This window comes from Mesocricetus auratus, unplaced genomic scaffold (assembly GCF_017639785.1).
Source record: "Mesocricetus auratus isolate SY011 unplaced genomic scaffold, BCM_Maur_2.0 Super-Scaffold_100009, whole genome shotgun sequence".
NCBI classification, from domain to species: Eukaryota; Metazoa; Chordata; class Mammalia; order Rodentia; family Cricetidae; genus Mesocricetus; species Mesocricetus auratus.
Window position 1 is genome coordinate 12,938,865 of NW_024429193.1, and position 262,157 is coordinate 13,201,021.

At 46.4% G+C, this 262,157-nt stretch overlaps 3 protein-coding genes and 2 long non-coding RNA genes across 6 annotated transcripts; 1 reads left to right on the top strand and 4 right to left on the bottom strand.

Annotated features, from left to right (window-relative positions):
- Positions 1 to 7,069: 7,069 nt before the first annotated feature.
- Positions 7,070 to 12,498, bottom strand: LOC121142299. Its single transcript, XR_005879279.1, has 3 exons — positions 10,717 to 12,498; positions 9,871 to 10,033; positions 7,070 to 8,426 (listed from the first exon to the last, which is right to left on the bottom strand). It is a non-coding gene; the product is annotated as an uncharacterized LOC121142299 (long non-coding RNA).
- A 17,810-nt stretch (positions 12,499 to 30,308) lies between these two features.
- CUNH1orf52 (chromosome unknown C1orf52 homolog) lies at positions 30,309 to 36,666 on the bottom strand. The gene is made up of 3 exons (XM_005081906.4): positions 36,355 to 36,666; positions 35,601 to 35,802; positions 30,309 to 30,801 (listed from the first exon to the last, which is right to left on the bottom strand). Exons 1-3 carry the CDS (start codon positions 36,619 to 36,621, stop codon positions 30,728 to 30,730), a joined length of 543 nt encoding a protein of 180 aa, XP_005081963.1. The 5' UTR covers positions 36,622 to 36,666; the 3' UTR covers positions 30,309 to 30,727.
- Positions 36,667 to 38,926: 2,260 nt separating this feature from the next.
- On the bottom strand, positions 38,927 to 48,822 carry Bcl10 (BCL10 immune signaling adaptor). Its single transcript, XM_005081907.4, has 3 exons — positions 48,662 to 48,822; positions 42,268 to 42,556; positions 38,927 to 40,364 (listed from the first exon to the last, which is right to left on the bottom strand). The coding sequence occupies exons 1-3, from the start codon at positions 48,716 to 48,718 to the stop codon at positions 40,012 to 40,014; spliced, it is 699 nt and encodes a 232-aa protein (XP_005081964.1). The 5' UTR covers positions 48,719 to 48,822; the 3' UTR covers positions 38,927 to 40,011.
- A 50-nt stretch (positions 48,823 to 48,872) lies between these two features.
- On the top strand, positions 48,873 to 52,034 carry LOC110343049. The gene is made up of 3 exons (XR_002385241.2): positions 48,873 to 50,199; positions 50,415 to 50,498; positions 51,441 to 52,034. It is a non-coding gene; the product is annotated as an uncharacterized LOC110343049 (long non-coding RNA).
- Positions 52,035 to 84,929: 32,895 nt separating this feature from the next.
- Ddah1 (dimethylarginine dimethylaminohydrolase 1) lies at positions 84,930 to 209,685 on the bottom strand. Of its 2 annotated transcripts, none has more exons than XM_040751644.1 (6): positions 209,224 to 209,685; positions 118,867 to 118,966; positions 114,045 to 114,118; positions 113,025 to 113,144; positions 90,608 to 90,751; positions 84,930 to 87,945 (listed from the first exon to the last, which is right to left on the bottom strand). In XM_040751644.1, exons 1-6 carry the CDS (start codon positions 209,524 to 209,526, stop codon positions 87,829 to 87,831), a joined length of 858 nt encoding a protein of 285 aa, XP_040607578.1. In that variant the 5' UTR covers positions 209,527 to 209,685; the 3' UTR covers positions 84,930 to 87,828. The 2 variants fall into 2 exon arrangements, with proteins under 2 accessions (XP_040607578.1, XP_040607579.1); XM_040751645.1 differs by lacking the exon at positions 209,224 to 209,685 and adding an exon at positions 182,465 to 182,663.
- Positions 209,686 to 262,157: the final 52,472 nt, after the last annotated feature.

The following is a 262,157-nucleotide window of genomic DNA, read 5'->3' on the forward strand; positions in this document are numbered from 1 at the left end:
CACCACACACACAATACACCACACACACAAATCTTTGTCATATTTGTTGAGACATAATGTAGAAGCTACTTACTTTTACATAATTTGTATGCATGTTTTGTCTCCCATATGAGAAAACTCAAAGTTCATCCACTTTCTTAGGGCAAAAACTACCATTCCTACTGTAGAGTGGTAAATACTGCATCTTAAACACTGTACATGGTGAACCGTTTTTAATGACAACAGTGTTATAAGAAACAAGTAGCTTCAGTTTTCAGTCTGTTGCTCAACTCTCCACTAGACCATAGCGCATTGGTGTTGTTTTAAATTTCAGTAACAAATGGGAAAGACAGTTTTAAAAATAATCTTAATTCTTAAGATGAAATGTTACACTATGATGTTCACACATTAATACTGTCCATGCTAGTATATTTTTATTGCAGAAGCACAAGGCTATTTCATGAATAATCAAGGCATAAAAATATTCCCCAGTGAATATTCCCACAGGAAATGACTGATAGCAAAGCTGCCAATAATGGGTCCTATAAACACAATTTGATCTCTATCTCAGAAATTGATTTCCTTCCAACTGTGTTGCACAATCTTTTTATTCTTTGTAGTTAGCAGGGTTTAAAATCCCATAAGCTGTGCACGCACGCGCGCGCGCACACACACACACACACACACACACACACACCTATATATTGAACTCTGTCCTTAATTCAACTTACTAACTTGTTGAGAAGTCATGAAATTCTCTGGTCAATGGAATATGCCATGCCATGCATTGCTTTGGGCATTACTCAGAGTATAGCACTCCACGATGAAATTCAATACTGCATCAAACTGAGGATGAGGACTGGGCTTGAGCTATGACTCAGCATGCCTTGCTGAGAGGCATAAAAATCCAGATTCTATCCCTAACACCAAATAACCCACATGTGGTGACCCACACCTGTAATCTCAGCACATAAGAGGTACAGGCAGGAAGCTGAGAAGTTCGCAGGTCAGCCTCAGAATGTTCTAGAATGTGAATTCACAATTTTAACCCAATTTTGGGTGACAGAAATTAATAATACAGCTGTGATCATGTAATGCTATTTAATGGTATTAAATGCACAGATCCTATTTTTCTATAAGTGTATTATATTTCAATAAAAAGTTTGTAAACATGTCATGTAAGGCACCATATCCACAGAACTGGCGTGATCTACAGTATAATCCACCATAGCAAGGTTTTGATCTTAGGTTGTTCAGCTATCTCCATTTTCTTTTCTGTCTAATCTTACAGACTCCCTTGGAAGTTAGGGGGTGACCAAGACATGTTCCAGTGTTTATACTTGCTTCTCAGAGGCTTGGCAATCACTTTGGTTCTTGAATTGACAGCCTATGGTACTGGCACTGTCACAAAAGATTTAACATTGGGATAATACGGCTCCAAGAAGGCAGGAAGCCAAGCAGGCTGGCGCTGGCTCAGTCTAGGAGAAGGGAAGAAACAGGCAGGCTGAGACATGGGCTTCGTTTAACAGTCGTGGAAGGGACTGCAGCTAAGTGTGTTACAGTTATTTTCTAGACCATCTGGGAGTATGTGTCTCACTGGTTGTTGGTATTCCATCATATTCTTGTTTTTTTTTTTTTTGATTTTTTTTTGTTTTTTTTGGTTTTTCAAGACAGGGTTTCTCTGTATTGTTTTGGAGGCTGCCCTGAAATTTGCTTTGTAGATTAAAGGCATGCACCACCAACACCTGGCTTCCATCATATTCTTAAAGGAACCAACAACAAGTTTAGCTCTGGAATTTTTGCAGGTCTCTCTTCCTAAACGGCCTCATAGGAAGCCTGGAGTGCAGACCTGTCTGATCTACCATGTAGCTCCATTGGTACTGAGTAAAAAGTAATTTGAGCCTCCAGCAGACCACGTTGACTCCTGACACAGAGGTTCTCGATTAACAGCTAGCAGTTTGCAACATTCCTTTCGTTTTCCAGCTTCCTGTAAAGTAATGAAAGGAAAACTTCTTGCTAAATCTGCATGTGTTTTCTGACATTTAGAAACATATAATGACTTAGAATACTCATTGACGTTTTATATTACCTAATCTTAAATGATCTATACTTATTACTTGCTCAAATTCACCACAGCGAGATGGGAAAACAAACCTAGCATCTGGTTGCAAAGCTACTACACCCCTTGGCACTTCATCTAGAACAGGAATAGATGCTACCCACTCTTCCTGAGACAGTGTTTGCTCTTACTCGAACATTCCTTGCTATAAACCAACAGACCACCTTCCATAAAACAGTTTAATGTTTTATAATTTTGCGGGAAACACAACCAAACGTTTCAATTTTTCTTAAAGCAATCATCAACAGGACTGTTAGAACTACAGCCCATATTCCCATTTATCTGTGAATTTATTTGCAAAAAAACCCACAGAATAGTGTAGTCTGATTTTAAAAGTAGGACAATACAATTTAGTATTGTTAGAGTCACTGTTATGATTGTGGCCAAATACCCAATAAGAAGGAACCTGACGGAGGAAGGATTTTGTTGGCTCACAGTTTGAGGGTCAGCTGCTGGCTCACAGTTTGAGGGTACCAGTCAGCAGCTGGCTCACAGTTTGAGGGTACCAGTCAGCAGCTGGCTCACAGTTTGAGGGTACCAGTCGGCTGCTGGCTCACAGTTTGAGGGTGCCAGTCGGCTGCTGGCTCACAGTTTGAGGGTACCAGTTGGCTGCTGGCTCACAGTTTGAGGGTGCCAGTTGGCTGCTGGCTCACAGTTTGAGGGTACCAGTCGGCTGCTGGCTCACAGTTTGAGGGTGCCAGTCGGCTGCTGGCTCACAGTTTGAGGGTACCAGTCGGCTGCTGGCTCACAGTTTGAGGGTGCCAGTCAGCAGCATCCTCCTTGCTCACTTTCAAAACAGAGCAGAGAGAGGAAACCGGTACTCAGATCACCTCTTCCTTTCTCCTCTATCGTTCCATCCAGTCCCAGGGCACATGGATGCTGCCACCGAATTCATCTAAGTTAACCTTCCTTTAAATGTCCTCACAAATGCAGCCAGAGGTGTGTGTGGCTCCGGAGTCTCTGCGGTGACTCTAAATCAACCAAGCTAACAAAGAAGACCAGCCATCGTAAGTTGTGTCGTTTCGTTTTGTTTCCTTTTAATTCACTTTTAACTCGCGCAGCTCAGACTGATTTCAAGCTTCTCATATAGTGAAAGATGGTCTTTATCCTGATCCTTCTGCCTCTAACGCCCAAATGCTAGGATCACGGATACATGCCACCCTGCCTGGATTGTCACTCAGATTCCATTTTTATTTTATTTTGTTGTGGTTTTGTTTTTTGTTTTTGCTTGTTTGTTTTGAGACATCATCTCATTATGTTGTGATGATACATTATTATCTATTAGAGCTTGCCTGAGGATTCAGAAAGCAAAGTCAGCCTCAAGCTATAGAGATCAGGCAGTGATTGCGTAGGAGGCAACTCAGATGCACACTCACACACACAGTCTCTCTCTCTGTCTCTCTCTCTCTCTCACACACACACACACACAGTCTCTCTCTCTGTCTCTCTCTCTCTCTCACACACACACACACAGTCTCTCTGTCTCTCTCTCTCTCACACACACACACAGTCTCTCTGTCTCTCTCTCTCTCACACACACACACAGTCTCTCTGTCTCTCTCACACACACACGCATACTCACACTCACACACACAGTCTCTCTCTGTCTCTCTCTCTCTCTCACACACACACGCACACACAGTCTCTCTGTCTCTCTCTCACACACACACACACACACGCATACTCACACACACAGTCTCTCTCTCTCTCACACACACACGCATACTCACACTCACGCACAGACACTCACACATGCACTCACACTCACAGATTAATAAATCAATTAACTAACTTAAAAAGTAATAAGGAAACCTGTTTTCTAAGAGTAATAGATTCAAAGAACAAGAACAAGATATGCAGCTTTGGTTTATATGGATGTTCCACCAGGAAGTTCAGATTATTTCTTTCTGCTAAAAAAAAAACCCTATGTCTGGTTACTAATGACATGACAAAGGAGTCATCACCAAGGAGACTGTTTCCTGGATTGTATTCCCTCTGAAGGCTGAAACCATGTGTCCCTCTTCAAATCCACATGGCTTGCCATTCTAGTTCCTACTCAGCCTTAAACTCTGGACACCAGACTTGAGTCTAGTTTCCTACCCCGCTTTAAACTCTGGACACGAGACTTGGGTCTAGTTTCCTACCCCGCTTTAAACTCTGGACACCAGACTTGGGTCTAGTTTCCTACCCCGCTTTAAACTCTGGACACCAGACTTGGGTCTAGTTTCCTACCCCGCTTTAAACTCTGGACACCAGACTTGGGTCTAGTTTCCTACCCCGCTTTAAACTCTGGACACCAGACTTGGGTCTAGTTTCCTACCCCGCTCTAAACTCTGGACACGAGACTTGGGTCTAGTTTCCTACCCCGCTTTAAACTCTGGACACCAGACTTGGGTCTAGTTTCCTACCCCGCTTTAAACTCTGGACACCAGACTTGGGTCTAGTTTCCTACCCCGCTTTAAACTCTGGACACCAGACTTGGGTCGAATTCCTGTGGGAAAGTACACCTTCTTGCCAGTTTCGCCATCAGTCCACCCAGGGAATGAAAGTCTTCACTCATTAGTAAAGGCCACCTGTTTTGTCTCCATCATAGACAAAGTCACAGCTCCAGTGACTCACCGAGGCAAGTGGATGACAGTCTTCCACAATGCGAAACCACTTCAAAGCCTTGTCCCCCTGGGCTGGATTTCACACTCCGCATTCTGGCTTTTCAATAGAACCTTCAAATCTATGTAGTCAACAAATGGCTTAAGACATAGAGCCACCATGGCCGCTAACCCACCATGACCAAGGTCAAAGCCCTTAAGAAAATGAGTAATTACTCTAAAAGAAAAAGAGGATGGGGTTGAACTGTTCAATGATAACATGGTCTTGCATTTCCAACATAGAGTTCCAAACTCGGTGCCTTCTGGGGCCAGACAGGTCCTACCAACACAGGCACAGATCCAAGCGCAGCAGCCACACTACGGAGTGAAAGGGAACAGTGGCTTCCTCAGTCCCAGGAGTGGAAGCCTACCAAGAGGCCGTCCCCTATCCTCGTCTGGTATTCTTTTTCTATAATCTTGGCTGAGGCCTATCCTCGTCTGGTATTCTTTTTCTATAATCTTGGCTGAGGCCTATCCTCGTCTGGTATTCTTTTTCTATAATCTTGGCTGAGGCCTATCCTCGTCTGGTATTCTTTTTCTATAATCTTGGCTGAGGGAGTTTTACAACCCCTTTTTAAGAGACCTTTTTTATTCCTTTGTTTTTAAACTTTATGAGTGTTTTGCCTGCAGTGCCTGAAAGGGCAGAGGAAGCTTTTGGATGGTTGTGAGCTGCCGTGTGTGTGCTGAAAATTGAACCCAAGTGTTCTGGAAGAGCGGAGCCCTCCAACCCCTAAAGATTTTATTGTTAATTATGTGGACATTTGTGGTTTTGTATAGTTATGTGCACATATGAACAGTGCCCTGTGGATGGAAGCCGCCCTGCCCGGCAGCTGTTCAGTCCCAAATAAACACACCGAGGCTCATGTTTATTATAATTGTTTGACTAGCTCTCTCTTAATTATTAACCCATTTCTATTAATCTGTGTATCTCCACATGGTCTTGGCTTACCAGTGATGCTCAAATCTCTTGTTTCCTTGGCAGCTACATGACCTCTCCCTGACCCCACCTACTACCTTTCTCTATCCCTGTTTGGATTTACCGCCTGGCTACATCCTGCCTGTCCATTGGCTGAAACAGCTTTATTCATCAACCAATAAGAGGAACATATATTCACAGCTTACAGAAGGACATCCCCCACCAGTGCCCATGAAGGCCACACAAAGGTGTTGGATCCCCTGGAGTTGTAGTCATAGGCAGTTGTGGACTGCTGACATGGGGTCTGAGTGGAGCTGAGATCCTTGGCAAGAGCAGTATAGACTCAGCCTCTGGCCCATCTTTCCAGTCACTGAATTCTTTTTGTTTGTTTGGTTGCTTGTTTGTTTTGTTTTTCGAGACAAGGTTTCCTCTGTGAAACAGTCCTGGCTTTCCTGGAACTCACTCGTTGACCAGGCTGGCCTCAAATTCACAGAGATCCATCTGCCCCACGGCCTCCAGGGTGCTGGGATTAAAGGCGTGCGCCACGACCGCTGGGCAGTCACTGCGTTGCTAAGGTTGCAGCATAAGGACACTGTGGGACAGATCAACCAGATATGCATACTGCTTGCTGTTTTTCTTTTCTCCTCTGATCGTCAGCAAGTATTGCATAGAAGTTGCTGACAGAATTTTTGAAAAAGTACTAAGTTACTAAGTATCATGATCTTAAATACCCGGTCAGTTTTATGATCCCCAGGGGCTAACATGTATGGTAATGACCAGATATTCTCTTCCTGTCTCATTTTTCACCTGTCTCGGTCTCAGCATGAACTAAATGCTATCACCATGAAGTGTTTAAACTTTACCTCCGAGTCTCACCCGAAAGTGTCGGGGTGAATAAATAGAGTAAATGGGACCATCACCACGTTCCCGTGAGGAAGATAAGAGCCTGTTGATGATGTTTTACATGGGCCTAAGGAAGATCCTGCCATAGTTTTCCAAGCTGGGCATGGCAGTGCACAGCAGCCATCACAGGGCTTGAGAGACTGAGGCAGGAGGCGCTCCGGTCTGGACTACACAGAGACGTCATCTCACAATGAACCAACAGCAGCCTAACCCCCGCATCCCACCCCCCCTCAGCCCCAACCCTGCTTGTAAAATTCCATCACATTTACAGTCATTGTTTTTTGTGATGGTAAAAGTATGTGTCAAGGCATAGATAACCTAGAAAGGTAGAAAAGCAAAAAATAACCGAAAAGCAAATCCCCTCACGTAACCATCCCAACACACATCCAAACCCAATTACTGGAGTGGATTCTTCCCACGAGCACTTGCTGCTGGGAAAACATGTTTTTAAATGCTTCAACGATATCATTACCAATATTAAAATAATATTCTGGTAATAAAGAATAATTACCTTAGGACACAGTGTTTTATTGTTAGTATATTTTATCTGATACATATCTTTAATTTTTTTTTCATAATTTAGTGATCCGGTTGGAGTTCTGTTTCTGTCAGGAACTCAGGGGGAAGGGAAGTGTCTTGCTTTAAATGGAGAAGACATTCACTAATCTGAAAACTTCATTCTCCACCATGCACACCAGTCGGCAGCCTCATAATTACACGCCTAAAGATTGTTCAAATAAAAAGGGAACAAAGCTCCCAGCAGAGTTCAATGCCGAAGTCAAGACTGCCTGGAGGTATGAGAAGTTTTATGTCTCTGTTTACCCAGGAGTAAATTAAATGAATGCATGTTTAAAACGTGAATCACGGTTATATTTAGTCTACATGCTACAGACAGGGAGAAAACAGGAGAAATCTTTCTGATAAAATGTAGTAATGAAAACTTAAGGTACACCCACAGGTTTGGATACATGCCCCGGAATGCAGTCATGACAAGTTCGGTATGAAGTAACTGTGGAGCAGAAAGACAGACCGGGGTTTAGAGCATTCTGGATATCTTTCAGCTATGAAGCCTAGCTGGCATGTGTGAGGCCCCCCTATGGGTACTCTAAAAAAGGAACAACAGCTGGAGTGCAGATGTCTGGAGTCTTTCAGCCTCTCTCAGCCAGACTGTTAACTCAGACTCAAGGTAGAATTGGGCCCTGGAGCCCCCAAGGGGTAGAATTCTACGTGAGTTACTGTCATAGTTACTGTCATAAAATACTGGACAGCAGTAGCTTGAGGAAGGGAAGGGTTATCTTGACTCACAGTTTGCGGGTGCAGTCCATCATGGCAGGGAAGGGCACAGCAGCAGGAAGACGAGACGGTGACTGGTCACATAGATGGCATCCACAACCAGGGAGCAGAGAGAAATGATGCCAGCGTGGGGTTCACTGTCTCCCGGCCTCCAGACCATGGACCAGCACTGCCCACCTTCAGGAAGGGTCTTCTCACCCAAGGAATGCACTTTAACTCCTTTTGCAGAGTTCCTAGGTTTGTCTCCTCCTGTGTGCTTTTAGTCAGCGGCAACTGAATGATCAATATTAACCATCCCAGGTCCCAATGAATCCCCTGGCGTCTTCCCCTTCAGAGCTGCAGGGACACTCCTGGCCGAGGCTCAGAAAAAGTGCACAAATCCCCAGGACTTCTCTCTTGTGCTCCAGCTTCCAAGCAGTGGGATGGTGCCAGAGGCCACCACGGAGCCTCCGGGAGGAAATACCGAGAAGATGCGACAAGCCCATGCTATTCTCTCCAGTCTTTTGCCGCTTGGCTCTGAATGCAAGCAGTTACAGGAGTGCACGTCACAGCTCGGTAACAACTATTTCACCTGATGGCAAGAGAACCAAAGTGGGGAATCTCGTAGGGGCTTGGGAAGGACTGGAGAGGTCAAGGGGGTGGTTTTTTCCACCTGAGTTCACCACTGAGCTATGCACACCTAGATCTGTGTACAACTAGAGTAATCAGAAAATATTCAAAAATTCAGATTGGACACTGACCACCACGTCACCCATACGCCGCAGGACAGGTTGAGAAATAAGCAAAGATTTATGATACTGAGCAGCTGTTTGGAACCCCAGACACAGCTCACGGGTTAAAACTTTGGGACGTAACAAAACTACGTCAGTTGCTAAGGCTGGAGAGGATGGCTCAGCAGTGAATAGCACTTGTTGGTCTTGCAAAGGATGGGTTCAGTTCCCAGCACCCACAGGTGGCTTGGAATCTTCTGTAACTCCAGATCCCTGGTTCCAGGGGATTCGATGCCTCTTCTGACTGCCACAGGAACGGTATGACAACTTCAGAGTCTCGGAGGCATACAAAGAGAAATTCTTTCTGTTTCTGGATATCCAGATCCAAGTAGTTCGCTACCAGGCAGTGTCAGCTACTTGGAAGAAGGTGAAACAGTTGCCTACAGCATGCCTCATGATATTTGTGGCCACATTCCAGTGGGCTAAGGAAATCATAAGATCTTGGCTGAATAAACAGACTTTCTCTAGTCTGTGTCTTTGAATTCCCAGCTACAAGTCCCCGAAACCCTGCTCTTCGCATTTGATATCCCCAGTATTCCTTCCCCCAAACAGCTGGCTCCTTTTCTCCCCGTGCTAGGCACAGGCTATGTCTTTTACTGGATCTTGGCTTCTGTCTGTTGTCTGTAAGAAATCTGATCGAGTTAGTGTTACACAGCTCTGCCGTTTGTCCCAGGTTTGAAACGTAGCTGTTAGCTCACAGTCTTAGGGGACACAGACGTGAAACAGATTTCTGATGAAAGGGTCCCAGGCAGACTTGGTACAGGAGGCAGCATCACAACGTTGGCGGGAGAGAGGAGAGTGGGAAATTCCGTACTAGCGGGCCAGCGTGTGGCAAGGCCCAGAGGGATAGTGTGGGAACAGTAAGCTGTCTGCTTCCACTACAGCATGGAGGAAAATGCTGGCTCAGAGGGCAAGAGAGAAGAGGCTCAGTAGAAACCAGGAGGGAGATGTGAGACAAGGCTATCCACCAGAAGGGTGAGCGCTTCTCCGCATGATGGAAATCACAATGAAGTAGGAGCAATTACCGCCAAGAGCTGTCAAGGCTAGAGAGAAGCAAGGATTGCATTCCACTGTGCTATGTTAATAAAATAATGAGCCAAAATATAAACTAATTCTCCACACAAGCATTCCAAAACTGCTCTTGGAGAAACAGAGGCCCCAAGAGCATGTGTGAATGAGGTCAATTACAGGCCAAGACAGATAGACAAGAGAAGTTAGGAAGATGACATAACCAGAGAGCCTTACCAAAAAAGCACAGTCTGTACCTTCCTTTGGGAAAATACGAGGCGGATGGTGTTGTGTTCTATCAGTGAGGTGATCAACACTGGATCAGATGAAGTTCAACTCACACTTAAATGGAAAAGGCTTCAAGAAATGCATAATGCAGTTTTCTCATGTCTTCAAAATCCTAGAGATAATAAATTGTATCCTCTCAGTCTACAATGAAGGAAAGGATGATTGTACCCTAGTGACCACTCCTACTGTGAGTTACTACTCTGCCATTTCTGAGCTAGTATCAATAAAATCAATAAGCGCTATGGCTTTTGATTTCCCATATCCAGAGAAAAGAAAGGGAATGATATTATTTGTGGTCCTTTAAGTGGCTCGTATAGATCCTTGGAACATGATCAGTCTGTTTCTGCTTGTTCCAGGGGCACACTACAGAGTTCAAAAACTTTGCACATTGGGCCAGCCATTTAATTTGTTTTGTTTTGTTTTGTTTTTCGAGGCAGGGTTTCTCTGTGGCTTTGGAGGCTGTCCTGGAACTAGCTCTTGTAGACCAGGCTGGCCTCGAACTCACAGAGATCCGCCTGCCTCTGTGTCCCAAGTGCTGGGATTAAAGGCGTGTGCCACCAACGCCCGGCCAGCCATTTAATTTTTGACTAGTGACATAATCCTGGTGCAAAGAAGGCTGCCTCTGGGTTTCAATACAAGCTTGTAAACTGAGAAGCTCTTTCCCGGATGACAACAGATTAATCACACTTGGATGTCCTTGTCTTAAGAAGCAGCAAAACTCGATGGTGAATGTCCCCACCCTCCACACTCACCCAACCCTTCCCTGCCCAAGTCTTTTAGAGTCTCAGTGTTTACCGAACACACTCTCAATTCCTGAGTCCAACCTAGGAGCTCACAGGATGTAACTTCCACCATCTTCCATCCTCCTTACTGCTTCAGTCTCTTCTGGGGGAATAAGAAACAAACACCAAACAAGCAAAAACCTCACAGCTGGCGGCTTACAAGCACTAGCTGCCCCACAGCTCTCCAGGCTAGGACCTCAAGGATGGAAAGTGGCCTTGTAGGTCTGCGGTCCGGGGAGGACGGCCTTCTGGCTCACATTTAGTGCTTTCTTCCTGTGTCCACACTTGGTGGATGGGTCAAGAGCCACTCATGGCCTTCTTTGGTTTTCAATTATTTTGCGGTCACATTTTTAACGCGCGCGCGTGCGTGTGTGTGTGTGTGTGTGTGTGTGTGTGTGTGTGTGTGTATCACTGTGTGCAGTGGAGGACAGAGGAGAGGACACCTCGGTGAGTCAGCTCTTCCCTTCGTGAGTCAGCTCTTTCTGCCGTCTGTTCCCAGGAAAAGTGCTTTTACCCACTCAGCCAGAGGCGCGGTTCTCAACCTTCCCATGTCTGTGACCCTTTAATACAGTTCCTCATTTTGTGGTGGTCCCCAACCATGAAACTATTTCCATTGACACTTCGTAATTATAATTCTGTTACTGCTATGAATCGTAATGAAAGTATCTGATATTTCCGGTGGTCTTCGGGGACCACCGTGAAAGAATCGTTCGACCCCCCTCACCCCCTGGGGTCTCAACCCGCATATTGAGAACCTCTGCACTAAGCCATCCATGCACCTTTGGGCTTCTTTTCACAGGGACTCGGATCCCATTCAAAAGTCCCTCTTCCTGATGCCAACGTCTGGAGGCGTAGATTTCTGTAGAGGACGCTTGCCTGTACTGTAGCTTTCCCTGGCGTCGTCTTTCCATTCTCTTAAAGGTTGGTGGGGGTTATCCTGAGTTCCCTAGTTGGGGTGGAAGACCGCCACTACCCCTGTGAGCAGCACCGTTTCCTGGCTGAGATTCTGGAGCTCGTGCGTGGAAAAGGAGAGCTGAGCAGCCGCTTGCGTTCACTGCTCTCTGCTTCCTGCCTGCAGATGCGACTGACCAGCCGCTTCAGTCTCCATCGCCTCGACTCTGACTCTGGGAGTGGCTGTACCCTGACCTGTGGGCTGCTGCAAACCTGTATCCTTCAACCCTGTTTCCCAGCCACAGAGGCTGCACCCCTGACCTCCGAGCCGCTGCACGCCCTTTACCCTTAAGTTCCTTTTGCCAGAATGTTTTGTCACGGCAACAAGGAAAGAAACTAAGACACCCTCCAGCCATGTTGGTTACCCTCCTATCTCTCGATCTTGTCTTCAGATCATTTCCTGCTCTGGAAAGGCTTTAGGGCTCCCCCTCTTCATCCTTCGGGTTGTGTCTCTAATGTCACTATGGTGACACAAAGAGCAATCGGAAACAGGAAGGATAAACTGTAAGGATTTTTTTAATTGACATTTTACGTTTCCTGTCTGTGTTTCCCACTAATATGTGAACTTTGAGGACATAGGCCGTACCTAGCCTGGTTTCCAATCTCTGTTCAAATATTGGATTTTTTTTCCTCTTCTCAGGGCCTAACAAATAGTTAATAACTAGAGAATGAATGGATGAATACAGAAGGAAGTAGTTTGAAAATAAATATATAAAAACTAAGATATGAGGGAAAAAATTATGAAACCCCAAAAATCCAAGCTGGCAATGTTTGGCCATTTTCAGATCTCATGGTGACTGCTTTAGAATGAGCAGGGCATCAACTTCAGGTTGTTATAAAACAACTTGTTTTAAGTTTGTTCACTCATTCTTAAAATTGTTATTATTACTAATTATATTATTAATATATAGCTGTATTAAAATTGCGACTGTTTTTTCCTTAATCTGACAACTTGGCAATACTTGGCAATACTCTCCCTTTCAGAGTTAATAATAAGAATAAACAATTAAAGCTGGACAGCAGTGGTGCACACCTTTAATCCCAGCAGGAGGCAGAGACAGGTGAATCTCTGAGTGTTCAAGGCCAATCTGGTCTACAGAGTAAGTTGCAGGAGAGCCAGGGCTACCCATAGAAACCCTGTCTGAAAAAAGAAAAACAACAAAACAAAAAAGGAATAAATAATAATAAAGTCCTTTCAACTTGAACATAGGCCAGTAAAACAGTATCCTTAAAAAGCTAATCATTTCCTGTAATCCGAGTCCTTGGAAGGAGGAGACATCACCACCAGAAGGTGCTAAGAACAGATGACATTCAAAATGGTTTTGCAATTTGATGACTAGAAGGGTAATACCCATTACCCCTTCCACCCTGCCAAATGACCACCATAATAAGAATTTATATCTAAATATCACTTTCTACATTTTAGCCATTTTTTCCTAGGAATTCGTTCTATAATGAATGTCAAAGAAGATGCCCCATTTGTGGCATTGTTTTTTTCTTGTCAATTTCACAAATTGAAAACAGTTCTCTAAACCATCAAGAACAAACTACCACCTGAAATCTGAAATCTGCTTTTTGACACCAGAATGAAGACGGCCCATCACTGTAGGCAGAGAAGGGAGAGGCCATCTCAGAGGAGTTAAGGCTACTCCTTCCAGCACGGAGCTCCTGAGTCCGTGAAGGTCACGGGCCTCCTCCAAAGCCTCTCGTTGCTCTGTTACTTTAGGGTGGCTCTTAGAAGCCGGAGTTGTAGAAAAGCCTTGTTCTCATTGGCTGCTATAAATAAAAACGGAATCATTATATCATGTCTTGAAAGGGTTTTATAGAGATACCAGGCCTAGCTTCAAGTACGGCAATTCATGCGGCAACTCTCTTAATGCGCGCCTTGGGAGCGATGCCGCGCCACGGTGACAAAGGGCATCGCTGTGGCTGCTGAGGCTTGTTTGTGTGACTGCCCACGGTTTAGGCACCTACTTACAGGTCAAAGCCTGCAGTCCATGAATGGAGAAAGCCAGAGTTCACCCTGCCTGGCCTGCAGCTCCCGGGCACTGTGTAATCCCACTGAACCTGTCTGGCAGCTTGGTAGTAACGGCTGTTCCTGGCAGATAAGACCCTCTTGGGAAGCCTGATGGCTTCTGTCAATAAGGAAACGGCAGAGTGCCTCTGGAATTTTCCAAACCATGAAAAAAAAAAAAAAAAAGAGTCTCCGGTTTGAAAATGTGCTGATAACCAATCACGACAGAGCTGTTGAAAATACCTTTTACTAAGGAACGATAGACCACAGTTCTTTGCTTTCTAATAATCAGTCATACGCAAGCCCCACATCTTACCCTGGATAGAAGCGGCTATTGTTTGCTTACCGGTTGCATCATCGCCAGAGACTGAAGATTTCCACAGCTTTCAGCAGCAGTTTGGGCAGTGCTAGCAAAGCACGCCTGATGTTTCACAACCGGAGAGTTAGAGCAGATTCCATTTCTGTCATTCCAGCACTCGGGAGCTCAAGCAGGAGGCAGAAGTTCAAGTTCATCCTTGGCTGCATAGTGAGTTTGGAGAATGCCTGGGATACAAGCGACATTGTCCTGACAAATGGCTCTGGTGGCTGAGGCCTGGGTCCCTTCTGCACTTTGGAGGCTGAGGCAGGAGGATTGCTGTCGATTGAAGGCTAGCATATAGTGATTTCCAAGCCAGTTTGGGCTACAGAGTAAAACTTTGTCTTGAAAAAGCAGAAACGATAGCCAGCGTTAACGGTGCACGCCTTTAATCCCAGCACTTGGGAGGCACAGGCAGGCGGATCTCTGTGAGTTCGAGACCAGCCTGGTCTACAAGAGCTAGTCCCGGGACAGCCTCCAAAGCAATACAGAGAAACCCTGTCTCGAAACACCCCTAAAAAAAAGATTTATTTAATTTTATTTGTATGAGTGTTTTGCTTGCATATATACAGATGGTTGTGAGCCACTACATGGATTCCAGAACCTGAGCACAGGACCCAGATCTGTAAGAGCAGCCAGTGCTCTTAACCTCTTTTATTTTAGGGTGGAAAACTGCAAATGTTTTTAAGTACTTAGACATTCTCATTGCTTTAAGTCAGATTTAAATACACTAGGAAATTAGTCAGTATTACCTAAGTATTTTCATGACACTTCAAGTTTCTTCTTAATTGATGTCTAAATAGAAGTTAATTGAAATTTTTCATTATTTTATTTTACTCATGATGAAAATTGCCTGAGAGATGGCCCTGTGGTTAAGAGCATTGGCTGCTCTTCCAGAGGTCCTGAGTCCAATTCCCAGCAACCCGTATGGTGGCTCACAACCATACGTAATGAGATCTGGTGTCCTCTTCTGACCTGCAGGTGGACCACTATATACATTATAAATAAATACATCTTTTTAAAAAAGAAAATTACCTGGACATATTAAAACATACCTTTTAAAATTAAAAAATATATAACTATTTAAAGACCTGACACCATGCCACTCTGTGTTAACATTTTGGTGACTACCTGTCTTAGTTCTGTTTCTGTTGTAGTTAAATACCCTAACAAAAAGCACCTTAGGGGAGGAGGAAAGGGTCTATTTCAGTAACAATTCCAGGTTACTGTCCATCATGACTGGGACAGCAAGGGCAGAAGTGACCCTGAGCAGCCGGTCACAGCACATCCACAATCTAGGGCAGAGGAGAAAATACATGCATGTACTTAGCTAGCTTGCTCTGCTCTTGGTCCGGAGCCCAAATTTAGGGAAATCATGCTGCCCACTTTCAGTCTGGGTCTTCTTACCTCAGTTAAGGCAATCAAGACAACCCAATCTGGACGGTACCTCACTGAGACTCTCTCTTCTCAGGTGACCCTAGGCTGTGCCAGGTAGATAGTTAGAAAGCAGCCATCACAGAATCCTCTCTCAGATCTCACGTATCGTTAATCAAATTCATGAGTAGATTTTATTATAGCACTGACTTTTCCCAAAACATTGATTGCTAGGTTGCTTCTTTTTTCTTTTCTTTCTTTTTTTTTTTTTCTTTTTTGGTTTTTTTCGAGACAGGGTTTCTCTGTATTGTTTTGGAGGCTGTCCTGGAACTTGCTCTGTAGACCAGGCTGGCCTCAAACTCTCAGAGATCCGCCTGCCTCTGCCTCCCGAGTGCTGGGATTAAAGGCAGGCGCCACCAACGCCCAGCTTATACCAGTGTTTTTATGTTAATGGAAAAAAATCCTACAAATAGGAGTAAAAAATCATCTATGTTTTTTAATTATAATTTCGCTTTCCCAAGAGCTATAATGCTAGGCCTTAACTTAGGCTTGTCCCACGAGCTCTTTAACGTAATTTAACCTGTCTCTCTTTATCTATGTTTTGCCTCAGGGCTTTTACCTTTCTTTCTTTCTGTGTGTCCTAACTTCCTGCTTCTTCTGTCTGGTGGCCACCTGGCTGGCCCCAGGCATCTCCTTCCCCTTCTCCCTAGTTCTCCCTTCTCTCATTCTCTCAAACCTAGACTCCTCCTCATACTTATTCTCTCTGTCCACCAGCACCATCTATCCCTCTACTCCTAGCTATTGGATTCATGTCTTTATTAGACCAATCAGGTGACTTAGGCAGGCACAGCAACACATCTTTACATAGTTAAACAAATGCACCACATCTTTACACAGTTAAAGTAATATTGCACAATAGGGTGGGTCATGACTCCTCACTTACACCTCTCTGAGAATGCCATCACAGACCACCCAGAGGTGTGTCCCCGAGGGGATTCTAACTCCAGCCCGGTTGACAACAAAGACTAACCACCAAGCACAGGGTAAGGGAGCAAGCAACCCCACCTTCTTTGACCACCTGTGATGTGAATTATTGGTAGCACATGGGGAACAGGCCATCCTTAAGAGATGAATTAAAAGTATAGCATTTTATATATACTAACTTACTGTGTGCCCAAGCATCTGGGGCATCTGCAAAATACACAATTAAAGCAGCATGGACAGAGACCAATCAGAATAGCTGATACAGGGCTCTGTGCAGACCCAGAAGACAGCAGTCCTGCTTCAAGTCTGTTTCTGGCTTCTCTGTTCTGTTCCATTGGCTTATTTGTCTGTCTATTCCTATGCCAGGTTCATATTGTTCTAATTCCACAGGCCTTTGGGATATTTCAGTGTCTGCGATTATTAGTGTGTGTGGGTTTTTTTTTCTTGGCTAGTCTCAAACATTTATTTTTACACTTGGACTTTAAGTCCTGTTTATATTCCTTTTGTATAGATAATAAATGTCTTCCTCAATTGCTGCCAACTGTGTGTTTTAAAGACAGGGTCTTTAGACCGTAGAGCCCACCAATTCACTTTAGCTGTCCAACACATCTCCAGGGATCCTCCTGTCTCTAGCTCTCCAACACTAGGATTATAGGTGTGCTTCCACTGTTGTTGGATTTTTACATGGGTCCTGGGGATGGGACTTATGCTTGTATGGTAAGCACTTTACTAACTGAGATATCTCTCCCGACCAAGTCCATTATTTTAAGGTGAACTCCATAGACTCGTCACAACTAAAGAACTTCTTGGAGAACTAGCAGAGGCCTTTCTGTGAATGTATCCATTTTGAGCAATATCTCTTCTCTGGATTTTGATCCCAAGATCACTCCAAGGAAACCTACTGCTGTCAATGTCTGCATTACCATTTTCCAGGTAGCCAACCTTAAACCTTTCAATCCTTGAAGGAAAGGGCTGGATGCTGACACGGCCAAGTATGAAGAGAGGAGCAGCTTCAGTTTTCTGTGTGGTTGAACACTTATCAGCCCAGGTGGTCCAAGCTTTCAAAAGGGAAACTAAGCTTCTAGATTGCGGTAGTTTTTGTGAGAATGGCCCGTGTTGGCTCATGCATTTGAGTGTTTGGTCCTCATTAGTGGAACTGTTTGGAAGAGGTGTGTCACTGGAGGTGGGCTTTGCTGTTTCAAAAGCCTGTGCCAGGTGCAGACTCTCCCTCTCCCTCTCCCTCTCTCTCCCTCTCCCTCTCTCTCTCCCTCTACCTCTCCCTCTCCCTCTCCCTCTCCCTCTCCCTCTCCCTCTCCTCCCTCTCTCTCTCCCTCTCCCTCTCCCTCTCTCTCTCTCTCTCTCTCCCCCCTCTGCCTACTGCCTTCAAATCAGGATCTAAGCCTTCAGCTACTGCCTCAGCTGCTGGTCTGAAGCTGTAAGCCAGCCCCCAGTTAAATGCTCCCTTTAGTAAGCTGCCTTAAACATGGTGTCTGCTCGCAGCAACAATATCCAAGACCATTGTTAAAACCACTAGTTGTACTAAGAGGCCCTAAAACAGGATCATTAACATTAAATTCTCCTACCTAAAATATGTTGAGACATTCTTCTCTTAAAAAAATTCTTATCATTAAAAAAAAGTAACTTCTAAACATAGTTTATGTATTCATTACTTTAAAAAACTATTTATTTGGGCTGGAGAGATGGCTCAGTGGTTAAGAACACTAGCTGGTCTTCCAGAGGTCCTGAGTTCAATTCCCAGCAACCACAGGATGGCTCACAACCATCTGAAATGAGATCTGGCGCCGACTTCTGGCCTGCAGGGGTACATACGGACAGAGCACTATATACCTAATAAATAAGAGAGATCATTTAAAAGGACTATTTCTTCAGTGCGTGTTTGTATGTCTATGTGTCTATATGTGTGTGCACACACTATTGCATGCACACAGAGGGCAGAGTTAGTTCTCTCTGTCTACCATGTAGGTTCCAGGGATGGACTGAGGTCATCAGACTTGGCAGCAGGCGCCTTTACCAGCTCTGAGCCTTTTCTCAATGCATGTCTCCAGCCTTTCATGTTAAATTTATTTTAAAGATTGTTTTGTTAATGAAAATGAAGGCTTTTCTCTTTGTCAGTGGCTGTTTTCAAAGTCGAGAAAAGACATTGAGCTTTTCTATGGGGTGTGTTGAAATGAATTCTAAGTGCAGATTCCTCGCATAGCCGCCAAGAGCAAATCCTGCTTTCACTTCTTTCTTCGGGAAGGTTCCTTAGTGTCTCTGGCTGTCAGTTTCCTTGCTTGCAGGGTTCTGAAAGGGTACTGTAACACAGACTTAGATTAGGCACGTTCCAATCTTAAAGACTAAACGTGCAGTGATACACCAATCAGACAGAGTCAGCCACAAGCAGCAAGCACTTTGCAGGAGAGTGTAAGAGGGCACGTTTGAATTTTCTCAAGTAAGTAAGACAGCAGATGTATGTGGTCAGTTGAAGCGGGAAGCCCTGCTTAGCTGTGGTGTTCTAATTGCTTACATTTATCTTATGGTTCCTGTCAGATGTATGTGGTCAGTTGAAGCGGGAAGCCCTGCTTAGCTGTGGTGTTCTAATTGCTTACATTTATCTTATGGTTCCTGTCAGATTTTGCTTTAACATAAGGCAGCACCAGGTCTGGGAGTCATCTCAGCCCAGGGGCCTTCCAACAAAAAGCTTTTAAACAGAGCTACATTAATGTACACGTAGAAGCTCTCGGGAAACATTTCATATGTTCTAAACCTCAGAAGAATGTTAGCATTTACTGGTCTATTTCAGTTGCTGAGCTCAACATGATGGCGGGTGACAGTGACCCCAGCACTCTGAAGGTCGAGGCAGGAGGGTTTCCATTTTGAAATAATAGCCCCCATCTCAAAAAAACAAAAACAAAAGAAACAAGCAAAAGTGAGGTTGTCATGGAAAATTCTAGAAAGATCCCATTGCAGTAGACAGTTAGTGATTGGGTCTTTCCTTGCAACTTGAAAATTTACTCGTTCTCATTACATCCTATACTGGAGAAGGACAGGGAACATAATTGTACAGCCAATGCCAACATAACCAAGGTTTATCTCTCACACCACACGGCCAGTATGTTCCACAGAGCTCCCCACCCCAGGCCCCAGCTCAACAGGGATTTGCTTCCTGAGAAGAGACTAGCCTGAGGCCTGGATTGACTGCACAGGGGCTAGGAAGTGGTGAGAGTCAGAGTCAGATGCAGACAAAGAGTAGGGCACCTACCACGTCTGCACCACAGCGGTTTCCATCTGTGGCGATGCTTTCATCCGGTAGTCTTTAGATTTTTGTTTGTTTGGTTTTTGAAACAGAGACTGGCTGGCCTTACACGGGATAAACTAGTTCAAGAAAGACGACCTTGAAGTCCACATGGCCCCCAGCTCTCCAGCGCTGGGATTACGGGCGTGCAATAGCACACCTGGCTTCTGTCCACTAACTCATTAAAGCGATGGTTTAAAGCACACAATAAAAGTTTCTATCAAAGTTGTCCACTTAAACAGTATTACCGTTGAGGTTTATATTCATGACAAAGGTCATCCCACAGTAACGACACTGATAAAGAAACCGTTGGGACTCGCTATCAGTTAAGAATGTCTAGACCCATACAGAAAGAAGACAAAGGAAGGAGCAGGGAACAAAAGGACTTTTGCCTCAACTATCTCCTGTCGTAAAATAGTTCCTAGGGTTGTCTCACATTGAGAGGTAGGAAACTTGAGACCTGGAGAGCTTCTGCGGTTAGCTGGGACTTTCGTATACTAAGGGACAGGACTAGAATACCAAGGCCAGATACAGAGAAGCTATGGCATACTCTAGAAATGTCAGGTCCAAAGGAGACTCCACCCACCCACCCCCAAATTCTGGGGCCTGTTCTGTTCCTCTTTACCAAAGGAGTCAAACGGCTGCCTGTGGTACCTGTTAGCATACCAAAGAGCATGCTGGCTTTCAGGCTCTCCCAGGGAGAAGCAAGGCTCTGTGTCTCTTCCCAGTACCTCTTATCTCGCCCCCTGTAAGCTTCTGGAGCACAAGGGGCCCCTCCCTCAGCACCTCATTCCCTTATAACCCCGCTGTTTTTCTGTCTTTCGTTTCTTTTCTTGTGCCTCCTTTTCCCCCGCCCCTCCCAGTCATCTCTCCTCCTCCCGCTTTCCTCCCCTCCTCTCATTGTCTGCCCAGTCTGCTGGCCGTGCTCAGTGGACAGCTCCCTCTGGACTCTCCCAGATGACGCTGGTTAGGATCTCTCTACGATAAAAACCTTCCCCGAAACCATACCTAGGAGTGGTCATGTTCTCACTTCATATAATAAACAGTCTAAGATCCAAAGTCTCTATAGCCCTTTCCTGGTGCTAAAATTTTTGCCTCCGTTCAAGTCAGTACTGGGAATATCTTAGGGTTTACCTACAATTCAGCTTTCTTGAAAAAAGCTACAGGTGTTAGACTATAGTAAGACCAGAGCCGGGGAGATGGCTCAGCAGTTAAGAGCACTGGCTGCTTTCCAGAGTCCCTAGGTTCGATTCCCAGCAACCACATGGTGGCTTCCAACCATCTACAGTGGGATCAGACGCCTTCTTCTGGTGTAAAGCCAACAGAGCACTCATGCATAAAGTAATAGATAAATAAATCTTAGAAAATATATACAGTGAAGCCATACAGTGATTGCTGTTAATTAGGGAACCAGGGCTGGCACAATAGACGGAGCACAAGCCATGGAGAGCAAATTAATCATAGTTTATTATAGCGAGACCAAAAGGGGGGAGACAGACATGACAGAGAGAGGAAAATGAGAGAGAAGAGATGATGAGAGAGAGAAAGAGAGAGAGAGAGAGAGAGAGAGAGAGAGAGAGAGAGAGAGAGAGAGAGAGAGAGGGAGGGAGAGGGTAAGCGGGCAGGGGTCTGTCCTTTAAAAGGGTCCTTTGTACCTGCAGGGTTCTCATGGAATTCTGGGCTGCTCAGAGTGCTGCCTGAGTGCATTCCGCCACGCTGGGCAGGCCAGCATAATGCGTAAACCTTTCAGTGACTGAGAAGGTTTTTTGTTTGTTTTTGTTTTCCTGCCATATCCTCATCTCAGTGTGAATGAACAACCCATGTCTTCAGGGCAGATTTGCTTTTGTTTTGTTTTGTTTTTTCGAGACAGAATTTCTCTGTATTGTTTTGGAGGCTGACCTGAAACTCATTCTTATAGACCAGGCTGGTCTCGAACTCACAGAGATCCGCCTGTCTCTGCCTCCGAGTGCTGGGATTAAAGACGTGCGCCACCAATGCCCAATCCAGATTTTCTTTTCATCCTCATTCAGGATTTCTTTCTGAATCAGTTCCAGGGCTGTCACCCAAATGAAGCCCCCACATCCAAGGTCTAGACAGTGACAAAGGAGAAGACATTGTCAAGTGTGTCTGTGTAGGCTCTGGCTTTGAAATGTTCGTGAAAACAGGAGGAAGAGAAGAAAAGAGAAAACTACATTGCTTTGTAGTTGGAGAGATGGTGAATTGAAAGGAGAGAATTTGATCAGCCACAAACTTAAAAATCATTTCATCACTGTAATAAAATACCTAAGACAATCAGTTTGTAGAAGGAAAGTGCAGTTTGACTGAGGGACCAGTGCTTTCAGCTGGTGGTGTTGTGCCCAAATTCTGAACCCCCCAAATCACCAAGAGACCCATTCCGTGCCAAAGCAAAGAGTCTTTTATTGTTTAACATGCTAACTTCGGGGCCTTCTTCCATCCAACACGGTGGCTGAAGGACCCCAAGGGGCTGCGAGGTGGGGAAATATATTGGGTAGGGCAAGGGGCGTGTCTGGAGGGTTAGCAACAGTCTCGGGATTGGTGTGCTTCCCGGCTTGGGCAGCCTGCCCGCCCTGTGTTGATTGGTCAACTGGTTGTTATGGCCCATAGGCCCTCCCAGGGCGGTTGCTATGCTCTGCCTTGACTGTTAGACCACTTTTACCTGAAAGCACTATAAAGCATGTCCAGAGCCCAGCTAACTTCTGATTGACTCCTTGCCAGGAGGGTATCTGACTTCCTAGTGACCAGGGCAGGCAGCTCCTGCAAAGTCAGAAAGCCGGAAGCTAACATGTGTTCTGCAGCGAGCCATGGCAGCCAAAGCCGGAGGCTGGGTGAGGGTCTGGTCCCTTCAGTGGTTGCTTGACCCTGTCCTCTGGGACGACGAGGAAGCACATGTCACCGAGGAAGCAGCACATCCCAGGGCTAAGTGCATGGCGGAGCAAAGGCCCTTAACTCACCGCAGGCAGCCGGACAAGCAAAAGAGATGAAGGGGCTGGGCCCAGTGTTGGAGCACGAGCCAGTGACCTCATTGCCTCCTACAGACCCCATCACCTCCCCGTAAGGGAGTGGGCGCCTCGGGTTGAGTGGAGAATGAGTGCTGGAAAGTGGGCGGCGTCTCCATCTTGAAAGAGTTAACAGGACATCAGGGACTGCGAGCATTATGGGGCTGCACGGGGACGCTGAGGCTGAGTCTCAGCTAAGCTGGGTTTTTCTGTTTAGCCATTAACAGTCAGAAAAATACTTCCCTGAGTCACGTGCAGCGGCTCACATCTGTAATCCCAGCACTGACACCGGATGCTTACTGAGCACTGAAAAGCCCAGGCAGGGGAATTGCTAGTTCGAGGTCAAGCTGTACTACAAAGGAAGTTTGAGGCCATGATGGGCCGCATATTGAGACCCTGCCTTAGCAAAACAACAAATCCCAAATATTTCACCTGTTTTGTGTCTTAATAAATGCAACTTTTAAGTATACCTTTGTCATCATGGAGGTGAAAACCCCAAAAGACACCGTACAGAATGGCAGAGAAGTTTCACATGGCTGTCCCAAGGAGGGCTTTTATTCCGGCTACTGTAAAACCGAGGATTTCATTCGTAAGAACTGTTTCAATGATAAGAGAAGGGTAAGAGAAGGAGGGAATGCCTTGGTGGGGAGGGATTAGGAGGCAGGCTCAAGGTGGGTTTCTCTCTTTCCTGTTTTCTGCCTGCATGAGGGATTCTTGTTTGTCTTCTTGAGACAGGGGTCCTCATGCTGGTCTTAAACTCGCAGTGATCCTCCTGCCTCCCATATGAAACGCAAGACTCTCCTGCACTGCCCATGCGATGCCCTGAGCTATGATAGATGTGGCCGGCTAGCAGCGGGTCCTGGTGAAATACGACGCCCTGGCCAGGAGAGAGCCGGGCCCTGTGACTCACTTCCCCAGGAGCTGGGGCTGTGGAGCTCCCCAGTCCCGCAAGCCACGATGAGCAGGCACCCTCCTTCTCTAGGAGGGAGAAGCACCTCGCTACTCTCCGGTCGCCTTGCGCAGTGAGGCTAACCCAGAACTGAGGGACTCCCCAGGGCGCTAGGCAGTGGCGTTGCTTCGGTAGCCTCTGGCTCCACCTAAGGTTTGTCTCTGCTAACTGCCACACTGCTTCAGTAACACACCGGTGATGTGGTGGCGGCAGGAGCTAGTCTACTTTGTTTCTCTCTGGACGGCGCTTTTCACCCCAAATTTGTCTCTCGTCCCTATCAGTCATCAATTTCTACAGCCGGAGGCCAAAGGAGCGGGTTCTCAATGGGAGCACTGACCGACAAGTACTGACCGCTTTCGGAGCAGTCTAAAAACAGAGGCAGCTAAAAGAGGACACAGGAGAAAAAAAGAAAAAGCCACGTTCTTGTCGTAAAGAGCTAGTTTGTGGTGAGAAGCTTAGCATTTAGGATGTCCAGGTGTACAAAAGCGCTGGAAGAGGCTATTCAGATGCAGCCCCAAGAGGTTATAAAAATAGAAACTGGGCAGGGCGGTGCACATCCTGACGTGGGGGAGGGGGAGGCAGGGATTATCATCCATCGCAGAGCAAGTTGGAAGACTACCTAGGCTCCAGGTGACCCTCCCACCTCACCCCCAACAGGAAGACACGTTAGGAGAGTGACTGTTTTTGGTTTTTCGAGACAGGGTTTCCCCTGTGTAGCTTTGGAGGCTGTCCTGGAACTCGCTCTTGTAGACCAGGCTGGCCTTGAACTCACAGAGATCCGCCTGCCTCTGCCTCCTGGGTGCTGGGATTAAAGGCATGCGCCACCAACGGCCAGGCAGGAGCATGACTTTGAGCAAAGGAAACAACTCTTAGTGTTTATAATTTCATGTTGAAACCTTAGAAAAGCAGTTCCATGATCAACAGTTACCAAAGACTGAACATGCCCACCATAGCGTTGGAAATAATTTTATTGTCTGATGGCTAAATGATAAACTATGATGCAATGAAGCTGAATATCATAAAAGCTTTAAAATTATTTTATACTTGTGTGTCTGTGTGTGTGTATCTGTGTGTGTGTGTGCCTGTGTATGTATCTGTATGTGTGTGTGTGTGTGTGTGCCTGGGTCTATATATGTGTACTACATACATGCAGGTACCTTTACAGGCCAAAAAGAAGGGCATCAGAGCCCCCGGAAAAGATGGTTGTGAGGCATTCAATATTGGTGTGGGAACTGAACCCAGGTCTTCAGCAAGAGCAGCAAGTGCTCTTAACTGCTGAACCATCTCTCCAGCACCCCCAAAATAGTTTTGTCTTTTTTTTTTTTTAAGGATTCACATGGCAGTGCACACATTTAATCTCAGTACTGGGGAGGCAGAGGTTGAAGCCTAGCCTGGTCTACAGAACTAGATCCAGGACAGCCAAAACTACACAAAGAAACCCTGTCTACAGGAAAAAAAAAAAGAATTCTTATGGTACTGAAAAGGTTAAATGTTAGAAGAAAATAGGTATCTTGTCCAGCACAAGTACATGATACATGTAGAAAATTAAGAGAATATGGTATAATAGATTTTTTTGCCTATAGTTTTCCTGTTTCTATTTTTAGAACTTCTACAGTGAGAAAGTATCATTTTTCATAATTAGAAAAATTTTGTGAATATTAATATTACAAAGAATTTATATGTAAGACTGAAATAATGAGAATTAATTGAAGCAACTGAACTTAAGAATAGTGTGTTTTGGGTGTAAAACGTTCTGGTTTTTGCAAAGACTAAATACGTTTGTAACAAAATAACAACAGCAAACCCCAAACACAAGCATGTAGGGCTTCTGTGACACTGGGGTCAGTTCCCTAGTGTGACGTCTCTGTGAGGACTCCGATGTGCATTCTCAGTTATTTGCCAAATTCCCACAATTCGTATTGGAAACAGTTGAAATCATGAAAATAACAACAACAACAACAAAACTGAATGCCCGTCAACTCCTGTCTTCGGTGATCTCTAGAGAGAGCAAAAACATGAAGCTGAGAGCCTCACTCAGCTCCCGGGCCTGGTGACACAGGATGGCCTTCCCAGGGTTACCCTGAAAGTACAAGAGGAAAAACAGCAGGAAAGCCAGGTGGTTCGCAGCCAGCCAGACCCAGTGGTGAATTCAGCATCCTCTAAGACAGTTGAAAACATACAGGGCACCAACAGTTTAGTAGAAAAAGCCATTCACCACATTCAGTGTTTTCAGTTGGCATCTCTAGTTGGCTCAGGAAGGACCTAGAAATATATTTTTGAAAAGCACCAAAATTTTTTCCCACCCTGAAACATCAAGGCTGGGGGTCCCTTGGTGTGCGGTGGTGAACTCCAGGCTGGGGCCCCTTGGTGTGTGTGTGTGTGTGAACTCCAGGCTGGGGGTCCCTTGGTGTGCGGTGGTGAACTCCAGGCTGGGGCCCCTTGGTGTGTGTGGGTGAACTCCAGGCTTCTGTTCAGTGCTGAGCCACTTACCTCTGGGTTCCGGAGACCCTGGAGACTCACAGTGAACCCCTTTTCTGGGTGGCAGCTACACACAAGGAGAAGGGAGCTTGAGGATCTGGAAACACAAACACAAAGGCTTATTATCTTTCTTTCCCAACTGTGGGGCAGTCAGGGAAAATTAACCCTCTCATTTGATAACTTCAATAACAGGCTTTAACTCATCTGTAGCCCTGGATGGCACAGATAATTGTACTAATTGGTTTGGTATGGAGGGACAGCAGGGCAGAGAGCTTTGGGGAACTCAGGCAATTAAGCTGAATTGGAGGAGGAGGAGGAGGAGGAGAAGGAGGAAGAGGAGGAAGTGGAGGAGGAGGAGGAGGAGGAGGAGGAGGAGGAGGAGGAGGGGAGAAAACTGGAGGAGTGGGAAGGAGGAAGAAAGATGAGAGGAAGAGGAAGGGGAAGGAAGGAGAAGTAGGAGGAGCCAGAGGAGAAGGGAGGGGAGGGAGAAAGACGGGGGAGGAGGGAGGGACAGAGTGAGCTGTCTTACAGTTGGCATGTGGGCTCTGGATGTCTGGAACAAATTCTACTGCAGGGCTCCTGGGCCACTTTTCATAGGGCAGGGTCAGAGGTGAAGGCCGGAGGATGAACATGGTAAGGAAAGGGAACTTTCTATCAGCAGTAAGAGAAAGTCACAGGGAACAGGTGTGTGTGCGCACACCTGTATCTAAAGTTCAAACTAGGAAAAACAGCAGCAGAGCCTTAAAATTTCCACAGTGCCAACACCTCTAGTGACTTCTGCCTTGACTTCCTTTGTGGGTAGAGTCACTTCCTTAGTTGGAAGTGACTGTTCAGTAATCCCATGGCGCTTTCCCGTGGGATTCTAAATTTAAAACGTGACTGCTAACTCCAAGGCATGCCGGAGAGGGTTGTTAGGAGTTGAGTCCTCTTGAGAAGCAGAGGCAGGTAATTATGCCAGGAAAACAGCTCTCCTCCTTCTTCAATGCTAGGCACCGAATCCTGTTTCTTTTCCTTTTTCAGGAAATGGTAAACACAGGGAAAGAGAAGGGAGTTCCAGACCCAGGGTACCAGAGTACTACAGACGAAACTTCAAGTCTGGCTTGTTAAGCCTGTTATTTCACGAGCCTAAAAAAGCGAGACGATGCTCACCCCAAAGACAGTACCAGCTGTGGGAAGGCTGCCCTCGCAGATCCATCCTTTGGGTGCTGGTGTCTAGGCACTATGATTTTAAACTCAAGCCATAATTAGAAACCAAAGAGGAAAACTAGCAGACTCTCAGGGAAAGGTTGTGTCCACCTGGAGACTTTTGACTTTGCAAGGCAAAACGAGGTCTAGTGACACAGCCCAACGTATGGTGTCAGCCGTGGGTTTGATCCCCAGCACTGCCATAAGCAAAGGAACACGTGAAATGCTGGATATACATACATAGTCTGTCTGCCTGTCTGTCTGTCTGCCTGCCTGCCTGTAGTGGAGATTTAACCCAGGGCCTTGTAGACCTTGTACACACCGACCGAGCACCACTGAGCTACACCCCTTCTCTTGAGAACTGTTTGGAAGAGGGGTATCATCTCAGACTTGCTGCTTTCAGACTTTAGTTAAGGATCTTTAAAATGAGAAGTCTAAGTCCTTGAAATAATCACAAACTTTCCTAAATCATCTGCATGTGACTTTGTATTAAACTGGTCCATCTGAAAGATGTTTCTGGTACATTAGATCAATACTGCAATATGGCTTCTCTGGTCAGTTTGGGATTTAATTTTTCTACAAGTTTATTTAGCTTCATTTTATGTGCACTGGTGTGAGGGTGTCAGATCCCCTAGAACCGAAATTACAGACTGTTGTGAGCTGCCAGGTGAGTGCTGGGAATTGAACCAGGGTCATCTGGAAAAGCAGCCAATGCTCTTAACAGCTGAGACATCTGTCCTGTGCCGATTTGTTAGTTCTTTAGATATATAAATACCCCCAGGGTAAGATGTGGTGATATTTATAACAAATAAAGTTTACCTGAAGATCAGAGCACAAAACCAGCCAGCCACACTAGCTAGCCATAGAGGCTAGCAGTGGTGGTACACACTTTTAATCCCAGCTCTGGGACAGAGGCAGACGGATCTCTGTTAGTTCAAGGCCACCCTTAGCTACGTGAAATTGACCGTCTAAGAAAGAGCTCAAAGGTGACCTCACACTTGGGATCCCATGCCTTTAGTCCCAGCACTAGAGAGGAATACAAGGCGGGAGGAGACAGGAGCTCAGTGAGTCTGAGCAGCAGTGCAGTTGGGAGCAGTCTGAGGTTAGGGGATCGACCCTTCTGTCTGAGCATTGGTAGAGAACTCTCTAGTGGCTGGTGCTCTCTGATCTTCAGTATTAGCCCCAGTATCTCTGGGTTTTTATCATTTGTGCAACAGCAAGACATTCACTGAACCAAATACACATGACTCAATTAATTACAGGTGGCTTCTGGCAGTCACATCTCAGTGTACTGGGTGCTCTGGCCCTGGCGTCATACTGCCTGGGTCTCCCTTGAATCATTGTATTTTTAATTTTTAACAACTTCAAATGTTGATAGGTGACTGTTATTCCCTACTTTTTAAACATAAAAACCTGACTCATGTCGGGCGGTGGTGGCGCACACCTTTAATCCCAGGACTCGGGAGGCAGAGGCAGGCAGATCTCTATGAGTTTGAGGCCAGCCTGGTCTACAGAGAGTTCCAGGACAGGCTCCAAAGCTACACAGAGGAAACCCTGTCTCGAACCCCACCCCCAAAAAAAAACAAACCCGGATTCATTTGTGTGTGCATGGGGAAGGGTACACACGAGTGTAGATTGGAAGACAATCTGGGAACAGCTTCTATGTGGGTTCTGCTGATTGAACTCTGGGGTGTCCAGTAAAACAGCTTACTAAACTCACTGGGCTATCTCCTCTACCCGTGAGAGAATAAATTAGTCTTTGTACCTCATTTCTCCCCCCTTGGAAAGTGGTAATAATCCCTCTTCACAAATTAAACATGTCTGTGAATCTTGTAAAGAACGAAGCCTGGGCTATAGTAGGATCTGGCACATTTTGGCTAGTCAGTGTTGAGAGAGCGAGGTAGTGGGCAGGTTAGAGAGAAATGAGCATGTGAACTCTTGTGACCAGGTCACTGGAGGAGAGCCAGGCAGAGCAGAAGGTATAAGGCAGAACAGAACGGTACACCCGGACAGCACATCTGGGAACTGTAACCCACCCGGGCAGCTGGATCAAGAGCTGAGAGAGCACTGTAGATACGACGGATGCCTCCACAGACCGGAGATAGTGCAGCGGCAGAGACGAAATGTGGGAGGGAGGGGTGATTCCTGACACAGTCTGTGGGGACGTTGGGACAAGGGGAGTCAGGGAGCAGGATATACAAGCCTGAGGCAAACCTGGACAGCATTCCCCATGGGGGCAGCGTGTCTGAGTCTGCCGAGAACTGCTGGGAGGGGTGTGCTGGCCTCGGGAAGATGGGGGAACCAGCGAACACAGGAGCCCAGGAAGGAGAGGAATACAGAGGCTCCTCTTGCTTGGCTTGTGACACACAGAGTGCTAACATAGGAGCTGAGCAAAGAAAGCCCAGCACAGCAGCCAAGGCATGGGCAAGGTTGGGGCTTCACACCCAGCCCACAGAATAAGCCAGATGCTCAGCTAAACTGGAATTTCAGATGACTTTTTAATGTGTCTCTTCTACCACATACACTCAGATTCAAATTTAATTGGATACCTTATGTTCTTCTTTGCTCAGTCTGGTAATCTTTCACAGAAGAGCCTAACTTCACACACTTAACGAGGAAATGAACAATACACCGTGAGGCATATGTGGTTAAGTGCAGCTGAATAATCAGGACAGGAAAATATCTCCCCTAAAGCAGCAGTGTGCATGGAAGAGATGACTATCCTTGGAGAAGGACTACTCTGAGAGGTCTGGGAGTCTCATCTGACTCTGGAGTCAGAGCCCTGAGTTAACCTGGAGTCTCACTCCCTGGCATGCAGCCCCATCCAGCTCTCCAAGCTCTCCATTACAAAACGGAGGACACTAACATCTACTTCACAGATGTACAAGGCACCTACATGTGGGAGGCTCTCCCTACATGCTAATCCCTTCTGTGAATTAAAAGGTCACAGGGCAGACAGACTGCTTGTCAAATACTTGTTGGTGGCAAGCAATAACAGCAATGTTGAAGTAAGTAATTTTATTTCCATGATCATTTATTTACACTGTACAGACACTATGAAAAGCACCCACAAGTTCACAGTACATTACAATATACTTACTTTAAAAATATATTCCTTTATGAAAGGTTCAAACCACTGCATGTCCATGTGACAAAACTCTCAAAGTCTGTCACCAATTCTGTGATAGCCAGAATGCTTCTTAAGTACTGTCAGTTCCCAATCACAGGTCACCATTGGAGTTGTAAATACATACAGGTTTAAATAAAAATGAATTCTAGTGGACAGTCTTGAGGCGGTACATTAGTTCATGGACATAAATACTTTCCTGGAGATGTCTGTCATAATAGCCAACAATAGCAAACACTCCACCCAACACCACATGTCAAGAGCTCGGTGGCCATGGGTTCTCGACAACGCCTCTCTACTTCTTCTTTCTGGCTGCTTCTCCTGGCTCTACTCTCCGAGTTTTAGATGCACGCTCATCTTTGTCATCGTCTTGAAGTGGAAAAGAAGAGAGCTTCGTTAGTAAGTCTCTAAAAAATCAACAAGAAAACTCATTCATTAGCTTTACACCAAAACACTTATTCATCAATTGTTTGAAAGCTTATCAATAAAAACTAAATTCTAATTTTAGAACCTTGATATTAAACTACATATGAAAACAAACTTTTCTTTTTTTAATTACAGTAAATTAACTTTTTGGGGACAGTAAATGTGGCTTGATTTATCTTATTTCTATGAAAACCAGCTTTCTCTGAAACTGGTGGTTTAAAAAAACGTTCTCATGCACATACTGCGTGCGTTTGACACACCACACTTGACAGGAATAGAAGAGTTTCCTTCTACAAAGCACTAAGCGGCCAGCAGCTGTACTTTTCCTCTCCTCTCACTATCAACCCCGTCTGCTCTGAGGTTGCTGTAAGCACAAGTCAAGCTCAGAGAATCTCCCAGGTGTCTGTTCTAACTCTGGACCGTTCCTTCCAGGTGACCAGAGCATTAACAGCAGAGCAAACAGGCTCCCCCTTCACATTAAGGAAGACTTGGATGGAGGAAGACTTTAGAGCCACACAATAAACAGTACCCCCACTGTTATTGTTTAAGGCCACAGAAAATTTCCATGAACAAAAGTATCAAACCTGAAAAAGCGGACCTTTTCATCTTATTTAAAACAATCCTGTTATGCGGTTCAATACACATGGGCTAGCACAAACTAGTGCTAATTCACATCTCCCTAAACAACTGTGACGGCGTGATGGTGGTGGGCCTGCAGTCCTAGCACTCAGGAGCTGAGACAGGAGGACTGCTATGAGTTTGAGGCCAGCCAACTATACACAGCAACAACCTGCCTCACCCCAGAATTCCATATAGATACACAAGGCTTCTGACCTCCTTACAATTCCACGGTACCAGGGACGAAATCCACAGCCTTCCAGACAACCATTCTACACTCAACACCCTTAGCCTTGACTCTGCTCCGCTTTCTCCCCTCTCCCTCTCCTCCCTCTCTTCCCACGCAGCCTAGACTGGCCTGTTTTCATTGCTCTCCTGCCTCAAGCCTCCGGGTACACAAGCCCCCACGCCTGGCTGAACTTCATTTTCTTGGTCAACAGGATAAAGTCCAATAAAATATTTTGATGTTTTAAGACCTTTACATTAGCCTGGCGCTGGTGGCACACACCTTTAATCCCAGCACTGGGGAAGCAGAGGCAGGTGGATCTCTGAGACTTCGAGGCCAGCCTGGTCTAGAGTGAGTTCCAGGACAGCCTCCAAAGCCAAAGAGAAACACTGCCTCTAGCCACCCCCCCCCCCAAAAAAGGACCTTTGCATTAAAAGATTAACTGGGTCCAAATGCCAGGCCCTCCTGCTTCCACTTCCTGAGTACAGGGGTCATCGTGTGAAGACACCATAACCACTTCAAACAAACAAAAACTTTGTTTTTAGCTGCAGCTTAATTATCAAGTTTACCCTGAAATTATTTTTAGAAATAATATGAAAGCTGAAGATTACTATCAAGCAACACTATTAACATACATTAAAAAGGGACATTTCTGCTTTAATCTGTCACCTACTACAGGTAAATCTACTGATAAACACTGAAACCACATACTACTTGGACTGGAAAAATGTTCCCATGAGTGACTGGAGTAGGATAGATCCTGTCCCCTAGCATCAAAACCAGGTACTGCCATAAAAACCAAAACCAGCACAGGAATAGCTTTTTGTTTTTAAAAAAACTAACCCTAACATAGCACAGACACACAGATATAAAAACAATTTTTTTGTTTTTTCGAGACAGGGTTTCTCTGTATTGTTTTGTAGGCTGTCCTAGAACTTACTCTGTAGACCAGGCTGGCCTCGAACTCACAGAGATCCGCCTGCCTCTGCCTCCCCCGAGTGCTGGGACTAAAGGCGTGAGCCACCACCGCCCAGCTAAAAACAATTTTTCTATTATGCAATTTAAATTTCCCTAGTAAACTACACTATCTTAACCTGTGTGCTTTTAAAATGAAAACACAAGTTAAACAGAAACCATTTGCTCCATCAGCTGTCTTTTGCAGCCATTTGTCAATGAAGCCATGAAAATCTACGTTTTACTTCTCTGCGTTTCGTGGTCACTCAACAAGCAGCCCTGAAGAGCAGTGAGAGACAAGGCTGGATTTCACCTGTCAGCTCCTCTAAGTTCTGAACATAAGTGGCAAAAAGGACAAAGGGGGAGCATGGGCTGGTCAAATAAAGCGAGGTAGCTTCATAATTTACAATGTTATTAAATGGGTAAGCTTTTTCACTAATCAGAAACTACAGGCAAATGATGTTGTCAGGGCCAGGGAGATGAATCCCTGTAGTCTATGCAACAGTCTGACCAATTAACTTGTCTGTAACCTCAGAGATTCCATGGCAGGGAGAAAGAATGCCCAGCTCAAAGGCCAGCTAGACATAGCACGAATGCATGCATACGAAGCAGAGAAGTCTCAAACAAGGCACAAGACAAGGACTGACACCCAGGGCGGTCCTCTGGTCTCCACACTCACTCATACAAAAAGAAAATTAACTAACTAATAGCACGTTCATTACTAGAGTTAGACTCAGAAACAAACGCTTAAACCTGAATCAACAATTTAAGAGCTGCCAGCCAGTGGAGGTCCATGCTGGGGAGGATTCTGTGTCCTCATGCCTGTGAGGAGAGCATGTGTGACTGTGCTATTCCTCAGTCTGTGAGGAGAGCATGTGTGACTGTGCTATTCCTCAGCCTGTGAGGAGAGCATGTGTGACTGGGCTATTCCTCAGCCTGTGAGGAGAGCATGTGTGACTGGGCTATTCCTCAGCCTGTGAGGAGAGCATGTGTGACTGGGCTATTCCTCAGCCTCAGTCATACCATTCGGCCTTACACCAGAGAAACCTTGGTCCTTTGTCTTTTCAATTGCTGACTCACTTTCTGATCAAAAGCACAGGAGGAGCTATGGTAATGTGGGTATTATTTGTCATCTACTTAAATTGCTTGTAATAGACCCCAAAAGTTAGAAAAGAGATGATCCTTGCTTACTTGTAGGAAACTTCTGGCCTTTATCATAAGGGGACAGAGATGTAAAGGCAGGAGACTATAGCAACCTGGATTATCAACTCTGGTCCCTTGAGAAGAATGACAGCTTCTTAAACTGTAAAACACGATGGGACCAAACCTCAGCTTAGTAAGGCATGCATCCTATTTCAGGGTTGAAATAGGTCCAATTTGTCAGTTCCCGATGGTGTGAACTTAGGCAAATTCCCTCACATCAGACTGCTTTCTCATCTACAAGACAGTGATAATGAACTATGGGTCACTATTGTGTCAGGTTGCTAAGAATATTAAATTAGAAAATTGGATGAAGATTTTACTGCGACCTTGAACAAGTCATAAGCTCTCACTCTACATTTCCCTATTCTGGGTTTGTAAGACTGTATAAGGATTCTTTACTCAAAAATACTTTTTAGTCAAAGTGTCAGACAATAACAGGCATTAAAATTCACACTTTGTTTAATATCTTCAAAAAAACATTAACATAGTCTAAGCCTACAGTCCCAGTGCTAGGGAGGTGAAGGCACAAGGAACCTGAGTTCAAGGTCGGCTTCAGCTACAGTAGAAACTCCCTTTCTGTTAATGTCTCTCTGAAAGGCCTTGTATCGGAAGATCAGAAATCTGTTACCAGAAAGGCAAAGGGCCCAGGCTCAACCCAACAGTCATCCGCTCATAACGTGCTGCTAACGTGGTACCGCACAGGGCCCGACCCAGCCTGTCACAAATGGAGAGCCTTAGGAACAAATCCATACAATCACACCGAATCAGCAGCACTGGCACACTTAGGTAAAGGAGATGACGTACTAGAAATATTGGATTTTGTAAGATGAATGACTATCAGCCAAGTTTAAAATGTCCTGTCTAGACCTAGGTGCAATGTACATCAAAAGCCAGGAACCCATGACAGTGTCGTCCACTCAGGTCTGACTTCAAGACCTTCAAAATGACGGAGGTGAGGGTGCTGGGTGGGTCACACCCCAAGCCCCGGCTCTCCTGTTCGTGGGGGCTTTGGGGCAAGCCAGTTACACAATGAGACATGAATTTTAGAAGCTCCAGACAGAGAAGCGGGGGTGAGAGACTGCAGGGAGATTACTGGGTAGTCCAAGTGAGAGATGGAATTAAGAGATTACCAACAAAGGCAAGAAAGCCAAACCACTACGTCCGCGGTGCCACGCGCAGCCGATCTCACTGGCACCCTAAAGCACAGCTGTTCCAGGGCGCAAGGCCGTCAGCACTCCACAGGTGCAGCTACACGGGCCTGCGAACCAGCACCTGCCGCTCTAACGAGGCGCATACAAATCTCAGCCCCGCCTTTCAGACAGGATGTGGTGGGTCTCAGAAACCCGGCAGATGCTGGGTGGAGGCCCATGCCTTTCATCACTGAGAGGCAAAGACAGGCTGGCCTCAGAGCATAGCCAGCTCACACCGTCTCACACCAAACCAAACCAAAATCCGGGGAGACGGAAGTGACTCCTTGTCAGCATCCAAAGCCAAGTCTTCCAGGTCACCAGGGTGTGAATTCTGCCGAGTATCTCCTCCTCCTTTCTTTGTTTTCCGAGACAGGGATTCTCTACGTAACACCCTGGCTGTCCTGGAACTGGCTCTGTAGACCAGGCTGGCCTTGAACTCGTCACAGAGACCCGCCTGCCTCTGCCTGCCCAGTGGCGGGATTAAAGGCCAGCGCCACCGCTTGATGTCCTCAAAGAGAAGCATCGAGGCCGAGATCTTACAGCACCCTTACCCGACTCCACCGTCTCCTCCCCCTCCGGCAGGAGCCGGGCTTTCTTAGCGTTCTGTGGGGCGTCATCGCCATTGTCCTCATAGATGTTCGACCACTTTATGGCCATGTCCAGCTCGGGCGGCGGCGGCGGCTTCTTCTCGGGGGTGTAGGTCTCCGGGGGTGGCACGTAGCTGGACTTCCAGACCTTGAATTCCTTCGGAGGCTGTTAAGTAAGCACATTGAGAAACCCTGTGACGAACCGAGGTCCCCGCGGTGGATACGAAGCGCGTGCCGATCACTCATCTTTCTGGCTGGCTTTGAAAAAAAAAATAATCCTATAGGCTTAAAAAAACAAAAAAAGACAACACTTTTTTCTTTTTTTTTTTTTCTTGCCATCCACATCACAATACGGTTAGGTGAAAAAGCCAGAAGGGTTTCCCTCTGTAAAACGAAGCTAATAACTTTTAGTTACCCAAGCAGAGTCCGGTCTCAGACACTACGGCCGGGCGGACCCCTTCAGGAGGCTGCGGCAGAGACCCTGTCTTGGCGGCAGCAGCGCAGGCACCTCGGCGTCAAAGGGAAGGGGTCCCGGGGAGGAGCTGCAGCGGGGGGCGGGGAGTCACCACCGTTAGTCGTCGCCCGGCCGGCTGGGGCGGGGAGGGGGCCCCGGGCTGACACCCCCCGGGCTCCCGGGGCCGTGGGGACGCGCGGCCGCCTCCCGCGCGCGGGCTGAGTGCGAGCGGGGGGCGGGCGGCCGCGGGGCCGGGGACCTCACCTCCTCGGGCGCCTTCACCACGTGCCGCTCCCAGTCGATCTGCTTGTTGAGCGGGTTGTAGAGGAAGGCCGGCCGGCTCACGCTGCGGAACAGCTCGTCGGGGCCCGGCAGCCGCTTCTCCGCCGGCTTCCCGCGGACGCCCGTCGCCGGGGCCGCCTCCTTGCGGACCCCGTCTTCCGGCTCGCTGTCCTCCTCGCCCGACGAGTCGGAGCTGCTGCTCCCGTAAGCCGCGAAGTAGCTCAGCGGGTCCTTCTCCTCGGCTGCCATGACGGCGGCGGGCCCACCACCCTCTCGGCCGGAAGCCGGAAGCCGCGGCTGGCCCCGCCCCGCACCTAGATTGGCAAGTGATGCGTTGGCGCTCCCTAGCGGCGGTGATGCGCTCCTGCTTCTGGGCGGAGGGAAAGGGGCTGAATCCCACAACCCCCAAAGCCAGATTTTTAAAAATTTGCTCTTCCCCAGGGGAATCCTAGGATCTGTACCGGTGGCCATACCCAAACTCTCGGCTGGTAATTATGGCACGGAAAAGCCAGGCATGGCGATGCCTGCCTATAACCCTAGGTTGAGGCGGGTGGGCTGTTGCAAATTGGAGGGCCAGAGAGGTGCCAACAAGGGGTTCCTTCCCAGCCTCGTACTGTGTAGGAGACACTACCTCACTGTCGGAAAACACAACAACTGTAAGAACAAACAAGCATGAGGGAGCGGGGCCACACACTTTCTAACCCCAGCACTTGGGAGGATGAGGCAGGAGTATTGCCACAAACTAGAGGCCAGTGTGGTCATTTTGCCCCCTCCTCCCAAGAAGTTGGTGTCATTGTAAATATTTAGATCCCAGTTAAGGATTCCTGGTCAAAGGCGACACTCATGAACAACTTGCCAATTCTGTTTGAGTCTTACCTCCTAAATTCTACCGGACAATGCTGTTTGATGGTGGAAGGGGCTAGCCTGCCTTGTTCATGTTTATATTCCTGGTAATTATTTCAGTGGCTGTGCCCATGGACTACATCAATGAATATTGTTGGATTATAATTTATGAGAAAATGGGTCTGAGTGTTCCTAAAATAAGTTCCATCTAAGTACCTAGACTGACAGAGATAAAAATGTTCCCAAAGTACAAAGTCTTGGGGTCCCCCAAATCATCCTCAGTTCTGGTGTGGTGGTGCATTATCTGGAATCTCAGTCCTGGGGAGACGGCAGCGAATGAATGCATGATCAGACATCCAAGGCCACCCCTGTTTACATAATGAGTCTGAGGCCAAGTCAGGTTACTGTGAAATCATCTCAAAAACAAACCAACCAGGAGCCAGAGCTAAATGGACAAATAAACAACAGAATTTCCAGGAAACCTGAAAGCAGCAAGGCCTCTTGGACAGGAGATCAGTCTCTGGCATTAAAAGTAAAGACTCAGAGCAGATTATCAGGGGCTGGGGAGGTGGCCGAGCCAGTCAAGTGCCTGCTGAACATGTGATCGCCTGAATTTGAGCTCTCACCACCCACACAGAAACTGGTGTGCTGTATGCATTTGTATGCTAGGGTGGGGGAGCAGAGCCAGGAGGATCCCAGGATCTGCCGGGCTAGCCAAATGGCAGCTCCAGGCTGAGCAGAGTCGCTGTCTCCAAACAATTAAGATGGAGAGCAATGGAAGACACCAGACATCGACCTCTGGGCTCTATACACAGATATATACTATACACACAGTTAATAAACAAGTGAAAATGTAAACAAAAACTAAAAAGCAGGATTAAAAAAACAAAAACAAAACAAAGCACCAACCTCACTTAGTAACTGCCACTACCCTGGCCTGACTGACCCCTCAAGAAGTATGCTAAGTGAGCCTCTTCATTGAGGAACACGCCCTGAAATGCCTGAGGTGGCTCTGTTCCTTATGCCCAGCAATGAGATGTTCTAGAAAAGGTCAATGTTTGCTAGGGCTGGTGTGCTGCACAGGTGCAGGAGTAAAAATAAACTATTTGGTTCTGACACTTTTGGAGTAGATATGTAATATACATTTCTAAAAACTTGCAATTTAGACAATGGAGGACCCAAATATGGACTCTGGTTAATACCAATGTATCAATATTGGTTGACTATTAACAAGTTAGCACATCAATAGGAGTATGTAAAACAGGAAGAGGTATTTAATATTTCCCTCATTTTTTCCTGTTAAACCTACAACTGTACAGAAAGCATGCTTTTAAGAAAAGCAATAAAAAAGAATGGGGAGGTAGGATTCTTATACGGTGTGCTCTGGTATTCCTGAAAAGTAACTTTTACTACTGTATCCATTAGCTTAGAATCGAATTACAAGCCACCCTGTCAATTGCTATGCCCTCTTCTTCCTCTCCCCTCCCTGCCACTCTCTGAGATAGTCGTGACTATGGACTCTGGCTGACCTCGAACTCAGAGTGTAACCTCAAACTCACCATGCTCCTGGTTCTAGTTCCCAAGTGGAAGAATCGTGTAGGCATGTATACCATATTTGGCTTTGAAATACTGTTTTGTTTTAAAAACTGGTATATAAAGGGTTAGACACTTGAAAATCAGACATTTTAAATTTTTGACTCTGAAACATCACTACCTTAAAAAAAAACTTTTTATTGTTAATAGCAACTTTTCATTTCTTAATTTTTAAATAACAGAAATATATAGGAGGTGGGTATCAGGAAATATGTAAAATTATAATTTATATGAAGACAATCAGCATTTTTTAAAAATGTGTAAAGTTAGTCAAACTTTGTAATACAATAAAAACTTAGCTGTAGCTAGTAGCTGCTTGATACAAATATTAAAAACAAGATTGTCACACAATCCAAAATCAATTGTTCTAGTTATTTTATCCATATAGCAGTGTTCACTGAAAAAGAATAAAAGGCCCAGAGGAAGTATTTTTAATCTATTACAAGCAATATCCTATTGGCATAACATTCGTTTTTTTTCTCTCTGTGTATAGCCCTGGCTGTCCTGGAACTCACTCTGTAGACCAGGTTGGGCTTGAATTCAGAGATCCACCTGCCTCTGCCTCCCAAGAGATGGTATTAAAGGCGTGGATACCACCCCTGGTTTAAGACAACATTCTTTAGGGATAAGACTATAAAATCCAAAGAGAGTCATGTCAGTGGGCAAGAGCAGTACAAAATGAATTTGTCAGCTGAGACACAGGTGGCTCGGTGCCATTGGGTGTTTCTGCAGAACCAAAGGCTTCTCAGAACCAAGGAGTGGGAGACTCTCCTGAGTGTTGGGCAGCTTTCCTAGGGCCTGGCTTTACTGCAGTCAGAACAGTTTACTGCTGAAACATACTGCCAGATCACTGGGAAAGATGGTCAGAGTGAACATCTGTAGCATAAATGTGCAATGAAACATTATTCTCAGCCCATGAGTTGATTTCTCAAATTGAGAAATAGTCACATACAATTAGTTTTATAACATGAAAATACTAAACATCTAAAAATTTTTAAAAAGGCCAATGTGGACCATGATTTACATCCAGTTACCCCCAGAATGTGCTTCTTTACCCTAACAAATCCTATTTACAGAGAATGTGCGCACTGTGAGTTAAGACATGTCAAATGTGAGTGAGCTGTTATCGTGACTTTCATAAAAAAGATTATATCATTTACAACATCTTTTCATCACTATTAAAAAAAACTAGGCAGTGAGGTGTCACTGTCGTGAAAGAGCTCGTGATCGTAAGGGGAGAAACATTTCACTCGAGTTTCCACAAGTTCCTCCTTCCAACCGCAGGTCTGGGGGCAAAGGGGGTGCCCCAGGGTCTCCAGGTCGAGGAAGCGTGCCCGAGGAGAAGCTGCCGTGTTCAGTTCTGCCGACTTCCAGGACTGGCAAATTCAGAGAGGACTCAGTGGAGAAGAAGGGAGCGGTGCTGGACTCTCCCTCTGGGTGGCGCATGGCAGTGGACACCCTCTGCTTGTCAGAGAGATTGCTCTCATCGGAATTGGACCTGGAAAGGTTGTTGGTGGCTCCCGCGGCAAAGGGCTCACAGCTGCTACATTGCAGGCCTGCGACACAACAGAGGCAAATGAGAAAGCCACCAGAGAGTGTCCCCCTCCCGCCCTGTAACTTCCCCAACCAGAGAGTGCCCCCCTCCCGCCCGGTAACTTCCCCAGGACTGTGAGCCAGGTACAAGACAACCACAACTGTCTGAGGCAGGGGCTCATGGGCTGGCCTTGAACCCACTAAGGAGCCAAGGCTGGTTCCCGCCACCACCTCCTGAGATCTGCGACTACAGGGTGCATCTTGATGCTCAGGACTAGGATTTCAGAGTTGCAATTTATCTCATCGCGATCCACTTCAAAGCTCACTTGCTTTCCTAACAAGACTGCTACTATTTACATTCTCAAGGAAGCTAAGTGCCCCGCTGTTCACCTTCAGTGACTACTTGCATAGCTAATGGTTGAAGGGCGGGGTGGGGAGGGCAAGAGATGGCTCAAAGGAGAAGAGCCCGGGTTCAGCTTCCAGCATCCTCATGGTGGCTCACAACCGTCTGTAACTCCAGTCCCAGGGGACCTGGTTTCCTCTTCTGGCCTCTGCAGGCACCAGGCACATAAGTGCAGGCAAACAGCTCAGACATATAAAAACAAATCCTTTAAAAAAAAAGCTGCTCCTATAATTTTTCATAATTTTTCCACTGAGAGAGGGTTTCACCATGTAGCACAGGTTAGCTCTGTATGTATTAAGCAGCCCAGGGTGACCTAGAACTCAGATTTCTATTTAAGAAACATTCTTTAACTTTCTCGCTTGATAGTCTTACTTGATAAAAACAAAATGTGATCAGGCATATACTCAAGCCAATCAATGGCAGTTACTGGTTCGTGAGTGACACTTAGGAGGATTTAGTGGTCACCTGAGACACTCGCAGTTACTGACAGGGTTGAGGAAAGAGGCCCTCAACAGGTGAGCCATGTAACATTCCAGGGAGACAGGACTGTCCTGCTTCTCACACAACGGTGCTAATGCTACCACAGAATTCTACAGGCACAGGAACCCCTCCCTGGGCTGACGACTACAGGTAAAATCAAAGATGTCTAAAAGCGAATTTGCATGTCATCTTTTCTGCTAACATTTTCAATGTTAGGCTCATCCTCTGTCCCAGCTCTCTGTCTCACTGGATTTTTGAGACAAGATCTTAGATAGTAGCCTAGATTGGCCTCAAAAATCACAGCCCTTCTGCCTAAGTGTCGCAGGTGTATTCCCCAAACCTGACTCAGACACTGTTGACAAAGCTATGAAGGGGAGACAAACAAAGACAGATTCGAGATTCCTATGGGCTGATCCTTAAATGACTCTTCCCATCGCCGATGTCAAGAGCAGCGGAAGGGTGGGAAGGCATTAAAGTGAGCACACAGTTCAGGGTGCCGTGGGCTGAGGATGGAACGGGAGGTTACTTGCTCCTCTTGGGCCAGCCTCGGGTCCCGCGCCTCTCACAAACTGACTCGCTCTAGGTTTAGAGTCACGTACATTTTATGCATGATTCTTATAAGCTTGTGCCAATTACTGCTTTTGGCCAGCTGGTGGGAGACATCACAAAAGCTGACCTAAAATTCGTCATCTACAGATTGTTCTCTACATCCCAGGTTGACCTGGAGCTTACAACATCACCCAGGCTAGCTTTGAACTGGTGGCAATCCTCCTGCCTCGGCATTCTAAGTCTAGGAACACAGGTATAACCCACATAGCTCCTCTTCTTAAAGTGCAATGAATGGTGTTTTCTAAGCTTATTTCTGAATGGACTAAGTTTATAGCATACTTCAGAGATAAACTTCTACACACACAGTCAACTGGGCTCACATCATTCTTGTAGCATGATAATGTATCTGGTAAGAAATGTAAACTGAATGTAACTTTGACCCTCTCAAGCTTTTGAAGAGCGCTGTTAGCTCTCTTTGCTACGGCATCACCCACCCTTGAGATGCTCCAGCTTTATATTCCGCAGTTTCAGCACCTCATCCGTTATCTTCTGAATCAGGAAGTTCTGCGTCTTCTCCCTGCGGATGGATTCCACCAGGGTGTCCAGTCCCTTGGGGTTTTCCTGTAAGTAGTCTAACAACTTCCCAGCTCTTTTCCTACTTGAAGTTCGGCAAGAAATTTCTTCTGTGTCTTCTCTACTGAGTATTTTCTTTGCACGTAGATGATCAAAATGTCTCTCTGCTATGATTTTCTCACACAGGTAAACACGTAAATTTTCTAAAGCCTAAGAGACAAAAGAAAACTATGCTCAATGCTACTTTGTCACACCAGGAAAATCACAGTGGTGACTGGTTATTAGTTAGGAATCTTAACGTATGAGGCAATGCTCTGATGTCAGGAGGGATGGGCGCTTTAGAACACATGCTAAGTAAGGTGATGTCCAGGCAGACCCAGGTGGGTCCCACAGTCCTCACAGACTGCCCAGTTATTTCATCTTTCCTCACAGCTGAAAACTGAGACCCATGGAGGGAGAGGGCCTGAAGAGTCAAGCAGTCTGCAGGTCACCTAGTTCAGGGGAAAGCTAAATCTAGCAACCATCAGGCTGAATTTCAGGGTTAGGACAAGGGAGGACAACCTGGTGTGGACTCTCACAATTTGCAACTTTTCTAATGTTTGTTATTTATTTATTATTACATCACCCCAGTGTGAAACCATTAAAACCACACAAAACCCAAATCCCTGAAAGGCCCCTAGGTCTCTGCTTTGAGGTCAGTTAGAAACACTTTACAACTCACCGAGTCAGTCTTCGTGGAAGGGAGAAGGAAGGGATGTGCCGAGAGGAACATAAAGAAATAGAAGCGAGTGCTGGAAAAACGAAGAAAGGAGACTAGAGGCAAGCCTGGAATGAGGGAAGCTAGTTCAGGCTGGTCTCTGTTATGTACTGAACTTCGGTCTTCACTTGTTTTCACTGAGCCATGCAAACACAGTGCACACATCCATGAGGTAGCATGTAAGATGCTCATGCACACGCTCTAGTGTTTACATCAGACCCACGCTAGTCTTAATAGATGGTGATGATAATCTGATGCCAGTCATTTCATATTCAAGCCTGTTCACTAGACACTTAACTCCACTCTGCCTGTTTCCACATGTGGTGGTTCAGAGGAATAAATTAGTATATGCAAAGTGCTTAGAAATTGCAGGTACGTAGTAGGTGATCGATCGATCCTGTTAGGGACAATGATCATGGTGATGAATGTGACTCACATTTATAATGAGTTAAAGGCAGTGTAGGATTTCCGTAGCGCCTAGTTAGTAAATAATGGCGGGAAAGTTGTCTCATAAGGTTTCTTAGAGGTTTTTATCTACCGTATTCCTACACACATTATTTATCCACAGCAAAACGTTCATGTGTAAGTTCCTAGCATGAATATAAAAATATGAACAAGATTTTAACCCTGTGTACACAGGGCTCTTGGCGTAGCTGGCGGATACACAGCACACACAAGCCAGTGATTACCAGACCCGGTGATACAGCCCCCAAAAGAACAAGGAGAGCCTTTGCAGAGCACAGCTCCCTCGGACGCTGGGAAATTTACAGTGGAGACCTGTGGCGGGAAGACAAGTGTGCGTCTGAGGGTGGGAAGGATAAAGCTGGGAAGGAGAACTGGAGTTAGATCACGGAAGACTCTTACACCATGCTGAGGACGTTTCCTGGTAACCCAGAGGAAGAGTCATCAAACATGCATAAATAAAAGCAACAGGGCAACTTTTAGAACAGGACCAGGGGAAACCGAAATTGGGGTCCAAAGAAAGAACTGCAGCGACGCCAGCAGGACGGCATCTGAGCATATTGTGGGTGTGGAATGGAAGAGCTCACTGAAAAGATGAACTTGGAAACTGCTCGTTTTGCTTTCATCACGTATGCTGACAAGTCACAAACTTACATCTGTGACCCAGATGTTTTCCACTCTGACATCTCAAGGCACTTCAATGTGAAAACTAGGTCTATCCTCCTGACCGTTTCCTAGTCTCACCTCATCTGGAATTGCTGCCACCGTCAACCCCAACTGCTCTCGTTACCCCTGCCAATCGCCATCACTCCAGCACTGCCCGACTCCGGCCTTTATGGGGACTGATAACAGAAAAGCCACATTTTCTAATTCCCTCTTCTTTCTCAAATCTCTCCTACATCTGTAGATTTTACAAATTTTCAGGAGAAATAGAAGTCTGAATTGTCACATAAATTACACCAACAGTGTTTTGCCCGTGACTTGCTGGCTATCCCTGAGGCACAGCGAACTGTCAAGACTCTGAGAGCACTGGGAAGAGAGAGATGGCTCTCGTTCCTGTAGAGGACTGGGGTTGGCTTCCAAGTGTCCACATTGAGGCTTATGATGATGTACAACTCTAGCTCCAGGGATCTGACACGGGACTTCTGACTTCTGTGGACACCAGGGACAAACATGGTGTATGCACTCATAGTGTCAAAACACCCATATTAAAAAAAATCTAGGAAATAAGATGAGCATGGCTCTGGAATAAGATAACCGGCTGTTAAAATCCTGACTCTGATAGGCGGTACAAATTACTTAACCACTGTACCTTCAGGGTCTTCCTTGACAACTTAAGGATAAGGAACTAAACCCATCTAGGAGGACTAACTAGAGTGGTGTATATGAAGTCTCAGCCCAGTATCCCCCCCCCCCTCTCTGTTCTCTCTCCCCTCTTCCCCTCCCTTCTTTCCAGACAGGGTTTTACTGTGTAGTCCTGGAACTCACTCTGTACACCAGGCTGGCCTCAGACTCACAGAGATCCGCCTGCCTCCGCCTCCCAAGCTTAGCTTAGTGTCTTACAGACAGACAGGGACCAGTGACTACTGGATCCTGGCAGACTCTTGATAGCATGGGTCTGCCCCGCCTGTCCAGCCTAACTCAACGGTGCTCTTGATAGCATGGGTCTGCCCCGCCTGTCCAGCCTAACTCAACGGTGCTCTTGATAGCATGGGTCTGCCCCGCCTGTCCAGCCTAACTTAGCGGCGCTCTTGATAGCATGGGTCTGCCCTGCCTGTCCAGCCTAACTTAGCGGCGCTCTTGTTAGCATGGGTCTGCCCCGCCTGTCCAGCCTAACTCAGAGGTGCTCTTGATAGCATGGGTCTGCCCCGCCTGTCCAGCCTAACTCAGAGGTGCTCTTGATAGCATGGGTCTGCCCCGCCTGTCCAGCCTAACTTAGCGGCGCTCTGCCCCAGGACTTGTGCTCCATCTACAAGTGGGGACTGACACTGTTTCATGCTGTTCCGAGTCGGATTTTCTCTTTTCACTCCCTCAGCTCCTCCTCCTCCTCTTCTCGGACTGAGACACGGTCATCTCTGGAGAGCCCTACCTTAGCATTCAGGGTGAGCTGGACACACCTATCTTGCAGCACCGGATTCCCACTGTGTCTCAATGCCCCTCCTGAAGTCACCAGTGACCTCCTCTATGGCGGAGCCTTTCCACCGTCATCTTACTTGGCTTCTCAGAGCAGGGGCACAGCTGATGAGCCCTTCCTCCAGACACAACTTTCTTGCTGATTTACTTCTGATGCCTACGCAACTTCCCTCCGCACCTCTCACCCCCTCTCTGGGGTCTTGCTACACAGCCCACCTGGCCTCAAACTTGTGATCCTTCTGCCTTAGCCTCCAAATGATGGGGACTGCGGGACAGCACCTGAAAACTTCTTATAGGGCCTCAAACGCCTCACTGCTAGCTCAAGCTTTTCAGTGTCAAGCTTGAATTTCTGACTTCATGTCTGCTCCTCCTCAGTTTCAGTTTGCCACCAAGTCCCATTATTTCTATGCTCCTAAATGTTCCTCGAACTTGTTTTATCCATGCCTACTGCCTTCACCCTGATGCAAATCGTCATCACCTCTCTGTACACGTACTCAAGTCTTTTCATACCCTTTCCTCTTTTCCTCATCTCCTAGGTCCACAGAACAGATTTTTAAAAGTCAAACAAACAAAAATCCTACCAATTCCTTAGCGAGTCTCTTTTGGCAGAAAGAAATCAAGTCCTTCATGAGTTTACTGAGGCCACCACCTTCCTCATTTCATCCTGTTACTCTCTGCCTTCCCCTTCAACACTCTGAACAAAGGTCTTGACTGTCTTAGATCCCTGTCAAATTCTTGTCTCCCTCAACTTCTCTCCTTCCAACTCCGTCATAACCTTCAGGAATCAATTTCAGGCACACCTGACCATCCTAGCCAAAATACAATGCTCTGGGATTGCCTTCATAGCACTGACTAAACTTTTAATTGCATGAATGATACTGTATTTTCAGTTTTAATGACTTATATTTCGAGCAGGTAAGAAACAGGGATAATGCTGTATACTCTGCATTGCAGAGTGCAGTGTTTTGGATGAATGAAAAATCCATTACACTTTATGGCAATTTCTCTTCATTCAAGAAATTGAGCTATTTTAAAAATAGAATTTTTGTCTTGGTTCTTAATTTAACTGTTGAAACCAAATTACATTAACAGAGTACCATGGAATCTCTATTTGTTAAGTGAACCAAAATCAACCAAAACCAGGACATATTCAATCTACAGATGAAAAAGGGGAGGAACATTGGAGACAGGTGTCCCCGGGGATCAGCAGCAGGACAATGTTCCCCACTAACATGAGGAAGGCATGTACCAAGACTCAGGGGATGTCTGAAACCTCATGGTACAAATCCCATGCCCAAGCTCTCTGCCATAAAAACGAATCTAACAGTCAAGGCAGCTACCAAGGGACTAACAGGCAGGTAACACTCACAGTGTGATACAGCAGGGATAAGGTGTGACTCCTGTCCTTGGCCAGACGCAGTGGGTGGTACAAATTACCATGCTACTTAGAACAGTGCTCAATTTGTACCATGTAAACTTGTCCAATTCCCGCTAAATATTTCTGAACCATGGCTGACCACAGGCAACAGGGGCCACAGAAAGGAAACCCTGAAAACAGACAGAGCCTCACGTACACACCTTCCCACCATTTATCAGGACGGATGATACAGAAGGAACGCCACGCAGTTGGGGGGAAGGATAACGGAAAGTTCAATTTCTGAAAATATAAAAATAATTTGTATAATATTAAAACCTGATTCCTAGCAAACACTTGGAAATAGAGGTCTGGGGTTGAGAAAGAAGGAATTTCAAGTTATGTGGATGACTTTTTAAACTTGTCACGAGCAGTTTTAATATAACAGGGTATCTGAGGAAAAAATATTTCCTATAGACACCTTGAAGATCATGCACAGTTTCTCTACAGTTGTGAACGTGTGACGTAGGTCTAAACTGGAAATGTCACAATGAACAACGCATGTGTGTCTATAGGCAGGTCTTGTCCTGCTTTGCCAGCTATAGAATGCTATAGCAATTCTCTTCTTTACAGGTTATTTTAAGGACTGTGAGAAAATTCACAACTGTGCGAACAGAACTGGGAGCAGAGCCGCCCCACTCTTAAGTACACGGTTTTACCGGCACCTTAATTAAGACTGTGGCCGCTACGAAAGACCTAGTCTCAAGTAGGATGTACAGAAAGACGCTCTCTACACAGGAAGTGCCCTACCAACAACACGGAACAAGGGAACTGCGCAGGGCACAAATCCCACTCAACCACGCCAATTTCAATCTCGGGCACAGCGCAAGAGACCGCAAGGGCTAAGGCACGGCAGGCACAGGGATCTGAAGCAGAAACGACTTCAGCAGCTCGCTCTCAAGTTCGCAGAGACGGCTTTCAAGGACGGGTTACCGTCGCCTTTGCTGTGGAACTCCCGCACGTTCTCTAAGGGGTGTCCATCTGACTTTCTGCCGTTGTTCCCCGCAAAACACGTAACTAGGGGTTAAGAGCAAAGAAAGCGAAGCGCATCGTGCCCGGGAGTCACCTTTCTCGAACCAAAGGTGCGCGTGCGATGCAGCCGCCACCGGGTGTTTTCAAACGTCTCCCCGGCAGCCGGGCCTCGCTGCAGGCGTGCACGCCCCCCGTGATTTGCGTGCGTGGGCGCCTGGGGACCGGGGAATTCCGGGCTGAGCGTCCAGCGGGCGAGCTCGACGGACGGACGGACGCAGGGCTGGCTGCACCGGGGACACCGGGGCCAGCGTCTGCTCCGGCGGCCCTAGCCTAGCCGCCCCCGCGGGGAGAGGTGGAGCGGGGCGGGGATCGGCAGGACGGGGAGCCGCGGGCGGGGAGCGGAGGGCAAAGAGACACCCAAGCCGGGGCCGCGGGTCGCCGGCAGCCAGCCCCGGGTGCGGTGGCCCGGCCTTGACATTCTTCCGACACCAGGTTGCCCGTCGCTCTGCTCCGGGTTTCCGCTTCCCCCCGCCCCCGCCCGCCCCGCTGTGCTCGCCCGGCCGGCCGAGCTACTCACGTCCTTCTTCACTTCAGTGAGGTCCTCCTCGGTTAGGGACGGCAAAGGAGCCTCCATGGCCGAGGCCCGGATGGCGTCCTTCCGGCCCCGCCCAGGCTGAAGGCTCGGGTCTCCGGGACCCAGGCTGTGACTTTGGGGCGGGCGGGCGGGCGGGCGGCGGGGATGAGGACCAGATCCGGGGGGGAACGGCCGGCTCCCGGAACGCAGAGGTGCGGAATCTCAGCGCCCCACTTCCGGCTCCGCCCCTGAGGCCGGCGGAGCCACGCTCGGCCCGCCTCCACGTCCCTAGCGGGAAGGCCTCGCTCAGGCACCACCCTTCGGAGAGGCGGGTCTAACCTTCGGGCCCCGCCCCTTGCACGTGGGCCAGCCAATCAGTGCTAGTCCGTGGGTCTCGTCCCCTTCTTCCGGGAGTGGCTTCGCCCACAGGGGCCTTCTCTCTTCAGCCACGCCCCCGCGTCTTATTTGCATAAGGTGGCGGATTGGTCCGCCGAGAAGGACTCGCTCAGTTTAGCGGGCTCTCCCCGCCCTCGCAGACTCCTCATCTGGGTGGAGTGTGGGCTGAGTCCGCTGGTCGTTTGCTTTGCTTCTCTTTTCCAGATGTTGCGGAACGATTTCCTGTTGGTGCGCTGGTCCAGGTTTTATAATTGCTTGCATCATACACAAACTTTTGCAGGTATGCCAAGCATACGTAACTTCAGTATTGAAATGTTTGAGGACCTGGTCCCTGCCCACTGCCACCGGCAACCTAGCACTAGGAAGACCGGAGCACCAGGATCGTGAGAACAGAAAACAAAATAACGACAACAAAATAAACAAGTAAATAACGAAAAACAGTGTTAAAAACGTCACCTGCAACCTCACCGTTTTAGCACCTAAAAGCAATGTTGGGGTACTTTTAAGTCACTTCGTTGGGAACATTTCCCCTTATCTAAGCAATAGAGATGGATTTAGTAAGCTTCTAGGGGTATATTAAAGGTTCTGAAGTTACTTGGTGTGCAGTTGCACGCTCTTGTTTGTTTTTACGCTTTATCATTGCCCACTAGGCAAGTGTGTTAGTCATCTTGTCATGGGGAAGTTATCTTATTGGAGGCCAAATGGCTATTCCCAGAATGGAATTCTAACGTGTAGCAGCATGTGCGAAAACATAGGAGATCGTGGATGAGGAGCTCCAGATAGAGCGCCACGCCAAAAATGATTACACGGACACCATGGTGACACTGCAAATGTAGATTCAAATGACCAGAGGACCAAAGGCAAGCTTGGGAACCCGGATCGGTATACAAAACACAGGAGCCAGGAACGGCTTACAGCCACGTCCACGTAGTTGGATCAGAGCATAGGATTCTTGGTTTTTACATTATGTTACATGTCTTTTTTTTATTTTTCACGCCGATGGGTGGTACGATAGTCTCTTCCTATGGCTTAGTCATCCAGCATCTTGCTATGCCCAATTTGCATAATCATTTGCCCTTCCATAGAAGAAGCATTTGTCGAATGCCAGCTGCTTGACTGCACCCCAGACATTCTTCTAGGTTTTGGTGAGTAACACAGATCAAACATCCCTTTCCTTAAGCTGGGGTGTGGCTGCACAGTCTCTGGGTGTGCTGTTCAACTAGTTGCCTGCACCTGGTCCCAGGGTAGCTATAAATTTGACTAAATCTTAAACCTGCTTGAAGCATTATGGCATTCTCTTCTTTTTTGCAGTGTCTTTTTTATATTTTGGATATATGGTTTTTGTGTTTGAACTCTGCAGATGATATTACCCAGTCTCAAGATCAAAAGATTGGACACAGTTGTCAGTACTTGGGAGGCCAAGATCAGACTGTCCAAGTTCAAGGTCAGTCTGGGGTACTTAGTAACTTACTGGGCCAACCTGTGCTACCTAGGAGCACCCTGCCTCTAACAAGCAGAAAAACAAAACTAAAATCTGTTTCCTCATGAAATTTATATTATAGCATGTCGACACCTGAAGCGTTTCATGTGTGGGTATTTAACATGTTAGAAGCTCACACATGCCAAGAGGAACAATAGAGAAGGGAAATAGGAAGGGTGGTGGTGCAGACTCACTGGGAGGAGGGATAAACTTCCCACCTGCAGGAAGTGAGGAGGAACCCGGGGGACAGATGGAGAAGGGTCTCTAGGAGTGGGGTGCACACCAGCAAACAGACTCGGAGTGATGGGGACATGAACTCCTGTGTGTATAGTCTGACTTCGCTCTGAGTCATGCAGGCTTACTCTGACTCAGAAGGGACGCCACCAAGACTTCAGAGCAGAGGGATGACAGGTGTCATCTATGATTCAAGGGTCTCTTTCACCGTTCTAGGAGGGGAGACAAGCTGGACAGCTCCGGTCCAATGTAAACCCCAGGAGCTAGCGGTTGGGGCTGGGTGGGAGGGCCTAAGTGGGAGCTGTGATTGAGAACGCCTGGAAGAGAAGGGGAGAGGAGATTGGATTTTGTTTTGAAAGGCTCGCAGTAGCTGTCAAAAGAGAATAGACTGGAGAAGGGTGGAAGAAAGAGAAACAGCTCCAAGCGTTATTCTCCATCTACCCAGTACCATTTGAACACCCTTCACCATCACTTTTGGTCATGGAAAATTGTCAAGCAATTTCCCTTTTTTCTTTGCAATCAGGTCTATATTGTTCAGGCAAGTGTTGAACTGGACTCAAGCCGTCCTCCGGCCTCAGCCTTGTGCATGATCTGAAGTTCTCGGTCCTCGATTTCTAATGCATTCTCTTCCTCCATTAGGAAACTCATGTCCTCTTTTTTTCTAAATCACAGGGCAAGACTGTAATTGCTTCAGGAAAACGTGCCTGGCCATCCTTTGCATTAAGTACCTCTTCCCAACCACGAGCATGAAACTGCATTGCCGTCTCAACTTGTAAGTGTGCCTGTGTCCTACTCTGAAACACGAGATACCCCATCTGAGTACTGTAGACACAATTTAGAAGCTGCAAACCCAAGGCAGTGGGATTTTAGCCTATGATGCTGGGACAGTGATGAAACTGCTCAACAAGTTTCTCAGAGTGTCTCCTCGTGGGTAAGGGACACAACACATGAGTGTGTTTTCAAATAGGATCAATTTCTGAGGCTCCCGTGGATGTCCAACGTAGCACACCAGTAGCTGAGATGTGTTCCGAGAACAATTAGTAGCAATCAGTAAACGGAGTTTTATAGGAATATGGGGGAGGGAAGAATCAATCATTTACAGGTGATAAGATGTGAGACAAACGACATCTTAAAAGCAAAGCTTTAAGCTGAGTGGCAGGATTTTATCAGAGGAGCCTTAACTACTTAATGATTTATCCCGAACAACACATTTAATTCCAGGTGATCGTGAACTAGAAATTTCTTGTAAATAGAAAATGAAAGTGACTATGTCTGAGACACATAGATATTCTTGGGTGTTAATGGCCAAACAGTGCCTGGGGACTTTGTGAAGGAGGCCCAGGAGGTGCCCGATGGTGAAAATGGATGACTTCCACAGTGGTACCCTGATCGCTGCCTCTAGGTGACTGACTATCTTCACTTGACAGGTGGGAAATCTAAGGTTTAGAAAACATGATTTGCTTAAGGCCATTCTCCCAGCAGGTAGCCGAATCCGGATTTCTACTCATCTCTGATAGTGTGACCGGTGTTCTAAGCACCAGCAGTACACTGACAACTGTCAGGGCACAATTATTCAGGAAGACAAGGGTCCTGGAGCAAGGCAAAACTGTGTGATGCACTCAGGTCTGTTTTCCAGGCAGGCTAGGAACAACAAATCCAGAAAAGTTATCATGTGATTATCTGACTTCCTAAGAGACAAGGAGCAACTTAAGACGCCCTCCCCGCCCCCAGAAAGGAGCTGTAGGGTCCTTAACGGATTCCCAACCATACTCTGACCAGGTCACCCCACAGACTGTTGAGGTAGAAGGGGCCAGAGGTGAGCTCAGGGCTTAGGAAGGTCATTGATGGACAGGACACACAGGCATTGGCACCATGACGAGGAGGCCACAGCTTAAACTGTAACAGGAATCAGTACTTTATTCCTTTTCTCTGGGCAAGTTACTTTCCAAGCATGGATATGCCGCATCTTATTTATGTTACTCTGGGAACATTTGGATTAATTCTGCATATTTTGACAGCCATGAATGGACACACACATAAAGCTGTGTGAGCATATGCTTTTATTTCTTTTGGGTGTAGTCTTAAAAGTGGAATTTCTGGGTCATGTGCTAACCATACTTAGCCTTTTAAGTGACAGTGGCAGTTTCAAAACTTCTCAGCTGGTTCTAATATTGAACTGGCACCTAGAACCAGTGACATCAACGGAGTTGTGAAACTAGGGATCCTTTCTGACAACTTTGGGGAGACATTTGCAGAGTCCTCCACAAGCACCAGGGGTCTTTGTAGAGGAGGAAGGCTTCAAAGCTGATTTCTGGCAGCTTCTACGATAACGAAGGATTATTGAGCCCAGAGAGCCAAAGTGTCTCAGTGCCCACACTATCCCCAGCTTTGTTTGCGTTCACATATACACCAATGGCTTGGCCTTGAACACCGGAAACAGGGTTTTCAAGCTTTGTGTGTGTATGTCCATGGGTCCATATTACATGTGTGTGCCCATGCATTTGAGGCCAGAGGGAAGTCTTTGGCATCATTTCTTCTTTGTTTCTCTCTCTCTCTCTCTCTCTCTCTCTCTCTCTCTCTCTCTCTCTCTCTCTCTCTCTCTCTCTCTCTCTCGTGTGTGTGTGTGTGTGTGTGTGTGTGTGTGTGTGTGTGTGATAGTTCCTGTGTTGAAGTTGGAGGACAACCAGTGGAAACTGGTTCTTTCCATCCATCACATGGGTCTGGGGATAGAAAGCTGATCCGACATGGTGGCAAGTGGCTTTACCTTCTGAGTCATCTTGTTGGCCCCACCTTCTCTTTTGAGACAAATTCTATGATTAACACTTAGTGTCAACCTGACAGAATCTGGAGTTGTAACCCTCTGTGCACACCTGAGAAGAATTCTGTAGATTAGGTTAGCCTCTGGGCGAGCCTGCGATGGATTATCTTGATTAGGTTAATTGGTGCAGGAAAATCTGCCCTGACGTTGGCAGCACCATTTCTTGGGCTGAAGTCCTGGGCTGGTCAAAAAGGACAGAGGGAACTGGGCACTGATGCTCACCGCCCTCTGGTCTCTGACTATGGATGGTTCCAGGTGCTTCCGCCATGACTTCCTTACCATGTTGTACTATGTCCTGGAAGTATGAGCTAAGTTGCATTCTTTGGGGATTTTATCACAGCAACAGAAGAAGATCTCTCACTAAGATCTGGGGGTCACAGATTAGGCTAGGCTAGCTGGTCAGTGAACCCCAGGAACCCACCTGTCTCCACCTCCCCAGCACTAGAGTTACCACACTGGCTTCTTACATGGGCGCTGGGAATTGAACTTGGATCTTTATGCTTTCTGGGCAAGCACTGGGTGACTGAGCCATCCCTCCAGGCCCCCAGTCTTCTTTCCTAATTACAGAACCCCCTCTTCCAATGAAGTCTTCACGGAAGCTTAAAGATAAAACGGAAGAGATGTCGCCCACTGAGGAGAGGCTGGGCCTGCAGAAGTTTTCTTTCTCGCCTGCCCACATGTCTACCTTTGAGCCATCTCAGAGCACTTAGAGCCTTACAAAACGTGGCTTACAAACGCCGCTTATGCAAGAGGGCGTTTTCTCCAACTTGTAGATAACGCAAAGCTGAGAACATAAAGATGTTCAATGTTGAAAGGAGAGACTTGGGGCTAAAATGAGGTGTAATAGAGCTCAGCGGAAAGAAAGTGAAACGCAGTAAGAAGTATAGTGCTTTGTAGTGAGCTCCATCAAGGAGTGGTGTCTTCTCCGTGCCTGCGTGCGTGTGCGCACTCAGACACGCACGCACGCACGCACGCACGCACACACACACACACACACACACACATGCAGGCACGTATGCACAGAGAAAACTTGCTCTCCCGTGTGTGTGTTTGAGAGAAGGAGGGTGGTTGAGAATAAGTAAATCAAAAGCCAGAAAATGGAGTGTCTGGCCTAGTGGTTTTGACAGGGCTTCCCGATCCAAGCCTCTATGCTCCTGTTGTCAGAGCGGCCCAGAGAACTGTGCACATTGTCAGAGGCTTGCCCTCAGGGGCAGAAAGCTGCTGTTTTCTCATATGAGAGAAGTGGATAAGAGCTCGTCTATTTGACTACTATCTAGTCTACTCTTCCGCTAGACTGTAGCCTCAGCAAGGCCAGGGCCTTCTCTGCCTTTCCACCGATGCTCCTGTTTAGTCATTAAACAGAAAGACATCCTTTTAAAAATCTATATTTATTTATTGGGAGGTCCTGAGGTGGAACTTAGGGTCTCGCTCATGCTAGGCAGTCACTATATCTCCAGACCTCTTCATACCCTTCTATTTTAAAACAAGGTCTTTATAAGTTACCCAGGCTGGTCTTGAACTCACTCTGTAGCCCAGGCTGATCTTGAACTCAAATTGATCCTCCTGCTTCGGCTTCCTGGCCAGCCAGGATACAGGGCTATGCCAGAAGGCTCAGCCTAGAAAGGCATTCTTGATCCCTCTGTGTTAAAGTGCTTTCCCGTACTCCATGGTTCTGCTGGGCTGCCATTGTGACCCACCCGGAAGAGGTATAGATAATTCAGTGTTCTGAAGATCTTCTGGTCCTAGATCTAACACACTCGTACACACCAATCCCTCAAACCCTCCTCTACACCGAGCCCCCTCCTCCACCCCGAGCCCCCTCCTCCACCCCAAGCTCCCTCCTCCACCCTGGGCCCCCTCCTCCACCCTGAGCTCCCTCCTCCACCCTGAGCTCCCTCCTCCACCCTGGGCCCGTCCTCCACCCTAGGCCCCCTCCTCCACCCTGAGCCCCCTCCTCCACCCTGAGCTCCCTCTTCCACCCTGAGCTCCCTCCTCCACCCTGAGCTCCCTCCTCCACCCTGAGCTCCCTCCTCCACCCTGAGCTCCCTCCTCCACCCTGAGCTCCCTCCTCCACCCTGGGCCCCGTCCTCCACCCTAGGCCCCCTCCTCCACCCTGAGCCCCCTCCTCCACCCTGAGCTCCCTCCTCCACCCTGAGCCCCCTCCTCCACCCTGAGCTCCCTCTTCCACCCTGAGCTCCCTCCTCCACCCTGGGTCCCCTCCTCCACCCTGAGCCCCCTCCTCCACCCCGAGCTCCCTCCTCCACCCTGGGCCCCCTCCTCCACCCTGAGCTCCCTCCTCCACCCTGAGCTCCCTCCTCCACCCTGGGCCCCCTCCTCCACCCCGGGCCCTGTCTCTGTGGTTTCTGACTCACCTCATTTTCTGGTTTCCAGCTTTGCTTTCCTCTGTCTTGAATCATTCCTTTACCACTTACTGTATCAAGCTCAGGCAAGTTACATCACTGCTCCGTGCCCAGGTTCCTCATCTACTCAGCAAACAAAGCTCAAACAATCAAGGAGTAAACACAAAACCCTGGAAACAGAGGCATTTAAACAGAAGGAAACTGTGACCGTGCCTCACAGGTTGATGGATGTGAAAGACGTTCAGTAGTCAGCTTCTTGCATGAACCCTGCAGGCATAGGCCAGCTATTGCTGCTGTCTCATTATTTTTTGAGACTTACTATCGTTATTAACACATCTCTCAGATCTTGCGTTTCTCAGCCCTGTTTTGACGATGGCCTTGATTCCCCTCTCCAGCAGGATTTTTCCTCTCTGCTCTGCCGCCTTGAGCAAGCCTCACCTCCGTCCTACCCTCTCGTTCTATACCAGTTCCCTCTGGTCAGTACTCATACCACTGGCTGGCCGGCAGAGCAGAAGCAAAACCCACTGTTGCTATGGCATCCTCGTCGACCCTGGGATTTTGATCCAGCGCTGTGTATCTTGTTTGCTGTTGGCCATGACAAGCTGATGGAAGTGAGGGTGTGTTTGCAGCACCTCAACTTCTGGGCAGCGAGCTCATTTTGCATGACATAAACCGCTGGGTGCCAACTCTGAAAGTCAACCTGGGCTGCTGTCAATATTCCTTTCACTCCATCAACCACCAACAGCCTTGTAGAACCTGCTGTTGATGTAAGCAATATAATTCCTAGAGGACGTGCCTCAACTGGCTTTGAATAGGGATAGCGTATTGATTTTGTTTCACCAGGAAACATGCATGTGCTCTTTCTAAGTAGGGGGTCTACTAACAGATGGGTCATTGTTTCTCAATGTACATGTTATCAAGGGGTCTTTAGGAAGCATATTGCTCAGCACTGGAGAGATAGCTCAGTGGTTGAGAGCAGGGGATTGCTGCTTTGTAGAGGGCCGGGTTCAATTCCTAGCACCCATCTCAGGTGGGTCCCCAGTCACCTGTAACTCCAGTTCCAGGGGATTTGTCACCCTCTTCTGGTGCTACTAACACTCGATGTGTGTAGCACACACACACACACACACACACACACACACACACACACACACTTTTAAAAGTTTTGATCTTTCTTTTTCTTTTCTGTGTTCTGCCTGCACGTGTTTCTGTGTACCATGTGTACACCATGCCTGCATAAGTCAGAAGTGGTCAAGGATTCCACAGGACTGGTGTTACTGAGGTTATGAGCAGTCATGTGGATGCTGGGACTTGAACCTGCGTCCCCTGGAGGAGCAGCAAGGGTTCTTAATCACAGAACCGTCTCTCCAGCTCTCAGTACAAATGACTTTAAGAATTAAGAGCATATTGCTGATTTAGGGTTCTTATTTTAGAAGACACTTTGGTTTTTGAAATTTATTAGTTTTTGAAATAGGATCTTATCTTCTACCCTCTCACCCACCGTCCTCCTCCAACTCCCTACAAGGCAGAACCCCCACAAGACGGGAGCTCCATGCAGACAGGAGCCTGAAAACTGAGGGGTCATTCAGTAATCTGAGCAGAGGTCACTACATGGACACAGTTGAGAGAAGATGAGAATCAGAGAGAGGAGATGTTCCAGAATCCTCTGTGATTCTGTTACCTTAAAAAGAAAAAAGAAAGAAAAAGAAGAAAAAACATTCACACTTATCATTTTGTTGTGCTTAGAATTTTCAGGATCTTTTGTGTGTGTGTGTGTGTGTGTGTGTGTGTGTGTGTGTGTGATGCTTAAGATGGAAATCTCATGGTGCATCCTTCTCACCCATATTTTCCTGCCTCTAATGCTCAAGGCTTTCCTTACAGCCCTGAAAAGGGCAGTTTGGTCTCCATATTATAAAACACGGCTACCTTTTTAGGGTTATGGCTAACAATGTGGTCTATTCTAGAATGTTGGCACCACAGGGGACGGAGGTCTTTGTTTTAATTTTGGAAGTATTCAAGGTGTTAGTAACAGGACTTGGTTTTTGTTGTTGTTGTTTTATTTTGTTTTTTTGTTTGTTTTTTGTTTTTGTTTTTCGAGACTGCATTGTCTTGGAGGTTATCCTGGAACTGTCTCTGTAGACCAGGCTGGCCTCGAACTCACAGAGATCCGCCTGCCTCTGCCTCCGCCTCCGGAGTGCTGGGATTAAAGGCATGCACCAACGCCCAGCAGGGCCTCAGTAGCACTGCTGCTATTGCCACCACCATTTGGCTTCCGGTTGGGGGGGTGAGGTGGGGGTGGGGGGCGGGGGATGGGAGGGGTGGGGGAGAAGGACCAGGGATGGGGATGGAACACTCCTCTCCTGTGTGGACTGGAAAGCAGCCAGCTAGCTGCTTTCCTGAGTTGTTACAGAATGGACCTCAACTTGCTGTCACTTCCAGCAAGAATTCATTCCACGTGAAAATAGAAGAAGGAAGACTCAACGCCAGAGTAACACAGCAACATCTATAGGATGTGGATCTCTACAGCTCATGGGTTTAGTCTTCTGTGTCAGACTGAGCTGCTAGAAACCGACTTGGGAGTAAGCGTTTTATTGGTTTGATGTGGAACAATCTTTGTACATTGTAAATATGTGTTGCTTTCGTTGGTTAATAAAGAGCTGACTGGTCTGCAGCCGGGCAGGAGAGATTGGGCAGGAGAGCCAGACAAGGAGAACGCTGGGAGAAAGAAGGGTTAGCTGGGGAGTCAAGAGCAGACCCAGAGAGAAGCAAGATGGGCATGCCAGACCGAGGTACCAAGCCACGTGGCAAGGCATAGGTACCAAACATGGGTATACATAAATGTAAGAGTTTGCTAGTAACAAGCCTGAGCTATTGGTCGATCATTAATATTAAGCCTCAGGGTGTTTATTTGGGAGCTCCTGGTGGGACAAGAAAACTCCACAACATTGGTCACATAATCCCAGAAATGGAGGAAAGACAAGTCTGGATAAGGAGCATCAGTGGAGAAAATACCACAATAGCCAATTAGGGCTCAGTCCTGGGCAGAACTCTCTCTCTCTCTCTCTCTCTCTCTCTCTCTCTCTCTCTCTCTCTCTCTCTCTCTCTCTCTCTCTCTCTCTCTCTCTCTCTCTGTGTGTGTGTGTGACCATGTGGAAGACTGAGGACACTGACTGAGTGTTGTTACTCAGTAACCACACACTTTATTCTGAGACTCTGAGACGGGAGTGTCTCACTGGCTTTGAGCTCACTGATTAGACTAACCTGACTGGCAGGTGAGCCCAGGGATCTCATGGCTTTTCCTTCTTACCGGTCCACACCACCAAGCCTGGCTTTCTCTACTGCTCTGGGACAGGATCTGGGTTCTTAGGCTCGCCTGACAGGGGCTTTACCCAGAGAGCCGTCTCCCCAGCCTGCGGGGGATGCTTTGAAGGTTAGGATAGAACTTCTTTGACCACTGTGGTAACCATCAACCACATCCGGCTAGCAAACATTTGGAATGCAGTTGTTCAGAACTGAGTTGTGTTCCAGATGTCAAATACACATTAAGAGTTCTAGCACAGTACCACAAACAAACAGAACACAATATCTTTGTTAACTTTTATAACCATGTTTTAGACATGTGATGATAAATGAATTGTCGAAATCAACTGGTTCATTGTTTTTATTTTTCTCTCATATATTACATCCTGAATACAGCTGCCCCTCCCAGCCACCCCCCACCCACTCCTCCTCTGCGTTTCTCTTCAGAAAGGGGCAGGCCCCCCATGGCGTATCAAGTTGCACTGAGGCTGGGCATCAACCCTTGTATTAAGGCTGGATGAGACAACCCAGTAGGAGGGAAAAGGGTCCTAAAAGCAGTCAAAAGAGTCAGACAGATCCTGCTCCCACTGTTAGGAGCCCCCCAAGAGGGACAAGCCACACAACCGTAACATGTATGCAGAGGGGCAGGCTCCCTGATTGACCCTTCAGTCTCTGTGAGCCCCTATGAACCTAGGGTAGTTGATTCTGTGGATTTTCTTTGGGGGTGCTTGACCCCTCTAGTTCCTATACTCCTACCTCCTCCTCTTCCACAAGATTCCTCAAGCTCCACCCAATGTTTGGTTGCGAGCTTGCATCTGTTTCCAATAGTCGGCGGATGAAGCCTCGCTGATGATCATTATACTAAGACACTGTCTACAAGTAGAGCAGAATATCATTAGGGATCATTTCATTAACTTTTTTTTTAAATTGCAGGTCCTGTTTGGTTCTGTCTTGGGTCTCTGGGTTATTCAGCCTCTGGTTCTTGGCCCTTTAGGTGGTACTGGGGATTGGTTCCTCCTTGTGGAATGGGTCTCAGGCTGGAACAGTTATTGACTGGCCACTCCTGTAATTTCTGTAGAACCTTTACCCCAGCACATCTTGAAGGCAAGACAAATTGTAGGTGAAGGTTTTGTGGCTGGGTTGGTTTCCCAGTCCCTGCACTGGAAGCCTGGTTACAGGAGGTGACTGGTTCAGGCTGTGTATCCCCTACTACGAGGAGTCATATCTAGGCCAAACTTCACTCCTGGGAGTTTCTATTGCACTAGGTTTCTAGCTCATCCCTGAGATGCCCTCCAGTTCCTGTTGTAGCTCCCAGTACTCTCCCTCCGTCCTCCCCCTATTGATCCCTCCTGTTCCCATCTTCATCCTTCTCCAGTCCTCCCATAATGTCTGTTCTACTTCCCCTCCTGGGGAGATTCATGCATCCCCTCATTGAACCCTCTTTGTTACTCAGATTCTCTGGGACTGTGGATTATAGCGTGGTTCTCCTTTATTTTATAGCTAATATTCACTTACAAGTGAGTATATACCATGTTTTTCTTTCTGGGACTGGGTTACCTCATTCATGATGCTGCAACGATAAACGGCACACTTACTGAAAGTAAAACTAAGTATTTATTGTAGAAATTACTCACAAGATACCAAACAAGTAACCCAGATGAGCCCAGTAGTTTTCAACCGCTGAACTGGAAGCCAAAACCCGGAAAAAGAGACCAAGACTTCCGTTGTTCAGTCTTTTATACCTTCCCCCGTAATGCCCCTAGCCATGCCCAAAAGTGGGCCCGGCTAGTGACGTAGTTCACCACCTACGTACATATATGTCTTTATGTCCGTCCGTATACATCTTTAGTCATGCCTAAAGTGAGTGTGGTTAGTGGTGTGGTAAACCGCTCTTTTATTACCTCATCTGTATGAGCCTCTGGTAAGTCACATGGTTAATGGCGGCATTGTTTTCCTCCTACACATTCAGGATAGTTTTTTTTTCTACTTTCATCCATTTGTCTGAAAATTTCATGATTTTTTAAATAGCTAAGTAACTCTCCATTGCATAAATGTACTACATCTTCCTTATCCATTCATCAGTTGAGGGACATCTAGGTTGCTTCTAGTTGGCTCATTTATTTTTTAAATATGGCTGCTAAATGTGAAATTATATAACACATTATGCTCCTATTGAACAGTGGTGATGTAGAACATGTCTGAGAGTTAGCCATTGAAATTCATATCACAAGAGCAGGGTCCCTTGGTCAGCTCAGCAATAGGACATCATAGTTTGTCCCTAGTTGCATGGAACTAAGCCAAATTCAACTCCTCCTCCCATTTCCTTTTACACGCGAAAGCCCACATCTGTCCTCTGGTCCTATGAGAAACCACATGAGGCAGTCTGATTGAGATTGGTCTCCACAGACTCATGCGTTTGAACACCTGTTCCCCGGCTGGTGGAACTGTTGGGGAAGGATTAGGAGGTGTGGCCTGGTTGGAAGGAGGTGTGATACTGGGGGCGGGTTTTGAGGTTTCAAAAGCCCACACCATCCCTAATTAGCTCTCATGGTCGTGTGCTTGCGTCTCAAGATGTAAGCTGCTGCTGCAGCACCGTGCCTGCCTGTCTGCTGCCATGATCCCTGTCATGACGGTTATGGCTCACCCTTTGAAACTGTAGGCCCCCAATAACTCTTTCTTCTATAAGCTGCCTTGGTCATGGTTTCTTATTACAACAATTAAAAAGTGACTAAGATACCATGTGGACAGGAAACTGTGGTTTCACAGTACCAATCCTCTCTGTGGAACAGCACAACATTTGAAAGTCCTAATTCTGTGTTCCCACCTTCCCCAGCTCTCACACCCTTTGCAGATCCATGGTCTCTGGTTGTCTTCACCTCACCCGGAGGATCTTCCTCTTAGTTCAGAAAACCAGAGAGACAACTCATCCATTATTTTAGGGAGCTCTTGAAGAGTTTAAAAGAAGTATATCTGCCATATAGAAGTTCCACAGTCAGAGGTGACGAGTGCTGGGTGCATAACAGCAAAGACAGCCTGTGGTGAGCAGCGCCTGTGGGCTGCAGACACAGTGATGATTTGCTACATGACTGGCGACACCCAAAGACATCCACCCGTGTTTTACCCTTTCTGTTGGGGCCTCTGCCCCTCCCACACCACGTAGAAAGCTCTCCTCCTCTGCTTCCTTTCCAACAACTTGCTTGAAAGTAGCATGATGGAAGATGGAACTGTTCCTGGGCAAGATGGCATCAGAGAGACTCAGTCCCAGCCCTCTCGACAAGCCAAGAAATGAAATGCGTCTCTCCGCAGGTGCAATTTCTGACACTGATGTTGTATGACAGCATCTGCCACATAGCTTTAAGGCCCCGCCATCACGCTACCTTCCTGTCAGTCCATCAGATGAGCTTCTCGACAGAAGAAAAGTTGTCTTAATGATGACACCAATAACAATTACAAAACCCAGGCTGTGGTTTTAACTTTAACATAGTAAAACTAAATAAAAAAAAAGCTGATAGAGCCAGGTGGGGCATCCAAGCAGAGATATGGAGAGAAAGTAGGCTGAGTCAGGGAGACGCCATGTAGTCACCCAAGGTGAAAGATGCCAGAACATTACCGGTAATCCATGGCCACAGGGTGACACACAGATTAGTAAAATGGGTTAATTTAATTGTGAGAGCTAGTTAGTAACATGCCTGAGTCTTTGGCCAAACAATTATAACTAATATTAAGCCTCAGAGTGTTATTTTATTAGTGGGTGTGGAAACCGGCAGGCAGGACAGAAATCATCCAGCTACAGCTGTGAGTTTGTCTATGTTTGTCCTCTTACGTACTGGGCTGAAATGTCAGAAAACCTGCCGAGCTCTGACTGAGACAGCAGAGGCTGTGTGAGCTGGCGTTGTTATCCACAAGAAATACGTTCTCGATGCTCTGAGGATAGACTTGGTGTTTGTTTGGCTGAAGTTGCTGGACTCAGATAGGTGCCCTCCTGAAGTTGTTTTCTCAGGCGGTGGAACTGATGAGAGGAAGATGGAAAAGCTTCCCGAAGAGTCTCTGCAGCATTGGGCTTCCCTAGACCTGCGGGACTTCTGCCATCCATCTACATACAATTCTTTCCAGACTTCTCACCCTCCTGGCTGGTGGTTTAATCTCCAGCCCCAGAATCGGGGAGACACAGCAGGGAACACGAAGAGGCATCTAGCTGTAGGGGGTGTGAAAGTCATGGTATCTCAGTGAGCAAGCCCTTATCTGAGCCCTATCAAGAGCTTTAAAGCACTGAAATGTTTTCAGTAAACATTACACAGCTGCCTGCTCCCAGGCCAAAGGGGAAGTGGGTTTCTGCTCAAGGTCTGGTGTCCCCACACACAACTATCTGTGACCCCAGCTCCAGGGGGTCCAATGCCTGCCCTCTTCTGGCCTCCTTAAGTACAAGGTGTATACACTGCAATCCAAGTTAAACACCCACACACAAAAAATAGTAACCATTGTTAACTAACAGTGGGAAAAGATGGAGAAAGACAAGAGATTGTAAAAGATTAAGAGCTATTTCAGGAGCAAAGTAAGGAGCTCATGTAGGTTTTTATTAAAATTTTGAAAACCCACGAAAAAGTGAACAACCAGATACTTGATATTACGAAATTACTGTTTGGGCTGGGTGGTGGTGGCGCACGTCTTTAATGCATTCAGGAGGCAGAGGCAGGCTTCTTGACTGGCAACAGGGGAGTGTTCCAGGGGGACCGGCAGGGGGTTTGGGTCTCTGAAAGGTCCTTCTTTCTAAGTGAGGCCCCCTTTGTCCCTCTCTCTACCTATCCTGTCTCTGCGACTACTGTGGCCAACAGTTTAGTCATTTCTCTGTTACGCTTCTTGTCCCTTGCTATCCTGTCTCTGACATTCTGTTTCCATCTTTTCTCTCTCTCTCTCTGAGCTTCTTTTTTATTAAAAAAATGCGTTCTGTCTCCCTCAATACATCTGGTAGTGTATACCCCTGTCATATGGGTTATACATTCTGTAAGCTTCCTTAAGTCTTTCAAAAAAATGCGGCTGGCGATTCCTCTGCCTTCTGAACTATCTGTCTTACCTGGGCCAAATTTATAGATTGCTTATCCGTCTCTCGGAGACTCGCTACAAGCAACTGGCATTAAAGACATTAGATGGGTCCTACCTGCCTCAGTGGTGAAGTCCCAGTCTGGGCAGCATCAATTTCATTTGGAAGCTGCGTAGGTTGTCCATTTGCCCCAGGAACAAATTTTCCGGGCTTCAAGAAGGACCCGCTGTCTCTCCTCCGAAGTTAGGAGGACTTGCAAAAAGCTGTTGGGCAGTGAGAACCGATTCTAATAGATCAGTCAGTCTCACGGGGTCTGCTGAAAAGGAGGGGTTATTATTTTTCCAGTTATAAAGATCTGAGGCAGAGAACGGCCAGTACTGCAACTGGCCATCATGGCCCGTCCGGAGGCAGGGCGGTTTAATCCGGAGCGGGCTGAGGCTACGGCGCCGCCCGGAAGGGCCGGAGCGTCTGCCGGGGAGCAGGGCCGAGGGGCGTGGCGGCCGCTCTCTGACCCGGTCCATCGCGGGCCGCAGGGAGGCAGACACAGCTCCCCTCGCATTGTCGCCGGTCGCGCCGTCACATTCAGGGCGCCCTTCGAGCAGCGGCCGGGACGCTGAACGCGAACCGGAAATGGGCCGCAGCCCGAGCAGTGCCGTGCCGCAGCGGCGGCGGGGGTTAGGGAAGAGGAGGGGGAGGGAGGGTCATAGACCGGCACTTCCCAGGTAACTATATAGGGTACTTGGTCCGGGTGGCCCTGGGGTCCAGGATCCATGACTTTCTCTTTCACCTGGAAAATAATTTGAGGGTTAAAGGTGCCATCTCGTGGCCAGCCAACATCAAAAGTTGGCCATTCAGAAGAGCAAAAGGTGATCTTTGCTTCTTGCGCACATTGACAGTCCGGTTACGAGCATCTCGAGAGCGATGACAAACGACATTCAGACGGACGAACAGATAAGAAACAAAAACAAACAGATTTTCGCTGCGCGGCTTTGACGAAAGTCAAAAGCAAATTCAGATCGGGGACAGGGGCCTTGTGCTCCCGTCCTTGTCCCCTATCAGGATGGAAACTCCCTCGGCCAGCGGGACTTCCCCAAACAGACGGGGCAGATTCCTAGGCATCTACCCCAAACAACCGAGTCCCTAAGAACTCCAGCTCCAGATACAGACCTACCCCAAACAGACGAGTTCCTAAGAACTCCAGATGGGGCAGATTGACATCTGCCCCAAACAGACGGGGCCCCAAACAGACGAGTTCCCTAAGAACTCCAGACGGGGCAGATGGACATCTGCCCCAAACAGACGGGGCCCCAAACAGACGAGTTCCCTAAGAACTCCAGACGGGGCAGATGGACATCTGCCCCAAACAGACGGGGCCCCAAACAGACGAGGCAGATCGTGTCCTAGAGCTGCGGTCGGTGCCACCAGATACAGATGTATACAGCTGTATATTACAGACGCAGGCGCAATAAAACAACAGGCATAGACAGACAGACAGCAGACAACAGAAACAACAGAAATTTAGTCCGGACAATTCTTACCTCCCAGAAGTGGGTCGGTGGTCCCTGGGCGGGGTCTCAATTCCCGGCCAACGCACCAAATGAAAGACCCCAAGCGGGGGACTTTCACGGGAGGGAGACCCGAACCCAAGGAACACCGAGGCCACGAGCTTGGATGCAACAGCAAGAGGCTTTATTGATAATACACGGGTACCCGGGGCATCTCAGTCTCGGGAACTGAGAGCCCCGAGCTGGGGACTCAGGGGTTCTTTTATAGCAAAAAGCGCAGTACAGAAGCGAGAAGCCTAGTTACGGGACCCTGATTGGGTAATTTAAATGAGGCTGGGGCTCAGAACGAGGTTTCTCTCATCTGGACAGAGAGGCAATTAAGGTTTCTCTCATCTGGACAGAGAGGCAATTAAGGTTTCTCTCAGAACTCAATTCTCGGCCTTGGCCCTATCTGAAGAACAAAGGTTTCTGTGCCTGCCCAATCTTTCTGGGCTGGCTATGCAGACCATAGACACCTGTGCCCCTATCTGGACAGAGATAGTAGTGACTATTCAGCTGCGAAGACCTTGAGCTGAGCTCCCTCCTGATAAAAAAATGGCTGAGCTGTGGGGGGAAAGGAGTTTTCCATAAGCCTCAGCTGCCTGCGCTGGGCCGGGGTCTTTCAGGTGAATCTGGACATCTGAGATGAAATAACAATAAGCTTCTCGAATATCGGAGCCTGAATTATCTACCATCTGTTGACTGGAACAAAGACAGTCACTGTCTTCTTGAGTGGTTCCCAGTCAAATGGCCCCTCTCCTGAATTCTATACTACCACACCCAAATAATGTGATCAGTCCTTCCTAGAGTGTCCTTTTGTCCCTGTTCACAAGTGCCCATTTGTATATGCAGAGCAGAGCCCATCTCTGCTGGCACACCTGTGAGCATCTGCAAATCTGTTTCTCACTGACCAATCAGAATCTGTCTGTTCTTATGCGGTGACATGGCTGGAACCACCTCAGGAAGGTTCCCCTCTCAGGTCGCCACATTCCTTATAGAATTCCTTTGAACGTTCAAAGAGAAAAGGGTTGACACGTTTCCCACTTTCTTACATATTCTCCCAGGAAAGATGCATTCTGGGCCCCTCAGTCCGTGTTAAAGGCCCAGGCAGCCCTGTCTACAAAGGCACAGGAACACAGCTTCCTTCTAGGTTTCTAGGTAGTTTAGCTGCTTTTTTTGATCACTGTGATAAACGTACTTGACACAAACAAGTTAAAGGAACAAAGATTTATTTTGGGAGCGATCATTGTTATTTAGGACCTCTTGGAAATATTGCCAGCCTTTTTAAAGAATAGTCCATGTGTTAAAAGAATAGCACCTTCAGTCCCATTCAACCTCTTCCCCTCCCCAGCTCCCTAATGAATAGAACTTGGGCTCACAGGAATAGCCGATGGCAAAAAGGAAACATCCACAATTAGATCACTTAGCCCCTCCCTCTGCGACCCTTTCGCCTTGCCAACACCCCGCTATCCTGCCCTTAAGTGACCCCGACTAAGGACATTCTGTGGCCTGGTTACTGGGCAACAACCCCTCCCTCACTGTCCTGCATTCCTCTGCCCCATCCCCCTACCTCATTTCCCCTATAGAAGCTTTTACCAAATTCTCAATAAACGCAGCTTGATCCGCCATGTTGTCTTGCCTTCCGTTTCTCATGTCTGCTGTCCTCTCGCTCCAGGCTTCTCTGGCTAGACCTTCCTTTGTGCCCTGCTGGCCGGGGCAGGCTCATTGTTTTAGAGGTTCAGATCCTGGAGGCTGGCCCCACGTGCTTGGCCAGAACATTATGGTGGAACGATTATGTAGTGAAGAAGTTCTTCACTTTGTGACAGACAAGAAACAGGAAGATACTGATAGGGACCAGGGACCACGGGTAATTTCATGAGATACGCCCCCGGTGGTCTCTCTTCTACAGTTGAGCCTCACCTCCTAAAGTACCAACCACCACATAAAAACCAGTTCCCCCGTCTGAGGACCGAGCACTGAAAATATGAGCCCGTGGGTGACATGAGATGTCCTCCTACATGCTGCAAATATGTGTTGCTTTTATTGGTTGATGAATACAGCTGTTTTGGCCAATGGCCAGGAAGGATATAGCTAGGCAGGAAATCCAAACAGAGTTTCGGAGAGCAAGAAGGCAGAGTCAGGGAGATGCTATGTAGCCACCAAAGGGGTAAGATACCAGAATATTACTGGTAAGCCACAGCCATGTGGTGATATACAGACTATTAAAAATGGATTAAATTATAATAGAGTGCTATTCAGTAATAAGCCTGAGCCATTGGCCAAACAATTATATTTAATATTAGCCTCTGAGTGATTATTTCATAAGCGACTGCAGGGACCCATGAGTGGGAGAGAAAATGGTCCAGGGGGACCATTGGGGCAGAGAAAAACATTCAACTACATGTGAGACACTTCCTACTATAATATAGCACCAGATCTTTCATGTATCAGTTGAATAGTGTAAAAAGAGAAGTCAGACAGGCTTTCCTCTCTCTCCATCCATTCATTCAACTGATACTTGCCAGGCACTCTCATTTACCAGGACCTACTTGAGATCCTGAAGGTTCTCATGGGGTTTATGTTCTAGTGGAGGGAGCCAGACAATAAACAGCCAAAATAGTACCAGACCAAGAAGACTGGGAAATGGATTCAGAGTGACTGTGTGTGTGTGTCTGTGTGTGTGTGTGAGTGTGTGTGTGTATGTGTGTGTGAGTGTGTGTGTGTGTACATTTGCTTGTGTGGCCACATTTTAGGAAGGATGTCCAGAAGTGGCATTCTGAGTGGGAGATACTGAATAGAAGTGGGAGAGACAGAGAGAGAAAGAGAGAGAGAGAGAGGAGCCAGCTGGAAGTGTGTGGGAGCAGCCTTCCAGACAGGGGACTACCTTTCATGTATTCCAGGGCGCTGGGACTGCATCTGACCGGGCTCCCCTTACTTCTTTGCTGAACTCTTCAGTAGCGAGAGCCAGATGGAGCAATTCCAAAGAACAGGACAGAGTTGCTCCCTGAGATTCTCAGACCGAGGAAGCAGAAGGAGAAGCCAGTAGTTAGAGTATGGGTGGCGTGTGCATCACGTTGTTGAAAGAATGAGGGGGACACGGACATCTAAGCACCTCTGTAATAGCTGCATCCTCCAAGAAGGGGCAGGTCTCTGAAGTGTCAGAGAGATCCCCCCACACCCTGTTCAATTCTTTATGCCCTGGGTGCCCTAAAAGCTTCCACAGTGTTGGGAGCTTGTTTGGACAATGAAGCAAAAACTGCACAACCCTAGGGAGAGGTGGCGTCACTTCAAGTTGCCGAGGAGACAGACACAGGAGAGGTGACTTTTACTTACAGACCTAGGATGTCAACATAACACACACACACACACACACACACACACACACACACACACACACACACACACACACACACAGGTCACAGATGGCCTGGGGGCAAAGGGAGGCACTGGCAGTCTTCCCTGGGAATCTAAGAAGGAAAGTCTCATAGACAAGGACAAACACACAGGTGAGAGTGTGTCTCTTGGTATTTATGCAACTGATCACAGGGCTAAAGCTAAACCGTGTTGGCTTAAAAGCCTGATTCCTTCAAATGGAACAGACTTTTAAACACACACACACACACACACACACACACACACACACACACACACACACACACACACAGAGAGAGAGAGAGAGAGAGAGAGAGAGAGAGAGAGAGAGAGAGAAAGACAGAGAAGGGGAAGGGAGGCAGGGAGAATGAGAGGGAAGGAGGGAGAGAGGAAGAGAGGGAGACACAGATATATTAGATTTTCCATTTATTGGTGTTGGCGTATGAGACATTTAGTGATATTGAAGTCCAAAAATATGGATGCCTCCAACAGCTCATGGCTGTGTAAGGACAAAGAGGACGGTTGTGTCCTTTAAACTGCTTAAAGGGAAATGTTGGACTCCTCAGGGCACTGATCCCCCAGTGCCCTCAGACTTAAGCTGGTATGAGTAGGGTTAGGTGTTAGGTAAAGGGAAGAAGTAACTACAGGAAGAGGGAATGCCAGCCAAAATGTGCTCTAAAGAGAGGTTTCTGTTCACTCTTTCTGGTTACAACAGAATGCAGGGTGACCAGATGTCCTTCTCGAAGAACTCTGATAACCATTGTCCTGACAAGACAGAGAAGAGAAAGGTCCTTGGCTAGGTCTGGTTCGCAGCAGAGTCGCTTCTGTGCTCATGAGCTTCGGAAGGAAGGAAAGCTGGTCGCTTGGTTCCGTGTCTCTTCTCTTCGGAAGGAAGGAAAGCTGGTCGCTTGGTTCCGTGTCTCTTCTCTTCGGAAGGAAGGAAAGCTGGTCCCTTGGTTCAGTGTCTCTCTTCTCTTCTTGGGGATGTGCTTTGTCTACTGTGAGTCCAGGGTTGTTCAGCTTCCCAGGCAGCCTCTGATGTCATAGGGATCTCACCCTGGCTTAGCAATGCCTTCCACAGTAATTCCTAAATCTGAAGTCCCAGTTGCTCATACCTACAGGAAGGGACTTCCCACTCTGCTTCATCAGTACCAAGTACAACACTTTGGACTTGAACTACTTGGGTGCATTTCTCAGTTGGCTTGGAGTGAACTCAGGGTAGAAGGGAAGTGTCATCACGGAGACACCTTGGAGACATCTCACAAAGTCTTCAGAGCCCAAGTACCTGCAACCCGAGGAGATTATCCTTATGTTTAGGACAAAGGGTGTGCAACATTATTTATGATTCAGTTCTCAAGTCACAAGTCACAGGGGCAGATGCTTGAGTGCCGGGGTCATCACTCTGGTTGGGCTGCTCACCAGAGGGGGTCTAGGTAATGCATACCAAGGTGAGAATTCTCACTCAGGTGAGTCATATTTGTATTTCAGCTATGCTGGAAAAGCAGCTAGCTTCAAAATGGTGCCAGTTCCCTCACAGATTAAAATGTGGATATGTTACCTGTACTCTTTTTGGCCAGCTACCTGGGTCCCATCGCCACTTAAGCCCCCAAATAACACACGAGACACTTTATTAATTATAAAGTTGTTGACCAGTGATGAGGATTTCTTATTGGCTAGCTCTGTTTTAAGTATTAACCCATAACTACTTAATATATGTATTTCTACATGGTCTTATCTTACCGAGAACGCCAGACTCACGAGTCCTCCGGGGAATCACATGGCGACTTCTCCCTTACTACACTTCCCAGAATCCTCCTCGTCTCCTAGTCCCACCTATCTTGCTTCCCTATTGACCAACAGTATTTTATTCATCAACCAATAAGAGAAACATATGTTCAGAAGACTTACTTCCCCAGCAACCAAGCAACTCACTAGCCAACCCAGCAGGCAATCATCCAACCAAAACTCCAAGATAAGCCCAGCGTTTTAACTGATGGTGTTGTGACATGCATGGAACAAGGGTTGCTGTGCGTACATGTATGTGATATGCACTATACGCATGTGTGTGTGCATGCTAACACATGTGCCTGTGGAGGTCACAGGCCCACACTGAGTATTCATTACTGTCCACCTTGTTTTATTTATTTATTGTGTATAGAGTCTCCCGCCTGCATGCCAGCAGAGGGCACCAGATCTCATTCAAGGTGGTTGTGAGCCAACATGGGGTCTCCAGGAATTGACCTCAGGGCCTCTGGAAGAACAGTCAGTGCTCTTAGCTGCTGAGCCATCTCTCCAGCCCATACTCTCTACCTTGTTAAAAAGAGTTTGTATGTATGTATGTGTGTGTGTGTTTGTGTATGTATGTATGTATGTATGTATGTATGTATGTATGTGTGTATGTATGTAAGTGTGTATGTATGTATGTATGTATGTATGTATGTATGTAGCAGCAAGTATTCTGCTGAGCCATCTCTCCATCCCATACCCAGCTTTTTATGTGGCTCCTGGGGATCTGAACTCAGGTCCTTGTGCTTGTGTGACAAGTGATTTGCCCATTGAGCAATCTTTTGGGGAATGTTCAATCTGTGAACCCCGAGTTGATATTTATGTAATTAAATAAAATCAACCTTGGGTCAGGAGTTGGCAACTAGCTGACAGGAAGTCATCATAGAGCATCAGAGGGTGTCTGGGAGAGATGGGGAAAGGAACCAGGGTGATAGGGAGGGACCTGGGGTGACACAGCTTTTCTGTTTGGTGGAGCAGAAGGATGCGTTGCTCTTTGGGAAACTCCTGCAAAGAGAGAAGGTTAGCTAGTTATACTCAACTCCCTGAGCTAGTTTTCACCCCAGTCTCTGAATAGAATGGTAGAGACTCAGTTAAAGCTTCCTTTAGTAGCAGCAGCACTTGAGTGCCTCCAGGGACAGAATTCCCACCACGCTGCAGCCTGAGCAGCCAGGCCGCTGCCAGGGACTGGTAACTGTGGAGTCACATTGCCGACTGAAACAGCAGTAGATTAAGGTGCAGCCCTTGTGCCGAAGATAAAACAACAGCAATCCTCCTAGCCTCCTGTTTCCTTTCTTGAGACAGAGTCTCACTAGGAAGCCCAGCCTGGCCTTGAATTTATAATCCTCTTGCTACAACCTCCTGAGTGTTGGGATTAAAGATAGGTACTTCCAGTCCCAGATACCTGTCGGGGTGGAGATATCTATTTCACCTCCAAGCCCAGATATCTCAAGTTCTCCATCAAAGTTTCCAGTTAGCAAAGCTCTAACACTCACTGTGACTTATATCCCAACCTCGTGGTATAAAGGTGATTTCCATTTCAATGAGGGAGCGGAGGGAGGACACAGGAATTCAGTTATTAGTCTGTCCCTGGGGCTAGATCCCTGGTGTCCCATGTTTGACTGGTCCTTGTTTTCAGTCACCCCTCCTGGTTCCCAGTCTTGGTAGGACCGTAACCTTAGTGGAACAGAGAGCGACACAGGAACACTCTTCGTACTGTTGGGAAACATTTCTGCAAGTCTCAAAATGAAATATTTAGAAAGAAGCCTGACATATCCTTTACTGTGCGTGCTGGGTTTTGCAGTTCTGGAGAGAGTCATAAAAGCATTGTGTCTAAGCCGAGCGTTGGTGGTGCACACCTTTAATCCCAGCACTTGGGAGGCAGAGGCAGGCAGATCTCTGTTAGTTCGAGACCAGCCTGGTCTACAAGAGCTAGTTCCAGGCCAGCCTCCGGAGCCACAAAGAAACCCTGTCTCGAAAAACCAAAAAACCAAAAAAAAAAAAAAAAAAAAAAAAAAGGCATTGTGTCTAGCTAGGAGTAAAGCAGTGTTTTCTCGAAGTCCCTCCCTAGCCAGCATTTTTAGTTGTTTTCCTTCTAGGTTGGCTCTCCGGATGTGCAGCACTACACACACAGCATGGGCCCTGGGACCGTGTCCTGTCCCATGTCCATCGGCATTGTCCTGCACACCGCCTTTCTGGCAAATAATAGCAATAACCACAGTCCTTCTGCACCCAGTTCCCTCTGTTCCGATGGACGCTCCTGCCATCCCGCCTCTCCTCCCTGAAACCCCCGGTGTAGCCCGTTCCCCAGCCCACCCTCTCCGTTCTTTCAACTTCCACAGGCCACTCTCCACTTCCAGTTCGGTCAAGGTCAAAGAGACTTTGGGAGAGCCACATTTCCAACGACAGTAGATGGTACAACATGTATTCAGGTCCAGCCAAACAAGCCTCGTGATTTAATATCTGTATCAACTCTCCTGCCAGCAGCATGCGTGGCATCCTCAGTAGCGTGGACTCTGAACAGGTGGCTGTCCCATCTGTCTGTCAACAGATCAGAGGGAAGGGTGGATCCGGACAAGGTTGGCTTGTAGGTTAGGACACTTCTGCCAAGGAGAAATCCATTTCCATCCTTCCCATTGGAGGATAATATTTTTGCTTGTTTGTTGGTTGGTTTTGGTGATAATACTGTTAAATATTTGTTTCTGACCTCCAGGCTCTCCTAAGCGGGGTAGCTGTGCTCCCCACTATCTCACTCTCTGAAGCGTGTTTTGGGGGCTGGTGTGGCGACTGTGTAAGCTCACTGAGCAGTGTTGCGATTTGAGTGGGAAACGGCCTCCGTTGGCTCTCGGGTTTGGACTCCTGGAGCCTAGCTGGTGGAGATGTTTTAGGAGGTTATGAAACCTTTGAAAAGTAGGGCCTGTCTGGAGGGGAGTTGGTCGTGGAGGGGGGTGGGCCTTGAGGTTTATAGTCTGACCCAGTTCTGGCTTGACCTCTGTCTCTGTCTGTCTGTCTGTCTGTCTGTCCGTCCGTCCGTCTGTCTCCCTAAGGCTAGTGTGATGTAACCACCTTGCTCTCTTGCTTGTTATAGATACAAACCAGGGCCTCTGCTCACGAAAAGCCGCCATCACATCTCCTGTTCCAACCCCAGCTGATAGGCTGTAGGTATCTATTTTACAAGTCTCTGCCGGTGTGTGTGCCTTGGTTTCTCAAGCTGTAAGATTCTCTTCCCGAACGAGTCCACGCTGTGTTAAGATGACACTTAGAACTATCACAGGGATCATGGGTGGCTTTGGTACCACCACCGTGATGGCTCAAGTTGGCAAATAAGGACCTGACTATAGAGCTCTCGCCTTCCTTGCCTCTCTATGGAGATGTAGCCTGCGTGGAGAGTTGCTCGGCTCTCCATGCCCTGTGAAAGCCCGAGTCTGGGCACATCCCGACAGCTTCCCGCCCTCCCCTGGGAGGGCCATGTCTGTGGGTCTCACAGTAAAGCAGAGCCAAGGGAAGCCAAGAGGCAGATCCTCAGCTTCTCGCAGGTTAGTGCCTTGGTGTTGGGTTAGGCCTCTCAGTGGGTGGCAGCACTGGTCCTTTCCCATTTCTCCACGCAGAACGATCAACCGAGAAGACAAGCACGCCACCACCAGAGGGCGCCACAACCCCACAATTTTTCTGCAAAAATTGCAAACATGGTTGTTCAGATCTCTTGTTTCTGAGGGGAAATCAAGAGTTGCCTATGGGGGAGAAGGTGAGGCTATATGAATAGGGAAGAGCAGAAGTGAGAGGTGTAGTAAACACTCCGAAAGTGCTTGCTGCGCCATCATTTGAGACTTCCAACTCTATTGGAGTATCGTTTTCAATGTGGGGCCGAGGACAATGCTGAAAATAAGGGCCGTGCCGCAAAACAGAGCTGGGGGGCAGCCCCAGATGCGTGCTCATTAGCTCCATGACTACCCACTCCGTTCAGCGATTTACTGTGACCTAGAAGTGCAAGTCAAGCAAACTCTTTCCTCCCCTAAGTTGTGGCTCTCAGCGTTTTATCGTGATAACAGAAAGGACACCAGAATACTAAGAATCCTACCATGTGAACCGCGGGGGTTACAGGCGCGCGGTCACACCCACTCAACTTTGCAGGAGTGCCGGGGATCCACGCTGCGCTCCTCATTCCTATGCAGCAAGGGTTGGCCTTACTTGTCTACAGTTTTCTGTTTTATTTTGACCAAGAAGGAGGAACTGGCTGTTGCTGATGGTGGGCTGTGGTCCACAGGTGAACTACTGGGTACGAGAGGACGGAGTGTGTGTGTGTGTGTGTGTGTGTGTGTGTGTGTGTGTGTGTGTGTGTCGTATATTTTGAAGAGTAGGCTGGACAAGTGCTTGCCCTGCCAGGAAGGGGCCACTGGAGAGCTTAATGCGTCAGCTGTCTCCTCTGCTCCTGCACATCGGTGACTCCCCTGACCCGATCTGCCCCGTCCACCCATCCCTCAAATGCGTCATTTTGAGCTAACTTCACTCTCGTCCTTTTGTTTCTTCAGATAGCTGTCCACCCCAGGGGGAGGGGCACGGCAACGCCCCACCTGGGTCGCTGGGTTCGAGACCGTGGCAGGAAAGGAACCACTTGGAAGTGGCCGGCCCCCCGTGTTGTCACAGAGAATTTGGCATGCATGCGTGGTAATCGCATGCACTTGGGCTTTAGAAAATGAAAAAGCGGAGCCGTTTTCTTTCTTTCAGAAAGGACTGCGATGGTAAGGAGCGTTCCACAAGGGATCATTTATGCAGCCCTGTTTTCAGAGCTGGGCTCTGTCAATGCGTTTTAACCACCCAAGAGAAAGAATTCTAATTGGGGGATAAGGTAGTTTCGTGTAGCGGCAGGTGCTGGAGAAAAACTGATTAATCCCATTCAACCAACAAGAGGCTCCGTTGTACAGCAGCGCACGCACGGGGTACCAATGGGTATAAATCCTCCCAGTTGACGTCCTAACCACTCTAAAGGATGAGGAGGACTGGATGCTATTAAGATTTAGTTTTACTTTTAATTGTGCATGTGCATGTGCGTGTGTGTGTGGGTGTTGTATGGGCACAAGCATGTGTAGGTACACTTGGCCCTGCGCGCATGGAGACCAGAGGGCATCAGGTGTCCAGCTCTTCTGTGTTCTACTTTGTTTCCCCTGAGACATGGTCTCTCGCTGAGCCCAGGGCTAGGCTGGCAGCCAGCAAATCCCAGCCGCCGTCCTTTGTCTGCTCCCAAAGCATTCTGGTTTCAGGTGTGGGCACGGCCATACCTAGCTTTTCATGTGAGTATTTGAGATTCTGACGCAGGTCCTCATGCTTGTGTGGAAACCCATATCACCCAGCCATCTCCTTGTCGGACTTTTGGACTCTAACCAACATCTAGCGAATGAAAACTAGTATCTCACTGTGTTTAAGATTTTTTAAAAATTTATTTTATGTGTACAAGTGTTTTGCTGACATGTGTGTCTGTGTACCAAGTGAGTGCCTGGTGCCTGAGGAGGTCACTGGATCCCCTGGAGCTGCTGTTAAAGATGGTTTTGAGTCACCATATGGGAATTGAACCCAGGACCTCTGGAAGAACAAGTGCTCTTAACAGTCTCTCCAGCTCTCACGGTGATTTTAATTGGCACATCCCAGGTAACTAATGGTGCCAAGCATCTGTTTACATGACTATTGACTATTTATTTGCATATCTTCTTTGGAGAAGTAGCTCTTCAATCTTTGCCTGTTTTCAGATTGTCTTTTTTATGATCAAGCCACAGGAATTCTTTATGTATTCTAGATATGTCTTTTATGCAGTTTGCAAATACTTTTACTTAGTAAACTGTCTCTTCCTTTTCTTATCTGTATCCTTTGAGGCACAGAGACTTTCAGTTTTAGTAAGGCACATTTGCTTTTCTTTTCTTGCTTGTGGTGTCATTTATAAGAATCTAATGGCAAATCCAATGTCCTGAAGATTTGTCTTAGGTTTTCTTCCAGAGACTTATTTTGATACATGGTCTCGTGTAAGCTAGCTGGCCACGCTCGTGTCATTTATCACAGCCTCGCACTGCTGATCACCCCGTTTCCCCTCCCAATGCTAGGACTATAGGGATGTAGCACCATACCCAATTAGTGATGTTCTATGACTCAAACCCAGGTCTTTGTGCATGCAAAGAAAGCTATTAAGTAGTTGACCCCAGCCGCAACTTCTAAACCTTTTACACTTTAAAGTCCTTACAATAGGGTTTTGACCCATTTTAAATTAAGTTCTGTCTATGACACGAGGGGAAGATCTAGCTTCCTTCTTTTGCTTATGGGTAAATGTAGACAGATTTTTCTTTAGGCCACTAGTTCACACACACACAAATGACATGGAGACTTATTATTAATTATGAGAGCTCGGCCTATAGCTTAGCCTTGTCTCACTAGCTCTTATGAGTTAAGTTAACCCTTAGTTTTAAATCTGCATTGTTTTACGTGGCTCAGTTGCCTTTACTCTGTATTGCCCATCCTGCTTCCTCTGCGTCTGGCTGGTGACTCTGCCTTTCCTCTTCCCCCGAGCCCTCTCTGTCCCCAGAAGTCCCACCTTACCTCTTCCTGCCTTGCTATTGGCTGTTTACCTCTTTACTAAACCAATCACAGTGACGAATCTTCACACGGTGTAAAGGAATATTCCCCAACAGGTATAATCCGTTTTTCTTTCCTCCATTCTGCATCTTTGGTACTCCCGTTGAAAACAAGCTGACTGTAGGCCCATGGGTTTATTTCTGGCCCCTCAACTCAAGTATTCACCTGGAGTCTGTCTTTATGCAATGCTACACTGCCTCGTTACTGCTCAAGTTTTAAAATTGGGATGCACGAGTCCTCCAACCTCCCCCTTTACCGTTTTAAAATAATGTTTTGACTGATGCTTTTGTAGAAATCACTAAAACTTCAGATTTTCAAGGTTGGAGAGATGGCTCTTGACAGAAGACCCAAGTTCAATTCCCGGCACCCACATGACGGCTTTGCCCTCTTCTCTTTGGGAGAGGTCTTTCCATTTGTTTATTTCTTCCCTTTCTTTTACCGCTGCCATGCCACCCTCAGAGACTGTGTCTTATACTGCACCAACCAGTTGGTTCCTGTTTCTGATTCTGTGCTAAGTGGAGCTGTTCTCTTATGTGTGTGTTTGTTCATCCTGTGTGCAGAGAACACCCCCCCACCTATTTATTTAAATATTGGCCTCACACCCTAACATGCTGGTCTCAGTTATTAGCTTTAATTCTTTTTCACAGGTTCCCGAGGATCTTTGGGATAAGGATTACACGGTCTGCAAGCCAAGATGGTTTGACTGTTGCTCGCTCTGTTGCAAATGCTCTCAGTTGTTCTGTGGGAAAAGGTCTGAGCTCCCTCTTCTTATGGTTCCTCTGCTGGACAGAATGTCTGAGCCGGCACTCTAGACAGGGGCGGGCGGGGCGGGGCGGGGCGGGGCGGGCGGGGCGGGGCGGGGCGGGGCGCAGGGTGTGTTAGGAAGAGTCATGCAGTGTTCTCTGACTCTGGCTTTGTTGCTGAGTGCCAGGTGAGGTCAGTCGGTAGACTCAGGACTTTTTGGCTTGCCAGCCGGGCAAGGGTATTCAGGGATGCCTCAGTTCTTGTTAGCGCCACCCTCCTGGAGGGGGTTGGGTGAAGGAAGGGGATCCCCCATCTCCTGACCACTCTTGCCGCTCCCCAGAAGATGGGCTGGGACCAGGGCAACACTCACGTCTTCACCCAGGGAGCAGTGCGATCCCAAGAAAGCCTGGTTCCTACCCGGTCAGGTTGCAGTGGGGTTCTGTCTCATTGAGCTGGGAGTGGGGAGGGGGTAGGAAGCGTGTGGTGCTGGTTCTAATACCACGATGGTTACTGACCTCACCGAGGTCGTCTGCCCGCAGCGCGCCCCCCCCATCCTCTTTCCCTCTCTTTTCATTCTTCCTCTTCTCTCTCCTTTCTTTCTTTCCCTCCCTTTCTCCTTTCTTTCCTTATCGGAGGTCAGTCCAGGGCTGTGTATCTGCTGGACAAGCGCCCCACAGCTAAAGAAACAAGTGGTCTACCTATTCATGGCCGCTACTGGTGACTCTAAATGCTGCTTTCTCTTTAGAAGTAATGTTCATCGTTTTCCCCTCAAAAGTAGATTCTTATACTGCAGGCCGAGTGTGGGAGGCCTCACTATTGTCCTTTGCTCGATGAAGACAATGCGTGTCTGTTTGGGAGTCTGAAGTGACAGAAGGGGACTGGAAAGTCACCGAGGGCCTCATCGTGGCCTCCAAGGGCAGTGAAGGAACTCTCTGCTTGGTGTTCGTGCTGCCCGTGCCCGGGGTCTCCCTACACCTCTTCCGTCCGTCCATGAACACCCCAATGGAAGGGGACCTCGTTGATTTCAAACTATCATCCGCATGAGTAATACGACCACATAAAATCAAAACAGCTAGCTCCCATCTACACGGGCTGGATGTCTAAACAGGAAGTCAGACAGAGAAGGTAGGCAGTTCACAGTTTTAAACAACTTTGTGTGACCTGGGAACAGCTGCACAATGTCAACTTGATGCTTGGAGCCAAGTGCCCACCAGGGGCTTCCAAATGTAGAATTAAGACAGTGCTCAAGGAAGGGGACCAGGACCCGCAGGTCCAGGACCCCCAGGGCCACCCACACTTGTGCTCTGTGGCTGTTGGATGCGGTCATTTTCTGATACTGCCTGAAGGAGGGCCCAGCCACAGAACAGGCCTGCGGCTCAGAAATGGGCCAAGAATCGGGATTTGAATGCCAGCTATGCGCCGCCCCAGCCCAGCCCCCTCTAGTAGATCCCAGCAGATGTCCTCTGACCTCTCCAGCCTGCTCCTCTTGTCTCTGCCTGCTCCTCGTTGTCGCGGGAGGCCGACCCCATGAATCACCACCTGCAACCCTCTGCGTGGCCTCTTGCAGCCAATGGAGTGAGAGTAGGTCCAAGCACGATGACAAAGGGGTGGCATGCATCTTCTCTGCTTGGGAGCCTGCCCTGCTCAAGACCTGCCTTCTTGTCCACTTTTAGTGACACAAGCCCCTGGCCTGGCCCTGATGATCCCAGGAGGAGCCCTGCTGTTGGCTGGATTTGGGGTGTCTCCTTCAGCCCTTGTACAGACGTTAGCACTTAGACCTGTGGACAAGATCTTCAATAAATGGTCTTCAGAGTTACTGTTAGACTCTTCTTCCAAAGTCACAGTGAATTCTACTTTCCTGCTGGACTCTGTTTTAAAAATTCGCCCATATTTTTTTTTATTGACTTTAAAGTTAGTTTACTTAAGAGATAGGTTCTTACTCTGTAGCCCAGGTTGGCCCGGAACTCAGGGTGATTCACTTTCGGCTCCTGAGTGCTAGGGTCACAAGTGGCAGAGGTGGCTCTTGGCCCTCATCGCTGTCTTGCCCTGGTAACAATGTTCCTTCTGTCTTCCCATTACTTTTAAGCCAAAAAAAAAAAAAAAAAAAAAAAGCACAAGAAAGAAGGCACAAGAAAGGCCTGATGTTTCTGTTTCTGTCCTGGTGCTAGCCTGGGGAATCTTACACACTCATCTGGGTCCCCAGCAAAGAAAATGCATGACTTGTTCACATCCTGCCCTGGAATTTTGAACCTCTGTTGGGTGCATGAATATCAGTGTTTGTCCCACGAGCTCCTTCCAGAAGTAATAAAGCTAACATTTCTACAGAGCTGGGCTCTTGCTTGTTTTGCTGTCTGAACTTTTTCTGGGACCAGTGTAGAATAAGCAGATTTTGTACTTTGCTGGGACAGAGGGCATTTCAACACACAGCATGTAGTATTCTGATTGTATTTTGGGGAGCTGGCTCCTCTTAGGGTATAACTCAAATTTCTATTAATAAGCTTCCTTGTCCATGAACAAGTACATGAAATTACCTTTAAAGGGAGAATTTGTTAACAGACCAATTGATGATGTGGGTCAAGTATAAAGTTCAGATACATGAGATAAATTAGTTCTATATCAGCCATAGGATCGCAGCTGACATCAGCCATAGATCACAGCTAACATCAAATACAGGATCACAGCTAACATCAACTATAAGAATACAGCTAACATTAGCCATAGGATCACAGCTAACATAAACCATAGACCACTACTAACATCATCCATAGACCACAGCTAACACTACTGAAAGATTTTAAATATTCTACACAGAGAAAATGGCAACTATATTATGCAATTATGTTATAATTTATATGTACACCAAAATGTCAAGTTATAAAACTTAAATATATACTGTTTAAATTTAGGTCTTTTATCTCAAACTCAAAAAAAAGTCCAGGCTAGGGAAAAGCAAGCTGCCTTCCTAGGCCCATGTTAACACACCGAAGCACTTTGGCTGAACTTAAATAAAGCTACTGAAGCATCTATAAATAAATAGAGGGGGCTTCCCAACACCTAGCAACATGCCACACCCTTCAGGAGTCATGTCACAAGCCAGCCTAGACTCTGTTCTATCAAGTGTCTCTCTGGCATAGTTCTTTGAGTCTTTTATTTATTTATAGTGACAGTAGCATACTTGGCAGCCCAATGGCCTCGAACAGCCGATAACCCCAGATACCATGTGCTAAAAGCAACCCGGCTTTCACTACATTGGAGATATTTGCTTGTAGGGGGGAGGAGATAGGGGCACCCCACCTTTTGTAGTGGAAGAGGGAGGGATGCAGCCGCCACATCACATGCCGAGGACACCTGTGAATTCACCGTGAAAGGTGTCTCAGTTCAGTTTGGCAGCATCGACGATGAAAATCCACACTTATTTCTGGAGTGGCTGACTGATGTTTCAAATAGACGTTGACATTTTGATGGGATCCAAACAACGCAGCGATAGGAGTTAATGAGGGTAATGATGATGCTAATGGTAGTTACAATTACACCTTCCTTCTAAAGAAGCCCTCGGTTCCCTTGTCTCATTTGCATTGACAATGTCCCTTTGGAGTTGGGAGGCAGCTCTTATCAACCTTTATGTATTTATTTATTTTTCAGGAGAGCAAACAGAGGAAGAGTTAATTGCTTGGCTTTCAGGCTCTGATGGTAAGAAGAAATGTTTAAGTAAACTAAACTTGGGGAGATCAGAGATGCACTAGTCTTTCCCAGTTGTCTCTTGTAATGCTGCCAGGTCAAGCCCACTACTACTGGGTGACTCAGATGTCCCTGGGTAACCCTTACAGACTGGCGAGTGCTGTCAAGTGCTCGACCTCAGCATGAGGGCCCTTGACTTCCCCCTGCGCTCTCTCTCTCTCACACTCGTACGTTCATCAGTTTCAGCCAGACAGATCTTGACCCCACTGCCACGCATACCCTTTCCCTTAGCTCATTTACATACTGCATGCGCATGGGTATTTTGTTTGCATGTATGTCTGTGAACTGTGCATTATCTCTCTGTACCATTTGCACGGGTACCTGCACCGGCCAAAAGAGGGCACTAGATCCCCCTGAGACTGGAGTTACAGACCATTGTGGCCCACCATGTGGGTGCTGGGAATTGAACCTGGGTCCCACTGAGGAGCAGCCAGGGCTCATAACTGCTGAGCATTTCTCCAGGCTATATGCCATCTTCAAGAAGGCAGGAGCTGTGACCCTCATTCCCAAGTGTGTAGCAGAACACCAGTTCTGGAATGTACACACCGTGTGCTCCTGCTGTTTCTCCTCCAGCTGCTCCTGCAGCTTGGAGCCCCGGTGCTCCTGCACCAACCCGCTGAAGCCAGAGCAGACTTGGATCCTCCAACAATGAGGAAAGCAAGTGTAGCAATAGTTTATCAGTCTACAAACTCACTCGGCTTGAGCCACACACACACTCCTTCCGTACAAAGCTCTTTGCAAGCTGCCCCCCCCACACACACATGGAGAGAGCCGTGAACTGCATGCAAACATCACTGGAAGCAATGCAATAGGTTGGTCCTCCCAAGCACTGTCTTAGTAACTCCTCTTTTGTGATCAAACATGTCCTGCAGTTTAAGAGAAATGGACCTGTCCAGATTAGACTGGGTTGGGGGTGTACGCTCAGTAATGATGACTGCTTCTTCTGAGTGTATTTTTGGGGGGGTAACCTCCATTTTTCATCTTATACCTATATACACTTGGTAGTGCATATGGTTAAAATAAAATGCATTATGGGAAAAGGCATGCACAGTGAACAAATCCTTATGTAACCCAGCTCCGTCAGTCAAAACGTGACGTCATCAAGCCTTGCTCCTTAGCAATCATGTCTTCTTTCTCTGAAAGACTCAAACAGTAACCTAGTGCTGTTTGTCACTCCAGCTCAGATGTCCCAGTGTTCTCCAACAATGTATCTGGCTTGTACTTTTATTTTGCTTTTGAATGAAAACATTTTGCTATTTTCTATTCATGTGCACATCACCACTTTTCTGAGTAGGACCTGGGTACAGCAGCAACCCCTTGTTCTTTAACGATTCTTACGCTGCCTGATGTTTAACCCAAACATCTGTGCACTTGAGGTCTTAACTTCCTTGCTTCTCCCAAGCAGGCAGCTCTCACAAGACAGGGACTGTGGCCTAGCGCCTGGCAAGGGTGGGCACTTGGTAAGTGTGTGCCCACCTGTCTAAAACTACTGTTGGCTTGTAGTCTTTGGTAGCATTCCCATTTCTAGACATGGCAGTGTATTGTGAGAGGGTATTTGTTTACTTGAAAAGCTTTGGGCAAAATCAGTTAGGGGGCCCTTGCCATGCAGGCTTTCTGTAAGAAGAATGCTCTTTTCCCTGGGTGATGGGCTCTGGGCTCCGGCACTCAGTGTGTATGGGGCATCTCCTTTTGGGTCAAGAGCAGGCTTGCAGAGATGGTACTTGGCATCGAGCCATTTTTATCTCTATTGGCAATATCAGCGACGACCTAAATTCATGGACGTGCATCACCTGAGAAGGTGCGAGTACAGCAACAACCTCCTCCAAGGACTTCAGGACGCTCTGTGCATCTGCTTGGCAGCATCCCATATGGTAGGACGGAACTAACTACAGAGCTGTGTGGAAGCTTCTAAGTGGCAAGTTCTGACAATCTGATGAGCCCTAGCAGCAACGTGGACATCCCAGACGTGTGTGATCTAACGGTGTAATTTAGAAAAAGTCGCCCTGTAACTGTATTGTGGGACACTGGGGGAAGCTACCGCTGATGATATACCTCTGTCTTTATTGAGGTGGGACAATGCCTTTAATCTATTGCCGAGCAAAGACTCTAGAACATTACAAGGATGTTAAATCATTCAAAATTTTCATTAACATCTATTCATAAATGTATGGTATCTTCTAAAGTATCAACTGTAGTTATCTATGGGTGATAAAATTTTGGGCGGTTTATGTCTTTAAACATTGAAATACATCTTATTATTAGCATTTCGTGTTATGCGTATATGTTCATGCCACCTTGCAAGTGTGAACATCAGAGGACAACTTTTGGGGTCAGTTCTCTTCTTCTACGTGAGTCTTGGGGATCGGATTCTGATTTTCAGGATTCTGTGGTAAGTGCTTTTAGCTGCTAGGCTTTACTTTTTTAATAGTATTTTTTGTATTACTTGTATTTATTTGTACAGCGAACATTTATTATTTTTAATAAAACACAGCTCTTTCAGATTAAAAAAGTTATTGGAATACAAAAACCTCATAAAAAATAACGTTCAAACTTCCTTAAGGTGATTACCATAAAACAAATGAAAACCAAAACTGACTTCAAGGCAATTTTATTGCTGTGTATTCACTGCACATAGAGACGGGTTTCACAAAGACATTTTCTTGTAAATATACCACGTACTTTGACTGTATTCCCTCCTCCATCTTCCCTCTCTCCTTTCCTTCCTCTTGCCACTCCCTCTTACCTCCCATCACGAAAGAGCAAGGAGAAATCATTCGGCTTAGCCATAAACTGAATGTCATAGCGTGCCAGCCGGGTAACGTGGTAAAAGAAGAGCCGGACACCAATGGGCACAGCACAACTCACACTTTATTCCGTCACGACTGGTGTACAGTAGGAGTGGGCAGCAGGAAACTAGCAGAACCCTGGACTAGCAGACTGTGAGAGACATGGCTAGCTTTGGCACACATACTGGAAAACCACACATCGCCTGGAAGATGACAGCCAAGAAGAGAAAAAAGCACAGACCTAAGACCCCATGGAAATCACGTCTGAATTCTGTAGCATGTTACAGAGTGAATAACTACAATGACAAACATGCAACCCTACGGAAGCCACACTGTGAAACTAGACTATTTTATTTTCCCTTCTCAGAGATGGAGAGAGGACGGCCTTAGTAATCGGTTCCTAGTAGCACAGAAGCACAATTAACTGTAGAGAGATCTGCAACTGATTCCTATAGCGAAACCATCACAGTTAAAGACATAATGCCAAATAATGTGTTCCTTCTAGACCATCTTTTCAATTAAACCAAATCATATTGACTCAATAATTCTAACTCAACTTATACTTACTTAAACATAATTCCTCACGTCTTTATAATGTCAAAAAGCATTTTTGTTAGTGTTTTCATCTTTGTAAGCCACAATGGACAAGAGGATAACGCTATGCTGATGAGAGCATCAAAGAAGCAATGCCACTGTGCTGCAAATATTTTGAATTTTTACATCGTTGTACGCACAGGGAGTCCAGAGCAGCCAGCCCGATGTGTGATGTAGCGGAGCACAGTAAGATGGCCAAGGGGCGTAGATGCCAAATGATTTCTCAGGACAAACAAGGAAAGCGGGAAGCAAAGGAAAAGGGAATGGAAAAATCACCTTTGGTAGAAGAATTGTCACAGTGCAAAATCTATTCACTCGTAATCGACTAAACACAACAGTTCTGTGATCAGGTAATCGGGATGACAGACAGAACCCTGGTGACAATTGCAAGTCGGTTAGCTCACACTGGCTTGTTTTTCCTGTGGTTGACTTTGAGATGGTCACCTCTCACGGGGAGAATTTCTGCTTTTTGCCAGCGTAGAGCCAAATTTAACCCCAAAGGGCAACCATAATTGCTGAGAACAAGTTTTCTTTATTGGGCATGTGGCTCATATTTATTTGCCCTGAAAAAAAAAAAAACCCCACCATATCATTCACCCAGGATGGGATGTTTTGAAATATGATAGTGACCAAGACACGGCTCATTCACAGATGCAGATAGCTAGGTCTTTGCATGTGATATGAGTGTAGAGTTAGGCAACAAGGACGAGATGGGACATATTTCTTCAGAAAGTTGTAATGTCAAATGAATGTAAGAGAGGAAGAGCAGTAAATGATGCGGTGATTTTCACGGGTTACTCACACCCATCTGCAGTGCGGGATGCAGTAAAGGCAGTAAATGATGCGGTGATTTTCACGGGGTTACTCATGCCCATCTGCAGTGCGGGATGCAGTAAAGGCAGTTCTCCTGCTCATGAAGATAAGGAACCCTGATCACAAAGGGAGGGAGAGGGAGAGGTCTGAAGTGCTCTTTCTTTGTCTTCCCAGCTTTAAATATTGAATGCCAAACTGCAGGCTACCCAGCAAAGATGGAAGTGACCATAAGTTTGATGACGTGCCCGGTCGGGTCACTGTTCCTTGTAAAGTACCATGTCCCTGGCCTGACTCTTCCAGCTTTTAAGGAAAGGAATGCTCTCTTCCTTTGCTGTGACATTGTTCTTTGTAAGAGACCTGTTTCAGTTTTGTTAAGAGCTGAAAGTTGTGTAATTTGAAGGCTAGAGAGGAAATAGGTTTCAGCCAAATTCCACAGTAGACATTCATGGATATTTCAAAGGAGACTAATACATTGTTTGTGGTTGACTATAGGCACCGTTTCCCGATTGCGCTCCTAGACCATGGGTGGAGGCAGCTCCCTTCGACTCTTACCGGACCATCAACAATCATTTTAGATGCTATGCCTCTTTTGAAGGAAATGACTTTTCAAGATCATGATGATTCTAGGGGGGGTAGACACAAAGTGAGTCAGAAAGAAGCTGAGAAGAGGGGTGGGGGTGGGGTAGAGAAAGACTTTTGTCCTTGCTCCTATAGGACTGGTCACTAGGCAAAATCATGGCATGCGACTCAGGCTTTCTAAGATGCACCCATGAGTTTTTTTCCAGGCTTCTTGATCTAACATCCCATGTCAACCAGCTGGGGCTGAATTTACCTTCCCAGGGGTGGTACTCAGGTCTGGTGCAGACTCCCTCAGGATGTGCCTCTGTGAGGTTCCTGTTCCCTAACCAGCCGCTCTGATTTTGGCGACAGTTCTGCCAGGGAAGGGAGGGTTGCTGGTGGAGATGTGGCCCCGAGGCAGAGGAGAAGGAGAGCACACAGGGCGAACCTTCAGGAAGGTTTCCAGAAGGCAAGACCTTGGACAAATCCTAGGCCAAGGAGGCTGTGACAGAAGTCGGAAAGGCCAAAGCAGGAATCTGAAGAAAGGTTTTTAGAGTGTAGAAGAGAAGGGGATGGGAAAAATCCATGGGCCAGGGAATTTCACAGGAACCAAATGTGATTCATGATACAGGAGAAAAAAAGTCCCTTGCTTATCTTGATGATCAGGAAGGCAGTCTTTAGAATACTCTGCAACTAAACTATTTCCACACTAGGCACACAAACACTGAACTGAGTGTTCCCACACTATTAATCACATTCTTAATAATTCATTAATTCTGTATTGTCTGGGTTGCTTAATCCACAGGTTAGGTACCACCGTGAGGTGAGGGAGGGTGTGGAAAATGGGGCAGTTAAAATCGGAGTTAATTTTGTTTTCTGTAAACAAGAGTTAGTAGCACAGTGACACAGTAGATTGTCAAGGAAAACAAGAGGAGTGGGCATGGAGTCATCAGCCTGGCCTGGCCACCTTTCTGGCCACCGGGGAGGGGCTCCTGGGCTCAGGAGTCTGTCTTCTTGTTAATAAAAAGGGAGCAGCAGGTGAGCAGACCATCCACCTTTTCCATCTCCGAATTGCTCACGGGGATCAGGAGATAGTCTTTCAGCTTCTCATAAACCTGCAGATGCCGGAATCAAGAGGGGAAGGGAGACAGGGTTACGGTCTGGCCTGTTTCACCACACCCAGGGACAGAGAACTAATTCGGTTTATATATCTATGTTTTTCAGTCATTTAAACCTCAGTACGCATGTCCACAGTCCTACCCCAGAGCTGGCCACAAATGGATGGCCGCTTATTCTGTGCTATAACTTCAAAGCAAAGGATGTGTCACCAGCATGAACGTTGCTAGAGTTGCCTTTACTCTGTCATTGTCGACCCTGGATTCAGTGATAATCGAAACCCCATGGCTGCGTGCGTAGTTTGAACAACCCTCCCTCTCCTCACTTTAACGCACTCTTAACTACACTCTCATGCTCCTGCCCTTACCAACTCTGCCAGAAGAGTGTCAGAGCATGCAAGTTAAGTGCGCAAGGCCGGTCACACTGTGTTTAAGTTGTAGGTGTGAATTTTATAGCATCTTTCAACCGCAATGGAAAGTGCGTGTCAAAACATCTAATTAACAGTCCACACATTCTTTTCCCTGTGATCAAAAACACACTCTTAAAAAACAAAATTACTTGAAAACATTGCTTGAAAAGAACCTGCCCTGATGCTTTCAGAAACACCATGTGCCTTAAAATTCAGCACATTGGTGAGTGTGTAGGAGTCAGGTGGATCCAAATCCAATCCCATCAACTTGCTACTGCCGTTTCAGTTAAGTGACATCCCATCTAAGCTTGTCCACCTCTCTGGAAGGCTGGGATACTACTGCCATAGGGTTATTACAGGGACTAAATAAAGGTAATGTTTAAGGCATGCTTAGCCATAGTGCTATTACAGGGACTAAAGGTAATGTTTAAGGCATGCTTAGCACAGTGTGTGCCTCAGAAAGACCCTTGACAAGCAAAGGTGTTACTGATGCTATTCTACTGTTGATGGGCATCAGACTGAACTTGGAGGCAGTTAATGATACCTGGTTGCTAGGTGATCAATGAGGCTGAGGAGGCATGAAGTCCTCAGAGTAGGCTGCGTGGACTTGCAGCTTGTTCTTATTGCAGACTCTGGGCTGGGGGCCCTGGAACCTGCATTTGCTAACAATCCCAGACATAAGAGTGTAGCTACTTTAGTACTTGTTTGGGATTGGGAGTTCTATATTTTTTTTTAGGCTCACACCTCTCCTATGGAAAGAGAACAAAATTGCCTCTCCATCACCCCAGCCCTCTTTTCGGGTACTAAAAGTGACCATGATTAGAGGATAAACCTAGTCCAATGTAGTCCTGCCTATGCAAAAGGAGATTGGGGCTGGGGAATGGTTCAGTCAGTAAAGCTGAGTGCCCTGAAGGCGTAAGGACCTTTGCCAAAAACTCATGTGGAGAGCTGAGTGCAGTGACGCACACATCTGTAACCCCAGCACGGGGGCAGTGGAGAACTGTGGTCTGGTCCCAGGGCTGCTGGGAGTCAGCCTAGCCTACTTGGTGAGTTCTAGGCCTGGGACAGAGTCCATCTCAAAAACCAAAAACAACAACAAACAAAAACAAAGGGTAGGTGGCCCTGAGGAAAGAGCCAATGTTGTCCTTAGGCTTCTGCATGCACTCACACATGCACACACATATACACCCACACATACACATGCACACACATACATGCACGCACACATGTACCCACACATGCATACACATGCATGACCGCATGCACCCACACATGCATGACCACATGCACCCACACATGCACCCACATGCATGATCACATGCACCTATACATGCACACATACATGCATGACCGCATGCACCCACACATGCATGACCACATGCACCCACACATGCACACACACACGTGCACACACTCATGTATGCACACATGCACCCACACGTGCATGACCGCATGCACCCACATGCATGCACACATGTACCCACACATGCATGACCACATGCATGCACACACATACATGCACACCTACACCCACACATACATGTACAAGTGCACCCACACAAGCATGCACAGATGCATGAACAACATGCACCCACACATGCACAAACGCATACATGACCACATGCATGCACACACACATACACGCACACCTACATCCACACATACATACACAGATTCATGAACACATGCACCCACACATGCACCCCTCCCACACTCACACATGCACCCACCCACGCCACACATATACACACATGCACTCACAGGCAAATAGCATAAAGTAACGTGCAGCATTTTTCAAAGCATAGGACATAAACAAAATCAATGTTCTTCTATCGTATTTGTTATAAATCCCTCTGGGGAGGGATGATCTCAAGAATGCCTAGAGGTTAGAGACCCTGAAGACCCAGTGGCCGAGCTGGTTATGTATTCTACGATGAAACAGAGAAAAGGGCGGAGACAGAAGACTGCCCTGACACAGGGTGATGATCTCCTTAGTTTAGGAAAAAGTCCAGGTCCAGAGACTCTGGTGGAGATTGCATGTAAAACTCTGAGCAACGGGCAGCAGCATCCGAACCACTGTGTATGCGTGACTGACCAATGGCACCAAAGAGAAGTAAATAAGCACTTCCTTTGCTTTCAACGATCAGTGTCTCAGTGTTGGTAAGTGTAGCAAAATAGACATCCTCTTTTGTCCCTCCATCATGAGACCGGTCCCCAGGGAGGCTAGCTGCAGGAGAGACGGTGTGTTTTACCTTTGCGCTTTCTGGGTACTCTTCTGGGGTTTGGTGCAGTAAGACGTGCCCTTTGTTAGGGATATTTAGATAGATGCAGTTAGCGGCCATGTCATCAGGTACAGTGAGCTTGTCATAGCGATGGTCACTCATCTGCTGCATGATCTATAAAACAAATGAAGCAGGCTTAGGTGGAGTCTCCCATACTCACCGGGAGGAAGGCAATAGTGGCATCCAGACCTCAGATGGCTCTGTGTCTCAGGCTTTCCTATGTCACCTCAGAGGCAGCAGAAGAAAACCAAGTGTTCTCATTCTCCTACATCTTGTGCTTGTTTGTTTTTAAGGTTTAAAAACTCATCTGCATTTTGCTCTATGCCCCAAAGACATAGCAGCACTGTATAAAACGGGCAGATGTGGAAAGTCTGACTGGAAGTTTGATGATATTCTCGGCTGAGAAAACATGGCTGTCCTTGTCTTCAGAAAGACAGATAAATACAACTATCAGTAAGAGGTGGCCTTAAACACGCACAAGCACACTAAATCTGTTCTCTGTGCACATAAAAATCAAGGCCCAGATTTCTAGGATATCACAGGTATAAGCAGGTAGTTATACTACATTGAGAATAAGGTGCAGAACCAGGGTAAGCATTTGACACTTATTGTCTACTCTCAAAACTTCTATTTTAATGTCTCATTAGTGTGCTGTAATATATGACGACACATTTTACTAAGGCATGCCTGTGCATGTAAATGACATGTTTTGATCATACTTAGCACCCCATTGCTGTCTTTGTCCTGTCCACATCTGCTGATCTTCCTCTTTCCAACCAGCCCCTTCCTCCTTTATGCCTTCTGGTTTTTGATGAGCCAGAGTTCCCGCAGCCTGGGCCCGTGTTTGAAGTGTCCCCACGGTTTCTTCTAGAAGGTCTCACACTGACGTCTTTGATCTATTTTGAGATTTAAGTCAAACACCTCTCTTAGCTCTCATTTACTCTCTCTTAACCTTCAGAGCTGAGACAGCACCCAGGATTACTAGAAAGAGGTCCAGTGACTGGAGACCTCAAAGAGGTTCACAAAAGACAGTATGTAATGGCCACTGCTACCTAGCCAAGTCTAGACACAAATAAACAAAATCCAGAAAATCCACAATGCTCGCTGACTTAATTCCCCAAGTGTCAGGGAGAACCAGGAGCAGGGTTTGGCTGAGTACATTGAGGTGGCATACTCCCCCCATTGGCTTGTAATTTAATTCTTGGTAAACAGATGACTCATTGTATTTCCTGTCTACAGAAAAAACAAACAAACCAGAAAGAAAGAGGTGTGGCTAGACCATGCGTGCCAGGTCTCACCAGGATCTCCTCTCCACTGAAGCCGGATGGGAGGACCTCACCTGTCCACCTGACTCACGAGTGCCCAGGGGTGACCACAGGGCAGAAAGACTGTTACCAGTGCTCACTCCTTGTTTAGCAGTGAGGGAACACACTACAGCCTCCAAGGTTGTGGACTTCGGGAAGTCCAGTAAGAGAGACTAGGCTTCCTTCCTGCTCCGTCCCTCCCCCACACCAGCTTCCTCCCTTGAGGGAGCAGTCCTCTCCTTCTTTGGCCTTGAGTTTTCTTCAGTTGACGGCATTTATTTGAAATCATAATCTCTGTTTTTCCTCACTCTTTTCCTCATCACTTTCCCCTGAGCTTTATGTATTTAATGGCTTCTGAGCGAGGCATTCCCGAAATTACTGAAATAAGGGCCCACAGCCAAGCCAGAATAGTTTGAAGATAGTTTCATTTTTCTTTCATTATTGGGAAGAAAAGAATTATAATTTTCCTAATGGGGAAATAATTTAATGCTGAGGATATATGAAGTAATTTACTGATAAACTCTACCGAGAGTTACTCTTTTAAAAAATGCAGGAGCTACCTCAGGAGAAGGCTTCCAATTAATTTGTCAAGGTCTCTTTGGTTATCACTCTGTGGCAAATTAGAAACCGTGCCGCAAGAAATGACTTTTAGTAATGAATGGGCTCTACATGGAGCTGTGTGAACAGCGCTGCTCAACTCAAAGTAAAAAAACCAAGAGCTCCATCGGGAGTCTGTCTTCCCTTCTAAAGGACTTCAGAGTGGTAACTGTTTTTCATGGAAAAGACAAAGGTGCTTCTTCTAGATGTGAAGAACTTCCGCCATGTTAGCTGAGGTCCCACCTTTCCTGTCTCAGTGTCATTTTCACTGCTTGCGAGCTCTTACTGTCTGAAAGGTGAGATGGCTTGCCCTCTCCTTACAGCTGGGTGCAGGAGACACACGTATATACACAATGCAGAGAATCTGCTGTTCAGGGGACACAGAGAAAGGTTCAGGGATCGCATCTCTTCATGCCATACGCGTGTGTGTATGCGCGTGCGTGTGTGTGCGTGTGTGTGTGCACGCGCACGTATGTGTGTGCACACGTGTGCGTGCGCACCTACTCATCCGTATGTGTACCACAAGGATGAAGTTACACTGTCCATCTTGGTAGGGCAGCACTGCAGACGGCCCAGGCTCCCAGGGACCACGCAGAGGCCAGGCCAACCAACAGGCTTTCTCTCTTCTCAGACACTCAGTCTTGTGAAAGATGAGTACTGTCTCAAGCATCCTGAGAATGCAGCTGTTGGGCTGATTTGTGTTCCAACATTTTTTTTTTCTTAAGAAGGCTGGAGGAAATGGCTGTGTTCCAGCATTCTTGGTAAAGTATTCGTTTTAATAGTAAGGACCGAACTTCCTGCTTGCCATAGCACCCCACACCAGAACGGAAGCAGAGAGCACTAAACTCTCCAGATTCCTCCCACACCAGATCCCTCCACATCCCGAGAGGCCTCAGGCTCAACTGGGAAAAACCCAACTCAGCGCTGTGCTATCCAGTCTGTGGGGGAGGCTGCAAAGGCAGGCTGCATTTCAAAGCACTTTCTACTTTAAGTGGCCTAATCACAGTGGCGATAATTGAAATCGGAAGCTACTGATATCTGGTCCAGGCATCATGTGGTGTCCTCTTGGGGGCTAGGCACAGGGGCTGTGTAAGGTGGCAAACAGACAGATGCAAAGATATTCTAAGTGCTGCCTCTAGGAGGCGGCAATCTAGTGATGCCGAGCGTGGTTCGGAAGGTCTACTCCTCTCCTACCACAGACACCTTCTACAGCAAGAAGACACACCGTCCTAGAGAGGAAGGGACTTTGGACATGGTCCTAGAGAGGAAGGGACTTTGGACATTGTCCTAGAGAGGAAGGGACTTTGGACATGGTCCCGGCCACAGGAGCATCCTCGTGTCTTTCTCAGCTGCTGGCTTGGAGGGACTGGCCTTGCTCCACAGAGTGGGAACCAGCGGGTGCCTTCTGGCTTTCAGCCGGAATCTGCAATGGTCAGTCACATTAACCAGGCGTTTCCGGCAGTTTCCCACATTTCTGGGAATTTTCCCATTGAAAGAATTGGACGGCAGCCCCATTTTTCTGCGTCTTACTCATGCCTTCTTTGTATTACAGCAATTACATTAAAATAAAAAAAAATCTGGACTGTGTGGTTGGACAGAGCACTTTAAGACTTAATTGGTCAAATACTGAGGTAAAGAGATAAAGAAGATATTTAAAGATGTTAGGAAATATTCCAAATACATTTTTGGCTTGCTCATAATTGATCTACCCATGATGTATGTATGTATGTATGTATGTATGTATGTATGTATGTTGTGTGTGTATGCACCCATCTCAAGACATTAAAATGAAATCAATATGAAAAGCAACTAATTATAGAGTCCATTGAGAGATGCAGTATTCAATGCGCAGTCCCTTCTCATTGCTACTAGGTATCTGAAATAGGCCTTTATTGATTTATCATGCATCGGGGTACTAGGCTCCACATCCTGACAATCCCTTTAGGGCTGAGCCAAAACAAGTGTGTAATGTCATAGAACTGCTACCATGTTCCCACAGTTTACGGGTTCTCACAGATGAGCTCAGAGTCGAGAACCATGTCTCTAATTAACTATGTAAATAACTGTACTGAGGATGAAACGCAGGGTAAGCGCCCTACAGCTAAGTTACATCTCAAGTCTGAAGTTGTCTTCCTCTCATTTTTCTAAGTAGGTTTTTCTGTGTAGCTCTGGCTGTCATGGAATTCACTATGTCCACCAGGCTGGCCTTGAACTCCACCTGCCTCTGCCTCCATAGTGCTGGAATTAAGGGTATGTGCCACCATGCCTGGATCAGATGTGTATTTTTATCTTATTTTAGTTTTTCGAGACAGGCTGTCCTGGAACTCATTCTGTAGAGCAGTCTGGTCTCAAATTCAGAGATCCACCTGCCTCTGCCTCCCAAGTTAAAACTGTGTGCCATCACTGCATGGCTTTAGATGTGTATTTAAAACACACACACACACACACACATTTGTTTATTCTTTGAGGGTTTCATAGTAAGTATACAATGTATTTTGGTTATATCCACCCCCATACCCCTCTTCCTCCTTCTCTCCAACATACATCCTCATCCCGATTTTACTCTGCCTCCTCCTCTCTTGAAAAAGATATAACCCAACAAATCCACTTAGTGCTACCTACATGAGCCTGAGTGTGGGGTCATCCCCTGGATGGATCATGGGCAAGCTACCAATGGCCACACTCCCAAAGAAACATGACTCTCCATCCCACAGTAGCCACCGACAGCCCCTCAGCCAGAGTCAAGAGTTTCTTCCTCACCCCTGCTGGAATGTTGACTGTCTTGATCTCCTACAGGCAACCACAGCTACGTGCCCCGCCCCCTGCCATGTGCAGAAGCCAGCATTCCTTAGCGCTCCTCCCGACCCTCCTCACATTCTTTATGCTCCCACTCGGCAGTGCTCCCTGAGCCTGGTGGAGGGGTGACATCCATGTCTCTTATTTGTGGCACACTCAAAACTTCCGGACTCTCTGCTTTAACTGCTGTCCACTGTGAGGGGAAGCTTCTCTGGTCTGGCCAGGGCAGAAACCATCAGCTCCTCTCTGCCCCGATGGGCTCCAACAAATAACTCACAGAAAGCAAGGGTTTGATTTGGCTCATGGCTTAAGGGATCAGTCAAGCAAGGCACAGAAGGCAAGGAAGACCTCTGCCTCTGTGTTCAGAGTCATCAGCAGAGGGACATGGGGGCCCCTGTGTTCAGAGTCATCAGCAGAGGGACAGGGGGCTGAAGCTTAGCCCTTTCCCCTCTGCGCAGTTTGAGATCTGGTCCTATAGGATGCTGCCACCCACATCCAGGGCAGGTCTTACCCGCTCTGTTAAATCTTTCTGGGAACACTCTCATCAGCTCATCCAGAAGTATGTTTCCATGGTGATTCTAAATCCTACCAGGTTGACAAGATTAGCTATCCTAGTAACCTAAATCCCACCACCAGTGATTAATTCTTTTGAGTTTTGGAGGCAGCTGAACTTTAGGCATCACTGGTTGGGAAGAATGGAAAACATTCAACTTCTACTTATTGGTGTATCTACTCTCTTTCTCTTCTCAATTTTTTTCTCACAGCAACCCTGTGTGTGGGGTGACATAATCTCTGTCCTTATGTGAACGTAAGCCAAGGTGGGGAGAAATTCAGTAGTATGTCCGACGTCATTCACTCCTTTAGACAGGCAATCCAGTTTTCAAGCCTGGATGCTATGTGTCTTCGAATGCCTACCTTCATTCTGACATACCAAACTACCATCTAGTCACCTGATAGATTAGACTCGCAGTATTCACTGGCAGTCTGTGGTGGAATACATTTTACTGTAGAATTTCCTTGACATTTGTATATTTGTAGAAATTTGTGTGAAAATATGTTCTATACAGAGAGTCTGATATTTGAAGCCATCTGAGTTTGTGTCTGGGCTTGTATGGTTTGGTTTCTTTTGACCTAATTTTTTTTTTTAGGGAAGAAGGAGTTGGTGAAGGGCGTTATGATCTCTAGAGCAGAGGAGAGCAGGTTCAAGGGGAAACATGGCAGACAGCCACACCCTATTCGCAATGGCACCCTGGATCAATCTGGCCACTGTGACACCTCACAGGCAGTCCAGCGCGTCTGCCAGTGAAAGGCTGGCCTGGAGATTAGAGTTCATGCACACAGAACTCCTAATTTTTTTTTATGGATCAGAATAAAGAAAATCATCAATGGGATTCCCAAATCAATCAGTGTAACTACTCTTGATCCCAGGCAGCTGGGAAAAGATCCAAGGTACTTAACTTAGCCCCTTCGGAAGTACTGCACTGAAAATTAGGGGAAACTTCTGCTGATGTGTTGTGTTATACATTGTTATACGGGTGCACATGCGGTTTACAAGAAACACTAAATGCTCAATGCTCTTCACTGGACATTTCATTCTGGGATTGATTCTCATAGATCCTTGTGTTGAACTTACAGAGGGAAGTGACAGATCAGTGTGGTCCCTACACAGATGATGGTCAACAGCTCTGTTTATGCTAATGAGTAATACTAGTGAAACAAAGGAAATTTATTGGAATTTTCTTTGGGATGATGAATTTCACAATCGTTTTGGATACTGGAAGAGCATTTCGTCATTTTTTCCCTCCATGGAATGGCTAAACACATAACACATTTTTAAGTTTTCCTACCCCCTTTGGATGGGGGTCTTGCTATGTGACAGAGAGGCCTTACACTTCCTAATAGGTACTGCGGGCATATACCACCATCTCTGGATTAACACACTCTTAAACTCAACCTGCATTACTGAGATTTACTCCATGGTTTCTGTGTAGACCAAACGGTTTCTAAGTGAAAGCTTTAACACCACCTGGGGTCATGTAATTGAATGTGGTATGGTCACTTATATTTGGCAATAGTAAAAGGTTTCTAAAAGCCCAGCAGCTAAACGTTGATTCAAAAGTCAAATGTATGATGAATCCAAGGTTTCTAGCAATGCCTGCCCATGTTGTCTTGCATGACTTCGTTTTAAAGCCTTGAATTTGAACAGAGACACGTGAGCTCTGCACTGTAAATGCTGTCACACCATGCACTGCCAATGATGGCTGCATGACACACCTCAGATCTGAGGTGACTGTGTGCTGTAAACTGCAGGACCTTTACTCTGCAACATTTTCTGCTCTTACAGAAACACAAAAGGTTTAGTTATGGAAAACAATGATAGTTACCACTATGCTGCATGTAAGTACTGAATTGTTTGCCTTTGGATTGCATTGCGTTAGACAAATGGGCACACCCGTCTCGTCAGAGTGCAAAATGGCTTTGACCTTTTATTAGTCCATCAACCCTTTTATTATATATCCATCCTTAGGAACTTTTAATTTTTGTTTCAAGACTGATTACCAGCAACTGTATAACTTGTGTAAGAATTTCTCAGGGGGAAGAGTCATGAGAAGGAAAGCTCAGGAGCCCTGGCCTACGTGATCTATAAGACACATCAGACCCTGATTCTCAGTGCTTGCTGATTCCTGTGGAACAAATGTCCCCACTGACTTACCCACATGACATCACTGTTACCCACAGAGATAACAGGCACAGATAACCCCAAGAACACAGCAAAATACAGTAATGGAACCAGGAAGTTAGAAGTCTAGAGTACTTATTACCTTTGTTTTAATATAATTTGTTTAATTCTAAGTATATAACATATAATTTTAAAAATGTGTGTGCTTGTCTGCATGTATGCTTGTGTAGCATGTGTGTGCCTGGGGTCTGTGAAGGCCAGAAAAGGGCACCTGATCCCCTTGGGATTGGAGTTATGGGCAGTTGTGAGCTGCCATTCAGATGCTGGGAATTGAACCGGGGTCCTCCCGAAGAGCAACCAGATCTCCTAACCATGGGTGAACCATTTCTAAAAACCTTTCTTTTTTTTGAGACAGTGCTGACATATATAGACCCGGTTGACCTTCAGCTTAGAATCCTCTTGGTCCACCTTTCACAGTCTGGGATTCCAAATGCGTACCACACCCAGCCACAAAATTAATAGTTAACAACAGTTACCTTGTAAAAATCTCCTAAATTTTACAGTGAGCTCCAAGAGGCCAGTAGGAGCTCCTACCGCAAACAGCCACATAAGACTTGGTTTCTGATGTTACTGTGAGAGGCCTACCGTGGAGGGCTACTATACATTGATGTTACTGTGAGAGGCCTACCGTGGAGGGCTACTATACATTGATGTTACTGTGAGAGGCCTACCGTGGAGGGCTACTATACATTGATGTTACTGTGAGAGGCCTACCGTGGAGGGCTACTATACATTGATGTTACTGTGAGTGGCCTACCGTGGAGGGCTACTATACATTGATGTTACTGTGAGTGGCCTACCGTGGAGGGCTACTATACATTGATGTTACTGTAAGTGGCCTATACATTGATGCTAGTGCAATATATAAGCTGATTTCAAATTTTTATCAAACCATAACAAATTTAGCCTTGAAATCTGGTTTACAGAGATTTTGCTTCGCACATAGACTTATTTCAGGACTAACGTTCAATCAGCTTAAGAAATGCACAGATGGGATGAGGTGGTATAGTTACTGGAAGACAGGAAGATAAACCAGATTCGTGAAACCGGAGCCAATACTCCTTGCAGCTCTCAAACATACGAGATTTGCTGACGTGGAGTGGCCGGATGCTTGAAGCCCGACTGCGCTATGGCTGACAACGGAGCGAGAGCCCTGGGTGCCGTCTTTAGCTTGGCTCCCACCTCCTTCACGCCACCTCCCCTGTATTTCTTCTTGCTGTTTTGCTAGGCTTTATGCATTTTTATAACCATTTTTGTACATGGGGTGAAGGAGGACTATATAATTTCAGACAGGTCTTTAAGTCATGCTTTTTAAATTATGAAACTATAATTTTTTTATCTAGTAGATTTTTGGATATATATAGATATATTTATATTTATTAATTATATATATATAGAGAGAGCCTCAAACTCAAAATCCTCCTGCCTCAGCTTTCCCAGTGCTGGGAAGATAGGTGTGAGATACTAGTTGAGTCCCCAAAGCTATTGTAAAGAAGACATTTAATTTTCTGTTGGTGTGTGTGTGTGTGTGTGTGTGTGTGTGTGTGTGTGTGTGTGTGTGTGTGTGTTCACATGTGAGAGGGCACTACAGAGGCCAGAAGGTGTCAGATCCCCTGGAGCTGGAGTTAAGGTGGCTGTAAAGCTGCTTGCTATGGGAGCTGAATTCAGGTCCTGTGTGACAGAAGTGCCTTCATGGCTGAGCCATCCCCCCCCTTCCTATACTTTTGAATAATATTCTTGAATGTTTTCTCTATTACCTTATGTGTACAGTGGTTATGTACCGGCTTGTTCAGTGCATGCCAGTCACAGCCTCTGGTGCCTTCCCCGCCACCCTACAGCAACTGAAAATCTCTCTACATGTTGCCAAGTAGCTCACTGAGCTAGATTCTCAGCCCCTAATATTTCGGTTGAAACCTTCTGAGGTGCTGGGAAATGTAGATTTTATTCTAAGTGACAATGTACTTATTTGAAACTCAAGGTTTAATTAATGAGATGGAAGGATAGAACGGACGCTTAAGAAGAGTAGCTATGATGAACTGATTTAGTGAGTAACGCTTTCCACCTGTGTGTGTGCGTGTGCGTGTGTGTGCGTGACTGTGTATGACTGTGTTAATGGGTATGTGTAAGTGCATACGTGTGTGCGTTGGACATTGAACCCAGGGTCTCCTCGCACATTCAAAGCCTACGCTTTACCAGTGAGCTACACCCTCAGCCTTCCACTGCAAACGTTTTGACCTTTGCCTCGTTACTGACAGCTCTGGGGAGGCCCTTCACACAGGGCTCTGCAGCCGTCCCTGATGTGCAGGGGGGGGCACTCCATCTGCATTTGTTAAAGGTGAAATAAAGCATGCTTTTCAGCAGCACGCTTGAGCATTTTGACAACTTCCTCCTCCGTCTCCTGCTGCAGCCCCCGTAAGACACTCACTCAGAGCTTAGCCTCTAGCGAGGAGCGTGGCAGGGCCTCCAGCTGGCACCTGCACCACACGCAGCATTAGCCTTTTGTGTAACCACGCTGGTTAGGGACTCTCTGACTTTAGCCGGCTCTGGGTGCTTTCTAGAAACCCTCCTCAAATCCTCCCTGGCAAATTTCAGGGATGGGGCCAGCCTCCTTCTTCAAAGACCTATTTGGGGTGCCTTCCTCCCTGTATTACTCGTGTGGGTAACAGGGCAGCTGTCTGCTTTCAGGTTGCAGGACTGGAAAGGAAGGCAGACTTTCCTTAAAGCAAGGGTCTGTCTCCATGCCTGATGAAGACAAGCGAAAGAAGAACTCCCTGCAGACTCGCGCTGCCAACCCAGAGAAGGGCGCTGGACGGAAGATAGCACTTCCCATTAAAAAGAAAAAAGCAGGACATTTGAGAGGAAAGACAGCACTTCATAGCCCTTTCCGTCCCTTTAATCTGGGAAGCGCAGGAACATGGCTAAGAATGGAATCGTGTGAGGGCGATTCTGAGGGCTTGTAAGAAAACTCCAAGAAAACAAGAGAAGAGTCTTGTGAGCTCGGTTTCTTCAAAAACACGGAATTGTTCTTGGAACGTGTGTTCCTGCTCCTTCCAGGTGTAGCAGACAGGAGTGAGTTTACTTCAGATTACTCACTGCAACCGGCCATTGTTATCTGCCTGCCTGTCATGTACAGCTCACCCTTGTGCTTGGACACTTCACTCCTGTGACTTCTCTTAACCCCCCCCCCCCCAACAGTATAAAGTGTCTGATGCTCTGAATAAAGCTGGCTACAGCATGAGACTTTAGTCCACTTCTCCTATGGGTGCCATTGTCCCAGGTCTCTGCCAGCTAGAGTAGTAAATGGGAACAGCAATGCCAGGGTTGCTTATCCCTTCATACTTGCCTAGAGAGACATTTCTCTAGAGCAGTGATTCTTAACCTGTGGGTCATGACCCCTTTGTAGGCTGCACATCAGATATCCTGAATATCAGATCTTTACATTACGATTCGTAACAGCAGCAAATTTGCAGTTAGAAGCCATAATTCTATCTACGGCTCGGGGTCACCACTTCATGAGGAGATGCATCGACGCGTCGCAGCATTACGGAGGTTGAGGACGAGTCCTCTAGAGTAAAACTTTACTCAGTATGGTATCTCTCCTTGGCTTCAGATGGTGTTTTCTGCTCAAACATGTCACAATTTACTGTAGTAATGCTTTTCCCTTCCTACCCTCAAATGCTCAAGCCAGGAAGTGGTGTCTGGTGAATCCCGGACACAGCCAGTGTTGCTGAGAGCAGGGTGTATAGATTAACCTGCCTCAGAGCTCCCAAATCCTGCCAAATCAGGACTTCTCATGGTGAGCCCCAGGAATGTGGAGTGCAATTTAAACATGTGCTGTCTGTAGCTCTTGTGTTCTTGGCATTTGAGGACCTCTCACAGATTATTCACATTAGAGTAGCATTATCTTTACACGTAGAAGGTATTATTGCTGACCTACATTGAGCTCTTACCACTTGCTAGGGTGTGGATAAAAACAAATGACTGGAAAAACACAACAAAGTTATAATTCCTTCATTTAGTTCTCATTCATTTCATTCTGATTCATTCTGATCTCTGTAACCGTGAGTTACATAGTTGCCTGTGGGTGCATACATGGTCACAGCTTTGAACTTGGTCCTACTGCATGAAGTGATAAAGGGGGACGGCTACTGGGACCTGTCTCCAAAGCCATCTCTTAGATCCTGAGAGGATGCTGTGAGGGATACAGGGATCCAACACAGTACAACCACCCGTGGTCCATAACAGAAAACTTGAAAGATTGCCGGACACACATGGCATTTTGAAAGAGAAATAATAAGTGATTCCTGAGATTGGGGACTATCACTGGAGTGTTTTGCGGCAGGGAGTTCTCCACCGGGACTGGAGAAGAGTTCACAGTCTCAGCACTACCTCTGATTTAGTGTCTGGATGTTACCACATACTTAATAATGTTCAGCCAAGTAGAAGGGCACCCATCAACCCCAGAGGCATTTAACACATGTGACTTCCTGAGAGGATCAGTAACCCAAAACTCAGCCATCCTCCTTCCAACTCAACTGACACATTTCCTAATCCCTTCGACACCAGAGGTGCTGGCGGCTGGCATGGCCAGAGGATCACTGAACACGGGGTCACAGGGGCCACACTGTGATGGACAAGTTTCCCCAAGAGACAGGCAAACATGGTGGTCACAGGGGCCACACAGTGATGGACAAGTTTAGTCCATGACACAGGCACCATCCTTTTATTTATTTTTTTAATCTTTTGACAAATCAATTAGGCCAAGAAAACAAAAACCTGGAGGCTGGTAGAGGTATAAGATATGCAACACATTTTTTTTTTTTTGGGATGGGCTCTGACTATGGGTAAATACAAACTTAAGGAAAGAAGAGAGTGAGGGCTGACAGAGACTCCACAGTTGGACCAGTGCTGACCCCAGCTGCTGCCAACGGAAAGTGAACTGGAAGCCAGTCCCGCCAGTGTCTTACGGGCTCAGACACAGGCTGTCCTCCAGACATGTCTCAGGGCTGCTCAGTTCCCAAAACACGAATCTAGGTCAACGAAACACGGCAACATCCTTTGCCCAGTGATTTCTGACGGTTTGCTCCACTGGAGAAGATGGGGACCATCTCAGAGGCACTGGGAAGGTTTGAAGTCTTTTCTAACCCCCCCATGGCTACCCGGTTCTGGAGGTCTCCATGGGCCATCTTGCTCAGCACTGCGCTCTCCTTCAGAGGCCCTGAGCCATGAGTTTCCAGGCCTCCTCTACCTGGCCTGGCCTTCAGGGCTGCTCTGCCCATCCTCACACTGTCTTCTCTCTCATCTAACTACTTCTATGAGTAGCAGTCACTATGTCAGTTGAGTCAGCACAGCACAGCATCCTCTGAAAGACCACACTCTGAGTTCGCCCTCCTCCTAAAAACGCACAGGGCCTGCTGGTGCACGCCCGTAACCCCAGCATTCAGGGTGCTGAGGGCCCAAGGTGGGCAGCCTGTGCTGAAGACTGAGATCCTGTCTCAAATGACCTAACAGAGACAGAGAAAAGAGACACAGAGACATACATACGTACATACATACAAACAGACAGACAGACAGACAGACAGACACACACACACACAGATAAAAGACACACAGAGATATACATACGTACATACATACATATATACAAACAGACAGACAGACAGACACACACACAGATAAAAGATACACACACACACACACACACACACACACACACACACACACACAATTTTGTGGCTCTCCACAGACTGCAGATAAGAAAAACCTCAATGCCTGTGGCCTAGAGGGACAGTACCACATTAGTTGAGGCAGTAGGACTCCTTTGAAAGAATCCTTTCTGGTTGCTTTATAATCATGTGTGTCTATTTATTTATTTATTTATTTATTTATTTATTTATTTATTTATTTATGTAGTTGCACTCTCACATTTAATGGCAGTCACCTTGACTGCTACCATGGAGTTCCCAGCAGGAAAGAATGATGTTCTCATTTCTTAGCGAGGCTGATTCAACTTTTTTTTTTCCAAGAATAGACTGAGGACAGGACATAGGGTCACATGGGGAGAGTTAGAAGCACAGCCAGGGTGACAATCTGTGGATTTAGAGTCTAGATTCTCTGCTCTGCCCTCAGAGCTGGTTTGACTCTGGGTAATCATGCCACTTTAGTAAAATCAACATGGGGTCAGTTTTCAAATTCTTCTCTCCCATCAGAGAGGCTTGAGACTTACTCCTGAAAAAACCTTTATACATCAAGCTTGGGCCCTGCTGTTAGGTGGTGGTGGTGTGTGTGTGTGAGAGTGAGAGAGAGAGGATGTATGTGTTTCTATGTGAGTGTCTCTGTGTGTATGTGTGTGTTTGTGTCTCTATGTGAGTGTGTATGTATGTGTGTGTGTGTGTGTGTGTCTGTGTGAGTGTGTGTTTGTTGGGGAGTTGCACAGAAATATAGAAGTATGAGTCACAGGCAAGCTTCCTGTTCTCAGAAAATGATAACATTTGTCGCGTTCTGGTAAAATGCAGTATTTTAAGAAGGCACTTCAGCACCTCAAATGGACTGAAAGCTGGAATCTAAACGATTACCCAATAGGCATTATGTTCCAAGTTCAGGCCATGCTGGATTTTAGGCAGCAATTAAGGTTAGGATTTCTAGACTACCATAGCTTTAGTTTGAGGCTTTCTCTACTTGGCACCCATGTTACCTAGGAACTGGTTTCTTCAGTGGCTCTTTATCTCTTTATTTGGGATTCTCAGGAAGTTGCTAATACCCTTGAATCAACTTGGTCTCCTGGGGAGGCTGGGGTGGCTCCTAGAATCTTTACCCTCAGAACATTCTGATCAAAGTAATATTTCCAGAAAGACCCTTAGATGATTTTAAGCCACGTCGTCTCTCACTGGGAACTGCTAATTTGAGGTAACTTTCTGACTTTTACTTTTGTGACCTTAGATTTCAAAGCCCCATGTGAGGGCATGTGCCTGACCACTGAGAGACGTCTGAATCCCCCTGCAGTACCGCATGGAGTCAGTGCCGTGCTTTTGATGTTGCAGTGTATAATGGACACGCTGAACAGTACTTTAGACATAATTTCCTCCCTTCTTCCCCCTCTGTCATTTTCTTGAAAGTCCAGAAGAAAACAAATGTGTGCATCATTATTCCCTTTCCCCCACTTGGCCAATTTTTTCTTCTCCTGCCTTGGCTGTTTTGATCTCGCGGCTTCAAATTATTTATTGTCTTATCATTCCAAAGCATTTTATTTGGCCACCCCAGCCTCGCTGGCACTTGGCACTGGGAATACTGTCAGATGAGCTAACTGCTGCCAAGAAGCACACATAGCTGGTTCAGCTGTTTGTTTAGGGTTTCGGTTTCTTCATACAGGCTTGGTAGACTAAAAGATACCACTGCTTTGTGAGTCTGATGAATATACCTGGAACAGATAACAGGACCGCATGGAATCGCAGTCGGACAGTATGCCTTTTACAAAAGTGCTTCTAAGCGGAGAGGCTGGTGGCTACCCTCATCATTCTCTGGGACAAGCACAAAGACAGTGTCTTAATTTTTCCATTTCAATCACTCTGCTAATACTAGTGAGTTTTCACTTGTCCGTTGGCTTTGGTATTGTTGCAGTGGCATTAAAGGAAATTCCAGACAGTGAAAAAACATGTAAGATCCAAACACATTTAGGGTTTTTCCATCTTAATTTTTTTTTATGTGGCCATCTATAAAATGACATGGACATTTTTGGACATAAAAAGTCAAAACAAGAGGAAACATGGTCTGAGTGAACTGTATTACATAGTTAGTCATTCGAAGAAAAACAAGCTCTGTGCAATTAAAATGAGCTGCAAAGTACCCCTTGTCTTCATTCTAGGAATCTTACATATGCATTCAGCTATTTCAGGAAGTAGACCAGAAGCCTAAAAGACGTTCCCATTGAAATGCGCCCAGAGCTTTTATTAAATTTCAAGTCTACTGGAATTCCATTTACTGTACTCCAGCTCATTTACATGTCAAAGATATGAAAAATGGAGTGGGGCTCTTATAATTCTTCCTACTTTTAAAGCAATCATTTATTATGACACAAGAGAACAGAATTTTTGTTTCTATGCTTTTGAACACAGGGTCTCACTATGGTTGACCTTAAATCTGAGATCCAAGGATGTATTTCCAAACCTTGCTAAGAAAGGAATTATCAATAGGAAGTTAGGAAGGAAGGGAGGAAGGAAGGAATGAAGGAAGGAAGGAAGGAAGGAAGGAAGGAAGGGAAAGTTTGAGTGTCCAAAGGAGAAGACCACTGCTCTCTAGCTCAGAGTAAGGGAGCTAAGAACATTGCTTGCGCTGCCTGGCCAGCAGATGGCAGAGCCCTCCAACAGGCCAGTCTTGTATTTGTTTAGGTTGGGTCAGCAATTTCACCAACTAATTTTCAGAGAGTTTTATCTAAGAGCCATGCAGTAGTTTGAATAAGAATGTCTCCCATAGGCTCAGGTATTTAAACACTTGGTCTCCAGTTGGTGGCACAGCTGGCAGAGGTTTGGGAGGCGCCACCTGGCTGGAGGAAGAACGCCAGCTTTGAGAGTGGAAACCTCTAGCTACTTGCAGCTCCTCTCTCTACTTCATGCTTGCAGTTCAAGATGCAAGGTCTCAGCTCCCTGCTCTAGTGGTCATGCCTGCCACTTGTGCCCATGCCTTCCTGACCAGATGGACCCTTATCTCTCTGGAACTGTAACCCCAAATGATCCATTTCTTCCATTAGTTGTCTTGGCTGCGGTGCTTTATACAGCAACAGAAAAGTAACTAATACAGGTCACCACTTTTCCCGCCCCCGCACCCCCCCCACTCTATTTTCTCCCTCTCCACAATCTCTCTCTTCCCCTCTACTCTCTATCTTTCCCTTCCTTCCCCTTCAGGCTCTCTCTCCTTCCCTCCACACTCTCCTCTCCTCTCCCCTCCTCTCCTCTCTCCCCTTCCATTCTCTCTCTTCTTTTCCACTCTCTCTCTCTAAAATTTCCTTCCGTCTCTTTCCTTTGTCCTCTTACTTTTCTCCTCTGACTGGAGGACTGAATGCTACCAAGGAGATTAAATTAGAATTATTGCAAGTGTCTCCAGAGGGTGGTTATTAGAAACTGTCCTCCTGTGACAGATAGCATGTAATTAATCCAGGCTTGTGGAGAGGAAGGTGATTGATTTTAGATGGAACTAAAAAGAGAACAGGGTAAGAGATGGCACAAAATTAATTTGTATGCCTTCTTTTATTAAAAAGCAACAAGCTCGTCTGTGAGAAAGGCGGGGGATCATGTGGGGGGGGATGAAGTAGGGGTGTGGGGGTGGGCCTAGGTAAGCCTGCAAGTTAATCATGGTCCACTTCCAACAGCAGGTGCATTTTCATAACACACACTGAGAAACTGACTTCTCACTTGAGCCCCCAAGAAGGCTTTATTAGTTACTTTTCTTGCAGCTCTATGGTGAAATGCTTGACAAAAGCAACTGTGAAGGAGGATTTTGGCTCAGGGTTGGGAGGAAGGCACGTTGGAGTTTACGGTGGTGGGAACTTGTGGCTAGGACCCCTCTCATCTTGGCAGGGCAGCAGCCCAGAGGGTAAGCCGACAGAGAGGAGGCTGAAAACTTCAAGCTCCTACCTCACCACAGCCCAATCCTTCTAAGCTAGGCACTATCTCCCAACGCTTCTGCAACCTCCAATAATAGCACCATGAGCTAACAACCAAGTGTTCAGACCTGTGGAGAGACACATTCAACCTCTACCATTAACTAAACGTAGGGCGGAAGCCTGGCACCTCTGATGTCCTTTTGTGTCTGTGTCCTTTGAGGTCCATGCTTACCCTACAGGTCGGCATGGGAATCACTCGCCCTCCTAAGGCTGAAGGCACAGATGATCAATCGTTGTCCCAACCTTGCAGTCACCTTGAATTGCAACAGGAGAAACACCTCACCGTACAGACCACCCCTCAGGTGAGGGGCAACTATCCAGGAAGATGGGCTGCACCCCGGAATGGCAGTAACTACCTCCCAAGGACCCCATCACTCAACAAGCCCCCACTTAGACCAACACTGCCTACGACCTTCAGATCAAGGCAGCTGACTTCATGTGCTGCTTGTCCCCCGCCCCCATCCTTCCTCTGGTTAAGCCTTCCATAAGTCCCCCATACATGGGCTTGCGGTCACTGGCTCCCTAGGAAGATACTCCTCCAATCAGGACAGAATGTTGATGGGTGCCCCGTTGTGCAAGTAACCGCTATGCTGTACAACGGCCATGTCCAGAAGACAGCGCTTTTCCACACTGTTCTACAATTAGAGTTCTTTCACGAACAGTTGAGCAAGTGCTTTATGTAAACTTTGGTTACTTTACCAGAAAACCTAGATTTTTTTTTCTAATCATGTAAATTGGATACAAACATAATAGTCCTCATAAATAAGATTGAACACTCTCAACCCAGAGACACCTGGAACTTTAGCAACATCACCTCCTACTGGGAAAGGAGTCCGGTGAGCCCACCCGCACAGCCACATTCTTTACTAACAATAGTATGTGTAACTCCCTTGTTTGTGTGCCCCCTTCCAGCATACGGACTTGTTTGTGCTCAGTGACCTTTCTCTATACAGGACCTCAAGCAGACCAACAACCAGGGTTTGGGTTGTTTTCTTTCTTCCTTTTTTGGGTTTTTGAGACAGGGTTTCTCTGTGTAACCTTGGCTGTCATGGAACTAGATCTGTAGCCCAGGCTGGCTTCCTTTACAGAGATATATCTATCTGCCTCTGCCTCTGCCTCCTGAGTGCTGGGATTAAAGGTGTGTGCCACCGACCGCCTGGAGCAGTAGTTTCTTTGATGATCTTGAGATCATTTGAGGGTTTTCAACATCTCCCCAGGTTTATGAGCTTCCTTGGGAGTATGTCAGTGTCACTGTGGGCATACCCCAGTGATTCTGAGAGAACTAGAGTAATTCAAGAAGATAGACAGTACACAGTGGATTTATACATTTGGTTCCTACTGCCTCCCAGGACTGGAAGCAGTCCAAGAGGACCCCCAAGATGTAGTTACAACACCTAGGATGACATGTGATAACCCTAAGCCAGCAAGGCTCTTCCGACACCCAACACTAGAGAACAGGGCCTTCCGGACTAACGTGTCACTGTGGACTGTGGGCTCCTGGATATGTGTCCCTGACTTCTGTGTGAATGAGCTTCCAGCCATGTGAGCTGCTTGACGGCTGCCCCTTCTAGTATTTGGATCTTTTGCTGGAGGAGAAGCTCAGGCTTAAAATCAAGTTGCCTCTAGTCTCAGTGAATCTAATGGGTTATTAAAGAATATAGGCTCCAGGCACTGCTTGGTCACCAGGAAATCAAATGGACATCTTTTCTAACAGTAAGGATAGGTATGAATTACAATTTACAAAGATGGCTTTCTGGGCCAATAACAAGCTACTCTTTGGACAGAGTGCCTTTCCAGTACTGTTACCTTCTCTGCAGTGATCAAAGCTGGAGACATTATCAACTGGTTTCATCTTACCCAAGTTAAGCTACAGCAAGAAGAGGTTAATTAAAACTGAGATCTTAGTTTCACCACAACCTAGATTATATGATGACCATATACATAAGAACCTAGGTTACATGATGTCCATATACATAACCTAGATTATATGATGACCGCATACATAAGCACCCACTTCTTAGCCAAGAATGGATAGGAAACCATGGCAAAATGTTTCGAATACAGTAATACTATTGATTCACAACTCCCTGGGGTCTCAGATTTAAACACATGTGTGAAAAGGGGGCTTCAGATTCGGAAGGAAACATATCAGAGAGGTAAGATGGATAAGGAAAGTTTTTGGTGTATGCAGTCACCTCTGCTGAATGATTCTCCCTTTAAAGAAATGCCAAAGGGGCGGTGGCTTCCCCACCCAGACAGTAACAGAGCTAGCTAGGTTGGTGAGGAAAACAGTATTTGGAACCAAATTCACAGCTTCCCTGAAACCAGTCAAATTCTGGGTACCGGCAATGGCAAGTGAGTACACACACCCACATAAACATATGTAAATGCCTGGAGGGAGGAGAGGCTAGGGAGATCCAACGTCTGGTGAAAAAGATAACTAGAAAAGTTTTGCCAATAGAAAGAGAATGGCCACTGAGTAGGGTAGGAGCTATGGTTTGATTCTGGGCTGTCTCCCCAAAGGCTCGTGTGTCAGCGGCTTGAAGACCAGCCTGTGGCACTGATGGGAAGAGGCGGAACTCTTAGGATGTGGCACCCAGTGGGAGTGGGTTCTGTCACTCTAAGACAGTGCTTTTGTGGGAGATCCTGAGTCCTCAGCCCCCTCTGCCCCTCCCGCCCCCACTTCCTCCCCACCGGCATCAGGTTAGTGGCTGTGTTGCCCCGAGCGCTCCTCTCCATGGTATTGGCTTGCCATAGGTCAAGTGACCATGGACAGAAGTCACTAAACCCATTTAATCCTTTTAAGTTGATTTATCTCAGGCCATCTGTCACAGCACGAGCAGGCTGATGAACACAGTAGGGAATCAAGGAGGGAGATTGAAGATCCAGAAGACTACAGCCTGGAGGCATAAGACTCTACTCTAAATGTTCATTCCATCCAGTCTATTTCCACCCATCAGGCGGGGAGCGCCACACCCACACTGCTTCTGCTTCTGTAAATGACACGCGTGCTCCTGTGTCTTGTCACGCTCGTCCTTATCAGGGTGCCTATCTCCATGTCAGCCCTTGGACTTACACAGGAGCCAAGCTGTTTTCGGGTAAAGGAGCACCTCAGGTCACCTAAACGTGACGTCACTGACCACCTCCTTCTGACCCGAGGCCACGCCCTGTGGGTAAGCTCGTTATTCTCCCACCGAGTTTGTCATGCTCTCGCTACAGAGGGAAAGGATATTTTTTTGATGTTGGGAACACGACAGGCGGGCATTCGCCTGCTCCACAGGCCCATGGTTTAGGCAGCACATGTGCCAGTGGAAAAATGATCCCCAAAGAGCGCCCTTGGAGCTTGAGGGCTTTTTATAGCTTCTGTTACAGAAGGTTTCAGGTGGAGAATGGCCACCATTGCTCATATACAGCTGAGCTCAGCAGGAAGGCCTAGGAAGTCTCTCTAGAATGTTCTAAGAGGTGCCACCTTGCAGAACTTGTCAATGAAGGGAAACGGGACACACACCAAGACATACTTGGGCACTGGGGTGTGAACCACTGTTTGGTTGATGGATTTTGCCAGCTTATCAGTGCTCCTCTTTTCTGGCTGCAGTGGGGATGACTGGAAAGAAGATTCCTGACTCAGCATCCCTGAAGGAATGATCTTTCTTCTCAGAGATGGACAGGTACTCACACGCCTCACATGACAACTCTCTCGCCCTCATGTGTAAACTACAACATCTGTAGATCCCACCTGCTCCATCCAGAGGCGCGGGGCAAGCTGATCACACCTCACGGCCTCACTTGGTTCAGTGTCGAAATATACTGTGTCCCCACCTGGAGTACTCCCTCACGGAACCCTGCCCCGGCAAATGCTATTATTTTTGACAGACTTCTAGTCCCTTTTCCCCAGAGGGCCTCCTCTGATTAGCTACTAGGGAGCTCTGTGCTTTGCTCTGACCTCTGAGCAGCAATTAGAAACTTTTCATGCAGCTAGCCGTATCATGTCACCTCTCCCTGTGTTGTGTCCGTTTCTCCAGACAGAGCCGGCACCTGCCGAGACAGTGATCAGCACGCAGCTGGAATTCAGGACGAGTCTTCTCAGAAGGGCTATTCTATGTTTTTCCCTACTTTGGTTCAAGCCAGCTTAAGTTCCCTTTCCCTGAGAATCGACTCCAAACACATGCAGACCAACTCAGCTGTCATGGACAGATAACCACAGTTACTCCCCAAGGAGAAATACCACCTTCCCTGGTCCCCTGGATGGCACCATTCATCAAATGCTTTCGTTCGAGACGTTATCTGCCCTGCACACAGAAAGCTGCCATAGTTTCCCAGATGAAGCTAAAGAAAAGGCATGCTCTACATACGGAGACCAGAGAAAACCATTCTAATACAATCAAATCCAGCAGATAATTCAACGACAGCTGTTAAAAGCCGAGGTACAGCTAGGGAAAAAGACCGAAAGAGTGGCAAATACCACAGAGGGGAAACTGCTCAAGGCAATCATCGCTTCCTCGTGAGGCTGTGCCTGGGTTAGCTGAGGGAGAGGGCGACAGACACACAGCAGCAAAGCAATCCATGGCGTACACGGGCAGGCGGGTCACCCTCGCTCTCTCTGCTTGAGGAGTCTCTGGGTTTTGGTTCATGGATGAGCTATGCATGTTGACATGAAGGACCACCTCAGAGGAAGGGGCTGCTCTTCTAGATCACTTAGGGCCAGCCTTGTGGCCTCAGCAAGGCACTCTAGTTTAGCAGCTCAGAGGAGATAAAGCCACCTCACCCTTCACCAGGAACATATTCAGGGTCCGTAAAGGGCCAGACAGGAAGGAACTCACAGGAGAGTAAACTGGGTCTCTACCCTTCCAGAGCCTGCAGATTATCTCCCAGGGCAAAGCTACAGACTAGAGAAGCATTATCGAGGGGAAACCATGGCCACAGTGGAAAGCCCTCTTCATCCACCCTAGATCTAGCTCCGGGACTCAGAAAGTCACAGCATTCCAGGGCTTTCCGAGAAATGGAGGACGTTTCCTGTGCTGAAGTTTACCGTTGGAAATAAGAGCAGAGAAGGCAAGATTTCTAGGTTCTTCAGAGTCAGAACTTTCTAGAAGGTTATTATGCAGTACTATAGGCACAACAAAAGGATAAGAATATTGTAACAAGTCCTTAATCTACCAACTCCCCAGGGTGTAAAACCACGGATTTGGTGTTTACCATTCAGAAACCTGGCCACAGAAGGAAGCCTGGTGTGCCTGGTGTCTAGCCTGTGGCCAGGCAAAGCCCGCTGCACCTAGAAGCACATTTTGTGTTTACCTTGAGGGCCTTCTGCGCAGGTTCACTGGACCCTATTGCAATCAGGTTGGGCCCAGCCATGCTGCAGAAACTCTTCAGATGCAGAGTATCGGCCACAGGGACTGTGGAGACGGCGTAGTCCTACACAGACAGACAGAAAGACGAAAGGGTTGTTACTGCTGAGCAACTTCCAAGATGGATTAGAAACTGCCAGAATCACCCTTGCTCTCTTGAAGGCTGCCAGCCCCCTACCCACCCACCCTCTGGAAAAAAGGAACTACGAGTATGTCAAAAGTATGGTGGGTCTGACTTACAGGCATTGGTATTGCCAGTTAAACGAAGACTGCTTGTCAGAAGACAGCAGTTTCCTTCCAGAGTTTGACTGTCACAAGCTTTGCTAGTTCCTTTGCCTGCAGAGCAGGCTACTGGGGGGGGGGGGCTGTTTGAATCCCCTGTGGACACTGTGGGCCACTGGAACTTCACGTTCCCATAGGGAACAGCGATTCCAGAAGGGAGAGGTGTGTTCGCGCGTGCGTGCATGTGTGCATGTGTGTGTGTGTGTGTGTGTGTGTGTGTGTTTCCCTTACTAAGCATTCTTCCCACAGCTGTAAAGGGACCTGGAGGGAAGGCATGTGCAATACTTTGCAGTTTCCAGTACACAGTAAGCAGCCAGTAGAGGACAGCCCACATTCCAATCTGAAAATCACACACAGCATCAGGCATATCTGGGTCTCCAGGCTTTAATTTTTAAAAGCGATTCTGTCAGGGATGCGTGCTAGTGTTTGTATGATTGTGCCTTTGGAAAAGCCAGAAGGTGAACACACTAACTTTCTTGTTCCTGAGAGAGCTCAATGGATCCTAATTGTTGAGAAATTTGAATTTAATAGACTTTAAAACATCCAGCAAACGTACAAATACTAAGAATAACTTTTTAAAGCTGGTGAAATATAAACACAATTACGCATGACATATTGATTCAATGGTGCTATGAATATTTATTAAGCAATTACTTTGAGCCAGGCACAAACATCTTCCACTTACCTTAAAAGTATCAGCCAAGATTTCTGCACCTCGTTGATTTGTCCTTTTGGAAAGGCCCACAAAAAATTCTCGGCCTATAATAGATGTGAAGGAACATAATGAGTCAGTGGCCCTGAGGACGGTTTCTCCATCTATAATAACAACCTTAAAGGATCACAGAGTTCTCTTCTCCATTGGGAGAGTTACTCCTGTTCCCCTTCCAAAAAACTGACTAAGTGACTGTCCTTAGACAAGCCTTTCGGACTTAAGAGACAGAAATTAGCATGGCAGTTTCTGGGAGCTGGGAGAAGGGGTCAACGGGTATGGGGTAGTGGTTTCTAAATGGTGATGGGGTTTCAGCTTGGGAAGATGAAAAACGTCCCACAATGTCTGGTGGTGGCTGCCCAGATATATGAGGGGACTCGCTGCTTCTTTCCTGTGCCCTTAAGAAGGCTATAAATACACGACACAACCCCTGTACCTATGGCTCAGGGAATGTCTCAGACAGGCTGAAAGATTGTACGGGTCAGAGGAATAGGATGTCTGCTGGGAGCAGTGTTTTCTGGACACGGCAGGGATGCCGCACTCAACAATATGGTTCCAGGGAATCCAGCGCCCCCTTGTGGTCTCCACAGGTACTGGGCCTGCATGTGGTACACATTCAGACAAAACATACACATTTAAGTGATGATAATTCAGTAATTCTGGGAGGACTAGTGGGGAGGGAAAGGGTATGACCAAAATATATTGTATGGGAAAAACCCTACAAAATGTAAAAAGATAAATAAATAATCCAATTTCCTTTCTTTTCCACCTCATTCCCTTTTAAGAGGAGCCAGGCCTTTCCTCACCTCCTATGATCAGACTTGGCTGAGGTCTCCCTAACACCGTAGCATTCAGTTTTTCCTGTACTCTTTGTATTGTCAGTAAATTGATAGTTACATTTTCTCTTTTTCCAGAAAGGTCCACATAGCCATTATTCACAAAAATCATGTGACCACTGGTCACAAATATTTCAGTGAGGCGGGACTAGAATGACCAAGTGGGTTCAGCGACACTGCCTAATTCCTCCACTATGTTTTCCCACTAAGTTTCCACACAGTGGTTTCAGTTTCCACTAATCCCTGGGTACAGATCCACTTTTTAAATTAGAGATCTGCATATACATTTAGAACTCTAAGAAGAAAAAAACTGATTTGCTTGAAACATAATTCCTAAAGGAAACATGGGCTAAATGGCTTTCCCGTCTACAATTACAGTAGAGCTGGTAGTCTCCAAATCACATTAAAAATAAATCTATTATCATCTACTAGTGAGTCCATGATGAATCCTAACAGAAATTTAGGGGACATTTAGAACTAAATGGTATTGGAAATACTGATATCAAACAGAGGTCCTCCCTGGGTGTGGTAGAGCAAGCCTGTAATTCTAGTAGGGGCAGGAGGATTGGGAATTCAAGCTCATCATTAAGTATATAATGGATTTGAAGCTAGCTTGGACTACATGAGATCTTGTCTTAAGCAAACAAAGAAAAACCAGAAATAAAGAAAGAAAGGAAAAGTTAAAGTAGTTGAGAGAAATCTATACATTAGAGTAGTGTACATTTAAAAGTTGGCAAGATAAAATGTCAATTCACTATGCAAGGAAAAAGGAAGAGAGTATAAAGACATTTAAAAGAAAAAACAAAGAGAGAAAAGAAACACAAGAGAAAGGGTTGACAAAAACCAGTATTTAGTCCTTTGAAAAGATGGATAAAACTGGCAAACTTCTAGAGGCAGAGGAAACCAAGGGAGGCAGGCAAAGCATGGCAAATGATGGCTATGGAGTTTGAAGAGACATTAAGAATAATTTTATAGCCAACATTTTGATAACTGAGATAAAGGAGATAAAAATCAGAAAATGGGACTCGCCAACACAGACTCGGGAAAGCCTAAATAGTTATATAGTCATTAAAGTAACTGAATCGGGTTGAAATCTCCCCACCAACGAAGTGCCAGTGCCAGGAACTGTTTATGCATTTGTCCTGTAAAGCTGGAGGGATATGCAATATAAATAGCACTGATTGCAAAGAACAGAGAAATATGAAGCACCCCCCACACAATATTTTGAGAGTAATACAACAGTTTTACCAAAACCAGATGAGGAGAACAAGAAAGAAAAGGGATTGGCGTGTATTAGTAAACTAAATCCAACAAAGTATGAAAAAGTGAATAATGATGAGTTGACTTTTATCCCTGATATGCAAGGCCGACCAAGTATGAGAAAGCTGAGATGGAAAAGGAAAATCACATAATCATCACAGAGAATCAGGAAAGAGTTTATCCGAGAACCCAGAATTCAAGTGTTGGCCTTACAGAGTAGTTCTTATCCATGAGCCCAGAAGACACAGGGACAGACATAGCAGTGTTAATGGCAATAATGGATAAAATCCAAGAGGTCCCCACACTACAAACCATTAGTAAAATGAGTATTTGGTGGTATATTTATTTCCACAGAATAACGCTCAACATAGAAAACTATTATATTTACATCTGTCAATTTAGGTCAAAAGTAGAAAAATCACACAAGAATTTATATCGTGACCACTACAGCAATAGGAACTTACAAGAAATGCAACATTAAATACCATAAAACTTAGAAATACATATACCGAGACAAACTCCCAAGAAAGATCAGGAAATGATCTACAGACAGTAAAGCGAATGACTTCCTGAGGCTGGATGAGGGGACCATGGGGTTTCTGTGGTCCTTGGAGGATCCAGGGGTGGGCATGTGAAATCTATATTCCACAAAATAAATAAATAAGGGGCAAACCGATGCTATCTATCCAAGGGAAATGGGATGGAAACAATTTTTTCCCAGTGGCTGCTTTCGTGACTGACAGATTTCCCAGCAGGAAGTGGAATTGGAAAGTAGCTCTCCTCCTGTCCATTTCCTGATAAATTATTAATGAAGCGTCGAGTCATGGGAGGAAGGGGCAGAGAGCACACAGAAAATGCTACAGCATCTGTTAGTTACCTCATTCTGCCTGCTGTAAAAACTGAGGGGCTTTCACACTTAAAGATGGGAAAACTGTAAATCTTATGTTTTACCAAAGGAGAGATGGAGGGCGGACTGGGGGCCTACGGGGGTGCAAGTGTGGAGATCAGAGGAAACTTTGGGTGTTGGTCCTTAAACTAACCATCCTGCCTAAGGCGGGGTGTGTTGTTGACCGAGGTGCAAGTCAGGCCTGCCAGGCCCCACTCCCCTGCCTCACCGGAGACACGCTGGGACCACAGATGTGTGGAACTGGTCCTGGCTTTCTGTGGGTTCTGGGGGCTAGGGCTCAGGTCCTCACCCTGGAGTGGCAAGTGCTTCCATTCAAAGCCCCTTATCTCAGCTTTGAATAAAACAGCCCCTAAGACGTGAACTCAAGAAAGGCTCAGACGGTATCGAGGGCAAGGCTCCATGCTCAATGAGGCAAAGGTGGGGGCTCCACGCGCCTGGGGAAGAACTGTGACCAAAGGAAGAGACGCCTGATGTGTGTCCTGATGGGGTCAGCTCTGCACTGCAAGGAGGCGTGGCCCACACATCCGGTGCTCCGCAGAAGGCCGTTCTCTGGGAGGATACAGGCTGCTGCTCTGGTCTGTGAAAGAATGAAGGTGCTACCCACGAGAGGTGCGAGACCATCTGGGGGATCTCACTGGGAAGAGTCGGAGAGCGGCCGAGCTGGCTTGGGCACAACCGGAGCTACAAATGTACGGTCTGTTCCCTCATTCTGTGTTCTGAGGGTTCAAGGCACACGTAGCCGAAACTCCAGAGGCAGGGCCCTGGCCTGTGTCAGGCGACAGCGGCTGGTTGGCACGCAGCACAGCCTTCACCGGACGCTAGTCACAAAAGCCCCTGTGTGCATGCCACCGGCACAGGACACCAAGCAAGAAGAATTAAAATGTCACACAGTAAAGCTGCTCCCCCTTCTCCAGGAACATTCACTGAATCTAAATGTTAGTAATACGAGACATTGTCCGAACAACAAAGGGGGCTGTACTTTGGCTACATATGTGGGATTCATGAGCGAGACTCAGACTCACTCCCAAGAAGCCTGGGTTTCACTGGGTCATGCCAGGCTGCTTTCTCTAGTCCTTCAGGAACACTCTCTGTATTTGGACTACAATGGTGAAATCCTTTGACATTTAGGGGCAAACAAGATCGCACTAGAAATGAAAATTCTAGTAATTATCTTGCTCTTCAGTATAACCAGAATGAGTGTGAGGATGGTGATTTTACTTAATAACCCAGCATCATAAAGAAGTGGAAAGGATAACTGCTGTAGCTTTTGTTTCTTTAGTAGCCATCCAACATCAACTCTGGTCAGGTCAATAATAATGCCAGCATTTATATTTCACTGAGTTATGCTGGCACGCAGCCGAATCAATTTGCACAGAAATGTATTTGAATTCATCTTGCCATCTGGAAAGAAATTATTTGTAAATGATGTTAATTTTGAATTAAGAATCTTTTAAGTACAAACCTGGTATATGGTTACACAATGGAAATACTACGCAGCATATAAACCCAATTATAGAAAACATGATACATATCAAAATCTCCTTATAAGGAATAATCAGTTATGCACATGAATGTTCCCAGTAAAAAGGACCTGCTCTGCAAGGAAGCCTGAAATGTATGTGAACATTACACTGATTATCTCCAAATGGAAGGCCATTCTTTCTTCTTCACTGTGGTTTTCTGAAATTTTTAGACCACCGCGGTCAGTATTCATTAATTTGATAACTAAGAAACATGTTGATGAAACAAGCAAGTTTGAGCCAGGTGGGAGAACAGGAAATCAGTGTATGTGTACCTGTGAACAGGACATCACCACCGTCCAAGGTTGCATTCTCGTCTTTCATCTCTACTATGTTGAGCTGAAGTTTCTCCAAAGCCTCCTTCATCATATCAACCTGTTGAAAATAAAACAACTCACGTTAATACCGACCACTTCCTAATGTGAAAAACCAACTCTCCACACCTGAGCACCAAACCGCACTCCCAGATGTACGCACGCACACACACATGCATGAACACTCTCTCTCTCTCTCTCTCTCTCTCTCTCTCTCTCTCTCTCTCTCTCTCTCTCTCTCTCTCTCTCTCTCTCTCTCTCTCTCTCTCTCGTGGATATAAAAAGTGTATATTGTGTAGCTATACAGCAGAGAGCAGGATCAGTATTAATCATTTCTAAGAGGAGAAATTATTTGCTAGGAAGCACTTATTTGGAGTTGGGGGTGGTGGTGACTCATGCCTGCAGTTCTGGAACTTCAGAGGTTAACTTGGGAATACTGCTGTGAGTTCGAGGCCAGTCTGGCCTACAGAGCGATACAGTGCCTCAAACACAAAACGAAATCTGGTCAGTTTCCTTCTAGTGTAAGGCTGACCAGAACTCTAGCCTAAGAGGGTTAACTAGTTAGGGCACTGTTGGAGGCTGACCAGTCAGCATGCTGGTAAGTCAAGAAGACAGGAGACCCACCCAGTTGTCTTATCCCTGTGAGAAAATTTTAAGCCTAAGTAAGATGGTCAAAATCACACACACTGAGAGTAGTAACTGAAGGAACAGTGATGACTAGTAACTCGGCATTTTAGTCTAAAGGAAGGACAGTCATTAGTTGATTCGCAAGTCCTTTCTGGAATGCCATTTACCCAAGGCTTCTCAGTAAGTATAGCCTGTCCTGTGTAGCTGGAGACTTCTCTCTTGCCTGCCAGTTCCCAGATATCTACTCTGAGGCTTAATATTAATTATAATTGTTTGGTCTAAAAGCTCAGGCTTATTATTAACTAGCTCTTACAACTTAAATTAAGTCATTTATATTAATCTATGTATTTCCATGTGGCCATGGCTTACTGGTAATACTCCAGCATCTTACTCCTCCGGCAGCTACATGGCATCTCTGACTCTGCGCTCTTTCTCTCTGTTTCTGTTTGGATTTCCAGCATAGCTATATTTTATCTGGCTATTGGCCAAATCAGCTTCTTTATTAACAAATGGTAATAACACATTCACAGCATAGAGAGGGGCATCCCACATCAATCCTGTTGTTAAAATTTATATTCATGTGTTTTAAAAGCTTTAGTTCCCCAGAGGTCATTAATGAACTGTTGTGAAACCAAAGATATATTGGGAAATGAAGGTCAGGGACTCCCTGGGTCTACAGTTTATCTATCATGGAGATGCTCTGGGCGGCAACAGGAAATGTTACTATGGAGGCTTAATCTATTTTTACTTTTTAAAATTATTCTATTTTGAGATAGCATGTTACTAGGTAACTCACGTTGGCCTTGAACTCATGACCCTCATACTTCTGCCTCTGAGCAGTGGGATTACAGGTGTGTGCCCTCAGAAGCTTACAACTTAATCCCTCTGGTAGCTCAGCAAAAGGAATTTCAATTTTTCCTAAGGTTTCCGCAACCTTTAAAATGGTAAGCATCCATTGAGGAGACATGAGCAGGACTAAGAGAAAAACAAGCTCACATCACACTGGGCAGGCAGTCCTGCCAACATGCTGAGTACACAGTGCAGACTGTCAGTGAAGAGACATCACTACAGGCGGTGCTTCTAAACTAATAAAAATATGGAAACCCTTTGACAATACGGACATTCATGCATTCAAAACCATTTAAGAGGGAATAAAGAAAAGCAAACACATCATCTCATCCTCGTCCTGGAACTCATGCTCCATTTCCACACAACAGAGTGACTCAGAACAATAAAAATTATTTCCATGGACAAAATGGTCTTTAGACCGTAAATACTCCAGTGACTTCTTCTAACAGGAAGGTGAATTGTCATAGCGTACAAACAGGAGCAAAACAACATTTGCCACGACTTGGGAGACTCTGAACCTGGGCACTCACACACGTGTTTGCTCCCTATGGCAGCTTCAGTCTCTGTGGAAAATTCACTGAGTGTAACCAGAGAGGGCATGAGAACCAGGGCCCTGGTTTCCCTGTTTCTATTGCTGGTGCTGCTGCTTCTACCAGAACTCAGTGTTTCAACAACTGGGAATTGGGCAGTGACCCGGAATCCGCTTGGAAAAAGCTTATCTGTAACTACAGCACATCTCAACTCAGGAATTCTATTCCAACTCCTGCGAGTTAAAGGGCAGAAACAAGGTTCTCTCTCTGCACTCTGGTTTCTGAAACACTTCCTGATGTCTTTCAGGTCCTCTGTTGTTCAAAATTGAAGTTTTTATTTTCAAAAAGCAATCAGTCAGGATCATGTAATAAGACACATTTTTTTTTCTTCCTTTGAAAACTGAGTGCATGTGTTGAGTTAAGAAACTGTTGGACATTTATGGTGAGATAATTCTAAAGGGAAAAAAATTGTGGTTTCTTAAAAGTGAAACCAGGTATGCTGACATTACAGTAACTCTGGGTTTTGTGCAAGAGAAGTCCCCTTTAAAAAACGTCCCCTTGCTGTTTAACGCCAGTCTTTGGGATAGACACCGACATCCACATCTTAGTGTGGACGGCCGTGTATTACTTTCAGAGACCAATGCACGAGTAAGAGTTTGAGAAAATGCAAACGTGATGCCGACAGTTTTGAGAGGTTCAGGCTGTGCCGCATCGAGATGGGGATGCTAACCCCAGGGAGGTTTCCTCCAAAACAGAAAACCCAGCCCTGCAGGCTGTCCATTGAGAACCGAAGCCCTGCAGGCTGTCCACTGAGAACCGGATTCTGCTGGCACGGATTCCCAGGGAAGAGCACACAGTCACCTACAATAGGCTCGGCACTGTCCTGACACACAGCCTGGACCTAGAGCCATTCAGGCCGCGAGAACATTAAGTGTAACGACAAAAAGGGATCCAGCCATGAACCTTCGAAAATCTGCTTGTTGCCTGGTTACACAGACACGGCTAATATTGATTAATTTATGTTTAGGAGGGGGAGGAGGAAAAAGCAACCAACACCCCATTTTCCCCAGACACTAAATATGCAGTGGAACTCTAAAGTACTCAGAGAAGCCATCAGAACAAACGATTCTGCCTGCCAGCGCATGAGATCAGGAAAATCAGAAACCTTAGCTCATGATCCTACTCTACCCAAGACTGACAAGGGCTCTGAGTCACTAAGCCACCTCTCTTGTCTTGGTTAGCCTCAGTATGCTCATCTTTAAAATGGGTTTCTAGTCATGCTACCACCAACTTCTTAAGCTCTCCCTGACCCTAAACCCGCACCATAAATATCAGGCACAGCTTTTGATATCCTGGTGAAATACCAGTCTGTGTGTACTTGGTGAGAGACACTTGGGCTGCAAATTTGACCCATGAGCAAAAAAAGCTGTTGCTTTTCCTAAAATTCAGACAAGTTTCTGTGTTTTATGACCATGCGACAGATTCCATCTGGGTTCCCACAAAATAAAACACCAATCTTTTCCAGAGAGAGAGACAGAGAGAGAGAGACAGAGAGAGAGAGAGAGAGACAGACAGAGACAGAGAGAGACAGAGAGACAGAGACAGACAGACACATACACACAGAGACAGAGAGACACACACACACAGAGACAGACAGACAGACACATACACACAGAGACACAGAGAGACACACACACACAGAGACAGACAGACAGATACACACAGAGACACACACACACACACACACACAGAGAGAGAGAGACAGAGACAGACAGACACATACACACAGAGACAGAGAGAGACACACACACACAGAGACAGACAGACAGACAGACACATACACAGAGAGAGAGACACACACACACAGAGACAGACAGACAGATACACACAGAGAGACACACACACACACACACACACAGAGAGAGAGAGAGAGAGAGAGAGAGAGAGAGAGAGAGAGAGAGAGAGAGAGAGAGAGAACGAGTGCTCCATAATGAGGATGCCTTCACGTTAAAACCGTGCAGATTTTATTTCCTCATACCTCCAGGATAAGTCCCGTTTCTTTTCTTTTCCTTTTTAAACATTTATTTATTTTATTTCATGTACATTGGCATTTTGTCTGCATGTATGTCTGTGTAAGGGTGTCAGGTCCCCTGGAGCTGGAGTTACAGACAGTTGTGAGCTGCCATGTGGTTGCTGGGAGTTGAACCTGGGTCCTCTGGAAGAGCGGTCAGTGCTCTTAACCGCTGAGCCGCCTCTCCAGCCCGTGGCCCCATTTCCTATAATCTCTTCTCTGAGCTGACCTGCAGCAGGTCCCACACCAACAGGGAGGTGGGCCTTTCTGGGAGGGTGCCACACATAAAAGAAACATCAACGATGCCTTGTCTCTTGCCTTAAACCCTAGCACTCTAGAGGTAGAGACAGGGCTCTGAGACAGGAGGATTGTGTGTTTGAGGTCGGTCTAAGATACCTGTGAAGTTCTAGGCCTGTCAGGGAACCACCACCACCACCACCACCACCGAAGACAACCCAATGCAAAAAAAAATAAAAAAAAAAAATAAAAAAATCTCCTCAGTAACCTTCCTGTGGCTGTGCTGAGACGTCCCCACAAAGGCAGTCACAGGGGAAAGGGCTAACTCTGGCTCACAGTTGGAGGCTGCAGCTCACCATGGAGAGGACATGGAGGGTGCTGGCACTGTCAACTTCCTACTTTCATCAGCCCTGGGTCCAGACCCCGGGAATGGCGCCGTTCAAGGTCAGTGAGGGTGTCTCCCCACTCCAGCCAACCTAGTCAGCACAATCGCTCACATCATCCCCTCCTCCAGCCTGTCTCCTCCACGACTCCAGGCCCCGTCTGGGACAGTGACCGCTGCCCATCACACACCCGCACAAACGGACATCAGCCATGTCAGCCCAGCGTGAGCAGGCCAGGGGCACCCCGCCGCCCTCAGGGACCCAGGCAGCCTACGGCTTCCCTTCCTTTCTCGGTGCCCAGCTCACTTTCCCACGACCCTCTCCTTCCTTCCTCTGCGGCTCTCGCTCTGTTCCCTCTGCTGTCTTGTCACTGAGAGCAGCTGACCTCCAATCCCTCATAGCCTCCTCAGGGGTTTAAATCCTGCTATGGAGGAGTGACACCACCCGGAAGAAACGGCATCTCCAAAGCCTTGGCTTCCTCATATGTAGAGGGGTAATGCTTTTTTCTGTCATGGGGACTATGAGAGTCACAAATGGGACCACGCATTGGCCGCACCCAGCTTAGTACCTGGCACACTGAGCTCAAAACCCACAGTCTGTGGTATTATTATTTTACTCAAAAGTAACTCATGTATTGGTTTCAGTTCTGGTTACATTTCAACAGGAAAGAAAAGGCACAAACACAGACTTTCATCACTGTACCAAACCTGTTAACAGCAGCTCTCCTTTTCCTTCCTGAATATAAGTGAAATCGAACCCCCAAATGTTCCCTAAACATAAAGTAAAAACAAATTAAACATAAAACCTCACAGCATTGCCCTGGGTAGCTGCACTCAGAATAGCTCGCCATATTACCACAGCTGATGGCCTGGGTTTTATTCAGGGTCAATCTTTTCTGGCGGACCCTGTCCACAACTGATGGCCTGGGTTTTATTCAGGGTCAATCTTTTTTGGCAGACCCTGTCCACAGCTAATGGCCTGGGTTTTATTCAGGGTCAGTCTTTTCTGGTGGACCCTGTCCACAGTTGACTTCTGCTGGGCATTCTCGGCAACATTATTTAGAAGGTTTCACGTCTTCACGCTTGACGCCGTGCATGGGCTGGAGAGGCATGAGGGACAGCTCTGTGATGTGTTCATACAGGATAGGCACCCGCCTCTATCAGCAGAGCCTCTCTGTCTCCCACCGGCTTCTGCCTGACGGACTGCCAGACAGCATGACAGCAGAGGAGCTGGCCTGACCCCACCTCAGTTCCGTCATGTGCTGTCACCAGCAGCTTCACTTTGGATCCAGAACGTTCTGCAAAGGCCTCTGGTTCTCAGATTGTGGCTCTACTGGGGGAATGCTTAAGATGGTGGGCTTAGTGGTGGGGGTCTCCTGGCCACTTTAGGGTATGCGTCCTTGAAGGAGACCCTGGGGACCTCAGTCCCTTCTACTTCCTCTGCTTCGCAGCCCAGCCATGGGGTAAGACGTCTGCTGGACACACGCTTCTACCATGACGTGCTGCCTGGGTAAAGGAGGCTCCCAATGAACATTGGCCCTGGACTGGACCCTAACCCCGGGAACTGTGGTCCCAAATGGACCCTTTCTCTTTACAAGCGGTCGTCCCAAGCGTTTGTCACAGGAATGGGAAGCTGGACTCACACCACTGCCTACCACGTAACTTTCCACGTCTTCACACGACCCCTCATGCTAAAGAGGCTTTGAACACGATGCCGGCCCCCTAGCTAAGAGGTCAGCGGCGGGCAGCATGGCTTCAGGGACGGTGGAATGATCCCCTCCCTTCTCTTGCTGCGGAGTCCTGCTGTATCTTCTGGGGCAGGCGGGCAATGCTGAGGAAGCTAACAGAGAGGCTTGTCACGCCTTTGGTGCGTCAGGGCAGTTAGCCTGGGATCCGCTGACACATCAAAGCCACACTGTGTCATCCATGGTAACCTTTGAGAGGCCACATTTTCATTCCTTCATGCCATTTTAATACTCTTTGATAATCAGCACATTTGTGGGCACTGGGTCTAGTACATCTGGCTACTTCTACGTCAACGCTTTCTGTCTGTGTCACAGTTTCCTATACACTTTATTATGCGAGCAACATTTTAGTTCAACATTGCGCGGATACCAAACTACTTATATCAGACTACAGAGTGTTTTCTTTTTTTGTTTTAAAAGGGCAAAGCCCACACTCTGAAAGTTGAAATCTCAGTGGGACAGATACAACCTGTGATTACACAGTGACAGTAAAACGGGATTATTTTGTGATATTTTCAATTATTCTAAAAGGAAGTAAGGACAGGCATTAAGATACCCATTTTGCACACGAGTAAACCGAGGCTATGGGAGACTGAGTGACTTCTGAGTCAAGTTCTGTGATTCCCATTGCACTTCACTGCACTGTGAAAGTGATGTCTCTGGAGTCAGTATAGCTCATGTTAGCACAGACCTTAGAATCTCACATTCTGTACGTTACGTGAAATTTGGTATCGCGAGACCATACGCCAAGGGGGTTTTTAGATTCTGTGATGGTCTTCACACCAGAGATAAGGGGAGTTTCTGTGCATGTGAGCTGTAGGATGTCGGCTTCCTGGATGGTGAAGAACATTAGGAAACACCAGTGGAACGTACCACACGGGAACACTGCGTGAGGACCGCATAGTAACCACCACCCTCAGTCGTGGGATGCCTCAGTTTGTTCAGTGGTTGATTTCTTAGCCTTTCCACATGTGTTCAGTAAATTACCAACACTATTAGAACAAAAGATCAAAGAGAGGCTGACTACAAAATCCATCCTTCATCCCTCATTGAAGCCACACTGGCCTCCTCTTCAATCTCCTGCTTCTAGGAGGGAATTGGTAATGATGATCGCAAACACTCGCATCATGTTCCTACAAGCCTGGCACCCTCAAGAAGAATGTGCACTTAAGCGGAAGGTGCTTACAGCCTGCCCGAGTCTAATGGTACGCCAGCAGTGCTCCTGCCTGACCGGTGGGGAGACTGAGCAGACTGGACATATCAAGTAAGCAAGCTAGCTCAAATGGACATTTCCAGGGTGTTCTGAAGCCTGTATCGCGCGTGCGCGCACGCACGCATGCACACACACACACACACACACACACACACACACACACACACACACACACACACACACACCAGGCAGTCCACTCCTGTGCAGCCACAGAAAAACCAAAGTGTCAAGGATGCTGAGGCCCTAAGCACTCTCAGAAACGGCGGTATCTTAACTGTTTGTAATACAAGGTGGACTCAGGCACTCCCAAGGCCCAGTGACAGTGGTCCAAACCTGAGGTGCTTTCTAAAGACCCTGAACTTTGAACTTTGCTTTGCTATGCACCACACCAAATAAGCCTAGCGAATTTGGGGGGCTACTACTTCAGTTACCAAACTACGAACAGTTATTCGCACAAAAAAGTTTTTAAGCGGTCAACAGTGTATTTTAAATGCAACGAAGTTACAAAAAAAAAATAAACACACCGATATACTCCAAATCAGGACACCACAAGCATCCCTGAAACAGTTTAATGAGTTTCCAAAGATGAGAAGGCTCTTTGCCACAATGGGAAGGTGGCAGGTGAGCTCCAGGACTGCTGCTTTTTATATCTTTAAATATCTGTATGTGGGTAAAAGACCACTATATGGGTCAGGCCTACCACTCTCATGATAAGCTTACACTGAACAGAGCACGGGAAGAATTTTGAGTATGTAATTTAGATGACCAAACAGTTGACTTAAATTAATCAAGAGAGAGATTAGCCGAGTGGCCCTGACCTAATCTGAGCTCTTAAAAGAGCTTTTCACAGAGAGAAGTCAGGAAAATGCTGTGATGCTCTCTTCTAAGAAAAGCAAGAGGCTATTTTTAGTTACCGTACCATCGCAGGGGTAACATCCCCAACAAAAGCAACTGTACCAAGCCTTTTCTTTTGGGCCACCAACGAGCTCCCAAATCATGACACAGTGACTTCCTACTAGTTTTGAATGCTCAGCCTCAGCTCTTATTTTAATCGGTTTCTCCTTATCTGAGTTTTGCTCCCTGGCTTTTTACCCTTTTTCTTTTTTGTATATCTTACTTTCCTGTTGTCTCCATGGCTGCCTGGCTTCTGAGCTGGGTGTGTCTCTCCCTTCCTCCCTCATCCTCTTTTCTTCCTCTCTCTCCTCCTATTTATTCTCTCTGTCTTCCAGCCCTCTCCTGCCTAGCTATTGGCCATTCAACTTTTTATTAGACCAATCAGGTACCTTAGGGAGGCAAGAGGAAACAGCAAGACATCTTTACATAATTAAACAAATGCAGCATAAACAAATGTAACATTATCTGTATATCATTAGCAAAGGCAGCATAAGCAAATGCAATACACCTTCACACAGTTAAAGTAATATTCTCCAACATAAACAAATGTAACACTTTTTTTTTTGTTTTTACGAGACAAGGTTTCTCTGTGTTGTTTTGGAGGCTGTCAGTCCAGCCCAGCCTCGAACTCACAATGTAACACTTTCTTACATAGTAAAGATAGTATTACACAACAAGCAACTTAAAGAGGAAGAATTTGTTTTGCCTCAGAGTTAGTTCAATCTAGAGCCCTAGCACATGGGATGGGTGGGTCTTCCCACCTTCATTAAGCTAATCTAGAAACTCCTTCATAGACCAGCTTAGAGGTTTGTTTCCATGTGATTCTAAATCCCAAGGTTGACCAGATGAACCATCAACAGCCATAGTGAGGCCTCCCTGTGGAAGAGGGCTCTGGGTGGTCTCTTGGGGAAAAAAGGAAAAAAAAATTCTGCCTGATAGCCAGACAATTAAAAAAGAGAAACCAAAACCCCAACAAGAATCCAAGCAAGGTTGGTGGTATTACAACTACAAGGAACCAAGTCCTGCTGGCAACCTCAAGCAGTTCAGAAGGGAACCAATTTTCTTGACTGGAAAGAATGTAATCCTGATGACACCTGACTGTGGCTTTGTGTGACTATGAACAAAAAACCCAGATACACCATGCCTAAATCTCTGACCCAAAAAAACTGAGTCAGATATACCTATGGCTAGGTAATTTACTACACAGCAATAGAAAAGGAATACTGTGAACTCCGAGTTTAAACAGATTTTACTTAAGCCTGTATTTGGAAAGCAATAAGAAAATCACATTATTTCCAAAATTTCTTAGTCTATAACTCATTGAAATACAATGAAATAAAAAAAAAACATTTAAGATGAGTTGTGGTATAACCTATGCCCAAAGAAATGAAAGTAACAAAAGTGTGTGTGTGTGTGTGTGTGTGTGTGTGTGTGTGTGTGTGTATCTTCAAAGTGTACCTTGGGTCACTCCAATCTAGTTCAGTAAATAATGTTTGTTGAGCACTAGACATCATGATAGATTGCGGCCAGTGGTCATAAAACAGGTATGACACCCGTCCAGGGTTCAGGGAACACACACAATGTCAGAGCTGGGGGGTAGGAGGAGAGCTATGAAATTCTGACTTCTGAACATGTCATGGATGTTGCGCTCATAGACTCATAGCAGCTGTGGCAACCCGCACAAGATTTGGCTCCTCAAACATTCCAGCATGGACGGGGAGCGTCTCATGAGGCCCAATCCCTCACGCGCTATCAAAAGTTGCTGAGGGTGTGAGAGGCAGGAAAAGTCCCTACCCATGCTCATGAAAGCCACGCTAATGAAGTCCAGTCAATCACAAACTGCCCCCAAATTAAACAAAGACGTGGAAGTAGGAGTACAACCGGCTGGGAAGAGATAGCTCAGTGGGTGTGGGGAGTGAAGAGAGAGGGCGATGGGGCAGAAAATGATGAAATCACGTTATACGCATGTAAGAAACTGTCAAATATTAATAATTTTCCATTTAGTGAACACAGATATTGCCCCTGTCTCAGATACATATACATATATGGTGCCTTTGTGGTGACAACAATCAGACCACACACGCCACCATCTCTAGTTGGTTGTTATGATAGTATGTGTGGGATATTACCCGGAAGTCCTGATTGAGAAACAAGGCAAGTACACTATTTAGACAAGGACTCTTGGAGGAGGTGACATTTAAGTTAAGAAATCAAAATGTTTGCACTAGCTATTAGCCCTGTGGTGGGCTACCTAACTTAGAAACAAAGGGGGCCTCTTAGATGATTCCCAGACTCTAAACAGCTCACCTGGGTCTCCAATAAATTAATGAAGGATTTATTGTATTAGAAAAATGGCCTGTATAACTGGAAACTTTTAGTAACTGAGTATTTCAAGAGTATCAGCAAGAGTTAAATAAAAGTCAGCCAACCTTCTGATTATTCTGGGAATTGCTCATATTTATAGAACAGCCAATATGTACAACAGTTGTACAGCTCATTTTCTCTCTTACTGAATCTCTGTTAGAAACAACAATTACATGAATAAAATCTCTTAAAACATTTCCCATACATAGGCTTAAATATCTGTTTCATCTTTTCTCCACTGAGTTCTTGGATTTCTAAACTTGCTGATTTATTTCTAGTGACAAGCACTAAAAAAGTATCAGGCTATTCAACATCTCCATTCCTATATTTGTAATATGAGGCGGCAGAGTTTAAGATGCGGTCATTTCCTGTTCTAGATTCTAAGAGTTGTACACTCAAAACTGCTCTTGGCAGTTGCAAACGTGTAACCGTATTTTCCTCCCACCAAGTTTACTGAAAACACCCCAGATGGTTATTCGTGAGTCAACTATTCAATCAGAAGCAAGAGGCAGGGAACATGGATGGAAGAAAGATGGGATTAAAGCCAAAAGTGAATTTTAAAATTCCAGCAGGATAGGACTCCTCAGAGGTGAACAGAAGACCTCTGTTGAAACAGGAGCCAACTAGATAGAAAAGAAGGTATGTGAGTGTCGGCCGAACACTAACGGATAACTATCTTTTATTTCTGGAGTCATCCGGCACAGTCTCTTCATGCCTGTGAATCACCAGCTGAGAGGTCTTCGACGATGAACAAGGCCCTGCCACTTGCCAACCCCTGTGTATTTTTGTCCATCAGGCAGTCTTCTTCGACACGGTGTTCATTCCTAACCATTTCTCAGGACCAGTCTTCCCAAGAGGGGAGGGCTTCAGCAGCCCCCTTCTGGTACTCTGACACCCAGGATCCATGACCGTTTCTGCTCAGCCCTCCCTCAGATGACAATCCTGGGTACCACCGTGGTTCTTCTCCCCGGAGCTCTGCACCGCTAAAGCCAGTTCCTGCCCGGAAGGAGGGTTCTGGGTTGCGCTCTGACACGGGACTGCAGAAGGGGCGTCTCTGTCATCACCCCATCTCCTTAACTTAGAATCTGCAGCCATCAGAACTGAGGCACCTATCCAGCGCCTGATTACAACCTGGACTCTTACCTGATTTTAGTAGCACCGATGCTTCATTACCAACTATGTGTGAAATTCATGAAGCTCTCTTTCTAAGTGCCAGCTATCGTTTGAAGAGATGTGACACTGAGCCGACACCATGTCCCTCTATGTCCCTCCCAATCTAAGTCAACCACGTCGGGTCCATCTCTTTCCCAAGTGCCCCGGTTTTGGCTAGTAACAGGAAGTCTGTTGTGCAGCAACGTAGTCGCGGGAAGAAACAGAACCCCTCACCTTCCTCTGGGTGCTGTGGGTATGGATGTGGGGCCTGGATCTGGTATGGTGACCAAGATGCCACAGGGTAGAGAGATGGAAAGAACTGGGGGCCCCTGACGTTGCTGAGGGCTAAATCTACCAGCCTGGGATGCTGCAGTTCTTGATATATGAGAACTTTTATTTCATAAGCAATTGCATTTGCATTTTCCGTTCGCTGCAGCTAAAGGCAAAAAAAAAAAAAAATCTCATTCACTTACACGAAAAATATTGACAAGGAATATCCAAAGAGAAAACAAACAAACAAAAAGGAATATCCAAATTGTTAGTAGCAGACCACCACCTAACCAAGAGACACTAACTCTGTGTATGGAAACAGTTGTTATCGGGAGGTGTTTTCCTTTCTGTTGGTGCAGGGCACAGCTGCTGGCACACACCTATACACTATGTAAGATGTGACTTCTCCCGTACTGTCTGTTCCAGTGGCTGATAAGAATGTTGGTCAAGTGCTGCTTCTAACCTCTTCCCAGAGTAAGCCTCGCCTGCTTATAGGAATTAGCCCACAGACGGTAATCTGTAAAACTAAATGAGCCCCAGACAGGGGGTTTGCCTTCTCAGTTCTGAAGCTCAAGAGTGACCGGATGTCAGAATTTCCAGCTGAGATTCGAGCACTCGCCTGCACATCCCAGAACAGATCTGCAGCACCTGAGCCACCACAGAAGGGAAGAGACAAGAAGGAAAGGCTCTGGGAGGCAACAACGCCACTCGGATAAAACAGAGACACTCCTCCCTGTCAGGACAAGAGCAGTGACAGAGCCCCAGAGCTTTCCATAAAGATGTCATGCTGAGACTATCTCCCCGAAGAAGGCTCCAAGTGACATTCAGCTTCCCACTTGAAAAGCAAAGAGAAGGCTGTTGGTTTCAACAGCTCTCTTGACACAGAACATTCCCATTCAAGTGTTCCTGTGCCATGCTGATGATAACGCCACAATGCATGCGTGGAGTGTTGAAGAGGACAAATAAAATTGTGATCTGCCACCAAAGGCCAAACGGAAACTCAGACAGCTGCCAAGAGGCCTGCAAAATTCAGCGTGTTAAAAACCAGGAAAATGACAAGTGTCTACAATGTTAAGCTAATTTTCCAGAAATCTGAGAGCCATAAAGGTTTGCTGTACATGCCATCCCAAAACAAGCAACAGACATAGCAGCCAAAATGCCACAATTTTCTATGAACTCGGTCAGGTTGCCCGCTGCCATTTATAACATACAGCGAATAAAGTATGGGCAATATATTGAATTTCAGTACACAATTAATACATTGGAGGTCTTGATGTCCCAGAAGACCCACACCAAGTTTTAAATATCAAGTTTTGTTGGGGGGGTGCACATGTGCAGCTCAGAGGACAACTTTCAGGGGTCACTTCTCTCCCTCTACTATGTGGGATCCAGGGATTGAACACAGCTCTTCAGGGTAGCACAGTCAGTGTCTTTACCTGTGGGCCATCTTGTTCACACACACACACACACACACACACACACACACACACACACACACACACACACACACACACAATTGTTTTTTCTTTTGAGTTTCACACTGTAACCCAGTCTGGTCTATAACTCACTGTATTATCCAGTATGGCCTCAAACTCATGGCAATTCTCCTGTCTCAGACTCCTTCCTATGTATTTCTGCTCCTATCTCAATTATAGGTTCCAGTCATGGATGATATTTTTCTATGTACTCCTCTATCTTTTAGAACATCCTGCCAAGGCAATAACTGGTACGGACGACCCTCTGTACGTGTTTATTGAATGAATAGCTGAACAACTTGTGAGTTAGACATAATTTCTAGAAATATCAATTAAATACCCTTATTCACAAGGCAAAAACACACAATTTATTAAGCAACGGTATAGTCAGAGTGGCATGATGTCTAACCAACCTTATAACATGTCAAGGGTGAATAAACTTACTATATTTCTAAATATTTCCCAGTGAGAGAAGTATTTTTCATTTATTTGTTTCAACAATCACAAATCCACCACTTTTCTTCAATAATTTCACTCAGCTAGTAATTCTACAAATATCGACTTATTCTTTTATATACAGTTGTCCTATTATCAGGCCAAGAAAATATATATATGAACACTGTGTCTATTTGATGGGAAAATGGGGAACAGGACAGAAAAATATCTGATAATAATAAGTAGTACCAGACAGAGATTTAATTCAAGAGATCTTAATATAAAATGAGTGGGAGGTCAGGAGAAGCCTTTCTGAAAAAGTGCCATTTGTGTCAAAGCCAGAATAACCAGAAAGGCCAAGCCTGCTGCCAGTCAGTAAACCAACAGGAGCCCCTCAGAGGCTTTCAGGCAGAAACAAGCTGGACTTGTTCGAGGTAAAGAAAGGTAGGCAGTATAGGCTGAAATGAGAGGGCCAGTGCTACATGCTGAGCCGCGTCCCTGCCAACTTGACAAGCCAACGACTTCCAGTATTTCAGAATGCGGCTGTATTTAGACACGGAGTTTTTACAAGGGTAATTAGTTGAGAATATAGCCACAAGAAGAGGCCCGGCTAAAAAGAAACCATGAGAGTGGACGTCTACCTCAGAGACTGGAGTTCTACCAGAAACGGAACTTAGAATATAGTCACAAAGGAACAAGACCATACAAGGACAGTGAGAGAAAGAGTCCGCTTGCAAAGAGAGGCGAGACACTTCAGAGGAAACCAGGCCCAGGCTGCTGAGACGGCCCAGCAGCTGAAGTAGCTGCCAGGCTTGTCTGTGACATGAGTTCCATTTCTAGGACTCACGCAGTGGAGGGGAGAACCAACTCCTTCAAAGTTACCCTCTGATTGCACACACATGTATGCATGTACAGACGTGTGTGTGTGTGCACTCACGCGCCCGCACACACACATACATACTGCGTATATAAATACACATTAAATGAAGAAGGAAACAAAGAGGGAAAATGAGACAAAGACGAAACCCAGCAGCCCTTTTGACAGACACCTTTATGAGGAAATATTCTCCGTTGATTGAGACCCGCTCCCTGCCCCCAGACTCTGGTACCTCCTTCTGACAGCTGTAGAAACCTGGGAGTGTAGCCAGGGGTCAGGCCACAGGGAGGCAGCACACAGGGCTGGGACTTCCAGTGTACAGGAAGCCACTGGAGAGCCTGAAGGCCAAGAGTGAGGTAGCCTGTTTTGCAGGGACAACCGGATAGCTGCTTTGTAGACAGGGACCAGGGAGACAGAAAAGGAAGTGGGGAAGGTAGCCAGGGGCAGCTGCTGTGGTCTAAGAGGGAGACGGCAGTGCTGGGATGAGGAAGCAGGTCTGAATCCGGCTTGTGTTTTGGAAGGAGGGTTGACGGGGATTGGTGGGTCAGATATGAGGAGGGAAGGAGAGGATCAGGATGACTTTAGGTTTTTGCCATGAACCGTGGGGGAGACGAAGGTATCACTTTCTCATACGGAAAAAAGCAGGGAGTCGGGAAAGTAAGTCATCAGTTAGGATTATTATTGCTATGCAGAAACACCCAGATCAAAGTGACTTGAGGAGGAAAGGCTAACACTTCATCAAGGCCATCCATCATGAAGGTCAGGACAGGAACTCAAACAGGGCAGGAACCTGGAGTCAGGAGCCGATGCAGAAGCCAGGGAGGAGAGAGAGCTGCTTACGGGCTTGCTCAACCTGCCTTCTTAGAGAACCCAGGACCAGCCCAGGGATGGCATCACCCACAATGGAGAGAGCCTCCCGCATCAATCACTGATTAAAAACATTCCCTACAGGCTTGCTTACAGGCCAGCTTAGGGAGGCATTTTCTCAACTGAGGCTCCCTCCTGCCCAGTGGCTCTAGCTTGGGTCAAGTTGACATAGTCAGCACAGTAAGTGTGGAGATACAAAAATTCTGTTTAGGCCTTGTTGAACCTGAAGTGTTCTCTGTCCAAACGGAGAGATGTCAACAAATCTGAATGTGTTGGTCTGGGTCTAGGGGGATAATAGCCGGGGGGAGAAGAAAGGTGGGACTCAATGATAAGCAAATGTCCTCACAAACAGAAGACGTGCCTTATCTAAGCTTTCCAGCAGTTAGGCTTTGGGAAGAGACCCTTGTAGGCACTGCTCATTCGCTGCCTTTGTGGGAAGTGCCGGCTGTTGGTAGCAAGGCATGGAAAAACCCCCTTTGGCAGGAAGGGCCACTTACCGTACACTCATTATGATTGTACAGACAGGATCTAGATCTGTGGCTCTAAACCTATGGGTCGAAACCTCTACCCCTTTGGTGGGTGGAGGGGGGGGGGGGCTGTGGAGCAACCCTTTCACAGCGGTGGCTGAAGACAATCAGAAAACCATACACATTTACATTACAACTCATTACAGTAACAAAATTACAGTTATGAAGTAGCAACGAAATAATGCTATGGTTGGGTGGGGTCACCACAGCATGAGGAAGTGTACGAAAGTGTATTAAGTCGTTAGGGAGGTTGAGAAGATGAGAGGTCTCAAAACAAATAAATGGTACTGGACTTTGTGGCACTAACAGGTACCTTAAGGCTGCAAGTGCCACTTGCCAGCTCTCTAGGCGACTTCTTGCTAAGCTCGGTTTTGTAGGTGCTGTGCAACTGTAACAGAATCTCAAGGCTTTACTCTCTCAGAAACCATGAATCTTGTGAGCATTTGAGCAGGAGGCAAGGTGAGGCCCAGTAAACAAATTGAGTAGACAAGATGATATAGGATGTGTGGCTTTTTCCCCCCTTTTCAAGACAGGGTTTCTCTGTGCAGCCCTGGCTATCCTGGAACTCACTTTGTAGACCAGGCTAGACGAGAACTCACAGAGACCCGCCTGCCTCTGCCTCCTGAGGGCTGGGATTAAAGGTGTGGGCCAATGCTACCGGCTTAGGATGTACAGCCATCTAACACATTGCTGAAATTCTGGATTAATTGGTCCAAATTACATTGACACAGTAGTCTGGCCAAAAAGGAATGCTTGCTGTGCTAAGTAAGAAACACCCTTTAAAAAGTAATTATTTAATTCCTGTGTACATTGTGTGCCTACATGTATGTCTGTGTGCCACGTGAAAGCCGTGCCCACAGAAGCCGGAGAAGGATGTCAGGTGCCCTGACTCTGGAGTTGCAGACTGTTGTGTGCTGCCTTGTGGGTGATGAGAATTGAATCCTGGCCCATTGAAAGAGCAGCTGGCCCTTCCAAACACCGAGCCACATAAGGTTCTTGACTGAGAAATGCCTCATTAGAATATTCTCTGTAACTACTGCATAGATTTTTAAAAAGGGAGGGGGTGACGTTATTATATTTAAATAATTTAAAAACTCCGTACTTGTTAGTCTTTTACACACCTTCACAAAGTCCATGAGCTGATGCTTCTGACTGCCAGGGGCCGAGCGTGCTCTGTGGGATGGTTTTGGAAGGGTGGGAATTGCTTGTTTATTTAATTTTAGAATATTGGTGCTTGTTTTTTTTCTTCCTAACCCTGGGTCTTCTCTTGAGCAGCCACTGAGGCTTTCAATAGAAAGGCTGTGAAAGGCTCCAGCCAGGGTTATTAGAGTGCACAGTAATTGATTCCGGGGAGCTGCCCATCTGATCCCTGGCTGCAACATGGACACTCATATTTAATCATATATTCATAGCTTGCTTTAAAAAAAGAGTCGAATATTCACAGCTTTATGGGTAACAAGTAAGGGTTTATTTTAACTCTAGATGTATGGAGTAGTCAGCTTTGAGGACTGGGGAAGATAGTTCAATGATAGAGCACTTGCCTCGCATGCACAAGACCCTTGGCTTCACACACACACACACACACACACACACACACACACACACACACACACACGCACATATACACACACGCACACACACCACACACGCACGCACGCGTACACACACACACACACACACACACACACACACAGCTTCAAGATATTGCCTTTGAAGGTTGTCCATGTTCTGACATGGTAATAACGAAAATAGTGGATAACTTCTCTTTTCTGTTATCAAGCCTGGACACCCTTAGCTGACTGAGAATGGAAAAATTCAATAATATTTTCCTAACAAATATCCCAGTCAGTGTTTTAGCAAGGAAAACTAATTATTGTTGAGCTAATGACTTTTGCCTTTCTCAAATGGCTTTTGAAAAAATATGATAAGCTTCTTGCCTTTGTAATGTTTCCCCCCTCAGGAAAGAGAAACCCTTTATTACTGCTTCCAACTTGTCGCTAAATACTAATTTTACAGTAAAGCTCCATCTGAGGAAGAGCCACTAATGATACCGCACAGAAGGAAGGGACTTTGTGTCTGGTTCTAAGTAATTCCCAGTGCATTGTGACTTAACACCATCTAGACACACTTCTGATGAGGCAGAACATGATGAAACTGATTCCCATAAATGTCACTGCCCCATTTATTGTCTTTTTCCTTGAACCAGAGCTGCACTGGCCGGACTCCGTTGTCTGTCAAGCAGATTTATTGCAGCCCAGATGCTTTCCAGCTCACAATGGGAATGTGCTCACTACAAACACAGAGCTTCACACTGCAGCAAGGCAGACAATGTGCTGGGGAAACCCACTCACCTGGAGAGTGCCCACAACCGCAAGTTTCAGATGATTCTTAACGGGATGGTATATCGTATCTTTAATCTTTAATCCTGCAACCAATCCCCAATGAACAGATTTGTTTATACTTGTCAAAACCAGGTATGTTTTAGCATTCTCCAAATACACGACTAAAGGATTTCTTATTGACATTGTATAGTTAGGCTGGATTTTCTTGTTGCTTCCGTTTCTCTTGGACAGTAACTCAGGGGTTCTGGAAAGCAGTTAACCATTTGTAATCCACAGGGCACACGTTGACACGCAGTCTACTTAGTAAGGGAAGCCACTGAATATCTGTGCAGGGAACTGAAGAGCACCCTGACACATACTCTTGGGGAGAGGAAAGGAAAGCTTAGGAGTCAAGAGAGAATGGACAAATTGCAACAGTCTGCCAGTTGACAGGAAAAAAGGAAATGTGCAAAAGTAAAAAGAGCTAACGCTGGTTAGGAGACTGACAGCCCAAGCGTGTTGAGAGCTGCCTGGGGCTGACGGCATGCGCCCTGAAAACTGCATTCAGTCTCCACAACTCCACAAACCACAGCCTGCTCCCGTGGCACACGGTTTGTTACTGTGGACTTGTGTTAGTCTGACATCCAAATACTAGTGTGCCTGCAGACATGGGACAGTGGACTACTTGGAGCTACACTGTAGGGGTCATCTTTGCTTGGGCTACTGGCCAAACACCTGTGGGTTACTCCACCCAGGCTGTCACTATTGTCCCTATGCATTCCTGGGTCGCTGTCTTAGACTGAACTGGGAACAACCATCAGAAGTCCCAATGTGCCAATGCTAACACTCAGTGTTAGTACTCAGTCATATAAGTTTTTAGACATTTCTACTAAGAGTGCTTATCGGCGCCTATTAAATTAGGCTGTAATCATGCACGTTTTACATTTAAATGAAACATGGAGGGAGAATTGACCTCACCAATCAACATGGCAACAGTAGTAGACTTAGTCTGGGGATCAAAGCAGACCACCGCTCGGGGACCCTGATGTCATGGCAGCATCTTTCGTCTCTTTTGGTATGGGGCCTGTGTCAGCTCCAAAACCTTTAACGGACCTGTGGGAGTTGTGCCAGCCAATTAAACAGAGTCCTTACTCCCGTGTATGAGGGATTTTACTGTGGGATGATGTTCTCAGGTGCTTCGGACTTCTCTCCCAATAGAAGCAACATGGTTCCTCACCCCAGAGTTACCAGATTAGTAGAAATAGGATGTGAGATATCTCAGCGAGGGAGGTGCCTGCTGCGCAAACCTGGCGATCAGAGTTCAACAACTGCCTGACTTTCAGGTGACGTTCTCTAACCTCTACACTTGGGCTGCGGCGCGAGTGCGGGCACACACACACACACACACACACAAAACACGTGTTCATACAACAACAAAACCTAAATTAGCTGAAAGATATGGAATGAATATAGAGTAAGTAAAAAATAAATCCACAGTATTCAATGTGGGACTGACTTAGATTTTCTGCAAAATTATCTTTGGAAACGGCATTTTGTTGTGAGTGCGTGTCGAGTGTGAGCAACCTTTTTATACTATAATTTAGAATAACTCAAGACTCGACCTCAGCCAGATGCAGACTTTTATTGTGGTAAGTATATTTTGGGAACAACTGTATAAAATATTCATATACTTATGGGAGTACTTAAGGATTCATGTAGGATATATATTGAAGTCTGAGAACCAAAGCTACATCTGAATTCATAGATCCCTTCTACTGTAAATGTACACCAGTCAGCAAGAGAAAAAAACCAAGACAGAAATGCTTAGCTGCTAAAGAAAGAAGCTGTCTGAGACGTCAGTGAGGTGTGATGGCATGAAGTTTCTAAGTCTTACGATTGCAAAAGTACAACTGCAAAATGATTAGCTGAACACGCAGGACAGCCCCAGAATGCAGCTGGCCAACCTGAGTCCTCCTTGTCTTGAAAACACCTGCTACCCTGTGGCCCTCAGCTCCTCGTCCACACTGGTTATTTGCCCTGTGCCCAGTTTTACAGCTAAGGAGGATTTAAAATTCATGAGGCTTGTTGAAAGCCCAGCCGCCACATTCTGCTCTCTAGTGTATGGGAAAGAGCAGAGCAGACATTTCGGCCAAGGCCGTCATTGTGTTTGAACAACCATATTCCATGACATTGCTAAGGAAGCTCCTTGGAGATGCTGGTCCCCTCAGCCCGACAGCCGCATTCCATGCCTTTCTCCCAGCTTGCCCGATGTCGTTCCGGGCGGGGCTACTTTCTCTAAGCCCTTTATTCCAAGGTTGCCCAGAATTCAAAGCTCTTATTCAGTGAGGTTGTAATCCAGTTTAGTATGCTGTTAACAGAATTCTTTAGAGCAGATCATGGAAAAAGAAAATCACACTTATTCTGGGGTCAACGACCAATTTTAAGAGAAACACATACTAAGCCAGTCTGAAGAAAAGGTTGGGACCCACGAGGTATTAAGGGGGAAAAAAGAAAGAAAGAAAAGAAAACACCCCTTTCCACAATTTCCCAGTATTCCTTAAAAATAAAAGCAAGCCTAAGTTTGGAGTGGTAAGATCCTGTCCTCTGACTGGATGGCACCGGGCACCCCTACCTGTGGAAATCGGGAAGCACGGGTTTCCGCCCACACCACCGAGGCTTTGCCTCCCTTCCCATTCCAGGATTCAGGCGAGTCTCACGAGTATTCCTTTTTCCTTTTTAACTGCACAAATCTTGATAATCCCTCAGAGCGAATGTGATATAGAATGGATTATTACAAGTGGCAAAGGGTGCTTTTCACCAGCAGAGTCAGGTCTCTATCTCTGTCATAAATGTCACATAAAGCCACTGCTGTCACTAGGGCTTGAAGTCCAGAAAACACATGAAGCAGAGAGGATGCCCTGTGGAGGCGGGCACTTTTGAAAGAACGAATACATTACCCACACCATCTGATGGCTCTACGGTTAAAACAAACAAAACCAAAAAAACCTAAACTTAAGGAAATAAATGCCTTCATTTTTAAATCCTGTTAAATTAAATGGCAATTCTTTTCCTTGTTTCTTTTCCTGTCTTAGAGGTTTGGAAGAAATGCCTTCCCTAACTCTGAGCGGGTACCAAATGCCTGTCTCTCTACTGAGTTTCCAATGAATAGAACTGGAGGGGCTTTCTTCTATGGGGCAACTGGGTTGGAAAAAACTGTCAGCGCACCCCAAATGGTTGTTCATCAGCAAAATCAGGCTGAATGAAAGCACAATTCAGGCCAGCGAAATAGCTGGTAAAGGGGCTGCCAGCCTAACGGCCTGGACTCTGTCCCCAGAAGCCATGGTGGCAGAGAAGTGATGCCCACAAGTTGTCATTTGACCTCCACAAGCACACCATCACACACACCTGCACATAAAAATGTAATTAAAGTAGTTTATAAAGTAGAATGCGCTTCTGAATTACGGTATGAGTGGGAAAACATTTGAATCGATCTTTTGTTTTGGAGTGGGCGAGATTAGGTATAGTCTCCTCTCTAAAACCCCTTAGTGAGGACACATTAAGAAACAACTCAGAAACATGGATAAAGCTCTAGTAGAGGGGAAGTTAATGTTAAAGCAACAATAATATGATTCAACAAAAATAAAAGTGAGTACTAGTTCCAATGTCAAAAGCCATGGAATTACATTAATTTTACAGTCCTTCAGAAACACAAAAACACCATTCATTGCTTTAACAAGTGTTTACTGCTCCTCTATGTGTCCAAGCTGGATTCACATACATGTGTAGTAAACTTCTCAGCTGGTGAATTAAGTGAAGACAGCATATTAAGCTTGAAGAATTGAGAAACGGGACAAACTGAAGACTAAGCCTACTGCTCATACAGACCAGGCAACCAGGCCCAATTGTAAGGAATAGTCCACAGTCACAAGAAAAGCAGAATTAGAACACAGATCCCTTTATTAACTGTGTGACAAGATTTGTGATAAACTAGAAATGTCACTGAGAAGAAACGCCAAGATTAATACTACTAACAAGAAATTGATTCTGCTCAAACCATTTGGAAATATCTAATAAGTTATTAGTTAAATTAGTTTTTACATTGCCTGTGACCTCACCTACTTCTGGCACAAACGAGGAACCATCTACCATCTGCCCAAACCCAAAGGCTGGAATAAATGTGGCTTGGCATATGAAGACATGAGTGGGGACCATGGTCCACCAGGACATGTTCCAGGCAAAGCCATTTTGAGAAGTTTCCACAAAATGCAGGATTAACAGTTTAGGTGTTTTCCAACTGCTCACAACAGGAAGTCTTAAAAATCAACAGAATTTACAACATTGTGAAGATTTTCCCTAAAAAGGCTCTTTTGGGGAGCAACACATTTCTTTTTCCTTGAGTTTCTCTCATTCACATACATACTCAGACACACACAAGCAACCTCCCCACCCACCCCTGCCACTTGGAGTGTGACTTTTAACTGATCTGAGGATTGAGGATTTGGCTTCCCAGGCAAGTCAGCTGATAAGCCTTCTGACAGTGACACAGTTCGTATTTGACTATAACTTCTCACAGTGGGTCACAACAAGCTTTCAGCATTGGAAACTCTCTGGTTTCATAAAGCGATCAGTCTGTTTTGCTTTGTTTTGTTTTGTAGTTGATTGACTGGATTTCATTCCACAATTCCCAACTGTAGTCTCCCATAGTGGTATTTAGGAAGGATGTAAATGAAAGATAATCTTGCTCGGTACCTATGAGTGGGTGTAAGATTCTGAAAAGCAGAAAGTTCTAAAAGAAGTTAATGAGTGTGAGTGAAATCTGCTCTACTGAGGCAAAGCTGCCAATCGATGAAGGAAGGAGGCCATTTTTAATCCTCCCAGAGCCTCTTCCCTAATACGCCTAATGCAAACCTTTGTGTGTGGACTTAGCAGGTCTTGATTAACAAAAACTTCTCATAATGAAGAGAACTGAACTCCACAACAGTATCAGTGAATTAGCATGCTGTGGTGCCTGCTAACGGAAGTCCTGGCAAATCCAAGGTTCTATTGCTGCGAATGAAGCAGGTATACAGACGTGTGTCCTGTACCTTCACTAAGCCATGCACAACTGAAGACACACACGGTGGCTGCCATTTATCTGAAACCCTGCAGGGATTATACGAGGCCAGGTGAAGAATATGGCACATTGAAAATGCAAATCAAGCGAGTCTCCAAGGCTGATTTCAAAGGATTTTATTGTTCTGCCATTCCTAATCTCTCTCCCTCTCCTTAAATGCAAGGATGTGCTTTAGACTTGCATGTTGTCATCAATGTGACAACATACCTGGTGACAAGTACACTTAAGGGAGGCAGGGCTCCTTTTGTCCCACATTTGGAGAGTACGAGCCATTCTTGGAGGGAAGCCATGGAAGGGGAACATAGGCAGAGGTCACACTGTGTCCACAGTCAGGAAGCAGAGAATGGACAGCTCCTGTTCAGTTCAGTTTCTCCTCATTGAGTAGAGAGCCCTCCCACAGATAGTCTTTGTTTTTGGTTTTTCGAGACAGGGTTTCTCTGTATTGTTTTGGAGGCTGCCCTGGAACTCGCTCTGTAGACCAGGCTGGCCTCGAACTCACAGAGATCCACTGCCTCTGCCTGCTTGGATTAAAGGCGTGCGCCACCACCGCCCACAGACAGTCTTACCTCTATTAGCTTAATTTAGGCACCTCCTCACAAGCACTCCCTAGGCTAGCCTCACCTAGAGAACCCCTCACAGGCACCCCAGAGGCTAACCTCATCTAGAAAATCTCTCAGAGGCACTCCCCAGAGGCGTATCTCCTAGGGTGACCCAGATCTCATCAAGTTGACAGTCAATCTAAGCCATCACAGTCAGAAATGCAGATATTCGAATTGTGCTGAGTTAACCGACTTCTCTACTATCTGAGAGTGGATGACTCCCCCCGGGCTTATCTGCCCCGCAATGACTGAGAGCTGGAAGGTGCACACAGAGAGTTAGGAACAAACCGAGTCACCAGCCAGTCGTACCCCAGAGCTGTCTTCTGCCATCCGGAGCCCGACATGCCAGGATCCCACTTGTTAAAAGGGATCCCAGGATCTGGGTGTGGTGGTACACTCTGTAATCCTAGAATCCGGAAGGTGGAGACAGGAGGAGCGGGAGTTCAAGACCATCCTGGGCTACACAGTCAGCTTGAAACTCGTGTGGGTTACAAGAGACAGAACCAACCAACACGTCTGCTAGCCAAGGTCCCAGGCTCTGCAGCCAGGGCGCTACTCACCGCCATGCCTCCTGATCTCTGTAGCCGAGTGCAGTCCTCTTGTCCTAATGTTCCAGAAGTTTCCATTAGTCAAGACAAACAAGGGAACAGTGCTCTGTCCATCATAGCAGCAGAGCATTGCCCTCACCCTCACCACCTCAGCTGCTGTAGCTACACTCAATAACGACATCATTCAAGACCTTTCTCCTGGGTGACCTAATTGAAATTCAAGCTCTATAATAAAGCCATGAATTCTGTGCTATTTTTACTACTCTTAAAGATGTGTTTTATTTTTATGAGTGTGTGTGTGTGTGTGTGTGTGTGTGTATCTGCCATGTCTGTGCAGGTACCCGTGGAAGTCAGAAGGGGGCATCAGATCCCTTGGAGCTGCAGTTATAGATGGTTATGAGCCCCCTAAGGTAGGTGCTGGGAATCCAACTTGGGCCCCTACAAGAGCACCAAGTTATTTATCCAGCCCCTCTTTTCACCACAGTATGGAGGAAACTGAGGCACTGATCGCTTGTGCAGGAGTCACACGGCAAGGCTGTTTCAGCCCTGACAGTATGGTCACCCTTCCCAGCCTGTCCACCACCCGCTGCCCCTCTCCTGAGTGCACGCTCAGCTGCAAGCCACCATCCCCTAACCTGCTGCTGCTCATACATTCTGACTCCTCCCTGGCTGTCTGTCACCTTTCTCTGTGCCTCTGCCCTGGGCAGGCCCTGCTCTGCTCCATCCTTCCTCTGCCATGCCAGGAAACGGACACTAGCCAGTTGCTTTGGTCTTCCCTGTTTCCTGGTGCACACTGTCTGCAAACTGCAGTTGTGTATATTTGGCCCGCTTTTACAACCGTTTACCGCAAAGGGGAAATTCCTTGGGTCATTAATCTTGCATGCACAGAAGTGAATTGCTCAAGTCTATACACTGTCACTCCGCCTCCCTGACGACCTCTGTGACAACATTATGAGATTTCTCATCATTCAAGTGAGAATATTTTCTCATGGTAACTATGAAGCGCGGCACGGTCTCCCCCACAACAAAACACATCAATACACCGTCAGGCAATTGCCTGTGTCGGGACAAGGGACGGATCAGCAAATGAGACATTTGTGTAACGTTAGCCAAAATGTTATGGCCAGATATGGCTGTCCTCTCTAACTGAGGGTCTGAGAAGCTGATTAAGGAGGCCATTTATAACCTTGTGACTTCTGTGTCTGACCTCTGGGGGATGGACCTAAGATAATAGCAAGGCGGTTAATGAACAGGTTTGACCATTATAGTAAAGTTAAGAGCCAGAAGCGCAATAATGACGCACTGCCGACTGGTCCCCCTTCGCCTCTGCAGTATCTGGTTAACCCTGGGAATAAGGAGGCCCTCCAGCGCGCCTTTGGAGAAGGATCGGAATCACTGTCCCAGAGCTGGGAACCCAGAATCGCACCGCAGCCATGCAGCCTTTAAAACCAAATTCAGAATGTCTTGGGACAAAATATCCCATTTGTTCAGAATTATCTTAGAAAAACAATAAAAGGTTAGTTAAAACAGGTAAAAATCACAGCTTAGTAACCACATTCTTTAACAACGTGGTTTGAGGGGTGATCCCTGATTTGAAACATATTTTGAAAGAAGGTCATCACATTGGAAAGCCCTTCTCCTTTCTACAAAGGGAAACCTACTTAGTTGGAACACTGGATGCCACTACTTTTCTGAGATGGGCTACTCTGCTGTCAGGCCAGCCAGGAGGGGGGAGTCCAGGGTAGCGGCTGAGCTCATGGATGCCGGGTGGGATCTTCATCTTCAGAACAGGATCTGCTACTTTCTCACCAGTCACATGACACCGAGTTACTGTTCAACCCCCGCAGCTTTGGATTCCTCATTTCTCAAGTGGAGATAACAGTAGCAATGGTCTCATAGGGCTTCCCTTATGATTAAATGTAAGAATGTATGAGAAAAGCCTCAGTACAAAGGCTGGACACAGCACGCTCTGAATGTTAGCCACCACTGCTGCTACTTTTATTGTGTCCTACTTTTCATTTTTGTTCTTGCAGTGACAAGATCAAACCCTTGCATATGTGAGGTGAAGTCCTCTGCCACTGAGCTGTGTGCCCAGCCTGGGCACAAAATTGTTAAGAGAAACTAACACAGTGACCACTCTAGGAAAAGCTATGGCTCCCTGAGAAATGAAACTTTTGTTGCAACACTTCACATGAAGCTATCTTTGACTTTCAATACAGAGCGTTTGGACCTAATATAGACTCTCACTGACCCAGGCATCACCAAAAGGAATACAACTCCCTGGATGCTATGCAAGTGGTTAAGTTTGTGTGTTTTGGAGTCGAACAACTCGGTTCAAATCCTTGCTCTGATTCCTTGGCTGATCAGGCAAGCACTGTATACCCAAACCTCAGTTTCTTCAACTGTAGGCTATACATTAAAAGTGACATGATAAAACAATGCAGAGAAAGCACTAAGAAGGCCGGGAAAGCAGTCGGTGACAGGGCAGTCAGCATGATTCCTGCTCAGCAAACACTCATTACACAGCCAAAACTTACTGTTGCGTCTTTAGGTAGGAATCTAAGACAATCCATACTAAACTTCAGAACATCAGCCAAGGGTCGCCATCATCGCTGGTTTCACTCACCCGCTCGGCAGACAGATGTGGCTGCGCTGGGTGAGGCTCTGTCAGATGCTTTATTACCTGCTTGAAACCCTCCCCTTGGTAGCCTCTTCACTACGGACTGTGGGTTAGTGCTCAGGCCGATGGCACACCACAGTGGCCACCTTACCAGTTAATGTACTGGCTTGGCAATATGTGTACCAAGTAAACAGGAGATGCTGACATGTTTTTGTGGTATGAATGACGAGGATGAGTGACACAACCCAGAAAGGATTCAGATGAAGTCCCTGGCCCCAGCAAGCTCACATTCTAGCTGAGGGTGGAATCAGCCCCACTCCCACAAAATGAACGGACGGACGAGGGAGGGAATTCCAGGCAGTGTGATGGCAATTAGTAAACTATCCCGAATTGTTTTACAAATATGTCACATAATTCTGTAAGAATGAAGAGAATGTGTAGTCAAAGTTGACACTTCTAGAACTTAAGAACACTTTTATTACTTAATAGAAGAAATTCAAACCAATTTTATATTGAATTCTAAAGGAAAAAAAAGAAGAGAGAAAGGACTACGTTCTCATAAATCCTTAGCTCATGCTCCAAACTGTCCCAGGATGGGACTACTTCTGTGTAGAAACAGCATAGCCTAACTGATCTTCAGGCATGGCAAAGCTGACTTAACAACTCAATGGGGCCTTTCTGTTCAACTCTCTTGTCTCAAGGCATCTGCGGGAACCGGGACACAGAGGGGCAGAGACTTCACAGAGGCTGTGACTTGCAGTACAGTGAAGCTGCCTGGCCACCCACTCCGGTGTGTGGCTGACTCACAGCCTCAGACATCTCTGGGCAGACAGGACCAGGAGAGTTCATGGCAATGCTCTCCTGCTGCAAGGAAACAGCCAGCCAGCCGCCCCTGCTTCCCACAGTCCGTGTGCCACTGTCGCTTAGGAGGCAGAGGAACGGGAGAATGTGAAAGGACAGAGGACTGTGGACATATTCCGACTCCGTTTCATCTCCTTTCTAATTGATCCCGAGCCACTCTAGGACTCAAGAGATGTGTTAGCACAAAATGGAGCAGTCTTAGAACAACATGCTGTTTTGAATTGGTCTTTGCCTCCAGCTCCTGGCATAGAGCCCCTAAGGACCTTGGGATTTCCTGAGTGATAAGTGTCTTTTGTTATTCCTAACAAGCCTCCTTCCATTGCTCTGGATTTACAGCTGACCGGATGGGGGCAGCTTTACAATGGAGCTGGTTAGAAGACCAACCCATTGTAGGGTTGCAGTGTGGAGGCTCACCCGGTGATCTCCAGGAAAAGGGTGGTGGTGGCTAGAGATTACATAATGTAACAAATATCCCATGATAGGATTTGGTAAATTCCAGGGTTAGTGAATGACTTGAGGTCCTGGGAAGATGGGGCATCCAGGAAAAGCGTGGATGTCCTGGCTCACCTCTATACATTGGCCAGCACATCACTTTCCCCTCGCTATTCCGAAGTTGTGTCCTTGATCGTGAATTGGTAAATACGGGCACAGTGTTTCCCCTAGTCCTGTGGTCCGGGCTAACTGATTACTGAACACAAGCAGGTAGTCACAGAAAGAAGTGCAAACTGGAGATCTGCATGAGAAGTGGGGCAGACATCAGGAACCACAGCCCTACCTCACGGGATCCGAACCTCACTCGGGGAAGGTCAGACTTTGAAGAGAGCATGAAGACAGAAAAGATCGATTTGAAGAGACCCGTTGCATCCAGCATTGTTACTGGAGTTTCAGGACCAAGTCTTGGCTTAGAGTCTCAGTGACGGGAGTCAGCACGCTAATCAGAGAGATGAGTAAATTGAAACGCAGAGGAAGGAGAGGGAGTAACGAGGCACCCTGGGGCCAGTAATGCATAACACATAACCATCTTCAAGGTACTGCCATGAGACATGGGCTTCAAACAGAAGTGGAGCAGGGTGAGAGCTATGCATAATTAGACAGTCTTGGTCAGTTTAGTCCTCCCTACCCTGGCTCTTCAATGTAGCTTGGAAAAATTCTTATTGCTTGAGGGAAGTGGTCCATTAGCTAACTGATGCTTGTAGGGGTAGCAAGGTAGGGTTGGCTCCTTGTCAGTCAGAACCACTAGTCTTAGAATCCAAGGTGATTGAAGATAGGACAGCAACTGGAGGACTTCACACGCCTTTAATTCCAGCACCACTCAGGAGTAGAGACAGGTGAATCTCTGTGAGTTCCATTCCAGCCTGGTTTACATAGTGAGTTTCAGGACAGCCAAGGCTACAACAAACAAACAATCCTAAAATCAAAGTAGTTTCATTGTTTCTTCCTTACCACAGCTTAGTGCCTGAGTGCACCATTCATGGTAAATGGAATAGTGGGGCCATGACGGCCTACTTTTATCTTTGTGTATTTGCTCAAGTGGACTCAAAAAGGTTCATCCCAGCCTGTATATTGGAGAAGCTTGGCCTTATTTTGCTGTATCTCAGTCACTTCAAAATAAAATCTTGAGTTTACTCGAACTACTTATCAAAAACAACCCAGGAAGGCTGCCCATATAACATGGTCTACTCTTCCAGAAATTGTAAAATGTACTCCTGAATTTGGAGGGTTCACAGTGCTGTAATCTTGAATTCAGAGAACTGCTCTCTCCAAGTGTAAAAATACAATAGGTGCCATGGCTCACAGCAGTACACCTTGTCCATGGGAGCCCCCAGAACGTGACGCCACCAAGAGCTTCGTAGTAAGTGTACCTTCTCAGTCATGTTCCTGGAGGGTTGGAAAACCACGTGACCCTCGGGTGAGATGGCCTATGGTTAGGGATGCCTCCTATAAGACCCCTTCCCAGACAGGACAGCAAACAGAGGCTAGTGAGAAGGTGGAGAGAATGGAGGGGGAGAGGAAGCGTGTCCACGGGAAGGACCACGGTCGGTGAACCCGAGACGAACAAAGAACCGGTCACCTCAGTCTTCGTCAGGCGAGGCTTTTATTGAGATAGGCACAAAAACCGGGCTGACCATACGGGAAGGCCTACTAGCACAGACGAAGGCGCGGGTTCAAGCCCCAATGCCACACAGCTGTAGCACCAGACACAGGGGTACAGGCCTGGAGGCCCAGCCCTGCAGGGGTAGAAGGTCAAGGTCACCCTCAGCGGACACAGCAGGTGTGAGACCAGCCTGGGCTATGTGAGACCACGCCTCAGAAAGAAAAAACAAAAACAAACAACAAAAACCTCACTGTATCTGACTCAAGAAGCAAGAGCCTTCAGTGCAAAAACTCTACTTCCTGGAGCCAACACAGGAGGAAATAGCAGCCATGCACCACTGCTCATTTAGCTCTGCTGTCGGTTAAAGGGTGTTCTGTGGGGTGCACAACCACAGCAGGTGTGTTAGACAGGAGACATAACTGGACGTGATTTTATCACCCCAGGTTGGGCTCTTAGCTTTTGTTAGCTTTGGGCCAAGAAGGAAGAGTATTTTCTGTCGTCGTTTTACCCTTTAGCTTTGTGGCCAGCAGTTCAAAGACCCTGCCGCTGGTTCATATTTAACCTCGCACCTACAAGCTCCAGCTGCTCACCTAGTTAACCCTGAACTACACAATGACAGACAGTCTGAGGACTGCTTATGCGAAGTGAAGGCTTTGGAAGTGTTCGGCTGCTTCCCGGAGAACCTGCCTCTCTTCCCAATCCCCAACAGAAACGGATCTGCTTACATGATTTGGTCTGTGCAGGCCCGCCAAGCACCTCTACATGCCACTCACAAAGCTAAGAGATCCGCCTGCCTCTGCCTCCCGAGTGCTGGGATTAAAGGCGTGCACCACCACTGCCCAGGTGATTATATCTTTTAAAGAGGTAATAGGCAGACATCAAACTTTATCTACACAGCACTGCACAGTGGGCTGAAAAATACTAACACTTCTAAGGACAGCATGTGAGCACTTGCTCACCATTAGATTTTGGTGCTTCTGGAAACGCCACTTAAGGACCCATGAGGATGCCCATTTCCTCTCTCCATGAGTCTAGAGTTCCTTAAAGAAGGAAGCCTGCAAAGAAGCCTGGAAACTTGGGGCAAGTCCAATCTTTCATTCTCGACACTTTCTTCACTTACCTGGATTAATCCATCTCCTGGGAGCATAACTGAACAAATCAGATACAGACTAAACTGTGTATGCAAAATGTCATAGCCAACAGTGACCTCAAGGAAAAAGAGTTGCCCAGAGTGGGAAAATAATTTTCCTTGAATTTAAAAAGAAACAGCCATCCAGCTGCAGAATCAGATATTTAGTTGCACATTAATTTTTAAAGTGCAATATTAAGGACTAGAGAGAAGGTTTAGTGGCCAAGAGTGCATACTACTCCTGTCCAAGGCAGAGTCCATGTCAGGCAATGAACAACTGCGTATGACTCACCTCCAGGAGATCTGACACCCTCTCCTGGCCTCTGCAGGCACCAGCATCCACACACGTTACCCACACAGAGATATGCACACATTTACCTATTTTTAAAAGAGTACTATTACTATCTTACCTGGAGGAGATCGTTTTCACAACTATTTAGCACATTTTAAATGTGTTCTGGATATGTGTGTGTGTGTGTGTTTAAAGTTCATCTCTACTTTCTTCATTACCATTAGGGAAATGATATGATTCCTCCTTCCCCATTAAGAGCTCACGGCACTCATGGCAAAGAGACTGCTATGGATTTTTTGTTTTAAAGCAAAGCGTTTTCCCAAAGACAGTGTGCATGCACTCCCTACACTGTTTCAGCTGCACATTACTCCATGTTTCCTTCTGGACTCTATCATTTCACTTTCAAATAATAAAACTGCTGTGTGAACTTCCTGTGAAATACACACAACCCAAGAAGTTTCACATCCAGAAAACACAAGTAATAAAAATATTCTCAGAATTCTCGTTTTTTTTTTCCTTTTTTTTTTTTTGCTTCAATAACATTAGCTTAACCCCAACAGATACCCATTGTCTTAAGAGAGCTGTGTACATATCCTCGGTGGAGTGTCTGCTCCCAGCGATAACAAGGATGTGTGTGTATTGGCCCTGGCTTGGGAGCCTCCCCTGCCCCCGCTTAGGGCCTGCTGGTGTTTGATCTGGTGAGTAATGAGAATTAAGTCTGAGGGAGTATTTCCCTTGGGCATGTAAACACCTAAGTTTACCAAGCCAAATTGCAGGGGGGAGAAATTCAAGTTGCATCCAAGAACCATCTGAGAGGACTCATTCAAGGAGTGAGGGACACCCTGTACCTAAGAGGCAACCAAAGTCATGCTCCTGGGAAGGTGCCTCAGCGTCCCTGAGCTTGGCTCTTGAGGAATCTGGTTTCCAGGCACAGTGGCTTGGAGCTTTCACAGTTTGTCAACTGGAACTCAGCACTCTCCTTAAAAAATAGTCTCAGGTCAGAAAGGCAAATATGGATTTACTTTCCAACTCCCAGGTTGCTCCTTAGTCAGTACAGCACAAAGCTGTCTGAGAAGTTGACTGTGGTTCAGCAGTACAGTTACTAAGGGGAAAATAAGCTCTCTCAGAAGGGGGAGTCATGCCTGTACTCTGTCAGAAAAAAATGTCTACTTCCCTCCCTCACGCTGAATTACGCATTAAATCAGTTTACATTTTACTGTGGACTATTAATCTGTAATTCAATATAGTTGTTAAAAATCAATGAATGTTTCACTCTCTTTTGTATCAAGTTGCTCACCAGAAAAATAATTGACTCAGAGGAAGATGTAAAGTATAGTTTGCCCCATGTGATCAATGACAAATGGATACACAATGTACTCTTGGCAAAAATTTACTTACTAGATTGTAGCAATATATCTGATGGCAGTAAAAGAACATCTATTGATAAGAAGCAATTTCTATATCTCAAAATCACAGCTATTTTCTTCGTTCGGCCACTTGTAGCAGGCTAAGAAGTTATTCTACAACTATTTTTTTAAATGATTGACAAACATTTCAAGCACACACATGCACAGCTTTGACAGAATTTCCTCCTACATGTTGCAATTCACAACTAAAAGTGCAGATCCGCATTAGAACCCACAAAAACTAAGCACCCAATCTATTTTAGAATTCACTTAGAGCCTGACACAATGGCTCACAGTAAGTGACCTTTGGCTGCAGACCACGGGTGACAAGGCGGCACTGCTGAGTTTCAGCTGTCCTTACCATAGCTGACTGCCATCAGACTGCCATCCAAAACTGCCTTGGGGAAGCAGTCCTCCGCAATCTTTTCAACAGACTCCCTGCTTGAACATCCGCTTGCACGAAGAACACTCTGACCCAGAGTGAGCCATGCAGCAAATACTACTATAACACCACTGCGCCTCCAGACAGAAAAAAAAAAGAAAAAAGAAAGAGAAAAAACCAGGAGTCAACTTTCCAGACACTTGTGGGAATATAAGAGTATGTCTGTGGAAACCAAATCCAAGAATCTGATGGCATCGCAGACTCAAGCATTTCTTTATACTGTATGTAATGGCTTTTCCGTCCTTGGTGTTTTATGACACATTTCTGAGCCATGACTTAGAAAGTGAGAACTCCCTCTCCCTCCTCCTATCTCTCCTTCAGTTGTTCCATGGATGCCCTAGTTGAATCTCAGAACCACAATTTAAGTCACTTTGTGATGATTTTCTTTACTCAGGGAAACATCATGCTTTAGCCATTAATCCCAAACTTCTTAACTTTGGATTCTCTTCTGCTTCATTTTTGCCCGAGACTGACGGGCTCTGTAACTACTCTAGGACTGTATGACAGTGTAACTGCTGTAGGTAAAACATGTTGGCCAACATACAACTTCTATATTTTAAGTTGTAACCTTCTTCTTCTTCTTCCTCCTCCTCCTCCTCCTCCTCCTCCTCCTCCTCCTCCTCCTCCTCCTCCTCCTCTTCTTCTTCTTCTTCTTCTCCTTCTCCTTCTCCTTCTCCTTCTCCTTCTCCTTCTCCTTCTCCTTCTCCTTCTTTCAAGACAAGGTTTCTCTGCATTGTTTGGGGGCTGTCCTGGAACTCCCTCTGTAGACCAGGTTGGCCTCGTACTCACAGGGATCCACCTGCCTCTGCTGGGGTTAAAGGCGTGTGCCACCAACACCCGGCTATAACCACATTCTTCTAATACCTTTAGTTAAATTTAAAACATCTTACAAAATAAGTCAGGCCTGGTGTCACAGACATGTTATCCCCAGAGGAAGGCAAGTTCAAGTCCTTTGTAGGCTACAGAGTGAGTTCAAAGCGAGCCTGGGCAAGAGAGTGAGTGACCCCATCAAAGAAAATTAAAAGGGGACTTGGGATGTAGCTCGGAGATAGAGCACTTGCCTCGAGTAAGTATAAGCTGGGTTCGACTCCTAGCACTGAAAATAATCACCTTACTGTATGCAACCAGTCCATGAGTTTCTGGAATATTTTAAGCCTCCTCCCAACAAAATTCCAATTTGTGAACCTTTAAGGGCTAGACATTATGATCCATAGGTAAAGTTAGGACAATTCAGGTCAACATTATAACTCACCATACCCTTATTCTGTCATCCTCCTCCCTCTACCCAAGTGTTTACGAGGCATCTGGTTTTCTACACAGAGGCCACAAGGCTCTGTGTCAGGACTATCTAGTGCCCACTCCATGTTATTCTGAGAGCAAATACGCTGGCAATCCCTTCAGTTTAACTAGGTGGTTCCGGTAGGTATCATTGCATTTGATCTACTGCCTTGCGTAAGAAAGACTACCTAAAAGAAACAGCACCTAAAGTGTCTCTAAGCAATATAACACCCGAAGAACAGATGCTGACTTTCTCTGCTATATGGGAAAAATTTACTGCAGAAGTATGGGCGTTTAGTTGTCAAAAGGGAGGGCACCACTGGTTATCAATGCAGACATGGACAGACTGTCTTTAAGCAAACACAGGTGTCTAGAAGCTCGAGTGTCTAAGTGGGGTCATTCCTTACTTTTTTGCTACACTTGGCTTATGGTCTTAAAAAACAATACTGTGTCTACAGCAACTGCAGCTCGGTCCTGTCCCTGCTGCAAAACTACTGCGGCCAGAGCTACTGTTGAGACAGAAGTCTCTAGAGAAGGTAAGGTCATCCGTTAAAAAAAATAAAGGATACCTAGGAGAATAGGGAGGCAAGAACTCAAGAGTCACAAGGACTTTGCTTCTCTGCAAAGGAAAGGGTGTAGGTGGGAAGCTCTTTGGGCCCAGGCCTGTCACACGCAGCAAATGCCCTCACCATGCCACAGACACAGGTCTGCTGGAATGAGACATAAGGCACAACAGTCACACTGCCAACCTAAAACAAACAGGGCTCCCTTGTGAATGCGAAGGGGCATGTTGACACAAGCCCCTGACAATGTGAGACAGGCAGAAACTGGCAGTCATCCTAGAGCCCGCTGCGGGGGCTGCCCAGGCTCCTCATCTGAATCCCAACTACCTGGATTGTGAGCCCTGTTTACCCCACTGCTCTACACAATGGGGAGGGACTCAAAGGGGCCTAAACGGTCAGACCTTGCTGCAGCACCAGCCACTTGGAGTACCTGGGCTTCTTTCACTACAAGGCCAAATTCCATCTTGAAAACTCCTTTTAGAATGTTTGATAGTTCCCGTGAGATGCCCATGAAACGCGGGTGGACGTGGAGGAGTGGCCTGGGTTACTTTGTATTGCTGTGATAAAGCAGCATGTCCAGGGGCAGCTTGGGAAGGAGGGGGTTCATGCGGATCACATGTCTTGATCATGGTCCATCATGAAGGGAAGTAGACTTGAATATCTACTCTCTTAGTAATTTCTATAAGTGTCCAATGCAGTGTTGTTGTAAAACAAACTATAGACATTTATAAGGAACCAGTTGGAAAGCAACACTCCTTTCTATTCTTTCTTTCTTTCTTTCTTTTTTCTTTTTGGTTTTTCAAGACAGGGCTTCTCTGTATTGTTTTGGAGGCTGGCCTCAAACTCACAGAGATCCGCCTGCCTCTGCCTCCCGAGTGCTGGGATTAAAGGCGTGCGCCACCACCACCTGGCTGGAAAGCAACACACTTATGATGTTTTCCATTTAAAACCCAATCACACCAAAGACTGTAAATAATATGCTAAATTGCAAAGAAAGTCTATAGATGAAAGGAGAGCTATCAGACCATATTTAATAAAAATTAAAGAAAACACAAGTGCAGAGACATTATATTTCTTTAAGAGTGTAGACCTACCTCCCTTGCTGAGTTTTTCTATGGCTGTGCCCATTTCTTAGATATTCCCATTTCCTCTACACGTGTGGTTTTTTTCCCCTGAGGTGTTAAGGGCAGGCCATTTTCCTCCCCCCCAACCCCAAAACCCCCAGCTGCCAGTAGACTTTCCATTGCTCCCAATTAAATCTCTGGCAAAGTTTTAATTACTAATTTAAGAAAGATGAGACACTTAAGTTTATTACATTTTGCCCTTTCTCTATACCACATAGAATAAAACCTTAGTATGCTTGAGAAATCTCTTAGCCGCTGAGAGCAGAGCTGGCCCACAATAGGCAATTCATTGATTCGGCCAGAGTGTGCAGGAATGCCTGCCAAGAGGTCTGAATAAACTCACATTGCTAGACGCTATGGTAAAACGTACCCTGACCTCTTTTAAAACTCTGTCAGGGTGGAGAGCTAAGCTCACAGCTTTCCAGCAATTCACTGGCATCTGGAAAGATGCTTGCATTATAAATATCTTGCTTTTACAGCAACTGATAGACTTTCTTAGATGATTATTTTCACCTAATTAGACAACCACTGCCATGAAGGAGCGATTTCCAAGGGGGCACCACTGTGATTTTAAGAAATAAAAACAATGGTTGTCTATTCTATTTAAATCTGAAAGGAGGCTTTCTGAAATGAAAACCTCAAAGAAACTTATTGTGATGCTTTTTCATATTGATCTAGGGATTTTGTAAGATTATCCTAAATAATAATTTACACATTTAAAATTGATAAACAATATGTAAGGTGCACACGGTGTTTGTCAGTATGTGTCTACACATAGACAGCATTCTAGGACATAGCTTATCATATTTATGTAAGACTCGGAAGAGGCCAGCCACCTTGGCTACATACATCTTGTCTCCCTGGCATCCTTTTTACAGCACGTTTTATTTCTTCTGCTTTAGAAATGAAATACCAGGCACTGTTACTGTCTTAGGCCCAGGTTACAATATAGATTTTTCTAGTTTAATTGGGTATTAGATGCCTGGCTTTCCAATACTCCTCACAACTTTAACAGTTGTAATTAAAAAACAAATCACTTGTGAAACCTAATCCTTCTTCCATTCCATAATAAAATAATAAAACAATGTTTTCAAAAATTGTTTTAGTATATGTATATGTGTATATCTATGTAAGTGTATATACACATGTGTGTGCAGGTACCTTTGGAGACCAGAAGAGGGCGCTTGATACTTTGGAGCAGGAGTCATTAACATTTGTGAACTCCCTGACAAGGGTATTAGCATAAACTCAGGTCCTCACTATAGCGTAGCAAGTACTCTTAACTGCTGAGCCATCTTTTCATCCCCCAAATAAAGATCAACTGAGAGATTATCCTTCCACTATTGGTTCTTCAAGAGATAATCACTGTTATCATTTTGTGTTGTTTCATTTCAAAGTGTTTTCTATGCACATACACAATTCTACCTACAAAAATTAGTTTTTATCTGTGTTTTTTCTCCCTTTTAATATATTGTATTCTGTTATTTTTAAAAAAGGACTTCTTAGAAATCTTACTAGTTCTGTAACTATAAATCAACTTGCTTTTAAAAAGTAGTAAGTGACGCCGGGCGTTGGCGGCCCAACCGGGCGTTGGCAGCCCAACCGGGGTTGGTGGCACACTCCTTTAATCCCAGCACTTGGAAGGCAGAGGCAGGCGGATCTCTATGAGTTCCAGGACAGCCTGGTCTACAAAGTGAGTTCCAGGACAGCCTCCAAAGCTACAGAGAAACCCTGTCTCAAAAAAAAAAAAAAAAAACACACACACACACACACAACAACAACAACAAAAAAATAAAAAATAAAAAAAATAAAAAAAAGTGGTAAGTGGGGAGAGGTAGGAGAGACTGCTCATCCGGGAAGAGTACATACTGATCTTGGAGAGGACAAAAGTTCAGTTCCGAGTAGCCATGTCCCGTAGCATAAACTGTGTCTAAATCCAGCTTGCCAAAACCCTCTTGAGGCCTTCAAGGATGTCTGCACTTAAGTACACACACACACACACACACACACACACACACACACACACACACACACACACGCACGCACGCATGCACGCACGCACGCCTAAAAAAACAAACAAAAAACCTACAAATATATTGAAGTTCATAGTTTAGTATTTGGAATGGGGAAAATTACACACATCTATTAAAATGCTGGCGTTCCCTTATAATGACCAAAATGAATCAAAGAAGCCTGTATATGGAGAAGCAGATGGGAAAGGGCACTCAGTTCTGATACCTCTAGGTACCCACCGACATCGAGAGCGGGCTTACTACACTGGATGTGCCGGAAGGTCTGAAGAAGGGCGGAGAGAGCCTCATGCTCCATGGCCTTCTGGGGCTCGCAGCTGAGTACTGCCCCCCCCCCATACTTCATTTCCTCTTCTCACAGCCACAGCTGGGCACCTCTGGTGCGACTACTGCAGGGCCCCTTCATAGCATCCCGAGTCTGGCACCGTGGGGTCCTCATCAACGACAAGGACGTATCCAAAGGAAAGGGTATGGTTGCACTGCAGCCCCAGTGTGTAACCTCCATGGAACAAACCACAGTCGCTCCACTCTGGCGCTCACGACCTCACTTCCCCGTCTTCCCCTTCAACTCTGAGTTCCTGCTACATCAGGTGTCTCTGTGGAGACTGCACACTGCTCTTCTTCAAATGCTGACTCAAACAGCCTCACCTCTCTCTCCCTCCCTCCCTCTCTCTCTCTCTCTCTCTCCAAGCAGGCCTCCTACACGTGGTTCTAGATCCAGTCCCTCCTCAGCGTAGACCACCTCATCCCTCAGCCGTCCTCAACTCTTTGACGTTCCGGAAGCAGGTGGCATTCACAGAATTCTACAGTAGCTCCTGATGCCGCTTTGTACGATTTTTCTGCCGGGTGCAGCAACCTTGTGGACAGGAGTCGACAGGGAGCCTTCACTCTGACGTGGGGGTGGGAAGAGTCCCTGCCACGGCGGCCCAGCTGCTGTGGCTCCCACTGTCCATCCGTGGCTGAGATGTTCCGTGGGCACTCAGCGTACCCACGGATGCTCTTCACAGCTCCACCGACGGGGTCCCTTGGCAAGGACCCTTGTCGGCCATGCCTGGTCTCACCCACACTTTGCCACACTATCACAAAAAATCCCTCGGGGTATGCCGCGAACACTCAGCTGCTGTCATCCATGAAAGGAACCACCGGCGGGTCGACAGAGGGGCGGGGGTCTGAGAAACAGCAATAACTTGTTATGAACTGACTGAATTGAATAAGCATCTGGAAAAACGGAACTCAGGGGCTTAGAATGAGACTGGGGAAAAACAAAGCGGGGGGGGAGGTGAATGCCAAGTAAGCAAGGAGAATTCCTACCAGCCAGGGGCCTGCCTGCAGTAGGCTGTGCCTTTGCCTGGAAAGCCAAGGGTGACTCGGATGGGCTAGCTGATGTCTTTACCACCCCGTAGTGCATTCTTTCACTAAGTCGCAGGAACTGTCTCATTCCTTGGTCCCTGGCCCTCAACAAAATGACCGGTCACGGCGCATCTGTCTAGACCCAGAAGCTGGGACAGCAGACAGCTAAGTCTCTTGAGTCTTGAATATAAAGGTAGGGAGAGGAGGCCTCTGCAGCTCCTGGCTGCTGTCCTGATGACAACTGCGGGGTCATCTGAGGGCAAGTGTATCACTTCCTTGCCCGCTCTGAGGCTCCCCACAGAGTGGGGTTCCTACACGTGATCTAGCCACGGGGTTTCTGCTCTCGATGGAGGGGTCAGCTGACTGACACCTCAGGACAATCAATAACTGAGACAGCGCTGAGAAAGATCCAAATGTGAAGCCCACAGCACGCTGCCCAGAGGAATTTTCTGCACTGCTGTCACTCACCCGGCCTTCCTTCGGAATTGCCTGACCGGTGCGGTGCCTGGGGATTGGGCTGGGGAAAGCACTTGGTTGGTAAAGTGTTTGCCACGAGCATGGCGGCCTGAATTTGATCCCCAGGGTAAAGAAGCTGGGTGACGGCAAACACCCAGAACCACACGCTGGAGAGCTGGGGGCAGGCCAACCTCTACAGCCTGCTAGTCGGCCAGCCTAGAGGATCAGTGAGCTCCAGACCCGAGAAGACACCAAGACTCAAAGAACACAGGAGATGGGGAAATGGGTATGCCCGTCTGTAGTCACAGCGGAGACTATGAGCAGACGGAGCTCCCCAGGGTGTGGTGGCCAGCCAGTCTAGTCAGATGCCCCCCCCCAGGGTGTGGCGGCTAGCCAGTCTAGTCAGATGGCGAGTACCGCGCTCAGTGAGAGGCCTCATCTCAAAGGACAAGGAGAAGAGCGAGAACGACATCTACCTCTGACCCCAACCTTATGTACCCATAAGCTCACATGACAAACACCTGAGGAGTCATCCATACCCCATGCTGGCCTCTGGCCTCCACAGTAGCTACACACCCATGCATGTGCACCAATACCCAACAGTCACATGTCTGCATAAACAAATAATGTGTAAGTAAATAAACATTCTTCTTAACATAAAGAGGACTGATTGTTTTTTTAAAAGAATTCCTTTATGAACCGATTTGCCGCACAAGGGCAATAGCAGGGAATTAAATTAGTCTTTGGAAGCCGATTTAAAACACTTGTAAGGTTTTTGTCCTAAGGCTCTGGATAGACTCATTTACAGTAAACTATGTTTATAATGCTCGGTCTGACAGTACAGGCTCCATGAGGCTCAAGTCCACTACACCACACCATCCTGATAGCCTAGAGCTCGCTGGATTCTACCCAATGAGAAACTGAGTGCTTGCTCATGTGACTCTTCTGATTGGACCCTCCTAACAAACCACAATGTCTTATCCAAGCAGGTCTGTAGTCCTAGCCCAGCATCTGGGAGATGGAGACAGGAGGATCAGTGATTCAAGGCCATCCTTAAAAAAGCAAAGCAAACCAAATCAAAAAGAACCAACCAGCAGACAAACAAACAACAAAAAGCCAATGAGTATGACATCCCTCCACTCAGAGCAATACGACCTTCCCGTGGCGGTCAGTCTCCAATCATTACCATCTCTGCCTTTGCCCGGGATTTCCTGGCCAAGAGAAAACTCTTCATGTCTAGTCAGTGTGGGATAACTCCAACATTCCCCCATGAGTCCCCTCTTCCTGCCCTCAGTGTGTTGAGAGGGCCTCGCTTCTCTCCATCCTTGGAAAAGCACAGTATCAGTTTCCTAGGCAACAATGGAGCCTCTCAAGAAAAGTGCAAATGGTATGTACACACTATTTCGATGAAAGGTTATTTTATTAGTGTTGCAAGGAATCATGATATAGGCGGAGTAAAATGTAAAATAAAACCTGCCCTGTAGGAGCACTGGCAGAAGACTTCATAAAAAGAAACAAGGCACGGAGATACGTGTAATCTCAGTGCGTGGGAAGACTGATCTCGGTTCAAGGCCAGTCTGTCAAAGGCAAAACCGAGTATGAAGCTAAAACTGGAATCTTTCATCTGTAATAAGTGCCAGCTTGCAATGCCCTTATCAGGTTCCAATGAGTCCTGATAGAATCAAGGATTTCATTTAAACCTTTGACTGAGTCTTTGACCAACTGGGAGGAAAGTCAACTTGCTTACGGTTTTACCATACAAGGCGCTGCGTCCCAGTCTGGCCAACCTGGGCCTTTGGACACATTTTTTGCAGCTGCCGATCCAGTTCTGAACCAAAGATGTGCTTTGAAAGCTTGGATTCCTGTGTGTTGTGATAATAGGCCCGAGTTTGGAAATGCCTTGGAAAATAGAACGCTCTGGCCATTTAACAAGGCTTCTAAAGAAACAGTGTAACATCTGGACCCAAGCGTTCTGTGGAAGTCCAAGAACAACAGAGCAAAGAGTGTCCCTTTCAGTGACAGTTAGAATGTAGCACTTCCCTCTCTTCCGGCATTAAATGGGTTTCTTTGATAAAGCACCGGTGACTATGAAGAATCTCGGTGGAAACAATGGAACTCATAGACAGTTATCACTGAATGTATTTCCTAAATCTTTCTAGAAACAGTGACGGAGGAGAGCAACCCTGTAGTGTCACCACTACCTACAGGCTTCTGTGGACAGAGTGGGGTGGGAAGGTTCCCTATCTCTCAGCCATCAAAACAAAGAATAGGCTAATGAGAGAGGTGTGTGAACAAACCTACTCCATCCACATTTTCCATGGCACAGGAGCCGTCAGAACTGAAGACCCAAAGAACCAGGGAAACCCTCTATGTTTAGGTGGAATGAAGTTTAGACAGCTATGTTGAAATGCAGTTGGAGACAAGGCTATGATGGTGGATGAAGAGGGAGAGAGTCGTCTGTTCAGACTCTTCTTGGTTTCTCTGGGTACCATCCCTTCAAGGGAACGGAGAAAGAACCCTCTGTGATGACTGTCTTTAAGAGAGAATGGAGAGTAACCTCTCTGAGATTTACAGCTTATTCTTGAGAACGGAGTTCCAGTTCCCATGACACATCCAGAGAACAGAAACACAATTTTCTCTGACTCCCTTAGGGACGAGGTAGGTTGCAAGGACAAGAGGAAGGGGAAAGTCATAGTGACTTCACCTCAGCGGCCTCCCAATGTTCTTTAGTTTAAAGTACTCCACATGTAGGTCTTACATACCTACGGTCTGTTTGTGGAACCCAGTATGAGCAAAGACAATGGCTGAAGAGCTGCATTTATTAAATCTCTAAACAGTCCAGGCAACACAAATCAAATGTAAAACGTGGTTATTTTCCACTGAATGTTGACTAACTTTCTACAAACCTTATGTGCTTAAAAATGTGTGTTTACAGGGCAGTGGTGGCCCACACCTTTAATCCCAGCACTCGTGAGGCAGAGGCAGGTGGATCTCTGTGAGTTTGAGGCCAGCCTGGTCTACTAAGCGAGTCCAGGACAGCCTCTAAAACAATACAGAGAAACCCTGTCTTGAAAAAACAAACAAACAAAAAATGTGTGCCTTACTAAGATAATGAAGAGAGTTGAGTATTTAACATGCGTCCGGCTGTATGGGTGTAACTCTGAAAATGGTCATTCTCCCTTTCTTCTTATGAACAACTGGCACACTGGCACAGAGGAGATAACCCTGAGGTAAACACAAGAACTAAGAAACAGACACATACCTATGTACGGTATCGTGGGGGTAGGGGTGAGCACAAACTCAGCACAAAGAAAGCACTGTAGATTAGTGGGCAAAAGACAGACTATTCAAAATGGTGCTGGGAGATTTGGTTCTCTATACGGGAAAAAGAAAGAAGCCGGACTCCTTGTTTATACAACACACATGAATATATTTCAAGTGAAAGTGAGCTCTTACATGTCTACAGCTGTTGGAGGACAGTATCACAAAATGACCTTTAAGACAGAGAGCTTCCATGCATCAGAAAACACCACAAAGTAAAATGGCAAACCTCAAACCTAGAGATGACCTCTGCAACGTTTATAACAGAGGAAGTTTCTAGAACACACCGAGAATTCCTTTGAAGAAGAAAGAATCTCCTACGCTCGTGGCTTAAGTGACATGTCCAGATCTGTGGACTGCAGGATCGGTCACACCAGCAAAAACCTAGTACAACTCTAGTATAGGTCAGGAAGAGAACGGTGAACTGGATCTACCCACACACAGGAACACAGAGCAAACACAGCAGTGCAAAGAAAAGTCACACAATCACGACTACGCTCAGTGACGCTAAATGTTATTACTGGGGAGCAGTAATTAGGTCATCAGTTACAATAAAAACTAAGGAAGGCAGGAAAGAGTATGATGCTTTAGGAGAGGTACACCGAGGCCTCCAAGTCTTGATTACCTCATCTATGTTCTAAGTATACAAGTGTTTACGGTTTGCTTTTCTTCAAGCTGGTTACAGCTTTAAGATTTATATATACATATATACATACACACACACACATATATATATATGATCTTTCCTTTTTTCTTTTCTTCTTTATTTCCTTTCTCCTCTCCTCCATCCTACCCTACTCTCCTGCCCCTCTCCCAACCAGTGATCAACCATACAGCTAGGTAAGTGCTACACCCCTATCTTATTATTTTCCTGTGTGTGTGTGTGTGTGTGTGTGTGTGTGTGTGTGTGTGTGTGTGCGTGCCTATTGTGCGTGCACTTATGTACATGCATGCAGATGCATGTACATCAGTACATATGCAGTGGAGGCCAGCGGTCAATGTGGGGTATCTTCCTCAGTTGATCCCTACCTAATATGTTGATAGTCTCTCACAGAACCTGGAGCTCACTGATTCAGCCAACATCTGGCCGTCTCTGCCTCCCCAGTGCGGAGAATATGGTTTTTACATTAGGTGCTGGGGATCTCAACTCTTGTATGCATGTTTGCACTGCAAGTACTTTACCAAGACATCTCTCCAATCCCTATTTGTTAATAATTAAGAATTAATTCAACATCAATTAGTTAAAAATTAATCAGTAAAATACTGTAAATTAAAATGTTTAATTAAGTAACTTAAATTGAACTAATCAAATATCCTAATAATTGAAATTATAAAACAATATTAAATGAAATTAAATTCAAAATAATTAAAAATTTATAAGTAATTTTATATGATACATGAACTTCATTATGAAGGAGCAAAATTCTACCCAAATCTTATCATAGGAGCTATTTAATATATTTATATCATAAAACTTTATTATAATAAGCAAGATAGCTCCATAAATTAATTTATGCTTACATTCATACTTTCTGAGTTTTGACTTTGCTTATATTGGGAAAAGCTGCGTATATATGTGTGCATTTGGTGTGGCATTGCGGCTTAGTGGTGACCATAACCACCTCCCTGTCTCCTTCATATATATAAATATGCATTTAATCTTCTACTCTAAAAACATCACTGTGTGTTGAGGTCTTTGTGCAACTGTGCTTTTTATGTTTTCCTTCTGTAAGTCCACTTGATCATCTGTATGGAAATACTATATAGTTAATAACTCCTGAAATTTATTTTTATACACAAGGGTCTCCAGTGTCTGCAGAGGAATGCAGAATCCTGGGGTTGTCTCTGGAGAAGGTGGACAGCCCGTGTTTCTTAAGCAAGTTCTTGAAGAGCTTTCAGTGGGCAGTGTAGTCCGGCATGGAGCATTATGAAAGGCCACACTGGATTTTATTTTTCACTAATACAGTCTTTGTGGATGACACCCACCAACTATGAAATGAGCAAATTACTAAGCTGATGGAGACGGAAAAAAATCTGATTTTAGTGGTGGGACTCTCCCGGCTCTTTGAGATAGTCTGAAGTTCCGCCAGAGACAAGCTCTTTGGGCTGTGTGGCTGTGTGACTGTGTGAAACACAGCATGAAGCCAGGAGCTGGCTGGGGCCAATTACAGCCATTTCCTAGCAAGGCTGAATGAATTGGTCTGATGGGGGGGGGGAATGGAGTCAGAGAGAAGTCAGGCCAGGCCATGGCCAGGAGCCCCATTCAGAGAAGCCAGTGGGCTCAATGGGCTTTCTTTCTAAGAATTTTGGTCCCATCTCTCCCATCTCGCCAGTCTCCGCCCCCTCCCCAGTGCTGACAGGTCCCTCCCTCCGCTTTGCTGACCATGGAATCCAGTCGGTTTTTTTTTCTGAAGATGTGAACAATGGTTTCTCTGCAGAAGATCACCGTTGGTCTATGAATCCCACCTCACTCCAGGGAAATCTAAACACCCCAAAAGCATCCGTCTTTACTGGCCTCCCTTTGTGGCTCTTCCCATAAATAACCCAGTGCCATCTTCCTACACGACAGAGGGAAACGCAATCCCTAATTGTCATCTCCGTGTCCCAAGCGACACTGGTTTAATTTATCTATGCGGTGAAAGCCGTGCTGCTTGGAGGTAACTGGCTGCAAACTAATTGAAAATATTCCAGTCTGAGATAAAGCCGATGTTGGCTAAAGGGTGGTCTTAGGGGGGGTGCTTCCGATCTTTTACTTATTTATTTTGGCAGTACTGGGGACTGAACTTGTTTGAGACCAACGCTACCCAGCTGAGACGTATCTGCAGCCTTCTAGGATGTATTCGAAATGTAAGTGTTCCACACATTACACGCCACGTTCCATTCTGCTAATGATCACAAATGGCTCTTGCTCTGGGGCCAGGCAGGAGGAAATGGTGGCAGATGATAAGCGTTCAAAGGGTTTGAGAAGGGATGGACATAATGACGAAGTCTATGGCGGCTCTTGGAAAACACTCCTGTGACAGGCCCAAACACAGGCTGCATCTCTTTGAACCTCATTTGTTATGAAGCTGCAGTTGCTGCAGTGGGCAGATAAGATCCAAGACCAAACACAACCGCACAGGTCTGGTTAGGCACGAGGCTTACCTCAGCAGCTGGCCCTCCTCTATTCAAAAAGTTGGCCCAAGGAAAACATTTTCCCGGACAATTCATGCTCTCCTGGCATTGCAACCAAAAGGGAAAGCATGAAACGCTAATTTGTCTTTTCTCCCATTAAGACCAACGCCAGTAAAATAAGAAATTTATTAGGTTCTTTAAAAAATACAAATTTCTTATATATGGTTTTCATTACACATAATTTGCCACATCTGGGGTTTATGATTTATAAAAATAAAAGACCATTAATTTGGTCTGGAACGGGGCAACTTTATAATCTAAAACTCTGGTGGGACATAATTTATGGACCAACTTGTGGGGATTTATTGTCTCATTTGCATAGCTCAGTTTAAGTGGCCACATTTACCGAGGAATCAACAGAATGTTTTTGTCCTTCAGACTCCTGTTGGAGCAGTCGGAGCGTAGAGCAACTCTTTGGTCACTGGGACCTTTCCTGCCAGTGCTCCAGACAGTCACTGAGGCCTCCTCCTAACCCACGCCCATACATGCCATCCCCAATGCCGGGTGCTGAAGCCCGGGACTGCCAAAGACGCCATGCTAGGCCCCGAGCTCTGAGGTCATTGCAGCGTAAAGGCAAGGCATACAGATTATGGGCCAGGCCTGGCTGACCGTATGTCCTTTGCTGGACTCTGTCTTCTGTGTGGCTGGGTGAAGAGGCTACCCTGCCTTATGTGCTGTATTCGCTACTTTGCCGCTGATGAGACCAAGCAGGAAACAACAGAGAAGTGTTTGTTGTCCATGGGGTTGCTTGCTGACCTCTGGGAGGATCAGGGACCATTGGACAGGAAATGGAACTGGGCTAGGAGAATCATAGGGCTTACCCCTCGGAGACCCGCCTCCTCCATGCCGAGCTGACCTTTCAAAGGACCACCACATTCCAAACAGTACCAGCAGCTGCAGACCCGGTGTTTAAACCCAGGAGCCTGTGAGGGCATTACATATACGCAGAGCCTTCCATAATCCTCTGCAAAGAGAGCCGCAACTCAGCCCAGCCACCGCCCTGAGCGCAGCAGTGAGGTGGGTCCTGTACTCGTGGGGTGCAGAGGTTCACAGGAAGACTGCTCACCCCGAATTTCACATGAATTGTCTTGTTATTGTGTCACGTCACAGGGTGGAAACAAAAAGTCTGGGTAACACATTTTTAAAAAAATAAATCTTTTAAGGATAGTTTTAGATTTACATAAAAGCTTCAAGCCAGCTGGGCAGTGGTACCACACGCCTTTAATCCCAGCACTCGGGAGGCAGAGGCAGGCGGATCTGTTGTGAGTTCGAGACCAGCCTGGTCTACAAGAGCTAGTTCCAGGACAGCCTCCAAAGCCACAGAGAAACCCTGTATCGAAAAACCAAAAACCACTCCCCCCCCCAAAAAAACAAAAAAGCCTGGAGCCAGTACAGAGGGTTCCTACGCAGCCTCCAACAGGCCCCTCAGTTATTGACATAGTAACTATTGAGATACATTCATTACAGTATATTGCTACATTGTCAATGACCACCTAGCAGGAAAAGAAGAATCAAGGAGGGAATAGGACATTATCCCCATACGGCATCTCTTGGCCGTTTTCAGGAGTGTCAGTCAGCCTTTATATGTTCTATGTAGAATGTCCCCAGTTTTGGATGGACTGACATTGTTTCCTCCTGAGACATCACCTTTGTGGTTTGTGGGAGCTGGAGACAAAGGAGGAAGGCCACTTTATACTAGCAGCACACTGTGGCAGGAACTTAACCAGCTCACACTGACCCGGACCGCCTGGCTGAGACAGTGAGTGTCCAGTTTCTCCCCTGCAGAGTTTCTTCCCTGATCTCCTCCGCCCACTTTTCCATAGCGTCTCTTTGGAAGGAAGTTGCTCGGCACAGTCTATATTTAGGGAGTAGGGAGTTTTGGGTTACCTCCCTGAAGGCAGAATGTTTAAATAAATGTTTCCAAATTCTTATGTGTGGGGGAATGTGTCTTTTCTCCCACATATGTATTTGTTCAGTGACTTGTTTACATCAGGAGAGCCTCAAGGGTATTTACGTCACACTTGAGCTTACAACCCCAAAGCACTTTATTTTGTTACTCAAACTGTTCCATGTTTGGCCACTGAGAAGTATTCAGTCAGCTGTTGGGGGCCCCTGACACACTTTCCCTACACACTACCCCCCTAGGGTACTTCTCCTCCTAACCCTGTGTCAGCCACGAGCACAGAAATACACGAGCATGTATATATGCATATGCAATACTTACTATAGGAACGCAGAAACATGGGTAAGTATTTCCACATGCAGCCATTTGCATCTCCATAATCAAATACGGACTCATAGCAGTCTCTTCCATTCTAATCCACTGCTGAATGGATCTGTAAACTCCCTTATTTCCACCATCTGCTACTCCCCACAGCATTGGAACCTCGGATCAACGCTACATCCCACTGTTCAATAGTTGCCTCTGCCTCTAACCTGAGGGCTTTTCCTCATTTCCAAAGTTACCTAGGTCAACAGTTCCATCCACCCCCCCCTTAAGTTGTTGCATGCATTGTAATAGAAAAACAATGTTTAATAACTCTGGTTTTCATTGGGAACTCTTGAATGCTTTTTTAGTTTGCATACATTAGTACGTCTGTTTGCATCTTTTCTGCGGTGCTGTGAAGTGCTGTAGGTAATTGCAAACTCATGCTATCACATAACCGTCACAGAAACGCCATGTAAGCCAGTTTCACCGTCCCACCAAACGCCCGGCGCTTCACCTACACACTCTCCGTCCCAATCACTGCTCCTTTTGTGTTGCTGGGGCTTTGTGTCTTCCAAACTGCCATATAGCAGGGATCATGGTATCTAGCCTTTTCAGATGGATTTATTTCAGTTACCAAGGCATATTAAAGATTTGCTTTCATCTTACGCAAATTACTGCTCATTTCTTCTTACGGCTAAAAGATGTCCCTTGTACGAGTGCACATAGTTATTATATTTCTTTATGTTCCGAATATCTCACTGCTTCTAGGTTTGGGTGATTATGTCTATGCTACCGTATATAATTAAATGCCAACATTTGTGTGGACATACATTTTCAGTTTAAAATGGCCAAGGACATAGTTGCTGGACTGTATGGTAACACTGCTGAGGGTGACAGAGAAGCTACCAAAGTGGCTGTGGCATTTTACATTCCTAGTAGCAGCAAGGGTTCCTCATTTCATATGCTTGCCAATCAGATGATAGCAATGCTTTTCCATTTTAAGCATCTTATTAGACAAGTTATGTCCTCATTTTAATTTGTTAATAACAAATGTCACTGAATATCTTTTTGTATTTTTTATTTCCATTTGTATGTTTTGTTTATGGACAAACCATACAATTTTCTTATTGTTGAGCTTTGATGTTTTCTTATTTTGTTTTTTGAGATAAAATTTCTATGTAACCCTGGCTATCCCAGAACTTGCTTTGTAGACCAGGCTGGTCTTGAATTCACAGAGAGGTCTGCCTTCCACTGTCTCCCACATGCTGGGACTAGAGGTGTGCACCACCAGGCTCACCCTCATTGATGAGTTTTAAGAGTTCTTTGATGCCGGGCGGTGGTGGCACATGCCTTTAATGCCAGCACTCGGGAGGCAGAGGCAGGCGGATCTCTTGAGTTCGAGGCCCGGCTGGACCGACAGCCTCCAAAACAATACAGAGAAACCCTGTCTCGTAAAACCAAAAACCAAAAAAACAAAACAAAACAAAACAAAAAAAGTTCTTTGACTACACTGTATAGAAATCATCTACTGGGCATGTGTTCTACAAATATTTTAACTCCATCTGTGGCTTATCTTTTATTCATTTAACAGAAACCAGTCACATAGGCACCCTTATCTCAAACCCACAGCCGTTAGCTTTGTGAATGTTCCCTCGTTGCCTAACCTGCCTGCCTATGGGTCTTGTTATGATAGCCCAAGAAGACTAACATAAGAGGCTTTTTAGAAACCCTTGTCAAAGATCAGCTCACTATACTTGTATGGCTTTAGTTTTACATGATTTTTCTAGATTAAAAGTTCCAGTCTTCATTGCTGGTATAGAAGTGGTTGACTTTGCGTATGAATAGCATACCCTGAGACATTGCTACAATTCTTTTTCAGTTTTTGAAAGTTGTCTGTGTGTGTGTGTGTACTCGTGTATGAATGTCAATCCTCTGAAATTTTCCCATATAGGAAAGCATGTCATTTTAAAACAAAGAGCAGTTTAGTTTTTCTTCCTTCTCAATATATATACTTTTCATATTATTTTCTTGTCTTATTACACTAGCTAGGACTTGCAGGACCTACTCCCAGTCTTAAAGAGCAAATATTTAGCTTGCTACCATTAGTTATGTATTTGCTGTAGGGATTTGGTATATGTCTTTTTTTAAAGGAATTTTATCACATTTTATTGTTGTTCTTGTGCTCAGAGGCGGGTGGATGGTGTGCCTGCTACATGGCAGAGTGGAGGTCAGAGGGCAACTTGCAAGGCTTGGCTCTCTCCTTCAACCATGTGGGTCCTAGGAGATGGCATCCAGGTTTGCAGCCGCCTTTACCCTCTCAGCCACCTTGCTGTCCACTTGCTGGAAGTTCTTTTTGTTTGTTTGTTTTCCGAGACAGAGCTTCTCTGTGGCTTTGGAGGCTCTTGTAGACCAGGCTGGTCTCGAACTCACAGAGATCCGCCTGCCTCTGCCTCCCGAGTGCTGGGATTAAAGGCGTGTGCCACCAACGCCCGGCTCACCTGGAAGTTTTTTTATCTAGTCCAGGAGGCTGGGGCATTTGCTTGCTTTGCTGTCATTTGTTTTAATTGTGAACAGGTGTTTCCTCACATGGTTTTTCCTTTACAGGTTGATATGAATGTAAGAGTTTTTTCTTTTTTGCCTATTGATTTGGAAGATTATATTTATATTCAAGTACTGAATTAGCCTTTTATACCTGGAATAAATGCTACTAGTCATGGTATATACTTGGTTTATATATCAGTTTGCTAGTATTTACAGGGCTTTAAAAATTATTCGTTTATTGCCAGGCAATGGTGGCACACACCTTTAATCCCAGCACTTGGGAGGCAGAGGCAGGCCGATCTCTGTGAGTTTGAGGTCAGCCTGGTCTACAGAGTGAGTTTCAGGATAGCCAGGGTTGTTATAGAGAGAAACTCTGTTTGGAAAAAACAAAAAGAAAGTATTCATTTATTTCATGCCCCAGTGTATGTATGTGTACCACATGTATGCAGGAGCTTGAGGTGATTAGGAGCAGGCATCAGATCTCCCGGAACTGGAGTTACAGGCAGTTGTGAGCTGGCAAGTGAGGGTTTGGGAACTGAACCCAGGTCCTGCGTAAGAGCGACGGCACTCTTAACCAGTGAGCATCACTCCAGCCCCGAGGGTAATGCGAAGTCAACACTCATAAGAAGCGCTGGCCTTACGGCTTTTCTTACAGTGTCTTTATCTGCTCAGTATTAGGGTAGCCGTGGCTTTGTAGGGCAAGTTAGCCTGTGTTCTCTCTGCCTGTTTTATGGAAGAGACCATGGAGAACTGCTATCATTCCTTTCTTTAAATGTTTCGTAGATAGCCGGGCATTGGTAGCACACGCCTTTAATCCTAGCATTCCGGAGGCAGAAGCAGGCGGATCTCTGTGAGTTCAAGGCCAGCCTGGTCTACAGAGCGAGTCCCAGGACAGCCTACAAAACAATACAGAGAAACCCTGTCTCAAAAAACAAAAAACAAAACAAAAAAATGTTTGGTAGAATCCAACAATACAAGCAAGTTGGCTTGATGCCTTCCACTTCTAAGATTCCTAATTACATTGTGATGGAGAAGGCACAGGACTGTAAAACTGAGATGAAACAGAAGTATGACTTTACAGCAGGTATACAGTCAACATTTGTGCACAGGTACAGAGTAAGGTGTTACCAGTCAACACTTGGTGTAGGGAAGGGGTTCTGGGTGGGTGCTTACTTTCCTTCTTAGCCAGTATCTCTGTCTTCTCAAACAGAAAATGGACAGCACCATCAGCTTACATTTTAGCCAGTGTGGGTGTGTATTACAAAGCATCATGTAAGTTTGTGAGTTCCTAAAAGACTTCACAAAGGGATATGTAAAACTTCTCTAATGGAAATATCTAAGCGTTGAGATCTAAATTAAAAATTTTTTGTCTTTCCAATTTTCTCTGGTGATTACATATTTATTAGGTTTATTACCATACAAACGTTTTAAAGTGGAGAGGAATAACTGCTGGGTTTCCTTCGTAGAGTGTCAACATAAAACAAGAAGAAAATATAAACACACAGGACATTAGTTACGTAAATAATGAAAATGATCATTCATTTGCTTACTGCCACGGGCTGCAGGAGACAATGTATGGCTCTCGTGCTGAAATATTTATGTGTGCTCTGCTAAGAGGCTCTCAATATTTCAATTATTGAGGTCACGCAGTCCCATTTTTAAATGCAGCCTTCCTTTGCAGTTCATTTTCAGGTGAGCTGTCAAGTCGTATCAACGGCTGGCTGTAATTAGGTGCTACATTTCACACCGCGGTTCTTTCATGTTGGAACTAAATCTCACTTCAGAATTGTAGCTTTAGATTTTCACTTTCGAAGACAATCCATCACTTTTTAAAAAATATTATCACTCTTCTCTTTCTACAAGCTACAAATCTTCTTTGGGCTCTAGGCAGGGAGAATGCGCAGCTCATTGGAAAAGGGGGCGTAAGGGCCTGGGTTCAGCCTCCAGTGCCCAAAAGAAGAGAGGAGAGAGAGGCAGGGGAGGGGTAAGAGAGGGGAGAGAAAGGGGGGAGGGAAGAGGGAGGAGAGGCAGGGAGGGGGAGGATAAGAGGGAGAACAAGAGAGAAAATGAATGTGCTTTCTTCCTGTAAGGCCCAGTCCCAGCCTCTAAAGATACAGCACCTCTCAGACATGTGTATTTCTTTGGTGGTAAATGGCGTTATACTTTCCTAGTTTATAATGAGACTGTCAAAAAAAAAACCCCACAAACTCTTAGACATACTACAGAGTGCGGTGCGTGTGTGCGTGTGTGTGTGCGTGCGTGTGAGCGTGCGCACGCGTACAGGTATGAACTCCCTCATCCACTCCTGGGTATGCAGAGGCCAGGAGAGGACAGCAGGCACACTATGCTATCTCTCTCATTGAACCTGGAGCTAAGCTCACAGCAGCATCCACAGAGACCCTCCTGACTCTGCCCACAGCCGTGCTGGCGTGTGCGGCTGCTGGGATCTGACTCACCAAAGCAATGACTCCTTTTTGTTGTTGTCTGAGACAGAGTTTCTCTGTGTAGCGTTGGCCATCCTGGAACTCGATCTGTAGAACAGGCTGGTCTCAAACAGAGATCCACCTGCCTCTGCCTCCCAAGTTCTGGAATTAACAGTGTGCGCCACCAACCTCCTGGCCCAGCAAGGATTCTTAACCAGTAGGAAAATTAGAGTATTCAATTAAACAATTAAACAATCATGTTCAAAGCCTGGTCACCACCAATACACAAGATTCTAAATCCTGTGGAAGACTTTCTAACAGTCACGTGTGTCTTCATCCTCTATCTCATGTCTTTGTGTCTACCCTGTCCTTTGTCCCTTTGGGGCAAACATGTTTCCACTGTGCTGAGAGCTTGGTCTTGTGCCTTTCACCTCCACGCTTAACTTAAATTTTCCTTTTAGGGCATGCGTGCTTACATTCACACACACACACACACACACACACACACACACACACACACACACACACACAGAGCTAATAAATACAAAATAAATTTAAAATAGTCACCATCATCCTCAGTATTACATACACATTTCCACAATTTTTTCCTTTTCCTATTTCTTATCACTGCAGAACGAAGACTTCGGTCACAGCATTCTATGTGACAGTGCTGAGCCTCAATTTCCGTTACGAAAGTGGAGGTAACATCTGCCTGCCGCTCCAGAACTGGAATACACATCAAATGAAACGATGCTCGTGAAAGTGTTTTGTAAGGTATCGAGGGCTACAAAGATGGACAGCATCGTACCAGTCCCTGGCATCGAGCCTCGCCGTCTAGGGCCCCTCAGTACGAGTTCACTGAACCACTAGCTCACTGCCCCGGGCCGGCACAGGCCCTAGGCCGGCAGGGCAAGCCGCATTGGAGGCTGACCACCGCCGAGCATGTCACTTGGACACTGTCTGCTTCCTGCAGATTGCCTGCCTGTGAGCTACTGTGGTGTGGCGGGAATGGTGCCTCATGTCTGTAGGTCTAGCACCCCGGAAGTGGAAGCAGGAAAACCAAGAGTTCAAAGCCAGCTGGGGTAACACAGGAACTCCAGGCCAGCCTCAGCTTAGAGACTCAGCCTGAAAGACAAGAAACAGAAACAAACCAACACCAGCAAAAAAAAAAAAAAAAAAAATGATTCTCGGGTTATTTTTATTTATTGATAGATTGAGTCAGGGTGCTAGGATTACAGGTCTCTGTCACCGCACCCTGTTTATCTGAGATCTTAAAAGTCTTTTAAAAAATACTACATTTTCCTGGCATGCTAAGACTAAAACTTCTAAAGTTCCTTATTGAGTCAAGGGTTAGCTTCATCCAAATTCCTTGTCTGATGGTGGCTTGGAGAGGTAAGCAACCCCCAAAACCAGTGAGAATCAGTACCTACCTCCTGCTGTTTCTCCTTTAACCCTATGTGCCTCGTGCAGAAGAGGCCTGGGATCCCAACAGACACACAACTTAGCCCCGCAGCATATAAATATCTCATCTTCTGTTTCCCGTGGGGCTTCTATTTTACCTTATTTCCCCCTTGGTGCCGGGGGTAGGGAGAAGGGAAGAGAAGAGACTAGAGAAGGGGCATCCTGAAAAACCTCTCCATTTTCTGGAAAAACCAGTGTTCCATGTGTGCTGCTGCTTCGTGTCTGTGCCCAGGAGCCTGTGTGGAAAGGACAAGCCGGCCACTGGACTTTGTTTACGGTTTTTACGCCAACTGGTAACTGGTTCATATGGTAGCTTGGATTCAAGCAAGACTTTACAGCCCCATGCTCTCAATATAGACATGGCATGTGCAAAACGCTTGTGTGCTGCCAGGCTCTGCAGAGCCAGCTTAGAGGGACAGACCGGGACAGGCATCTGTCTCCTGCCTTGATCACTAAACTGGGTGTGTTTATGTGACTGTCAACCGCTCTGGGAAAACACAGAAACACGCATAATATTGTGCCATCACCGTGAGAAGAGAGAGCAGAGGAGAAGGGTGTCACAACAGGGCCTCTGCTGGCTGAGCCTGTTTTCACACCCATTCCACCTTGTAAACACTCGGGTGTTTGCAGAAGAACTGTCCTCAGAAACATCACAAGGTGGTGGGGGGCGGGGGCGGGGAGGGTGGTGCTGTTCTGGTTTTTCAGATGTCAGACACCCAACACTGAGACAGGAGGAGACACGTATAGTTGAGGTACATTGATAGCACCCACCCTTATCCCAGCCTTACAGCTAAGGCGCTAACCAGCTGACTCAGCTGCACTGACTTAGCTATTTTCACTAGAACCCAAGCAGCCAGCACTCAGCGCCCTCTGGGCTACCCACCTGCTTGAATCCAAGCCTTGGAGTCAAAGCTCAGGAGAGCAACACAGTTGCATGTGCGGGATTCTGGTTGGACGCCAGGGCCACTTAACAAGCATAAGGTTGTGTCCAAGGTCAGTGAACTGACACCTGAGAAGGCAGTGGGAATGGCCTGTTCTCCACCAGCTTCCTGCATCAGACTCAAGGCCAGGAGCCCCAGACGGCACAGAGAGCCAGCAGGGTGTCTGTTTACCCATGCTGGGCCGGGCACAGTCCAGACCTTTCCCTCAGGATGATCGAGCATGTCAGCTCGAGAGGACCAGAGCCCGTGCTGGGCTGCAATTTCTGGTGAAGCTTTCTCCTATGAAGTATGGATGATAAGAGAGGGGACTGCAGCCATAGGGCTAGAGACAGCCATACAGGGAAGAGAAGCGGAGGGTTGGAAGCCTACGGCTGTACACAAGAGGGCTAGGAAAGCCGGGAGGGCTAGTGGCGACGGGAGGGTTTCCAGACCCGCTAAGGACAGCAGTACAAAGCAGGCTGCTGGGCAAACATTTACTTCCTTGTGTGACAGTGAGAAGACAATAAAACAAACACACACACACACACACACACACACACACACACACACACACACACACACACACACACACACACACCTGGGGCCTGGAGGGGTAAACCTGTTCCTTAAGCTGAAACTCTCCCATGTCTCACAACCAGAAGTCTGTCCCTTGCTCCCTCCCCCACTGCCATCTTAGTTCCACCTCTGCTGCTGTGACAAATGCTCTGACAGAGACAACTTAGGGGAGGAAGGAGTTTGCTTATGATTCCAGGTCACAGTTCGTCGCAGTGTCAACAATTTATAAACATCATACGCACAGCAAAGAGCAGAAAAAACATCATGCTTGCCCAGACTTAGTCAGCCCTTGGGTTCTAGGACCCCTAAACAGGGAATGGTGCTGCCCACAGTGGACCGAGCCTTCTCATATCCATCAACAAAGATATGTCCCCAGGTCTCGTCCTAGGGAATTCTAGGCTGTGTCCAGTTGACACTCAGTCCTAACCAGCATCCTCCTATTGAAGGGAGCAGTATTTGCTACAAGATCGTGATCTCAGTACAAAGGAGATTTATTTGCCCCAGAGTGTCAAAGGACTGCCTCTGGATAGAGATGAGACAGATGCATTCCATAGGAAACCCCGTTAGGATGAGGTGCTTAGTTTTAATTAGGCATGTAAATTAGATGAGCCAAAGGGAGGCCTTTGATTTCTGGACTTCAATTCTTTGGTAGCTGGATCTGAGCAGTTAGTCTCCGGAGGAGGAAGTAGTCAAATAAGGGAATAGACCTTGGATAGGCTTTAGGAATGTAAGCTAATGGAATGGAAGAGAAGGGTAAGGCCTGCCAGAGTCATGTTTGCTAGGCTTGGGCTGCTGAGTCCCTCCACCCGCACAGTGTCAGAAACACCCCATAGGTTCTCCCTCAAGCAGGGATACACATTACCCTTTGACCTATTACAGGGGATCAGTTACTCCATCTGAACACAGTCAACATTCTGTGTCGAAGCAATAGTCGTTAAATGCATTTATCTATCAGTTTTACAGCCCGGTGGGAAGAGACCAACCAAACTAGATGGGGAACAGGCCAAACTAGATGGGGCCATGGGCCTTCTGTTCCTCCCATGGGCTTGCCTTGGGCATCAGCGTGGGAGGTCACTCTCAGAGAGGATACACTTTCCCAGAACCCTGCACTTACATTATGCCTCCAACCCCAGCAGACAGCAACACGTTCACTCAGAAGTGACATCATTTGTAATTCCCATTCAAGTGCCTGTGGAGGAGCCTCGGAGCCGTGAGGTGACTGCAGTTTTAGAACGCCTCACAGGTGTATGTGGGATGTGGGAAATCCTACACACCGCCGCCTCTTAAACTATAGGTCACATGACTGAACGCGAGGGTCATGAAAGGTTTGGCAGCAGTAAGATGTTCCTGAGCACTAGAAGCCCAAAACCGTTTAAAATCAGGCAGTAGATGAACTTGAGGTATTTCTGTCACTCACCCGTGTTGCATCAAGCTGAATTCACCCCAGCCACGGTTAGGAGGGCACAGCATGCATGCTTTGCTGCATGCACGCCATCTCTGCCTGTAGCACCACAAACCCTGCATGAGACGCCGTGACGAGGGTTCAAGACTATCGTAAGGTATGAACTGAGGCATTTCTACCAAGCATGTGAAGCTCTCTGCTCTCATAGAAGTCCAACAGCTAAATTGTGCGAAAACAAAGACTTTTGATAATTTCTTATTATTTCTCAGTATGTCAGGAACAAATTAGCACACCCACGGACTACATTATGTCAGAATTTTTTATCTTAAAAATTGCTGTTTGAGTTTGACAGAACTTTCAGCAATTCCCGAAGTGGCCCTAGACATACTTCTGCTGTTCTGTACAGCGCATTCATGTGAAGCAGTGGTCTCAACACTGTTGATTATAAAATCAAAACATCAATCAGCCTGGAAAACATTGACTCTGTTTTGCCCTGCAGGGTCAAATATTCAGCCAAGATTTATTTCTTTATGTAAAAACAGCAAGCACCACTATTTCATTAGTATGCAAACCTGCTTTCCCCTTCCATGAATGGTAAAATTACATGTATGCCAAAGGCCTATTTTAAAGTAAATGTATGTGTGCATGCATATGTATGCACACACGTATGTGAGTGTGCTCACTTGCCTGTGGACCTGTGGAAGCCAGAGGCCAATCTCAGCTCTCTTTCTGTCACTCCCCACTGTTTTTTGAGACAGGGTCTCTCACTGAACCTGGATCTTGTTGGTTGAAGCAGGCTGGCAGGCCAGGGAGCCCCCAAGACCCGAATATCTCTGAACCGCCAGCACTCTGGTTACAAGAGCACTCCAGCATGCCCAGTGTTTATGCGAGTGCTAGGATCCAAGTTCATGTCCTTATGTTTGTGCACCAAGCATTTCTAGTCACTGGTCCAGCTCCCCCCAGACTAAATCTTCTCGGGATTTAGGAATGGTTCAGTGGGTAATGGTGCCTGCTGTCCAGGCTGATGCCTGAGTTTGATCCGCTGGATCCACATGGCAGAAAGAGAGAACTGATTTCCACAAGTTGTCCTGTGACCTCCACCTGCTCTGTGGCTTGGACATGCCCACACGGGGACACACACACACACACACACACACACACACACACACACACACACACACACACTAACAAACACTAACTTTCTTACCATTTATTATCAGTAAACATCACACGGCTGGACTGAGCAGCAGGCTCCTTTAGAATCTCTTCACCTCCCCCTTTCCTTTCCATGGGCTAACTAACAAAGCATGCCCCGGCTAACACGTGCACACAGAAGACTCCTCCCGGAATCGTGACTCTGCCATGTCTAAGCTGTAGAACACAGAGGGAACCCAAATCCTGCTGTTCTGGGTGCTTCTGAATATGATTTGATCTACTTGATTTTTGTGTGGATTATTCATGGCCAGGTTTTACTCAGAGTGAATTCAATGCTGCCTAAGATGAAGAAGGAACATTACATCTCCGAACAGCACAATCCAATTGCTCTCAGGAAATGCAGTTACTTTAATATCATTGAAAACCAAACATAATTAAGAATGTGAATCTTCCCAGCAAAACATCATGTGACATAGTCCAGAAAGCAATCTAAACGCCTGTTAGTTGAGTTGATGGTTTGGCTTATCCAAGTTACTTCAAATATTTAAAGTATCACTGTTAATTCAACTGCTATTCAAATGTTTAATGTGTAATGCATTTATTTAGAAAAGTGACGATTTTTCACATTAATTCTGGCATTTTAGCATCTTTGTTTTTGTTTTGTTTGGTTGTCTTGTTTTTCCAGAGTCTCACTATGTGGCTCTGGCTGTCCTGGAACTCGCTCTGTAGACCAGCATGACCTCAAACTCCCAGAGATTTGCCTGCCTATGCTTACTAAGTGCAGGGATTTAAGGCGAGCACCACTACGCCCAACTACATTGTAGCATCTTGAAGACATGGTGTGGTGAAAGAGAATTAGAAGCAAGATGGAACTGAGGCTTAGACTGATGCCAAAACACTGAAACAAAACAGACCTGGGTCCTGATATCTCCCTCTCATCCCAAACAATTCGCATACGCAGAGCATTGGGTTTGCTTTGCTTTCCTCTGTGTGACTCAGCAGTGCAGTGCCAAGAGGAGACTGAACACTGTGAGGAGACTGAACACTGTGAGGACACTGAACACTGTGAGGAGACTGAACACTGTGAGGAGACAGAACACTGTGGGGAGGAGACTGAACACTGTGAGGACACTGAACACTGTGAGGACACTGAACACTGTGAGGAGGAGACTGAACACTGTGAGGAGGAGACTGAACACTGAGGAGACTGAACACTGTGAGGAGACTGAACACTGTGGGGAGGAGACTGAACACTGTGGGGAGGAGACTGAACACTGTGGGGAGGACACTGAACACTGTGAGGACACTGAACACTGTGAGGACACTGAACACTGTGAGGACACTGAACACTGTGAGGAGATTGAACACTGTGAGGAGACTGAACACTGTGAGGAGACTGAACACTGTGAGGACAATGAACACTGTGAGGACAATGAACACTGTGAGGACAATGAACACTGTGAGGACAATGAACACTGTGAGGACAATGAACACTGTGAGGAGGAGACTGAACACTGTGAGGAGACTGAACACTGTGAGGAGACTGAACACTGTCAGGACACTGAACACTGTGAGGAGGAGACTGAACACTGTGAGGAGGAGACTGAACACTGTGAGGACACTGAACACTGTGAGGAGGAGATTGAACACTGTGAGGACACTGAACACTGTGAGGACACTGAACACTGTGAGGAGACTGAACACTGTGGGGAGGAGACTGAACACTGTGGGGAGGAGACTGAACACTGTGGGGAGGAGACTGAACACTGTGAGGAGACTGAACACTGTCAGGACACTGAACACTGTCAGGACACTGAACACTGTGAGGAGACTGAACACTGTGGGGAGGAGACTGAACACTGTGAGGACACTGAACACTGTCAGGACACTGAACACTGTGAGGAGACTGAACACTGTCAGGACACTGAACACTGTCAGGACACTGAACACTGTGAGGAGGAGACTGAACACTGTGAGGACACTGAACACTGTGAGGACACTGAACACTGTGGAACTGGTAAGGGGATTGGAGCCCAGAGCCAGAGGATGGGACTTCAGAAGAGCAAGTGGACTTGGCTGAGCAGTGGGAGGCTTTCCTCCAACTCTGAAATGGGATCTACCTCCTCTCAGCGACTTCAGGAACATACACCGCCTCATTTATCTTATGGAAAGCCCTGCTTTAATGCTAAACAACACTGGCCACTTGAATCTTATACATTGAATATACATACAGTCTAGGGACATATCTGGGGAAAGTTTCCTAGTATTCCATTTTCAAGACGTTTCTAAGTGTCATCATCAATCTTACAACTGAGCAAATAAAATGTGTATAAATTTTCAGTTCAAAAAATTGAGGAAATATCTTAAAATCCCTTAGTTCTATATCCCGTACCATCCATTTGTAAGAACATTAGAACCCCTTGTCCTCTTTCATAAAAACAAAAGTCAACAACAAATTAACAACCACTCAATGGAATTCACACAGATGTGTTATTTGAAGTCCAAACTATATGAATTACAGAGACCTTGAAGAAAAACTCAAATGTGACAAATAAAATATTTCACTACTCCTAATTTAGCTAATTAACAGACCACATGTGTAAAATATTTTTGACATTTGATTTTGTAGAAAAGAAACACACATAATTCTCGCGTGTTGCTTGTTATTTAGGTACAATGTAGCATTTGAACAAAATAACAAATCATTTTACAGAATTTTACTAATCAAGCTCCTGTCACATTTATGGAGTCACGGTGGGCTGTGAGACGTCATTGGAGCAATTGGTTTTCCACTGTGATTTCTCTCCCTGTCCCACACGGCTTCCTTCACGCCGTATCATACTAAGGACACAGCTTGGCTTTCATGGTTGAATTTTTTGCTATGGATTTTTTTACATGATATTCGGGTATTTCAAGTCATATATTTGGGGAGAAATAAAGACCACATTAAATACAACTTCATCTAGCTAAGCTTGGTAGCACATGCTTGCAACCCTGGCACTTGGGGAGGCTGAGAGACTAGAGGGTATTTCAAGCCTGAGGCCATCTTGGATTACCTACAAGAAACTATCTCAAAAAAAAATCCAACGCTGTTTAAACAAACAGTCCAGAGGGCGCCCAGAGGCAGTGTAGGTAGAAAGCGAGCCCATAACACAGGCAGGCACTTCACCCATCAGACAAGAGCCATGACCCACAGAAAGGCAATGCCATGAGGAGCTAGGGAAACACAAATTAAAGCCACGGTGAGCTCGCACTGTAAACATGCTAGAGCAGTTGCAATACAAAATACTAGCACGGGTCAGGCATGACACAGGGTGCCTAGATTCCTGCTACTCGGTGGTGGAGGCAGGAGGATCAGGAGTTTAGCGTCATCCTCAGCTATATAGTGAGTTCTAGGTGAGCTTGGACTACATAAGCTTCTGTCTCAAACAAGACACACACACACACACACACACACACACACACACACACACACAAAAACAACCTTGATGATAATGTGAACAACTGAATCATTAATTCATTGCCGTGAGAGAGAAAGTGGCAAAACTTGCCTTGGAAAAGCTTGGCAGTTTCTTTGATGAAATATCCCCCAATGAAAGTAATACAACTATCTTTAGAAATAACTCAGCACTCACCTCATTTTAGATGTTACCATTCCCACCTATGCCGGCTCTTTTTAGATCTACCTGTTATGGTGGGAGCCTATTCATTTCTGTAGCTGAGACACAATATCACGACCATAAGCAACTCAGAGGAGAAAGGGTTTGTTGTAGCTTACAGTTCCAGGCTTGGATTAGGGAAGTCACAATGGAAGGAGCCTGAAGCAGCTAGTTGAGGGCACACCTGCAGTCAGTCAGTCAGGAGCAGAGAGAAACCAACACACGCGTCAGCTAGCGAGAGCACACCTGAAGTCAGTCAGTCAGGAGCAGAGAGAAACCAACACACTCGTCAGCTAGCGAGAGCACACCTGAAGTCAGTCAGTCAGGAGCAGAGAGAAACCAACACACGCATGCTCACTTGCTTTCGAGGGCCTGCTTTGGTTTCTCCACTTTCAGGCAGCCCAGGACCCTTGCCTAGGGAATGGTGCCTCTCACTGTGACCCTTGCCTAGGGAATGGTGCCTCTCACTGTGACCCTTGCCTAGGGAATGGTGCCTCTCACTGTGAGCTGGGTCTTCTCATATCCGAAGTCAATCCCCCAGACGTGCTCACAGGCAACTCAAATTAGACAATCGCTCATTACCCCAGGTAATTAATTCATGGTTGTGTCAAGTTGACAATTAAAGCTAACACCCCCACAGCCATTTCTCTCAGTCATAGTTCTCACCACGGTTACAACCGTCGCCACCCCCATCCTCTTCCTCCTCCCCTTCCCCCTCCCGCTCCCTCCTCTCTGTAAACCCTCGGCTACAGTGAAGCACCTTGCACACTGTCTCAACCATGGAGCTGGCTGGACAACACAAGCCACTATCATTATGAGCGGAGTGGAAACAGTGCGAGCCTTTGCCCGACTGCCGCTCACTTTCCGGTCAGCCGGTTAAGCTTGAATACTGACTCTCGCTGCTTCTGCAGATGCCAGACTAGAAGTCCATCCTTTCTTCAGCAAGCTTCATGTGAGGCTGAGAAACACTGTTCATTCCCACTCCAGGCTTCTGACATCTCCAGGGTATTCTTGCTCAGTGTTACTCCTTTCATTACTAAAGAGGCTTTGGTTGAGACCCACTGGGCAAGTTCTCCACTGCCTCTCTCGTAAAATACTTTCAACATCAGCAAGGGAATGGAGGCAACTCAGTCCTTCCTCCTGCAGCTACAGCCTAGGTCTGACTATCGATCCCAATGCTTCCCCTGAGTTCAATTCAATTATAAAAACATATTCATGGCATCTCACCAAGGTAACCTGAGCCCTGGAGGCTCCTGTGAGCCAAACACAAACAGGAAGTGCAAACCCGCAGACTTCTGTTTGAATTCTCTTGTTACGTGTGCCACCTTCAGACACATGAGAAAGCATTTGTCTTCCAGCAATACCATGCGAAAGAAAGCTTTTTTTTTTTTTAAGCAGCTGGAAGCTTTACTATGCTAAGACAGTACGAGCAGGTAACAAGAAATGACTGTTGGGGTATCAAGGATGGATGGGAATCGGACGACTCATTCAGAATAGAACTTACCACATTCTAGTCTACAATCTTGGCCAGATTAATCTCTTAAAGCTTCAACTTTGCTTCTGCAAGTACAGATATTAATGTACACCTCTGGGGATTAGGATAAAATATGGTGAGTGTTTCGCACAGCCAAGCATCCCTAAGTGGTCGCAGTCAACGGCATCCGAACCTTGTAACCCAGCACCGCACTAAGTCCCTGCTGCAGCCCTTGGTGCAGGCGCTCTACAGACAGCTGCTTCTGCACAGGCTGCGTGGCACGGTGTCTCTTGTTCACATCTGATGCAAGGATTCCAAATGAAGAGCTCAGGGCCATGCACATACCCCTCAAATCAAGCTCTACGTCTGAAAGTCAGAAGATGCACTTGGCTGGTTCCTGCATAGGCCACAATGCAGTTTATAACACGATTACGGCATGGAGTCACTGGCGACCACATCACAGAATAAATCTTGTAGATTATTTTCACTTGGAGAGCACAATGAAAATAGGATGTTTGACAAGACAGAGGCTATTCCAGACAATAATTTCTTTCCCTAGCCCATAGAGCAGCTCTCCCTGCTAACCCTCAAAGCATTAAGAAGCTCTTAGCTTTTAGACGTGTTTCCGTGCACACGAGGGAAAGTAAGACAGTAAGGGATGCGTGCAAACACGGAAATACCGGGCTCTACTGTACAGTGTGTTGAAGTCACCGGCGCAGCCAGACAGGGAATGTCCTGCTTGATTCTGGCCACCTCTCTCTTCTTCCCAGAGGCAGAGCCGACTTCTCTTTTATGCTCTGGATCAGCCGTTCCCCAAGCATAATATCCTTAAATTATTTTATTTTTCCTTATGTGTGTATTGCACATATGCATGTGTGTATGCAGGTGCACAGTGCCTGTGTGTACATGTGTAGAGGCTGGAGGAGATGTTGGGTGTCACCCTCTCTCGTTCTCCCATATTCCCTTGAGGCAGGGTTTCTCCCGGGACCTGTTTCTACCAGGCTGCAGGATCCACCCATCTTCTCAGTGCTGGAGCTACAGGCGCTCTCAGCCACACCTGGCTCTTCCCGTGGGTCCTGGGGATCCAAACTGAGACCCTCATGTTTGGGCAGCCCGTGTTTTTAACCACTGAGCCGTCTCTCCAGCCCAGGTTACCTTTTCATTCCTGCTACTCTGATGACTCAGCACTTCCGACAACTTGAGAGTGAGGTGTACTGAAGTAGATAAAGACGCTTTTGACCCTAGGAAAGTTGTGGCGTGGCACCCACAGGAGAGAGAAATGTGAGCACCGTGAAAACGTGCGGTGTGGTAACTCTGGCATTGTGAGCCCCAGAGGTGGCGCAGGCAGTCTGTGGTACTGATGCTGCCATGTGAATGCTACCCATCACTCCAGACTGCACTGCCCCGGGCTGATTAATGGAGCAGGTGAATCCTATTGGCAGGGGAGGAGAGTGTGGAGTGGGAGGGCTGGAAAGTTCTGGGTTTGGGAGCAGAAACGCTATGGCCACACAAGGTATTACTGGCGGGAAGAGGGATCTCCAAAAGTGGGCGAGTTACTGTCGTGGAACAGCAAATGCTACCGAGATCTCCCTCTTTTCTTCACCACTGCCCAGGACCACCCCTGCTGTGTTGAAACTCAGACCGACATCAACAGACGTGCAGCTCCATCTCAGCGCACAGGTGTCACAGTGATTCTCGAGCACAAATCCTCGGCTATGCTTCCCACAGAAGGCAGAGGCTCGGACAGTTTCTCTTGAGTTTCTCCAGTTTTCTCAGCTCACTTCTAACGACAAACAAGGAGAGTGAGGCTGCACAATTCCTGAGGCTGCTTAGGAAAGGCACAACCTGGAGCCACACGGAGGCCACCCAGCGTGTCCCCAGAGAAAGCGAGAGCAAGGCCTAGGCGCTTGCACATGCATGTGGATAGCCAGAAGCCAGAAGAGGCCACTGGATCTGCTGGAGCTGGAGCTGCAGACAGTCTTGTGGTGCCTGACCTTGGAACGGTGCTCTGGTCCTCTGTAAGGACAGAGTGTGCTCTTAGTCACTGAGCCGTTTCTCCAGCCCTAAGAGGTAAGTTTTAAAAGAGCACGTTCAACAGCACAGATTCAGTTCCTAGATCTAACAGGATGATAGTGTTTTAAATACGCAACAGCCTGTGATTCCACCCGAGGAGGCTGCCCTTTCTTGAAAAAAAACGTCTCAAGAGTCTGACGGGGACCTGGATGATTGTCGCCGTGGGCTTTTAGCATCTAGCAACACATGAGAGCTGCCCAGCTGGTTAAGACGTAACATTTTCATTACTCCTCACAGTAATGACTACTGACTATCTGCTGTTTGTGAGCATTAAATAAAGTAAAACAAAATGCGGAAGATTGTTGTGTAATTAAGATCTTTGAAATGTTTTTTATTACGATTGTTTTGAATCAAAAGTACTTTGTTGTTGTTGTTTTTCGAGACAGGGTTTCTCTGTGTAGCACTGGCTGTCCTGGAACTTGCTCTGTACACCAGGTTGGCCTCGTATTCAGAGATTAGCCTGCAGCTGCCTCCCAAATGCTGGGATTAAAGGTGTGCGCCACCACTGCCTGGTTTTTAAAAGTAAAAGTCTGAGGGTGATTTTGTTGTTGTTTATTGTTTTGTTTTTCTTAGTCTGACTTTCTAGTTTCTCTTCTAAAATCTCCATCCTCATGGCTTTTAGACTTCTCTCTCCAGCTTCCCAGAATTCCTCTGAAGTTGATGTGTTTTACCTCGATTGCCTTGTGGACTTACAGGGCTGTAAGCAGAGGCTGGAAAGGACTGAGTGTGAGTTTGTGAACTCTCTCAGAGGTTAATTTCTCATCTCTGACTACACACCGCTGTTCTTTGAAGGGCCTGGAGAATATTAGGTAAAGTCTTTCAAACTTCAACTTTTATAGGTCAGAAACACCCAGGGATTTTGGGTTTTTAATGTAACTTCCTTAGATAAAAGTCAAGTTTCCTTTTCCAACCCGGGAAGTGGATGTCTGTAACACAACATAAATTACACAGTTTCTGAGTTTACTGTCTAGACACCATCAACCTCCTTAACACTACCTTCTCTGTCAAGAGTCTGGGCAGAGCCCAAAAAACCTGATGTCCAACTAAACTCGGAAATATATTTCTTCCAGTGAAAGCTGGCAAGGGTCTGCTGAGCGTGTTTGAAGCCATGGAAAAACAGGACTGGAAAACTGAGAGAGGGAGGGAGCGGAAGAGGGGCAGGAAGAAAGAGAGGGAGAAGAGACAGACAGACAAACTGACAAAGCTCTACAGCACTAGGAGCTGGGAAGGCTTTTGTTTCTCCCCCGGCTTCCCCATAAGGACACGAATCGTCCTGCAGATGAACACCGCCATTTGTAGGGCCCTCACCATGGCAGCCTCCGGAAGACGGAAGAAGGGAGACACATACTCCGGGGGAAAGCAACACTCACACGGAGGTCTACAGCTCCTCCCAGAGCTTAAATTCATCCTTGTACACCGTAGGAATGAGAGGGTCACAAAAGGTGACAAATTCTGCAGGGTTCACATGTAGAGGGGCTGCAGACCCCTCCTAAGGCTGAAGATTCCCCACTGCTCCTCCCCCCCCACACACACACACACGCATGCACGCACTGCTCTCTTCCCAGCTGGCTGAGCGAATACTACAAGACCTTAGTGATGAGGATGGCGGGTGTCATACGCTGTACTGGGCCAGTATCTCATTTCCCACTGAATACCTTTCAGCTCTGTGGTGTCTGCTGCAGAGCAGGGGTCACAGGAAGAGGTCTGTGCTCAATCACACTCGAGAGAGGATTACTTTCTGAAGTTCCACTCGGATGCTTGTGAGGATGTTTTGCTTATAAACTATACTCCATTACTGCAATTCCCCTTCCTTTCATTTCCACAAGAACGGTTCTTCTATTTACACATAAGAAAACCTAGGCTCACGAGGGCTGTGGCCAGCGCCATGTATTCAAAACGAAGCTTAGTAGACACAGGGCTGCTGACCTCAAACCTTCCACTGCTGCTACCACTCTGAAGTTGTCACCTACGTGACAGCCCCCGGGGTGGGCCTGGAGAAGACTGTGACCCCAAACTGTACTGCACACAGTTTGCTCGATTCCTAGAACTCGCTGAGACCTGACTGTGCGCCAAAGGTCGCAGGTGCTGGAGGAAGGCAGCGGAGAGAAGATGAGGGGCGAGCATCGTGCAATCAACCAACCAACCAAAGAAGCAGCGCAGGAAGCAAGTGGGACACGGAGACCGTGGGAGTCTACGAAGGTGACAAACACCTGAGCTATGTTTAGCAGGACGAAGCCAGACATTCCGAAAAACGATTATTATTGTTTCTGTTATCATTGCTGTGGATACGGGTGTGCAGGTAGCTCATGCTGATCTAACCTTGCCATGTATTGGAGGATGGCCTTGAAACCCTGCTCATAGAGCCTCCATCCCCCAAGTGCTGGAAGGGAAGCTGTGAGTCAGTCACTACAATTGGCTAAAGGTACTCTTTCTAGGTCAAGGAAGAAGGGTGTGGTGCGGGTGTGGCCCTATGGTAGAACACCTGCCTAGCATGGGCAGAGAGTTAGGCCCCGTATTCAGTCCCCGGCCCAATGGAAGGGAGGGGAGGAGCTAGGGAGGAGAGGATGGGACAGAGAAGAGAGGAGGAGGAGATGCCGGGGGAGGGGAAAGAGAAGCGGGTTGGTGGTCTGTGCAGTGTTAGCTGTGGACTGGGCATTTAGGAACCTTGATATCCACGGATCTGCAGGCAGACCGTCTGCACCAAATTAGGAGAGACAGTTTGCATCGAATTAGGAGAGATGGTTAACATTAAAAGAACATTTTAGATGCACAGAATAAAGCGGTCCATCTGTCCTCTCCATAGTGAGCGCGATGAGGTGATGCTACATTTTAGAGCCAGACGAACTGACCCCATGGCTAAACGCCATCTGCCACTCTGCCCACCTTCAGCATGAAACCTCCAAGTGACACAAACCAGTAAAGACATCTGGAGCACGCCTACACTTTCTCCCCGCACTCCCTGACTGCAGCTGGTTAGATGTTGACACACTCGCTGAGCTGTCCTGCCTCCACAACTGCTGGTTATCATGACTGAGATGCTTCCAGGAAAAGGGAAAGTCAAGTATCAGCCAGGCCCAAAGAACCAGTTTTGGTATGACCCTCTGGCAATCCCACGACCAAGGCAGGAATGCCGATGTCTTCTAAGCTCAGCATCCCAACCCCCCTCTTTCCCGTTCTTTGTCCCCACCTCCTCCAACCCCTCAAGCCTTCCCACCAACCTCCAAATCTAACTCACATCTTAGCGCTCCTTTCTTTTCCTGAGACAGGTTTTCTCTGTGTAACAGTCCTGGCTGTCCTGGAACTCACTCTGTAGACAGGCTGGCCTCAAACTCACAGAGATCCACCCGCCCCTGCCTCCTGAGTGTTGGGATTAAAGACGTGCGCCACCACTGCCCAGTTTACCAAATTTCTGAATAGAACCCGAGAGGTTTTTTTTTTTTCCTAGCCAGATCCTCTCCCTTTTCCTCTGGCTTTCCCTCTGTCCCTTTGCTTCTTAGTGTTTACTTCACGGGGGGGGGGTAAGGCACCTTTGAACAGGAAGGAAAGGAAGGACATCACTGCATTTCAAGACAGACGACCATGACAAGGCCTCCTCACGCAGGGTACTTTGTCTTGTACAACGGTTGGATGCTGGGATTTGTGCCCAGGAGGCCAGAAATACATGAGGCACTGTCTGCCTACTTATATACAAAACCATGTCTGCCTGCAGACTCTGCCTCTCTAAGTGAACCCACTTTGACCTTTGAACCCTGAAACTAAGCTGATGGAAACCAGGTTGGGAAACTGCCCTAAACTCAGTGTATTCACAGTTTGGCAGCTACCAACGATTTGATTTGGTGGCTTGGCTCAGCAAATTCATATAAGCCCATGAGACTGGGGTGGGCCACAGTTATTAGCAGCTTAAGTTATAGATAAATGGGCAGAAAGAACCATAGAAATCCCTAGAGAGAAGAGAGGTGAGAAGTCAGACTCCATAGTCCTAGTGGTCTTGTGGTTTCAAATAGAGAGGAACTCTAATTGAGCTCCTCCTTAAACGGGCAAGGGTAGTTCTCTGTTGTTTCCAACCTAAGAGAAAAAAAAATCATTCTTGCTAGAATATAAAGTCAGTAACCCTGTGTATGACTGCTAGTCTTAGCCTGGAGGCCAATCCCTTTCTTCCCAATGCTTGCCAAAGTTTCAAATTGAGTTACCAGGAATCCTGTTACCAGGAATTACAGGTTTAGTCAGTCTGAATTATGCAAACTGTTACATTGGTCTTTGCTCTCCGAGGTCCCTCAAGCAGAGGCCGACTCTCAATGCAAGGCTGGAACGGCTTCTTCTTGGCAAATCTGCTTTCTCCTTCCACAGCCAGAGGTGGTGGCTGTGCTCCTGCCTCCATCTCTACCCCCCTGGTCCGGAGGAGGCCTGGAGATCTCACGGTTTTCTGCATTCAGCAGTAAACACCAGCAATTACAGCCGGGTACGATCTCATTCCTCCCTGGTCAGCTCGGCCAGGCCCATTACCTCAGGTTGCTCTCCTGGCTAAAGGAGAGCCTGTGAACCTGTGGTTTTATCATCCCCGGGGGAAGACTCTTTAATTCTCTCAATCAGCTGTGCTCTCAAAGACACAGAACAGCAGGGATTCTTGCCAAGAGCGAGAGGTTCTGGGAAGAGGTTTTGTGTTAGAGGTCGGTGAAGTGTTCACTTCCTCCTTACGCTGCCCACCTGTGTTTACAAGCCTGCCTCCACGGATTGCACTCTGTCCAAATCTTCCAAGAGACACTCCACTTGAGACTGAAGTCTTCCTGTGAAGGAATGTTCGGCACACAGCAGCCCCATACTCCAGCCCACCACAGCCGGGGACAGCCCACCACACCACTGACCTTTCTGCTCAAGGGCCTGCATCACTTCCTTTGTTCCATTCTCCGCCGAATGGAATTGCAGTAATGCGAACAATTTTTCTTTTACAAGAAAAAAAAAATCACAGAACACAGGAGATCTACAATAATGGTTTTGACAACCGAGATGTTCCTATTTTACTCTGCTTAATTAAACACGGTAAAATTGCTTTTCCATCAGCAAATGCCACTTTGCTAAACTGCACCGAAGTCAGTTTAATGAGAGATCCAAGTGTCTCTTGATCAAACCTGGCCAGAAAGGACAACATTTAAGTGAATGCTACTGCAAGAGGTGGTCGGGAGAAGGGAGAAGGAGGCCTGGGAGAAGGAGGCCTGGGAGAAGGAGGCCTGGGAGAAGGAGGCCTGGGAGAAGGAGGCCTGGGAGAAGGAGGCCTGGGAGAAGGAGGCCTGGGAGAAGGAGGCCTGGGAGAAGGAGGCCTAGGCCTCAGTTGTCACGTGACTCTAGTCTTCCCAGGAGGTCAAATCTAATGCAACTCCCTGCTGGTCCACAGTCCAGTCAGTAGGCCAGTGCTCGGGGCGGTGACATCCCTGGGAGAAGGAAGACCAGCCATCGCAGGGGCCAGAACCAGAGACTCTCACGGGAGGGCACAGGCTGGCGGGTGCACCCAGCACAGCATACAACCCGGTATTTTCACCAGGCAGATGCATGAGAAGGGCCTGGCACCAAAGGTCTTGGCAGGAAGTTTCGGGGGCCAATCTTTGGGTCCTGCATTGGAGATCTAGACAGAGGGTGGTAGTAAATGTTAACCCAGCTGATGAAGCCAGTTGACAATCTGAACATATGGAGGGAATAATGGTCACCCCAGGCCAAACGGCAGAAATAACCAGGTTAACCAAATGATCTAGTGGCCAAGAGACCTCTTCTTTGCTCTGCTAAGAGCAAGCCCCCGACTGCTCCAGGAGCGTGGCTCGGGGCCAAGCCAGCTGCTGAGGGCTGCGCTCACGGTGCTGCTGGTGCAATCAGTGCTGCACACGGGGCAGGGTATTGCTGCTTCTTGCTGTGGGCGGAGGTCTCACTGCGAGACGGTGGGTTCTGCTGGAGGGCGCCTACCAAGCTGGGAGTTGGACCCAAGCACAAGAGAGTGTCGTGTTTGTCCTAAGAGGTTCACACTGGTGGGCAGAGTCTTGGGAGAGACTGGTGGTATCAGAGGCAGGCAGGAGCTATGAGTGGTTCACAAGGTGTAGTGATGAGAGAGAGAGACAGAGAGAGACAGAGACAGAGACAGAGCAGAAGCGCAGAAGCCAGAGCTGGCCAGAGACAAGTGCCTGTGGGGCTAGCATGTGGAGGAGGATTATAGTGTCCTCCAGCAGGGAGAGTGATGTTAATAAGAGTAAAATCAGGACTGCGGTATGTGTGATCCACCAATTTCTGCTGAGCCTAGGAAACATTGGTTCCAAGTTCATAGCAGGATTAAAGAGAGAAGAGTCAGGAGCCAAGAGTCTACCCAAGTCTTCACAGGCATGAAGGGAAGGTGGGACTCCAAGCCAGGCATGTTACCTTACCTCGCTCCTGTCACTCACAGGGACAGCAAGGCCTAGACCTGTGTGCACCTGCAGTCCCTCACCAAGACACAGAGGGAAGTCAAGGTGCTGCCTCCCTGTACTGTGACTTTTGTCACCAGGGTCTCAGACCAACTCAGCCATGGAGTTAGGGTAATGGTTATTTCACAACAGTGACCGTCTGTGCCCCAACTTCATGTGCTTCTCAGAGAATTTCTCCTGGATTGTCTGCGGAAAGCTGAGCAAGAGCTGGTGTCGGGTGAAGGTGGAGCAGGAAGGTTCTCAGGACTCCCCTTCAAACTGCCTTTCAGCACTCCTCCGTGCTCACAAGCTTAGGTCAAGACCCTACACAAGCTGCCTAATCATCTGGACTGTATCTCTGCCAGTAACTATTAAGCATGGGTAGAGACGGTGACAGCCTTCTGTCTTTCCCTTGGGTGTGGAGGGTTCTGAGCTAGCCATACGGGTGAGGGGCAGAGACAGGTGGCTGCTGTACAGAAACAACAGAAGGACCCGTCTCAGTGTCCCCACTAACTCTGGTCAGCTGACTCTTGGGGGCATCGAGCTGTGGTTACAGGATTTATATTGACCGAGTCTTAAGAGTCCTAATCCCCTAACAACGGAATGCGTGTTCATGTCTTCTCTCTGGCAAAGTTACCAAATGCCCTGACTTTGGAGAAGAAACATTGGCTCTGCGTCACAGCCTTGGGACTGCTATGGTTTGGCTGTGGTTTGAATATAACCTGAAGGGTCTCTGGTCTGGAAACTTGGTTTCTGAGTGAGAGGTGACTGGGTCTTCATGAGTAGATTAAGACCATCCCGTGGGGGATTAGTCTGAGTTAGCTACCGAGAGAGCAGAGTTCGAGAGCAAGCCGGTACTTCCCTGTACCCTGCTTTGGATTTTACCACCTTCCCTCTTTTGCTTTCCTACACCTGGGCCTCTTATTGGCCCAGAGCCCGTTCCCGGCTGGCAGGGTGCACCCACATGTGCTGTGACGTTCAGACTATCCGTCCCATGGCATTGTGAGCCACACCTACCTTATAAATCACCAAGACTCAGTGTCTTGTCGTAACATAGCAAGTTGGATGAACTAGTTAACTAGCTAGTCAACCTTAAGATAATCCTCGTTCTCTTGCCTGAGGAGATAACGGGAGCAAGTGGAGAGAGCTGGGAGCCCTGCCCTGGTGAGATGAGACAGAGGGGCACACCACACAACACCACACACAGCACAATACCTGACAGGCACGTGTGGACTCTACCTAACTCTGAGTTCTGATAACAGGGTGTGCACTCTGACTCTCACTCATATCCTGGTTCTCTCCTACCCCCAACGTTTCCCATTTGCTCAACAGTCCCCTAGCCTGGGACGAGTCCGTGCTCAGAATTGCCCCAAAGACTGAGGGGACATCTCAGGCAGCCTGTTGTCGCTGGCCACTGGAGAGAACCACAGGGTGCAAGGTCTATCTTCAAATGTCCTGACACGCCGGGCAGTGGTGGCACACGCCTTTAATCCCAGCACTCGGGAGGCAGAGGCAGGCGGATCTCTGTGAGTTCGAGGCCAGGCTGGACCGACAGCCTCCAAAACAATACAGGGAAACCCTGTCTCGTAAAAACAAAAAAACAAAACAAAACAAATGTCCTGACACAGCAGGCTGTAAAGGCTGAGCTTAATGCTCAAAGGCAGCCACGATCCTTACAGACTACCTTCCCGCTCATGTCTTCATTCAAACTTCCCTACTGTAGGTAGGGATTCAGAAACCCACAGGGCTGGTGGGCTGGCTCGGAGGGCAAAATATTTGCCACTCCAGCAAAAGGATCTGAGTTTGGACTCCAGCACCCACATAAAAAGCCAGGCACAGTTGCAAATGCCTAAAATTCCAGCTATAGTATCACCCTAACTTGATTTACAAATGACTGTATCACTTCCAAGTGCACAGATGAACGCCATGGTGTTTTGTGAGCAAACCACCATATGCGAACCCGCCAGGTCACTGGGAAGAAACCGCCATATGCGAACCCGCCCGGTCACCAGGAAGAGTCCACGGCCCTTCCACTGAGAGCTTGCTTTTCTTGTTCTCCCTGTCTTCACTCTCTGCCACACGCAGATCAGCAATCTATCTTCCTACTCGGTAGCAAAGGCCCACTGCCCTGACACCAAGCTGCCCCTACTCGGCTGCATTCTGACCTGTACTAGAATTTCATTGTTGAAACAGCAAGGATTGACCACAGCCCCTACTCGGCTGCATTCTGACCTGTAGTAGAACTTCATTGTTGAAACAGCAAGGATTGACCACAGAGACAATGGTAATGGTAATAGGTCAATATAAACCGACTTCCACCTCTTTACAAATCACAGGAAGAGCAACACTTTACTGCGTGATCTACAGCACACAGGGAACATACACGTGTCCATGTATAACTGTAACAAAGTTTACATCTAGCTATCCCTGGCTATATTGTGAGCAGTGGTGTATTCTGTCATGTCTCGAAATACTCGAGGTCATTTACAAATAAACACAAATATTGGCCTGACCCACTCACAGAACTCTGTAACCCAGATATGAAATGGAACTTGTCGCTGAACATAACCACCCCAAGTCACAGTACACAGAGCAATCCACAGTGTTTCAGAAAGTATTCTGAGGTAAGGGACAATTAAAAAGCCCCAGTTCCAGAAAAGGCCACAGCAAGGGTGACACCAGAGAAAGGAGTCAGCATGGAGGGTTACCAGGAGCTTGTGAAAAAGCAGCTCATTGTATAAAAACCTCTCCTGGCTTCAGCATCACATCAAAAAACGGAACTCAAGTAATCCTCAAAGCGTTTTCTATCACCCACATTGCCACTAAACATCGTTTATGAGGCGGGGGTTGTGAGAAATTGATTTTACCCCAGTCTTATTCTGCATATGTTCGTGTGTGTGTGTGTGTGTGTGTGTGTGTGTGTGTGCGCGCGCGAGTGTGTGTGAGTGTGTGTGTATGTGCATGAGTGTGTGAGTGAGTGCCTTGTGCATGTGTGTGTGCTTGTGAGTGTGTATGTGAGTGTATGTGTGAGTATGTGCATGAGTGTGTGCGTGTGCCCGTGTGTGCAAGTGTGCTTGTGAGTGCCTGTGTGTATGTGTGTGCACACTTGGATATGTGGCTTCATGTGCGTGTGCATGTGTGAGTGTGTGTATGTGTGCATGTATGAGTGTGTGTGTGTGTGTGTGTACACAGACGCACAAGAGTCTTAAAGCAATCTGAGGGGCAGTAGCTGTTATAGTGGCACTGGCAGTCATTAGGTGACCTCAGGGCGGGACAGGGTTTTGGAAGCGCATGCTCTGAATCTTGACTGAGCCCTCAGCTGCACTGAGGCCAATGGCCTGTGTCATATGTTTGTCCACATTTACTCTCAAGAAAAGGCACTTATTAGTCCTCCCCCTGAGTGAGAAGCTTCTGTGGGATCCAGAGTAGTCTCAAATGGCCATGCAAACACCTGAGGCTCTGTGGATAAAGGAAATCACAGACATGGACATGGCAACACTATCAGCCATTGTTAAAGCCCCAGGCCGCACAACTCCAAGCCACTTTTCTGACAAACACACAATGTCTTCAGCCACTGTCCCCGAGTTTGCCCCACTGTTAATCGTATCAAAGTCTTCAAAAGGCGCTTTGAGGAGATGGCATTGCGTTTGTGAGGACGTACAATCCACTCTTAGGAGCGGGCAGCTCAGCTGGAAACACAGTTACCAAGGGAACGCAGGTACCACAGCTTCCTATCCCCAACAGCCGTCTCTGAACAGTCACGCATACTAACCTACACTTCAGTCCTATGTCTCACGCTTGGCAGATACCACAATCAACAAATGCTTAAACTGGGGGGGGGCACTAAGCTTTCTATAGTTTTGTACACAAAGGGCTAGATTTCTACCTATCTAATATTGAGGGGATATGAAGGGAAATTTGTGAAATGAGTGATCTTTCAAGGTCACCCGGCCCACTAGGCAGTGATCTGAGAATGACATGGGAATTTATAATTATGCTGTAGCAATTCTGTCTGGACATGTGCTGGAGTTTTCCAAAATGAATAATACACTCCGACTTCCATCTCCATTCCAAGGTAATACTGATTCTGAGGCACGCTAGTGCCAGTCAAGGTTACAACCTCCACACAGACTGTGCTGGGAGAACGGATGGGCCCTTGTGGGTGCAACCTGTGTGTGGGGGTCAGGGTGGAGCGTTGCTGTAGGACGTACTCCAGAGCAGTGTGCAGGGGTGCCTGCCCTGCTGCTGTAGGACGTACTCCAGAGCAGTGTGCAGGGGTGCCTGCCCTGCTGCTGTAGGACGTACTCCAGAGCAGTGTGCAGGGGTGCCTGCCCTGCTGCTGTAGGACGTACTCCAGAGCAGTGTGCAGGGGTGCCTGCCCTGCTGCTGTAGGACGTACTCCAGAGCAGTGTGCAGGGGTGCCTGCCCTGCTGCTGTAGGACGTACTCCAGAGCAGTGTGCAGGGGTGCCTGCCCTGCTGCTGTAGAACGTACTCCAGAGCAGTGTGCAGGGGTGCCTGCCCTGCTGCTGTAGGATGTACTCTAGAGCAGTGTGCAGGGGTGCCTGCCCTGCTGCTGTAGGACTCACCCAGCTCACTCAGTGAAACCTTACTTTAACTCGTTTGAAATGTCATCCAAGAGGAGACAGAGAAGCCACTAAGCCACCACAGACTGAGGGACGCATCGCTGGTGGATGGACAGGGTTCAAACAGTAAGGAAACCATCACCATAAGGACTCAACCCAGTGGGGGTCCAGAGTGGCTTGGTGTGTATGGGGAACCTTCTGAGGTGTCGGTGTGATTCCCAGAATCTACCTGTGGGGGTCCAGAGTGGCTTGGCGTGTATGGGGAACCTTCTGAGGTGTCGGTGTGATTCCCAGAATCTACCTGTGGGGGTCCAGAGTGGCTTGGTGTGTATGGGGAACCTTCTGAGGTGTCGGTGTGATTCCCAGAATCTACCTGTGGGAGTCCAGAGCAGCTTGGAGTGTATGGGGAACCTTCTGAGGTGCGATCCCAGAATCTACCTGGCCTGCAGGCATGAGCCTCTATGATTTATTTCTACAAGAGCCTGAGTAGACAAGCTAGCCGAAAGGAGATGCAGTAGATTTTCCTGTTTTGTTTTCACCATGAACCAGAAAAGGAAATATATTTCATTTACTGTTAGTATACACACAAAAAACAAATGAGCCAATTTTCATAAAACCATTTTCACATTGTAATAATGCTAACTTAAAAAAATTAATTCTAAAGCCAGGTGTTGGTGGCACAAGCCTTTAATTCCAGTACTTGGGAGGCAGAGGCAGGTGGATCTGAGTTCAAGGCCAGCCTGGTCTTCAGGGCGAGTTCCAGGACAGGCTCCAAAGCTACACAGAGAAACCCTGTCTGGAAAACCAAAAAACAAACAAAAAACAAAAATTAATTCTATTATTGCAAACATTAAAGTTCTGATCATGACCCCTGAAGTTAGTTTCATGATCCACTAATGAGTATACAACAGAATTCTGAAAAAAAAAGTGGAGGGGTAAACAGTACAGACAGCCTTGTCTTCCAAACGTGTTCTGTTGACAGCTAAGCTGGTTACACATTTGGAAAGACTTGGAGGTGCGGGCCTAACTCTGTATAGAGGTCTAAGGTGAGAGTAACGGAAACATGAAGATTCAGTGACGTCTCTTCCTAAGGGCCCTCAAGTTCCCAACCTCATATTTTCAGAGAAACGGAGCTAGACCATGCCAGGGCCTCTAACAGAGGATTAGGACAGTGCAAAGGAAATTAGAAACAGATTACCAGAACCCACTGCTGGAAAGCAAGGACGGACTCCCCACACGCGCGTGCGCGCACACACGCACACACACACACACACGTCCTCTGCCCTCCACGTGTGCCCCACACATACCCAACACAAGCAAGGGGACTCCGGAACCTTTCAAGAGCAACGAGAGTGTGGGTACTCTAGATCAGAGTGTTAGCTTCGAATGCCTCAGATAAATCTCCTGGACTGGAAAACGTGATTAAAACATAAGTGGCCTGAAATATGAACCACAGCCAAATTGGAGTCATATTACTCTTTCTTCCTGAATCAAGAACTTAAGGAAAACGGGTGTGTTTGCCACCTAGTATTGTTTCACAGCAGCGCCATGATCAATTTGCTAATTTCAGTTTTTAAAGACATAATTTCAGGATAGTAACTTCTGGATAAACCACCAGCGCACACCCTTCTTCAACATCATGCTCTCTGGTCCCATCTACCCAGCCACCGTGAGCTCAGGGTTTTACTGCCAGCCTGGTGGGTGGATGAACTCACCACAAGGCGTCAACCCAACTGAGGCAGGCAATCAAGCATGATCTGATGTACATTTATGCCTATATTATACTAATAGCAATCTTCCTGTGTGGGCAGCTACCTATAGGAAGGGAACATTCAAACAGGTAAGTGCTCACCTTACATCTTTATCTAGAAAACTAACGTCCTCACACAGTTCCAGAAGACAAAAGCTAAAGACAACACCAGAAGTCCAGGACCAGGAATGGAATACACAGAGCTTACAACAATCACCTGGGCAGGTCAAAGGCTGCAACAGAAACTCACCCAGAAGCTCATTCCGTATCTCTCTATGGTCTTTTACTTGCTTCTGGCCATGGCGGCCACCTTGTCCACAGAATACAACGCACACATCTGTGTGACAGTGGTGATGAGAGTGCAGATCACGTGGGCCTAGGGGACTCGGCTATTTCACTGTTTTGGTTTGGTGTTCCTTAACCTCTTCTCTGGGGAAAAACTGCCTATCAGATGTGGTATACACCATTGCATAAATAAAGCCTTTGAAACAGATTTAGCCAATTCAGCTTCATCCCACAATGGATTACCATTAGCAAAGCACAAGCTTATACTATAGGTTAATTCACTGAAATGAGTAATGCATCAGGGTGAATAAGACCCTGCATTTGTTCATGCAATTTTATCTTTTTACAGAAGTAAGCTATCATCACCTCCCCAGATGTTTTCCCAGCCCCTTTCCCCCTTTCTACTTATACTTCCACCCCAACACAACCTGAGTCTCAAGAGGAAAAAAAACTGTGTCTTCCAGCCAAAAGAAAGCCATATGGTAATATCATTTCAGAAATCAGAAGTAGCATCCACCTGGGCAGAAGTGTTCTTGGTCATGCTACCTACCATTGCATGTACAGATTTCAGCCCCTGACTGCAGATGCATATCCAATGTGGGCTACTTTATCTCAGTATGAAGCTCAGTGCTCAGTGTTGCTAAGATGAGATCTGTGACTGAAAATTTATTTTGATACCAAACAGAAATGAAGATTTTTTTTCTTACCCGTCATTAGCATGGCTAATGCTGCATATGGCAGGCATGGACAATCTTGTGTATAGTAGGCATGGACAATCTTGTATAAAGTAGGCATAATTAATATTGCATACAGGACAATGTGGGGACACCAGACCTTGAGCAGAAACCCACTTCTCCTTCGGCCTGGGAGTAGGCAGCTGTAAGACAGTGTTTACTAAAAACATGTTTACTAAAAACAATACAATGCCCGGGGCAATAAGTTCCTGGAAAAGGCCTGCCCACAGAAACCGCTCTGACTTGACCTTGTCCAAAGACTAACCGCCTCTTCTGACACGCCCAGATCAGTTTTTGGTGTCAGAGCAGAACCAGCCAGGGTAGAGGAGAGAGCAGAAGCTTCTCTGGAGGGAGCCTTTCTTAGGAAGTTTTCTTGAACCTTTTTGGGGCCTGCTTAAAGTTTTCTTTACATGAGTCTCTGTGTTGTCAATCCCCAACACCCTCCGCACGTTCTCGGACACAGGCCGCGAAGCTGACATGACAGACAGATCACGTTTGATTGATACATACTAGAGTGGATAATTATGGGCCGAAGAGGAAAATGACTGAACAGCAAAGAGTACACTGGTAACTTATAGGACCAAAACAAGAATGCCTCTCGAGGGTTTAAATAGCAACTGAAAAAAATGACTCTCAGGCCTAAGGCGGGCTTGAGTCCACTGCAGAATCCTTGAAGAGCCAAACCATAACAGAGGATTTAGGTAAGAGAGAGAAGGAAGAACATCTAGAAACAGGATCTATGTGCTATGTGCCAGACAGCTATTGTCTCCAACACTGAAATAAGAAATACAGCTTTAGATGTGGTAGTGGACTTGAGATCCAGCACCTGAAAGCTCAAGAGCAGAGAGCCTCTGGTTTTTTTTCCAATTCTAGGTAATTCTTACATGACAACCACTCTTCTGAGAGCCCTAGGATGGGCCAGATACTCCAAGAACATGCCCAGCACACACCGGTCCTATCACAGGACCTATGCCATCTGCCAGTGATCTGTCCATCATAGAATCCATCCCATCTGCCAGGGATCTGTCAATCATAGAATCCATCCCATCTGCCAGTGGTCTGTCCATCACAGGACCCATCCCATCTGCCAGGGATCTGTCCATCACAGAATCCATCCCATCTGCCAGTGATCTGTCCATCATAGAATCCATCCCATCTGCCAGTGGTCTGTCCATCATAGAATCCATCCCATCTGCCAGGGATCTGTCAATCATAGAACCCATCCCATCTGACAATGGTCAGCTTTCCTCGATGGACAAAGGGCAGTGGTGTTAACTAATGCATCTCTCCAAAGTAAAACGCTGGGTCTGGCACAGACAGGTGCTTGCTGAACACACAAGCATGTGTGATTCCATTAACCCTGCAGGAGTTAGTTCTTTAATCTTCTACTCTGCTGCAGTGATTCCTCTGTCACCCTTGCTTGGGCGATCTGGAGTTAGGAGTCTGAAGCTGGAGACTTACATCTTTCTGAGGGATGTTACTGCCCCTTCTGTGCTTAGCTCCAGGAAGACGGTGGACATCACTAAATTACTTGACAATGACCAGGTAAACTAGGATAGCATTAGATCCATACATTTTTAAGAGGATTTGTTGCTAGAGATTGTGCTTGTCTGTGTGTACATGCCTGCTTGAGATTATTGGTGCCTGCTCCTGAAATAAACCTGATTTAATATCTGATATTAGTTTGAAGAAAGCAACAGGAGTTAAAGGTCACGTGACCATCCTAATGGAACGCTGGGGTTTCAGCCACGGTAAATACCTATTTAAAGACAAACTGCTGTGAACAGAGCACTGGGGTGTGCAAGATATTAATAAAGCCATTCTCTCTCATTACAACCTCAGCTGTCTTACCATTGTGACCCCTTCTTGATAGGAACAATGAACGAACAGCTACTGAATCCGCAGATCCCCATTCAGAAAAGGCAACCTTCCGCAGGACTCCATATCTTTCACTTAACAGGTCCACAAAACGGAAGGCCAAGCAACACCCACCTTAAGCAAGTGCCTATGGGCTGGGGAGACAGCTCAGTGGTTAAAGCGCTTGCCCAGAAAGTGTGAGGCGCGCCGTTTGGATCCCCAGAACTCACACACATGCTGACTGGGCATAGTGGAACATCTGGAAATTCTAGTCTCAGGGAGCAGAGACAGAGGGTTCCCCGAGCAAGATGACAAGAGGGATGAGCTGTACATGTGAGCTCTGGGTCTGACGGAGACCACCCCCAAGTGAACTGTGGGATATTCCTTTACACTGCGTGAATATACGTCGCTGTGATTGGTTTAATAAAGAAGGTGTGTGGCCAATTGCCGGTCAGGATAAGGTTAGGAGGGAAAACCAGACTAAAGGACGCTGGGAGGAAGAAGGGCAAATTCAGAGCCGTCACCACATAGACACCGAGAGGAAATAGGAGGTGACAGATGAAAGAGAGGTAATGCCACGTGCCAGAATGTAGAGGGAAAAGCCATGAGCCTCGGGGCAGCACACAGATCAACAGAAATGGGTTAATTTAAGTTGTAAGAGCTAGTTAGTAATAAGCCTGAGCTATCAGCCAAAGATTTATAATTCATAGTAAGTCTTCATGTCAGTTATTTGGAAGCAGCTGCCAGGACAGGAAAACTCCACCTACAAATGGTGCCCAAACACCTGGCACCTACACCCTCACAAGACCTGAGGAAGCTTAAAGTTTCTAAAGACAAAAAACGGAGCCAAATGCACTTCCAAGTCTGTGTCTCTCATGCCAGCTTCAGTAAAGACACGATCCTGGCAGCTACCAGCATGCCATGAGCTAGCCCTCATGGTGGGTTCCTGCAGTCCCTCACAGGGGTCTCAGTACAGACAGGTGTCTCCCAGCCACCATCTGTGCGCTTGAGTCGCCGATTCGAGGCCTCCCAGCGCACCATGTGGGGGTTTCGGGCTTTGCTCACGCAGACAGAAAAGGTTACAGATACTCGGTGAAGACAAATTTGAAAAAGAAATGCCCCGAAAAGAAACAAGTGTTCTAACCAGTTTGGGGTGATGATTTGCTGTGGAGAACAGCTTCCAGTATGTTCCCTTCCCATCAGTGACAGACAGTTAGGTTTCTAATCATGATCAGGGCGGTATCCTCATACACAAGTGTGAGGAAGTGTGTGCGTGTGTGCGTGCGTGCGTGCGTGCGTGTGTGTGAAAAAAGATCAACTGTGCTGGCAAACAACAGCCAGTTATGAACAACCTCAGCCTGGGCAATTCAGGAAGTTCATGGAAATGACAATTACGGTGATGATGATAGATTCATTCAGTGTATGTATATGAACGCACGTTTGGCCTGCATGTGTGTATATGAACGCACGTTTGGCCTGCATGTGTGTATATGAACGCACGTTTGGCCTGCATGTGTGTATATGAATGCACGTTTGGCCTGCATGTGTGTATGTGAATGCACGTTTGGCCTGCATGTGTGTATGTGAATGCACGTTTGGCCTGCATGTGTGTATATGAATGCACGTTTGGCCTGCATGTGTGTATATGAATGCACGTTTGGCCTGCATGTGTGTATATGAATGCACGTTTGGCCTGCATGTGTGTATATGAATGCACGTTTGGCCTGCATGTGTGTACATGAATGCACATTTGGCCTGCATGTATGTACATGAATGCACATTTGGCCTGCATGTATGTACATGAATGAATGTTTGGCCTGCATGTACTTATGAGCACCAAGCACACACCTCATGCTGGAGATGAATAGATAGTGTCAGACCCCTGGGGTGCTTGTGAGCCACCATGTGGGTGCTGAAAACTGAACCTATGACCTCTGTAAGAGCAACAGGTGCCCTTAACTGTCAAGTTATCCCTCTAGGGCCCAAGTTATTACTTTTTAACTAAAATGAATTCCAACTGCTCTTGTTATGAGAAGAAGAAAGAAAATGACTCACTTAAGTTAAAGTCCAATCTACACTACACGCTGTTAATGGGTAAGGTGAAATTCAAGCAGTTAGTCTGTGCTTGTTTAACGCAAACAACCCTCACCGATCCAGGAAATTTCATCTCTGGAACTTATAAGTTGTCTGTGACTTTGGTCTCTGTGGTAGTTTGAATGTAATTGGCCCCCATAATCTCATAGACAGTGGAGCTTTGTTGGAGTAGGTATGGCCTAGGAAGTGTGTCACTGTGGGGGCGGGCTTTGATGTTTCTTATGCTCAGGACACCTCCCAGTGTCTCAGTTGACAGCTACTTCTGCACCATGTCTGACTGCCCAGCGCCATGCTTCCCCCCATGATAACGGACTGAACCTCTGAAACCGTAAGCGAGCCACCCCAATTAAATGTTTTCCTCTGTGAGAGTAGCCATGGTCATGGTGTCTTTTCACAGCAACAGAAACCCTAAGACAGTCTCATTACTTAACCTGGCTACCTGAATCTAGATTTCCTTGACTTCTCAAGAAAGTGGTGATGCCATCTCTCAGGATCCATCGCTCAAGCGTTTGACATTGGCTGTCTTCTACTATTCGCCATAATCTTTGTGCTCTCTTTGCCTCTGGAGGCAAAATAAGAAGAAACTCAGGATCAAAACATACAGGTCCCGATATCCATGTGTCCTTATAGAAAGGGACCATTGACCTAAACATAGGTCCTTTTAAAATGCTTTGCTAGTTCCTTGAGAATTTTTATGATACTCACCTTCAATTCCTCATCCTTATCTCCTTGCCAGCTCCCTAACCCCTTGACTTCTTGTCTCTTCGTCTTTTGATACGGTAACCCATTGACTCCAGTTAGGTTTGTCCATACACTCCTAGATGTGGGCCATCCACCAGACTGTGATCAACCCAACTAACAGGAACAACACCTTTAAAGAAAACTGTCTCTGTCTCCCTCCCTCAGATGCCATCAACTGTTGGCAGCTCCTCGGTCATGGGTGGGAACTCAAGAAACACCCCGTGTGTGCTAGAATGTTGACTGTCTGGGTCCTGTGCAGGCAGCCACACCTAGGGTTCAAAGGGCAGAGTTCTCTCGTGCTCAGCAGCCACTGCTCTGTGCTGGTCCTCCCCAGCCTCTGGCTCTCAGTCTGTCTGCCTCGTCTTCCATGACGGTCACTGAACCTTAGTGAGGAGGTGCGGCATCTGTTCTGTTCCCTCCTTCCATTTACATCCCCATTTTCCCACTTGTGTCTCCTCTTTCGGCGTTTATTACCTTATGGTAAGCACTGTCTTCTCCACAAAACTGAAAGTGACCCAGGAAAGAATAATTAAAGCCATTAGCAGTCTGTGAGAAGAGACTGGTGTGGTTTTTCTCCTGGACAGAATTATCCCATGCGTCTGAGAAATGGCTCTTAGTGGGGAGGAGAGGGCAGAGGATACATTTCACAATTTTGTTTAAGTAAGCGTTGTCAGTTAGTCATTTATTAGGTACTAAAACCCTTCAGAGAAGAAAATGTTTTAGTTGTTGGTACAAGAGTGGAGGCAAGGCCGGAACACCACATACCCTCTGGTACACCCTGAACTTAGGAAATCATTATCTACACAGTATTTAATCATTAAAACACCCCTCATCCCTTACACTGTCTTCAGTCCTAGTCTGGCTTCTAGATAGCTTGTTTACAGGACTTTGACACTCAAGAGTTGACTTTCCCTTAAAACACACACACACGATGGATTAATTTGAAACATGATTGGCTTCTCCAAGTTGACTTGTTTCCTAACTATTAAACCTATTAAACATATCCCGACTCGGGGAGATGTAGGGGTCAATGGATGCTGTTGGCTGATTTTCTGTGTGTGCAGTTGTCTTCCCCAAATCTGCAGCTTCCTGCACGCAGTGTCTAAGTCTCAGGAGTTGCTGCAAACACGACCGAGGCAAACATGGGGTTTTCTCAGAAAAGCTCTGAAACTTGGGTCTTAGTTCTTTCTTCTAAGGAAGAACTGTCATAAAACACAGCATGGTGTTTTGATTAAGGAGCCCTTTCTCAAGAATTTTTATTAAAAACAAAGCAATAATAAATGACAGGAAGAGTCAGGGAAGGACAGAGGGCTAAAGTTATGAGCCACCCATGTTCATAATGAAATGTTTGGGACTCTACCAAATTGGCATGCTTGTAAAATACCAAATACGTCCCTAGAACTGGGTGTGGTAGATCATGCCTGCAATCCGAGCACTTGGGCTGCTGAGGTAGGAGGGTTGCCACATGTTGAATATAGCCTGGGGTACATAGGGAGCTGCAGGCAGCTGGGCTACAGTGTGAGACCCTATCTGGAAAAGAAAAGCCCAAGTCCCTCATAAGGGAGGAGAAATGAAGCTGGGCTAAATCATGGCTACAATCGTCCATCAAAATGTTTTCTGTGTGCCTACTGTGCATTAGGCTTTGGATACAAAATATAAAACAAGGTAGACAAGATCTCTGCTCCTACAAGACAGTGGGGGGTATGGAGCTGTAGGCAGACAATCGAAGGCCGTGAGAAACACAAGGGGGGCAGGTGGATGGCGATGAGTGGAGGGACTCAGAAGAAGGCTGTTCAGGAAGGGGAAGGTGGTCTAACATCTCAGAGAGCACCAGAGCTGTGGTCCTGCACACGTGAGTTCAGATCCTGACTCCGCTGGCGCCACTCTGTAACCCTGGGCGATTTCTGTAATCTCTCCCTGTTTCATCAATAATGACCCTGCTGAGTGAACACTGATGAAATGCATGTCCCAAACCTGGCAGTGAGAGGCGAATGGCAGGCACCCAGTGAACGTCAGCTAACATGGTATTAATGGGGACAGCAGGCCAAGCCCAGCCAGCTACCGGGAAGAGAGGCAGGGGGTGTGTCCAGAAAGACCTGTGAATGGAAGAACCGAGTCCGAGCCCAGGATGGGGGTGCTCTGAGGAAGCTAAAGTTGAGAAGGCAAGCAGAGCCCAGTTCATTGGGTGACCCCTAGAAGTCTGTGCAGAGGAGGGTCAAACCTGAGTTGACCACCTTGGTGTGATGGCGATGTAACGGAGAGTGAAGAGACCAGGGGCAGGAGTATCAATGGTGAGGTTTTAAAAATGACTCCTTGGCTGCTGCAAGTTTTCACACACAAAAATCTATCCCGATTCAAAAAGGATCCTGGAGTCACCATTAGCTTGTCTGTTTAGCATTTCATCAACTGACTAATGGATTCGCTCACTCATTCAACAAGTATCTATTCCTGAAGCTCAGCATTTCTTCCATCTCATCCATCCATCCATCCTTCCATCCATCCTTCCATCCACCCACCCACCCATCCAATGAGCATCAATACCTGAAGTTACTATCATCTTGTCTGTTCAGTACTTCATTCATTCATTCATTCATTCAGCATCAACCCTTTAAGTTCAATACTTTTGTTTCATCCATCCATCCATCCATCCATCATTTATCCCTTCGTCAAACATCCGTACCTGCCAAGGTGATAAACTGTGCTGTGGAAAACATTAGCAATCATCACCCCGCACAGCCCGGTTCTCCAGCCATGACTGCACATGCCCTCTTGAGCTCGGGGGTCAGATGGCAGTGCCACAGAACACAAGCATCAGAAGCATCCCTAATGACATCAGCGTGCAGCTGACGACGCCCTATCCACGGAACATATGGTAACAGCCAACGCTTACTAAAGGTCCTGTCTTTGGATCTCAGGTGAATTGACATATTTACCACGACATCACGAAATCCTTATGCCCATCCTAGAGTGAGAAAAACAAGCCAAGGAGGCACATCTCCAGAGACACAGAGTTAATGCAGAAGAGCAGAGGCCTGCCCAGCGCTCTTGATCTCTGCACTGTGTGGTCTCTGCGCCTGGGGCTGTAGCTCAGTGGTAGAATGCATACCTACTATGGGCAAGGTCCCGGGTTCAACGCCCTACGTAAAAAAAGAAAACACAAGAATTCCGTGTGAGCTCTGGGAAGTGTGGGACACTGAGCTGACTGTAAAATGCGGCCAAATTCTGATGTCTAATGCATCTAAATCTCTCCAGGAGAAAGATCACTGCTGGTTCTTATATTGGAGAAACCAAACTTGGAAAGGTAACTACACCAACAATGTAGTGTTTGTGTTACCAAGAGATGTGCCCTTACAGAAGTCAAATAAGACATGAAGACTCTCATCAAATGAGTACCATCTTGAGAGTTTTGACGTTGATTTTCCCCTTTTCAGTACTGTGGTACCATATGGTAAGAATGCATCAGAAGTTACCCACCGTGACTACACTCATATTAGGTTAAAACCCAATATGGCAGTGGGAGCCGTTGGCACAGGTGAGTCTGGAGAGGTGGGCGAGCGGAAAGTGAAGTCTACGAGAAGGACGCCTGCTACCCTTGGGTTTCCTGGTAAATGACAGTGCGGGAAGAAAAGTTGATTGCCTAAATGACAAATAGGTGCACTTAGATTAAACTCGGAATCTGTACGGTTTCACCAGGCAAGCAGATCAAGTGTGGAACGCGCATGTTTAAGTCTGAAGCCCTAGGAACTATTTCCAAATTGACAGAAAGGGGAAAGAAAATCCCTCCAGACATGAAGTAACCACCTGCGCCTTGTCACGCTGCCGGATGCCAAGAGTGAGGGGGAATCCTGGGCCTGGGCTCTTCCCGGGCAGTGATAAGACTCCCAGGCCAGATGACATTTAAAAGCTAATCTCGCTCTATGTGTCTCTCCCCCACTAACCTACATTATTTTTAAAGCAGTCACAGACATTTCCACAAGACATGATAATTTATAGGCACTAACTCCCGCCCCTCGAAGAATACAAAACAGCAGTCTTAATTGCTGAGAGAGACAGAGACACACAGAGAGAATAAAAATTATGGAACTTGTAAAAAACTACCACTGCTAACGCCCAACACCCCGCAGTGAGCACAGTTTTCCAAACGTGGCCCATTCACACACACACACACATTTAAACACAGCTCACTAACAAAACATTAACCACATTTGCTTGCCAGGCGCGTTCTTCAAGACTCACTCGCCACCACCGAAAAGTAACTCTGACACCCCAGGCCGCTGGGTACACAGGCTGCCTGATGTCACCTGACCCGTCCTGCCAGGAGCTCCCTGCAGGACTTGGGGGACACCCCCATCTCCACCTGCCCTCTTGGAGGACCCTTTCCGTCCCCACTGGCAAGGAAACAAGAGTAGCATTGTCTTTGGCACTGTGCGATTTGCAAGACAGAAATGCAGGCGAGATGGGTCCCCAGCCCAGCCACCTGCCCGAGTCCGCGTCACCACAGTCCAGTGGAGATCGCCTCGAAGGCTCCCCGACAGCCAGGAGGTGTGAATAATGAGCTTGTCTGGCTAGGATCACCCACACCCTGCCACACCGCCCCGGGTCCCGCAGTGGCAAGTTAGGAATGAGCCCGCGTGGGGGGAAAGGGTCGGTTCCACGCGCGAAAGGGCTCACGCGCGTCCCCCGGCCGCGCCCCTCGCGTCGCCTGCCCGGGGCTGGCCGGTTACCTCCTTCCTGCGGCTGGGCGCCCCGGGGCGGGTGATGAGGGCGGTCTCCTCGCACACCACGGCCACGTCCTCCACGAACACGCAGTCGGGCAGGCTCTCGTCGGCGGGCAGCTGCACCACCTGCAGCCCCAGCTTGCTGCCCAGCACGTCCACGTAGAGCTGGTGCTGGCGCTCGGCGCGAGCGAAATCCACCTCTTCGCCCTGGGAGCGTCTCAGCGCGTGGCGACACAGGGACTCGGGCGGAGCCCGCACCACGGCGTGGGTGGCCCGGCCGAAGGCGGCGGGGTGACCGAGGCCGGCCATGGCTCGCACGGAGGGAAGGCGGCGGGGTTTGGCGCGGCGGCCGGGTCCTCACGAGAGCGGCGCGCTCCCAAACCTGCGAGTCTGCGAGCGAGCGAGCAGAGCGTGCGAGCGCCCGCCCGGCAGCTCCTCTTGGCAGCCGATGAATGTGCGGCTGCGGGAGCCCGGCTCGCGCCCGGAGCCCTGCCTGCGCCACTGAGCATGCTCAGAGCTCGGGGCGCCGGCCCAGCGCCCGCGCGCCTACTCCTGCGCCCCAGGCGTCTGCAACAGCCTGACCTGGGTCAGTCGGGTGCATGTGGGGACTGGCCACTTCTCAGCTCTAACTCCCTCCCTGGGCCTCGGTATGTGTAATGCCACAGCAGGTGCACACCTCACATGGTCCCCCATGGGGACCTGGAAAGTGGGCAGGCTCCACCGACCCTGCTGGAAAGGACTCGATGGTCAGGGCCCTAGGTGAGAGGTGATTGTAGATCAACTTTCCCGGTTTGTTCTTCAGCGGGTGCCTGGGCCCCAGGTTCCCAGTGTGGCCTGTCTTCGTCCATACTGCCTTGACTTTCTCCAAACTGACCACAGGCAACTCAATATTGTGCAAAGAACGTGTTTCTTCCAATCCACGAGAAAGAATAAAATCCAGGAGACAGACTCACAGATACGATACATATCTAGAAACCTCTTTTCAAAAATCAAAATGCCCCAAGACAAACAAACAAAAAAAATACCTGATAGTTCAAGCCCACAGGGCGATTGGTGTTTCTTCATCCATCTTGTTTACCAACATTCCTGCATAGCTATCTTATCTCACGCCCCTCAAGGCTGAAGGCACAGAGATAAGCCTGAGGCCTGTGACTGTGGCCTTGAACAATGTCCAGTTCCAGACTTCCCAAAATGTGCTTGCTCGAAAGTCACTGGTATAACAAACCCGTGGCCGCCATGAGTGTCAGGAACGGTGGAACTTGGGAGATGTCACCCCGATGAGCTTACAGCGCCCCCCCCTCCAAGCAGGAGCAACCGCCTTAAACAAACGAGATTGCAATAACACAACAACAACCAGGCCAGCACAGCTGAATTGTGCAAACCTCTCATCCCACGCCAACTCTTCCTCTAGGTAGTTTTTGTCAGGATCCCAAAGATGGACTTGGGGATCTCTGAAGCCCTCTACCTGTATGTCTAACCCACACTGATTAAATCTCCTTTCTCTGCCGTTCACCACCAATCTCTCGGGGACTGCTGGTTGACCATAGCTCGTAGGGACCCCCAGAGCTGGGGGCTTTTGCCCTAAAACTCAGGGAGCAAAAACTGACCCTAGAATACTTCTCCCGCTGCAAATGGTTCTGTGATTCTAACGTGTTTGTCTCCAGAGCCTACAGGGCTGGGAGTAAGAAGCCAGCGTATTGTCCCTAAGATAGAAACACACACACACACACACACACACACACACACACACTGTCACTGTAGCTTCGCAGTCAACTCCTTGACCTTGGGGAAGAGGTCGCAGATTCCTGGCAGCCTCACCCTGCCTTCGGGCACACACACTGCGGAATTCCTTGTTGGCCTTCCTTTTCTCTCTCTGGAGTCTTTCCTTTGTTTCAAAGCCTCCATTTTTTTCCACTTTCACACACCACACAGCTCTGTTCAAGGGGACGGTCCTCAAACTCGAGGCTGCACCTCTGAAACAATCTTTCACAAGACAGCATTCACCCACTTGAAGGCAATTCTGTTCTCTCTGTCATCTATCCTGACCCCAGCGCTCTTGAAGCCTGGCCCAGCAGAAAGCAGCTGCCGATGAGGTTGCAGAGCCCCTCTAACATCCTGGTAGTCTTCCTTTTGATGAATACCAGTGTGACCATAGCCCTTCTAAGGCATGGGATTCACACACAAGAGCTAGTTCTTCCTGTGTCTAAATGACAGGCCTTCTGGCAGTTTAATCCAGGGTGGGGATTTGCTCTGTTCAAGGCGACCATCTTCAAAACCAAGACTGCTCCTCTAAAAGAGGGCTACTGCCTTCTCCCCCATGTTCTGTAATATACTACTCACTTAAAGATCATATTGGTCATTGAATATTGTGTTTGGCCCAGATGCGGTGGCGTGAACCTGCAATCCGAGTACCATGTCAGGCGCTAGTCTCTGTCGATACTGCATGCGTTTCCCAGCCGAGGTCTATGCTCCAGTTGTTTTGCTAGAATTCTGATCCTAACTTTGTAGAAAGTCTGTATATCTATGATGAGTTCACCTGGGCCACCCTACAATGATTGTCCCAGCTGAGTCCAGAGTGAACGGGGGAGGGGGGGAGTTCCTTTTCTCTCCTTTCCCCAAGGATAACCTGAGTTTACAGTTGATAGAGCACCTTCCGGATTCTGGAATGAAAGGGGCTCAGTGAAGGACAATTATGCTAGTCACTAGAAGGAAGGTCTCTAAGACCTTCTAGGTTCTTCTAAATCAAAACTCTCAAGGGGATCCAGCCTGCTCTATTAGCACCAGCTTAAAAATTAGAAATCACGCAATAGTTTTTACAGGGAAGATTCCTACCAGTGTTCAAAAGGTAAAAGTTCACCCTGTGTCTAGCTTACTCAGGTTAAGACACACGGTTTTTTTTTTCTCCCCCTGCCCCTTGTGACTCTGGGTGTAACACAGAGACCATCACTGGAGACTCAACCCTTTTCTGTGCTTTCAGCATAACTGTGAACAGGGACCTATGTGTCACTCAGGGTTCGTGTTAGCCTAGCACATGATCAAAATGGGTTAAGTCTCCCCCGTAAATAGGTGTTGTCCATGTTTTCCATACTGAAATTTCATAGCTTGTTTCTTTTTTTTGCAAATCTAATTTTGTAGTTTATCCTTATGTAATGTCATTTGCTTTATTCCAACTTGTCTAAGTTTGGTTCTGTCATCTTGTACATTATTTATTGTTTCTAGTCTGTGCCACCCGAAATTTGATAATCGTGCCTTCTGTCTCCTCTCAGCACTTGTCAAGAAACATTAGAATGTGTATACTTCTGGAAAGAGTAAGAAAAATACCCAAATCCAGTAAATGATAGCTTACATGCCTCTTGCTCCAGCAATGAAAAACTGTTCTTAGGAAAATGGACTTTATTGAAGCTAATACATTTATGAGCTCATTTTCCTCATGCATATTTATGGAAAACTCTTGAGGCACAACACCACAGCACATCAGAGCAATGCAAATAGCTTAAGATGGCCTATGACCTTGAAGCGCTTGGAGAAAAAAACGAAGCTGTGCAGATCTGGAGCCAGCCCCGATGAGCACACTAGAAGGCTGTCAAGGACAAACGCCACAGGCATCTGGGGAAAGAGCTCTTGCTGTGGCCGCCAGGAGTGGAGAAAGCTTGGGGACGCCTGGACCCTGTGTAGGAGGAGTTGGGTAGTATTTTAGGATGTGAGTTATTGAAGGAGGGGAAGAGAACCCTAAGGAAAGTGTGTGCAAGGTGCCAGAGACACGGCCAAGAGGACAGTGGTGGATCAACTCAACGCTGTTGAAATGACTCTAGCTGCTGTAACAAGGCAACAGGACTGAAAGACCCCGAATTTATAGAAATAAAATATAAGCTTAAACAGGGAGGGCACCCCACTAGAGAACTCAGAAAGTAAACAAAGGGCCACATCCCAGGAACTGGCCAAACCACAAAATGGGATGTATGGTTTAGCAACCTTAATTGCAGAAGGGCTGTAAACCCACAAAAGGCCAATTCCAGGCTGCTGACCACCTGTGATGAACTGACCAGGGCTTCAGAGATGGGCAAGCAAGATTCGTGGGAAATGATGAGAAGATAACCACCATTTATTTAGGGAGAGATGATTAACTCATACCAAGGTTTGAGGAATTTACAACGTGTGGGTCAAGAAGACATCTACTTCCCCTGGTCAGTAGTCACGTACCCCACCCCCCGTCACAAGATAGGGACCCCTCCCAAAGGCTTGTGGTTTTTGTCTTTAAAAGCTGACTGTAACTGAACCTCGGGGCCAATCGGTCTAAAAGCTGACCGAGAGGCCCATCTGCAGATGCCTAATTAAAGCCTCTTGCGTGTTGTATCAATTGGCGCGTGGACTCTTGATTCTTGGAGTGACGAATCCAGCTTGGGGACCCCTCCTCAATTCGGGGTACCCCAACAGGACCACCCCATATGATGTCACGAGGTGACAGAAACTTATTTCTCGACCTCGCAGACTAACACTGGCATCCGTGGCTTGCAGCTCTTTTTTCCTAGTGGCATCCAGGATCCATCTTTCCAGCACACGGCCCCAGGTTCATGTGCTCACCTTCCTCATGGGGAAGGACATAGGGTACCGTGCATGAAAGGGACGATGGGCCAGACGTGGGAGGGACACACAGTCTCCTGGCCATATTCCTCTGGCTCACATTCACTTACCCGGCTATAACAAACGTGGAACAGCAGCCTGGGAAATAAAGTTTTGTGTGGGTCCGGAAAGAAATAACAGGCTGGGGAATTGCTAACTAATGTCTGTTTCTAGCACAGTGAAGAGAATGGAAAAACAGCCGAGCTAAATTTTCTCATAAGTGAGCAGTGGAGAGACACGTTAGAGAAAGTAAGAGGTTGGCCCTGGTGCCAGACTATGTGGGTGAAAGTGAGGAGTGGCTTCCCTTCCTGCGCCATCTTAGACATAACATCACTTCACCTCAGTTCCATCCACTTATACAATGGAAAACAGAAGGTCACTTTGAAGGTGTTATTAAGCAAAGGGCTTCAAAAGTATTTAAAACAGTACCTACAGCTCATCGGATAGATGTTCAGTAACACTCATGTGTGTTCAGGTATGTACTCATGTAGTATGAATAATAAAAACCCAGGGACAGATACTGGGGCTCAAGCTGAAGATCAGAAAAGCAAAGCAGCCAAGCCACCAGAAAGCTCTCACCTCTACCCAGGCTGGGGAGATCCTGTTCTCAGTGTGGCTAGAGACTAATTGCCCAAGACTGAATGACAGACTACTGAATGCTGCATGAGATCTTGAGCTCCTTCTTTTTTTTTTTTTTTTTTTTTTTTTTTTTGGTTTTTCGAGACAGGGTTTCTCTGTATTGTTTTGCAGGCTGTCCTGGAACTAGCTCTGTAGACCAAGCTGGCCTTGAACTCACAGAGATCCACTTGCCTCTGCCTCCCAAGTGCTGGGATTAAAGGCGTGCGCCACCAACGCCCGGCGAGCTCCTTCTTAAAGACCTTTCTAGTGCTGGGATTAAAGGCGTCAGCTCTGTTTCTCTTTTAGACTGATTCACTCTCATGTAGCCCTGGGTGACCTTGATCTCACAGAGATCCATCCCGCCTCTGTCCCCAGAGTCCTGGTATTAAAGGTGTGTGCCACCACTGCCATGCCTCTGTGGCTGTGTCTAGCTTTGTATTCTGATCTCCAGGCAAGCTTTATTAGAGCATAAACAATATATCGCCACACACACAGGTGTATGTGAGCATGTGGGGCAGAGGTTAGCCTTGGGTGTCATTCATTAGGCACCATCCTCCTTGTCTTTTGAGCCAGGATTCATCATTAACTTGAAACTCACCTAGTAGGTAAGGCTGGCTAGCTGGCCAGCCAGTGAGCTCTAGGAATCCACTTCCCCAGCAGCGGGGTCATAAGCATGAGCCACCATGACTGGCTTTTTGACATGGGTTCTCATGTCAAATTCAGGTCCTTGTGCTTACACAACTGACTGATCTCCTTATGGCATTGGCAGGTGCTGAACAGAAGACTTCGAACATGATTTCTTGTCAAAGGCCAAACCACATTTGCACATCCACCGACTTGTCAAATCCTGCAGGTGTCCTCCTGCTTCCCAACAGAACACAGGCCTTAGACTGACGGTCACAATCTCACCATGGTTGTAATGAAGGATGGAGAATCTGCACAGATCTGTTCTATTTGACAAACCTAGAGTTGTTTCTATTTCCCTGACCGGATGTTGAAGACAAAGGCAGATTTTTATTTCCATTGATAACATTGTTCTGCGTTTGAAATCAGTTTAGACACAAAATACTTCAATGTTAAAGCAGAACTTCCTGCTTTAGTCTTTCCTCAACTTTTAGCAGACATAGGAGGTGTTTTCACTGGGGGTGGGTCTTTGGGGTTGGGAATATTAAAAGAGACGGAGGACTCAAAGGTATCCAGGAGCACCACAAGTGCTGGAAACATGAATCTAGAAAGCACCGTGAATCTGTGGAGCAAGAATAATATAAACCCAGAGGCAGATATTGGGGTTCAAGCTGATGATCAGAGAAGCAAAGCAGCCAAGCCACCAGAGGGTTCTTACCTCTTCCAATGCTCAGACCGAAGGGGTGATCACATCCTCTGTCTTCATCTCCAAACTGCACTGCTCCTCAGACTGCCTAGACTGTAGGCTGAATACAGACTGAGACCCTGCTCCTGTCTTATATTCCTCTCTAGTGCTGGTATTAAAGGCATGCACCACCACTGTCCAGCCTCTATGGCTAACTAGTGTGGCTGCTGGGATTAAAGGTGTGTGCCACCACTGCCTGGCCTCTATGGCTGTGACGAGCTTTGCATCCTGATCTTCAGGCAAGCTTTATTAGATCATAAACAAAATATCACCACAGGATTCCAACACAGAAACATTTACATAAGGGTTAGCTGTGCAGAAACCCAGTGTTAAAGATTTCCTTTATCTCTGAAGGAATAAGAGATGCTTGATCAAATGGGCAGGGGATGATGGTGCCAGGGTACCAGTTCTAAAGTCAAGACACAACTCTACTCTGCTTCTAAAACCAGCTGGGATATAATTCACTAGAGTGGAGAAATGCATATACCCTTGATGCAGTGTTAATTTTTGGATACAGAGATACTTGAATTAGATTCCCACTCCTGATGTATTTTGTAACCTCTACAGTATTAAGAGTCATGTTTTAGTATTTTCCATGTTTCTACACCCCATAGGACTGTTCATCATGGATCATATCACAAGGAATCCCATTTTTATTGGACTTCATTTGTTGGGTGTTCTTATAAAGGGGATGGGGAGAAAGAGGAGAGAGATTGGAGAACAAATTCCACGAATTTCTTCCTGCCTTCTTGGGGTCCTAGCAACCATTTTCTCCTACAGAAGAGTTTGTGTTGGTGAACCTTCAGCTGGGGCTGAATGCTATTCCCACCCATTATCTATAGCTACAAGTGGTACCGACTTCCCATTTTGCTAGTCCCTGGCGCCTCAATGTTCTTTGTTCTCTTTACTCTGCCTGAACCTCTAAAAACATTAAGTAGTCTCTCTTTCAAATTCTTAGCTAAGTATGCCACTTCCTTTTAACAGGGAAAAATCACTTGAGCTTACATGTAAAGTGGAAATCAGAGCTGCCGCAGGGCTGAAATGTGACTAAATGGACAATATTAACAGTGCTTCTATGCCATACACTATCCATCTACCCTTGTTTACGTTCAAAATGCCCGAGTCCGTGGTACGAGGACAACAACTGACAGGATGCAGTGCAGCATTCACGATAGATGGTCTCCAAACACAACTTTTTCCAATCCCCACCTCTCCATACATGGACGACATGGCCCCTCTGCATTTCCGGAACTCTCTGCATTCTTCTCTGCTGATTTTCAATCTAGTGCAATAATCCATCCATCTCGAGTCATCTACCACATTAGAGGCTGATGAGAAAAAAATCCTAAAGAGTACCAAGTGTCATTTAAATGTGTTGAATTTTAACAAGAGATCTGTGACATTATCCCTAAGGAGATGGTCATCCACTGAGGTAGGCATGGCCCCAAATTTTACTATTTTTAAAATCCGGTTTCACAGAGCTTTTTGTGACATTATGTTTCCAGGAATATTTTCTAATGGGAATTTCATACTTAAGTTCATGGGGAGAAGAAATAGCTTGAAGGAAAAGCCTTTGCAACTCAGAGATAATGAGAATGTATGTGTGTGTGCGTGTGTGTGTGTGAAGGAAAACATTTCTTTGCAGTGAAGATGGTTATATGTCTCTTTATATGTGCTTACACACGTGTACTACAGGACTGTCTGTAAAGTGTCTCTGTTTCCTTATGCAGACAGTGACACGTCAGGTTGGCAAGGACAGAGGGTTGTCATGCTTGCTCTTGTGTGGACGGGAAACTGTTTGGGTGTGGGGCTGGTGTGCATCTGTCACAGGACAGCCTCGCCTCCATGGCAGTGCTCTTTCTCTGGATTCTTTGCTTCAGTCTGTCTGTGTCTGCTTCTGGTCTACTGCGTTTCTCCTAACTGTACATGTCTTGTGGTTGGGTTGAGGGGGCTCAAATACGCCCATGACTTCAAGTGCTACCTTGATCTCATCGGTGCTTAAATCTTCATTTAATCACAGCACCAAAATTGAAACTAACCCACTGCCCTGTTTTCCCTTCCAGTCCCCTCCTTAGGTCACGCAGTGGCTCGAGCAAGCTAGTGATCTAGACGATGTCCACTTCTCTTTCTTCCCACCCCGCCCATTGATCAGTTACGTGTTCTGACAGACCGACCTCCTTAAAAACCGGTTCAAACCCGCCCACACTATCACCACCTAGCTCTAAATTATCAACTCCGTGGATTATTGCAACAGCAGCCTATGCCAAGTGGGTTTTTCCAAGATGAGAATCTAATGGAGCCACTCGCCTGCTTAATCCTTTAACAGCTCCTGCTTCCCCCAGAATGGCCCTGAAGACACCCTCCACCCCCCCAGAATAGCCCGTGAGACACCCTCCACCCCCCAGCATGACCCACGAGACATTTTGTTCATTCCCCTATCCTGTGTCTTACTTAGGATTCTGCTCATGGTGTTCTGCTTCCTGGAAAGTGCAAGTGGTGATAAAAACTCATTATTTTGTGCAAACAATACATGCTAGAAAAAACAAAAACAAATAAAAAACCAAACCAAACAAACAAACGAAAAACCAGGAAAACAACCCACCAGTCAGTCTAGGGCCTGCCCTCTCAGAGCCCTCCCCAAACCCTCCAAGCCGGGTGACACAACTGGACCCCTGCTTCCCCTTCTGTCACTAGGCATAGGCCCACATTGCTTGCCGCTCTGAGGAGCTCTCGGGAGCCGGGCACATGTTCTTAGCGCTTGCTCGCTCCTCCGTCCAGAAGCATAGAGCGTGGCTTCCCTCTCCAGAGGTGTAATTTCCCTCTCCTCCGCTCAGCGGCCCACTTTCATAAGACTTCCAGTTTTTATGAAATGAGGTAACACCAGGCGCCCTTCCTGTCCCCGAAGCCCTGTGGCCCTATTGCTCCACATGCCCGTTAACCTCGGCGGGTGGTGGAGAGGTTGCACTCTGGATTTGAAGCCTGGCCCTGTCACAGCTGTGCGGTGTCACACGGCTTGCTTGGCTTCCCAAGTCTCAAAGCCTCACCTGGTAAACAGAAATGGCAGTCCCCATGCTGTGCAGTTATTTTAGGAGCCAAACAAAGTTAACATTTTCCTCTCCTACCATACGAGACAGCCCCTACTGCAACACTGACTTCACCAGCTTGCAGATCCTGGGGGCACTAACTCCATCACCAGCTCGTGGTTTTCTTGTTCCCCAAATGAAAACGACACCTACCCAGTGGGGTGTATATGGCAGTCTAGATAAAGCATGTATACAGCAAGTGTTTAATACAAGTTAGTCACTTCTGTGGTGACATGGAAAAATGAGGAGGCGTTGGACAAGCAGAAGAGGAGAGGAAAATCTGGAAAGCTTCGTAACAGCTGCCTAACAGTGGTCACCCCCTTGTTGCTCTTTCTCATGCCACCATGTGCTGTTGGGGACATTTTCATCCTATTCATTATGTAAACCTGTGGGCCACCAACCAGCTCCCAAGTCATGACATGGAGACTTCTTACTGGTTACAAATGCGTGACTTAGCTTAGGCTTGTTTATGGCTGGCTCTTTTACCTTAAATTAACCTGTGTCTCTTTATCTACCTTTTGTCTTGGGGCTCTTTACTTTTCTTCTGTGATGGGGGAAGTTCTTCTGTGTATACGGTTGTCCTACTGGTTGATTAATAAAGCACTAATGGCCAATAGGGAAGCAAGATAGGTGGGACTAGGAGTCGAGGAGGACTCTGGGAAACTGAGGCACAGTGAATCACCCTGTAGGACGTAGGAGAAGAGGTCCGCCGGATCCTTTCTCTGGTAAGAGAACACCACGTGGAAATACTCAGGTTAGCAATTATGTGTTTATAATTAAGTCAGAGCTAGCCAATAAGAAACCAAGCAAATGACCAACAGCTTCATAATTAGTATAGTGTTTCCTGGGTTATTGGGGGGCTGAGACAGCTCGGGACCCTGGTGGTTGGTGGGAAGACTACACATTACACTTCTATATATCTTGTTTGCATTGCTTCTCGTGTCTGTGGGGTTGGTGGCCGCCTGGCTTCTTACCCTGGGTGTGTCTCTCTCTTTCTCTTTTCCCTCTTCTCTCATTCCTCTCAAGCCTGGATTTCTCCTCCTACTTATTTTCACTGCCTGCCATCCCCACCCATCCTTTCTCTGCCTAGCTATTGGCTGTTCAGTTCTTTATTAGACCAATCAGGTGCCTTAGGCAGGCAAGGTGAAATAAATGCAACACGTCTTTGCATAATTAAACAGATGCAGCACAAACAAGTGTAACACACCCCTACACCATTAAACAAACGCATCATAAACAAAATGTAACACACTTTCACATGGCTAAAGTAATATTCCAAAGTATAAACAAATGACACATCTTTGCCAGTTCAAATAATATTCGACAACATAAGCCCTGGCCTCTGGCGGTTGACATATCTCTCTTGACCTCATCCTTCACCCATTTTCTTGTTTGACTCTCCGATGCTCAGCTGGTCCTCCTCATCCACTCATTTGTTCCTTCTTTGTTCCATTGCTTCATGGCAGACTGTCCCTGGACCTGAGTGGCTGAGAGCAGCTGTTGAGTTCTGTGCCTGACTCACCCACCATCAGGAACTTGACAAGGACGGGTCTAGGTGCTTCTTCCTGACTCACACAGAGTTTGTTGGGGCAGCTAGAACTGGAGAAGCCGTTTTCTGGGCAGCTTTCTTCATTCACACCTCTTGTGCCCAGTGTTCCTGGGCCTCGCTTGACCAACGTGAGTCTCTTCCTCGAGGGCCTGTGCTCGTCCGGGAACAGCCTCGCTCCTCACTGGGTAGTTGGCTTCCTGAAGGTGAGAAAGAGAAACCCTCAAACCAGTTCAGAGCTCTCTTTGGACTTAACAAAGCATGTATTCGACCATACCATCTTGATCAAAGCAACCACAGCACTGGCCAGATTCAACACACTGAATGGAGGAACTATGCACCATGAGACTCACTTATCAGGTTCTGGTATTATTCTGGTACAGCGTTTCAACATTGTTTCCAGAAAATTCCCTTTCACTTTTCTGAAGTATTGCTAATTCTTTGTAAATTAAAAATCAAGATCCATACTTACAGATTTGTTTATATAATTAGTGCATTCACTGAAGAGTGTGGGTGCTGATGTTGTCTATGAGTGGCACAGATAACAGTCAGTCATATCGATACACATTCACAAACTATGTGCTGTAAAGGACTGGATAGCATGAGCATATGCAATAATGCAAATCCTCTGTCTAGGGGAATCAAGGAAAGTTTCCTGGAGGAGGTGCCTTTTGAATGGAGAATGAAAGAGTATAGGTATTTACTCTGTGTGGAGACAGTAGACCAAACTGACAGAGCGTCTGAGCGAAGACTTAAGGGACGAGTTCATGTGCTGTGTCTGGAACGCCAGTGATGTTGTTCACCTTGTTTTAAGATGTGTCATGGTCGCGTCTGCCGCGCAGCCTGTGTCTGAGAACGTGCGGAGGGTGTCGGGGATTGACAACACAGAGATTTGTTCAACGATGTAAAGAAAACTTTAAGCAGGCCCCAAAAAGGTTCAAGAAAACTTCCTAAGAAAGGCTCCCTCCAGAAAAGCTTCTGCTCTCCTCCCTCCTGGCTGGTTCTGCTCTGACACCAAAAACTGATCTGGGCGTGTCAGAAGAGGCGGTTAGTCTTTGGACAAGGTCGAGGTCAGGGCGGTTTCTGTGGGCAGGCCTTTTCCAGGAACTTATTGCCCCCGGGCATTGTATTGTTTTTAGTAAACATGTTTTTAGTAAACATTGTCTTACAGCTGCCTACTCCCAGGCAGAAGGGGAAGTGGGTTTCTGCTCAAGGTCTGGTGTTCCCACAGTTCACCTTGTTTTAAGATGTGTCCACGGGTGCCATAGTGGCATGGAAGCTATGGCAGCAACCAGCTCCCTTCTGATTGGCTGTGAGGCCTGACCCACAGAAGTGATGTCATGCTTGGTACTAAAGACCTAGGTAAACACTCATGACCAGGTTTGATGGTGGTAGCCCACACCATTAATCCCAGCACTCAGGAGGCAGTGGCAGGCAGAACTCTGTGAATTCAAGGCCAGCCTGGTCTACAAAGAGAGTTTCAGGACATCCAGGGCTACACGGAGAAACCCTGTCTCAAGAACAAAACAAAAAAAAAACAGGACTGGGAAGCCATATGGTGGGTATGCTTACTTTTGTTGATTTACTAAATGCTGTGAAACTGTGTTCTAAGGATTTCCGTTTATACCCAGTGATTTGTATATGACCCACACACATATCTGCACAATACGTGTGCATGCTTACATGTGTGTTTTAATTTTTATGTGGACACTGAAGAGAAATAGCAATTTATGACCATGCATAAATAGTTATGCATGTACGTACTATAATTTTTCAGAGAATGTATTTAAATAGCATAACCATCAAGCTGGCATATGCAAAACTGAAAAGGCTCTACAGTGTCTCTCTAATTTAGTATATGGAGATATTTTATGCTATCCTGTAGTATATGAGCCTCAAATCTCTTTTCCTTCCTTAGATTATTGTACTTTATTTCTATAATTGAAAATTAATTAGCAGTGCCATCTGACAGTTCAAAAGTGAAAAAAAATTAGAAAGGCATTTAAGGAAAGAATGTCTCAAAGTATTTTTATTAAGAAAAAGAAAGCTGCCTTGGAAATACAGAAAAAAATTTCCCTGTGGGAACACTATGCATATACAATTCTAGATTGGAAATGGGCAAGGACATTTTACAGAAATGCAATGGTATCTTGCCTTGCCAGTGAACTTGTGTCGATGGCCACACTCTTTGGGCATGGTTTCAGGTGCAGAGGTGACCCCTTATGAGGTAGAGGAACTGCAGGCTCTTGCTCTCTTGGGTTACAGAGAGCATTGGAAGGGCAGAGACTACATCTTCTGGAGCAGGAAGACCGTGGCAGTTATATACTCTTATCTATGTAAGTTCTTCCCTAATAAACACCTATTTATCATTTATCTTGGGTTCTCACTACAGAACTGGAGGGGTGGCTTGGGGGCTAAGAGCCTATTGCTCGTGCAGTGAACCAAAGTTTGTTTTCTAAGTACCCAGGTCAGGCAGCTCATAACCACTTGCAAATCTAGAGCCAGGGATTAAACACCCTCTTCTGACTTCTAGAGGCCCCTCATGCATATCCACATACCTACACACAAACACTCACCCATAGACACAATGAAAGCAAGCACTAAGAAAGAAAGCCCGAAGTGTCTCTTTAGGAAGGAAGGGAAGAGGTTTTGCGACTACACTGCTTTTTACCAAGAACTCTCTTCCATCTCCTAATTACTTTTGGGATCATCCTGTCGGCTGCTTTATCCTTTGCATCAGGACAGCTCCTCTATCTAGAGCTTTATAATATTGTCTGTCACGTTGCAATATTGCTTTGATTTTCATCAGAAATGTTCATTGATTGATAAGCTGGAGACTGGGGGAAGAGGTTAGGCATTGTCAGGGACTATTGTTGAATACTGATGAAGAAAAGGCCTTGAGTAATTCAAGGACAGTCTTCGGGGCTTTTGTTATTATATAATCCTGCATCCTATACAATCTTATATTGCTTCATAATGATTAGTCATAAGAAATATAAATATTTTCAAGCTAATATGTCTTTTCAAAGAAATTACGCCTCCATTGTCTTTTGAAAGTTTACATGTAATTTTCATTTTCCTTCATTTTCCTTTGTGCTTTTCAAAGATCCCTGGCAATAGCCCAAGACATAGTAGCTGGAGAGCTTAAAGTAGTTAATAATCTGAGATTATTTTTCTTCCCTCTTGTTTTTCTTTTATGCAGATGCCAGAAGGAAATTAACTGCTTAATTAAATTACAGCAATTAGGTGAGTGCTGGTATTACCAGGACTGGTGTTCACACCACTAATTGCTTCCGAGTGTTACGTGTTCACTGACTCACACAGGCAGGCCAAGGGTGGGTGTTAAGACACCAGACATTCTGGAAATGGCATCTGGGTAGGGTTGCCAGAATACCAGACAGCTGGATACTGCTAATTCACCTGGCTGGATCCTGTTTGGTTCCTTTATGGTAAAAGTGATGTGTCCAACCTCCATCTGCTGGACTTAGTTTGAGAGTTCTCCACATGTGCGGGTTTGTCGGTACACATCTGGAAATGCGACTATCCATGGTACTCACTGAATGTAAGACAGCGATTCCTTTCATTGAAGTATATCGCTATAATTATCCTATTTTATTACTGTGGTTAATTTCTTGCTGTGTCTGATTTACAAATTAAACCTTACTATTTATGCCCAGGTATAGGCAGAGTGGTATACGGGAGACTTGGTAGGAGCCACAGTTTCAAGCGTCTGTCGGGTGTCTTAGAATGCTCCTGAAGGAAGGAAGCTGCTGCCTGGGGCTCTGGTCATCTCTCGCTGTCCTTGTCGCACTGTTGTAAAGCAGATACTCAATTAAACTCAAAGAGCACGTGGCTGCTCTCAGAGGAACAACTGTGAGCACTGAAAGGAAACGGAGCACGTGACAGCATCTCCTTCCGCACAAATGTGTGGGAGCTTAGCCGTGGGAGCTGGTTCAACACGTCTGTCAGTCGATTCAACTTCGGAGCACGTGACAGCAGCTCCTTCCGCACAAATGTGTGGGAGTTTAGCCATGGGAGCTGGTTCAACACGTCTGTCAGTCGATTCAAATTTGGCGCCCTTAGAACTCATCCCAGGAAGCGTCTATGGGCTCTTCTCCCTGGGCCATACACCCCATACACCCTCTGTTCCCTACCGCGGTGACTGTCCCTGAGTGGTAGAGCGGTGTTCACCGGTCTGAGCAGGCTGAAACAGCTCCCCCACCGCCACCCCCAAGAACCCAGGGCTTTTATCCTTGAATTCATCTCAGATTCTCCAGTGTCTAAATCTAAAAACCCTATTTAAGCTGGAATCAGCGTCGAGTGACTCTGTGGCTAAGACTCTGATTAATGAACACATTCTCTTTCAGTATTATAAAAGTTAGAAACGAGCCGGGCGTTGGTGGCGCACGCCTTTAATCCCAGCACTCGGGAGGCAGAGGCAGGTGGATCTCTGTGAGTTCGAGACCAGCCTGGACTACCAAGTGAGTTCCAGGACAGCCTCCAAAGCCACAGAGAAACCCTGTCTCGAAAAACCAAAAAAAAAAAAAAAAAAAAAAAAAAAAAGTTAAAAACGACTTGACCACCCCACAGTAAGGGAGAGGTTCAATAAATCATGTGCGCCCTTATTGTGGGCTACACCGTAGTTGTTAAACCGTAGCTGTTAAAGGTCTGCTTTTGGAAAACACTGTTTTATCTTAAGGATAAACATAGGAAAGAAGATTTCCTGAAATGGAGAACTTAGGTTCTCTCTCAGAGGAGAGATGGCCTGCGTTTTTAAATTTTATTCAAACTTTATGTGTTTCCAAATTTTCTTTATACTTAATACTGTAATCAGAAACAATGAAGTTTTTATTTTCCAAAAACTGGCAGAGTTGCGAGACTAGACCAAAGGGAAAGTCTGAGAACAAGCCATTGTTATGTTGAGTGCTATGTACAAGGTGTTATGAGAGCAACCACGTCCCACACAGCAACAAGAGTTTCTATGGTTCTGCTGTTCCATGGTTCTGCTAAAGTCTTTTTTTCCAAGGAAGGTACGATTAACCAGTCCTTAACCAAATCTCTAGTACTGACTAAATTTCAAAACTTAGAAAGTCAGGGGTTTTAGGCAAATGATGTGCCTGAATTCATTTTGCTAACACCCGGAGTCTGGGGCAGCGGTCCCGTATTAAGCCTGGCAACCCTCCCAGTGACTGCAATGAGCAGAGGCTAAGACTCATACATAAGGTACCCCATGTAGAACACTGTGGATTTCTGAATTGCTGATGACAGATTGTGGACTCTGTGAGCGACTTGGGGCCTCAGAGTCTGTGACCTTCATTAAAGTCAACTCTTCTTTCGTGCATTTCGGTGGCAAAACAAATTCCTATTCTAACATAGGGTCATACTGGATTAGATACATGTTCTATGGATAAAAAATTATCTGCTTCTGTGTCTTGAAGACACAAGCACTGAATAGACTTGGGTGGTTTTTTTTTTTTGAGGGGAAAGAAATGTTGCTATAAACTCAGTTTTTTAAAAAAATCAAAAATTGACCGGGCATTAGTAGGGCTCGCCTTTAATCCTAGCTTTAGGGAGGCAGAGGCAGGTGGATCTCTGTGAGTTCGAGGCCAGCCTGGTATACAGAGTGAGTTCCAGGATAGGCTCCAAAATTGCACAGAGAAACCTTGTCTCGAAAAACCAAAAAATAAAATAAAAAATAAAATTTGTGTGGGCTGCCTAGGTAGAGGTGATATTATTAGGACTGTGGGAATGCACTTCTTGGTACATTTGAATGTTGTCTCTAGGCTGAATGTTTCCCACTTTCTCTTGGAAGAACACTGAGAACAAGCGACCCAAAGCCTGGCTTCAGGATGTAAACTCTGAAACAACTGAGTGTGCAGATGCATAGCCTGTTTGGGGAAACTTTCGATCTGTCTGCCTTGTCTATCTGTGTAGCTCCCTATTTTAATACATACTACATACTTATGTGAAATATACGTCTCTAAATGTTGTGGGGAAAGGAAGTTGTGTGCAATGTCTGAGCTAACAGTGTATCCCGCTGAGGGAAGAGTTTTGAAGAAGTGACAGATAAGCAGTTTTGGGAACAAACATACTCCAACGATGACTCATTTGCAGTCAACCTTGACAATTTTCTTACTGGAAAGAAAAAAAGCTGACAAAAGACAAGACTGGATTTCCCAGGTCTCGGGTCTGGGCATTGGCTTCAAGGCTTCTTTCTCCAGGTTTCTCCATCTATCCCATCAAGATGGCCTTGTACCTCTTTGTGTAGCTAAGAGATCTGCCCTCAAACTTCGCACACGAAAACACGCATTTCTCTGTGGTTTCCACAGCGGTGAATGTGCTTCATGTGTTCAAGATCTTCAACAAGATCCAAAGTCCACAGTGCCACTAAGGTACAGTTTAGCAACCATCATGGCCTTTCCCCAATTCACCTATCACCAGAACAACCAGGGTGTAGAGAACTTGCTAGTTTTTCCAGGCCTATTGGCACAGGCTCATCATCCCAGCTACCCAGAGGCAGAAGAAGGAAGGACCCAAGTCCAAGACCAGCTTGGTTGTAGAGTGAGCTCAAAGATAGCTGAGACGTCCTAACGAGACTCCTTCAAGATAGCAAACAGCTTAAAGCAAGCTCAGTGGTAAAGCACTTGCCCGTGGGAGCCCTGAGGTCAATCCCAGGTACCCACCCCATGCCCTAAAAGGCTAACATTACCTCTTATGGATTCCTTCAGCTTGCGGATGGCATAGTGAAAGCAAACACGGCCCTCAAGTAAGACTGGGTGGCCAGTGGGAGGGTACGCATGCCCAGTGAGTCATCAGAAAGTGATTATTTTGAGCGTTTTCCTCGTGGCCGTCACGAGATGCCGAATTTCTTGGAAACTGATATAGCTCATTGTGTGCTGCAGTAGTGCTCCCCCTCGCTTTCTACCGCCGTGAGGACGCAGTGACCAGAAGTAGCTTGGGGATGAGAGGGCTTATTTGGCTGACACATCCAGATGGCAACCTATCCTGTGAAGGCAGAGCAGGAGCTTAAGCAGGAGAAGGCGGGAAACACGGATGAGGGCTGCTTGGTGGCTGGCTTTCACAGCGCGGGCAGTTTTCTCTCTCATACAACCCAGGATCACCTACCTAGCGGTGGCATTGACCACAGTAGGCTGTGCTTCAGTCCCACCAGAGACAAAGGTTCAAGTCCCGAGACAGGGAAGGGACATCGGTGTGAAGAAATGAATTTCACATAGGTTGGACCCAAGTAGCTCTAGCAGTCTTTATTTATACTTCAAAACAAATGTGATTTCCCACCCTCCAGCATTAACCTCCAGTATAAACAAATATGTCAAATATGTGTTTTTCCCCCCAACCTTTACATCAAAACAACTTTTAAACCAAAAACAACACTTGGGGTTTTGCTAACTTGGCTAATTATGGAGTCAGGCACATTCTGTCTTTACAAAGTTAAAAGGTGATAAACACAGCCACCCATTTTCCAGAGCTACAGTATCTTCCAAAACTTAAAGCGAATTTACAGAAATATGAGTGATCATCCATCAGCTGCCTGCACAAAATCAGCTTTTCCTTCTTCAGCTTCCCATCAACTTGCATCGCCTCCGATCCTGTCAGCCCTGGATCAAAACAGTTCCCAGAGTCCAGAGTGACAGCTGGTATTTCCAGGGAAGACACCCAAGAAGCATCAGTTCCCAAAGAACTTTAGGGGAAAATTTGAGAGAAATGTGGGTTCCAGGAATGGTCACACCTGCCTCATGCACGCCCAACAAAAGGACACTAAAAACACCAAGGATATCATCCACATTACAAGAGAGGAGAGAGTGTACAGGCTGCATGAACCTAGCTGTATCCCGTGCTGTCTGAAGCCCACTGGTCCTTGCTGAGTGTGTGAGTGACTCCTCTACTGGTTTGCCTTGTGGAAATCTGTTGGACAAGCACTCATATGCTGACATTAAACTAGGCCACACGGTTCCCAACAAGGCTGGACCCTCTCACATCAAGCACCAATCTAGAAAATCCCCCACACACACACAGACTTGCCTACAGGCCAGTCTGACGGAGGCATGTTCTCAGCAGAGGCTCTTTCTTCCCGGATGATGGTAGCTTGTGCTGAGTTGATACAAATCTACCCAGGACAGAGAGCGAACCGGAGCCACAGCAGTGTTCACATTACGTCAGGCAGCTATAGATGCCCACCCTCATCGTCATCACAGCAGCATAAGGATTGCCTGTTCAACAGCATAGGATGCCGTTCAGGCTTCATGGAAAAATGCTATTCAGGCTTGACCTTCTGGAGTCTTCCACATCTAAATGACAGTGCATCCCTGAGAGAAGGCAGAGCAGAGGCGGGAAACGTGGAGGACATTTTGGACAGTCATAACAAACAGACACTTGAGATGCATGACTGTGTGACTGCATGCATTAGAGAGGTAACACAATATATAAAGAACAAACAAGTCGGGTGTTGGTGGCGCACGCCTTTAAGCTGGTCTTGGACTTGGGTCCTTCCTTCTTCTGCCTCTGGGTAGCTGGGATGATGAGCCTGTGCCACTAGGCCTGGAAAAACTAGCAAGTTCTCTACACCCCGGTTGTTCTGGTGATAGGTGAATTGGGGAAAGGCCATAATGGTTGCTAAACTGTACCTTAGTGGCACTGTAGACTTTGGATCTTGTTGAAGATCTTGAACACATGAAGCACACTCACCGCTGTGGAAACCACAGAGAAATGCGTGTTTTCGTGTGCGAAGTTTGAGGGCAGATCTCTTAGCTACACAAAGAGGTGCAAGGCCATCTTGACGGGATAGCAGAACCGGGAGAAAGAAGGCAGAGGCAGGCGGATCTCTGTGAGTTCGAGACCAGCCTGGTCTACAAGAGCTAGTTCCAGGACAGCCTCCAAAACAATACAGAGAAACCCTGTCTCGAAAATAAAAAACAAACAAACAAACAAGAACAAACAAGACAACTGAAGCTGTCCTTTCCGACTCCAGTGAAGAGGCTATTGGAGTGGCAGATCAGCAGAGAACAGCGGGTTTGCAAAGTAGTTCGATTAATTATTTGATTAAGAATGTGTTTACTGGAGGACAGAATCCAGAGACTGTGAAAGAGTTAACTTCAACCTGGAGACCTGCCGGGGATTCCCACTGCTTTCATCTGAAGCTCTGTCACATGTGGCACAGGAACTGAAGTCCAGCAAATTCTCTTGGGCGCTCTCATGGCCCACATGTCATGAAGAACAAATATATGTTTGTTACAACAGAAAGCGCTCACTAACACAGCAGACAGCGCTGATAGACACTTCTTGGATGGTTATTATCTTACTGGAGGACAATCATTGCACATAACGATGAGCTATGTAAAAGACAGTTTCAGTAAAGCGCTTCATGATTTCAGACTGTGCTCACCCCTTGGCTCCTCTTTGTCCTCTCCCCAACGATCCCCTTCTTAGTCTCATCTCTGTTTTCCTGTCATACCTATCCAAATGGCCTGGTGTATCTACACAGCATTTCAATAGCTTCCATAGGACAGTTCAATCTAATTAGCTATGGAAACGACTCATTAGGAAGACATGTTTACACAAGCAGATCTGAAACGCTGGGGCTCCGGCATTAATGCTGTCTTTTTTGTTCACGATAAATTGAGTTAATCAAAGATAATGAGCCTATCTCTAAAAATCTGTCTGGATAGCATCTTATATTGATTCTACTGAAATTTGCCCAAATCAGCCCCATTAGTGAACTATTTTTGGGTAGAAATTGTTAGGGTTGCTTTCCAAAACTTTGATAGCATTTTGAGAATTCCACTGAAAAAGACTTCTAAGTACAAGGTGGGAGAGGCCTCCCTGCTGTCATTCCTGCCTCTTAAGCAAATGTAGGTCTGAGGTGCCAGTCAAAGGCTGGCTTCCACAGGGTGGTTTGACAGTTTTGTGATGATAAGGATGGAAGTCTCCGGGTTGAGAGCTATCATTCATGCTTTAGAATGTTCGAAGTAAAATGTTCAAGCAGAAGAGACTGTCAAAGAGATGCCTACCGTGATGTAGGACAGAGTTCTCAAGCCACACCCACAAAAATCTACGAAAATTGAAAGGTTTACAAAAAGTCAAAGGTCCTATGGAGAATTGTGCTGACAGATTTCATCTTTCACAAACCAGTCTGGGGCTGAATAGCACTTATAGTTCAGAGAAGTCTGAATCTGCCTGCCAAGCATTTCCCTAAGCCTTGCTCTGGGCCGTATCAGAGGGTGCCACAATACTTCTGTCTTTAAACCTTGCCCGACTGTGTATTTGCTCATTCATCCAACCATCAAGTGCTCACTGGATGCCAGGATGGAGGTGCATTCTGAATGCGCAATGCAATGGCTCTCTGGACGTAAGCTCAGTGGAAAGGAGCAAATATCTCAGTGGTGTGCAATAATTGCAGGGTGATGCAAGAAAACCACTCATCCCACGGTGGAGGGGCGTTATCAAAAGGAACAGAGAGGAGAGTGGTCCAGGAAATGGAAATTACATGGGGGCCTGAGAAACAAAGACACTTGAGGGGTCATGATAAAATAGTTCAGGGTAGGTGGGAGTACAGACAGAAGCAAGACCATATGACTACAGTCGTTGCATAACACATTTGGGAGTTTGGATCTGAATTGAAAAGAAAACCACAGAAGTGAAAACAGAAACAAAAAGACCAGAATTACAAATTAGGATAACACTTTGGGGCGACACCACACAATGCTCTTAAAACAGCGGGGTGCTTTAACTTGGCATACATAATACCTCCGCGAGTACAGTTGCATTCTAGACCCCTAGAAGAGACATGAACTTCTTTCAAGTTTATTTTTATTTTATGTGTATAAGTGTTTTGTATGCATATATGCATGTATGTGTGTATGTGTGTATGCATGCATGTATGTATGTGTATGTATGTATTCATGTGTACCATGTTCATGCAGTACCTGTGGAGGTCAGAAGAGGACATTGGATCCCTTAGAAAGGAAGCCACCATGTGAATTCTGGGAGCGGAATCTGGGTCCTCTGAAAGAGCAGCAAACACTCTTAACCTCTGGGCCTTCTCTCCAGTCTCACATGAATTTCTTTTCAATGAATGGACACGGCCTTTTCCCAGCAGTTGTGTTTGTATGAAAGATCTCCAAGCAAGTCGGAGCCGAGGCTAATGTCAAAGAACATCTGGGGATTCACTGAAAAGAATGTGTGAGATCTTGTGGCAACTTCCAGTCACTTACACGTCACATGGCGGCACTTCCAGCTCAGACCCAAGAAAAGGGCACCCAATGGTCAACACCACCTACATTGTCATGGAGATATCAAAAACAACGAACAAAAATAAACAAAAGCCCTGAAAAAGAAATCTAAGTCAATTTCCCCATATTCATCTTGTTCAAATTGTACCATCACCAAATGCAGTTCTGCTATAATTATTCTGTCACCAGGGACCCCCTTTTAATACAATCAGCAGTTTTCTTCCAACATAATCTTGTTTTTCCAAAGCTAACACTTTCATTTTCATTTTAGGTAAATTAAGGGTAATTCTTTGAACTGTTAGAAAACTTGCAAGCTTGAATATAAAAAGCATAAAAGCTATACAGCCATGTCTGTAGATGTTAATCGATGTTACCAGTTTTTCATCAACACACCCCAAGATTTTAAAGCTATTTCTGTAAATCAATGCAAGTACAGATTATTTTTCCTTACCCAAGTTGTAGTACACTATTCTGGCATTGCATTCTCCCCACCACAAATAAATCCTACCTATTCTGTTTGTTAGTTCAGGCTGCCATAAGAAAATACGATAGACCGGGTACTTACGCAGCAGAAATTAATTTTTCTACAGCTCTGTCAGATGAGGGGCTAGCATGGTGAGTTCTTCATGGAAATTTTTTTAAAGATTTTATTTTTAAATGATGTATATATGTAATGTGTGTGTGACTGCAGATTTGTGCACTTGGGTACAGAAGAGGGCATTGGATCATCTGAAACTGAAGTTAACATGTGGTTTTTAACTGCTGATCTGAGTGCTGGGAACCAAACTCTGATCACAGGACATGCGTGTCCCACGCCCCATATGATGGGCTTCTGATGAGAGCTCTTACCCTGTCTTCCTGCTCTGTCCTTATGTAGTGGAAATAACCAGTGGACAGGTGTCCCTCTTACAGAGAGACAAGCCCCATCATGAGAACCTCACTCATACGGTCTCATCTAACCCTAATTATTATACTTCCCTGAGGCCCCATCTCCAAACATCATCACATTGGGTTAGGACTTCACGTAATGTTGGAGGGACACCAGCACTCAGTAGCAGACAGATCTTCCCAAACAGACACAGAAATCTCCACTTTTCCTGTCCCGCAGCGACACAGGACATTCCCATTACATCACACATTCATAGTGTCAAAACTGGGGGCCTGAAACCATGTTTTAATCTTTGTTAAAAGGATCTGCAGGAAGAAAAGGGGGAAGGGTTGAGTCCAAGTCATTGAAAGCTGATGTTCTGATGAGATTAGACGTGAACTGGAATCAGATGTGAGTGATTGCTGGGAAAAGGTCTCAACTGACTGAGTAAGTGAAACCGTTAGTACAGCACCGGACTGCACAGATAGTGCATATACACCACACCCACACAGTTAGTGTCACACGGCACTGGACTACTCAGTTAGTGTCATACACACCAGACCTGCACAGATAGTGCCATACACACGGGACCCTCACAGTTAGTGTCATACACACGGGACACTCACAGTATCATACACACGGGACACTCACAGTTAGTGTCATACACACGGGACCCTCACAGTTAGTGTCATACACACGGGGCACTCACAGTTAGTGTCATACACACGGGACCTGCACATTTCTATCTTTCTGAGTCAGGTTTCAGCAAGCTGTCCCAACATGGGAGCATGGCTGTTTCTGAAATTTAAATCAAATGAATAAAGTCAGAGAGATGAAACGTATTTCTGCTGTTGCTTGTAAACAAGTCAACTGACTGTCATTGTTTAGGCTGTTCTAAGAAACTTCCGTTTATGTATAAGCTCTGATAAAGATACTAGCTAGAAATATTTAGTACTTCCTATGAGTCCAGAAATCTTTGTTTTGGGGTTTTTTGGGGGAAGGTGGTTTATCGAGACAGGGTTTCTCTGTATTGTTTTAGAGGCTGTCCTGGAACTCACTCTGTAGACCAGGCTGGCCTCGAATTCACAGAGATCCACCTGCCTCTGCCTCCCGAGTGCTGGGATTAAGGGCGTGCGCCAACAATGCCCAGCGAGTCCAGGAATCTTTACTCAGTCCAGAAAAATGAAAGAACCAAGAATGAAGAGGAGAAAAGGTACAGCCACAAATCGCTCGGGCGTGACCTTCCAGAAGCAAAAAGGCTGTTTGCTGCTGCAAGTCTTGACTATCTCTACCCGAAGCGAGAGCGGGCACAGGAGAGGCACAGAGTGATGGCAGAACAGGCCACCCTGAAATAGGACTGGGAGGTGAGGGGGCTGTGGATGGAGCCGTGCGTTAAACCTAGGTGGCTAGGCAGCAAAGTGGCTCTTAGCTATGATTGGGTGAAAAGGGGGCTGTGGATGGAGCCGTGTGTTAAACAAGACAGAAGGCAGGAGAGAAAGGACAGAAGGATGGAAGTTATCCACATTCAGAGGTGGAAAGAAAGATGCCGACTAAAGGCAGGGTGGGGTGGGGTGGGGGTGGTGTTGCGGTCAGGAGAAGAGACAAACCAATGTTGTAAGATAACAGAAACCACGGAAAAAGAAAGTGGCTCACGGCCCCACAGCACCGGATGGAGACAATGATGTGAACCCTTGGCATGGTGTTCTAAGAAACAGAGATCTAATTTTCAGGTACCAAGTCAGGAGCTGTATAGAGAATGATGACTATAAATTGTTTGTATTGATAGGTTTTAGATGATTTTGAAGTATGAAGGTCGGCTTTAGCATGCAGAGTGCTTCCCAGACATTCCCCCTTCTGACGACACCTCAGTGGGGTAGTCTTGAGGAGGGTTGTGAGCAGAGACACAATGGAGATGAGTAGCTGAAGATGCAAAGAGAAGATGAAGTTGAAGGCGTGAGGAGGGAAGGCTTGAGTCTGAGGGGGTAGGCATCCTTACCGTGGAGAGGGAAGGACAAGGGAGTGTAAAAACACTGGGATGTTTTTAGGTAAAAACAAAGGTTCTGACTGAAGACCCGATGCTAATCGAGGCGACCTTGAATTGAGGGCCAGCCTCCCAAAAGAAACAGGAAACAAGTGCAGGAAACGATGATGCTAGCCAACAAATTAAAATACAGGTCACAGCTCCTCAGATTTCTTTGTGACAGAAGTCCTCCCACTCGTGGGAAGGTAAGCGGACACTGGACCACTGGAGATGAGAAGACAAGGTTCAAGGTCATAAATTATCAAGAAAGGTCTGCTCATTTCCTGATCCAGCTAATACTTCTGCTGTAAGTGCTCACTCCACAGGGAGGCAGGTGTGAGGCAACCTGTCAGGAAAATGTGTTCTGGACAAACAAGATATCCTTCAGCTTCCACACAACAGGGATGTCGACTGCCTAGTTAATGGTCTCGTTTCTTTATCGTACTCCAGTGTTCATACCTGTCTTCTTTAACAAGGGTAAAGGCTGAAAAGAAACATTTATACCCTGAGCTAGAGGCTCACATCTGTAATCAGCACCCTGGCGACTGAAGCAGGGGATTACAAATTCAAAGCCAGCCCAGATTGTGTGTGTGGCTGCTTCAGAAGACGAAATAAGAAACTGGGAATTCTGTGCAGAACTGGACTCGGGGTGAGTCATGTAGGTCAGAATCGCAACTTAGACACACCAAAGAAGGTTTTGCTGCTTGGTAATAGCAAATGCAGAATATGGACAGCTGCCCTGGGGTGTTCAGATTCAGTGGTAAGAGTGCTTGGGGATTCTGTAGTGAGTTTAATTAAATGTACACCACTCTTGCTAGACTAGACATCATGACAATAAGCAAGCCAACAGTCACACATACTTTCTGTATATGAGCAGCGACACTGGCATTCTATTACCAAACTGAGGGGAGGATTGTTCAAAGAGTCGCTGGGTGTCTGCCTGAGGTAACAGGAGGCCTAAGTGGGCACGTCCTGAGAGCTGCTCATCCCAGAAGGGAGGTCGATTGTGTTCTTGCTTCCTATTGTCTATGGACCACAACTCTTTATATCTTTATTTGAGGTGTGTGTGTGTGTGTTTGTAGTGTGCATGTGTGTGTATGTGCACGTGTGTATGTCTTTATACCTTTATTTGAGGTATGTGTGAGTATGTAGTGTGCATGTGAGTGTATGTGCACGTGTGTGTATGTGTACATATGTGTGTGTATGTGTGCATGCGTGTGTATGTATGTGTATGTGTGCATGTGTGTATGTGTACATATGTGTGTATATATGTGTGCATGCGTGTGTATGTATGTGTATGTGTGCATGTGTGTATGTGTATAGTGTGTGTATACATGGATATGTGTGTATGTGTGTATATGTGTATGTGTGTATATATGTGTATATGTGTGGGTATATGTATGTGTGTGTATGTATGTATGTATAAGTGTATATGTATAATGTGTATGTGTGTGTATGTTTTATGTGTGCATGTGTGTGTATGTGTATATTTGTGTATGTGTGTGTATGCATATGTGTATATATGTATGTGTGTGTGTGTGTGTGTAAGTCAAAGGTTTCTGACTTGTGCCTTCACAAGCCCTACATCCATTAAAATATTTAAGGACATTGTTTTATGACCATGTCAGTATAAAGACAAGTAGTAAGCTCTATGATGATACCCTATGGCAGTGTACCATTTTAGATAGAAGTATCTTCCTTCCATGGAATCCCCCAAGTGCAGACTGAAATTATTTTTAAAGCTTGTGTCAATATTGAACACGAATAGACTTGTCTCTTGTTGTTGCCCAAATACCACAGTTAAGCACGCATTACGTAGTATTTTCATTATAGGAGGTGTTATATGTGACCTGGAGATCATTTAAACTATATAGGAGGACGTGCGGAGATAATGTGCAAATCCTATGCCTTTTCACAGAGGGCACTTGAGCATCTAAGGTATCCCAAGGAAGTCCTAAAACCAACCTCCTGAGACACTGGGAGATACCAGCTTTTTTTTTTTTTTTTTTTTTTTTTTTAGTTTTTCTAGACAGGATTTCTCTGTATTGTTTTGGAGGCTGTCGGTCCAGCCTGGCCTCAAACTCACAGAGATCCGCCTGCCTCTGCCTCCCGAGTGCTGGGAGCTTTCTTTTTTTAGTGCTGATTTTTAAATAAATTAAAATGTTCCTGAGTCTCTAAACATATTGCAGTGATGGGGGATATACTTGCGGTTTCTATGGCCTCAGTCCGTTTTCTGTTGCTATAACAAAGACTGCTGGAGGCCGGAGAGTCAAGAGCACAGGACTGGGTGAGATGTGGGGGTCTCCGTGCTGCTTCCTAACAGGCGAGAGCACAAACATGTGAACCAAGCACCTGGGCCAGGTCGCTCTGTTTTCACCAGGAATCCACCCTTGCTGTAACTGGCCATTCCCTTCACGCCAGCGTCAACTGATTCGTGAAGGTTCTGCCTGTATAATGGAATCGTCTGTGGAAGGTCCCGCTTTTCAATACTGCTCCAATGACTGTTAACTTTCAACATGTGCTCTGGAGCGGCCTCTGAACCATGTCACCTGTGGAGAAGGCAGTGTCGGTGTGTGTTAGATGTGTTTTTATTGAGTGAACGAAATGAGGAAGTAATTTAAAGCTAGCTCAGCAGTGGTGATTCCTAGAGCTGCTATTCAGGAATGATTTTCAGCTTAAAATATTTTTTCAGAGGCAACCAATTAATAAGCCACGACAAAACACAGACCTTCATTTAATCCAAAGCCAACTATTGAAGCACAGCACTATAAACAAAATTAAAACTCATGAACTATGTAGAAGGCTGTCAAACTGGCAAAATATTTTTCAATAATATCAGAGGCTGCTATGATATTGAACAAATACAGCACACCTTCTAAATGATGAAATCCAAATATTTTCTTTTTAAAATTCTGACATTCCAAGAGTCTGTTCATATAGCGGGGACTTCGGAGATGTGGGCTTTCACTTGGACCATATTGTTCCTGAGCAAAACTTAGTCCACTCTATGCATTTTTCCAGAAACATCTTTTGTGTGTAGAAAATTGAGTGGTGAAATTTTAGGCATGAATGAATATGATGGCATATAATAAATTAAAATACAGCCATTTTAGAAGAAAGATTTGCCTGTGCCCTGAGCTATTTCTCCTGACACTTCAATGCTTACTGTTTAATTTCAGAATGAAATGCACAAGCCAGACAGTTAGTTCCTAGCATGGTGAGGCTGGTTGTCAATGTTATGTTTGGGGAGACAACCAGACTGACAACTGTGGCCTTAAGATATAGATGGCTGCCGGGCGTTGGTGGTGCACGCCTTTAATCCCAGCACTCGGGAGGCAGAGGCAGGCGGATCTCTGTGAGTTCGAAGCCGGGCTGGACCGAAAGCCTCCAAAACAATACAGAGAAACCCTGTCTCGTAAGAACGGAAAAAAAAAAAAAAGATATAGATGGCCTACCTGAGTTAAAACGTAGCCAGTCTACCTGAGTGGTTCCCCGAGTTTCCAAACGCAATGTTGAAAGCATCAAGAGGCACGTTTATATTGTCTGGATGGAGCTGTGTGCAGATGAATTCCCACATCATAATTCATATTCACCCTTCTGAAAGGGAATTGTACACATGAAGTCATGAAGTCATGTTAGTATTTATGGGATGGGCATTTACCAGAACAGTTCTCAAAGGCTACATAATGAAGTGGCATTAAAGCTGCCTAAATTAATTAACCATGATACCGGAATGGACTCCACAAATGGTTCTCCTGCCCAGAGAGCTCTCTCTTTTAATATTTTTTTTTTGAGAGAAAACAATCCCATTTTTCATCTCTTGTTAGTGACACTACCACCTGACCAGGAGCTGAGACCTGTCCACACTCCCAGGAGAGCAGGAGGGAGAGGTCACCGACTGGCCACGCAGTCATTTTTCTCCTCTCCAAGGGCATGGCTGCCTCAGCTGCTGACACATCTGCCGCCCTTGGGAGCAGGAAACCAGGGTAGAGTTTCTAACTATCTCCAGCATTGCATTACCAGGTCGACCCTTGTAAATGCCTTTCACTGATGGAGGAGGTGAAGGCTGCGAGGGACCTGCGAACAGGGAAAGGTGTTTGTGTCTGGAAGGGGAAGGACCTGGCCCAGCCGCTGGGGGCTGGCCGTTGTGGGATAGCTCAGGGATGAAGCCAGCAGAGGAAGACGAGGACGCACAAGGTCGTGGGCGGGCAGGACCGATGTCTGCCCACAGCCGATCAGCTCGGGTGTCTCGGAAGGTTAGTGATAGCTATGCAAAGACGCTTTCAAGAGTAGGTCGAGCCGGGCGTTGGTGGCGCACGCCTTTAATCCCAGCACTTGGGAGGCAGAGGCAGGCGGATCTCTGTGAGTTCGAGACCAAGTCTGGTCTACAGAGCGAGTTCCAGGACAGACAGCCTCCAAAGCCACAGAGAAACCCTGTCTCAAAAAAAAAAAAAAGAGTAGGTCGAGAACCCATGCAGTAGACCCAGGAGCCGCAGTTATTCAACTGGCTGTCCATCAAGGCTGCAAGTGGTCTTCCTGCAGGCCCAGCCTGGGTCACTGTCTCACTCACTGGCAGTGCCAGCAGAGGGCAGCCGGGCAGAGAGGACTCCTGCTGTAGCCAGAACTCCTGTCTTCTGAACATGTCAAGGCAAACGTTCTGGGTTACTCATAGCAACAGAGGACTTCCTGTTCTCAAGCCGCCACCCATCCCCCGCCCCTCCCCCCACCTGTATGTGCACTTCCAGTTCTCTGGGTCTTCTCTCTCAAAGAATTTATAAGCTGGTTTATGAAGGAGAGGTGGGGGCACTACAGAGCCACCCCAGCCAATTCTTGCTAGCGGAGGGAAGAGTAGGTTTCTGGCACTAAAGCTGGTGATGGGGTTTGTAGATAGAAACTCAGTCTCCCCTCCAGGCCTTTAAGTCATGCTTGATTTTAACCCCCCCACACACATATGCATACATACATATATTCGTGCATACATAAATCTGGGTGTGTGGGGAGGCTGGAGAGGTGGCTCAGCGGTTCAGAACACCAGCTGCTTTCATAGAGGTCCCGGGTTCGGGTCCCACCGCCCACGTGTTGCTAACTTCTGGTGCAGGGTGTCCGGTGCCTTCATGGGCCCCGTCTCACATGACATACATAGACATACATGAAGGCAAAACGCTCATACACATAAAATAAAAATAACTCATTTAATAGAGCAGGGCTGTAAAGAAGGCCTTTAGTGGAGGGACTGGAACTCCAACCCAGCTGCAAAACCTTCGCCCTACAGCTTGGCCTGCCTGTGGAAAGCTATGGGACCGGAGCCTAGCAGAATCGTCATCAAAGGGACCAGAGAGACTTCATCCAGCAGCTGATGGGAGCAGATGCAGAGTCTTCTCACAGCCAGATGTTAGGCAGAGGTCGGGGAGTCCTGTGGTGGAGGCGGGAAAGGGTAGGAGGAACCAGAGGGGTCGGGGACACCCAGAAAACATGGCTTACAGAATCAACCGACCAGGACTCATGGGGGCTCACAGAGGTCAGGGAGCATGCAGGGGTCTGACGTTTGTCTTTTGCCCGTGTGTTCTGGTTGTTTAGCTTGGCGTTCCTGTAGGATTCCCAACAGTGGGAGCGCAGGTGGTCTCTGACTGTTTGCCTCCTTGTGGGACCCTTTTCCTCCTACCCCAGCCTGGATGTGACGGTGTGTGCCCGGTCTTATTGTAGCTTTCGTGCCGTGTTTGTTTGATGTCGCTGAGAGGCCTGCTCTTTTCGGGGTGTGGGGGTGGAGGGAGGGTGGGCTGGAGGACAGGGGGGGGTAGTGGGGAGCTGGGGAACGGGAAACTGCAGTCATGATATAGTACACAAGACGATAGTAATAAATACAGATTTAAAAAAAGCAGAGGAGGGCAGGAAAGCAGGCTCAGTAGGCAAGGATGTTTGCCAAGGAAGCCTGACAGCCTGAGTTCGATTCCCCAGAACCCCTGAATAAGTGGGAGGGGAGAAACAACTTCTCGTGGTTGTCCTCTGACCACACCCATGAGGTGGCACGCACACCCACCCACATCATGAAACTTGACAATGATGGATTTTTAAATTTGAGGGAAACTCTGGAAATGTACACAGGGTTTTTTTTTGTCAGTGTTCTATAAAGAGCACACAGTGATAAGTATTTGTATAATACTGCATCCTATTAGCTGTAACCGTCATGGAAGATGTATAGGATGCTATGGGATTACCTGCAAATGCTACACCATCTTACACCAGGGATTTGAGAAATGTCTAATTCAACACCCTTGGGTGCTATGAGGATCCTGGAGTCAATTTCCAGAGGACTCCGAGTGCAAATAACACATTAGTGCAGAGCAGGACTCACTAAAGGGACAGATATTGTTTCCAAAACTCCCCCGAAAGGCTCCCATGACAGGCTCACAGAGGGGACTCATGTGTGTCCTGCTTGACTTCGATGGCTCTAAGAAAGGTCTCATTGGCTGTTGGCACCAGGCTTTTTGGCAGGCAGGTCAGACCAAGTGGAGGAATTCAGGATTGGTTGGCATTCCAAGAGGAAAAAGTACTCAGTGTCTTTCCATATCACTCATTGAGGCCTGTGTGACAGTGTCGTGAGCAATCCACTACCCGGAGGTCTTCATCAGATAAACAGGGCTGCGAAATTCATGGCCAAGGAATGTGGGCTGGAGAGGCACTCCCAGGCAGCTGCTACCTGCACAGCCAAGTGCTGCGGCTGGCGAGGAACCAGGGAGACATGCTCAAACCAGGAGCCCCAGTGATCAGCCGCAGCCCTGCAGGTCTTAAGCCTGAAATGAAAAGTAATTGCTTCTGGCTTAAAGAATAAAGGAAAACACAACCACCCTTAGCTGAATTATGTATCCTTGGTTTTGTTTTGTTTGTTTGTTTTTTTTTTTCCCTAAAACAACCATTCTGAACACCAGATTCTGGAAACCTGCTCGGCATCTGAAAATGTGAGAAAAACAAGTGTTTTCTGTCGGTGTGGTTTAAACCCATCCAAGAGCACCGATGTGGATGGACACTTGACTGCAAGTACGTTTTGATTAACATGATTAAGTCAGATGTGTCTGCTTTTCAGCTCTAAGAAACAGTGAGTGCCTCAAATGTAACGTACCCCAATCTAATTGCAGGAGATATGGCTGAAACACAGCTCTTTGGTTTTTATTTTGAAGACAAGGTTTGGTTTTCCTTCTGGAAATCCTGGGCCGAGGCTGCCTGAACTGGCTTTCAGTACAGATGGAATCACATCGAGAAATACGGAGGAAGGGGGAGGGGCACCCGCCCTGTTAATATATTCCTGCAGTGAAATTGTCTTCTCTGCAGGAAAAAAAAACTCATAAAAATTCATAAAGGAACAGCTGCAAGTTTAAATTATTGTTACAAGGAACTGAAGATGGTTTTAACCTGCAATGGAATAAGTAGTGTTTCTATTTTAATTTGTTTGCCTTTCAAGGGGCTAGAGATTGCAAATGCCCAGAGTTTTGCGCACAGTCTCCTTTTTCCTGAAGGTCCAGGGAACAGGGATATTGAGCAAAGCCATCAAGAATAAGAATGAAAAATAATCAGACCTTTCAAGTTCCAATTTCTAAATGATATGTGTTAATTTAGATAGTCTGTGACAGACACACAGAGACACAGAACTAATTAAAATAAGTCGTACCCCCTGGAACCGACGCTGCTGGCCTTCCATTCGGGTGAACCAAATCAAAGTCTTCATACAAATAGCATGTGGTTTAATGTAAGGCCCCATAGGAGTATCAGAGAAAGAAACGTGAATGCCATAACAGAAGCGTTTGGGGCGTCACCATGATGGCTCAACCCCAGAAAACAGATCAGGGGTTCTGAAAATCCCAGACCACAAGGTAGCCAGCCGACAGACAGAAGGACAGATTCAACCAACAGCTGGATACACATCCATCAAGATCCTGAGGCCTCGGTGAACTAGAAAATGTCACATAGCCCAGGAGGTAAAGAGCATTGCTAAGAAGACACCGAATGGCCAGGAGCTTTGTTCTCTGGTGGTGTGGAACACTCAGCACACACACACACACACACACACACACACACACACACACACACACACACGCACGCACGCACGCACGCACGCACGCACGCACGCACGCACGCACACACCAAGACACAGTATTTACAGGCTTATAGGATTTTGGTGATTGCTAATTCAGTAAAGGAGGAAATGAGAAAAAAAGGGGAGGGGGAATCCTTTCCATGCTAGGGTCCCACACATCATGCTACTAGGGTGGTCTCCAGCTGGCAAGGCGGCTCAGTGGGTGCAGGACCTTGCTGCCAAGCCTGAAGACCGGAGTTTGATATCCGGGACCCAGATGGTACAGCAGAGGATGGAATCTTACTAGGTGTCTTCTGAGATTCACACATGCCTGACTCACATTTAAGGAAAAAATAAAAAGATGGACCCCAACTGACTTTTTCACAAGTATGAGTCACACTGACACAACTTCAATTCTCATTGTCAAGGCACTCATTTCTCAACGTAGGGAATTCATGGTTGTCTTTTCTATTAGTAAAAAAATGTGAGTGCCTGCTTTGCATGTACAGGGTACTGGATGTGATCTAAATACAAGAAAGCAGAGGGATGACCCAAGGGGGGGTGTACACCACAAATATGTGTTTAACTGAGATGCAGAGTCACTGGGGACAGATGGCTGGAGAGCACTTATCAGTGGAAAGGTGATGTACTTACTACAACGCAGGCCGAAGACATCCTTGGTTTTCTCTATGAAAGAGAAAGATGAGAAGTGTAACGGTCTTTATTTATTTTAATTTAGTTTTATGTGGGCGCGCTAGTTGTGATGTGACCCACATGCGTGCAGTGCCCACAGAGGTCAGAAGTGGAGGTGCGAGCCCCTGGAATGGGAGGAGCTGCTGTGTCAGTGCTGGGAGTCAAACTCCGCTTCTCTATGAGAGCAGCAAGTGCTCTCCACTGCTAAGCCATTTCCCAGCCCTTGCGCCAGGTATTTTTTTTATTGCGTGTTATTTATTTATGTGGAGCTCGGATGACAACTTCAGGGGTCTGTTACAATTACAGGAGTCCATCATGTGGATCCCAGGGATTGGACCTGAGTTATCAGGCTTGGCGGTAGGTGCCTTTACTTACTGAGCCAGAGGTTTTGAATAAACATTCATTGTGTTAGCATTGTCATTTGGATCTAAAACTAGATGGCTGACAATTCTTAAACAGTTTTTAGTGTCTCCAGGGTCAGCTAACTTCCAATTTGCTTTCTAACAGGAGATACCCCTTTGAGTTATAATTCTACAGAAGGGGTGTTTAGTGAGACTACTTTTGAAGTGAGGATGGAGAAAAGATCTCACTATGTAACCAGGGCTGGTTTTACATTCATAGAAAACCTCCTGCCTCAGCCTCCGGAGAGCTGTGATTACAGATGTGAGCTGCCACAGCCAACTTTTGCTTTCTGAGACTTTTAAAAATACAACACGAGTGGTTTCAACTTCCCTGGCTCATTGCAGCTGCCGCCCCTCTTCTGACTCCCTGGTGTCCTGGGGAATAGAGACCACAGCAGTGATGTGTCCAAAGGACTGTCTCACCTGCCCCAGCACCAAGGGACAAAGCAGACGTCACATAACATCTGGCATACAGTGACCAGAGAGGAAACTTGAGAAAGTTTTCCAATTTCTCCAATAGCAATTTGCTTTCATTCCTTTAAAACAAAATGGAATAGTCAAAGTAAATATGGTAAAACTGGTGACGAGACTTTCAATACAGAAGCAGAAGTACAATGTGCACCTCTGGACAACTCCTGCAGATGCTTGGAAAGAGCAGAATGCATTTGTAAGTTTTTTATATTACACATGTTGTGATAGACTGTGAAGTCATGGTGGACTCTGCAATGCTAAGAGCATCTTTTTCCATGCACGGCTCAATTAATAAGGAACTGAAACAAAGGGGTATAGCTTTTAAGCCAAGAAGGAGTATTATTTCATGACTTAAAAAGCATTTTGCATTCTTTGAAGGTTCCATACATTTACACAATGCATGTTGATCATATCCATCTGCTTCTATCTCCCTCCACTCCCTTCCAGCTTTGCCTTAGGGTTTCTGCTGCTGTGAAGAGACTCCATGATCACGGCAGTTCTTACAAAGGAAAGCATTTAACTGTGGTGGCAGCTCACAGTTTCAGGGGTTCAGTCCATCATCATCATGGTGGGGAGCGTGGTGACGTGGAGGCAGATGTGGTGCTGGAGCTGAGAGTCCTGTATCTTGCAGGCAACAGGAAGCCGACTGAGACACTGGGTGGTATCCTGAGCATAGGAAACCTCCAAGCCTGTCCCCACAGTGACACGCCTCTTCCAATAAGGCCACACCTCCTGATGGTGCCACTCCCTATGAGATCATGGGGGCCAGTTGCATTCAAACTACCACAAGCTTCATCTCATTTTTTGTTGTTGTTATTGATAACCTCCTGAATCCAATTAGTGCTGTCCATAAGCATGTGGCTGTGCTACTACCCAATGAGGCGTGAGCAGCCTACAAGGGCCACGTCCCCAAATAAGAGTAACTCTCACTCCCCAGCAGCTGTCATCTGTCAATAGCTTCTCAGATAAGGGGCCCTAGGGGTCCCTCCCAACCCGTATTGGAATTTTGACTGACTTAACCTTGTTCTAGTCTTGTATAAGCTGCAGCAACTGCTATGAGTTGTTGCATGCTGCAGCCATGCCCCAAAGCTAGTATCTCACAGGTCCCTTCTGCATCCCCAGGCTTTCTACTTCCAAGAAGTTACCTGAACCTTGAGAGATAGAGAGAGATGACTCATCCACAGAGGAACTATCAGGTGTATACTCAGCACTTGGATCAGGTATGACTCTACCTTAACCACTACCCACCCCAAAAAGGAGTTTCTCTGACCAAGCTTGAGAGCAGCACAAATCTACTGGTAGAAACAAAAATATTTAGAATGCAATGAACAACATGACCTCAGAATAGATATTTTTAAATTTCCAACAGATTCAAAGGAAGGAAATAGAAAAAGAAACAATAAAACAAGAGAGAAAGAAAAAGAACAAACAAACAGGAGAAAGAAAATCACAAAATGGTAGCTACAAACCCAATGTCATAATTATATTAAGTATAATTGCACTAAATTTATCAACTGAAAGGCAGAGATTATGACACTGAGAAAAGTGATAAGAATCAACTCTATAGAGTTCGGGACAGATGACTTAAGTACAAAGGTTAAAAGTAGCCCTACATTAGAAGAGAAAAGAAATGGCTGAAAAGATGGCTCAGTGATTAAAAACACTGACTACTGTCCTTTCAAAAGACCAGGATTCAGTTCCCAGGACCCACATGGAAGCATACAACCATCTGAAGCTCTAGTTCCAGGAGATCTGATGACATGTTCTGGCCTCTAAAGGCACCTGAACACTATACATTCAGGCAAGATACTCATAGACATGATACAAAATAAATAAAACTTTTAAAAAAGACGGGAAACTGGGTATATTCCATCCATTCCATTGATACATCTTTTTACGAATACCATGATTTAAGTGGGACATGGTATGTACCCCCTTTACCCCTAGCACTGGGGAGGCAGAGGCAGGTAAACCTCTAAGTTCAAGACCTGCCTGGTCTGCACAGTGAGTTCAAAGCCAGTCAGGGCTACACAGTGTGATACTGTCTCACAAAACAAACAGCATGGATTTTATTATTATACCTAGAACTTAGAGACATCTTTAGGTACTTCATATGAAATATGAACATTTCATATTTCAAATTTGAAAACCAGTAAGTAGATAGCTCTTTAAAGTGATCAGAGCTAATATTTCTCGAATGTTTCCATGGCACAAATATGAAAGTCAGAGGAAAATCTCAGTAGTTGGCTCTCTCTGGATACCTTGTACAAACTGGGGGTCAAACTTAAGTCGTCAGTCTCCCAAACGGGTGGTTTACCCACTGAAACCTTTGCCTGTCCCCTCAAATTCCAGTGTGGTGCTATGGGAAGATAAGCAGGGAGGTGTCCTTAGAAACAAAAATCTTATAATGACACACATGCAGAGTGTTCTTTCCTTTTAGCTGAAAATATTTTTCAAAAAAAGAAACCCAGGGCCTTTGAGACGGAGCCACTATTTGATCCTCGGGCTCCACCCTGTAAGGAAAGAACTGACTCCTGCTGGTTATTCTCTGACCTCTGGATGCATACCATGTTCCATGCACCCACCCACTCCACAGAGAAAGAGGGAGGGAGGGGGGAGAGAGAAGGAAAGAAGGGAAGAGAGGGGAGTGGGAGAGGAAGAGAGGGAGAGAGAGGAAACCAAGCGTGACCAGCAGCGATCCTACAACCATCCTGAGAAACAAGCCGATCACACGGAGAAGTGTCAGTCATCTTGAGTTATGATGCTCAGAAGTGTGTGTGACTGAGGCCACGCATGCTCGGATGCTGGGGTTCCAGCTCCTGGGATCTCTTCTTATCGTTTGGGAGGGCGTAAGTGGGCAAATACCCTGCAGGCCGTTGCTGGCTTGCCACTCAGCCCTTGCCTACCACTAGGACCCGCACTGTTTGAGCTTGGTGGGTCCCACGTCAGCGTCACCACTGTCGCTGTGACCGCTGGCCACAGCATCCGTCCCCTCTGCAATGCAGAAGCTGCAGGGCCAGGGCTGCAGCTGCGCCAGAAATCTTGCTGAAACTTGATCTGAAGTAAAAAGTCCTCACTGATTCTCTCCTGAGCTTTTTAAGAGCAGTCCTGGCTTCTCTCACTTCCTAGGGGGTCCCTGCAGAGTCATGGAGATGCCCAGAGGACAGGCATGTTAGGACACTCGGTGCCTCACTCCCGGTTCCTGGTGCCCATACCAAGTTCCTCACTTGTCCACAACTATTGATCTGAGGATTGATTCCCCCTGGTGGTGGCTGTAGTAGAACAAAGATTCATTAAACTGCTACAGGTTCATGAAGAACATGTTTATATGGACGGAATCTTACCGATTTTTAAATAAGAAGCTGAGAGTACCAAGCAAACAAATAAATGACTTTAAATTGGCTGTTTTGTTTAACAGGAGTTCCCTGCTATGGAAAGACTGAATGCCAATGGATTTCATTATGGAAATTTCATTGTGTGGACATTCATTATCTATAAGCCTCACCTGCCCACTGGGAAAACATATACCAAGCCCACACAATACCAGAGTCTAGTACCAGGATCTATCCCCAGTGTGTGGAACACAGGAGAGATACTCTCACAACAAATCCACAAGGGAAATAAATCAACATCTCCCAAGTAATGTGTTGAATAGAAATAAGTAAGATCGGTTGACAGAAAGTGATGGAAGGAAAAGCATTTGGTTCTGGAATGAGGAAAAGTCTCTAGGAAGTGACATTTGGGCTAAAAGCAATGGGGAAAAGTGAAGATGTAAAAGAACAGTCCAGGCGAGGGGTGGGAGGTGGTGGCAAATTAGTCCCATTTTCACTGCTTTAATGCAATACCTAATGCTGGGTAACTTCATAGAGAAAGCAGGTTGATTTGACTTCTGGGGAGGGCCTAATCTCAGGACATGGGTGAGAAACCGGAAACCAAGGAGCCACCCAGGAGTCAACTTGCTTTTGCAATAACTGACTCTCCTGAGAAGTAGGAAGTCCTCTGAGGTGCCTTAATCTCCTCCGAGGGCACCCAGCCAATTGCCTGAGAACCTCTCGGTAAGCCCCAACTCTTAGAAGTACCACACTTCTTACCCTGTCACACTGGGGACCAAAACTTCAATACATAAAATGCAACTCAAACCAATAGCTAAGCCACAGCAACTGGTGTCTTTGGAGTGCAATGACCCAGAAAGTACATCACAGGAAGGAAGGTAACAGACACGCCAGCCCAGACCACCATAAGACAGTTTCAATTTTATTTTAAAAACATTGGTGCGTACTAGAGCTAAGCAAAGTGTAAGACTCCAAGACCCATTGGGGGGGGTATTGAAACCTAGGCCACAGATGATGTTTTGATGTTTCTGTAGTTACAGGAAATAAATGTTCTCTCTTTAATCCCACCTACCGTCAGTAGCTCAGTGCAGAATATGGTTACTCAGGCCTCTACATAGCAAAACCAGACAACAGGGCCACTGGTTTCAAAAACCTTTTTATGATGCAATAGAGATTGTGGGTAAAACTAAAAGGTTTTCAAAGAACAAACCATCGTTGAGGGGATAAGAAATTGGCAGAGAGCCACAGGCTTTTGACAATAGTTTTTGGCTGCAGTAAAATCCTCTGCGTTATTCTATACTGAATCACCATGGTGCTATTGAGAAAACCCAAAGAAACAGCCATCATGACCTGTGTCACAGTAACATAGCCCAGAGCTGCCTGGAGGTAAGACTTGGCCGTGCTCCCTCCCTACCCCATGCCAGACCAATAAGCCAGAACCTCCACAGGCATGGAGGAAGCTATTGTTCATTTTAACAAGAGCATCCAAGTGTTTCTTCTTATCACGGTATCTCATTCTTAATAGTATAGTTATTCTTCTTAGACTCCAGTACAATCCCCGGCCAAGAAGAAGGAACACAGATAAACTGAGTACAGCATGAAGAAAGAATCAAGCCATGTGGTACTGTCAGAATTCAGGCGCCTGTACTGGCCTGCCCTTGGGGTTCTGACAGGATACGCCCTCAGCTGCAGCCACTAAGAGCACCTCCTGTGCACTTTCACTGTGTTCCCTTTTAAAAGGACCCTGCCCACCTCTCCTCCCTCTCTTTTTCTCTCCCTGTCTGTTCCTCTCTTTCTCTCTACCCCTCTCTCTGCTTCTCTGTCTCTCTGTCTCCCCCCTCCCTGCCTCTCTTTTCTCTTCTGCTGCTCCTGTTCCCAAAAGCCATCTCTCCTTCCCCTCCCTCCTTTCCTATTCACCCCCCCCAAAAAAAAACCCTTCCAGGTGAGCTCTGTCCCATGGCATCTTTACAATGGGCACATTTTCTGCTTCTTGGGAGAGCAGAATTTTGACCACAGTGCTGAAAATGAGAGAAAACAAGCCCTCTAGAACAGCAAAGCTTGAAACAGCCGAGAATGGAGGCAGTGAGAGAGCAGGTTCCCACCGAACCCAGCACCATAAGGACAAGAGGTGGCTTGATGGGGCACCACCACCACCACGAAGTCATTTTAAATGGCTCTGTTAGATGCAGGGTACTCATGGATTGTTGAATCCAGGTCCTTGGCCTCATTATGTCCAAGATGTTTCAAGACAGACAATTCTCGAAACAATATTCTTGTTCTCTCTGCTTTCTTTTGAAAGTGACCTTGTTACCTGATGGCCTATAATATGCAAATGTCCTCAAAGATGACCTAGACTTGAGTTATAACAACAAGAGTTTTCCTTTTGTCGTTCATACATATGTGTAGGTGTGCACGTGAGTGCAGATGCCCACTGAGTCCAGCAGAGGGCAGCCCTGGAACTGGAGTTATAGTGGCTTATTGCAAGGCCACCTCCCCAGCCCCTTCACCAACATGCCCAAATATACTTCCGGTTGTAGAAGCTGTGTCCTAAATTCTTCCACAGCATCACATTAATATGTTGTAACTCGGCTCAGCCAGCTTGTGTGAGGTCCTGGGTTTCATCCCCAGTGCTATTTTCACTCCCAACCCTCAAAAACAAGACAATACCTGAGGAAAATAAAGATGTGACTTTTTCTGTATTGCTTAGTATGAAACGTTTTAAACATTTAGAAAAACTATAAAAATGGTAAGATTAACATCTACCGATAGTCCTCATAGATCTAACAATAGTTATTATTTCCCAAATACTGGATCAGCGTTCTACCCCTTACACTGGGGTTCACTTCCTGTGGCTTCAGTTATTAACCCCAGCCTCGGCCTGAAAATATCATATGGGAAATTACAGAAATGCCTATTTATAAGTTCTAAGTTGCATGATATTCTGAGCAACGAGGTGGAATCTTACATCTTACCCTGCCTTACTGTATTAGCCAGGGTTCTCTAGACGAACAGCACGTATAGAATGACTCTACAGGTATAGAAAGGGGGTTTATCAGAATGACTTAGAAGCTGCAGTCTAGCTAACACAACAATGGCTGGCTGTGAAGGGAAAGTACAAAAATCCAGTAGTTGCTCAGTTCACAAGGCTGGATGTGTTGGCTGGCCTTCAGGACATGCTGGAATCCCAAAAGAAGTAGGATCTAATGCCAGCGAAGGAATGGATGCATTATCAAGGCTAAGGCAGGCAGGCAAGGAGCAAACGTTTCCTTCTTTTATGCCCTTGTATAGGCTTCCAGCAGAAGGCATGGCCCAGATTAAAGGTGTGTCGTCCTGCCTCAAAGATCTGAATTAGAAGTGGGTCTTCCGGGCTGGGGAGATGGCTCAGAGGTTAAGAGCACTGTCTGCTCTTCTGGAGGTCATGAGTTCAATTCCCAGCAACCACATGGTGGCTCACAACCATCCATAATGAGATCTGGTGCCCTCTTCTGGCATGCAGACATACATGGAGGCAAGATGTTGTATTCATAATAAATAAATAAATCTTAAAAAAAAAAGAAGTGGGTCTTCCTGCTTCAAATTAAGCAAAAAGTCTCTCACAGGTGTGTCCTCCATTTCTGGCTTTTAGTTCTGGATGTAATCAAGTTGACAACCAAGAATAGCCATCACCCCCACCCAGGACAAGATGTAAATCACACTGCATTCTGCATATCGCTTGTGTACGCTGCCTAATTCCCTTAAGTGGGACCTCTTCAGATCGACCACTGTGGTATTGAAACTCTTGTGTTCAAATGGCCCTTGTTTTACCTAGTAGTGGCCCAAATGCAGGACCATTGATTGAAGCTGGCAATTGGATGTGTTACAGAGAGTCCATAAAATGATTCTTTTAGGTGAAAAGGTGAGTGTTCTCTGTCTAACTAGCAAAGAGAATTGGATGGCTTATATCCGGTGTGAGAACAAAATAGTGTATTTGTTCCAACTCAAAACTATCTATGGATTGAGCCTGTTACTGACTGGGGGTGTGGCTTACAGCCAAACCCTCAAGAATGGGGATGGTTACTGTATCCTCTCCCTCCGTCCCTCCCTCCCTCTTTCTCTCTCTCTCTCATACACATACACACACAAATTGAGAATCTAGTGAGAGAAGACAAGTGTGCGTGTGTAGAATCTTTATATTTCATGCTAAATGTTCTGACCAAAATGTATACCTCCTAAAAATAAGAATTATCTTATATATAACCACAATGTCATTGTTCTAATAAAAGAAGTTAATATTAGTCCCATTAGTATCATATAGTATCCACCTCATTTAATTTATGACTCAGGTTCAGATTTTTCCCAGTTGTCCCTAAAATAGATTTTAGGTATTTGTGTTGAGCTCATGTACTATATTTAGATGATAATTCTCTGTGGTCTCTTTTAATCTAGTACATTTTAAAAATTTTTCTTTTGGCCCTATGATGATAACTTCAACAGTTGTTTTGTAAAATGTCTTTCATTCGGGATTCCTCTGCAGGATTTTTTGTCTTGTGCAATTTGACTGCAATTTTGATTTCTTATAACTCCTATACATTTGAATTTAGCCATCATGACTTCATTACCTTCAGGTTAAACACTTTGGGTGAGAAATGTTCATAGATTATTCTGTGGATTTCATCTGCATCAACAAGGAAAGCTGCAATGCAAGTTAACCTGACTTTTCTGGTTCTGGTACTGATCACGTCTATAGCCATAGCACCCGACCGAGTCCAGTCCATCTAATACCAATCACATGCTGAGAATGGCAACTGCAAGATCTATTTATATCCTTAAGATCAGGGTGGGGGTATTTGGGGCAGTGAATGCTGTTTCCCACAATGCTTTCCAAGCCCGAGTCAGTGGTGTCACTGGAGGCTGCGATGTGATGACTTCCAAATGTTGTCACCCCCTCTTTTCTATGAACAAATGTCCCCTCATTGATTAGAGTGCACAACTCTCTTTTGAAGGGAAGCAGCTGTTCAGTTCTTTCATTTTATCTCAGCCACAGAGTGAGGGTTTATTGAATAGTCACTTTCAATAATGGTAAATGACATTTTGGTATCAGTAGGGAATTCATAGAGAGAGGCCTTGAGAGCTAGCTCCTACGTTCTTTGGAGCGCACCCCAGAGCTAACATAGCACTTCTCTGCTGCCTGCACTGTGCTTAACTCGTAGTTTTCCTGCTCAATAACTGGAACCAACTATTTCACCAAAGGTCTTGTTTCTTTTTAGTAGGTAAAGGTGGGTGGAGGATAAGACCTGCGTTCTGGAGTTCGTTCATTGTGAGAAGGATGTCAGCACCCACATGCTCTGCAGCTCGAGTTCTAGACAGAGCCCATCAAGAGGTACAGAAACACATCTACTCTACTCTACTCTACTTTACTCTACTCTACTCGTTACTCTACTCGCGCGCGCCTACATTTTAACTTATTCCACATTGATATTCAAATTAATGCTACAGGTTAAAATCACAAGGATTTTTACATTAGATGCTCTAAAGGAAGAGTGAACAGAGTAAGGGATGGGTTAGATACAAGAGGCAAGGAACAAGAAAGGACCAGGAGTAGTTTCTGAAATTCCTCGCGTGGGAGCCAGAGCCAGGATGGAAAACATCACTGCTGTTGTCTTACCCGAGACAGGCATGAGAGGTCAGAGCATAAGTGGAGTGGAGACAGGGCCCGAGAAATCAATTATATGCCACGCCGTGACGCACTAGCAACAATACAGTTAGCCTACGTGAGAACTTGCATGTCTAAGTGAGCAGCAGTACCACAAAGATTGACAAAGGTGGAGAAATGCAAGCTAGACTCAAAGTCCCCGGCCCGGATTGATGACAAGCTGAGTTCTTCATATGCTGCGGACACCTGTGACCCTGCGTGCCTCAGTTCACTCCAACCCTAAACCTTTTGTTTGTTTGTTTATTTGTTTTGGTTTTTGATTTTGGTTTTTTGAGACAGGGTTCCTCTGTAGCTTTGGAACCTGTCTTGGAAGTCGCTCTGTAGACAAAGAATGGCCTTGAACTCACAGAAATCTACCTCTCGAATGCTGGCATTAAAGATGTGTGCCACCACCTCCCGGCAACCCTAATCTTTTTACAAGGTCACTGTTCTTATTTGATTAGTGGTCACCTGTATAACCCATTTTACCTTAACCGCTTCACAGGATGTGTCCAAGTGAGGTCACATTCTTTTTTTTTTTTTTTTGGTTTTTATGAGACAGGGTTTCTCTGTATTGTTTTGGAGGCTGTCAGTCCGGCCTGGCCTTGAACTCACAGAAATCCGCCTGCCTCTGCCTCCTGAGTGCTGGGATTAAAGGCATGCGCCACCACCGCCGGCTGTGAGGTCACATTCTTATGTGCAGGGTGTTAGAACTTTGACACGTGACTGTAGGGAATAGGGTGGACACAGCTCGGACCATGAATAACACGTGGGACTGAAAAGGGCTGTACGATCAAGTTACATGCCTGAGGAGGTTAGCAAACCTCTGGGTCTGGGTGCCATCTCTAAGTGGATGAACTTTTTAGTACGATTATTGCCCCACAATGGCTTGAGCAAGTTTGAGTTGATGATTAAGAATGAGTCACTTGTTCATCTACTTTGCTATGGTCAATGACGAATACACAGAGAAAACTGGAGACAGCGGAATATATTCACCCTGGCTCTACCAATCTTTGTTCCTAGGCTTTGAACTTGAGTCACCATGCTTAGCTTGCTTTCTGTCGGGAGAGGTGTTCAATCATTGCCTTTTTGTTCTTCTTTTTTTTTTTTCCAGGACAATTATCCCTATGCCAACTGACTCACTGGATACCACCCTTGACTGTCAAAAATGACATGGGAGTGGCAATGAATCTGTCCTACGACAGCAGTCATTAAAGAAGGGGAAATCAAGCTTTGTGTAAGGCTGGCGTCGTTGCTGATAGGACACGCAGGCTGGGGCTGGCGAAAGCACAGGGCTCAGCTCTCTAAGGATGGGGCCAGCCTCCAGCTTCTTGTCTTCCACCCCAATGGTTTTTTTTTCCTATTTCACCACGACTGAGTTGCTCTAGGTTTCATTTTTCTAATTAAAAAATGTTCCTGAAAGCATTGCTTACAAATAACCTGAAATGCCAAGGAACATTATGCACGGCGGTGAGCAGGGCAGATTGGTCGAGCCGGCCCGTGTTCGAATCCCCACTGCATCATTTTACAGTTAAACAACTTGTCTTGTGTCTTTGTTTGTTTGCACAAGCAAGATATCACCACGCATATATATATATACATACATATATATATATATATATATATATATATATATATATAAAACCAAACCTTTTTCAACGGGTGCGATGTGAGCAGTAGCAGTGCCTACCCAACAGAATGAGCCTGAGGACTTCAACAAGGGAAAACACTGTTGTAAAACATGGACAGTATTACACAGCAAGCGCTCCATGAACAGCAGGTGCTACTATTCATTGTAATAATCTCAAACTTGGCAGAATTCAAATTTCCCTCCTGATACCTTAAGTAAAACAAAACAAAATTAGAGAGCAAACAGCTATATTAACTAGACATCTCTCCATTTCACAGCAGAGAACAGTTAGTACAAGACCAACCAGTTGTGAAGAAGGGCAAAAACATAACAATGTAGTCAAAGGGTTTCACAACTTCACCGATTAAAAATCACAGCCTAAGGCAAAACCCAAATCCCCAAGGCGGTACGTAAGCAGCATGGAGAATCTAGGAGAAAAAACCAACCAACTAAACAACAACAACAAAAACCAAAACCAAAAGGATGCTATCAAATCTACAAAGTGGCCCAAAGCAAATGCAATACAGGGGTCATCTCAGCCTTTTCTGCTAAGGTGGTTTGAAAATCAGAGAAGGAAGCCCTCCCTCTTCCAGAGCTGACCCCATACAAAGGCTCTGAAGACTCAGAAGGCTTTAGATGACGTGCAGAAGGTAAGAAATGCTGTGCGCACTGTGGGTGCTGAGGCCAACAAAGAAGAGACCACACTCTCTAAGAAGGAACGCTGAGACAGTCACACAGCCATGGTCAGCATCCTGGCTGGTCCTCAAGAGGGGGCGGCGTATGTTCTGTGTAAAGAATGTTTGAACATCACCCAGCATGATTCAGGTTGACTAAACCAAAACGCCTAGCTAATTGTAGTTTATATATATATATATATATATATATATATATATATATATATATATATATATATTGCCACTGATAAAGAAAGGAAATAGAGATGGAAAGGAGAGAGAGGTGGGGAGACAGAGATGGGGAGGGTGTCTTCCAAGTGAGAATGAAGATTCTCCAAGAAAATCGAAGTCATATCCAGTAACAAAACCTCCATCAAATGGCAGCTAGTTGCTGGGCCCTGACATACTACAAGCTGGGTGCTGTGGTAACTGTCTTTAGTCAGGGATTTCTCTGGCAGTTGGGTCCCAGGGTCCTCCTGGAAATGCTATCACCAGTTAAAATTGTTCAGTTTGACTGAACGCACATGTGGAGAACTCTGCCTTCAGTCAAATGGAACAGTTCTTTGATGGACACAAAACATGAATGGTCCTAACTCAAAAGACTGTTTACTTTTTGGGAGTTTTTGTTACTTCAAGAGCCAAATAGGATAAACCAGACCAAAAAAAAAAAAGCATAAAGAAATGAGTTCACTCCCAATGTACATGGAAATACCAACTTCAGCTTGCGACTAAGCTACACTGGAAATGCTTTGCAGGGTGATTCAAAGGTACTCAACTTTTTAAAAAAGAATTTCCATAGAGAAGTTCTAAGGTGTATGAAAATAAAAATATTAGGAAATTTGTCCTTGAAGAGGGAGATGTCTGTCCTGCCTGGTCCCACAGCCACTTTGCCCCCAAGTAAACACACAAAGACTTATATTAAGTATAAAATGTTTGGCAGATGGCTCAGGCTTCTTATTGGCTAGCTCTGTCATAATTATTAACCCATTTCTATTAATCTATGTATTGCGATGAGACTGTGGCTGACCCGTAATCTGGCGTGTTACTCCCTGGGCAGCATGGCGTCTCTTCGCGGCCTCTCTCTGCCTTCCTCTCCCCAGCCTGTTCAGTTTGGTCGCCCTGCCTATGCTGCCTGCCTGGCTACTGGCCAATCAGTGTTTTTATTCATCAACCAACAAGAGAAACATATATGCAGAAGAACATCCCCCACCATGTCCTATCACTTCAAATTGTGTAAACTAAAAGCAACCTAAACGTCCATAGGCATGAATGTAATTAAATGAATGATAGACATGTACCTTGGAATTGAGCTAAATTTGAATTTTACAACCTACTAATTATGTCTACTTGTATCCATCTCTATTGCCTTCACAACAGATTGCTTCAATTTTATGGGTGTAAAACAGAGTACACTAATTACTTTAGACATCTACCACAGCCAGAAAACGACGTGTGGGTGGAGTGACACTCCTTGCGTGTTCTAAGAGGACACTTCCTTACTCCCCTTTCGGCATCGACAGAACTCATCCCGCGTGGTGGTGGGCTGAGGACTCTGTAGCTCACTGCTGGGTGAAGGTTGCCCTTAGCTCCCTGACTTCTCTTACTGGCCCTGCGTGTAAACCTCCACATTTCCAGACAGCAGCATCGCCTTCTCTGCTGTGGCTCTTCCACTGATGCGCCGGCTCTGTAAACCAATGGGAAGGCACCACTTTTAGGTACTAAAGTGATGAGACCGTGAATGCCCAGGTTTCTAGTCCAGAATTCTCTCTCTTACCCACACCTGCAGAGCCCCTTTTGTAAACTAACACACATGAAGGGATCTGAGTGTGACACTGAGGAACCGTTTGGATTGTTCATTTCCTCATTCATTTATGAAGGGATCTGAGTGTGACACTGAGAACCGTTTGTTCATTTACTCATTCATTTATGAAGGGATCTGAGTGTGACACTGAGGAACCATTTGGATTGTTCATTTCCTCATTCATTTATGAAGGGATCTGAGTGTGACACTGAGAACCGTTTGTTCATTTACTCATTCATTTATGAAGGGATCTGAGTGTGACACTGAGGAACCATTTGGATTGTTCATTTACTCATTCATTTATGAAGGGATCTGAGTGTGACACTGAGAACCGTTTGTTCATTTACTCATTCATTTATGAAAGGATCTGAGTGTGACACTGAGAACCGTTTGTTCATTTCCTCATTCATTTATGCTGCTCATCTAGAGCACAGAGTCTCCCTGTGTCTAACACGGTCACGATATTTTTCCCATCTCCTCTATACATGTTAATAGAGAAAAATATTCCCCCTGCTTATTTCATGTAGCATTCTCTCATGAATTTTGAGAGTAAGACCTGGGAGTAGTTATTTTCATCCTTATTAAATTAAAAATTTGTTTGAAAATTTCATAAACAAGTACTATATTTATGATCTTATCCTATCATCTCCCTCCTTTAACCCCTACTGAGTTCCCCCTCATTCTCTCTCAAATTCATCACATTTTCTTCTTTAATTATTACATATAACACACATTTTCTTTGTGTGTGTGTATGTGTGTGTGTGTGTGTAAATACAGACACTTGGGTCCGTTTAGTGTTGCTCGCATGTACATGTGTTTAGGGCTGACCACTTGGGATTGGATAATCTATCAGGAGGTTCATTTCTGGAGAAGACTGATTCTCCCTCTGTTAGTAGCCGTTGAGTGTCTGCTGCTCTTTGTGTAGGGCAGGACCTTGTAAGGCTGCATACATTCATGCTGGTATGTCAGCCACTGTTGTCCTTGATCTTGTCTTACTTAGGTGACCGCATTGCTGAGGTTTCATGGGTGTAGCCCCCTGTCATACATAGGAAGCACCGTCTCAAAGCACTTACCTTGGTCTTCTGGCTGTTACAAACTTTCTTCCCTCTCTGCTACAGTGTTCTCTAAGTCTTGGTGGTAGATGCTGTGTTGTACATTGGCCAAGTGGGATTAAGCACCCCATGGTCCGTTCTCTGCGTTTTGACCAGTCGTGAATTTCTGTAATGGTCTCTGCTGTAAAATAAACCTTCGTGACTTCACCAGGCACGGTTGGTGGGCTAGGTTTATAGTACCAGGATGAATTCCCTCTTATCGAGCAGGCCGTAAGTTCAGTGAAATCGCTGTTGGTTACCTCTGAGGTATCCGCGCCACTGTCGCACCCTGGAGGACGTCATTTTTGCAGTTCCTAGGTTGTGCCGCTTCCTGTGACCGCTCGTCACTTGTCTCCCTTGGCAGCTCGCACAGGGCTTTTGCACACCATGAGAGGAAGTCCTCCGTTAGGAGGCTGTGGTTATGTATCATTTACGATGTTAAAAAGCTTGCCTGGATGTTCAGAATGCAAAGCTAGCCACAGGCTATAGAGGGCAGGCAGCGGTGATACACACCTTTAATCCCAGAACTCAGAAGACAGGCCCATGGATCGCTGCTAGTCCAGGGCCACACTGAGCTACACAAACAGACCCAGTCCTAAAGAGAAACAGCTCACACAAAGGTGAGATCAGCACTTGGGATCCCACGCCTTTAATCCCAGCGCTTGAGGTATATAAGACAGGAGCAGATATTCAGTCTGGGGCATTTTGGTCTCCACATTCAGACAACTGGTCTCCAGCCATGTTGGGGGCAGGGCTGCTTCAGCCTGGGTAGAGGTAAGAGCTACTGGCTTGGTTGCTTTGTTTCTCTGATCTTGTAGCTTGAGCCCCAATATCTGTCACTGAGATTTATTTTTCATGTTACAGGAGACTTCCAGATAAGTTTCAGTTCAATTTCCTCTAAGTCCTATGTCTGCAGTGTATAATATCTTCTGTAATAATGTCTTGCCTTCAGATTCCGGGAGGCACCCAAGGGTAATGCAAGAAACTACAGTATTTTGAGACTCTCGGGCCTCTGATCAATAACTTGAAGGGAAGTTTCCCCTGTCTGACACAAGGTTTTTATTAGATATTTTATGGCTCTAGGGATGGGGCATTATCACCTCAAGTGGCACAGCTTATCGTGTGTGCGTGTGTGAGAGAGAGAGAGAGAGAGAGAGAGAGAGCGAGAGTGAGTATGGAGTATGTGTGTGAGTGTGTGTGTGTGAGAGTGTGAGTATGTGTGTGTGTGCGTGTGTGTGTGTGTGTGAGAGAGAGAGAGAGAGCGAGAGAGAGTGAGTATGGAGTATGTGTGTGAGTGTGTGTGTAAGAGTGTGAGTATGTGTGTGTGTGTGTGTGTGTGAGAGAGAGAGAGAGAGGGAGAGAGAGTGAGTATGGAGTATGTGTGTGAGTGTGTGTGTGAGAGTGTGAGTATGTGTGTGTATGTGTGTGAGTGTGCGTGTGTGAGAGAGAATGTGTGTGTATGTGTGTGGGTGTGTGTATTCCTAACTAAGCATAAATTGATATGTTTCCTATGGATTTTGAAACATCTTCAGTATTATCCCCCATCACGTGGCCTTCCCTCCCCTCCCCCCATTTTACACTATTTCTGTCTTCATGGCACTGGTCTTCTACTATTTCCTTATCTAGAATCTTCACCATGGTCCTTTTTGTGATTTCCTGATTTAAAAAATCTTAATTTCAGCCGGGCGTTGGTGGTGCACGCCTTTAATCCCGGCACTTGGGAGGCAGAGGCAGGCAGATCTCTGTGAGTTCGAGGCCAGCCTGGTCTACAAAGTGAGTTCCAGGACAGCCTCCAAAGCCACAGAGAAACCCTGTCTCGAAACCCCCCCCCCCCAAATCTTAATTTCTGGCAGAAGGAGTGTATTTGGTGGTGAGAGGAGAGGGTGATCTCGAGGTCTCCTCTAAGGTCCTGTAATTAGATGTGGATGACTCAGGTTTTAAAAATTGGTACCCATAAAAATGGGCCACAGACCAATAAGGATGATGGGCTGCATGATAAAAATCCCATGCTCTTTGTATTTCTCTCCACACACTCTGCATTTATTCTGAATGGAAAAGTACAAATATTGGGATAAGAACATTGAAATGACAGAAACAAGAAACCCCAAATGCTAATCCTGCCTAAAGGGCAGAATTTAATTCTGTTCTGCACTGCTGTATATTGGATAAAGGGGCGTGGTTACCCAAACATTTGAGAACAAGTAATTATGGCTACATCTCTCTAGCGCATGCTTGCCTTACACATTGTTTATACATCAGGCCCACAGTGGAGAACAAGAAAATGCTGTCTGAAACATTCTATTCAGCCACAAATTTTTCAGACTTAATTTTTTTTTTAAATAAGAGGAAAAGGTTTTTATTCCTGTGGTCTTGGTTTGGATGCCAGTGAGACACTTTCTGTCTGTTATAGTACAGAGAAATCAGATCTCTAACCTGTTTTCCACGGCTGTGCATTTTCTGTCATATCTTGGTCACCAAAATGTGGAGGTGGATAGTGTCTGTGTTTGGTTTACGAAGTGTGTTTGAAGTGAGGATGGGAAGGGGGAGGATAGATTGTGTTTAGTCAACAAATGTTTCTGAGACACTTTCTCTGTGCCCAGAATTCTGTGAGGCTCTCAGGACACAGGATTTGAACAGGTGACTCACACTTGGTGAGCTTGGAGTCTAGTGACAGCGACAACTATCATAGGCCTTACATGTAATACAACAAAATCCTGTTGGGTCCAACAGGGAATCCCGGAAACATGGACACGTACTCAGACAGTCAAGGATGACCTCTCAGTGCCATCTAAGGTATGCTTCAAATAAGTCACAGTCGGGCAAATTCGGAGGGTAGGAAAGTTCACACCAGAGAGACTGCTTGGGAGAGACCGGAACATGAGAGAGGAAGTGAGAACCGACCTGGCAGGGCGGTAGTCACTGATGAGACCGGCGATGTTGTTGTTTAATGTCCTCGTCACTAGCATGACATTCAGAAAACAAAACACAAAAAGTGAACTTCGATGGCCTTTTAGAACAGCTAATGGTGGACGTTTATGGAATTTCCACTCAGCATCCCCACACTCACCCATCTACTGACTGTCAAGAATGAGGATACAGCCGGGCGTTGGTGGTGCACGCCTTTAATCCCAGCACTCGGGAGGCAGAGGCAGGCGGATCTCTGTGAGTTCGAGGCTGGGCTGGACCGATAGCCTCCAAAACAATACAGAGAAACCCTGCCTCGTAAAAGCAAAAAAAAAAAAAAAAAAAAAAAAGAATGAGGATACAGAGACAGCCAACCAAGGCCAGCGATCCGTTCTTCATTCAATACACCCAGGAAGCACAAACCACTGTTAAAGATTAAGGGGTGCTCTAGACCCACCCTGTAGCTCGGTTCACTGAGGGAGACGTGCAGTGTCTGCCTGGTAGGGGCACGCCAAGCAGAAAGTGGTTAGAGCTTGGAAGAGGCCGGAGTTGGCGATCACCAGTACCATCTAAAAGCTTGCCGTCTCTCCTGTGGGTGTCCCAGGATGCTGTGGGGTTGAAAAGATAGAGCACAGCTCCCGAATATCTGGAAAAACAGAAGCTAGCTGGAAACGCCAGCACGGTTTCTGAAACATTTTGCTCAACCCTAGTTTACACAGCCCCGCGGGTCTGTTTTCTTTCCTAAAGACGCATGGTGCGTACAGGGGCTGGGGACGAAGCTTGTTGGGTAGAACGCTTGCTTTGCGCATGTGTGAATTCCTGGGTTCAGTCACC

Bases quoted from the DNA above. Each gene is read 5' to 3' on its own strand.
- CUNH1orf52 (XM_005081906.4), bottom strand. From the start codon at position 36,621: ATGGCAGCCGAGGAGAAGGACCCGCTGAGCTACTTCGCGGCTTACGGG. The intron at 35,803-36,354 runs GTGAGGTCCCCG...CTTACTTAACAG, and splicing joins TGGTGAAGGCGCCCGAGGAG to CCTCCGAAGGAATTCAAGGT. The intron at 30,802-35,600 runs GTAAGGGTGCTG...TTCCACTTCAAG, and splicing joins GGAGGAGACGGTGGAGTCGG to ACGATGACAAAGATGAGCGT.
- Bcl10 (XM_005081907.4), bottom strand. From the start codon at position 48,718: ATGGAGGCTCCTTTGCCGTCCCTAACCGAGGAGGACCTCACTGAAGTG. The intron at 42,557-48,661 runs GTGAGTAGCTCG...TTTGTCTCTTAG, and splicing joins TCACTGAAGTGAAGAAGGAC to GCTTTAGAAAATTTACGTGT. The intron at 40,365-42,267 runs GTGGGTGATGCC...GTTGTGTCGCAG, and splicing joins AAAGCTGGAGCATCTCAAGG to GCCTGCAATGTAGCAGCTGT.
- Ddah1 (XM_040751644.1), bottom strand. From the start codon at position 209,526: ATGGCCGGCCTCGGTCACCCCGCCGCCTTCGGCCGGGCCACCCACGCC. The intron at 113,145-114,044 runs GTAAGTGGAAGA...CTGTCTGTGTAG, and splicing joins TCTTGGCTGATACTTTTAAG to GACTACGCCGTCTCCACAGT. The intron at 87,946-90,607 runs GTAAAACACACC...CGGCATCTGCAG, and splicing joins AGTACCCAGAAAGCGCAAAG to GTTTATGAGAAGCTGAAAGA.